Source organism: Motacilla alba, chromosome 10 (genome assembly GCF_015832195.1).
Source record: "Motacilla alba alba isolate MOTALB_02 chromosome 10, Motacilla_alba_V1.0_pri, whole genome shotgun sequence".
NCBI lineage: Eukaryota > Metazoa > Chordata > Aves > Passeriformes > Motacillidae > Motacilla > Motacilla alba.
This window is the reverse complement of record NC_052025.1, coordinates 17367310-17654249: the sequence shown is the minus strand read 5'-3', so window position 1 is coordinate 17654249 and position 286940 is coordinate 17367310. Positions and strand designations below refer to the sequence as shown.

General features: G+C 43.6%; 4 protein-coding genes across 15 annotated transcripts; 3 read left to right on the top strand and 1 right to left on the bottom strand.

The window, feature by feature from the left end:
- Nucleotides 1–21086: 21086 nt before the first annotated feature.
- Nucleotides 21087–51166, bottom strand: ASB7 (ankyrin repeat and SOCS box containing 7). Of its 3 annotated transcripts, XR_005258128.1 has the most exons (7): nucleotides 50985–51165; nucleotides 50191–50285; nucleotides 44668–44766; nucleotides 41266–41526; nucleotides 33666–34271; nucleotides 31218–31384; nucleotides 24487–26907 (listed from the first exon to the last, which is right to left on the bottom strand). XR_005258128.1 is itself a non-coding variant. In XM_038147046.1 (6 exons), the coding sequence occupies exons 4-6, from the start codon at nucleotides 41474–41476 to the stop codon at nucleotides 24314–24316; spliced, it is 957 nt and encodes a 318-aa protein (XP_038002974.1). In that variant the 5' UTR covers nucleotides 41477–41526; nucleotides 44668–44766; nucleotides 50191–50285; nucleotides 50985–51164; the 3' UTR covers nucleotides 21087–24313. The 3 variants fall into 3 exon arrangements, 1 of the variants encoding a protein (XP_038002974.1); XM_038147046.1 differs by lacking the exons at nucleotides 24487–26907; nucleotides 31218–31384 and adding an exon at nucleotides 21087–24453 and having other exon boundaries at nucleotides 50985–51164; XR_005258127.1 differs by lacking the exon at nucleotides 24487–26907 and adding an exon at nucleotides 24334–24453 and having other exon boundaries at nucleotides 31218–34271; nucleotides 50985–51166.
- Nucleotides 51167–51318: 152 nt separating this feature from the next.
- Nucleotides 51319–62998, top strand: LINS1 (lines homolog 1). 8 transcript variants are annotated; one of them, XR_005258153.1, is made up of 8 exons: nucleotides 51319–51439; nucleotides 55188–55719; nucleotides 55806–55895; nucleotides 56747–56888; nucleotides 57115–57705; nucleotides 60010–60190; nucleotides 61172–62282; nucleotides 62844–62998. XR_005258153.1 is itself a non-coding variant. In XM_038147199.1 (7 exons), exons 2-7 carry the CDS (start codon nucleotides 55318–55320, stop codon nucleotides 62076–62078), a joined length of 2313 nt encoding a protein of 770 aa, XP_038003127.1. In that variant the 5' UTR covers nucleotides 51319–51439; nucleotides 55188–55317; the 3' UTR covers nucleotides 62079–62513. The 8 variants fall into 8 exon arrangements, 6 of the variants coding, with proteins under 6 accessions (XP_038003127.1, XP_038003131.1, XP_038003129.1 ...); XR_005258154.1 differs by lacking the exons at nucleotides 61172–62282; nucleotides 62844–62998 and adding an exon at nucleotides 59273–59352 and having other exon boundaries at nucleotides 60010–60147; XM_038147199.1 differs by lacking the exon at nucleotides 62844–62998 and having other exon boundaries at nucleotides 61172–62513.
- A 33-nt stretch (nucleotides 62999–63031) lies between these two features.
- On the top strand, nucleotides 63032–105895 carry CERS3 (ceramide synthase 3). 2 transcript variants are annotated; one of them, XM_038147206.1, is made up of 11 exons: nucleotides 63032–64845; nucleotides 77141–77323; nucleotides 78855–78972; nucleotides 80903–81021; nucleotides 84494–84551; nucleotides 85408–85458; nucleotides 86329–86421; nucleotides 86580–86708; nucleotides 88250–88356; nucleotides 89654–89810; nucleotides 102392–105895. In XM_038147206.1, the coding sequence occupies exons 1-11, from the start codon at nucleotides 64841–64843 to the stop codon at nucleotides 102521–102523; spliced, it is 1152 nt and encodes a 383-aa protein (XP_038003134.1). In that variant the 5' UTR covers nucleotides 63032–64840; the 3' UTR covers nucleotides 102524–105895. The 2 variants fall into 2 exon arrangements, with proteins under 2 accessions (XP_038003134.1, XP_038003133.1); XM_038147205.1 differs by lacking the exon at nucleotides 63032–64845 and adding an exon at nucleotides 69225–70809.
- Nucleotides 105896–115386: 9491 nt separating this feature from the next.
- Nucleotides 115387–274519, top strand: ADAMTS17 (ADAM metallopeptidase with thrombospondin type 1 motif 17). Of its 2 annotated transcripts, XM_038146789.1 has the most exons (24): nucleotides 115387–115774; nucleotides 116374–116702; nucleotides 125458–125623; nucleotides 136351–136523; nucleotides 145041–145124; nucleotides 145473–145630; nucleotides 151724–151767; nucleotides 174248–174353; nucleotides 193075–193215; nucleotides 194515–194665; nucleotides 205982–206083; nucleotides 207135–207280; nucleotides 209555–209721; nucleotides 210565–210692; nucleotides 219494–219614; nucleotides 221804–221878; nucleotides 227052–227132; nucleotides 231837–231994; nucleotides 235830–235989; nucleotides 237847–237982; nucleotides 249497–249701; nucleotides 253743–253895; nucleotides 266632–266809; nucleotides 268975–274519. In XM_038146789.1, exons 1-24 carry the CDS (start codon nucleotides 115705–115707, stop codon nucleotides 269124–269126), a joined length of 3384 nt encoding a protein of 1127 aa, XP_038002717.1. In that variant the 5' UTR covers nucleotides 115387–115704; the 3' UTR covers nucleotides 269127–274519. The 2 variants fall into 2 exon arrangements, with proteins under 2 accessions (XP_038002717.1, XP_038002718.1); XM_038146790.1 differs by lacking the exon at nucleotides 221804–221878 and having other exon boundaries at nucleotides 115393–115774; nucleotides 268975–274518.
- The last annotated feature ends 12421 nt before the right edge of the window (nucleotides 274520–286940 follow it).

The following is a 286940-nucleotide window of genomic DNA, read 5'->3' as shown; positions in this document are numbered from 1 at the left end:
TCCAAGGCAATCATTCCACACCTCTAGGCAGAACAATTTAGAATTCAACTAAAAAACCCCAAAACTTTAGTTGTACATGAGAAAAGGAAAAGATGCTTGTGTTTGCTTTGTTTTGGAGCAGAAAGCAGAGCACTTGTAGGCAGTGAGTGTTCCTGGATCCATTATTACATCTGTTCCACCAGATTTCCCTGCAACTGTTCCTCCTCTTTCCCAGGAACAATAAAACCCATGAGCTGCAGGCCAAGTGGCGAGTGTCCCATGATCTGCTCCAGCTACTGAGTTTGAAGCTACTGAGAGGTTTTGACAGCTACTATGAAATAATGCAACCTAATTAATTCCATGTGCTGGCTTTCAAGGTATCAAAAGAACCGCCTTTCAAGTAACACCAGGAGAATAAAAAACTCTTAATTTTTAATCCTAATTAATTCTTTCCTGATGCTGGAACAGCAAGATGAGGTGTTTGTACAGCTGCTTCTGTGCCTTTGAATGTACCCTCACACCATAGTGAGGCTTTGATTGTGCCACAGAGACCTTAAAGTCAGGCTAGAGTTATCTCCCAGTAGTTGCCCAAGAGGATCCTTCCAAGGAGCTGGATCTGAGCTTCCTTCCAAAATGTGGCACCTCCAGACCCCAGCACTGGTGGTTCTGCTACTGAACAGCCATTTAAATAAATGAGAGCAGGCCAGAAAAGAGAGTTTTTCTATGGCACAGCCCAGAGGTTGTCAGGTGCTGAAGGTCACTTCCATCAGCACTACAGCTGGAGCCCCTTGTTCATTTTAAGCTTGTCCAAATGCTGCCTCCTGCCTCCTCCTGGCCTCACATCCTCCTTCCCTCCAGCCAGCACCAGCCCTAGCACAGTCAGTCCTGGAAAACCAAGCCTAGCACCAGCCCCTCCATGACTTCACAGATTTTGGTGCTGTCATGAGAGCACGAGTGGCAACCCACAGCTGGGATGAAGAGGGGATGTGAAACCTTTCTTTTGGCATCATCTCTATTTCCTCAACTTGGACTGCTCACTAAACACCACCTGAGGGACTGAAGTCAGCATCTGTTTTTTGCAAACTCAACCTTCTGCAAAGTTATGCAAACAAGAAAAGACTTTGAGCGGGGATGTAACAAACAAGTTCATTTTTCCAAGCCTCAAAATAAACAAAATTTTGCTTCTTTTTCTTCGTGTTCCAAACCAAGATTCAAAGAGATCCTCTTTCATCCATCATCCAGTTAATACATCCTTGTTGCTAATGTGAGGAGATATGTCCTATGGGAAAGCACATGCAGCTTTTTAAGACTATTGTGCTTTTTAAATTTTATTTTTAAACTAAATCAGAGATTCCTGAGCGTTTCTTTGGTCACCTGGGCAGCTTTGCTGCCCTGGCTTATGGCTGTGTGGCTTCCATCAACATTCCCAGCGGCTTTAGACCAGAAAGAAGACACAAAGCTATTCCTCTTCTCCACTGAACATTGCCCAAAAGCTACCTGCTTAGCTAAACCAATTCTGACAATTACATTGGATAAAAATCCTTTTCAGTTTCTGCACCAACATAAGTTTGTTCAAGTTTGTCTTAATACCAAAAGACTTTCTAGAATACCAATCACAGAAATATCTCCACACTTGAGTCCACAACCACATCTATTATTAACATAACCATCATTTAGACTGCAATCAGAAATGGTGACAAAAATGTGTCATAGTAGTTGTTCATCTGCAAATCATATGTATTTCTCCAAAATAAACTAAGCATACCCTGCTCTCTCTCCCTTCCAGCCCCCTGTCACAACCCCCACAACCAACCTCAAGCAGAACAAGCCATAATGCAGAACAAAAACAAAATAAAATTGAAACCTGAGAAGGCCACATTCTCAGGATGAAGCCATGTGTGAGATATTTTTGCTTAATTATTTCAAGCAATGTATGGCCCCTTGGCTGTCACCAAGGCTGGCCTGTCAGGGTAATATCATGAGGAGCTATTGTGCAGAGAATCACTAGATACTTCAGGTCTTTGAGACCCTGCTAATCAGCTCAAGTTTCATATTCTTTTACTAACTTTTACACTAAAATAGAGCCCTTACTGGTTTGTATAATTTTCTCCTCTTTTAGCTGCTGGAGAGAAGGTTGGGAGCAGAGATGTGACCCTTTGCCAGATTGCATGTACAGACATCACTGCTGCCACTGGCCCAAAAACAGGTTTTCAGTCTCACCAGACCCTCAGAAAACGCAGTGTAAAGTCAGATTGCAGATAAACAGTGACTGTTGATCGTGGCTAAAGAAATAACTCAGCAGGAGGGCATTCCAGTGCCCGGGCTCCAGCCGGTCATGCCTCAGCGCCTCGTGGATCTGGCTGAGAAGACAGGTGCTTTCAGCCCTAAATTATACAGGATATTGAAAAAGCACCCACTGATGATACTAGAAAGGGAGCTGTTTACTTTCCAAATAGTTCCCCTTTGAGCTGAGCTGAGGTTTAATATCTGGAGAGAATAATGACATGATTTTTCCTCCGTTACACAGTGGAGTACATAACACACATTGTTAAGGAACCTGCTGGGTGATGTAACTCTGCTTCCATGAGAGCTCCAGCACTGGAGAAGGCAAAGGAAAGTCTAACTCAAACACAGCAGAACACCTTGCTGGCTAGAAAGTTTCCAAATAACTTTGTAAGTGCATTACCAATAACAAAAAAAATCCTAACTCCAAGACAGAGCTCATTACTGAGGTTAAATATTTCTAAATTAAATAAATGAGAAAGGTAAGGATAGGGCTGGTGTCCGGAGTGCTGGAATACAGGGACAAGTCACTTTATAGAAAATAAAGAGAAGCTGCAGAGGGTCACCGAAATCCCACAAGAGAGAACTGAGCACAGAAATCTGGCAGCACTTTTAGATGGAGAAACAGAAGAGCAGAATGGAGCTTCAGATGGCACCAAGAGCCATCCTAAGGAAGGAGAAAAGAAACCCAGAGCAGCACTCACTGCAAGGGCTGATTTCAGACAGTCCATTTTGGGGAGGAAAGTGCTGGCAAAGGGAAGCAGAGAATCTGCAGTGTTTACAAACACCATGTGAAGAGGTAGAGCTTGTAATGGGAGCAGAACGTCCCCTGCTGAAAGGGAGGGGGTGGGAAATGAAGACATTTGGAAACTGAAATAATGCTTTTAAAATCTCTTAACAAGGCATAGATCATGACTTGTGAAAGGTGAACATAAAGGGAATATGAACATCAGACTCATTCCTCCTGTGAAGGGCCATGGCAGTGATGCAGCAGCTGCCCAGGGAGCTGCACGCACTGGAAAACAAAGCCAAACACAGCTGCCCTGGGTAAAAATTGCATCCTGTGTTGTATTTTCAAACCAAACACTTAAAGAGGCTGCTGGGTTTGGAAGTACTTAGTTTCCTTTGCAATTTGCAACACAGTAGCAATACCAGCATTCCCAACTGATACAAACAAGAAATCAGGATCACAGAATGGTTTGGGTCGGAAGGGACCTTAAAAGCCATTTCATTCCACCCCCTGCCAGGGGCAGGGACACTTTCCACTACCCCAGGCTGATCCAAGCCTTGTCCAACCTGACCTCGGACACTTCCAGAGGTGGGGCAGCCACAACTTCTCTGGACAACCTAAAATTAAAGCTTATAAATGGATCTTGTAGTTAACCGAAGAACAGAAGAATGTCTCCGGTAACAAGTCGAAAGCTTTGCAGCAAGGGTAACCAAACCCGAGTTTCAGCAGCTGATTCTGCTCTGCCTGTGTCAGAGCATCCTTCCTGCAGGCACAGGCAAGACCCCACAAGCTCATGTGCAAAGGGAATACCCTTCATTATTTTCCAGCTACTGAAAAATTCAATGTGTAATACCCAGTCTGTTTCCTTTCCAATATAAAGTCTAAAATTCTTCTGTGTTGAAGTGTCCAGCTACTGGCCTTACTCTTACTAGCAGGAGTTGGAATGGGGTTATGATGATTACTTTTTTTTTGGAGACTTCTTCATCCTTCAAGTTGTGACTTTCGAACTACTTAAATCCCACAAATATTCCCATTAAAATGTTTATCCAAGACAAAGATTAATAAGTTGTTTCTTCACTTTGTTTTTAGGGCTTCTCTTACACAGACTCTTGTCTACCACTGTTCTATCAGCTCAAGTGGTCATCCAGAGGGGACTGGACATCCAGGCACTTGCATTCCAAGCTTCACTCCTTGTTTCATGTACACGTCCTTGTCTTGTTTACATCTCAAAAGATGAATTTCTACCCCAAGGTACATTTAGTTTGTTTATGGGAAGCTGCTTCTGTCTGCATTTCCTCACAGAAGTTTAGAAGAGGTCCTGCTGTAGCTGCTGAACTGCGAGGGGTTTGAGATGAAATGACCAAACCCATTAAACTTTAACTGACTGGAACCAAAACACCCCACTGGAACAGCAGCAATAGTCCTTGAAGGAGCAGATGGAACCCCTGGAGTGCAGAAAATATCTTAACCTTGCAACTCCAGTGGCTGACTGTATCTAATGGAGTGAAAAACTAAAAAAACACAGAGCCAGGTATATTTGTCACCAAATAGTCCTGTTTCTGCCCCTTTCCCTGGCTGAAAACACCTCCTTTATCCCTGAGTCCCTCCTTCATCTGCTTGTTCAGAGGCTGAAGTCTCTGCTCCACTCTGATTGCTCTTAATTTGTCAGCCCATTCCTTTAGAATTGATGTGCTCTCACCAAATTGTGAGAAAAGCTCAAGCCTTGGCATTCCCCATCCTCAGCCAGTGAGGATGAGACACTGTGGATGGTCCATATTCATGACTGGCTCACAAAAGTGAATACAAAAGAAATCATTTTACCAACAGTGCAAAATCCTTCAGGGCACTCAAAACTGGAACTGTGGAGTGTTGCAAGAACAGGCTGCAAGGGCAGTGGTGGAGTCCCCATCCCTGGAGGGCTCTAAAAGATGTGTGGATGTGGCACTTGGGGAAATGGGTTATTGGTGGCCTTGGCAATGGTGGGTCAATGGGTGAACTCGATGGCCTCAAAGGCATTTTCCAACCTAAATTCTTGTGTGATTCTATGAAAATGACACTGTGAATTTCATCAGCCCTTGCACCATGATGGTAACACAAGGTAACTCACACAAGATCCACAGCTCACCCATGCTCTGAGCATGGCATCCAGCTCTGGCATTGCCCTTCCCTACGTCTCAGGAGTTCGTAATAAAGCCAGAAGAGTGATAAAAACAGGCTGTATGCATAGAAAAGTGTACATGAATGACAACTGGAGGTAAAGCATGAAGACAAATTGAATGCAAAAGCTAAAAAGACAATTCACTCCTTTCTCATTACATCAACAAATTAGGGTAAAACTAATTAAATAATCAGTCAGAAAAGGAAAGTGTGTTTCTTGCACAATAGTAATGTCATAGTGAAACGGATTGTCTGGGATGTTTCAGTTCCCAGATTATGAGGGGTTTGCAAAGAGCAGAGGAAGCAATGGCAGATGCTGCAGTGAGGGCTGTGGAACGGAGATGCAACAAACCAGCAGCAGCCACCAGGAGGGATGAGATATGCTGATGCATGTCCTCATCTTAAATTCCTCTAAGCAGCTACTGTCAAAGTGAGATGTCTATTGTGATTGAAAAACATAAGCTAAGGAAGAGAACAGCATGTCCATGTTCCCTGTGCTTGATCCCAACCCACTGCAGATGGTGCCTGGGACTCCCACAGCCACGCCCTCCTCCTTTCCAAAGGGAAAACACACAAACTACTGTCATTTTTTCCAGGTTCTGGGGAGATTCAGTCTCTGTGTTGTTCTGCTCTGCACAAAAGGCTTTGCTGCCTCTTCTAGACCTGCTTTTGTTTATTAACCTACTTAAAAGATCGAGGAGCACTGGCATGACAGGGCATTTTCATCAGTATTTTGCTACTTGCATGCATTTGCACTGTCTGAAATCTGCACAGACTAACCCACGCAAAACATCTTCCTTTGTTCTCTTCAATAATGTGTAGGAATTCAAAACAATTATATTGTAAAAACTATTAGCCCCATAATCAGGTGGTCTGGTTCTTGGCTTTCTACTTAATAGCATTTTGGAAAGCAACACAGACATTTCCAAAGGTGTTCTCCTGGAATTTAAGAGCTGTGTACAGAACTCCACATATTTATACATTCAGTGTATGATTCCAGGTCTTGTTTCCTACCTGATACTTTCCCTAGGGCAATAGAAGCATTATTTACCTTGACTTTCCTCATGGCTTTGGCCACAGCTCCTTACTCCTTCTCAGAGTGCTGCTCTGCTCCACCTCCATTCCTGCCTCCACCTTGTGTAACAAGAACATCACGTCATTTAATATTTCTGGATTCAAGGAAAAGAAAACCACATTTCCTAAGATCCCACATGACAACACAGCTAATTCAGTGATAATGAAGATGACGCACAGGAGGTTGGAGGGGGCCAGGAGGTTCCATCTGCCAGGCAACTGCTCAGACTGACAAAGAGCTGCTGGTTCGAGATGAAGCTTTGAACACTTTAGAAGGATACACTTTATTCACACCTGCAGAACCCAGAAAATTCCATAAAAAAACAGAAGCAGAGCGTGTTGCACGTAGCTGCCATCCCCAGCCAAGCTGGGATCTCGTTACCAGATACTCCACTGGAATTCTCCTGTGGGCATCTCCCCATCCTTTGGGACTGATTTCCTTTGACATTTAGAGGACACTCAATATGGATCACAGGGCTTCACTTTCACAAAGGTATTAACTTCCCAAAAACCAGAATATGGCTTGTACTCAGTCCCAACCATCTCTCTGCCCTCCCTGACCCCCATCCACCCACACTCCATGCCTCCTCCTAGGAGACAGCCTGTAAACACCAAGTCAAAACAGTCAATAAATATCAAGATAATTAGACACTCACGACTGAGATAATTAGATGCTGTTGACCAACTGATCTTACAAGAATGAGAAAGGACAAGCTCCCATTTGCCAGACATGCTGAGCACAGAGTGCTGTGAGCGTGACACACACCACAGGGTGGGTGGGAGCATTATTTGTCTTTTAAAGAGCCTCTCAAGAACAAATACCTGTGAGCAGCCCAGACAGGCAGGTCCTGTCTTAACATACCAGCACCTGGATTTCAGCAGCTGGATGAGGCATGTACAGCCCTGGCTTATATTTATGGTCCTGAAGATTTTGATGGAAAGTTGTTGGATATGTTACAAAGGTTTGTTTATGCTGACATTGTGTGCTCTTTTTGTCTCTGTAATTAATTGGTTTTTCTTGGTTTCTTCAGCAGAGGAACTCAAACCAGCTTGCCCTTCTGGGAGGACCTTCTTCAGTAAGAGTGATCCAAGTGTGTCTGCTCATCAGCACCCTTATCTCCGTGCTGGAGCAGTTCCTGCATCCTCTCACCCTGAGGTACCAAACCTTGTGCAGCATCTTCCTTATATTTATCACCAAAGAAATACATGTACAAATTCACTGTCCAGTATTTGCTTCGTTTTAAGTTTGGAATCAAACAACTGGCAAGTAAAATCCCTCTTGGTCTTGAGCTGTCTGCAATATCCAGTGAGTCTCTTTCCACCTTCTAGCACTGAGGCTCTAAGGTCTCTGTCCTTGCGTTATAACTGGACATAAACATCAAATCCACAGAAGGTAACTGAAATTAGTAACCAGAAATAGTCTTCCCCACTGTGCAAAATGCAAGAATCACCTTTTCCAAAATCTCAGCAGCACAGTCTTCTTCCAAACATGGAAGCTCTCTGCTGTTCCCTAATCTTCGCCTCCCTCACGGAATTATTGGGTGTTCCAGTACTTCCAATTCATGAGTATTCCTATAGAGTGGAAAAAATCTTATTTAGAGCTCTCCATTCTCAACTGGAAAAGGTTAAACGACTTAAATTTTTCTTACATCTTAGCCATCTCTCTCAACTTCCCTCTCTCTCCTTGCCTGTGATTTTCACTGGCCTACAGAAGAGTTACCAGAAATCCTCATCTTGACTCATATGTTGCTGTTACTCATCCTTAATCACATTACACCTAGACTACTGAAATATCTGCTTAAAATATTCCAGGAATTCTCCAGCTCACTTAAGCATTCGGGGTCTGGAATAATTTGGCCAGAAATGTCTCATTTTCCAGGAAATGGATGATGTCATCCCATTATCTGTCAGCTGCACTGCACTGCCCATCATCCTGGCCTTCACGGCTCTCTGCTGATTTACTCTCCTCATCCGCCCACTTCGCTCCAACAGACGCAAGAAGTTATGACAGTTTGGATCAAATTCTGCCATCTTCAAGTATTTTGCTGAAGCCAAAATGTACCCCTGTAGATTATCTTTGTTTTCCCTGGAGCAGAGAAAGAGTGACCTGCTTTGGGACTCTCTGGAAAGGTTGTGGTCTCCCCAATCACTTTGATTGATCGATGCATCCAAGAAGTTTGTGTCAAGAAGGGCTTTGCTAAGACACAAAACACTTCTGAAAATCCAGAGAAAGGCAAGAACATGGGAACAGATCAGTGACCGCAGGAAATTGGGTCCTAACTCCTTATCTCACAAGGTTATGTTTTTTTGGGAATAACTAAGTGACTAGAGTTTACTCAGAGAATTCAGGACAACTGAACCACAATATTACTCACAAGGAAGCCAGATGTTCTGGGCTTTCCTTACCTACTAATAGCAGCAGCATCTGGATTCTTGCAAATACATAAAATGACAGGGAATAGTGGGGAAGCTTGGAATTTTTTTTTTTTTAATTTGTAGTGTTTTTTCTCTACAGTAGTGTGTGTCAAAAGAAAGAGATATCCTTTGATAGGACAAGAAACTATGACATGCTCAGGGAACAGAAGAGATCCTGAGCTGCGGTTTTAGCAGAGATTAAATTAAAATACAGCAAAATATCACCAGAGAAGTAAGAACAAAAGGAAGCATCACCAGGCAACCACACTAGGTCAGTGGGGCTGTTGCACCAACCCTACTGCTGTCCTTGCAGAGAGCCTACACAGAACAGAAGAAAAATCTTAGGAAAGCCCTTGGGAAGGACCAGAATGGGATAATTCATTTAAAAAACATACAGTGCAAGCACACAATGATCAAGTGCAGTGAGTTCCATCAGTCATTGCTGCAGTCCCTGACAGCCAAGCACAGAGGGAACCAGCTCCAACACACATGGCAATGGGATTACAAGAGTGCTTCCTTTAAAATCCCGTTGAAGACAACTGCACAACAACTATCAACAAACAGAGCATCACCATATTTCCAGCTACCTAAGGCTTGCATAAGGACAAGCTATCCAGCAGCTGTTCTTCAGGACAGCTTGCCTAAATAATTATTTCTGGGTGTATTGCAGACCTCAGGTTTTTTGCTTCACCCTTTTGGACCAAATTCCTTATTTATCCTCCTACTGTCCACAGCTTCTCTGGAAAGCTCTCCTGCCACTTGAAGCCAGCTGGTGTGACTGTGAGCAAAACACAATGACTCCTATTCTGGATCAGCTTTTACAGTCCCACCCTGGAGGTCTTTCTCCTTTATCTCCAACTCTTCCTTACTTCTTTTCAACATCTGGGTAGCTCTCCTGAGGCTCCAGAAATAAGCACACACTATACATCCTGTTCCTCCACCCCTCAAGACACACTGTAATGAATACAGAAAACACATGCTCCAGGATAATTTGTTATCTCATGCAGAGCCATTAGCATCAGCTTCCTTCCCTGGATGGAGTCAAGTCAAGCTCAGAGACAAGTTTTCCAGGTTGCACATGCCACATGTCTCCTTGTTCCTTCCTTCCCTCCCCTCCCATTAGGGACTATGCTTCCTGCTTATCAAGCCCAAGGAAAAAGAGCCAAACTTAGGAGGTCTCCTGAGATACTGATCTGCCTGTCCTATAATGCAAAGCAGCTTATTAGAGTCATTGGAATGACTCAAAAGCCTTATAAAACCAACACAGACTTCACTCATTCCCAGCAGCACAACAGCACCTTGCAATTCCTGGTAATAAAAAGATAACTGCACTGGTGGGATGGAGTTTGGAAGTGCTCCAGCTTGTCTCTGCTGAGGAACAGAGGGATTTCTCAGGACTCTCATAGCTTACACCAGACACTGCAGGCACAAGGGATGGGGGAGAAGGATGGAAATCACCTACTCTGAAAACCTCGGGGATAACTTTATGAACAGACTCATACGCTGTACACAACGAAACTGAGCTCTGACACACTGGTCAACAGGCTTCCTGTCCTCTTTTTTTGCCAGAAGCTACAAAAACTGCTAATCTCTCCCAGTTCCAGCTCAAGGGGCTGCTGGCTGTCTTGTGCAGGCAGAACAGGCTCAATGCTTTCAGCTCTTGAGGTCACCAGATCAAGCCAGTGGCCAATACAGACGACAACAAAAATTTCCAAAGCTGGACCATTATTTTTGTGAGTTGGTTTTATTCCCAGCACAGGAAAATCCTTCCTAATACAGGGAAGCTCCTGGTAAAATCAGAGTGGCTGGTAATAATTTGCTTCTTTCCTCTCTCAGACCCAAGTCCAAAGCCCACCAGTGGTGGTGGGAAGCCCCACTGACTTCTCCAGGCTTTGGCACGAAGCCTCAGCACAAAGAGCTGATGGGGATGAAGTTTTGGAAGCATGGAGGTGGCTAACAGATCCCAGAACATGACAAAGCACTTGGAGTATTTGCATACAAATGCTCTTTGCTTGTTTATTGCTTCATCTGCTGCTTGTAAGTCTTTTTAACACACCCTCTAATTCTGTTATTACAAAAAAGAGTGCATGCAAATAACTGCCTGAAGTGAACTCAAGCAGAGAACAATCCATTAACCACTGTGCTTATATTCAAAAAAGTGTTAGAAAGCCTCAATAAGGAATGGTGGTTTGAGGGGAAAACCCTCAGCATTCAGGCAACTGCTGCAAACACACAGCCCTGAGTTACACGAGCTGGAAGGCAGAACTCAAAATGCAAATGTTCATATTAAAACAAACTGCTAATTAAGAACAGGCTTCATTATAGAGATTATGCATCTTTAAATACTCCACCAGACATGCACATTTCCAGCACAAACCAGGAAGATACAGAGAAATACTCACAGGCTGAGCCTGTTCCCTTCTTCCTGACCCTAAAATGGCTATTACACATCTCGAATGTTTAGTCTGGAAAGCTCAGGGTCAGCTTTCTTGGGGAGCCATGAGAAAGGGGCGGCCGTGGCAGGGCCAAGTGACACTGTGCCCTGTCCCCTGCCTGGGCGAGGACCCCGGCAGCGGCTGCCAGCAGCGATCCAGCGCCGATTCCCAGGCCTCCAACGGGCTCTGTGCACTACTTAGCAAAAACAACTCGCTCAAAAAATACCAGAAGTGACCCTGTCCAAGGATTATCTGCAAAATCTCCCCTGGTCCTTGTATTTTTAATGAAATTTAAGTATTTTTAATAGTAGAAATGTCAGGGTTTGGGCCAGATAAACAAGTTAGAGAGACCGAGTGCTGAGTTTCATGGATGCAGACTGGCATAAAATTAGGAAAAAAGTGCAGAAGTCACTTGTCAGATTTTAACCCTGGAGAAATAAACTCAAATGTTGATGTAAGGAAAAAGTATTTCTCAAGGCATGGCCTCATACAATTTCCATTATTTGCCTTCTTATTGCCACCTGTTATTTTGAGAACTGTTTAAACAAAAGAAACACAGAACCAGACCTATCGTACATTTGATTTTTTCTCTAAATATGGCTCTAAAAATGGCTTTTAAAAACATACAGTTAATTCAGTGTAGAGAAACTTGATTTACTGAAAATTTACTGAAATAACTTGACAGCCTGAACTCGAAGAGATTTCTCCAAACTTTAGAGATTGCCCTGCTGTCGAACATTGGGTCCAACACCTCCATACTCACATCCAGAAGCAGGTGGCATCTTTTAAAGACACTTTAAGTTGCTCTTTAGAACTTGTGTTTCAAGACAATCAATCCAAAAGGAAAAAAATGAAGATTTGCCACATTTTTCTGAGTTGTATTAACCAGAAAAAACTGTTGGTATCAGCGACAGCTGAGCAGAACGAATTACAGAGAGCAAAGGTTGAAAAACTGAATTCAGAACAATTGCAAATCCGATGGCAACCCAAACATTAACTTTTGACAAGGGCAACCAGAGTTTCGTTTGGCGTGAAGAGCCCATTGATGCAATGTCAGTTTATTCATGCAGATGCACCTATTCTACATCCATAATGTAGCGATAAAATGCTGCTCTTGTTTTCAGCACCCTGCACATCAGGCTGAGAGCAGAGAACGACCATTTTGCTCCTGAAACACACACACAGGACTGAGAACAGGCATGTTTTCATCTCTGTATCTTCTGGAGACTTTTGTTTCAAAGAAGAGGAAAGAAGTCTTTCTTCTAAATGCACACGATAATCATTGAACACGCTGCTAAAACTGAAGGCTGAATACAAATTCTTACTTAGAAGAACACTAGAAATTTTGTAAAGGCACGGGGAAATAAGTCATTGCATTCAGCCAGTTCCTTCTTCTCCCACCTTTAAATAGAAAAATAGTAGATTTCTGCTGGCTTTTTTTTTTTGAGATTAGCTAACAGTAATTTTTCCTTGTATGGTAGAGATTTCTACTATTATGGCTATTGAAGACTTGGATCCCACAGCAAACCCTCAAGAATGAGTAATGGTCTCATTTTCCATCTGCAATACTGAGCAAGAGCCAAGGGCAACCCACTGACACCAGAGGACTTGGACCATGAGTTTCAGTTTTGCCTCCTGCTCTTGTCAAAGGCCACTGCTGAAAGCCTCCTAACAGGACTTCATAAAAGCGGCTTTTCAAGGTTCCATAGAAATTCAAATGAACTTATTTCCTTTGTCATGGATTTCTGAGTCATCTTTTCCAAGGGAGGGGAGAGGAAATATAATCAGAAAAGGGAATTATTCCTATTTTACAAGACGGAGCAGATCTACACTAGTCATCCTTTATCTTGTCATCTTCCTGACCACAGTATTGTGAAAAGCCCACAAGCAGAAATGGCAACAAACATCAATGAAATACTGGGCTCTTTATATCATTAAGTCCTGCTCTGAGGAGGAAGGGAACCCATGGCATCTTTCAACCCTGCCTTTGTTACTCACACCACGCCTTCTGGAAGGCACAGTACAAAAATGTTATGCAAAACCAAGCCATTCCTGGTAGCTTAGCAAGAAGCATTCATTACATGGCAGAAAACTTTCATTTCGGTGCGTCCTTGTTGACGGAGCTGACAAAATCTGAAAAAATCTGTCACACGGCCAGAGCTGTCCCGTAGTGGGGGCATCCAACAGTCCTGCTCCCCTTTCCCTCCAACTTCTTCACTGAGATACACCTTAATTCCCAAGAATAGAAAGTTGGAAGCATGGGGAGATGGGTAGAACTGGAGGAAGGTTGTACCTAGCCCTGGGTCCTACCAACATGCCAAAATGTGATCACAGCAAAGGGTGAAGCCACAACCTCCAAAATGTGCTGGAGCCCCTCTGCAACAGGTGGTAAAGCTGCTCTGCACTGAAACAGGGGTTACGGTCACAGCTTTTGAACTCTTCCCTTTAAGAAACATTTTATGGGAAACTGTGTTTATGGGAGCTGGCTATCATTACAGCAGATTCGGAAAAGCACAATGTTTTCTAGTGAAAGCTTAAGCAAATACCTAAACCCCCAAAGCTCCCCTTTTTCCAGTAACTGAAAGGAAGACCCACTTAAATTTCTAGTCTGCACATTTCCTTCACCTCCCATCAAAAAGAAAGAGCATTTAGATACAAGGGTGTCAAGTGGTATGAATCATCTTTAAAGCATTCAGTTTAATTAGACAAGGATAAGGAGGTTTAAACAAAGTCACTGAAATCTAATTCTCTGTATGAACTCCCAGCATACAGCAGACGAGTGAAATCAGTAAAAGTGAAAAAGCAAGGCTTTAGCTGAGCTTATTTGTTACAGCCACTACTCTTGAACAAAGTGGTTTTTATGGCCGTGAACCTCCGTGGGAGCAGAAGTCAAGGTCCCAGTGACAATCCATCATTTTGGGGAAGAACCCTACAGTAACCTCACATCTGTGCATGGCAGGAATAAGAGACAGCTGTGAGTAGCTACTCTGAGAATAAATCCCACTCAAAACCCATGACATATCCATGCTGGGGTATCTTCTGGTAAGGCAGATGAGTCAAGGGAACTTCACCAAGTGTCAGCTCATCTCCTGCCCTCGGAACAGATGCCACCACCCCGACAGGGACAGCCAGCTGTGGAGCCAGACTCCATTTACACACTACAATAAAAGCCAAAGTTTCTTAATAGTACACAAAAAAGGCAGTCAAGGTTTCAATTCCGAGTAGATTTTTTTTTTTTTTTTGATGCAGAATAGTTGACTTTGCTGATTCTGTAATAGATTTGGGAAAAGGAGATGGGAGAGGACGTGGATGAGGACAGGAAACTCTAAGAGACATGAGGCTTCAAGCTGTGCATTTTCCTCTGCATGGACAGAAACAGAAGGCACCTAATTGCTACCTCAATTCAGTATCAGTCCAGATTTGTTTCAACAAGAGTGTTTCCTCCAGCACCAGCTCTAAGTATGACTCTCATGCAAGGAAGAATTTAATGCAGTAAGAGCAACCACCAAGGTTTCTGCCAACAGGGGCACTTCTGCTTGGAGCATTTGTTGGTCTCTTGACCCTGAAGATAAGGGGAGAACAAGAACCCAAAGAAACACCCCAAATCAAAGTCCACACATTTTTTGTGTTCTTCTCTGGGCAACCAAGTGGCACTGCTGCTTTGTTACTTCACAACCAAAAGAATCCTCCAGAAAAGGGTCTGCAGTGCCTTATCAGAATCAAAACAGCCTCGGGGAAGACCTGGTGGGTCCGTACCAGTAAAGAGCAGGGCATGAGAGGTGACAGCAGCAAAACCAATGTGGGGAGTGAGGGAATCTCCAAGTCTGATTTTAAAGAGGAAGTCTGAATAGGAATCATTTACTACCCCCATGATTATACAAGAAAATGATATCATCAGCAAGATGAAAGACTGTACAGAGAGACAGCAACATTCATTACTTCCCAGCTGAAATCAGGACTCAACCTGGAAACAAAAGCTTCAGCTCCTCTGCGGTTGGGTAATTAAACACAGAAGGGGCTGGAGAGAAAAGGCTTTTCATTCACCATCATACAGACCTTAAAGGTGCATTCAAACTTCTTTCCTGAAGCTGAACTTTCATCCAGCTACCAGGATAAAGTATTTGGCTCAAGTAGGTGGAAGTCTGAACTGCCATCACCCACTGAAGAAACAGGACTTGCCCACATGGAGGTCAACACTCCTGTAATACTTTGGGCTGTTAAGAGTTAGGGTCATTTCAGTTTTGGAGGTTTAGAGCAACATTTTTGTCTGTCCAGCAGCCTTACCCACAGCCGAAAGGCCTGGGGAGGTGAATTGTGGCACTTTTGCCAGAGGAAAGAGCTATTCCAACACGCTGGTGAGGTACAGCTCTGACTGAGCCCCGGGCAAAGACTCTTTGTAGTGCAACACACGAAGTATTACACAGTCCAGATGTAGCTCTTAACAATGACAACCAAATTCTCACTGGAGGGATAGTTTTGCATGGCATAATTCACTACAAGTGAAAACTATGCGAGCCAAGAGAAAGATATAATCTAATTATTTCTGGTTTCTCAGGGCTGAAGGTGAGAGGGAAATTTAAAAGCAAACAAAGCTGCATTGCTCAATATGGAATGCTGCAATATAAAGAAGTGAAAATTAAGGCCCTGCACAAAACATGTCAATTTTCGATAGATATGGCACTAACATATATTAATATTTCTGACAAGCCAAGAATGTCAAATTTCTAAGCACAATATGAATCACATTAGAATTAAGAACAGCTGAGCCTGCACAACAGATTATACAAGTATTTATGAAGCACAGGAAATACTCAAAGCCAGCAAGTTCAGCTGTATACCAATATAACTAATAACTGTTATGCTCCATGTATCTGGTAAAAAGCCACTTTATTGACAAGATAACTACAAATTAAAAAAATACTGGATAGAATATTGAACACCTGGGCAAAATATAGGCGGCAATAAAAATGCCCTTTAAAAGAAGGAGTCTGCTCTCATTGAAAGTTTTTTTCTTACCAAGACTGAAGGAAGATCAATGAATCATGAAAGCAATTCAAGTTGAGCAAAGTTCTTCTTTGCTCAAAATGTCAGGTTTCAAAAATTCTGGCAAAATGGCTTGAGGAAAAAAATAATCAGTGTACCCAAGCTCAGGAAGAAGAAAACACAAACCACAAGATTCAATTTGCAGCAAGGACGATCTGAAGCTATTTATCAGATAAGATTGAAACTGCCCCTATCTGGACACCTTTCAAAGAACTCTTATTTGGAATCATTAAACTGTTTTCTACTATTGGCTGAAAACAACTGATGAGGTTCCTAAAACAGCCCCTTAATTTAATTTACTTGGACACGAACAAATTAAAAGCAGAGTTATAGGATATAGTACTAATAATGCAGATATGTCACTGTAACATTTTTTTGTGCCCTTAATCAGTTTGATTCATTAAAATAGTAACTGGTTGTGATGTGAAAGAACTTTGCTAAGTGTTAGAGTCTTAAAAAAACATAAGATAAATCAGTGATCTGGAATGAAACACTGCGATTGAAGTCAATGAAAACACAGGGCAAGATATTTTGGTTTTATGAAAAAAAAATTGAGTCTTTCGCCAAGAAAGCAAAGTCCCAAGCAATATCACAAAAACTGACATCACATAGGATTTTTTCACTTAAGACACCTTTCAAGCCACCTGCTAAGATGGTCTCTGGAGCAAGGGAAGTCTCATTCCTCATCCTCAGTGAGGTGTGGAACACAAGTTGTGAAGAGGGAGAGAAAGTCTTTGATACCAAAGACAAGAGCTGGAAGGAGGTGGGTGCCCACAGAATCACAGACTGGTTTGGACCTGAGATTCATCTCATTCCACCCCTACCATGGGCAGGGACACCTTCCACTACCCCAGGCTGCTCCAAGCCCCATCCAGACTGGCTTGGAACACCTCCACGATGTGGCACCCAAACACAAACACACCAGAGCTCAAGGGAAGGTGCTCAGGGAACCAGAAGAGGCCTGGGTTAATTTTCTCAGGTAGATCACAGATAAATAGGGACAAAAAAGCCCCATGAGCTTCAGCCATTTGTTCACAAGAGCAGGAGACAGCAGGACTGGACTCCATCCAGCTGGGAACCTGCTTTGAATGACCTTTCGGGGTCAGCCTCGGAGATTGTGTAACAGTTTTGGTATTTTCTCTCTCTGTGGCACAATTTTAACAAACCTGTAATCACAGCACTAAAAGGTGGGAATGTGAGTACAAATCCCCATCCTTAATTGCTTTGCCTGGTTCAGAGTGGGAACTTTTAATTCAAGTCTTCCACTCCTCAGGAGGGTGCCTGAACCATCAGAAAACAGTGATTTTTTTTCTGGCTAACTAACCATTAAATAACTCACACAAAGTTGAAAAGGAACAGACTCAAATACTCACACAGATTATTTTATATTAAGGATGTTCCAACTTCTAAGCCCAACAACCCACATACCAAACATTTCTGTAAGATCAAAAGGCACATTTTCTGCTCTCTCCCTCACACAATCCCACACACATCTAAACTTCGTCCTCTTACCAAACATCCTGGGCACTTTATTTTCAGACTGACTACTCTCTAAATATTATTTGGTTCTGCTTCCTAGCAGCTATATTAAAACCCATTATGAGATAAGCAATATCCAAGAGAGCCAGGGGATGGATCTCAAGTTGGGCTCTCGAGACAGACACAGCTTGGAAGTCATTTTCAGTAACCCACATCCTGCAGTTGGGTACTCTTGAGGTTTGAAAATCAAGCATTAGATGAAGCTGAATCTAAATTTCTACTACTCCATGCAAATGCTATAGTCAGGTAGGAACAGATGAGAACCTAAAAATGCCACTCGTATTGGCTTGTAGGCGGACAAGAGATGGACAAGGGCAGATCTGACAGTTCCAGACCTGGAACATCCAGAGATGCTATTAAAACTCACCCCCTTGTATTTTAAACACACTGTGAATGCAGATTGCAAGCAGTCACACACTCAACAAAGAATGTAAGAACCTGCTGTTATGCTAATGTATATAAAATTTAATCTCTAATGACTTAAAAATTAATTCTTTAAAATAAAATGAGTTTTCATTTCATTGCAGATCTACTTCAGTCTGCTGTTTGTCAAGATATGGAATGGAACATCAAACTCAAATTTCTCACCAGCTCAGGACTAGAAATCAGAGTTTAAGTAACTCTAGCAAAACAGGCAATGTTTTCAGGAGAAAAATAAAATTGTCTGCTGGTTGCTTATAAAGTTGGCTTCAACTCCAGAATCCCTTGTGAAAGTGTTTCACAAAAACCTTCCAAAAATACTCTCCTCATTAGGCCATAAAGCAAGGAGCAGGGCTGCAAGCTGACCATCCAAAGCAATTATTTGCTCTTTCACACCAGATTAAATGTTGAGTAACCACCACCTTCAGCGGAGTTACAATGGTCCAAGTCAGAAATGAGGACAGAATTTAGTAGAACACTTCCATTAACTTCCAGTTACTCATGACAGAACAGAAGATGATCTCTTTGGAGTCTATTAAGACTGCAAATAAACTCTATTTTTGCAAGTCAGAATAGAAGTAGTGGCAAATTTTGTGGTCTTTAAGAATAAATGATTTTGCTGTAGATCAGTTACTTACAGACCTACATTTTCTCCTAAAAGTATTTACTCTTGTATAACCTATTGCCCATAAGCTTCTTTTCATTCACCTTTCTCACTCCTTTTAGGACTATTTAATGTATGCTGAGGGGTCTGTAAAAACATTGCAGCAGATCAAGCCAAAAGTGAGGGAAATACTGACCCTGTAGCACCCATCACTCTCAAACCCACTTGTTTTAATTGTACACCAACTCCACCACATGAGAAACCTGCTAGTGTGAAGAAGGCTCAGAAATGCTTCCAGACCCTTTACGAGCACCTCTGGAGATGGTCAAATATCCTTCTTGCAAACATGACAACATTCAGGACTTACCTGGGACCTCACAAACAGCGGCCAGCAGCACTAGAGAGCCCAGATGTGAGGAAACAGCTGGAGCTCTGACTTCTTCACTAGACAGCTGGAGACATCCCAATAAAAGTCAGCACAGCTTTCGAGCCCAGTTTTTTGCTGTTCCAGCTGCACGTTGTGGTTCCCTGGGGAATGCACTGGCTGAAGAACTCCTGGTAGCATGGTTTCATAAAGCAGTGCACATACCTGCTTTGTTTCTGATTGCCCTGGGATTAAATCACATGCTGAGCTTTACTTTGGCTAATAAGGAGTAGAATCCTACAGCAGAGACTCAGTGTGCCAATGATAAAGGAAAAAAACAAACTTTAGTCTATTCCAATTTCCAGAACAGGCTAAAACCTTTGAGGTAGTGGTAGCCCCAACCAAAGCAGAGGGGAAAGACTTGAGCAAAGAGAATTTAAATGCTTCACTCCAGCCTGTCCGAGAAAAGACAAAGCAGAGTCTGTTCTGTGCTCTGATAATTTTTCTTTCAAAGGTTCTAATTTTTTGTTATTCACTATGGTAAAAAACCCCCATGTTTTGCCATATAAAATAAGTACACTTCTCTATCACCCACTTCTACCAATATATATAAAGATTGTATATTCTAAACACATCATTTGTCAACAGCTTGTAAATCAGGTTTTTCCAAGTAGTAACATTAGCCATTAATTGTTTTAAACTTCACAAGTGAACACTCAAACAGGAAATATGATACATAAACAGGAACAAAGTCTTTAGCACAGCATTCAGTATAGCCCAGCCAAAGCCTGGCCAGTCTGCTAGAAACCATCAGCAGCAGCTCTAAACACAACTGCTGGTTGAACAGTGAATGTTCTCCCAGTGATGTTTGTGAAGTTTGCTACTGAGCAATGGAAACAGCATTTTTTCCCCCTACTACCCTTTAGCAGTAATGTCTTGAAATCTAGTCTCCTTCCTCTCCAAGTTTTTAGAGTCCAAAACCTTACTGCAACTTTTGGTTGTACATTTTTCTCATGACTGAACCTAAACGTTCCAGTTTCAATTTGTGTGTCAGGAATATTCATATGCACCCCCCTTTTTTATTAGCAGTAAACAGAGCCTAAAATGCAGCCTCTGTTTGGTCACTTTTGTCTCTTGGTCAGTGCATGAGCCTGAGGAGGAAAGGTGAACCTGCAAAAAATGCCTGAAGTTGCAGCGCTGGAATCTGAGCACGGAAAACCCAACCACTCACAGTTTAGGACCAGTTTGTTTCCCCTTCCAAAGCCCAGCTCTAGAGTGAGTTTTGTTTCACTGGGAGGGTGGGCAGGCCCTGGCACAGGTGCCCAGAGCAGCTGTGGCTGCCCCTGGATCCCTGGAAGTGTCCAAAGCCAGGCTGGACAGGGCTTGGTGCACCCTGGGACAGTGCAAGGTGTCCCTGCCCATGGCAGGGGTGGGACTGGATGAGCTTTAAGGTCCCTTCCATCCCAAAATATTTTATGAGGGTTTTGTCCATATTTACTGGTAAAAAAAATCACATTACAACTCATGAGACATCTGAACTCCCATTTGTGGGGGCATTTTGAGTCCCAAATCACACTACAGAATCATGTACCCCAGAGAAGGGAACAGGAGTAGAAGAGACAGACAAACATGGAGAGAAAATGTGTAAAGTGGTATTATGTTATTAAAACATTACATTAGAAATAAACAGAACATAAACCAAAAATAGGTTTTAACCAGGTTTAACTTTTTTCTTTTTCTTTTTTTTTTTCTTTTTTTTTTTTTAAATTCAAATTGACCCAAAGCAAAAACTTACATTGCAAAGGAAGAACAAAATACATGATGGTATTGGTAACACAGCATTGCATGGAAGCTGCACTTGTGGACAGGTTTTTTCCTCCAAACCAGCCCATCCTGGTAAAGATGCCATATCTTTTCTTTTGCCTCTGGGTATTTATCTGAAGAGTTTGTCCAGATGTGTTCTCCTATGATTGCCAACCAGAGCCAGAAAACCGAATTTTCCACGCTATCCCAAGGAAGCCAGAATTATTCCAAGCATGAGTGATAGTGAATTAAAAAAAAAAAAAAAAAGAAAAAAAAAAGAAAACAAACCCAAAACAAAACAAACCCACTCGAGCTTTTCAAACTAACAAGTATTGTCTATAATGTAAATAGTTTAGAAATATGGTAATTAAATAATCTAAAAAACACTCTTACTCTGCTGTACATTTATAAACATAAATATTTACAAAAACTTTCTGCTTTGTTTTAAAGGATGAGGTTTGCAGTTTGTTAATGATCAGAGTCTTTTACTCATATTGATTCTTTGGTGTGTTTGCCAATTTTTTAAGGTTTATTAAAAGTGTTCAACCGTGAATTTTAAGGTAACGGAACGAGGCTACATCACAAGTCTCTATTATGCACTTCTCCTTCCACATTCTAGTCCAAATGAAAAACAAAGGTCAGTTTGTTCTTCAAAGTATTTGTGCACAATATTGAAAACAATTAAAAAAAAAAAAAGACCAAATTCCCCCTTATTGAAATTTGGGTAGGATTATCAACGAATAACCCCACTTTATCTGCACTTGAGCACATGGATAACCAGAGATAGTGCACAGGACTATCAGTAGGTTCAGACCCACATGTGCTGTGGTGCTTTGCAAGAATTAAGGTGACAAACCAGCTACAAGAGATGGCTTAGCATTGCAAAAAAGGGTGAGGGCTTCCCTCCACCCTGGGGAGAGGAGAGGATGAAAATTAATTTAAAAGAAAGGCTTTTTACTGGCCTGAAACATATGTGTGTTCCCTTTTAGATGTCAGTTACTCAAAAGAAATAACCAAAAAACAAACCTCAAACAATAAATAATGGAATTACACATTTCTTCATTAAATAGCATTCTTGTTACCAACAAAGTCTTTCATAATTTTCTTCAGTCACAGCAACAGACAGAACAAATAATTTGCCTTAATATAGATTGCAACTAAAATATACTCTAGATTACCTTAGAAAATATTACTGTAAAAATTCAGTGGGGAAGGACATTGGTTTAGACCAACTTACAAGTGTAGTGAACAATACTAAGTCTGTTCTGTTTGTTGTTTTTTTTTTTTTAAGAAAACAGTTGTAAGCTCCTGATTTCATGTCAGAAAACGGAAGATTTGTGTTAAAACCTGCCAGTCTGCCCTGCCTCAGCACTGGAGAGCTCAAAGATTGGAATGGCTGATCTTCCCTCCACAGGGGCCGAGAGACTCGAGCCACACACTCGAGCTCACAGCCCACAGCTCGTCCCTACTCCACAGATACAACCAGGAGGAAGCACTACAAGCTCTATGACCCAGTGCAGGTGTTAGGCTGGACCTGCTCACTCACACTGCCGAGATGTGAACTCCTGGTCACTGCTCCAGCAGCTGGACTTGAACCGGTACAAGCTGGAGATAAAAAGGTTCAGCAGCCCATTGCCAACCCTGTGAGCCATGAATCTCCAAAATCCCTTATTGTCTGCAAACCTGATGCAATGCCAGGCACAATAGGGACAGCTAATCCTCCCTGCTTGCCATGGTTCCGGTGCATCCACGAGCAGTGAGAAGGTTCATTCTCAGGGAGCTGCAGTCCAGGGTTATCAAATATTAAAAGGAACTAGCAGAGTTAAATAATATGAGTTTACCTGCCTTACCTTGCTTTTCCTATTTTTAACACTAAGTATTTTGAAAGTGACAGTGTGAAACTTAAAAGCCATCATCATTCCTTTCATCTCTCACTTCGGTTGGTGCAACTGCTACAAAAGCACTCCTACTATCAGAGGGGCTCTTCTGGAGCCAGGCAGATGCCAAAATAAAAGTAGAGAACACTGGCAAGAACCTTATGCTGAGTCTGTAATGCCTTGAAAATAAAGAGGGAAACAACTGCACATTTTGGCCCAATCTTTTGATCAATAAATTAATTTTTTCCTACGGTCAGAAACAAAACTCTGCAACAGATCTTTTAATACCTGGTTTGAAAGACATATTCAGTAGCCAGATTTCAGCACTCCTCTCAGTTTCTGCTTTCAGATTAATTGCAGAATTTGAACTTTCAATGTCAGTGGGGCTTGTCTTCTTAGTTAATAACTTATGTGCACTTCCTGCTCTCTAACCTGAAACAAACTGAATTTCAGAGCAGTCAAGACAACCCCGACCCCCCACACTGCTTTTAAAACCAAAGGGTTTGGCCAATTTACCTTTTTTTTTTTTTTGGACACAATTTGGCTGAGAACCCGTAGATAAAATCTCAACTGAAAGTGAAATAAAGCAGGTTATACATTCATGAAATTCAGGGAGTAATAATGAACAGCAACTGCTGCATCATTTCTGCAATGTCATATCAACACTCCAGTGAGGCAGCAGCTCCTGCTCTCACAAATAATGCACTGAGCCTAAATGAGGAATAGTGGGGGAATCACACATCAAGGGAAAATACATCAGAGAGATTATTGCACAGGAGGCACTGTATGAGCAACAGAATACATTGGCTTCAAAAAAATCTAAATTTGCTTCCTCTTAAGTTAATGTAAAAAATACAGAGGCTATGCCTCTCTGTAGTGTATTGTCACTGGTAAAAACAGACTTACAAACAGCCCATTCAACAGGGAATATTGGGAAAGAGGGCCTGAATTCTCTGGGCATCCCAACTACAGTAATTAGGAAAAGGAAGATGCCAAAAAAAAAAAAAAAAGCCAATGTATAGACCCATAGACCCTCAAATTGAACAGGGTAACTGCATTTTTTTCCTCAATTTCCAAATTATATTCATACAGTACCCGAGGACATGTCAATTATTCCCTCTTCCTTCCGTCCTGCAAAAACAAACACCTGGCAGAGACAGAGGTCCTAACAAACAGGGTTCTAGAGGTCTATCTGTATCCTTTTGCAAGACTGGTGCCTTGATTTCCAGACTTTTATGTTCTTGCATCATTGCTCAGCATGCCAACTCAAACCAAGCACTTCCCTCGAGGGGCTGCCTTCCATCTCCACGGCAAGTCTGCACACATAATGTGAAAACAAACAGAAAACCAACAGCAATTTTTAAAATGCAATCTTGTATAGAAAGCTTGGACCTTGTAAACTTGGACCAAGAAACCAAAAATTAAGACCTTCTAGCGTGTGGTATAAAAAAACCCAAGGAAGTGTATACCTGCCTTCTGACTTCACAGAAAAATCAGAATTTGCATAGGATATACTTTGTGCAAGGCAACAAGCCTCTTCAGTATCTGGAATAGAACTAAACTTGCTCACAGTTCCTCTCTTCATGGATATCAGATATCATCAAATTTGTGTTTTAAGTAGTCTTTCATGACCTTGGCAATGGGTAGTTCATCAAGCAGTTTGAGGTTTTGAAGGCCTATACACTGACGGATTTTAATTCGGCATAGATCTTGCAAGTTTCTGGGCTGTCCTGAAAAGACAAAAGGAACACATAAAAATAAAATGATCACATTTTAAATGTATTTTAAGACACCATTTACTTTGTAAAATGATAGGGGTTTGCTGTTTCCTAAGAGGGAGAGGGAGGGGAAAATTACAAGAGAATCACAGGTTAATACCTTTTTAATGAACTCAATGAAATCAAGGGATGAATCCTAAAAATATTTTGACATGCACATAATTTTACTGATGCCAGTGTAAAGTGATTTCACCCATGTGAGGATTCCCACCAGGTGGCAACATATGCTTATGCATTACAGAACAGCAGAACTCCTCCATTTACCTTTTGTGGATTTTTTTTTCTATCCTTGGGGGAAAAACCCCTCAGTCTTGCTTTTCTTTCAAACAATGAGACAGAAACTTCTAAGTTCAGCTGCAACAGGACTAGGAAGTTTCCTTAGAGAGTGAGGATTTATAAAAGTTATTCCAGGATAGCTGTGGCAGAGGTAAAGACTGGTGTTTTCTCTGCCTTCTAATGAAAAGATAAAGCCTTCAGGCTTCGGATGCAGCCAAACTGCAGCTAACAGAAAGGGATGAAAATGTGAATTAACCACTGTCCACAGAGGAAAAGCTTTACTGATATCACACTATCCTAGGCTGTCCTTTCTCTCAAATTTGCCCTAAACCAGGACAAACACAAACTTCAGCATTCCTGTCAAGGATTTTCCAAAATAATCAATTCTCTTTCAAGCTCATTCTTACCAGGAAACTACTCAAAATCAAACACCTTGAGAAACAATTGGGGTTTGGTCCCTGTATCCAAAATAACCTCAGAAAATTTAATCAAGTCTTGTATCTGAATGCACCCAGCAATGGATCCCAAGAAAGAAAGAAAGAAAAAGAGCAGAACAACAGACATTGAGAAATCCTGCCCCAATAAACCCTTCTAGCTTTCAGCACTGGTGCCTTTGGGCCTTCCTAGCCCAGAGATTGCACACAGATCTATGTCTTTAATAGCTGTGAATAGCTTGCCCTTCGTAAATCCGTCTAGTGTTTTTTGAACCCATTCATACTTTCAGTATCCAAAACATCCTGTGGCAACAAATTTCACAATATAATTAGGCGTTGGCTGGAAAACTGCAAAGTAATTTTATTTATTTTAGATCTGCTTCCTGATGGCTTTGTTGCATGCCTGCCATTCTTTGAGTTACAAGGAAAATAATGAATAATTGTTCCCACGCCAGTCATGGTTTTACATACCTTTATATAAACCTCCATCCTCCACTCATGCTTGGTACCTCTTCCCAAAGCTGAAAACTCCAGCTAACAACCCCCACCATGGGAAGCACTCCAAACCTCTGAACAAACTGCCTGCCTTTGTGCTTTTTCCTCATTCTGCTACAGCTTTTCTGGAGTTATTCCAGTAACACATCAAAGCTGTTCTAATCAATATTTTGATCATCAACTTAACTGTGTAAGCCTCTTTTACTTTTTTTTTTTTTTTCCTCCAAGCCAAGACTTGGTTATGGGACCTGATGACTGTCAAATTCAAAATACTCAGCACCCTGAACAATGCAGGTGCTTCTGTTGGTATCTATAGAAATGGGCTGACAGACAGGTAGGGATTTTTAGACACTGGGATTTATCTTAAGCACTAAAATTATCCAGGGCAAGCCAGCAGAAGTAATGCATGAAAAGAGTCTCAGTCTGCTTTTAAAGAAATTAAGTTTCAAATTAAAAAAACATGAAAATTTGAGTTTCCTTTATGTAAGTTGGAAATACTTTTATTATACTTATCACCACCTAAATATCAATTTATTTTTAGTTAAATACTTCATCCATTACTTAGAACACAGACCAATGGTTACTTTATCCACCGGTGGTTTCTTCTTGGCAATTTTTTTTGCCACCTGAAGGAAAGAATTTAGGCAACTTGCACAACAGCAGATTGTTCAGCTTCAGGGAAAGGAAAGTTATTTTGGTAAGAAACCAAGCAATCTTAATGGTGATAAAAAAATAATTCTGATGTTTCAAAACAGGGTTCAGAAAGCAAAAGTTCACTGCGAACAGCAGCATTAGAAATGCTAAAGGACTAGAGGACTTTGTGTATTTTCTGTAGTGGAGTACACAATAAATCAGCTATGAGACACTGATTTCTGGTTTCAGAAATAAATGCCTTTTAATTAACATCCTACGTGGTTTTTGAGAACATAAAAGAACAGACAACTTAAAATACCCAGAAGAAATTGGTCATCAGTTAATTCAAAAAGACCTGATTATCAAATGTATGACATTTTCCCCTGATAAGCCTAAAAAACATTTCCTGGGAATGTGTTAACAATGGACATTTCCAGTGTTAAGCACCAGTTGCTACATCTAGTGGCTGCTGGTGTCTTAGGTCACGCCTTGCAAATTCCAGGGTTATTAATGCATTTGTGATTTATTAGAAACGGTGTCTGGAACACTTACTCATTCTTGGTTGCATCTGAATGAAAAGAAAAAAAAAATTCAAGGATTACGGACCGATGTCAGTGAACCTTAGTTTGGCAAATGAAAAATGTTATTAGTAACTTGGCAAAGTAAGACAAGTTAAATGATGAATAAAGTTCTCTTTAAAAACAATTAGGAAGTTGCAACTTTGGTTATATCCTGCAGCACAAGTTTGGGAAGGTATTTAGGCAAATTAGCTGGAAAGGAAGAGAATTAAAAGAGAAAGAAGCAAAAAAACCCACAAACATGTAAGGTACGATTGGCCTAATTACCACTATCATGCAAAACAGCCACATAAAACTACTGATCACCTTAAAAACATCCAGCACATCCCTGAAGGGCCACCTTGCTGCTGTTATTCTGGATTTCCTCATGTGTTCACCAAATCATTACATGCTGCAGTCAATTAATTTTGCAAGCTTTAAAGCAGTAATCAAATAAATTAGAAGTATTAATGACAGGAAAAAGAAGCACAGCTCATCTTTTGCCTCCCAGAGCTAGTGCTCTGTACTGGAAGGGAAAGCAGAAATCCCCACCAATGCAATTCTTGTGTACAGTGCCCCAAACCTGACAGAAAAGCTTCCTCCAAACAGAAGAAATGTAATGCATGAGCTTAAGGAATCAAGAGGAAATGTTTTTTGATTTTTTTCTAATCTAGATGCAGCAGACTTCAATATGCATAAAATTTAAACATTTTCCTAAATCAGTTCTTCAGCTGCTAACAAAGTTTCTGAGCTTTCTCCCACTGAAATAATTATTTTACTTGAATAATGAAATGAGCCTTTTAAATTATTATTAAAAGATCAGCCTTTGCTGGTAAAGCAAAGGAAAAATCCCATGTTTTAACAGCAAGAAATGATTACAAATAATCTAAATTTCCACTCAAAACTCCCATTCTTTTTCTTTTTGCAGTTTCAAGATTTTTCTGGTATGATATCTGAGAGTTTGCTATTCTATCCCAGAGCCAGACAAAACTTCCATTTAGAATTTGCTACCTGCCCAAAGAACTGTGCCACTGTAAAAACTGCTCTGCATTTATACCTGTGCCTTCCTTCTGCAGACAATGCTCTCCAAGAAATAAAACACTAACTCACCCAGTAAGTCTATATTTAAGGACTATTAAGGCATATTTGTGATGCCTCTGATAATATTCTTTTTTTGGGACTTTAATCCAGTACTGTAAAGCTGGAAAAGAGGAATCCCTACACACTTCCTCCACTGCAGATAGAGAGCAAAAAAAAAAAAAAAATCCATGTAAAAATACAATGCAACAATCATGAATTGACCTTTCTGTTACCCAAGAGAAAACTTGGGAATAACTGAAATTAATACATTGTAGGCTGCAAGAAGATCCCCTCTGATGTATTGTTCTAACTACTAAAAGAAAAGTACTTTTAAAGCAAACAATCAGTGCCATTGGTTTCAAGTGGATAGGCTGATTCTCGAGAAATTAAAAAATGAAAAATAACATCAGTGACATATTTCAGAAGCCGCCCACAATTTTCTCTACAATATTAATGCATCTCTCTAAAAAACCTTAGAGTGGTATTTCTCAAACTGAGTCCCTGCCCCTCCTGGGAATTCTGAAAGGCTGAAAACAGTAGCGAGAAACCATTTGGTAATTTCTTTTTAGCTACAAAGGGAACTTAAAAATAAAAATCTTCTGAAACATTTTACAAAATACATTGAAAACAAGCTGATGTATGCTGGCAACAGCTCAGCTCCTCTAGAATATCAGGAAAAGTATTTCTTTCTGCAGCAAGCCCTTAAACCCATTCCTTATTTCACAACGGTGAGGGAATGCAGCTACTGCCAGCAATTAAACTGAGTTCTGAATTTGTTGGCTTTTTTGAGGGGGGAAATGAAAAAGATAATTGAAGTTATCAACTGGAAACTCACACCCAGCAGCCACGAAACACACTGGGGAGGATGTACAAAAATGGGATCAGAGGGAAAGGCTGGGATCACCTAGGGAGTGAGTGAGGCTGAGCCGAAGGGGAACTCGGCTGCTCAGTGCAGTAGGTCTAAAGGTTAGGAAATGCACTGCTTGTACTCTGTAAAAAACAACAGCAGAAGAATTGGAGATTATTGGAATAATTTCCAGCATTCAAAAGATCAGAAAAAGCTAATGTCAAAAATCTATAGGTCCAAAATATTAATATCAGACATGCAGGGATGAGTGTAGAATTACAGAGTGTGCATTGAGAGCGTGAACAAATTCCTCCAGCTCGACAGGACATGGAGAGCTTTTCAACTGGATATCATACAAGCTATTTTAAAAGGTCTAATTTAATTTTGTGTTCAGTATGCCTCTGCTAGAATGTCTGAGCCTGACATATGTTTTCATTGCTCTCTGAAAAATAATTCCCCACAATGAGTTTTAGATGTCTATTAAATTTCAGTCTATCTGGCACAGAAATGATATACAATTTTGGACTGGAAATTCCTATATGAAAAAGCAGAATATCAGTAAGGCTCAATGTTATACTTAACAGGTGTATTTGGCAATGGAATTAAGATTTAAATATGCTTGCAAAGGTATTTAAAAAAACAATAAAATTGTGCCATCTCTGTAAATTCAGTCTCGCTGAAATTGCTATGGAAATGCAGCTAAGAATTTCAACACCACAATGTTTATCTATTTTTAGGAGACAGTAAGTAAAGTGCTCTGAACATCAAGACAGGCCTAATATGCATTGTTATGCTATTTTAAAATTATTTTTGCAGAGTAGAGCATAGGTGTACAAATGGGACTAGAGCATGGCTGTACTTTAAGTGCCACATCTAAAAATAGTCCTTAATTTTTCTTTACGAAGGCCTGTTAAAAAATTCCTCCAAAGTAAATAACTTATATGCCTACACGATATGATTCAACTACTTAATATAGTCAACTGTAGAGCAGAAAATTATAAAATAATCCCCTTATCCCAGTTCCCTGTGTAACTGGATGACAAAGCAGACCTCAATCATCACTGCAAGATTTCCAGCAGCACCCAAGGAAACAAGTAAAGCCTGAGATTCCAGTAAAGATCTGATATGTTATTACAAACATGAAAATACCATTTCCTTTGCAATTATCCATGAAATAAAATATGTAGAAATCTACTTAATTCACTGTGACACTTCTGTATTTATAAAAGTTAAAACTATGCAGGGAAAAACTTTAAAAAATCTTCTCCCAGTTAAAAAATAAAATTCTAGCGAAAAGTTATCTTGATTTAGCCAAGGGATAGAGACAAAGGATGTACAGGATTAAGGATTTCCTTCACACAACTTCTGTCGCAGTTATTCTGTATATTTACAGTGCTATATAAAATTAAACACAAAGTTACACTCTCTAGTCAAAGCAAAAGAACTGCCCTTTGAAAAATCAGAAAAGGAATGCAGCTGAAACATTCGCAGTTAAATTCACTGGGTGACCTTTAGGTGCTGTTCCAGAACTGAACTGAGTTCTTTGGTACCTGTTCCCACACCAGCCACATCACACTGCTCTGGCCAGACCGTTTCCTGAGCTCTGCCTCGACACAGACCAGCAGCTCCTCACAGCCTCTCCTGCTCCTGAGCTGAACACAAATTCAATTAAAGGAGGGCTATGGGGAGGGGGAGGTTTCCAGGCTTTTTTAAAGATCCTAATTGAAATTTCTAATATCTTGAAGTTTACTTAAGCCCTTACATATTTTTCTAACACTTGCATTTTTTCTACCTCCCACATTAGTTTAATAAGTTTCAATGTTCTCAAATCCCATTTAACTTCAAAATAAATAATTTCATCCAGGGCTGTGTTTGCACACTAATTTTATAAATATAGACACTCCAATTAATAGTCTCTATGTATCTCTTTCTATATATCATACACACGCTTCTGTATTTTAATTTGCATTAGTGCGTTCTAAGCTTAACACATTAACACTCCTGAAGAGGCAGGATCAGACCATGTGAAAATGGAAACATTTACACTGCTCTAAACCAACTCTTTATCAAATGATCTTAGGTTCTATGGTGGCTGCCAATAAATGTTTTTTGAAATTGAGAAGTGTAATACAGATAAGGAGAAGGAAGGTGATTAATAAAATCATTGAGCAGTTTTCATCCTCAATATTTTTTTTCATCCTCAATATTTTTTTTGTATTATAAAAAAGAGAGAGGGGGAAAAAGAAAAACACACAAGTCTGAACACCAAGTCAACAGCAGACTCATGGTCAAAAACTCTGTTGTTCCTAACTTCCAGGTTTGTGCTTAAATACTGAAACACAACTATAGAATAACTTCCTCTTGGAATTATTCTAGGAGCAAAGGAATCTCTACCTGTAACCAGGAAGAATATCAGACCTTCAGGGTCAAACCCCAAAATCCAATATCTTCTTGCAGACTCTCAGGGCCAATACTGAGTATTTCTGAGAGCTTGGTTTCTTGCCTGTTATTCCCAACCGGGGACCTGGGCTAAAGGCTGCCATTATTACCGATTACAATACCTACCAAAACAAAAAGAAATTCACAAATGATGTTTTCTGAGAAACTGAAACTGTACAAATACGTTTTCTAAGTATAAAAAAAAAACAGCTACTCACAGCTTACATGTAGACTACAAATAGTATCCCGTTTATATGCAGCATGCAACTGCTTCCACTTGAAGACATAGATCAGTCTGATAACTTTGATATTTAATATCTATTAATCTTTAGCCTTAAAAACGTTAATCTACTGTAAAAATATAAACTATTTCCTGTTTTACTATCAAATATACTCTTCAAAACTTCAGATGCAGATGTAAAACTTACAGCTATGGATTTCTATGTAAATTACTTAGTATAAGATTCAAAAAAACTGAAATTCCCCTTAAGCCCCACAAACAAGGCACTGTTGCCAACCTCAGAGGAGTTTCAGGAAGAATTCCAATAGAAGAATTGTCCAAAAAGTTTGTAAATTTTTTTTCCTAGAAAATACATATTGCAGTAGACTCATAAACAAGATTCTTCCCCAAAGTACTACAGCATGAGATCTCAGCAATTCCCTGTACAGTCAGACTTAACTGGGAACTCCACTACCAAAATGCCAGCTTGCTCTTTATCCATCTCAACTCTTATACAGCATCTTATTAAAGTAATTATTCATGAAAAGCAGGGAAGACAGTGTTTGGATATTTACAAAAAGGGTAGCAGAGTTTGTTTACAGTGGTTTGTAAACATTTATTGATAATTATTTTGCTCAGAAGCAGAGAGCTGTTTTTGTCAGCACTGCTTTCCCAGTTCTCCCTCCAACAGCACAGAACTGGGATAGTTCCAACACTGTTACACTGGCCACAAATTAAAGCTACTTCTTTTTGTAGCAGAATTTACTTCTCACTTAACATTAAACCCTTAAGGTATGGAATCTGCAAACTGAAAGTTCCAGTACCTGTTTCCTTTGGTCTTTAGACACTGAGGAAACAGGGGAGCAGCCTAAGCTTTCGTGCTCACTGATACATCCTAAGACTGAAACACTGCAAGTCTGGATATTATATCATCTCCTAAAATCCCTAAAATCCCTGACACTGCAACTATATAGTGAGAGGCTTCCAAAAAGGAAACCAGAAAGAAGTGTGTTTGAATGAGAAGGAGCAGGCAAATTAAACCAAAATTGCTTAATTGCTTGTATATCTTATTACCAACTTCCACCTTTCCAGAAATTCTCTTTCAATTTCAGATATGAACAAAAACACCACCACAAATCATTATAGAAAAAGAAAGGAAATTCCAAATGCTTATTTGTGTCAGCTACTGACAACAGATCTCAGCTGATTCACTTCCAGCCCACACTAACTTTCAGTTTCTTTACAGAGTATATAGGTTATCTAATTCTCATAAAAAAATTACCACATTCAAAAAAATAAAAGGAGCTATAGGGGACAAAAAAGGATATATGAAACACCAGATCCTCTGCAGTGCAGAGATCATTCTAGCTGGATGATAATTTACCAGGCCATCTTAACATATTTGAATTGGCAAACTCTGCCAAATGCTTATCAGCAATTCCTAAATGCTTTAGGAAATACTATGATTATGAAACATTAGTACAGCATTCCACGTTGAGAGAGGAAAACTTCCAGTAGATCTAGTACACCAAAAACTGGGAATCAAAAGCGATCTGGAAATTCAGAGCCCCATACTTTTTCTAAATATCTGAAGTCACAATGAGTTAAAATCTCTCGTATTTCAAAGACATCAACAAAATCAAATCAAAGCTACACAGCACATGAAATCCCTTCAAGTTGCAGGAATGAACTGTGGTATTTTTTTGTCTCGTTTAAGGGATGGAAGGAGGGAATGTGGGAGAACACAAAGCAGCCAAAGCTCTCTTCTGCCCTAGTTGCAGTGCAGATGAAAAAGCCATCAACTGCCGAGGATTTGCACGGCAATAAAAAAGCAAAACAAAAGACGCTAAAAAACCCCTAAACAAACAACAAAACCAAACTCAAAAATCTTATGTGCTAAGGCCAGAAATAAAAGGAGATTTTACAGTTGACTCTTTTAAAATGAATGCTTCCCATAGATATTTGAACGAAACTACTTTAAATGAAGCACACTTAACATTAGCTCCTTTGCCGAGTAAGAGATTCCCAGTATCACAATCCCTTCACCTTCCCAGGAATTTTCTAGTGCATTTAAATAGCATCAAGGGGCAGAGAGGAAGCTTTTTTTTTTCCTGGGGCTCAATATTCAAAGAAGGCTTTTAGAGGACATTGTGTCCTGCGATTAACTTCTCTTACATACATACTTGTCACTTCTTGTAAGAAATCCAGACAGGGTCGGCTACTTCCAGAAATACTTATTGAAACAGCCAGTGGGGTCTGTCCTTCATAGTTCCTTGTGTTAGTGTCTGCTCCGTAATTATACAACATTTGTGCACAAAGCACATCATCTCTAAGAGCAGACAAGTGCAAGGGTGTCTGTCCATCTTCCAAGCGCCCCAAGTTTGTATCGGCCCCTCTCTGGAGGAACATTCGGCAGTACGAGTGATTGCTTTTGATCACAGCGTATCGTAACAGGAACCCATTCTGAATGTCGATGTTGGCATTGTGGTCCAGGAGGATTTTCACACAGCTTGACCTCTCCCGGATAATGGCCAGCTGGAGTGGTGTAGTACCTTTATCACTGAGCGGATCAACCTCAGCCTTGAACTCCAGGAGGAGCCTGACAAAGGAGTCTCTGCCGTAGTGAGCGGCGACGTGCAGGGGAGTCCAGCCGTCGTTGCTCTTGGCATTAATAATGTCACTTCTGTAGTCGGATTCCAGCATCAGGCGTGCAATCCTCGCCCGGCCATGCATGGCTGCGTAATGCAGAGCCGTGAAGCCTCCAATTAAGTCCTTAACTGTGGGATCAGCTGAAGTTAAAATAAAATTTAAAAATAATTAGAAGGCGTTATGGTAATCCGGTGCTGGAAAAAAAAAAAAAATTAAAAAAATAAATTCAAACAGTAATTGCTAGTCTTTCCAGGCATAGCATGACAGGATTTTTGTACTTCAAACTAATTCTTGCTTTCATGAACATGCTATTTTTAAGACAAAGTTAAAATTGTATTTAAGAACCAGTTACAAAAAAAAAGAATTCTTTCTCATACATATGTTTCCATTTGACAAATACTTTTCCACATCTTCCTAGCACTCTTAGGAATTAATTACTAATTACTCAAATCTTTCTGTCCATCCAGTTTTCCCCCAGCTCTCCAATATTACATTTCTTTCTCAATGTTCAACTTTTTATTTTCCCTTGTGTTGCTTCTTGGTCTTAAAAAGAAGCATGTGTAGAAACATCTGCTGTCCCAAATTGCGGATGTTTTGTGGTCTGGCAGCATTGTATTGTTTTTAGGGTGTAATGCTGTATTAGGTAAAATGTTTCTCTGTGGTCTGCAGGATTTCCAAAGCATGGAGGATATATGTTATTTTAGATTATCTTGATAAAGTCTCTTTTCATAGATGATGAATCTGTTTGGAACCTGTTCTGAATTTATAGTTTCACAAGAATTCAAGAATGTAAAAACCCACTTCTGAAAGGAGTCAGATAAACTGTTAGTGCAGAGTACAGGTAATTACAGATTTATTTCCCCTTCACACAGCACAAACACTCAGACTGATTTATTAATTTAAAAATTAAAATAATCCAATCAATTTACCTAATTTCCTCAGGACACCCAAACTTGTTATACAAGTGACTAATTAATCACCCAAGGCAAGGTGCCATTTCTCAGCTAGAGAACAAGCCAGGCTGTGAGGTTTTTCCTTCCACCATCCATGGGTGCTGCTGTTGGACACTAAAAGGTACAAACTAGAGTGTGGAATTCTGAACACTTTCCCAACCTCAGTTAGATACCATCTGTACCAGAAGACCTGCTCTAAGTTCAAAATACAATATTAATTGCAGGCTACCCTAGACTGAACACACCTGAACACACAAAGGTGCAAACACAAAACAGGAATAAGCTTCCCAACCCACTGTGATCATATCCAGATAACACCAAGACAGATATTATACCAAAATGAAAAGACTGGAAGGAAGGACTACAGAATACAGCTGCAAAGATAATCCAGCAACTTTAAGCATATTTCTAAATGGAAAGAGAAGATGGAGAGGAAGTAAAGAAACTAGCAAAAAAAACCCCAAAAAACAACAACATAAAAATGAATGCAGCCTGGCTACACAGAGAAATAAGATGTGAGAACTGCCTCTAGTGCACAGAACAGGAATAAACATAGAAATAAGGGATATGTCCAGGAAAGTTTAGTTCCTTGCTAGTGACAGCTTTCCTAATCTCCCATGAAAAGCAGAAGTTTTAGTGCTCTGAAAAGTCACACTAACCTGAGCTAAAGGAATGAATGAAGCACCCACAGCTCAGCAGGAAAATGCAGCCAGTGACTGAACGGGTGTTCTTAACCTGCACTGCGATCATGTCCAAAATGCAGCAAAGAATCAGCACAACCCACACAAAGATAATATTTCAAAGTGATGCTGCTTCCAGGGTCTCTTTCTTCTCAATAGCTCAGACTATTCTACATTCACTTCTGAGTGGTGATAAATAAAGTGGGTAACAGTCATGAGAACAAGCAAAGGGATGGTACAATCCGAGGGGCAGAACTGGGGACAAGAGGGACGGAAAGGAGACAGCAGCAGGCAGAGCCATCTTCCACCAAAAACTATTTTTAAAAGAAATAATGTTTCAGTTGTACCTTCTCTCTTCCACACTGCATAAGGCATGCAAGGCATCATTTCTACCCCCAAGTGAGGTGCAGGTCATTGCCAAAGCCTGTTTGATCAGTGCCATTTCCAAATTCAAGCAGACATGGCCCAACTTTTGTATGTGCACCTATATCCACTTCTATACTGGTTGTTGTAATCCAAACCAAACAATTTCCTTGAACCACAAGGATGCCTTTTACCTATAGTTTTAAGAACCTTTCCACACCTTCCTTACTCCCAAAATGTCATTGCTTTTGACCACTAAAGTCAACCAAAAAATTACTAAGTCATGTAAGAGAAGTTTCTTAAGAAGGATAGGAAAAAAAGCCTCACAGTTGGGCTACCAAGCAACACAAACAACCAACCTTTTCCATAACAAACCCCTTAGAAAAACCTCGTGAAAATATACTGTTATTCCCATTAAGAATATGGATTTCTAGTGAACCAACAGTCTGCCTCCGGAAACAATTTTAACAGGATCGAAAGGTCTGTTGCTATTCCATCAATGTCCTGCTGCCACCTCCTGGAAAACTTCCGAATTTCACACGAGCTTTTAGCAGAGGCTGGACCTGCATGAAGTTGCAAACCAGCTCCATCCACTCAGTCCCTGTCTTAGTAAAAGTAACACCCCAAAGCTGATGCTGCCTAAAGAACCTGTGCTGCTATGGGGCTTTAGCCTGATTTTTCTAACATTTTCAGTATTGGTATCATGTTATAAAGCAACTCTCTTCCCCTGGAACATGAGCAAGGTAAAAATGACTTGGGAATGACTCTCAGATAACCTTTTAGAATCTGCAGAGGGTAAAAACTACCTGGCAGATTTAGCTAGAAAGGGATCAAGCCAGCACTTGCCAGCAGTTCTCTGACTCATCTCCATCCTGACTGTCGAACAGTTCTTGATTTCCAAGCTTCCCATTCATATGGGGAGAGCAAAACGTAGAAACATGAACAACTGCATTTGGTCACTTCCAATGTTCTTAAATATAAGGCAAAATATAATGGCAGAAACCTTGAACAGCTTATCAAGGGGTACCAATTACTGCAATCAAGCTCACTCCAGACAGAAAATCTGCAGCATTGAATGATACTGAGATTATTTTATTTCGTGTGAAAGTTGGGTACCTAAACTAGTTATTAAATAGTTATTTAAAGTCCACTGTTAATAAAACTCTAATAGTGCAATCTAGAGGATATACAGATTCATAAATAGAAGACCCTTATTCCAGAGTTTCAATTTACAGCTCAGTGGGACAGTTTTCCTTTTTCCTTGACACCTTCCTTAGGTCACTCTATCACAATAATTTGGGAAGCCAAGAAAGCAATGCTTAAGGAATGGTTCTGGCTTCATGGAGTACTTCTATTATTTCAAGCTTAATTCCCTCAGCTAGGGCTTAATTCTGACCACAAGGTTGAGAAGCATGGCTACATGCAGCTTCTGTTTTGAATTTCCTAAGATAACATTGCTACAGAAGATGTCCAGGAAAGCATTACTGTTCAGAGACAGGAACACTTTAGGAGCTTAGGGGGGGGTGAGCATTTGGCATTCTCTAGATCCTGCCAGATTCTGCCTGACCTTACTAAAATTTAGATACCTTGAAGCCAAGGCTAAAAATAAATAAATACGGCTGCTTGACTACTTTCTCTTACTATTTCATTTCTAGGAGCTTTAGTGAATTATTTCTTCATTTCAATATGAATAACGAGAAAGTGCTCAGTTAATACTGAGAAGGCATCACCAAGGGACAGCTAACTGGACACTTTCAAGATTTTAGCTTGTTGTAACATTAATAGCAGTGGCTGGAAATTAATAAAACATATTTCTTGTCCAGTGTTGGATTGTCTGTCTGTATATGTCATATTAAAAATTTACAAAGTACACTAAAGGGAAAAAAGGCTTGTTTTACTAGATTACTAAAGATTACTAAAAACTACACTCCCTGTTTTTGTGTTGCTTTGTGACTCCAGATCATTTTTATGCGTGGGAAGAAACAGCTGCATAAAATATTCCCTTTAATAAAATGAGACAAATACACTAAGAAAGTCAAATTCACTGTTTCTTATAAAAACTAAGTTTCTCCATGGGTTTGATGAACTTTCTGCATTTCACCAGTTGCTAAATAATATTTGTTATCTGACTTATCCCCTCTGTATCTAGTTGGTATTTCTGCTGGCTTCATCCTTTAGTCTGGACTGTTTTTCTGCATTTTCCCCATCTATCTGTGTCTCCTTCCTCAGCAGATAATAAAAAGCTTCCTGCTGTTCCACCACCTCCACCCAAATCAGCCAATCTGCATGCACAACACTGTCCTCTGGCTCTTTTCTTTGCTGGTGAGCAATGATGGAAGAGAAAAAGCAAAAGCAGGAGGCGGACAGGTCATGACTCCCATAAGAATCTACTTTTTATTTCCAGGTCAGTGACCAGATTCCCTCTCAGCCTTTATTAGCCCAACTCACCCTCCATCCCACTAGCAGGCTATGCTGGGAGCCTTCCAGCATCTCAGATCTGAGGCACAGCACTCTACCCTCAGCAACAGCCCTCTGTGGTTTGCCCACTCCTATTTCCCCCATGAAAATATTCCCAGCTCTGCTCAGCTCCATCACCCCTCCAGACAGCCACAACCATCACCAGCCTTCCCATCTCAATTCCTACCTCCAGTCTCACTGTCAATTTATTACCAATATATAGTTCAATACTCTCTATTTCACCATAAGATTCACAACAGAAAAGGACTTTTTCCTTCACCCAGGTATGTTCTCTTGTTCCACAGGGATTAAGCACCAGCAGCAAAAACAATCCACTCCAGAGGGACAAAGGTAGAGCAAAGGTAGACACAAACCTCTCCCTAATGAGGGTGGCATGATTAACTCAGCTTGTAAGAGTCAACTCACTTGCTGCTTAATAACTCCTTTGTGACATTATTATGTGATAAATTATCATTATTTTCATGCCTCTGTTTTGAGGGAAAACGAGGCAAGGCACCAGGCAGTGCCAATTTTGGGGAGTGAGGCTCAGCTGTAGGAAAGCTGCTGTAGATGACTAAACCTCACACTATTTGTTACTCAACTTTCTCATCCTGGTGATTCAACTACAAGCTGCCTCAGGACAAAGGTGTTTCATTACAGGCAGTTTTCATGAGGCATCACATTCAGCTGCTACTTTGTATGAATAACAACAAAAATAAAAACAAACCACTGCATCAGCAGCTATGTAATATGAAAACCTATAAAATGAAAATACATAGGAATACAGAAGGGATTGGGTTTTTTTTTTTATCATTGTTAAACTTACAGATAAAAAGTTAAAAGCAATATATGTCATTTAAAACCATAAACTTTTGAATTATTAAACTGAAGCCCTGAGATTATCCACATATATTACTTTTAAAAAGTAGAATTTAAAGTTATATATTAATGCAATTTATTAGTTTTATTCCCCCCTTCCAAGAAGGCCATGAAGGTTTGCCCTTTCTGTGTGGTTACAATCTGCATTAGGTGCATCCACAGAGTCCAGTTGCTCAGGCTGTATCTCACCACTGCTCTTAAGGAACAAATCACTGATTGTGCCACTACCACAGCCTGGCAATGCCACTCCACTCTCAGGATGATCCATACAGCTGCCACACCCAGTGACAGACACAAGGGGTCCATATGGCTCAGATACACAAAGCATCAGAAAGATCATTTCGGTTTCCTTGGGATTGGAAACATCATCATTCATTTGGTAACAAGAGCGCTAGAACAGAGGATGCTGCTCTTCAAGAGCACTGATCAGAACGTGGAGAACATCTACTGATTTCCTCTCCAGTACCACTTTAAAAGATTAGGATGATCCCTTTCTAAAGCTTCAGGTGACCTTGGAAGATGATAAAGCAATGAGAAATTCTGACTGTACCACCCGAGGCATAATAATCATCACCCACATGAGTACCACTTAAATCAACAAAACTCAGTCAGTTCTTGAAATAAAGTTTCATCATGCCTGGATGCAGGAGAGCTGTAAACTCATCTGGATTAGCTGACACCGAAGTCCTTGCACAAAGAGGACTGTTTTCATAAAGTTTAGCAGATTCTGTTAAAGTCTCTATTAAATTTAGTCTTTAATGCAACTGGTTAACTTGCTTTAGAATTCTGATACAAGTTTCCCTAGGATTTCAATTCAGGGATCTGCCTTCCTCTAATAATACCCCCTAACAGAGAAGAAAACCCTGTAGTGAGTGCTGTGAGTGCATTTCATTTTATAATGAGTCCTTATAATGCCCTATTTTCATAATGCTTATTCATTCCTTGAACAATTCCTAGGCAATGCTGGGGGGAAATAGTTATTAAAATATAAAGCTAAGCTATGATGTCATTCACAGAGTATGCATCAAAAATAAACAGATATTAAAAACAAAAGACTAAAAAATAATTACAAAAGATAACCAGAAGTATTTTGATATCTAACCAGTACTGGAAAGCCCTGCAGTGCAAACTGGGACAGAAAGGTGTTAGATATGTCCTGGGTTGGCTATATGATGCTTTTATCCCCAACTGTCTGTTCTGTTTATGCTGAATAATCAGTTTTGCACCTTTAAGATTTGTTCCAGAAAGCGAAGAGGGGAGAGAACAACCGTGCAGTTTGTTTTCAGACACTGCACTCACTCCTCCACATTACTACTCCTAAACTGTTGTCTGCAGATGGACAGACAGCAAAAAAGAACACTCCTTTATTTCAGTTAGTTTAAACTAGCTAAAGCAAACAAGTTCCCTAAACTCTAGATTTTTTTCCTTCCTTTAAACCTATTTAAACTGACTCTAAACACCCAAAAAACCACCAAAACCTCACAGCTTTAGCCCACCAAGCCAGGCCTGAGCCACATTTCCAAAGCCAAAAAAACTAATAAAAGACTAAGTAAGCCAAACTACAACCCAAAAAAGACTTTTCTGAGTTTATCATCTCTTTTAAAACAACAAGTTTTATTATTTAATAAACAATTTTTTCCAATTTTCTCCAAAAAAAGTTTTTTTCCCAAACCAATTAAGAAAATAACCAATTAAATCTACTTTTCTAAAAAAAAACCCCTTTAAAAGTTCTCTCCCAAATTTACACTAAACCAAAACAAACACAGATGAGTAGAAAAGACTTTTCTCTGTGGGGAACTCACCTCCATGTTCCAGAAAAACACGGACACATCTCTCCTTGCCTCTTGCTGCAGAGAAGTGAAGCAAGGTCCAGCCATTGGCATCCCGACCGTTTGGAGAATATCCCTGCTCCAGCATCTTGCGCACGGTGTGAACATCGCCGGCGGCCACGGCAGCCTGGATCTGCAACTCTTCCTGCAGCTCAGGGTTCCTCCTGCAGTGGTGGTGTAACATCCTAGCTGAGTGTGGCCTTTACAGGAGCCTCATGAGCTCACACGAGTCACCTTCAGTCAACGGGAAGCAGGAATAAGTTAGGATTGGGATCAGAAACGGGGTAGGTAGGAAAGAAAGGATTAATGGAATGCGATGCTAAGACTTCTCTCTGTATGCTGAGAAAAGTGGTGTTACACAGAGGATAAACCCCAAATGATCTCACTCTTATTAGCAAAATCATAGTGCATGGTGACATCACTGAACCGCTAAAGAAAAGGACACTTGCACATTATAAATAGTAAATGTTTTCTTCAGAAATGACAGCATCAAACAGCAGTTCACTATTAAAGCAACTGAGCAATGAGCAAAATGAAAAATCTCCAGAAGCCACCATTCATTTCAAAATCACACAGTGGTTAATATCACTACCTCCAGAGACTCTGGTTAAACGAATTATCCAAACTATGGAATGGATGCTCCAAACAGTTGCAGGGAACACCACGGCACTGCTACAGTAACTGAACTATGATACTCTTTATTTTTCTAGAAATGCTCCCCTTGTAAGCTACAGTGAAAATCTCTTACCAATAGAATCCTGAGACCTACTGCATGTGACTATTAGCAGCACTAATGTTCAAACTGAAAACTTTAATTATCTTTTTTCCTTTTTCACCCATTTTTTTTTCCCAATTAGAGACTACTCTTTGTATTCTGGCTTGAGCACTTAATTAGTACACAAAGGCTGCAAAGAACTTCTACATTCCAAAAATCAAATACAAGGATAATATTTTATGAGACCTGAAAATACATTTAAGTGCAGTTACTACAGTCCTGTCAAACACCATGAGAACATATATCAGAGTAATTCCATTTATAATTACCTTGATACAGAACATGAGAGCTGGGCCAAAAGGGTATCTAAAATAGCCACTGTAAAAGAGCCTAGAAATAAGCACACACTGGGAAAGAGAAAAATACTGTGTACTCCATGCTCTGTTTGAAAAGTACCACCTGCAGTTCTACTTGGGGGCAAGAAAATGAACAGGGATTTAGGGATTGTTCCCCAGTACACAAAGTTAAGTGATTGCATTTTCACATACATCGTGTATTACGTCCCATAGTCCTAAAATAGAAAGGAATATCAGAAGAAAGAATAAAAGCAGGGTTTGAGAAAGGTAATGCTGAGCAACAGGAGCTTCAGAAAATATTCAAACGTGGATGGATATCAAAACAGACCTAGAAGATTAAAAACAACAATGTATTTAAACTCCTGCAAAGTTAAACAACATTAAAGTCCAAAGAAAAGTTATAACGATGAAAATTAATTCCAAGCAAAACTTAAAATTTACAAGAATGTTTTGGTTTATTAGGATGTCAACACACATCATCACCTAAACCTTCTTTTAGGTATCAAAAAGACTTCCAGATCCTCGTGATCCACAGGTCATTCAAAAGAAATTGCAATCACCTCCCCATATCCCACTGGACACTTGTTTTCCTGTGATCCAGGTATGCCCACAGACAAGGAAAAGGGAAAGCATCAATCACTGCCAACTTTGCAGACAAAGGCACACGGTATATTTGCTCTTCTATAACCTCCTCGTGCCCATGGTATAGAAGTTATTTATCTGCTTTTTGGAGAGATATAAACTCATAATTAACAGGTGCTCCAGTGACCCTACTTACCCTGCAAATATGGAAATTACACACAGCAAACGCCTGTCTTTGACATTTATAAATGCTTCAGCTTACCATGTATGGCAACAATCACTACTTCAGCACAGGGTTATTAAAGAAGACTTTTTAGCTCCATATGTTATACATGGCTTAGAAACTGGCTTTGTTTTGTTTTACAGTGTGAACTTCATTATCTGAGACTGGGAGGAAAGGGGATTTACAAAGCAGCAACTGCCAACTCAATAGGTCAGCTTTTGCAGCATATTCCAAAAATCAAACTTGGTTAATCTGATGACAATGGAAGTATTTCTATTGACTCTAATAAGCTTTTGCTAAGCTCTTTTCTAAACTCCAATTAGCACTTCAGAACATGCTCACCTATAAGACAGCGAGCTTGACTTCACTCTGCATCACACCACTAACAGCACTGGTAATGAAATTCCAGCTGCAAGAGTAAGATCTTCTTTGGATTTGCAGGTGAAAACTGACAGTAGAATCTAACTGATGATCATGAGTCATGCAAAACCCATAAAAAAATGTAATTCAGACCATGTCCCTTTTAGTCCTAGTTTCTGAATACCTACCAAAACAAGATATGAATTTTTTTTTTTTTAAACTGAGAATACCTGATCAAAACTTAATGTAAACAAACTTTATGATGCCATTTTTACAGTCCTTTCTTGTAAAGGACCAATACTTGCAAGCCCTCAAGTGATCCTGAAAATTAAGGTCAGGCTAGTTGCTCAAAATGCTACAGAAAGAGATGGGATGACTAAAGAGATGAAATGGGATTTCTCATTTGAAGGGCCAGCAGTATTCCTTCCCCCTGCAACTCTCTGTGAAGACAGTTGGTTGAGGAAAAGCAGAGCTCTCTCTCTCACACTTCTCAGCTGGTGGGTATATTTGTAATGCAGCATTATAAAAAATTGGCATTGGCTCCATATGTTGCATGTGACTAGCAGAGCTTATTCAAATTAGCTGGTACTAAAGTACATAAGTACTAAAACATACAAAGCAGAAGACAAAGTCAGGCAGCTCCTTTTATCACTTGCACAGTTTCTGTAAATATCCATCTCTTCCATCTCACCCCTATGGCAAGCAATGAAATTCAAATGACAAGAATACTTAACCATAACATTAAAGGTTTCAGGATAGTTTTAGGTACACACCAGCTTTGAAAACATTTTTACTTCTGCTCCATAGATCATTTAAAACTCCTGTTTGCAAAGCCCCATTTAAGACATCAATCTTTGTGGAAGAGAAGGAGGACTACTGGAAGTAGCCCTTTGGCATTTAATATTTAATGTTTTGCAACTGTAATCAATCTCATTCAGAACTCAGCATGCATTTGGGTTGTTACATATTGGCTTTCTGCATGCAAGTAAAAAAAACAAAAGGAAGCACAGGGGGAAAAAATACACCTATATATTCTTGGTTATAATGATTTTATAGTGCCATGAAAATGGAGGACAGCAACAGTTACTTAATTGATTTTGCAAGTGCAACAGGATAAACTCAATGTGGTCCTGAATTACCTTATAAGAGGTTGTTACTCTTTGATGGATGTCCCACTCTTCATTGTCTTCACTGTTCATAATCTTCTGTGCCCATGTGTGTCAAACAACCTGCTACCCCTTAAAAAAAATGGTATTTCTTGTTAGTTGTAAAGAATAAAAGCCAGAGGTTTACTTACTTTTACTTTGTTTGTGTGTGAGAATGCTATATTTTCATGCAGCTATGTCAGAAAAGACCCAAAGTGTGTTTCCTACCATTATCAAAGAGTCCTCCAGAGGCTGGGGAGGGCAGAGTTTGCTTCTGCCATATGAGGAAAAGGCTACAGAGAATATTTTATGGAAGACAAGAAAAATGAGGGATGTGCTTCCTCACTGGAGTGTACCTTGAAGAAATGGTCTACACCCTTCTCTAATAATTACGTGTATCTGCCCCTCCTGTATGGAACAAGATTGGATACAAAGGTTACAGTAGGTATTTCTGCCTCACTGCTCAACACCTCCCTGTGGGAGTCAGATGCCAGGAAAAACATTCAGGATCCATTTAGTTCTTCCCAAACTACTTTTGTGGGGTTTTTATTTGTTTGTGGGGGTTTTTATTGTTGTTTTTGTATGGGGTTTGGTTGTTTGTTTTTTTTTAAATCTCCATCCCATCTCTGTTTCCCTAAGTAGAGAATAAAACCTGAGCCCACAGACCATTGAGTTGTGTCCTTCAGCTGCATTGGCAGAGCCACCAGCCTGTCTCCTCTCCCTCATGTGACAGCTCAAGCTGACACACGCTGTGTTTCACAAACAGGTAAAGCCACCTCCACAATGCAAGAAAACCACCGGCTCAAAAATCTTCACCCTTTTCTCATATAGAAAAACCAGCCTTTTAGAATCAAGGTTTACCAAGAGCCAGTTACAACCCCAGTGCAGATTCCTCCTTCAGAGTAGCCCCTCCTTCTCCCCCTGTCACCTGCAGTCAATGGGATCAGTCCCAGCCCATTCCTCCTCTACTCATCACTGTTAATTCACTAATTCTTTGTACACCTTTATCTGACCTTTCATTTCCTTTGGCTGCAAACTTTTAGTGAAAGGCTCCCTTATCTCATCTGAGCGCTGCAATCATGTAATAAACAATAAAACCATTAAATACTTAATTGTACAGCTGATCACACAAACCCAACTGTGACTCGTTTCTTCTGCAAATGAGTTGCACCAGAGCAGTTCCACGAACAGTGCGGCTCTTGGATTAAGTTGAAATTTCTGCCACTTAATGCAACATAAAATCATCCTTTCGCAATGATAGCTCAAAGAGGAGGATGAAAAAAAGCCCTTTTTATCCCTCTTATGCACATTTTCCAAGAGCTTTGCTTCCCAAGATAAAACATACAAGGTCTTCAGATATGCTTACAGCCCTGCACAAAACTGCACTGCCATGACCTAATTTGATCACATTTCTAGCCTTGTTTTTTTGCATAGATGATCAGTCGTTCACCTTTTTTTTTTAAATTTTTGCATGATTTTCACTTTAAAACCCACACATTTTTTATTAGCTGATGCAAATTAGAATTGCACTGACTTCACAGACTACAGACAAGGTAACAGATTGCTCCACTAAAAAAGTAACAAGCTTTTTCCCCCCAAAGGAAAATTAGCTGCATATGGCAAGAGTAAGATCTGCAACTTTAATAAAAATAAGTCATATTTAGTAAGAGTAAAGCTCCCTCACTCAATGACTTAACAAAGTTTGATTAAAACACTAATAATTATAGTAGAGGCAGCACTAAATAAAAATAATAAGACAAACATCCTCATTATCTATTGATAATGTCTCATGTCGTCAAAGAGATCTTAGACTTTTCCACATCAATGTGTCACTTCTTTAAAGTCACTGCAAACATCATGTGGAAAATTAATTCCAACATATGTATACACTTACTTTAAAGAAAGTTAAAGGTTGGTACAAAAAGCAAGACCTCAAAATTCAGTATTTTGCTCATTCACACGGCCTGACAGAAAGACCTGATTCCTAAACTCTGAGATACACACCCAAGAGCAGAATAAGGCCCATAAGTTACTGATGTCAGCCTAACTCGGTACAACAAGGGAAGTGTACCATTCCACATGACATTTAGTATCTGGCATGGACCTCATCAGTGCAGATCTGAGTTGCCTGTGGTTGAAGTATTCAGAGACATTTAAATCAAATAAACAACAGAAAAAAGAAAAGCCCTGTGAATAAAGATAATCACATCAGCCTTCATTAGTCTCACTACTCACTTCTCCTACCCATTTCAAAGCTTGAACAAGCTAAATGTGGTCTCACTCACATAGCATTTTAAAAATGGTCACTGTGTTTTTGACAAACTAAACACAACCATCATTTCAGCTGTCACTCACGCTCCTATTCCAGGAGCTCTTCAGACGAGAGAGTAGGGCAAACAATTGCGTTGTCATTTGCATTCTCACATCACAATCGTGAAGTTTGCAAGTAACACGCAAAATATCAAAATTTCACAGAGCCTTATAATCCCAAATACATTTTCTGCTGAAAGTTCCATGCTACAGCCCAGACACCAAGCGAGGTACCCCTGTGGCTGAGATGAAAATCACCAAGCAACACATGTGAGTTGCTGGGCCTGAAAGCAATGAGTTAAGAGTGCATGAATCCAAAACACCACAGAGGAACTGCTGCTTCAAAGGAAAGAAGCCTTCAGTCCTCAGAAGCTGTCATTAAAAGTTATACATTTGTCATGAGAGCTCCTGTAAGGCCAGCTCATAACTTGGACACACGAAATTTAAAATAACCAAAAAAGTTAATCTACAATGCCCCACCAACTTCAGGTGTTTCTAGAACTAGAGGTGGTGTTGTTACACACCAAGAAGCAGCTGTTGTGTTGTTACACTCTGCAGGTGGGTGAAACTGAAGCACAGAGGTGTCATTTTACTACAATTATCCATCTCACTGAGAGGCTGGGAGGTCTGACTTTGGGCCTGATGGAGAATCGGAGACATCACCCAGCTCAAGCAACTTCAGGTCTGCAAACCTGAGGGAAACTTCACCTTCAGCAAGCACAGCAACCACTCACCATCCTCAGCACCCCCACCCATACACTGGCAACCTTAAGCACAAGCAGAGCCCCAAGAATAAAATCCTGCAATTCCTTCTGAAGGCGGGACCTCCATGCTGATGCTAAAGCAAGGCCTTCCAGCTCTTTTTTCAGTAGAGAATGCTGCATCAGGTCCACACAGCAGAACCTCCTCCCTCAAGATGTGCACTGACAAACTGCAGGGAGCTTGTGCTCTGCAGCACGCTTGGAGATCCTCGTGTACCAAGCAAAAAATAAAATACCAATTCTCCAACTTCCAGCAGTGCTATCATTAAGTTTTAAACAGCAAAAGCCAGATGGAAGTTTAGCCTTATGAGTAATTAATTTGTAGCAAGTGTTAATTGCTAAGACTTATGTATTTTCATGTGATTTACTATCATTAGAGCACCCAAACACCAACACTGCAAGGAATGACAGGAGCAGGAACCAATGGTGAGTTCAAACCACATTAAAGGAGCCACTTCAGCCCTAATTCTCACAGCACAGCTGATAAACCAACTGAGTGCTGCTTACAGGGTTTGTGTCATTCAACAATCCCTAGAAGTACATTTGATACATATTTCTATTTAATACAGCCTGAAAGAATCCAAGTGGACAAAACTTGTTGGATGTCCTTAGTGGACAAAGCAAGATTTTCACTGTGATAGTATCATTCTGTAAGCATTCCTGGAACAAAACAAAACCATCCCTCAGACAGCACATTTCCTTTAAGGGTTGAGAATTCACAATGAGGAAAAACAAACCTAAAATGAGCATATAGCCAGAAGACTAAAGCTTTCTCTAAAGGGCTGCTATACTGGCAACATGCTGCATTTCTACCAGGGATCAAGAGCAGGACTCCAGTATATCAGTGATCTCTGTGCCTTGTTTCAACCGTGTGCAAATTTCTGCCAGAAGTTAATTCCCTGATTCCTATGAACTCAATTCCAGTCTCTGCATCTGAATCAAACTTTGCTGCACTGGCATTTCACACTAGGAAGGAACTTCACAAATCAAACGAAAACTTAGGTCTCCTGTTGTGAATAAATCCCAAAGATCCCATGAATTGTTGGCACCAAGAGGTGTTCTGTCAGAGCAGCTACAGCCCTGATGTGAGAGGCACTGGGTGGGTTGGGAAAAGGGAGTTATAATAAACTAAATTCAGATGAAACAGCTGTGCAGTCACTGCAATGGTAAGTTTGTACTGATGCACATCTGCCTCACCTATCAGCAGGAATATCCCTCCTGGAATCACACTGGGCACGTCCACATGTTCTGCCATTACTCCTCAGTTATCAAAATAACATGGAAAATTTCTTCCCTGCACTTCCAAAGTGCGCCTCAGGATTTGTTGCACTAGTGTTACAGAGGGATTTTCTATTTAATCTTCAACACAGAGCAAGCACTTTTTGTCTTAATCTAAAGACATCTGTATTGGAAAAATGATCCAGCCTTGACCAAGGCTGTTGGCAACAAATACTGCTGTTCCTCCTGCAGGCTAATGCTCAAAAACAACTGATTGCCAACAATGAACAACGTTTTGGTACAGTCAGTGACATCTCTGAAAACACAACACAGACCAGAGGGACCTCCAGGGAGGGCATCTTAGCCAAAAAACCAAGCTCACCTACATTTGAAACAGACTAAAACGGCTTCAAGACAGACCCTGCGTTAGAAGAAGGCGCAGAGACTCCATCCTTTGGAGCACACTGACAGCAGGATGCAGAAAAAGTCTGACTGACATCATTCACCCCCCACTCTCTCTCCTAGGATCCATTTCTTCATCTCACCACGTAAAACACGCAGTTCTCCCTACGAACAGCTCTCCTCCTGAAACAGAACCTCCCTCCTACCAGCAGCACTGGTTTTCAGGACTCTTTTCATTTTTTCCCCTTAAGCACCCAACAGCATCATCCTCTTCTACGATCTCAGCCCAAAAAGTAAGTACCTGAAAGCAGACACCACCCAATTAAATTAATTTCAATTTTTGCAGCTCCGTTACAACACACACACAATAAAGTGACCCACACAGGAGAGAGGTATGACTAAACCAATGCAATGCAATTACCATGACCGAGCCCAATAAAGATTTTAGAATCAAAACAGAAACAGAAGCAGTGCTGAACCCATACATTTATGGAAAGACTTAAAGAAAAGACCCTTTTAATGACCTAGAGCAAAGTATTTTTAAGTGACACCCCTGAGATGAAGACACAAAACCCCCATTAAGCAGCAATTCATAATCAAAGCAACATTTGCAGAATAATTTTGGAAAATTATGAAGCGTTACAAGAGGAACTGTACTTCAAATGGGATTCAGAGCTTTCGAACTTTAAAAGGTCAACAGCAAGTAGGTTTTAAAAGAACAAAGAAATCTAATGCTACCTATTCAAATCCATAAAAACACAAGAGGCCCAAATCCCAGCCAAACCATGTGTCTAGGATGACTCTGAGAGTCTAAATGAATCATCACCTTTCTGGGGGCTTTTTGAGTGCTGTTTTCTCTCTTCTGTGTTATTTTGTTCTTTGGAGTCACTATTTTTAATTCTCCTTTAAGGCAGCTTAAACCTAAAAAAAATAAAAATAAAAGTAGAACTGAGCCACACAATGACATAAAAGAGAGAAATGAAGAACAGAATTGGTTAATACAAAAGCAAGAGCTGGGCAAAATAGGAAGAGCCTTCGCAAATTTGGAAGGAAAGGGGTTATTCATCAAAATCGGGATCTCTCCTGGAAAAGGAGGACACTCTCCCAGGATCCTAAGGAGCTGAAGGGATAATAACGGCAGGACCGCTGCCCTGTCAAGGCAGCTCCTCCAGGGAATGGAAGTAAAGATAAGTGCAAAAGAATGGGACAGGAAGTAACCCAGAAAGCTGAGCTGCTGGGAAACCAAACCTCTCCCTCGCAGGAGTTCACGCTCCAGGAGCCGTCAGCCGCGCGCACACACACACAGACACACACACAAAAAGCCGGCCAAGCCCCGGCGCACAGCCCCAAGGCCCGGCGGCCGCCGAGGCAACCGGGGCGCCGCCGGGGGCTGGGGACGGGGACCCCCCTCCGCGGGCAGCCCCGGGGGCGGCCCGGAGCCCGCCGGGGGAGCGGGCAGGGGCGGCGGAGGGCTGCGCAGCCCTTCCCAGAGGGAGCGGCGGGGCGCCCCTCACAGCCCCGCGCCCGCCGGAGGGGCTGCCCGGTGTGGGCGAGGGGAGGCCATGGGGTCGCGCCCCCCCCTCCCCGCGCCGCGAGGGACCCCGGGGCAGCCGGGGTTACCTGCGTGACCCGCGTGCCGGAGCGGGGCGGGCCGGGGGCCCCGGGCGCGGCCGCCCCCCGCGCTGGCGGCGGCGGCGGGCGGGGGGTCGGGGGGGCCGAGCCGAGCGGGGACACTTCGCTCCGGGCCGCCCCCCTCGGCTCGCGGCGGGGTCGGCGGGCGGGGACTGACCCGCGCCGCGGCCAATCCGCGCCCGCCGCGCCGGCCCCGCCCCCGCCCGCGCGCCGCCGCCGCGCCGCCATTGGTCCTCGGGCTGACGGCGGGCCCGCCCCCGCCCGCGCGCCGCCGCCGCGCCCCATTGGCCGCCGGGCTGACGGCGGCCCCGCCCCGCGGCTCCGCCCCGCTGCCGTAAAGCCGCGGAGGAGCGGGGGGGGGTGGCTTTGCGACAGGGGGCGGCGGCGGCGATTCCGGCGCTGTGACGGAGCGGAGTTCGGGCCTCGCGGGCCGCCGGGGGCGGGTGAGTGGCGAGAGTTGCCTGGCAGTGCCCGCCGGGCAGCGGGGCGGGGACGGGCCCGGGCGCTCCGCGGCTCAGGGTGACTAAGCGGGGCCGCGGGCGTGCGGGCGGGAGGGGGGGGGCGAGAGGCGTGGCCTGGAGTGAAAGAGGCGGGGCTCTTGTGATATGGGCGGGGCTTGATTGTACGGGGGCGGGGCTTTGGGGAGCGAGGGGGGAGCCCGTGAGGGGCTGAGGGGGGATCGGGCGGCTGAAGGAAGGGTCCCCGGGTGGCTGCGGGGCCTGGGGGTCTCTGTGGATGCCGGGGCGGGAGGCCTCGGCCGCCCTCAGCCCCGCAGGCCGCGGCTGTGGGGGCTCGGGTGGATCGGCAGCTCCGTGCTTGCTCTGTCACCCCGCGTGTCGCGGGTTCCGATGAGTACCCAGAGCTGGCGGGGGTTTGCGGCCGGGTCTGGGTCCGTTCCTGCTGGTGGTGACCGAAGGTGCTCGGCGGAATTGCAGCCGAAGCGTCCGGCGTGCTGCGGTGTCACAGTTAACAGGGTTTGCGCTGCCCGGGTTGTTTGCAAGCTCTGGAAGGAAAGGACACTGATTTAGAGGCGTTTACAGTATTTCAGCACTGAGCAGAAGCTTATTCTTTGAGAGATGGGCCTATGAAGTCAGTGCAGGTGCATGGAGTCCGAAGTGTATTTTATTCCTTAAATGCTATGATCATCTCATTATAAGGAGATGATCCAGAGCCTTCAGAGTCATACCTGAAAGTCATGGACTGAGGTTTCATTTAGCTTTATTAGACTTAATTTTTAAATGAAAATAGGATGGAGTTTTGGATAGTTTTTCTAGAAGAAAAGGCCTTAAAGCTCATCTCATTCCATCCCCTGCCGTGGTCAGGGACACCTTCCATTATCCCAGGCTGCTCCAAGCCCTGTCCATCCTGGCCTTGGGCACTCCCAGGCGTCCTGGGGCGGCCGCAGCCTTTCTGGGCACCTGTGCCAGGGCCTCACCCCCTTGCGGGGAACGATTTCTTCCTAATTTGACTGAACTAACATTGCTGATAGCACAGGTTTTTTTTGTTTTTTTTTTTTTTTTTTTTTTTTACTAACGCAAATGGCTTATAGTGACATGCAGTACATTTCTTCCCTCATTTCTGTTTGCAGCTCCACTTGACTTTGGTTTTGATTTTAAAGCATTATTAATGACAAAAGTAACATACAAAACTCCTTTTTTTTTTCTTTGTTTCTTACTTTCTGTGTAGTTTTCCTTTCTGTCTTTTGCATGATTAGTCTCTATATAAGGTTTTTAGAACTGTTCCCTGTTGTTTATGCAGGAGTCTGGCTCTGTGAGGCGTTGCCCTAATTGGTTTTTAGATGCTGTTGTGAGTAACTCAGATAAATAATACAAACAAGGGTTGGAGTTTGTCACTGCTTTTCTTTACTCTTCAGCTTTGAGCTTTTCACTCTCGTGCTGTGTCTGAAACAAATTTAGTCCTTGTCTGATATTTTCTCCCTCTTTGAAGTAAATGCCTTCAAAATAAGCCCCCTCACTTTTCATTTCCTTCAATGACTTATGTTTGTGAACTGTTGTCATGTGTGAGTGAGACATATCTTAGAGATGCTTTTGTGAAATTTGCAAATTAATGGTGGGACACAAATGTGTTCTGGGGGGATCCAGGAAGGCACAGCCAACATCATGTGGTGGGGGTGAAATCTCACAGTGGGTGTCCTAGAAAAGTTCTGAATCCCTTCTGCCTTGACCACCTTGCTGGATCATGTGAATTTGTGCATGAGATCTCTTCATCTACCACACAAGGTGATAATTCAAGCTGATCTCACAAACAGGAGTAAACGTGTTGAGATGATTTTCCTTTGTTAGGTATTCATTTAGGAAGAAATAAAGCTCAAGGATGGGAACAATAGCTATATAAAATATTCAGAGTGATTTCTGAAGACATTTTATGAGGTTTCAGGTCATAAATTTCCACCTCAAGTAGAATTCTGAAAAGATTCTGCAAATGAAGAGGGAATTTATTGCCTGAAATACCAGATTTATTCTTAACATCCAGCAAAATGTGGAGTATGGGAAAGGATGGGGGAAGGGTTCTTGCTTCCATCAGGTGAGGAGCATGCTGTAACATTTTGGAGTTTCCAGGTCAGCCCTTGCTGAATGTGTCTTTAAAAATACCACACCAGAGGGAATTGTAGATTACTCCTTCATGCTCTCAAATTTTAGTTTCTTTTCCGAAGGAACTGCTTCCTGATGGTGGGAGAAGTGATGAGTCAGGATAGCCCATCTTGGGCTACCTCTAATCCTTTGTGCCTTTGGGAAGACATTTTGTCAATACATGCTTCAGTTGCAGTGATAAAATCAGGTTGTAAAAATGAAGGTGTAATTTTCATTCTTTGATATTGTTTTTAAAACTTGTCAGGATTATAAGCTAGAATAGAAATGCCTCATATGCTGATTTGTACAGTTTCATTCTTTTCTAATATTCTGCTCAAAAGAAGTAGTAATTTAAAATATTTGGTGTCATGACAAATGCAGGTAAAACTGATACACAGATGGGAAGATCCTTAGAATTTCTTACTTTTTGGAAGAGTGAACTGTTTTCTTCCTTTGGTAAGAAAGGGGAAATGCAGTATTTAAATAAAAGCCAACTACAGGTGGATGGCTGCAGGGTTCTGCCTGGAATTCTACCTGGTTGATTATGCCAAACTTAGAAATGGGGATCCAAAAAGTATGCAATGTATGAAAAAAAAAAAAAGAAAATTCCTATAATCAACTTCAGTTCCACTCCTAACTTCACTGTAGATACAGGTGATGAATTTGTTGGTTTTAGTTAAAAGAGGTCTGACTAGAGAGCATGTTAAAACCGCTCTAAAAAGATAAATATTACAGATGAGCATCACTCTAAATATTGGTGAAAAAGAAACCCTGGTGTTCTTAAGGATTTTTTTTTTCTGAGAAGATGGGGTATCTGTCTGGCCATTTACATACTGGCCAGAATATTGTGAGGGCTTAGGTGCTCACACTTCATGCAGAGATTTGAATTCTTAGTAGCTCTTCATTTTAAGCTGGAGCAAATAGTCCAGTGCTGTGATTGAAAGATGTCTTCCATTGACATGGGGATAAAGACTTATTTTTTTACCTTTCCTGAATGTTTAAATGTTTGTATTGGCTCTTCATAAATTTTACACTCAAGATTTTAAATTATTGTTTAATTTTCAGCTTCTTAGTCACTGTGCCCTTAAGGTCAGCCCACCTTGAGCCTGTGTGCAGCAGAAGTCAAGACTTGTCCTTCCTTTGGCTTCCTTTTTTTTTTTTTTTTTTGAGAGCTGTTTCCAGTTCCAGCCTCAGTGGAGCAATGAGCATTGCCAGTTCAGAGGAAAATTTGCAGCTGAAATGTTATGCCTGTTTTTGGAGGCCTCTGTCACAAAAGAGTTTAGGTTCTACTAGTTTTAGCAATGTAGAGGAGGATTTAATCCAAGTTCTCATATCTTTAGAAGTAGCCCCTACTAATAGTCATCTTTGGGTTTGTTGATTCCAGCTAATGAACTTTGGTGTTGGTAATATAATACTGGAACTGTGAACTTCTTCCCAGCATGGTAATTCTTCATTTTAATGTCTCACTGAGACAGTTTTGTGCAGCTGAATTTGCATTTTCAAAACAAGTTTAATAATTGTAGCATTAACTCTAAAAAAAATTTGTTCCTTTATGTTTTCCAGTTGCTTGCAAAGTAACAGCAGAATTTTTTATTTATAGGAAACTTAGAAGAGAAATGCCCAGTGGTGCTTCTGTTTCTCTTACTGGATGAAAGTAACCTGGAAGCTGATTTGCAGTGAGCAATCAGTGAAGCCACACAGCATCTTCTGGAATATTGCATGATCTCATCATGAAGATCTCTCTCCTGCAGCAGATGTATAAGGACGTCCTGGCAGGCATTCCCCTAGCAAGGGAAAGCCATCATTATTCCTCTTTAATTAATCTGTGTGTTGAGCAGCCACCAGAAGGAGATGAATCCTGTCATCAGCAGCATCTGCCATCTACTGCTGGTGGCACGGGGAGCCATCAGGACACTGATATGGCAGATGTTGTCCCTGCAGCAGATGATTTATCCAATAGCTTTGCAAACATGAGCTCCTCGTTCTGTCCACGAGAGGTGATGCTGCTCCAGCTCACCTTGATCAAAATGATGGTGGCCAAAGCAGAGTCCCAGGAAATTGAACTCCACACGAGACAGAAGTACTGTGAAATCTTTGCTCTTCTGAAGGAGGCGAAAATTGACTCAAAATTGGTAACTTCTGAAAGATATTTTTAGGAAAGGAGGAGCAATAAATAGGGATGTGCCTTAGATATTTTTCCTTTTCTACCTGTCTCCAGATTCACCTGCTCGGATCTGATGATCGGCTGTTATCTCACATGGCCTCACAAAGTTTGGCATCTCTTGTGCATTTCCAGCTGAAGGAAGAGGTGAGTGTGGCATCATTTCCCAGCTCAAAGAATGGCTTAGTGAACCTGTGCCTGCAGGTTGTTCCATTTGACTCTACAGCCAAGTTTTTCCAGTGTTTGTATTTTCTGAGGAACTTTGTCAGCTGTGTTAGGAGGAGCCTGGAGTATGGAAGGCAAAGAGATCAGATGTGTAACAGAAGCGTGGAGTGTCTTTAGATATAAAAATCTGGAATTTTATGAAACTCATTTAAGGTAAAATGGGTGTAGATGACAATCTATCTAAGGTTGCAATACAGATAATTAAAAAGCCATGATCTAGACTATCAGTATTTTTACAGTTCCTTGGTATGGGTTGGGTGATGTAGTAGATAAAAATAAATAACCTCTTGGAAGTTAATAAAATGCTTTGGGTGTATGCTCTTGTTTGAATAACCCCATTACTTGAGGGTTTTTTTAATTTGCTATATATTTAGTGAATATGAATTGCAGCCTCCATAGTAGCATCCTGAACACAGATTTATTTCGTAATTATGTTTGTAATATTTATCACGAAGTTGTCTGGGAATTAGGAATTCAGATCTGGTCTGTCTACGGGATTATCTGATTTTTGGGTAGGTCACATGACATTAGGAGGTTTGGTTTTCCATTTTTGGAACGTACAGATAATTTCTATTGCATGCATATGTTGCTTCATGTTTGTAATTAAAGACCTAATTAATGGCCCAGGACAGACCTTGTTTCTGCCTGTGTTTTGTCTGTGCCTACATTTCAACCTTTTTAATACACAATTTGAAATCATTGTATTATGATTTCATGTAATTTGCATAACAACTGAGAGCATACGTGATTGGGTTTTGAATCATTTTTCTTAGGACGCCTTAAATGTCCCGTGGCTGAGCTTCAGCCTGGCCGCGCTGCTGGGATTCCCCGGGAATGCGCGGGTGGCCGATTGCCTGTGGACTCTGGCAGCGATTCTCAAGGAGACGCTGAAGGACGCGCTCGTGGCCCGAGCAGGTACCGGCGGGGCCGCCAGGAGGAGCAGCTCACCCGGAATTCCTCGGGAGTAGTTGGGCTCCGGGACACCCCTTCCCTTCCTTATACAGGGAGTGCCGGAGTGCTGTTCAAATGTAGTGGTTTGAACATATTTATATTCTGAAAGTAGTCACAACATTGATTAATTTCTTATTTACTGATTTAGCTGTTACACTGCAGGTCAATAATGTGCCTCTTGTTGCTGTAGGTGCTCTGAAGAAGTTGTTGGCTCCTCTTGATGCAGTGCTTGAAGGATTTTATAGTGCCATCCTGCTCCATCATTTTGACAGTCGGCGCTACACTTCACCTTATTCTGAAGCTACAAACAATCTGAGCAGTTTTATAGATCTGCTTGAAGCACTTTTGGTTTCCAGAATTGAACTGGAATTACCGCTCAGGTGCCAGAGAGTTTTATTTTTGAAAGTTTCTTATGTCCTCAATGTTATTAGCTCATCAATTCCTTATGTAATCAAGAAGAAATTCATTTTGCTCCTTAAAAAATGTGTCCTTTACAAATCCAGAGAAGATGCTAAAGGTGGATCAGTGTTCTTACAAACCCCATCTTTGTGTGAGGATATGCTTGCACTGAGTAATGTTGTTCTGCAGGTTGTGAATTTGACTTGGCTTAATCAGATCCCACTCAGTGGAAAGTCCAGCTACTTTGGAAGCAGTGAAACTGCTCCTGGACATAATTCTCAAGGTGCTTCTGACCAAACTGTTCTCAGGGCCTTAAGTCTGGTTGTGCTTAAAGCACTGGAATTCAAGATTCACAACTCTGCAACAGAAGCAGAAATCAAAGGTAACAGTCCATTTAAATTTTGTTCATTAAGCAGCAAGAGTTTTAGAGCTTTCAGATTTTGTAGTCACAGCTCATTAAGACTGTAAATAGATTTCAGCTGAATTAGTTGTGGTGGGAGGGAAGAAGGAGAGGACCCACCCAAGAAACTGCTGTTGCTGTGTCCTGCCTAGTTAGTTGTCTCCTTGCATTTTATCAAATCCTTAGCCCTGCAATGTGTTGGGCTTGAAGCAGCTGCATTTGGGATTGAAATTTTTACCTGTTAAGAACATTAAGCCAGCTTGAGAACACCAGGCTCTTCTTCAGCTGGACAAGAAAAAAAGAGTCCATAGCACAAGCATCTACTCTATTCAGGGTGGGGAACTGAAAGGAACTGCAGGTAACACTCTTCTCTGAGGTGGAGGTAGAACTTTAGGCACCATTATGCATTTGTTTTATTGAAGGTACAAGGCATTACTGTCAGCCAAGTAGTGCAAAATGAGGCAAAACCAGCTGTGGTATAGAAAGGTAAATAAAAATAAGGAAGCTCCAAAGTAAGGTACAGGGAAATTGTGGGACACAGAATCACAGAATGGCTTGGGTTAGAAGGGGCCTTAAAGATCATCCAGTTCCACCCCCCTGCCATGCAGGGACACTTTCCATTAGACCAGCTTGCTCCAAGCCCTGTCCAACCTGGCCTGGACACTTCAGGGCCTCACCAGCCTCTCAGAGAAGAATTTCTTCCTAGTATCCAATCTAACCCTGCCCTCTGGCAGTGGGAAGCCATTCCCACTTGTCCTCTCCTTCCAGGCCCTTGTCCAAAGTCCCTCTCCAGCTCTTTTGGAGCACCTTTAGGTCCTGGAAGGGGCTCTAAGGTTTCCCTGGAGCCTTCTGTTCTCCAGGTGAGCACCTCCAGCTCTGCCAGCCTGACCCCAGAGCATCTCCATGGCCTCCTCTGGACTGGCTCCAGCAGCTCCACATCCTCCTTATGTAAATGGTTGTGTTCTCCACCCTGGCTGACCCTTCCAGTTACCAGGTCTGAGCATTCCTCCCACAGCTGCTCCCCTGGGCTGGTTTGTTGCAGTGAGGAGCTGGGCTGGGCAGGAGAAGGGCAGAGCTGCTGCAGTGCCAGGGCTGGGCTGGGGTAGGAATAATATATTTATTGATTATGTGGCCAAAAATAATTTCTTTCTCAACAAGGGTGAAATTTTACAGCAATTTAAATACATTGAGGCATTTTAGTAGAAGTTCTAGATATAAATATTATTTTACTTTTTATATTTCTATACTAGGTAGCAAGCCTAAAATCAATTTTTAGTTCATCCATGCAAAAGAGCTATGACTTCCATAAGACAGCTTGTGAAACTTTTTCCAGATTTTTGGAAGATGTTATATTTGTGATATCAGTTGCATTCCTAAAGATTTTTAAGTATTTGTAAAGAATATTTTACTTGTGATCCACCTTCTGAAAAATGTATGGAGACTGAGATGGTGTAAGAACAAGTGAAAAGAAAAAGTGTAGGCTATATCCATTTTAGATGTCTCTATGAAAATTCTTTCTCAAAGAAACACATTCTCCTTTCTTTTCCAGATTCATGACACAAAAATGAGGTATTTTAATTAGATTCAAACACCCCAACTGTCAAGAGGAATTTCAATCTGAAAGGAATGGTACTTCCTTATTTTAGTGACATTTCAGGAAGTGTTTAAAACAAGCACCTAAATGCTTTAATATGCTAATTTCCCTTCCGGGAAGCTGCTTGATCTTCTTGTTATTAACATGGATTAGAGTGGCTTAACTTCAATTAATTTCAATTTTGAGAGTCATTTCCAGGTTTATAAGGAAGAGTTTCAGTCTGAAGAGTAATTATTAATAACAAGGATAATTTGATGTTCCTGTTATTTGCTGGGAGGGTGAAAACAAATCTTAAAGTAAAATGTTAAGGAAAATCACGTAGTGATGCAGTAAATAAAACTGATTTCAATGTTGCAGGAATATTTTCTGTTTTCCAAACACTGAGTTTGCTGTGTTACATCAAAAACTGCTCTGTAGCATCTCATTAGTACTGAAGGTATAAGGTTTTTGACTTAAGGGAAAGAGTCTCTGTCTAATGAACACGAAGTGTTTTTTATGGGTAAGCCACTGCACTAAAACGGCAAGAACTAATCTATAAAATTTGATGCTGTGATAAATCAGTTGAGCTAAGGAAAGAACTGCATTCATGAACTGTGATGCACTGTTAATTTAAAAAAAAAATGAGTGTGTGTTGTTTGGCAATAAAAATATATAGCAAAGTTCATGGTTTTGTTTTTTTTTTTTTTTTCCAGGAGACTTTGAGAGCTCCATGTCCCAGCTGTTGGTGTTCTGGAGGAGTCATGTAAAGCCTTCCCCACAGTCTCACCCAGCTGGGCATCACTGTGAATGGCTCTCCTTGGTTTTCATGGAGCAAGATGATGACATGTGGGAAGCTGCTAAAGCTTTATTGCTCATCTATTTAAAACTTGATAGGTCAGTGTACTTTTTATTTCTGATGGAACTGTGAAGAATTGTTCTTCAGTGAGGTTACTGTGACGATCCCATTGGTTGCTTTTGTTGGAAGGAAAATTATTTTTTAATTATTTAAACCCCCCCAAAACTCAGGATGATGTAATAATGTGTGGTGTAAGAGCTGATAATTTAAGTATTTTTTGGATGGAGATGGGAGTTGTGAAAGTTTCCTACTAAATAATTTATCATATCCTGTAATTCAGGATAATTGACTTCATGTCTAAAATAGTGCTTACAGATAAAAAGCAAGATTGCTTCCTTACAACACTGAAGGTTTGACAAGAATGGGATATTAGAATTAAACTTCAATAATTCAGGTAGTCTTCAGGCAGAGTTTATAAGGATTGGCCCTATGGGAATTCCAGCTACTTAATAAAAATGGTTCTTGCTGACATCTGAACAGTATTCTTCATGGATTTGTCCTGGATGTACAATGCTTCATTGTTGTGTAAATTACCATACCAGATATTATGCTGATTTATACAAGGCTCTCAAGCTTTAAGTGGGAAGATAATGCAAGTAATACCTTAGACACACACAATTCTTAGACACTTAACTACAAGTAGACTCCTCTTCCAGTGTGTGTAACATTCTGAATAGCCTGAATTCAGGTTAACAAAAATATTAAAATAAGATTGTTTCATATTTATATTAAAGTACTGTTATGTCTTGTAAGTAACTTGTTTTATTGCAGAGGGTTTCCTAAGAAGTGCCCTTGAAGGCCTGCTTTAAGTGGTTTGGCTTCCTGAGCTCTCTTTATCTCTTGGCCCCAGCTGCCTTCATTCTTTCTCACTCTGATAGAAAAACTTCTCTTTTTGTTCTTACTTTTTCCACAAAATTAAAAAAAAAAAAAAAAAGAGAGCAAGAATCCATCTTCTGGATATTACTGCTTTAAAAAAAAATGTAAATTTCCACTAAATTATTTCCTGGCTTACTTTTCAGGTTACGGTGTGGTGCTGCTGGTAACCTAAGCCAAAAAGAGGAGGAATCCTGGCAGTTCCTTGTGCATGCAGGTGGATATAACCCACACTGTATCTTTTTATTTTTTCTGGAAAAGATTGCATTTGATTCCACAGTACTTCTAGATTTTTTGATTTCGTCAGAAACTTGCTTTCTGGAGTACTTGGTCAGGTACTTAAAGCTTCTTGGGAAGGAGTGGCATCACTTTGTAGATGTCTGTAACCATTTCGATACCAGGCACAGCACTTTCCACCCTGTTTGTTCTGTCAAGCCACCCCACCGAGGAAAGCAAAGCTGCGTGACAGGGGAGAGTTTGCAAAATGCTGTTTTGCAAACAGAACCACAGACTCCGATGGCTTTGGCTGCTTCTCACGATTGCCCGGTGTTTACAGCACAGCGGGGCGGTAATGAGGCTGCAGAGTGGAGCCGGTCTGACTCACTGACCGGCACTGATAGCGCGTCCCTGCTTGGCTCTCTTCAAAGCCTGGTTAATTATGACAGCTCAGAGGACTCGGAGGTGGAATCAGATGGAGGTGGAAAAGAGTGCTTGGTAAACACAAAACAATTGCCTGCAAACAATGAGGGTGAGGTGAGGAGGAGGGAAACTGGTTGCAGCTGTAGAGATGATGACCGGAATCCAGGCACCTCTGAAATGTCGCATCCGAAACCAGAGGGATCTCCTACCTCATCCTGTTGGACTCGTATGGCATCTCCAGATAACGTTGCTCCCCTAAGAGTAATGCTTCACAAATCAACAAAGTGTTTGGAAGAGCTGCAAGAGGCTATTTCTAGGTTGCAGAGAAGAAATCTTTTCCCATATAATCCATCTGCATTGTTGAAACTGCTGAGCCACGTTGAGAAGATGAGTAAATCCATGAATCCACCATAATCCCAAGTGTTCTTGTGAGGTTTTTTTTAAACAAGTTCACCAGGGAATATTTCCATGAGATTAATGACTTCTTGCCTCATACCTCTTGCACTGTCAGTGCATTTAACCTCCAGCAGGGTGAACATGGATTTGGTTGGCACCCTAAAATCTGGAATTGCATCCAGTGAAATGATCCATGACCTGAGGGTCCTAAGCTCATTCATGGTGTGTATGTCCATGTACAGTACATAAGGATTAGTTGTTGGATATTCAGCTTTTTGTAATAAATAACTCATATGAAAGCATTTCAAAAATACATGATATTTAAAGTATACTTAATGTCATTCTATTTTTGAGTTCATTGCCAGATTGGTAGTGGTTTGTGGACTCAGGGCAAAGTTAATGCAACACTTGACTGCTTAGAAGTTGGGCTAAATAAAATAATACAGCTGGGGACAGTTGACTGTTTATCCTGTGTGTTCTGCATTGGTGCATTGCTCAAAGCAGACCTTCAGATGTCTATATTCCTTTAATTAAAAGAAAAAGTAGATGTGAAATTAAAGGATATATCGTCTGTGGAAAATTTTAGTTGAGCGTTATATCTTTAACTAAGCTGAGTGATGCAGAAGTGACATTCCAACAGAATTTTTTGCATCCATCATGCATTTCCTATAAATATAGGATGTATATTTAATAACTCAGAAAGAGAATTAGAAAGTAAGTGACTCCAGTGCAGTGAGAAGGATATTGAAGATGTTAAATTATTATACTTATATCTTTTATTAGATGTAATTTGAATAACCAGAAGAGTGAGTGTCTGAGAGTTTGCCTGGGGGAGCAAGTTCAGAGCAGGATCCAAGGCAGTTGCACTTAGCAGGAAAGCACCTGATGCTGCTGCATTTAACCTGCAGCTTGTAATGGTCTGCCAAGGGTTAGGCACTGGGAAAGTACTGACAGCAGGAGCACTGGGAAACCTCAGACCTCTTCAGAGCTGTGGGAAGCAGCTTTCCTGTTAGGATCTTCTCTTGCAGGTAAGTGCTCTGCTCTGAGAACAAGTAAGTGCTCTTTTCCCTTTGAATAGAAATTTAGTGTTAAATTAAAATAGATATTGAGCTGAGATGAGCAGTCTCTGGAACAGCTTGCTGACCTTCAAATCTCTGTGGCCATCTTCTAGATTAGTCTTTAGCACTGACTGGTGAATCAGTGCAACTGAGAGAGGAATAAAACTGGGTGTAGCTTATTGGATGACAGCTTCAGGATGACAGCAGTATTTTAGGTAGGAAGGAGTAATCCTCTTCACTGGCATGAAGGAGATCTGAATATTTTGGGTGTTTGCTGTACCATGGTTTCTTCCTGAGATCAAGACAGCTGTTGTGCAGAGGGGTGGGTGGGAATGTCAAGGAATGGAAACTTTTCCATTCATGCCTGCAGTTGCTGTAGTTAAGAGCTAACCCTGGAGTTGTCGAGGGCAGCAACATGCCTGGCTTCTCTTTGTTTGAGCCCAGCTATGCTGTAGCTGCTGAGTTGCTCATTTCTGTCAGGAGTAAAATCCCTCTATGCGTGTTCAGAGCTGCAGCTCCAGACAACTTGGGAACTTTTCATTTCAAACACAGGAAGTGCCATGAGCAAGGTGGTTGAGCAAGAGTTTCTCAAGTTCACAATTTTCAAAGTAGGTAGGTGCTTATATTTCAGTGAAATCCTTTCCACTATCCTCACTCCTTTTCTAATCTAGACTTTGCTGACTAGTTTATTTTAATTGAGTAATTCCATTGTTTACACTGAACATAAGCTTCAGTGTAAAAGATTGTTCAGCATTTCTTGATCTACACTTTGCCAGTTGGAAGCATCTAAATTGCAGCAGTATCTCTGACACTGATAATGATACGCTGAGTGGGAAAGGTAGAGTGGTGTGATAATTGTGGATAAGTCCTTGGCTTATTTGTCAGTGATTACTACAACTATATAAGCTTTCATAAAGAGTTTAGACATCTCAGAACAGTGTGTAGAATGTAGCAAGAAATGTAGGTGTCTATAACCTGATTTTTTTAAATACACCAAATCCAGTTGCAGTCCAATTGTATTTAATTCTTACGGGCTTCAGGCTGATTGTGTGCCCACCTGGTTATTAGAAGTATTAGAAGTCCCTCTGTTTCCCTTCTCAGAAAGCCATTGTTTTAATTCTTAGAATGTTTTAGTTTTAAGAGTGGGTAAACATAGTTTGTATCTGGCAGCTAGATACCTTAATATGTTGATATTTTACTATTTATGACCTGAGATGGAATTGATTTGATGAATCAAGGTTTTTTTATTGCACACAAATTGAGGGTGAACCATGAAGGTGGATTGGACGTCTTTGGCTGTATTGAGAAAAGCAACCATTAAAAAAAAGCACCTTGTGAAAGAATTTGTGTTTTAATTAATTGGTGAGTGTAGAAAGTGGTTTGCTTAGGTTTTGGTTGGGTTTTTTCAATGATATAAGGTTTTTAGGCACTGAAAGTTATTTCATGTCCTAGAACAAATTAATTCAGCTGCAGAACCTGTTACCAGTGTTAAGTTGGAACTTGGGAATTGGGTCAGTGATTACCAGGAGCTCAGTGTGCCTTTCCTTTGGGTATTGATAGCTGTCAACTTTTCTTGTATTATTTCAAAGCAAGACACAGAACAAATCAGGTGACATGTGGACACAGTTTTCTGTCTGAGGACTCCTCCTGAAACAGTTTGCCATTAATGCAGTTGTTTGGTGGAGTTTACCTTTCAACATCAAGAGAATAAGCTGAGCTTTAATGAGGTAAGCAGTTAGCACTAGAAGTTGCTTACAGGTTGTGCTTTTTAAAAATAATATTTTTTAACTTTTTAACGGAATGTTTGTAGAGCTTGACTGCAGCTACAACTGAATCCAGGTGGTTCCACGATTGTAGTTTTTCAAACTGGATTTTCTCCAATATTTTTATGGCTGCTTTCCATTCTGCTTTTAAGACTCGTAGTACAGGTTTTAATCCTGTAATACAAGAATAAAAACCAACCTTGGGAACCTCTATACTTGCAGTACCCTTGTGAAGCTGGGAATAGGGAGCCTTGGTTGTTCCCTGGTTTATCACTGTAGGATAAGCTTTGTTTGTACTTCTTCCAGAGTCAGTCTGGGATGGTTTCTGAAGTCAGTATCAGAGATTTATCACAGTGTCAGTAGGAGTGAATATATTGTGGTCATAACAACGTTACTTCAGTGTGTTTTCCCTTAGAGTTACCCTAATGAGTTTGTAAATTCTTGCTGTATTTTGTTCAACCCTTCTGGGCTGCCTGGTTCACTCTGAAACCTTGTTAGAAGCCAGTTGTGTGTCAGAATGGATGGCAGGCAATCTTTTACTGTCCCTACCTCCACAGCAGGCATGGACTTGAACTTCACTGAGAAACATCTCAGGGATTTAAGCTTTTCTAAGTCATTATCTTCTTAACTGTGTTGTGTAAATGAGTTTATTGCTGATAACTGACAGAGATGCCCTTTAATGCACCAGCTGGCTTGGTGCTGGCTTACATCATGAATGGAAGGAATAAAATATGTTTTATGGTGAAAATCTTGCATGGAATTACAATATCCTTAGTTGTTTCTGATTCCTACTATCCCTGTACTGTAAAACATGAGTTTTGCCAGTCAGCAGTGTCCTTTTAGGGGGGAGATTTGAAAAAAAAATGCAAATTGTTGGAAAAAATAGCACACGCAACCTCAACAGTGAGCACTGCTGAATGTTGGCTTCCTTAAAGTTTGTAGGGAAGGTTTGCAGGCCCATATTCTGAAATTGTCAGGAATTGTAGCTGCTAATTGGAGTTGTCCAAGTATCCCCCATCTCATCCTAGTTTTTGAAAGTTAAAAATGAATATTTTCTGTGGAACTTCAAAGACGTTCCAAATGCCTTTAGCATTTGGAGGAAGTAATAGCCACATATTAATACATGAATAATTATTTGAAGTCTATTTTGCAAAGGAATGTGTATTGATTAAGTAAAAAAGACAAATTACAAAATCCTATGTCCATATTTCTTTCCTTGCTGGAAAGGAAAAAGCTTTATGTTCAAGTGACACCTTCCAGGGTTTGTCAGATCTTGGAGTAGCTTTGTCACTACAGATCTTTCATGGTTCTTTCATGCAGAGATTTAACTGAAACAGAAATTAATACTTTCTGGATGTTTACCTATAGTACTTGGCTTCCTTGATAATATTTCTATTCTTCAAGAAATTTGTGCCTTTCTGCTGACACCATTACAGCTACTGTGAAAGTTGGGCAAAGACCCATTAAGCAGCAAATGCCAAACTCAACAAAATTTTTTAGAAAATTATTTATCTCTTCAGGTGAGAATCCAGTATTTGGTCGCCTTCAGCAGAGCACTGGTCCCTCTAAAGGAGGGTTTCTTCACCTCAGCTAAAATCACTGACCAGTGTGATGCCACTATTTTCTGTACAATTATTTACAACTGTTTTCTGTAATTGTCACTTAGAGCATCAAAGGAATTGTCTTTGTTTCACCAAGCAAATGCTCATATTTTATGTTTTCTGTGGGTGGATAAAGATTGATGGTCCAAGAATCTCCCAGCAATGTAATGAAACGATGTTTGCAGCATTGTCTTACATGCAAGTGTTACAAATTGGTGAGGTTTATTTTCATACTGTTGTTAAACCAGTGCTTCCAGCTTCAAGGATTCCTTTTTTTTTTTTCTGAATCCTATGTTATTCTTTTGTTGGAAATAGATTAAGAAACTCTGAGTTGATTGGATTAATTGTTAAATCTCTTACTGCTGCAGCCAGAAGATTGAGTGAATTCTTCTCCTAGATTTTCAGATAGTGGCAGCACAGGAGTGTTGTTTGGGTGAATTGGTAGTGCTGTAGGTGGAGAGGAAAACGTGACTTTTGCCTTTGTAAATGTACTGGAACGAACTTGGTGGCAGTCCCTTATATAGATAAGCAGTTATATTTGACTTTTCTGGTGTTTCTGGTTAACAGAAAAGGGACTTGGACAAGTAGGGACAAGTTTATGCTAAATCAAGGGAAAGGAAAAAAGCCTTCTCACCAAGATAATTTAAAGACAAAACAATTAGGATTTTGTATAAAGAATGTCACAACCAAGCTGTGAGCAGGTGAACTCTTCAGCAAATCACATTTCTGTGCCCCTGCATAGGAGAGGATTCTTAATTCCTGTCCAGGAGGCTTATTGATACAGGGTGTGTTCAGTATTTAAATGGAATACAGCCAGGGGGTTGTAAGAGAGCATAATTGTGGTGTTCCTGCCCTCAGTGGTTGAGTGTGTGAGAGAAATTGGTTGGAAGGCAGTCCCCAGGTAAGGTCTTTTCCTGGGGCCTTTTTTCCTAAGGCATATCCAAAGCCTGTGGCAGAGTGGATCAGCAGTAGTGTGTTCCTTCCCTTCACTGACTTGATCCTTCCACTATTGCACCTTACATCCTCTCTCCACCCACTTCATCCAAGTCATCTTCCTCCTTATTGCCAAAGCCCAGATTCTCAAAGTAATGAATTTTTTTTTCTGTCTAAAATTCATGGGAATCAAGTTCTGAAACAATAATTTCAAAGGATTTAATTGCTTTGAAATTTCAACCTGTGTGTTCAAATTTTCCTCATTTGCTCCTGCAATGGCATTTGGGGATGATAAATATCTATTGCCTTAATGCTTGCTGCATTCAAAATCAGGTATCTAGTCTTTATTTATGACAGATGGCATTACTAATTAATTAGTAACGAGCCTCTCCTTAGTGAACCTTTCCCTGTAAAGAGCTGGATTATGAATCAGGTCATACTAGGAAGAAACATCTTGAGGAAAAAGCTTTCTGAGAGATTTTTGAGATTTTTTTCATTTCTTTTAGGTAAGGGAAAGCTGGCATATTAGAAGGTGTGAATTCCTGTGAAAAGAAGGATCTTGCCTTTTAAACTACAGATAGCAAGGTTTTGAATTATGATATTGTGACACATGACTTGGAATGATTAATTTTCAGGCTCTTGTTGATTCTTGAGGCACAGAAAGTACAGGAATGACAAGGTTTTTTTACTTTAGTCTTGAAGAAATTCCTGATGGCAAGGAGATGGGTTTCACTGGTGGTGAAGAAAGAATTCAGAGTGCAAATGATTATTAGATCAAATTGATTCTTACTTTTCCTCCGTGTATACACGTGACTGAGATTTGATTAACACTCTACCATTGAGATAATCAGTTAGCAAAAATGATTAGGCACTAACAGACAGTATGTCTAAAACATTTATTTTTGGCTCCCCACATTAACTCCAGGATTTAATTTTTTTTATATTAAGGGAAACAAAAGAAACCCTTAGGGGTTTTTGGGATTGTTTTGATGTTTCTTCTCCCCCTGCAGGTACCGCCACACATACTTCTGATTCTGGAAGCTTAAGATTTAATACAGTCTCAGAGATTTGCCAGGAGGGTTTGCTCTAGTGAGAAAGTTTACTAATACTATAAACTCTCTTATGTAACTGCTTGGAACCTCAGCTGAAAGCTTACACCCACTGTGTGGATAAACTGTAATTTATTATATTAATTCAGCTGGCTGGAAAAGAAAGAGGGACATTTGTGACATTTTCTGAAAGAAGTGAAATTTTCTTACTTTGTTGTAATACTTTTTTTTTACTGAGAACTTACAGATAATTCCCAGTGATATGTGAAATAATTGAGTCAAATACATGTCTCCATTATCTAGCTATATTTAGGTATATTTAGTTATATTAAATTGCCCAATGAATGAGTAGATATTGTGCTGCAAGTAAGGAATAGTAGCACTTAAACTTTTAAATTTTTATTTTCTCAGCGAGATGTGCAGACCAAGGTGTGGTTTTTTTTTTTTTCGAGGTTTTTTTTTTTAGCATTCAAATTTAAGACTCCTGAAGGATAAGCACTGGAGGCGCAGAGATAATTGTAAGGTCAGTGGGCACTTTAATCAAGGGGGTATGATTAGCTTGTTACTTACCACAGAATATCTTTAATCTTGTAATAGTATCCTATATAGGTTGTGCCAGCCTAACAAATGCTGCTCAAAAAGGGTGTAAAAACATGTGTTCCTTTTTTTTTAGCAGTCCCATGTTTGCTCCAGTCAACCAAACTTTTTTTTTTCTTTTTTTTTTTTTCTTTTTTTGCAATTTATTGTAACAGTGAAGAAACTGTGGTTTTAAGCATAAGAAAGATGTTGGTGCCAATTACCTCTTCCATTCCTGGCCCAGCATTGGCCAAGTGATGTGTGAATCAGCTTGCTCTAGGCTTTCCTAATTGGCAGAGAGTTCCTAAATCTTCTGCTTGGTTCACAGCAGTGGTTCATTCTGGTGTGGGAAAGTTTGGAGATCATTTAAAGCAGCAGCCAAGCCATAATCTTTTCTGAAATACCCTTTCATGTTTAGTGTTACTCTGGTGCATCAGGTTATTGAATACTGCTCCCAGTTTTATGGAAGCACCAAAGACTTGCAATAGCTGCAAGACAGAATACCTGAAATTAAAGAAATTCTGTACAAAGAAACCCACGTTGAAGAAATGCTGTACGAAGAAACCCACGTTTTTCTCACAAGGAGAAATAAATGAAGAGGTTCCAAATATTGCCTGGGTCCCATCTTCTTTCATGGCAGGCTTATGGATTCAGATAGAAGTTTCAATATGCTCCAAAGGAGTTGTGGGAAGGAAGGCCTGCAGGAAGGAACCTCTCCACTGTTATTCCCATAGATGCCCTCTGTGGTTTGAGAACTCTTGGAGCCCCAAAGTACTGATGGCTGGGGCCCTTACCGGTTACTATTCTGTGTTTCTGCCATTCTTGTGCTCTCCCACAGCCTTCTGCTCCTGGCTTCCTTCTGACAGAATGCTGGCTGAGATGGAGCTTGGGCTCAACTCTGACAAGTCTGGTCCCATTTCCTGGGCTGCTGTTTGCTGACTGCAAGCAGGAAGAAAAGGCTAATAAAGGTTCTTTGCTCCTGGCTCCTCTGTGAGGTTCTCTTCTCCACATTGTGTCCACCAGAATGCAAAGTGATGCCAACACTTCTGAAGGCTTTTGTTATTTGAAACTGGGGAGAGCTGCTGAGGAATGACTTTCAGCTTGATTGCTTAGTCATGGAATTAGAGAAGAAATTAAACAATCAGATAGGTTAAGTAAAACTGCCATGTTTCTATGGTATCTCTAACCAAACACATGCTCAGTGTGTGCTTTCTTCTGCTTTAGGAATTTCAGAAATTCCATTTTGATCTTCTGAGGAACTGGAGCGCTTGTTGTAAAACATTCAGTTGATTGAGGCTGGAAGTACTGCTGAGAGTGCTCAATAGGAGTAGAAACCTGTCTCTAACTTTATTCAAAACCCCACACTTCATCTAAAACCTGTCAGAGCGAAGTGATGTTTTTGGTGCTCCCTCTTCTGCACCCTCAGCAGGCTCAGCATCCTCCCGTGTGTGTGTGGAGCAATTTACGGCGAGACAAATTCTCATCGTGCAACAGGAGCCACGTGACTTCAAACATTTCTTCATCTGCTGTGTTGAAAGGAGCAGGGAAGGCAGTGGCACTGCTGCTGCTGCCGAGTTTCACGGGGTGATGTGGATGACATCAGGATTGCCTTCAGTCAGAAATCTTGAAGTGCAGCTTTGCTGGGTGGGTCTCAGAAGAATTTGAAAGGGTTCTGGAGATAGGGCGTGTTTACCTCGGTCAGAGTAGTGAGTGTCATGCCTCTTCCCTGCTAATGTGCTTATGGTCTCTTTGACTGCAACATCAGAAAGGTAAGAGTTCCTTTTTCTGCCCTGTTTTCCTGCCCTGGTACGTTTTGCTGGGGTTTTTCCCCCCTCTCCTCACATCAGCCTGTGTTCTGAATTGCCAGCATGTGCTGGTCTCTAACGTTGTTTTAAAAGGCAAGAGTAGAGTAACTCCCATGAGTAGTCTTCAGATAAAGAGTGGAATGACATTAATGAGATTTTATGTTTTGCCACTAAGTATTCCAACCTGTGAGAACTGCTTCCTGTTGAAGGAAAAAAAAGAAAAAAGACAATGCAGGTTACAGTAGTAGCTTTGCCTTTCTACTTTTTGTGCCATTATCCTGTTAGGTGCTTGTAACAGCACTTCTTTCTGAACTGGGAGGAAATTTTCTTAACAGGAGTAAATGTTAACTAATGATATCGACATGATTATATAAGAGGAAAAAAACCTTGAATTTGAGTAGCTTGAAAAAGCCGCTTCTAAATTTTAATGTAAAATCCTAAGGAAAAAAAAAAAGTCCTTTAAGAAATTCCATTCAAGAGAAGTTTGGTGTTTTTTTTGTAAGACTTCTCTTTTGAAGCTCTGAAGAATCTTGTGCTATAAATAACACATCTAAACAAGCTGCCTGAGAGGGTTATTTCATAGTAGTACCACAACATTCAGATGGAAGAACCCTAATCATATTGTTGCAATGTATCTCTATTTTTCACTACCTTCCTAGCTCAGCCCTTCAGGTGGCTGCCACGGCTGATGAAGAGGCTGTGCTGTAGCTGAACATTTCCCTTGCATTTGTTAGGACATGAATAGGATGGCAAAGTGGCTGAAATAATGAAAGACCAGTTGGGTTCTGGCTCCTCCTCCAGGTGTCTTGGTGGGTGGGGAATGTCTGGGCAGGATGAACTGCTCAGGAGGGATAAGCAGGGGGAGCTGGAACCCCAGGAACGGGGATGCACAGCAGCCTTGGCTCAGCTGCTGCCTCAGGGTGCTGTGGAGATCAATAGATGGCCAAGTGTGAGCCCCTGGTGCACACCATGGCTGAAGGTTCTCTGGCAGACAGAGTTCTCCAGAGTGCAAATGCACCAATCCTGTCCCTTCCCTGCCTTCCAAGGGCTAATTTAAAACCTTGAGTCATTCACTGAGGGTGGAAAAGCCAAGAGCCTCTCCACCCTCAGGTCTCCTCTCTGGTTCTCCTCTCTACTCTGCTGCCTCCACATGCTCTGTGCTCCCACTGCATGTCCTGACCTCTGTGTCCCCTGTACTGCTCAATTCTTCTCTGCCCTTAACTCTCACCTTAAATAAGTGACACAAGTCTGGTAAAATCTCCATTAGGTAGCTTAGGATTTTAAGTTAGATTTCAAGGTTGTATTTCAAACAAAGCTTTGGTAAGCTGCAAAAAGATAATAATTTTTGCATCTTTCCACAACAGTAAAAATTTGAAGAAAAGTCTCATAATTTAAAAGATTTTTCTTTACATTCTGATAAGTGTTACTAAGTTCTCAAAGCAACAGGTGTTGTTCCTTTAGGTTTGTTCAAACTTTTTCTGAATTAATCATCTATTAAGAACCTCTAGCTTGGATTGGGTTGTTTTCCAGCAACTACTTTTTATCTCAAAATTGTTGCAGTTGAGATTTCATAGCTCTTTATTCCACTCTGTTCATATTATGGATTTTAAAGTTTTCACTGTAACTGTACAGTGAGAGAACTGTATTTCACTTTCCTCAGCAGCCTGCCATCACCTAAAACCATTTTAGCTGCTCAAAAATGATTTACCTTTAAGTAGAGAGAGAACATGGTGACTTTCACCCAGAAAATGAATTCTTTCAAAGAAGTCTGGTTCACTTTTTTGTGGTTTTGTTTTCCTCTCAGAGAACAGGGAAAAATAAAAACTCACTTGCCACCTTAATTGAGATTTATTCAAAGTGCTATTTTTGCCAGCTCAATATAGTACCAAGTTACAAGGTAATGTGAAAGAACAGTAAAAAGTAAAATGCTGCAATTGCCCTGTAATGAGGCACTTAAAGTGTTTACAGTTGAGATTTGTACAAACCAGGGAGTAAATGTGAAGTTAAAGGTCTCACAGCAATCTTAATTCAGCTGTTTGAATTCAGTATTTTGGGGTTTCATTGTAAGAAACTTGGAGTCCAGCAGCTCCTTTATTCTGTGCTGCCTTTACTGCTGTGTGGGCTGGGAGAGGTGTCAGCCACCCCTTCCTCAGGCTGTGCAGAATTTAACTGGAATCCAGTTTTCCCACTGGCACAAACAAGGTAAGACAGGATGCAAAGAGGTGGCAGCATCAATCCAACATCCTGCCTTCAGTCCCTTCCTCCACAAACCACAGGTCAGTGTGCAGGACCCATCTCTGTTCAGCTGTCTCGTGGTGGTAGATTCAGTTTGGATTCTTCACACATTGTCAAAAAGAAAAAATACCCAGTCTGTTTGTAGTAGAACACAAATCTGCAGCTGAAACTTGCATGTTAGCTCCTGGAAATATTGCTGAGTCTTCAGCAAAACCAAAGCCTGTGATATGGTGGGTCTGATCTATATTTGCTCTTTCAAACCACTTTCATTTCATGTTGAGGATGAACAGCCTGGAACAGCTTTGCTATCTGTTTTGATATCTGAGGCTTGATTTTTCCCAACAGTCACTGCACCAGCTTTGCCAGTGCTGCCAAATTATGAGGGGAATAGGAGAATTATGTTCTTCTTGCTCTTTGCTGATTTCAGTCTTTCCCTGTTACACCTCTGGAGCCTCACTGAGGAGACTGAGGGGATGCTTAGGAGAATTAAGGTTACATTCACTTGCATGTTTGTGTTGTTTATCCACTGGGTTTTGTAATTTATTCAGTAAATAAGGATAGGAAATCCTCCTAATACATCCTGCAAACCTGGATATCTCCTTCTCTTAGTCCCGGCTTTGGAAATGCAGTTTTCAAGCAAGAGCTTTTGTACAGACAATACAATCAAAGCTTTGGCTCAGTTTCTTTTTATTAATTCCTCAGACTGCGGCAGCCAGAAATTCCACTTCAAAGCAGCTCCTGAATTTGTTTTGCAAGATCCAGCTACACAGCTTTTGTCAACCTCAAATTTGCCCCTTTTTTTTCTCTCTTTGCTTAATATCATTAAAAATATGAGGACTTTTTAATTGAATATATCCAGGATACAAGAAGCAGCACTTTGAAAGAAACTTCTCATTGGTACTTGCCAACTGTGTGGGCTTTCCTTTAATTATAAAGGATGCAGTTCCTGAAGTAATCATTCCTGATTTTCCTGTTTTGCACTAGCCCATTAAAACTAGATTAAGCTACAGAGGTGATCCTTCCATAACAGGGAGGTGATTTGATTTCTTTACTGGGAGTATTTAATCCCTGGCATGCAGAGGAACTCGAGTTTTTAAAAATATCTTTATTTTTGACTGACTTTTAGCCCCTTCCCGAGCAAGGATTCCAGTTTTTTTCAAGGGAAGTGCTCCTGGCAGTGCTGGTCTATGGACAGGGATCTGGGGAGAGGCAGAGGTTTTTCACCCTAGGCTGGGCAGAATGAGTCACTCACTGCTGGATTTCTCACTCCTGCTTGCTTGGTGCTGCCACAGGCTGTGAGGAGAAGCTCTGAGCTCAGCACTCAACAGGAGGTTTAGGCTGGGGAGAATTTTAAGTTTTTGGTTAGAGCTGGTCCCAAATCAGGCCAAGCTTGACCTTTGCATCTGCCGCCCATTCTTTGAAAGCAGCGTTTGCAGGGGAGAAAACTCGTGACAGTTTGTGCAAGTAAAAAACAGTCTGCTTCTGAAATCCAGCATCTCCAGCCCGATCCCAGCACTGGGACTGGTGGCCACAGCTGTCCCCTAGCTCCTGCCCAGGTCAGTGGTTGTAAGGAATTCCTCCCCTCCCAGGTGCACCAGGAACCTGGGGATGAGAGCTGAAGGGAGGCAGGAAAGCAGCCCAGGTATTTCACTGCTGCTGTTATGAAGATGGAAGCCTTTGAGGTTTCCCAGGGAATGGCCTGATTTGCTGCAGTGAAAACATGCAGTTTAAAAATAATGGAACTTAAGAACAGGCTGCAGACAGATTTGGAATCTCATCATTGGTTTTATCAGAATCACTTGGGCATTGTTCCTCAGGGATGGTCTAACCCCTATGGCCAGTCCCGGTACAAATACAGGGATTACAGAAGAAGAGTTTCAGAGAACCCACCTTTTGATGAATCTGTTTAGTGATTGTGAGGAAAGATTTCCCCTGAAATATGTGAACTCTGGATCGGACCTCAAATCCCAGAATTCCCTTATATTTTAAGATTAGGCATGTGCTTATGAGCTTAGTTTAATACTGCTACATTAACTGGTTTAAGAGGTAATCATATGGTGAGGCATCCATGTGTGGAAGAAAACAATCAATTAGTGAAATCCCAGGAATCCAATAAGAAAATATGCACCACTGGGCTTTTCTAAGGTTTAAATGTTTTGGGTGCGTGTTCAGCCCCAGCCCATCTCACCAGAAGGCTGCTGTGAGTGCTCCTTCCACTGTGCTATAAGACTGGCCTGTTTTTATTACAGTTTGGGATAGCTTGCAGTGCACAGTCTAGCTAAAAAATATAGATATATTGGGAAGCAGAACTGTGTAACAAGGCTCTCCTTTGGTCTTCTATTGTCTGCAAGCCTTTCTGTCTGACCCAAAATGTCATGTTTCAAAGCCCTGCTTCATTAGGGTGGCGCCTGCAAGCTGCTGTTTAGGGTCTGTTAGCAGCCCCAGTATAAATCCCCACTTCCAGGAGTTTATAATTCAGCAGTAAAACATTGCTCTAGGCTGGAACTTGGCATATAAAGTCTCTCAGGAGCAATTGTGATTTCTCCCTCCTTTATTTTTGCATTTGCTTATACACACACACAATTCATTCAGGAGGTTTTTACTGTCCCCTTCCTGCATTTAAAAAGATTAAATGGCTGGGTTATTAATAGTTTAGTTCTGACTACTGTGCTTGGCCAGTCAGTGGATCTGCAGTGCTGTTAACCAGCTCTGCTTGATGGGTGCAGGTCACTGTTCCACAAACCTGCTGCAAGCTTAGTGGAAACTGCCCAGTGTGGACCAGCAATGGTTGTTTGGCTGTTAATTAACGTGGGCTCCGGTGTTAATTAAAGCTGTGTCCAGGTCTGGGATGCTCTAGGCGTGGTGTCCTGAGCCTGCTGCAGGCACAACTAAAATGCTGTGTTCCCTGGAAGAACGTGGAAAGGGCTGAAGTACTGCCTGACCTTGGCATGGTTTGATCTCAACTCTGATCCTGTACAGAGATGTTGCTGGGAGATCTTCTGGTGAGATAAAGATTTGGTTGAAATCATCCTCCCAGCTCAACTGTTTCCTCATCAAGGCTATGTTTCAATGACATCAGTTATTTCCTCATGTTTTTCCTGGTTTACAGAAAATTTTAGCATGGTAAAAAGTAACTCAAGTTTACTATTCCTAGAAATCGTGGGAAAATTCTGTGTTTCAGCCTTATGGGAAATGTTATAGTGACTTCTGTTTTTCTTCAATGATAGGATATTTTTGTAGGATATATAACATGTTTGTACTGTAAAGTCCTTACAAATAAATAAGAGAGAACAGAAATTTCTAAATAGATAATGTAGACTGCAAAAGTTAAAAAAGGAGGCTTTTACAAGAATGAAATACTTTAGTGAAAGTTAATTTTTTTCCTTCCAGAACTTATTTTAGACATTTGTTCCTGATCTGGGTTTTGGTCATACTTAAATCATATTATTTCCAAAAATTCCCAGAAGAAGCTCGCTATGCACTGTTTTGTTTTTGGTTTTTTTTTTTTTCCTCACTTGTTCCTGTGCACAGGTGTTTGCAAATTCAGGGTATATTTCCATTAGCATATTAGACAGCAGTAATTCATCAGTGCAGTGTCCTCATTACTATGGAATTGAGGCACTCCTGGACCTTCTCATCTCTTTTCCACTCGTCCTCCCACTTATATTTAATTTATAAAGGCAGCCTTGGGAAGATCAGTTCTCATTAGTATGAATATGATAGATAATACATGAGTGTTGCAGGGGATTTGACCAGGTGCTAAGCAGGGCAGTGTGAGTGCCTGGAAGGAGGCAGCAGGTACCTGCCTGTGCACATTTCAAAGGCCCTGTATTGCTTTATATCAGATCAAAATTTGGCTTTATTATTTTATCTTCTGCTGGGTTATAATCCCACCTCCTTGCTCTAACCCAAGAGGGTTTTAATTTCCTGGATGATTTTTTTTTTCCCCTGAGAACACTGACTCTACTGGCTTTACACAAAAAGGCTCAATATGGGTTTTTTCATGCATTTTCTCTTTAATATGTGAGAAATAAATGAAATTCTCTCTTTATTTCCTCAGCATGGCATACATACTGAAGACACTCAACAGCTGGTTCTGGTGGGAGAATATCTGGATGCCCATCAACTGCACGTGGGCAGATTTTGTGGACCGTGAGGGACTCGTGTTTCCCAAACCACATCAGTTGTATGCCACAATCCCATATGCTTTTGTACTGCTGATCATCAGGTTCTTCAGTGAAAGGTAAGAAACACAAATGCAGTTCATGTTAATCCTCATTAATGCTGAAAATGAGATCTCTGCAGGTCAATGTTATGGTTTATAAAGGAGGATTAGTTGGTGGTTTCCTAGGAAGGTCTAGAACAGATAACACAGCAGGTGAAAAATGGGAAAATATTTTCATTATTTATTAGAGATAATAAATAATATTATTTATTTTCATTAATTATTATTTCATTATTCACTATTTTATTAGGTACGTGTGGCTGGGGTCCAATCCAGAAGGGAAATATTTCTATCTAGCTTTTCTGGAACAGCATCTGGATACTTCTGATGATCTCCTTTCACTAAAGATACAGTCCATTCTAAACCTTTGGGTTTCCTTTTTCTCTTTCAGTGGAAGGATAGAGAGATTTGTCCTCTCAACCACACCTCTCATTTGGTCCTGCACCAGAACATTTGTGTGAGGCTGATAGACCCCAGGTGTCTCTCTTTGGCCAAGCTAAGCAGACTGGAGGGATCTCAAAGTTTCATGTGAACATTTTATGCAGATCTAGTAAAGCTGGTTGCTTTGTTTTCCCCCCTCACTTTGGCACTGAAAAATGAATTGCTTCTGCAGCTGGAATCTTAGGGGACAGGCAGAGGTTGGCTCCACAGAAGAAAGCTACAATTATATTAAGATTTGCAATGTTTTGACTTATTTATTTGTACCTTTTTTGCTATACTTTCTTTTCTTTTTCCTCTAAAGTATGTGATTAGTAGGTTTTTATAATTATTTCAGGACAGAATGAGGAAATTTGGGATGTCGTAAGTTGGACAGACTTAAACCAGAAGCAGATAAGATCATTCATGCTGGAAATCAAAAGTAATTTGGATCATATGTTCATAACCATTCCCAGTGTGTCTCCCTGCAGTGCTGAGGGTAATTAGCCCACACATCTGGCTGCAGTGAGTCTGGGGAAAGCTGACCACTGCTCTGAGGAATGAGGAATCCATGGCTGATGCAGCAGGAGGGAGGGGCTGTTCCTGAACACCCTGCCCAAGCAGGAAGGCGAAACCTTTGGAGCACTCTGCAGCAATTTGGGGTGGAAAAGGGAAGGGAAAGAGAATGCATTAGTCTCAGGGAATGGCTGTGTGCTCCAGGATGGATCCAGCATTGATCTGTGGTGGTGGCCCAGTGAAGAAGGTGCCAAGTGACTTTGCCACTGGGAGGAAGTTGCCCAGCAGCAGTCCCTGAGCTCACATGGAGAGAGCATCTGGTCTCCCTTCACTCAACCCCAGTGCTCCTCTAATGGCCACAAAAGTCAAGATGGTTCCTTGAGTTTAGCAGCATTTCATGACCACAAACTGCATTCCTTGGGTCTTCTTTATTGTATAACAGCTGATAAATTGTCATTCCCTCTTGGGATTAACTAGGGGAGATCCCTTTTTCTCAGTGCACTGGCACATTCTATGGCAGATTAAATTGCATCTGATTTGTTATCCTGGCATGAGAACAGCCAAGGTCTCGTAACTGTGTTGTATTTCTAAAGCTTTTCATGCTGTGTCTTTTCAGATATGTTGCTATACCTTTAGCAAAAGCCCTGGGTATAAAGAACGTAAGACGTGTGAAGCCACAGCCTAATCCTGTGTTAGAGAGTTATTTCCGGGAGTGCTCAAGACAACCATCCCAAGTAAGGATTCTTATTCTTCCAAACTCTTTTTGCTTTTGGAAAATCCCACTCTTACTGTTTCAATCAGCTCTCGGCAATGACATCGTGGGATGAGTTCCAGCTGATTGACAGATTACTTAATTTATTTGGGTTTTTGTTGCTGTTCTGCTGACAAGGGTATATGGCCTCCGAAACAGAAAATACGTTTAAGATGTTTAATTTTCTGGCATGCTGTTCTAGGTTAGATTGTTAATAATATTTCCCGTGAAGATTAGCGTTCCATCTTTGACTCCTCCTGCCTGGAGAAAGCTTCAGCTTATGTCTGTTGTTGGAAAGCAGGATTGTATTTACTGCAGGAATGCTGGCATGGAAACCTTTTGATCCGTTATGTTACTGCATACTTAATCCTGGCTTATGTGAGAAAGAAAAGCAATCCTTCGATTACCATGCTGTTTGTTTTTAAAATTGAACCAGGAAAAAAGACTAGCCAATGCTTGTCACCTCCTAAAATGAGGCCATTGATTTTTTTTTTTATGGGAGGCAGGTACTTTGCTGTGAGTGCTGGCTCAGGAAGTTCCCTTACCTGACTACAGTTGCCAAACAACTGCAGTTTTCTTACACTAGTTTTGAAAAGAAAGATGTGCTTTCTAGTAATGAGGGATTTTGATAATTATTGATAGTGGAACTTGGCATTCTATCCCTAACTCTGCTATTCTTTTATTGTGTCTTTTGCTTGATAACATCAGGAATAAATGCATGGGTGTTCACACAAGAGCTCTTCTCTCTGGGCAAATATCCCAATCTCAATTCCATTCCTTCCTTCTGCTTGAGTACAGCTGGACATTTGATTTCTGAAAGGAAGCACAGCATTTTTAGACTCCTCAGAGCATGGGAATGATTCAAGCAGCCTCTTTTTGTGTCCAGCTTGGGGACCAGCGTGCCTGGGAAAGCCTGGCTGGCAGCTGAGGGCACGTGGGCTCTGCTGTATGGAAACAGAGTCGCTATTCCTGCGTGGCAAGTGGAGAGCTGGACACAGTGGCTGTTTGCACTCCAGCCCTCCCTGGCAGCTCAGGTGCCTTTTCTCACATTCCAGAGGTTTCCCTGAGGGTAGGAGACTCCCTGGACTGGCCTCACCTTGGTGGAGGCAGCTGCTGCCACCCACTATTTGCATACTTCCCTTGGGAGGAAAGAACTTCCCCAGGGATGAGCCAAACACTCTCCTTGCTCCTGAGGCAGCCCTGGGAGGTCAAACCACACTTCTGCACTTGAGGATGGAGGAGAGGGAGGAAGGCTGCTGCATGTGGGGCACTGAGCTCCCCAAAATGCAGGAGTGCCACTGCCTTGTGCTTGGCATGTGCTGGCCTGGTCACCTTAGGAGCACGCGGGATGCAGAGACCCCAGATGTGGAACCCCCATGGCCATGTGGAGTTCTAGACCCTGCTCCACCCCCAGTTTAGTTCTGGTGTTGGAGAGGGGCACTCTGCACCTTGCTCAGGAGGATAGATTGACTATGGATTTGAGAACAGAGCTCAGGTCACTTTAATTCCAGGCCACTTTTCATCTGTGAGACTCATATATAAACAAATTTTAATATTTATGATTAGGTAAGATATTAGGTGCCATGTCCACATGTGTTCAGTCATGGCACTTTCCCCTCCAGCCTAAGCTCTCATCTGACAGTAAAAGCTGCATCTCTGAAACTCTCTGGAGTGACCAGAAGGACAACAGAAGAGTTTGTCAATCTGTTCATTTTGTGCCTGCATTATTTACATAAATAAAAATCCAGGGTTTCTGTGAGCATTACTCAAAAATACCCTCCCACGCATATTTAATATTGGTAATATTTTTAAATTAAGACCTTGTAACAGTGGGAAGCTGCTCTGTGAACTATAAAATAAATGAAAGTGACATTGGAGTGTATCTACTGCTAACACTGTTGCATTTCTTGCAGTCAGAGATCAAAGGCCTTGCCAAGAAGTGCAACTGCACTGTTCATTTGGTGGAGAAATGGTTCAGGCGACGGCGAAACCTGGAGATCCCAACCGTGCTCCGGAAATTCCAGGAAGCTTTGTAAGGAAAGACAATGCTTTTGGTTATCACTGCTTTACCCTTCTGGAAGAAAATGATTGAGGTCCCCCCTTTCCAGAAGGCTGGGTCTGCCTGATGAGGATTTTGGTTTCTGAATGCACAAACAAGTTGAAATGATTTAGTAGCATTTCTCCAGATGATGGTCAGAAGTTTATGTTAACACTTTCTCCTGGGGAAAAAAAAAACAAACAACCTTAAAATATTTTTCAGTTTTCTTCTTTGTCGAATAATGGATTTGTAGGCTCCTGGTTCAAAGCATAAGATAAAAACAGGCAGAGAATAGGAAAATACTTTCTTGTCTGCCAGTAATCATAGGGGAACAACAATGCTTACCCTGGTGTGTGTTTGTTCCCATGCTGTAATTTTGGGATGCTGTCATGTGTACCAAAGTCAGTTCCAGAGCAGGAATTGTGGCATCCAGACTGAAGGACAGGTGCCACAGCTTGATCATGGGATACTGTGTGAAACAGGAACTCAAACTGCCTGCTGAGAGTGGGCCAGTGAGCAGCTTTGAGTGGCAGTAATGAATATGTAAGAAGTTTCAAAACCTCCTGCATATGATTTTTCACTTATGTGTGAGAACTTCCTCATACCTAAACACTTTAAGTGTGATCTAAAATCTCACACAAATTGCAAATCCCCAAATGGGCACAGCTCATCCCTTTTGGGGACTGACATTAACTGTACCAGTGTAAAGCACTTTCAAATGCTCTGTGTGGCTTTTCATTAGCATAATGATATTTGCAAAACTTCACCTGATTATAATATTGAACCTCTGTAACTGCAGATCAGCTTAAGGAGTGAGGGTTAAAAGTACAGCCCAGAGCTCAAAGTTGAGTACTTTATCAAGATTATTTCCAGTGTCAATCAATGTGATGATGATTTAGTGGTGTCCTCTGTCAGACATAAATCCAGATGATAGACAGAGGTGTGTCTCTTTGAAGTCTGAGCTGAGTAAACTCTCCTGACATGGTTTATGTCTGCTGTTGTTTTGAGGATCAGTTAATTTGGTTTCACAAGGGACAATAAGATTTCCTGCTATTGCTAAAAGACCTGCCTGCCATGTGTGCCCATCTCTAGAACACACAGCTAAAGATTGAAATTCCAACTTGCTTGGCAGCTTGAGTGAGAACGAAGCAAACAGGTTTCTCTTGTGCAATTTTGTGAACCTTGCTCTGCTCTTTGTCAGTGAATTTAATTGAATATAATTCTCTAAGCAAAAAAAAAAAAAAAAGGAACAGAGTTATTCCACTCTAGCAGTTAGTCTTATGAGCATTATGAAATTTTTTGAAAGCCTGCAATCTCCAGGATCTTTTTTCTGAATCACAAGGAAAATCTGATGAGCCAGATCTAAACCATACTTATGCTATTAGTGCTCCCAGTTAAGCAACCCTGGGGTTTGGAAAGCCCTTTGCATGAAACTTCACTGCCTTGTAAAATTTACCAGCCTTTAACTTCCCCTACCAAGTTCTTTTTTGTCACATTCACTTCAAGAGAAAAGATTCCTGAAGTTAAACCAGAAAATCCTCTTGCATAGTTCTTGTTCAGTGCTCTCTCTGGTGGCCAGGATCAGAGTTTAAAAGGCACTTGAGTAAAATTTGGTGAATTTGGATGAGTTTTACTTCAGGTTTTATTCACCAAATTCATCAAGAGGCTGGGCTCAGTGCAAGATGAGGCAGTGCTCTGGCAGCCTTGCACCCAGAATGAGTTCATCTGAAGTGCTGGTTATTGCCAAATGCATTCAATAGATATTTGTAGGGCTGGGGATTAATGGCACAGTCTTGTAGGTGCTCTGTGCTTCGAATCTGATTAAGAAAACCCCACTTGCACTTTACAACCAACACAGAATCAATTCTGCCATATCCACTGGCCACTCACACCTCCTCGTTTGGAATCGGAGGCATGAGGGCAGAAGCAGCTGCTGTGTAAAGTCTGTCCCATGCCAGTGTTGTGTTTTCCAGCATCTCTTGGTTAACTCCGAGCCAGGTATTCCTTGTGGGCTCCACTCTGCAATTTCCACCATGTACCTCTGCTTTTCCTGTCCATGCAGTGCTTGTTGTGTAGTGTCATTTTCAAATCATCTGAGGGAAGATAGTTTAAAGTTGAGAAGAAAAACAGTTGTTTATCACATGTGTATCAAGTGGCAATTTTATAATTTTTTCCTGACTTCTTCCTCAGGTATGAGAGACTGTGTTTCACCTCCAGCATCCCACGTCCTCATTTTTGTTTGTTGTTTTTCTCATAAAACACTGTCTCAGCCTTTGAAACTCTCTTTCCTTCTCATGGAATATCAGTCTCCAGGGGATGTGGGGCTCAGAAATAGGGGCTGCTTTTACCACACAGGTTCTCCTCCTCTTCTCTCATTTGGCACTTCCTTAAAGCTTGCCAGACTCCCCAATCTCATTTTCTGCACCTCTCAATCCATTGGTGCAGTGTTCTCGTGGTGCTTTCTCCTTTTTGGTGGGTTGGGGTTGTCTGGGAGCTGCTTGCTGCTCTCCTCTGGGATACCTCTCGTTCTAGAAGTTCTCAGCAGCTCTGGGGCCATATGCCTGTCCCTGTGTCACAACCTTCCCTGGCATGCGAAATCCTGCACTGTTCCCTACTGGACTTGCAGAGCTGCTTAGGGGAAAGGTCAGGCTTGTTCCTGCCCAGGGGAAGAGTGGAAAGGAAGGAGTTTTCCATCACCGGTAGAGGTGGGAGCGGGAATGGTTGGGCTGAGGCTGCAGCCACACCCAGTCCTAGGGACAATACCTCCCACGCGGGCTCCAGAGTCATCAGCAGCCCATTGCTGCCTCCAAATCACAGCACCCTGCTCTGGCACCTGAAAGCAGCAGCACAGTTCACTGAGATGCTCAAGAGCTTTTTCTCCTTGCTGACTTAGCAGGCTGATGGTGCAAAGCTGGAAAGTTTATCTGCCTTGCTGGATATCCATTTAATCTACAAAAAGCTTAGATCAGGCTGAATTTTGGCACATCTAGTCAAAGATGAGGTTATAGTTAATTGAGACCTTGTAGCAAGATGTCAACTATCTAAGATTCTAATAATTCATAAGGCTCCCCTGTTGTCAGCAGTTGGTGTTGAAATGAAGTGAATGAACCCAGGAAAAGGTTTGTGTTCTCAAACATTAATTTTCAGAGGATTTATTACGCTTGCTGTGGTCATTCTCTTGATCAGTTCAAGCCTAGCTGGAAAATTACTGATATCATAACAATTAAAATATCTGTATTGTGATAATGTAAAAGAGTTTCCTTATTTAGCAGTGAATCAAACCTTAAATATTTAAGTATTAATAATTCAAATACAGTTAATATCTGGCTATCCTTAACACTGAGTGTGAGACACATTTATGTGAAGATTATCTGTGATATACAATGATTTGCAGTAATTCTGGCTCAGGACAATATCTTTACAAAATATAATGGTTTGTTCCTATTTTTTCATTTCAATTTTGCAGCTGGCGATTTTCATTCTATTTGACATCCTCCATTGTTGGATTTATATTTCTGTATGATGTAAGTTAACTTTTTGAAAGATTGATACTCTAGTTTAACAAAATAATTTCTAGATTTTCTTGAGTCGCATTGAAAAACTGTGGTTTCAGTGCCTCTGTGGGATCAGATCTTTGCTGTATGTAATCTGATGATGGGCTGCAATATGCACTGAGATTTAATTTTTAAGTTCAACTTTAGACCTTCTGTGATAAAGGAATTTATGAGTAATCAGTATTTTTAAGGCAAGCTTGAAGAAGTCACGCAGATGGTTTTACAATGTGCCTTGTTAACACCTACAAATGCATCACATGGCCATGTTTTCCTCAGAGGACACCATAAACCTTTTTTGGCAGGACTTTTGGTGGTCACAGCTATTTATTGAGGTGTTGCTGCTGAGTCAGAAGTTGGGAATAACAGAGATTGGTGCTTGTACCTCCATGAGCCCTGCCTGGGGTGTCATTAGTGCTTCCCCGGGGCAGCGGAACAGATCCCAGCGTGTCTCTGCTCATCTGGCCCTTCTCCCCAAACACTGCTTATCATCCTCATCCACTGCTGTGTGTGACTGGTAAACACAGCAAATCGAATCGCTGTGGCAACATATCTTGAGTAATTGCAGCAATAAAACACACACCCACTGCTTTGGATGATGAAATTGTGAACTGGAACGTTTCAGGTGTCCTGAAAAGAAGCCAAAAAGCTGGGAACAATATAATAAATCTGAGATGTAAGTTCCCTTTAGAAATTGGTGGAGAGCAATTATCAAGATTACAGCTTCTTAGCCTGCTCCACTTAGAGAGATTTGAAGTAGTGAAGATTTTGAGTTAAGGTGATAATTGTTGCTGAGCTGAACAGTGTCTGACTGAGGTGTCTTCCCCAGAAACCCTGGTTTTACGACATATGGCAGACGTGGGTTGGTTATCCGTTTCAGGTGAGCTTTTTGGCATCGGGCCAGTGGCCTCCAGGCGTTCCAGGTATTTCCCCATTGGAAGGGGTAATCTACAGCAGCCTTTTCCCTCCGCATGGGCACCACCTAAAGAGGTGTGGCACCACAGCCTCCTGCCTTTTTTCGGGAAGTGCTGCCGACTGTTGCAGGACTTCCCTGGGATCTGCCTGTGCTGCCACTTCCCCCTCCAGCACCCCCCAGGGATTCCGATTACTCACTGGAGATGTTATCAGTGTTCCCAGATTCGGTGCAGAACCCCTGCACTGCTCCAGGCCCCACGGTGCTTCAAGGCACTCTTACTGAAATAACTCTGCCCCATCCCACTGCCTTCTTATTCCTGTACCAGGCAAGGACCAGGAATACAAATAATCCTGCCTCCCAGCTGAGTTATCCCAGCTCCTGGTACACACCTGGGAAATGTATTGACCCAAGGGAGCAGCCCAGCTCTGCTCTCCCCCAGGCAGATCCATAGGATTTTAGCGTAAATAATTGGCATTTCAATTTATTATGTTAATTTTCCACCAAAACCGAGGGGGTTTATTTGCAGTTGTTAGTAATTAAATGCAGAAGGATTCTGCATGTAGTTCTGTGACAAACGTGGAGAAAAAAGCATGTTGAAATCCAGAGGTGGGGGAGGAACTGTGGGAATTGAGAGTTTGGGCTGAGCAAAGGTTAACATACTTGGCTCTCAGAACATCCTTCTTAATGAAGCCCAGGATGGGAATTTAATTTAGCTTAATTTTTTAAGCAAGACTCACCAGAGGAGCAGAAGTCAGGAAAGGAAAAAAAAAGTAATCTCACTTGACATTGACACTTTGCTATTCTCAGAGTTAACCGTGTTTTTCCCCATCACAGACCTTGCTGCCATCCCAGTACTGGTACTACATGGCCGAGATCGGCTTTTACTGGTCTCTCATATTTACCCTGGGGATCGACATCAGGCGGAAGGCAAGTGTTTATGTCTTGGCTCGGTGAGCGGGGCAAAGGCGTTTGCGGGGAGCAGCCGCGCCTGGAGCCGGGCTTGGCGCAGCCACGGGAGGGCAGCATCAGCCCGCACACCGCCGGGAGCCCCCGCCTTCACCTCGATTTGCTTCCGTCCCTCCCAGGATTTTATGGCTCACGTCGTTCATCACCTGGCAGCCATCGGGTTGATGAGCGGCTCTTGGTGTGGCAATTACGTGCGGCTTGGAACTCTGGTGATGTTCGTGCACGACACTGCGGATTTCTGGCTCGAGGTAACCCTGCTATCCAGCGGTTGGATTTTTTTTTTGAACTTTTTGTCCTGAGTTTTTTGGTTTTGGTGTCAGTGACACTTTCATCTTTTTGCCACGAGTTTCTTATGGTTCCCTTCCTATCCCCACAGGGACACAGCTTAGCAGATTTGTAACTTGTAAGATAAAAAAGAGTTCTAGATAATTTAAGCTGATATTTTGTTACAGAATGAATACATTAGAGATTGGAGCAGAAGAGAATTTCCTCAGAACAGGGACTGGAAATAAAGCTGCCTCCCTGGGTTATTCTTGTTTCACTGATAAAATTAACCAGGTTGTCCACAGCATCACAGAATCACTGAGGTTGGAAAAGACCTCTGACATCAAGTCCAACCTCTATCAGGTATTTTCTGGCAGAAGAAAAATTTCTTCTTTTGGACTAAAGGGAAAGTCCCTTCCCTGCACTAAATGTCAGTGGAAGTGTTTAAGAAGTGTCCTACTCTGCACAGAGCACTGTCATCAGAGTGGCTTCTGAGCTTCTTGGAAGACAAACACAGTGTTTCTTCACTAGAATTACCCCGAGTTTACAACACCAGGATTGAGGGCACAGTTTCATCACCTCCTTTGGTGGCAGTGCCAGTGTAAGCAGCCCTTGTAGGCTGTTGTCTGTCACTGTCCATTTCTGTTCCTGATACTCTATCTTACTGTATCAGAACAACTAATTGTGGGATTGTGCATTTGGGATTGGTCCAGATTAAACAGGTTTTCTTGCTGGTTTACTTTTAATCCTGAATTGCTTCTACGTCCAATCAGCTCTGTGGCCTTACAATGAGTTGAGCTGACAAGTGGTAGGACAGCACTTGGATGGAAACTGGAGTTGAGTACCAGAACAATTTAATCCAGCCCTGCTACTCAAAAGGAGGAAAAGAAAAGAAGTTAATCAAGCTGCTGTTTAAAACAGGCTTGGCACCTGCAGCTTTGCTCACACTTGAAAACTTTGTCCAGGGTGGTTCCGAGTGGAGCAGGGGGAGCTGGACAGTTCATTTAGGGGAGAAGCAGCACTTACAGCCTTTATTAGTGGGATAGAGACCAGCAATGAGATCTCCTGCTCTCCGAAAGGAGAAGACAGGAGCTGAATTAGGCCCTGAGGAGGGTCAGTAACAGGCGTGTCCCAGAACACCTGCATTTCAGGGGTCTCCTAAATGTGCAGGTGTAGCAGCAGCTTCTCTTGGAATTCAGTCTGTTTGGAATCTGGTGGAAAAATGAGGAATTGTCTCTGTTGTAAAGAGCACTTTGTGTTTCCATGACACTTTATATTCTGGTCTGAGAGCTGTTCTTGAGGCCTTTGATGCAGAGTCCTTTCCTTCAAGATAAAAAGAGAAATATAAACAAAGAATCTGGTCTGATGCTGCTTTATTAGGTATCAGTAAAATGATTGCTTTACATGTCAAACTGGGAGGAAATACTCTCCCTGCTTAGGTGGAAGATGAGTCTTTATTTATGAAAACGCAGAATTTATTTCAGAGAATATTTATAATATGTTCGGGGGTTTTTATCCACTGCAGGCAGCCAAAATGTTTAATTATGCTCGCTGGGAGAAAACTTGCAACATACTGTTCATCATCTTCTCTATTGCATTCTTCATCACCAGGATGATCCTGTTCCCCTTCTGGTAAGCAAGATTTAATCCAGTCCCAGGCTTTTACTTCACTCCCACTCCCCCTGAAAGTTTAGTGTTGCTTGTGATGGAACAAGGAAAGGAATGGACTGGACTTGAATATTCTGCTAGTGAGAAAATTGACCAAAACTGCCATTTTCTTTTAAAATTATTATGTAAAAATAATTTTAAATGAGCCTCTTTAACCTAAATAAAAGCTTTTATGTGTTATGTAACTTGTATTGTAAATAGTAGTTAAATGCTACGAGCCTCTGCATTTCCAAGGGGAGTGAGTTCCTTAACTAAGAGAAATCCTTTTCCCTTTCATTCCACCCTTTCTGCTGTAGCTGCAAAGTTGGAGTACATGACTGTAGTTAATTTTTTTAGAGCCTTTTTTCTGCTACCCAGTCCTTGGGTAGTGCCTCACCTCATTCACATGAGGAGCACTCAGAGAAGTTTAGGTGAGCCAATTAATTTATGAAGTCAGCACAAATAAATCTTAACTTGCTAAATACTTGCATGCCTTTGGAGTGCTATGATTTAATCTGCTTTGGAGTATCCACATGGGTGCTTAACATGTTTATCTTTTTAAAAGTGTTTAATGTGTTTCACATTCACAGCTCTAATTTGCCCCTCCCTGCACATGGACAAACCCTTGGAGACTCAAGCTGGTTAAATTAATAGTTCTGAGCATTGATCAACATAAGGCTTTAATTTCCTGTAGTATTTTCTTTCAGAAATGCTGATGTCTTTTCCTTTATTGTTGTTTTTTTTAATTAACTGTACAAGTGATCTGCAATCATTTTGCTTCACTGAGTTTCTTGTTCTTCAGTTCTTGAGCTTGGAAGTGAAACACGATGAGATTAAAGGGATTCAAAAAGCCCCAAATAATATAGTAGTAGTGAAGTCTGAAGATGGACAAAACATATGTTAATTAACAAAAGACCCTGTTGCAAAGCCTGTAGGATTTTCTCTGGAGTGTGGATTTCAGATTAGAGAGAATTTGCACTAAAAAAGGCATAGGCAAGCTCTGAATTGCACAGTATTCAGACCACACAGAGATGGAGATCTGAAAAACAGGGACTTTTTCTAACCTCACTTAGAGTACTTCCATGCCAGACTCAAATTTCTCATCTTCTGAAGTCTGTATTTCAACAGAGGTGCTTAATCTAGTTAAGACGGGGCTTGTTAATTAATCTACCATCTTTGCAGAGCTTTTTAATATTAATCAGGTTGGAATATGAGATTAGAAATAAGTGGAAATGACATAAGGAAGAGATCTTGCACCATAACAAGGATGTTTATTTTCTAGGATTCTTCGTGCCACACTATATCAGCCTACCTACTACTCCACCACCCCTGTCATAGCATATTTCTTATTCAATGGGATGCTATTAACCCTCCAAGGCTTGCATTTATATTGGGGTTACTTAATTTTCAAGATTTTGAAAAGGTTCGTTTTCCTAAAGGTAAGAAATTTGTTTCTTCAGAAAAATGTTTCAAATATCAAACAGATGCCAATGCCTCCAATAGATTTACTTGAAATTTTATTGCTGTCCTGAGCTTTCAAGTCAGTGTTTCTGATAGGGATCTGCAAAGCATGGAGATGTTCAAATGTGCTTTGCCCCTCTCATTGTCACATCCAATGTCTTGGTTGGAATACAAAGACTTCAGCTAGAACAGGGGGTTTTTTGCCTGTATTTGATGTTTTGTACCAATGGTAAATGAGAAATGAGCTGTCCCAGAACCTGAAGCCCTAAGATGGTCCAGAACTCCTCAGGAATTCCTGTGATCTGAGTGAAAGCAATCTTTTGTCGCTGGGCTTTGTGGCAACTTATCAAAAAAGAAGATGAGTGAGTGATGAGAGCTTTGACTACAATTTTTCGGCACTATTTAAATTTCTTCAGTTTTGCCTAAATCTGAGGTCACCTAAACTTGAGCACTGGTTTTGGATCACAAAAACCAAATGAAGCATATCTACTATTATGACTCAATGTAATACTGTCATATTCAGCTGGAGCAGAGGAACAGTGCAAGTCTGGTGCTGCCTAATCTGCTTTTACCTTGTAGAGAACTCACATGGAAAAAAACTCTGAAGAAAACTGCCATTTATGTCTTGTTTGATTGCCTGAAGTAGTGACACTTTCACAAGGTCTCGTGCCATGAAATGTGCAGAGGGGGTGCAGGGTAGATAAAATATTTATCAAAAAGCATTTAAGGGAAGGACTCTGGAAAATGTCTCTAAGATTTGGCACAAGTATTGACAGGTATATTTTTCTAGTTAAGATGAAATTTAAGTTGTGCTGTTGAAAAATGGTATTTTTTCTGAGGCTCAAGAAACAAAAACTTAATTAAACTGACTGTCCTTTTATCTGAAGCAGTTTATGCTGTGAAGCATCTTAAGGAAATAGAAATATTCCTTTCTCCCTGTATTTAATTGTTGTTTGAGTGCTAACAGGAATCATCCTGTAACTATTGGATTTTTGGATGCCATAAAATTTTATGCAAACAGACAGCTGGGTATCATAGGGAGACCCCACATCTGCCCTAGAAGTTACAAACTCAGCCTTTGTAAGACAGCAAACAGCAGCACAGAAGGGACAAATCTGTGGAGGAAATTGTTTGTGTTGCTCTGCCCCTAAAACAAGCTTCTATGTTCCCTTAGACACTGAGAATCTTGTATTTCTTATGTGTCATTTACCTCTGTTGGACTAATTACTACATTATTTCTGGCCCAGGTGTAAAGTGCTTTACTACTTGTTTTCTTTTGTGATTTTGGCCTTGTCTCTGTGCTGTTCTTGTTCCCTGTGCCCAACCCCTCTTGAGAATGGAGAGACATCCCTCTGCCTCCCAGCTGAGGAAGAGGAAGGCTGGGCAGAGCTCTCCATCCGCACAGGCTGAGGTTCTGAGAGCACAGTGCCAGAAGGTGCTCAGATGCAGGGCTGAGCAGGACATTGCCAGGCCAGCTATATAAGGCCACTCTGCCCTGCCTGCTGATGTGCCTTTGTAAGGGGCAGAAATGTTTTATTTTGAGATAAGAGCTTTGTTGTGTTCGTCACTGCTAAAAAATGGGAAAGCACCAAGCCTGCATCCCTACCACGGATTTTTGATTCCTTATACAGCTCTCTGAGAAGATGGTTTCCAAATAACATTTTTACAGTGGTAGCAGCAGCAGCCTGGGCCCTTTTCAGTCTGGATGACTTCAGCTGGCTTGCATGTGCAGCCTGTTTTCCATAGCAGTGGCAAACTTGGCTGTGAAAGCAGCCAGTGCCTCCAGAGCTGGAAAGGCAACGTTGAAAAGAATGGTGTTGGCAAGGAGGGTTTTAAACCAACATCTTTGTTACAGACAAGCTGCACACAAATAGCTGCTGCTATTTTAGGGAAATACCAGTAGACCATCATTCTGGTGTTAGAAGGGGTTTGTTTCTCTGCCCAAGACTAGCTGTTTTCTGAATGAAAACTTAGCAATTTTTGATATTTTTCTTGTAGCAACAGTTAGCTACTTCAGATGGAAAAATGAAGTCATGGTGTAACTGGGAATAGAGACTTCTGTTGTTTAACTGAAGGAAGCTCTGAGTATAGAAGGGTGTAAGGAGGTTTTTCAGTGCCCTCTTGTGCCTCAGTCCTGGAGTTTTGGGGTCACTGCACCCTTGAGAGTTGGTGGCTTCTTCCATGCTTTCCTCTTGCCCCTGAGAAGATGGCTTTTGATTGAGAGTGGCTGGTCAGAAGCTCTTCATCTCAGCTGTCACCTCCCTCTTGCACCAAGAGAGGGGACAGTTGCCCTCAGCCCTCTGGGATAACTGCTCAGCCAACTGACGTGCTTCAGCAAAAAAGAGCTTGGACTGAAAATCTTGTGGTTTTCCTCCTCCCTGCAGCGAGAGATGGCTGAAAATGAGGGAAAAGGAAAGAAGGGAGACAATCTTCTGCCATCCCTCTGTGCCCTGTTTTCCCAGACTCTCTGGCCCAGGGGCTGGTGGCACAGAGCAGCACTGGTGGCCTCCAGGCTCAGGGGATTTGTGCCACCTTTCCCTTGGCACTCTGGGAATTCCCTAAAAACAGGGAGTTCTCCATCCACAAGCTCAAGCTGTACTCAGCTACTTCACATTAGGAAGGTTTTTATTTTCCATAGGGATAAACTTGAGGGTTCAGAATTTTTTTCAAAACCATTATTCTTCCCTCTGTTTAGGGAAAATAGAAATGTTCCCTAAATGTCCTTTCCCATGTGACATTTGTGACCTTGTGTATGAGTAAGGCCTGAAAGCAAAGCCCTTCGAGGTCAGACCTGTAGCCATGTACCAGTTCTGCTTTGGGAGGAAGGAGGACGTTCTTCAGTGTAATTTCTTTTCAAGTTAGGTCAGGCAATTGCAATGTTAGCTGCTGGCTGCCATCTTGATGTCCAAGGCCTTTTGTTGCTAGGAAACTCCGTGTGTTTCTGTAATATTGTTCAATTACATGGTTAAATTACCCACTTGTATCAAGTTTCAAGCACCACTGAAACATGTCTAGTCATCATGTCTGCACATATGAGAATATTTTAGGAAAATTGAAAAAGCATATAGAGAAGTATGTACATATGCACTGATTTAAAACATCTCGCCAGGAAAATCCCGTGGAGATTAAACATTTTATTTCCAAGGTCAGAAAAAGGGAGTGAATGACAGCAGCTTATAGCCACATTATTATGGCAAATTAAGATGTAAAATATATGTTAAACCCATTACACACCGAGTTAAGGTTTTGAGACTATGGTGCTTTAAATCTTGAAAAATGTGTAAGTTGTAGGAAATGGGCATGATGTCCACATGTCTCAGATACTTCAGGGCTGATGCAAAGTCCATCAGTGGAGGGTAATGGCAGGTTTCTAACAGACTGTAATGTGTCCAGGAATAGGTTTTCCTGCTCTTGTAATTGTTTTGCCACCATCAGACCACCTTCAAGGAAGGCAGTGAGCTGCTCGCTAATGGCTGCTGTTATTTAGGAGTCGTCAGCAGCAGTTTTCTTGGATTCACTGTAGTTCTTTCCTCTTCCTGAAGCAGAAAAGACCCTACTCTGCTGTAGATCAGCATTTTGGGCTTGTCACTCTTTAAAAACCTGCCTGTGTTCAATATTCCTTTGACATTTTGGACTTGGTAAGCTTTTTAAAGACTGCTTGGGCGTATCCTTGTCCATGGTTTGTTCAGTCCTTATTTGGCCCAAATTCCCAAGGCAACAGTGAGAGTTAGTGTTCAAAGAATGACTAAAAACAGAGTAGGGAAAATTGAAAATGATAAGAAAATACTATTTTGGGTTGAAATGAGAGCTGTGAAGTGCTTGTTATGATACTTCTGCTGTTCCCAGCCATCATTTTTCTACTGCAGCATTTTTCCTCTTACTTTTTTTATGCTTGATCTGCTGGCATCAAAGAAATGGAAATTTAATGAGAATTAGCACATTGAGTGAGAAGTCATTTCCTTTAGAAAATTGCCATACCACAGGAGTTAAACAGAGGACAGGGTTTATTTCCTAACCTAGTGGCACATTAAGATTTTGCTTTCTTGTGTGTTTTGTCAGGCCTGTGCTGCCCAGTGGCTGTTGGGGTGCTGGTAAAACAGACCTAGAGGTGCACATGCCTTAATTCCAAGGGGCTGTTTTAAAAGCAGCAATGCATTCTGGAGGACAATGATGATTTCATGAGTTACATTTTCATGACTGGAACTGGGAAGTTGTGGAAAAGCTTTTCCTGGATGTTTTGTTGTTCCCTTCTAGACTGGGAAGGGCCAGTTCTGCTTTGGAGTTTGAGCTCCCTCAGTGGAGGGTTGGCACAAGCATAAGACAGATTGAACTGGGTTAGTAGGGGTTGCTTTTTCTCCATTTTAAAGGAAAACAGGTTGTGGAGAAGTTGAATTTGTTGGTTCTCAACAGATGAATATTTATAGCAGATTTTCTCATGAGGATGGCTTACTAGGGGAGCAAAATAGGCCAAATGAAAGCTTTCCCTCTTAGACATGAAAACCAGTCAATCTGGGAGCCTTCCCAGTTGGTTAAAATGATTGCCCTGGGGACATGAGCTGTTTAATAGCCTGGAGATGGGAGTTAGCCAGCCAGGTCAGCAGCGTGGAGGCTCGTACCCTAGTAAAGGGGAATTACTTCCTGTTATGACTTTCTTTCATCTGCATATTTCCCACTCTGCTCCAGCAATCCAGTTAAACCCAAAGCCTGGCTGCATATCTCACTTGATGCTGCCAGATTAATCCAAGGGAGGAGGGTGGGAGGCAGGCAGAGGGAGCATAGAGGAGTTTGAGGTTTGCTGGCTGGTATTTACAGTGGTAGGCCAAGAGCAGAGGAGCTGAGGAGCCCTGGAGTCAAGGCTGCCCCCAGACATGGATATTGCCAGAGTGCAGCCCAACAGAGCCTATGAAGGAGGAAAAGCCACCAGTTCTTCTCCACTGTGCCAATCCAAGATCACTCTTGGATCTCTGGGGCCTCAACTAGTCTTCCTGGCACTGGGAGTTAAAAGGCAGATTTCAACAGAAATCTTTACATTTACTCCAGATTCTGAACGGGGGCAGCAGCTGAGCAGTGACTTCCAGGGAGGTGTGTTCTATATGCTTTGTGGATTGGATGTTACACCACACACTGAAATACACTTCTCAGGTTTCAATACAGCAGCAATGTTCTTAGCTAGATTTTTTAAAATTATTTTTTATAAACTCTGCTTAGAATGCCCATAATTCCACAACATTTTTCACTTGAATATTAGATAAAAATCAGGTAAAGCTTCTAAAACCTGGGTTAAAGGCTGTTGTGACCATTGTGAAAGAACTAACTAATGAGAAACTGCAGAAGATAAATTGTGAGCTTTTGATTGTCATGGATGGGTGGTGCAGGTATGCTGGGGTGGGAGCACTGGGGCAAAGTACCCTTCCACAGCCCCGCTGTGCACACACAGGACTGTGCAGGAGCAGCCTCAGTTCCCAGGCCAGAGTCCAACAAATTGGGGGTGTGGATGCTCCCTTTGCCTGTCTCTGATGTGCTGCAATAAAAACCTGCTCTTTCTAAAGCTGCTGAGTTTCACTTCAGTAGGAGCTGCAGATGACCAGTGCCTCTAAGAATAGCAACCCAAGCCTCCCTGCAATCCCGAGGCTTCCTGGCCTGGCCATTCCCGGGGGTTGGTGCAGGGCCAGGCTCTCAGCTGGTAGGAGTGAGCACGGCTCAATGGGGCTGTGTCGGTTTTCACCAGCAATGGATCTGGCCAAACAAGCACCCCCACCCCTCTCTGCGTGTTCCCTGGCACAAGGCAACTCCACTTGTAGTAAATCCCCCATCCAAATGGTTCTTTTGATGTGCAAGTTCCTAATTCAGAGGAAAGACAAATGTTGGTAAAGTTTTTGCTCTAAAATTAATTGCTTTACCTTGCTGTTCACAGAAGGGCATTTGCTGACAGATTTTCTGGCTTCTCATTTTAACTGCTTGTATCTTTTAATTTTCTAGCAGGATCTTTATGAAATGTTCCATTTCTTGCTAGTTTTATATATACACCTATATAAAAATTATATATGTGTAATAGTGTGCATATGTATTTATTTTTTCGATTGCCAAAAATCAATTCACAGAGCAAACCCTAAGCCTTTACAGAACTTTTGATGCCTTCATTTACTATTTTTAATATATTCTGCAGAGATTTGAATTGTGACTGTGTTATGAGGTGAATAATTCTTATATTTTCAGAGGGAGTTACTGAACTGCAATCTGGTGAATCGATTTTAAAAAAGATTGAAATAAAGCTAGTTAATGATGGGATAGTATCAATTGAGAAAGTTGTTCTGTCTTGTATTTAAAGAAAATGTTTCCCTAGGAGGACCTAGGAGTGCTCCATAATCATAATTACATGGCAAGAAGGGAGGAAATCCCTTAAAGGAGCAGTTTGTCTTCTGTAACACAACTGCAGTGAGTTTTGATCAGGCACAGGACACTGCAGGTTCCCCTCAGCAGGAAGCACATGGGAGTCTGAGCAGGCAGGCATGGGTGTGCAGCAGCTCCAGGCTGGGATTTGTCTTGTGTAACTTAGGTTGTGCCTACCACAATTTCCAGGGTCCCTCTGTAACCAGGGGAGGAAGGGTGGTGTCCCCATCTCTATATATTTGGCTCAGGGAGCAAACTGCATAAACTTTGTTCACTGGGTGCCACTGAAAGTATTCCACAGCCAGCCTTGATGTCAGGGTGCTCCCAAGGACTGGGTGGATTTTAGGTATTGCAATATGAATATAGGAAAAAACAATTACATGCTAGGTGTGTGACTGGAAATGAGGTTGATGTTTAAGTATGGATATGAAGTTTAGATGCATCACAACAGCAATGAGATGGTCTCTGAGGATGTAGAGAAATGTCCCTGCTGGACAGAAGTCCTGTCACATACCTGTGTGTTGTGGTCTCAGTCCAGGGTCCTGCAAGGCTTCTGCAGGGATACTCTTTAGCAGCTGTGTTGTTTCAAAACATTAATTGAGTGCAGTATCATACCTCACTGAGAACAGCACGAGTGTCTGATCAGCTGTTTTGTAGCCAAAACAGCATTTCTAAGGAGTAAAAGTGCATGTTCTGATAAAAGTTCATACCACTGAACTCCTTGGCTTAAAGCAAGTTCTGTCCCAGGGTAAAAAGAAGTTCACTATAGAGAACAGCATCAAATGCCTATTATATTGTTCTTTGTTTCTTTGCCAGCTGTGGATTTAAAATTGGAATAATTCAAAAAGCAGTGGGACATTATGACTCACTCAGTACCTCCTGGGCTTTTGACATTATCGTAAAGCCCCGCAGGCTGCGGAGCGAGGTTCAGTCAGTGCATTTCAATAACTCAGCCAGCAGACTCTGACCAGCCACAGAGCCTGATTAGCTGCAAACAATGGCTTGGTTCTTCAGAGCACTCAGGGCACTCAGCCCCAGTTCCAGGTGTGCTGTGCTGAGTGACACCACCAGTGAGGTTTCCGTGGGGTTAAATTTATCCCGTCAGTCAAAATCGGGGACGTGTTCAAGTAGCAACATCTAGTTTTATAAAGCAATTCTTTTCAATAATTGTGAAATTAGTGGAATTTTTGATTTTTATTTTACAAGTCTTCTTTGAGTTCTCTCTGAAAACTGTCAGTGGAAAGCTTGGGGAATGGGTATTACATAGAAGAGATAGATTAAAGAGGACTGTTTGCCACAAGATGTCCAATACAATTAACTTAGAAAGTCTGCATCTTCGTTTTAAAACTGCAGAAAGCAGAGTCCAACTGTGCATCTTCCATGGAAGATAAACATTATTTATGTTGCCTAGTGTGTATGAGCTGAAAAGGGAAATATATTTTTCAATAAAATCTTCCAGGCTGGAAATACATAAGAGTTTGCTTGAGTCCAAATGTATATTGCTTAGTCTCAATAGGAAAGTAAAGACTTATTAAGTCATATGTCAGCTGAGTTGAATTATTGATGTTGAATTCAACATGTTGAACTCAGAGATTCATCAACTTTATAGTATTATTTGTTAGAAAAGTACCCCCTTCTATCTATTTGGACTGACTTTTTATAATCTCTCTTGTTTATTATCTCTTCTATTTGAGGCAGTGATTGCTGACCTGACTAATAGCTTTCATCTTTGTACTTCAAGCTGTTTCCATATGTGCAGGTGCTGTGGAATTTACTGTCCTTACATTGAAGAATCAAGATCTAGTCAATGTGTTTGAGGATGTTTAAATGAAAATATTTTTAAGGTAGAATTAAGGTAAAAGGTTCTGATTTTAATAGAAGATACATTTAAGAGTCAGAAAATTTCAACTAAATGTTAAGAATAAGTACTTGAGAGTCAAAAAAATCTAAATTTCACCAGTTCAGAGAACAAAATTCTGGAATCAGCTCTGAATTGTTTTGACTCCTCAGTACTTGGTAGGAGAAATCCAGTTAACTGTGTGGGTGTAAACTATGCTTAGCCCAAAAAATTAATCGCTGCCAGTCTTGTCCAGTCAGGGCCAAATTGAAATCTTCTTATGCTGCTGAGAAGCCTGGGGTCAGTGTTGATCCCACCAGGTGAGTTAGGCCTGGACCATCTCCCACCACTCACATGGACACAGTCGGAATCATGGAATGATCTGGGTCAGAAAGGACCTTAAAGCCCATCCCATCCCACCTCTGCCATGGGCAGGGACACCTTCCACTATCCCAGGCTGCTCCAACCTTGTCCAGTCTGGCTTTGGACACTTCCAGAGATCCATCCACAGCTGCTCTGGGCACCCTGTGCCAGGCCTCCCCTGGCTCACAGGGAACTGACATTTGCTGAAGGGCTCTTCCCCTTCTGAGAAAGCAGAGGCACATTGCTAAGGTTTCCTCTCTGTTTGTAGGATCAATCCACGTTGCTACAATTTATTTTTGCCTTTTAATACTGCCTGGCACTGTCCTTCCCTCTGCTCTTGCACTTTCCACTTGAACTGCTCTGCTGTGGCAGATACGGAGCCCTGGCTGCAGGGTGACCTCAGCGTGCCCTGGACAAAGGTGCCACGTTCCCAGTGAAGGGGAGCAGGAGGGAAGGGTGGTGTCTGCCCAGCGCCACTCCAGCAATGAGATTCCTGTGGTGTCACCAGCCCAGGGGACAGGAAAGCAACACTTCCATCAGTTGTCAGCGCAGCCCTGTCCTGCTGCTCTCAGCTGTAGTGCAGGGCCAAGGGCTTCTCAGGAGGGAAGAGATCTCTGAGTGCTTTATTGAGAGACAAGCTTGTACAATTAGGAGTGAATTTGCTGCTAGTTTAGATGGAGATCTGAGCAGTATTTTTCTGCTTACAACAGAAGATTGTTCATCTCTTAACTTCAAGAACTCTTTTTCCCCATGAAGTTGCTCAGAGGGTCCTTTACTGTTCATCTAGCGCTGATGGCTTCAATGATAGATGTTCTAACAGCAGTGAAATGCAAGAAGCCAAAACTACCTTAACAAATAAGGTTCATTTAACTAAAAGAAGCAGACTGAGCAGCAGGTGGAAGGGTTAAACAAAAGGAAAAAAAGATTATAAAAGTTTGTAGCTTTGGCTTCACTACAAATGGCTCTCTTGCAGACTTTATAGCATTAGTGTTGCTTCTCATAAACCTTGAAACCATTCATCCATTTAGAAAGATTAAATTGGTTAGTCATCCAGAACAGAAAACGTACACATCCATTTTGCCTGTTACCCAAAACCAGCTGAGGTATAAGAAATGCAGTTGATGCCATTAAACTAAAGCACTGAGTATTAATGATGGCCTCAGCTGTGGCATTTACAGTTTGCCAGCTCTTGTGTTCCTGATAGTATATTCATCTGCTGCTGCTCAGGGACAGTCAGAGCCGAGCCATTGAGTTGGAAAACATGAGTATAATATATGATGTGAGGGGCTCAGAGAAAACATCTTGGTATTGAAGAGGGGAAAATCCTAGAAATGTTACAACTTTTGTTATTATTAGAAGGTCAAAGTTAAGAGGCACAAACTTCACTTAGGATATCCTAATATATTTATAATGGTCTGTTAAACAGTTTGCAAAGACAGGTTTGTTTGGATTTCCAGTAAAAGATGAAGCTATTGCTATTTCAAGTTCTGTCACTTAAACAAGCCAGACAAAAATGGCCAGACTCTCCTAAAGCAGGAATTTGTAGAGGCACTTGGTCAGGAAGCAAGTTTATTATTACAAGATGTAATAAAAATTAGATTTAATTTAGCAGCATTTTTTCTTGATTAATATCACTATTTCAGAAGTAACACTCCCAGAATTAAGAAAATTTGCAGTGATTACTTCAGAATATGAAGAAATTTATTTCTGCTGCTTTGAAATCTGTAAGATGTTCTCTCAAAGGCAGGGATTCAGAGTGGGCTGGAAAAAAACATGACATGTTTTTTAATTACTACATACAGTGCCTTTAATCAGAGCATCCAGCTTGACAGCATTAAAACTGGGAAGCCAACTCTATCTGAGTTTCCAGTTCCATGCTGGAAATGCCAGCTCATTCCTATAGGAAACAGGAATCAATATCACAAACTGGCCATCATTCAAAGCAGAGTTTGCCAGCTGTTCTTAAGCACATGCCTGAACACCAGCAACTTGTGTGCTGCACAAGGAGGGTCTCCAAATGAAATACCACAAACTTCCCTGACATGATTCCCAGGGAGTCCCAAAGTGCTGCTCCCTGTCACTGCCCACAGTGCAGCCTCGGGGAGATGAGAGCCCTTCCAGGGAGTGCAGTGGATTTGGCATCAGACACTGCTTAGGATTAGTTTGCTTTTCTTTCTGAAACATTTCTGGTGGCAGAAAAGCAACAATCTTCCCCCCACCCCCTCAGCATGTCTTTTACTGCAGATACAAATGGCAAAAATACCAGGAGGGAGTGAGGTGATCTGAAAGAGCCAGAACCTCATAAATTGTGTGGGAAAGGCTGTCTTGCCTTTTCTCTAACTGATGGCATGCCAAGTTTATTTTACAGTATTTACAGTAAGATTTGTTTGTTTTGATACCCTTTGTAAGTTGTTAGGGAAAAAGCAAAAGAAAATCTCCAGGAAGTTTATAGTTTGTGATGAGCCAGAGCTCAGGCTTTAATTTGCTTTCTAGCTCTATACTTTTTACTAGGAGTGTAATATATGGAGGGATATGAGATTGCAATTGGATGAGTTATTACTGGGCTGTTATTTATTTTCTCTGTATGAATTTGGTGCTTAAGAAAGAGCTCAGAGCAGCACGCTAAGGAAGTGGAATTGTTAGTTCATTCCAAGAGCAGATCCAGGAGGGGCAGGAACACCCCTGGTTTCTCCTCTCTGTGTCACTGCTGTGACCTTGGCACATTACAGGGAGAACGAGCAGCCTCTGCCTGTGTAGCTGAGGTGCAGATGGATGACATGAGAGCAGATTTATCCATGATGGAGTGGTCCCCGTGTGGCTGTGCAGGCAGGGGATTGTCTGTGCTGAATTCCTGCCAGCTCCAGCACAGGCTCAGGAGGCAGAGCTCTGTCATGAGGAGAAGCTCCAGCATCCTGCAGTACAAAAAGACACAAAAAGTGGTGCCTTTTCTCAGGAATCAGGAAGAGGGAAGTGCTATCTGGATGGCAACATCTCTCACTAGAGCATCCAGCCCTGAGTCCGTGGAGCAGGTCACCCACTGGTGTGGAAAGTCTTCCAGGCAGGTGCTGCTCTTGTGAGCTTGTTGCACTGAAGGGAAAATAGGGGTGTCTGGGTTTAATGCTGAAGCCTCGATTGTTTGAAACAAACTTCTGAACACATTGTAGGGCCTTGGGTCATGGCAGGAGCTGAGAAATAGGAAACTAATGGTGTGTTTTATGCGCCATGACAAACAGCACAGCGTGGTCTCACCTCTCCCTGAAACATGGGGTAGATGTGATGACTTTTCTCTCTGTGGTGGAAACATTCACTGTTTCCATTTTTGACTGTCTGGGATGAAGCATGATTGCCAAATGCTGGAGCTGTCCCCATGGAGCTGGGGAGGGATTTTCCTGAGGGCAGACTGCCTCACTGACCTCTTCCATCCCTGCTCCTGGGCAGTTCCCTTAGCAGGGTGATAAACCCAAGATGCACAACAGCTGTACAGACACAGCCTCCCCTGTGCCAGTGTTGATGTGCTGTGTATACCACTGAGCAGGAAAGAGTATTTTAGGGTCAGCAAGTGTCTTTGAGCAAAGCTGGTGCCAGGAGCTGCTGCCACAACTCATCACTGTTTAGTTTACACCTGTCAGAAGCAGGCAGCCTCTCAGCTCCTGTGTTTTGGTGAGTGTATTCATCATATTTAGGTTTTAAACAATATTCTTTTCATCTTTGCTGCACTTCACAGCTGTTAATTAATCCCACAGCACCCAGGGATTAATAGTCACGCTTTACAGGGAAAAGCAGAAATGAACAAGAAGAGGTCAAGTGGCTGGGCTGAGGTCATGGAAGCGGTTTTGTCTAAAGAGCATTTGGTTCTGCAAAATTAAAGTGCTGTTAATTGATCTCTCCTTGGATGTCAGCCTCCATTTGGAGGCAGGGTGTGTTTCTGGGGGGCAGTAAAATATGTTCACAGGGCTTTCTTCTCCCTAGGACTTGAAAGATGATCGGAGTGATGAAGAGGAGGAAGATTCTCTTACAGACACTGAAGAGGAGTCCACAAAGAGTGGCACCAAGAACAGCAGTGGGTCAAGCAAACACCTCCTAAGCAGCAGTCACCACTAGCCCTGTCCTGCCTCACCTCCTGCAGTGATTCCTGCTCTGGTTTCAGCCCAACCTACAGGACAGGATTTAAGTCAAAAGGCTTGTGAGAGACTGTGATTGATTTATTGTTGGCTACTGGACCTGGAAAACAGCCCAGTTTAGAGGGGAGGGAGAAATTGCATAACATGACAAAATGTGTTAATGACCCACTTTCAGAATCGTTGTGGAGTGTGTGGAAAGATGTTTGGACACGCTGACTGACAGTGCTCCACAAGGGCAAAGCTCAAGACAGTCAAGTAATTTAGTGTCCCGTTGATTCTAATGTTGTTTTTCAATCTGATATAAGATATATTTCATCAAACAATTTAAAGCACAGATGTTTTGTGGTAGGTAGGTAGTGTGAACTCCATTAGGAACCAGAATTACTCAATGTGGGAAAAATTTGATAGTGCTGTACAGTGACTGGCATTTTATCTTTACTTTTCCGTTTAAACCCTCATCAAAATGGGAATTTTTCTGACTTATATTTCATTTCCTGGAGGCCAGAGGAAGTGAACATGGAGGAATTCAAATTACTTGTTTCTGAAGGGTTGGCTTCAGTGTAGAAATATAGTCTTTCTCTGAAGTGATAGATAGCTGAAATATTGTGTCAAGGAAGTCACTGTTAAAACACCAAAAGTCAGCCCCAATTCTCCATTGAGCTCCAGGCTTCTCAAATGCCTTTCAGTCATTTTGGCCCAGTGTTAGAACAGAAGGTGCAGAGGGGATGAAGAGGGGAAATGGAAATTGGGAAAAACTCTGCTCCTCACTCATCTTCAGACCAGAAAGTTAAAACCAACTCTCATCCATTCCCTTCTCGTGACCTTGTCTCACAGCTTTGGATGCTGCCTTCTCTGGAGCAAGACCACCAAGTTGTGATTTGTGGTTCTGGAGTGTTCATTGCAGGTACCTGGGCGCTGGGGAGCACAGGACTGGCACAGGATATCACACTGACACTGCTGTGGGTTCTTGATACCAGGATCTGTATTTCCATCTCTGCTCTTTTATAAAATGGGGAATCACATCAGCTAGAGCCAAACTTGGATGTATGTGACTTCAGCCACAGGCTGTTGTTTATGCTGTAACCAGTGGGTAACAGCTCCTCTTACCCAAAGTGCCTCTATCCTAAATTTGCACTTCTGTGCTAACACAAGTGGGGCTGCAGCAGCATTTTCAGTCCCAGGGCTCTCCATGGAGAGCCCAGGCCTTGTAAACAGGGTGGTGCCAGTCCCATTTCCCTCTGCATTAGCTCACAGGGTCATAAAGGATTTGTGTCATAAGTCTGGGAGGCGAGAGGCTCTGCATTGCTTCTACAGTAGCTGAGATCATCTGGGGAGCTAAATCCAGTAGTTTGATGGAGGCCAGGGGACCACTCCTAGAGCAGCCTCAGTCAGAGTGTTCGGGTCAGAACGGCTCCGTTCCCCTCCAGCAGGAATTGGTGACCTACGGGAAGCGTTACAGGACTGACTTGTTTTCCCAAGGTTTCCTTGGCAAGTGGGATGTAATTCAGTGACTGAAGCATTGAAAGAATGGGAAATGCTTGGGATCTCAGATATGGAGAAAGAAGTCAGTTTCATGCAGTTACAAGACGCTGTCGGAGGGCTTTGGTACAGAGGCTTTTTTTACAGTGTCCACATTTTCACTTGTATTTTGACCATTTTGGACCCAAATGTGCATGTTTTACCACAAAGGGAATTACACTGAGGAAGGAGGGTGGCCAACAGCTTCTGAGAAGGAAGGGAGATGTGTGGTGGTGGAAAAGGACCCCTGTCCTGGTGCTTGTAGTTCAGTGGTGCCACTTGGGCTGAGTGGGCAGAACCCTGTGAGCAGCCTTTGGCCACCAGTGCCCTTCCTGCATGGATGAGAACACCTCGAATACTGCAGGGAGGCAGTATGGGGAGTGTAAGCACTGATGGCAACATGTAAAGCAACTGGAGAGTTTGGCAGGGGCACAGTTGTTGTCGGGGCCCGTTTATTGCCTGCATGAAAAACACTTTCCTAACAAAACGTGGAAATCCGGCGTCTTGGAGGATTTACACTTCCTTGGGAGAGACAACGGTGCTTTCTTTGAGATGTAACGGGGTTTTGGGAGGTGGCCAGGGTATTATCATTTGATTTTGGTGCCAAAAGCTTTCCTCCTATGACTAGGAAAGGAATTTAGGAGAGGAAACACAAAGGATGATGTTGTCACAGGAATGAGCCTCTGAACAACTACTGATTTTTAAACTGGAATTTATAGTCTCCTTGAGGCCAAAACTTTGCCTTTGCTACTCAGGACAAGTCTCCCACTGAAGCCAATTAACTCTATTGGAGTCTTGCCTAGGAGAAATTTTGGACTGCAGTTATCCAACCTAATTGCAAGAAATGTTCTAAGTTGATGTGAAACTGAGATCTTAGGGGAAGAACAAAAGGTATATAAATACACTCAGATATAAAACTTTGAGGCAAAATTTGGGTGAGTACAGAAGAATATGAAAGAAAGTAGCATCCTGAAGGTGAAGTCTGGGCAGAGTAAGCAACTAAGTAACATTATAGGGGGAGGGGGTGGAAGGCAGGCAGGCCATGGAGGGCCCTTTTCTGGGGTTATTGTCATGGGTAACCAAGGGGATTAGACCTAAAAATTCTGAATGTAAACTACTAGGTCCTAGTAATAAATACCCACAGCACAGAAGGAGGTGAGAATGAGCTGTCAGTGTCCTCTGTTAACATCAGATTGGTCATTCCTGCAGTTATGTGCATTTAATTTCCCCCTTTTTACTGATGGAAACTCAGAAACAAGAAGCTGAGGTCATGGGGGCACAATTTCTGCTAAAGAAGTTTGTCATGGTGCTTCAAGATTTTCAGTCTATTCAATGCAATGCAATGAAGATTCAGCATTTTTATAATCTTGTTGTACAAAGAATCTCAAAGTCCAGGTGCAGAACAATTAGAGGTGTGTGTGGGAGCACAGATAGACTCTAACATTTTCTTTTTACCATTTCACAAAGTGTGTCCTGGTTCAATGAGTTGACACTGTGCACGTGGCTTTGCTGTGTCACTTTGACTGTGCCACATATTTCTGATAGAGCTCTAGACTGCAAATCAAATCTTAGTCCATAACATGCAGGGGAAACTCTTCTGTTCCATTTAATTTCTCTGGGTTTAGTTCAGGTATTCCTGTCTGTGTGTACTCTGCTTCCTCCATACTTGTGTCATAATTAGATTTACCAGCCTGCTCTGGATTGGGTTTACAGATCTTCCTTACTCCACAGAACTCATTTTGGCTATTCATGTTATTTGGTATAATTACCTTTTTTTGGTCTTAACGCCACTGACTTTGGTAAGTTGAAATACACACTACAAATAAATATTTTTTAAAAATAAGTGTCTAGGTAATGATTGCCTTGTTTTCTCTGCCTTGCAGTGTCCTCCTCTCTGCTTTCCATTCCCTCCAAGCTTTTCAATGGGACCATCATTAGTTTAGGAAATAATTCCTTACTCTTCCAAGTTTTTCTGTTACCTGGAAAAAGCTGGATGACCCACAATCTTCACAAGACCTAACAGCAATGTCTGTAAATGAACTTGTGTTTTTCTGAACAATGAACAAGTGGAGAGGAAGCAAAATTAATGGGGGCATCACCCATCCTTTGTATTATTCAAGGTTCATGCTTTGATTGAAGTATTTGTGAGTACCCCTGAGTACACCAGGAGTGTTACACCTGCTTGTATCTCTACCCAGCTGGGTTTTGAGGCGCACATTAGGGTTGCCTGGGAAGTTCTGTGTGTTAGGACTGAGGTGCTACTGCCCAGCAGGTTGTTGTGGGATTATCAGTGGCTCATCACAAGCACCTGTGAGACAGCTCAGCCATGGATCTTCAGCTGGCAAAAGCAGGAAAGCTCCACAGAAAACAAGTGAGTTGTGCTCATTTGTCTCAACTGAAAAACTGCTCCATATTTCTTCTTTCCATTTCTGCCTCCCTGGTGGGGAAGATTGCAAAGGTTCTGACTTACCATCTCCTCCCATGGGCAATCAAACAGAAGGGAAGGTGTGTCAGCCCAAATCGTGAACTCTAGCAGAACACTTTGGTTTTATTAGCTGATTTTTTTTTTTTAAGCTTATGAGTAAGAATAAAGTAGATGGAAAACAAACCAAGCAGGGCTGTGTGAGTTTTGGCTACAAACAGCTTGCAAACTGTGAAGAATAAAAAAAAAAGTTGCTGAATTTGGAAGAAAAACACCATCTCTACAGGCACTTCCCCCAGCTGTGGGTTTGAAGAGCAGCAATCACCAGGAATGGCAGTCCATGCTGAGCCCACGGATGCAGCCCAGGTGTGAGAGCTCCAGAGCAGGTCCAGGGCTGCCCCGGAGCTGGGAGCCTTTGGTGTGGAGCAGCACATGAGCCATGACTGTACCTGGGAGCTGATTTCACTCAAAATCACTGGAACTGATTGTTCCTGGTTCCCTGGCAGTTTGATGGGCTCCCTCCAAGGAAAAGGAGGTGATCAAAGCAGTGTGATCTCCACCCAGGCTGACTACAGAGAGCTTCAAGTGAGGCTCTGAGAGCTTATTGGACTGGAGAACCCTCTCTGGGGCTACCTGAAGTTTCTACTGTAATAGAAGACAAGACTGAAAGCACAAGCCTGAGCTTAACACACGGATCTGCAAACACAAAGTCATAACAACCCACACAGGATAATGTTGTTGATGTTCCAATAGTCTCAAGATTTATGAAAATAGCTTCTATTTACTCAGCTGGAGTGAGCCCTATTCTTCTGAGTTTTGTTACCCCATAAAGCATTCAGAGGAGACCCCATAATCATTTCAAAGTCAGAATCATTAAGTGAAATAACAAGTATAAACCCTCTCCACAGTGACTTTGAAGTGCAAGAAGCATGGCCTTGTAGCCATGGAGCTCTGTTTTGAGCTGGGTGGGAAGCAACAGGTCCCAGGCAGTTGTTTCAGGTGGTGAAAAGTCCATATTTTTCCTACCACAAAAGAAGCTGGTCTAAAAGAAGTTAAGTTGAGCAGGGAAATAAGTGATTAAATTTCCACTGAAATTCACAGGAGTTTTTCCCATGATACTGGTGAGAATTAAACCCAGATCTCATGTGACCAGCAACAACAAGGACAGCATGGCACTGCATTGTCTAGCCATCAGGCACAGCCCCAGGGTTTCCTCTTCCTATAGCCCAGGGCAAAATCATCCCTGGAAAATTAGTATTTCTGTTTGCAGGACACTCACCTGAGCACAGCTCTGCCTCTTCCCAAGCTGGGTATGTATCCTTTCAAAGAGATTCCTGATAAAGCAGTCCTCCCCTTTTCAAGGCAGAATCCTCACTTCCAGCGAGCACTCTGCTTCCTGTCCCCTGCCTGCTCAGGATCTGAGCAATGCCTGGGCTGCTGATGCTAATGCCCACAATCCAAGGCCAAATTTACCCGGAAGAGGTGAAATAGGAGCTGTGTTTGTCACAAGTGCCTCAGCATGTGGGTGCAGCTGGAGAGGGCTGCTGAGGCAGGGGAGAGAAGGGAGCAGTGGGAAAAGTGGGAGCAAAAATGGCTGGGACAACACAGCAACAGCTTAAACACAGAGCTGACATCACCAATAATCACAAAGCAGAGCAGTAACAATCTTAGGAGGAACAAGTCCCAAGAGAAGGAGGAGGAAAAAGACAGTAGTTGTGTATCCCGGGGATCAGCATTCTGAGCAACAGGAGCCAGCGTTGCCTGGACTCAGAGATGAACTTTGCAGCCAGGACAACTCCTTTTCCCCGAGCACCGCGGCTTTGCACTGAGCCCAGCCAAAGAGTTCCCAGGGCAGGAGCGAGGCAGAAGGATCTGGGAAAAGCTCCTTCACAAAGTTCCCAGTATGTGAGTGAGGGGACTGGGCTGGGGTTGGGGCTGGGGCTGGGCCAGGGCAGCCACGAGTAGAGCCCAGCAGACCTGCAGCTGTGGCAATGACCCCACACTGCACCTCCAGGTGCTGGGGGAGCCTGACCTTCCCTTGGACCTCAGAGCTGGTTTTGTGCTTTTCCTGGCTGAATGGAACCCCAGGAGTCCTAGAAGAGCTCCTGGAAGATTTGTGTGTTTGCTTTCTACAACAAAGCAGGAGAAAGCTGCTAAAAGACCTTCCTACTGCACCTATAGGTAAGTGTCTCAGTTGTCATGGGCTGTAGACAGAACAGAAGTCCTAGGATTTCATAAGAATCTGTGGGAAGCAGGGGCTAAATCTTATCAGGCCGTGCAAATCCTACCTAGTTCCTTTGCTGATTTAAAGGAGGAATTATTCAGCAACCAAAGACTGTCTCATACATTTCCCCATTGCAAGGGCAGCAAGGTCAGGTAGGGATTGTGTGTTTTCAGCTTTTTTTACCCATTTGGGTCCTGCAAGGATGAGCAGAGAACAGGACTCTGTCACAACGTCCCCTCTGGCCTAAGGGTAGGACTGTTCTATAACCCTGACAGTTCTGCAGGGCACGCACAGCATTCAGTGAGCTGGGGAATGGCTTCCCTCTGGTTCTGGCTGCAGCTGCCTTTGGAGAGCCCAGCGCTGCTGCACCTGCTGCGATGAGAACGCCCCGGGCCCCTCCCGTGCCACCCCCTGTTGGTGACCTGGTCATTGCTGCGAGGCCCCACGAGGTGGCAATAGCAGGACACGGCTCCCGGCGGGACACGGCTCCGGGGAGCGTTGCTGTCCATCTTTTCGCCCCTGAAAACAGATTCCGTTGAATATCGCGGTGCAAAGTTCATGCAGCTGGTATTTCCACTTGATGGGTCTCTGACTGTGAAACAGGTGTGGGGTGAGAAACCACTAAATTTTACTGAGATTGCGTGTTTGGTGCCAGCCCCGTGTGCTGGTGTCCCAAGGGCTAGCATCTGCCTGGGTGTCACCACTGTCCCTTTCCCTGTAGGTGCAGCAGTGTCCTGCTTTCTCTCCTGGTACCAGAGCTGTACCTGGTGTATCTGGGGTAGGGCTGGAGCAGAAAGGGTGTTAAATCTGCTCTGACACTGCTTTACTGCCTGTCATTTATCATATTGTCTCTTTAACCGACATATTTTTCAAGCCATAGGGTTTGTGGCTGGTGGTAAGTGAAGTCCTGTTCTCATTGAGATCCTTAATGTCTGTAATGCAAATAAGGAGGATAAATCTCTCAGAATAATGAAGGTAACACTGCCATTCTGATGGTGCTATTCCACTTCAGGAGACAGGCACCACAAGCATGAGGTGCACACTCCTACACTCCCCACAGGTGTCAGCAGGAAAAAAGGACCCATTGGTCCAAACAAGCTGCTTTAATCCCATTTGGCACAACCCTCGTGGTCAGGCTGTGCTCAGCTATGAGAGCTGGGATCTGGTTTGCTTTGGTAGCAGGATGAGAACTTTCCATGAGCTCTCTCCATAGCTGTGGATGGACAGAAGGTGTTTGGATGCTGTGGGTGACAACTTCTGTGGTTCCCAGCTGACCCCAGCTCTTCCCAGGGATTCACTCAGAGCCAGGAGACAGCTGGATTTGACTTGCCCGTCCTGCAGATTGGAGCTTTGGGGTTGCCTGCAGGGCTCTCTCCATGCAGGGTTTCCATGGGCTGGTGCCCGGCTGTCAGCACAGTTCCCTCCATCCCAGCTCACAGAAGGGGGTGGTGGGGATGCTCCCTGCCAGCAGGTTCACTGACACACACATCCCCTCCTTTCCTGTGTGTGTCCAGCCCAGAATTCCTGACAGCTGGCAGTTTTAACCGTCCTAGAGTGACACTGATGTTTTGCTGTTATGAACAAACACTTGCAGCAGAGCCAAAGTCAGCTCTGTTGGGAGAGAGGATCCAGCAGCAGAGGAACATCTCAACTCTGTTCCTGGTTCACTGTATGACCTTGCAAAAAAATTAGAATATTGGCCCCAAGTGGACTGGATGAGGTATTGGTGGCTGTTGCTGATTAGGAGCAGGATGTGTTTCAGACTCCAGGCTTGTTGCTCCCTCCAGACCTCGCACTGACCCTCATGTTAGTGACTCTGAGCACTGTACTGACGTGGGCAGTGGGGTTTCCTCTCTGGAGGAAAAGGCAGCCTTTGCCATCCTTTTGTGCATCCCCTTGGCATCACCTCTTCCAAGCCATGCAACACCTTCTTGGCTTTCCAATCTCCCCCTCTGGCTCCCTGTGTCCTGCTGCAAGGAACACGCAGAGAAGGAGAAGCCTTATATGCAGTATTCAGTTTGGGGGAATGATCCTCATCCAAGGCAGGTGTTGGACAGAAAGGGAGATGATTGAGAGGAGATGGGGAACACCAGATGTGGGATATTGCCAGTGCCAGGGAGGTGGCACCTGCCTGAAGGGCTTTGCCATTGTCAGCTCCAAGCATTCAGAGCTTCTGCCTCCACACACACAAAGAATCAACAGCATCATTTTTTAGAAAGGATTATCTTAAACAATCCCATGGTTGGGAACTTCTTTGTTTGCTCCTGGGCAAAAACCCTCTATGCTTCTTCTAGCTCACTTTCCCAGCCTGTCAGGAGGTCAAACATGGAGTTAAATGAGAAATCAATCTCGTGATTGCAGGAGCCAAGGTCCAGAGAGGAAAAACCCAAACAAACCATAAATCATAACAAAAGAAAATGCCAGCTATTCCCAGGTTCCTGATAACATCATCAGAGGTGGCAACACTGGACTTCATAAAAAGCCTGGCTGAACTTTAGGGTCAACCAATGGCAGCTCTTTGCTTTGTCCGTTTGTCCCCGCATGCCTGGGGAGTGACGCGTGGCTGACCGTTCTGGCCGGCCGATGGCTATCTGTGCACGGCTCCGGATCCCAACCTGACCCGCACCAGTCCTGTCTGTCTGCAAATCCCAGCATGGCCTGCCTCGAGGTGGTGGAGCCCTTACATTTCTGATTTCTCTGCACAAAGTGCTGCCTGCCCCGATGGAGCGGATTTTCCCAGCGCCCTGCAGTTGTGTTGCTCGGCTGGGAGTGTGTTCTTGTATATGCCTGACTTTGCTCACCCACTGTGGCCTGTGTGCAGTTTTTTATTAGTCCTGACACTGTTGCAAACTGATCCCTCCAAATCTGCATCAGTTACCCTGGAAGGTTTTGTACACACAGCAGTGGGACCAGGGTGGGAATGGAGCCAGATGTGAAGCAACCTGGAATTTCAGGAGTCCATAGCTCAGCCCCCATCCCACAGGAATATCTTGCTTCTCATTTCTCAGTATTCTATGGAACAGGGTATTTTTCCCCATTGCAGCTGGGTCATGCTGGGAGCTCCCTGGAGATAGGCAGGAGTAAAGCGTTTGCAGGGAAAATCTTCAGGGAAAAAGTCATGTGATGCACTCACTCTGAGACAGACAGAGCTCAGCCAAAGCAAACACCCTGTGACAAAAGGGACCCTCTGTCAGCCTGTGGATAAAGTCCCCTGCCTGGAGAAAGACAAGGACAGCTCTCCTGCCATAGTCTTAGCTGAATTGGAGCAGGCTACATGCTCCCCTGAGGACACAGGTGCTGGTGGCTCAGCTCTGTTCCTGGACACCTCCAGGGTCACTGTCACTTTTCTTTCTGCTCTGCTATTCCAGGACCTCATGAAACGACTGTCCATTTCGAGCCAGACTTGAGAGAGGTGTCCCAGAGGGAGATTTTCTCTTGCAGGCTTGAGAGAATTCAGGCTGCTGTAAGGAGAAACCACCTGAGTGCCTCTGCTGAGGGCTGCATGAGCAGTACTAGATGCTGGTGACTCCACTTAGAATCGTTTAGGCTGAAAAAGACCTTAAAGATGGTTGAGACCACCTGTAAGAAGTGAGTCCAACATGAAGCAGCACAGCCTGAAGCACCCTCCAGGAGAGAAGAGCTTTAATTGAACCTCTGGCTCAGTGTGTAAAGCCAGTCTGTAAGAAAACCACTGTTGGCACCTCTGAAACTACTAGTGTTTATTTGGCTGATGATTTGAAGTTACAAAAGAGCTTTTGTTGGTCCCTACTTGTCACTAAACTGTCTCTGGCCTCTTTGGGGGGTCATTTGCACAGGTAACAGCAGCACCTGCCAGGTCTGTGCCCAGGCAGCCTGGCCAAGCTCTGCAGCCTCCGGAGGGGAGGAAATTCCCGATTCTCAAAGGCTGCAGAGAGGGGAGGAGCTGTGGGGAGAGCAGGAAAAGCATCGGCAGGAGAGCAGCACCTGTGAGGTCGGGGAGAGGACCAGGACAGGAAGGGTTTGGAGAAGGGAGAAGGCTGAGCAGTGGCCAAGTTAACCCTTCCCATGCTGGCATTTTCCAGGCGGCGAGCCAAGTGACTGCTCGGGAAGATGGATATAACACATGTCTGCAGTCTCCAAAGGGTTATTAACTCTGCAATAATGGCCATGAAACTTGGCTTCCTCTATGTACATTTAAAATTGAAAAAAAAAAAACACCCCAACACCAGTTTCAGAGGGGAAGAGGGCTTGTTTCCTAGGAACTGCAGGGCCAAATCCACCTCTGTGATGGTGAGAGGAGAAACCCCCCCCCCTCCCCACGGGGTGGGAGCAGGGGAGCAGTGCAACCACCACAACAGCACCACAGCCCCCTCCTGGCACACACACCTCATCCTTATCAGAAACAATTTCAAGGCATTTCTGAAAAGTCTGTGGCGTTCAATTAATGTGTCTCACTAGAACTTTGAGATTTGGATTCAAGAAAACCACTAGTGCTGCTCCTGACACAGATTCCTCTTTTGTTGTTCGGGTATCACTGTGGGGCTTGTCCCTTGCTCCTGGCTCCAGCCCTTGGCAACACCGAGGCCTGCCTGGGATGTTGGCCCTGTCCTGGGGTTTGCAGCCTCTTGGGCTCCTGTCCAAATGCTCTGGAAGTCTGGGATGCTCCACTGGGATTATCCCTACTCCAGTGTAGTCTGTGCCAGCCAGCCCAGCCACTGAGCAAGTCATTCCATGCAGTAAGTTACAGACTTCTCTTTATTGGTGCCTCTCTTCCCCCACACTATTAAATTTATTCTTTCTCTGTATTGTTATTATTTTTCTGGCAGAGGACTTTGGAAGGTGGGAGAAAGGATCTACTAAAAAGTTGAACAAATCTAAGCCCCCTCGTCAAACCCTTTCAAGGCACCAGCTCCAGTCCCTTAGCAAATGAAGTCAGCTGGTGGTCTGGGTTTAAACGTGGCTGTTGAGGGCTCAGGCCAGGTTTGGCAGCTCACAAATCAAATTGCCTCGTGGTTCTCAGGAGCAGAGGATTGCCATGGGTGGAGGAGCTGTGGGGGAGCTCTGCCCCATTCTGTGCCAGCCGGGGCCCTGGCCTTGGAGGGAGGCACTGAAATCGTTGGTTCACAACAGGTCAGGAGGGAAATTCAGGCTCTGAGGTTTTGTTTTCTGTGTTATGTTACACTATTGACACAGAGCAAGGCAGATTTTGTCTCACTTGAATGGGTCTGGGCCAGTCCCTTTGCTTTGGTAAATTCTTATTAGGAGCAGAGTGGGAAACACAGAGCTATTAAAACTCATCTGATCTCATGTAAATAAAGAGTTTGAGCCATAGGTCTTGGCTTACTCTGATTTTGCCTGCTGGAAGCTGCTTGCAGGTCCCCAGTTTTGCTCTTGATGCTGACCACAGGTAACATCCTCCAGGTGCCACCCCACTGGAGGGAGGAGGGGTGTGACTGAGGTCACATCAGGAGGTGGGACATGCTCTTGTGTCCATAAGGTGCTGCAGAGGCCCTGTGCAGGGCAGGGCTTTCTTAGGTGCTACACGAGCCCGTGGTGTGCCATGGGGTATCCCTTGGTGCCTGGGAAAAGCACAGGTGAAGAGCTGGAGGCAGCTCCAAGGCTCTGACTCTCAAATAGCCTCTCTCCTTGTACAGGAGCAGCTCGCTAAGAAAATGTGGTTTTGCTGCCTGTTCAATGCCTGGAAGAAACAGAATGGTGTTAACGTGCTCATGTCTCTCACCAGTCCTGTTCCCAGTGCCAAACACCCTTTTCTCCGCACTCCCCCAGTGCCTGCCCACCCTGGGATGAGCTTCCAAACCTAATTCCACTTGTTTGCAACTCAGAGCCATTCCTGCTGTCAGTACGGCTCCGGACAATTCTCATGGAGTGCTGCAGGGAGATCTGCCAGAGTCATTCACACTCTTTTATGGGTCTTCCTTTGAATTCTTCTACAATTTCAGGAACAAAGTTGCAGATTTTTGCAGAAGTCTAAACTCTAGGACACAGCTCTGCTGGGCCACCACAATTTAAAGCTGCTAACAGGTTGGGTCTTGACTGCTTTCCATGACTCAACCATGCCAGGAGCACAGGATCCCATCCAAAGCCCACCAAACACAGTGGAATGCTTTCTGCTCTTGGAAGTCACCCTACTGCTTTCAGCAGCCCCTGTCCAAACTGAGTTTTCCTGATCCCTGCACAGCTGAGGGCCTGCAGGATATGGCCCAGCCAGGTGGGAAAGAACTCCAGCAGTTGCAGGACCTCAGTGAAAATGGGAATTGGTAGCAAAACCCAGTTTTTACATCTCTTAAGCTTTTTGCATTTGTTCCTTATTTTCATCCACACAATGAGTGGGTATGTGGGATCATTGCCCAAAATCTGTGCGTGTCCATATACTCTGGTCTGGGATGACCCTGCTTGAGCAGGGAGGTTGGACCATATGTCCCTCTCTGGTGCCCTCCAACCAAACCCATTCTATGATATTGCCAACCTAATTTTTTTTCCTGGTCTTCCAAGCCCTGGCACTGGTACTGCGGTTGGCGCTGGGAAAGGAATGGGTGCCTTTCTCAAGCGAGCCGCCGTAACCGTGTCTAAATTCAATTAGTGATGAGGAAAGGGAGACGAAGGAAACACGACTGGGCTGCCCAGCGGCGGGATGCCGCCCGTCAGACCCCTGCCCGGCCGGGATGTTCCCGGTGGCTCGGCGGGTCCCGAACCGACACCGGGTCCCGGAGCAGCCTCGCGGGTCCCTCACGGCCCGGGCCGGGGCAGGAGAGAGCGCCCCCTACCGGCCGCCCGCGCCCACGTGCGTTCCCCCCGCGCGGCGCCGCCGGCTCGCAGCCAATGGGGGAGCGGGGGGGCGCGTCCCGGCGACGGCCGCCGCCAATGGGCGCGCGGAGCCGCGGCGGGGGGCGTGGCCGGGCGCGCGCCGCGGCGATCCCCGGTGCCGAGGGCGGGCAGGGCGCACTCGGGCCCCGCTCCCGTCCCCGTGCTGCGCGCTCGGCCCCGCCGCCGCACTACCATGTTTGACGGCTGCCTCCTGCCCCTCGTCGTGCCCTGCCTGCTGCTCTGCGGACTGGACGCCGGCACAGGTAGCGCTCCCTGCCGCCCCGATTCCCCTTCCCCGGCGGCGCTGACAGGGTCCGGTCCCGGGCAGCGTGCGGGCGCGGAGCGCAGGGCACGCACCGCATCCCCTGCGTGGCCGCGGTCCCGGCCCGCGGGATGAATTGCTCCAGGCTTTTGTATTTTCTTTTCCTGTCCTCCTGCTGCTGCTGTAGCGTTCCATGTGGAAAGCTGCTGACTGTCCTTGGCTGCTGCTGCGGCTCGCTCTGCTTTTCCCCTTCTCCCTGCAGATTTTTATTGGGGTTGGTGAAATGCGATGCTTGTGTCTGAGCTATATATATTTTATTTTTTTTAATGATACAAGTAGCTTTAGTGTTTGCTCTATTCCTCTCTTCCCTGCACGCTTCTGTCTCTAATATATGTGTATATAGAGAGAAATAAATCGCCGTGCTCCGCTGGCTCCATTGTCTGCGCAGCCCGTTCACGCTTTTCCAGCGCGGGGCTGTCTGCGCTGAAACCCGAGCGCGGGGCTGTCCCGGGGAGCGGGGGGTGCCGCAGCCCCCGGCCGCCCCGTCGGGCCGCGGCTCCGGGGTGCGAGCGCCTGAGCCTCTCTCCTTCTCGCCTGCAGCTGGCGGAGCGGAGCTGGAAGTGGTGATCCCGGAGCGAGTGCCGCTGGAGAAGATCCACCTGCTGCCGCCCGGAGGGGATCGCGGCGGCCCCCGGCGCCGGCGGGCAACGGCGGAGGAGGAGGAGGCTGTGCTGCTCCGCCTGCCCGCCGCCGGCGCCGAGCTGTACCTGCACCTCCACCGCGACCTGCGCTTCCTGGCCCGGGGCTTCGCGGTGGAGCGGCGGCGCGGGGAAGCGCGGCGGCCCCCGCGGGAGCGGCTCTGCTTCTACTCGGGACACGCGCTGAACCGCAGCGACTCCTTTGCCTCCCTCAGCACCTGCGCCGGGCTGGTACTGCCATCCCACCCCGCTCCCCTGCTCAGGGCTGGTGCTGCCATCCCACCCCGACCCCCTCCTCAGGGCTGGTGCTGCCATCCCACCCCGACCCCCTCCTCAGGGCTGGTGCTGCCATCCCACCCCGACCCCCTCCTCAGGGCTGGTGCTGCTATCCCGGCCCGCTCCCCTGCTCAGGCTGGGTACTGTCAGCCCCATGAGGTGGGATGCCTGCACTTCACCTGCCCTCAGCGAGGTGACCCTCCTGTCCCCTCGCTTCGCTGTCCCCTCAGCTCCCGGCCCCTGCCGAGCACCGCCGCTGTCCCATGGTGGGTGTTCTGCCCACCCTGGCTCTCCCTGTGGAGCTGCCTCAGCCATCCCTGAGGGCCTCAGGCCCTGCAGTTCCATTGTGGGTGGGTGGCAGAACCCAAGGGTGCTGTAGAGGAGCATCCTGGTGGAGGGAACATCTTGTGTCGCTGTCCCCAGCCATGGAGCAGGTGGCTGTGTCCCGCTGGGGTGATTTGGTGCCATCCTGGCTTGATCCTATGCCAGCTATGCAGCTGGCTCTTCCCAGGCTCCTGCTGTCGGTGTTGGGGTGTCCACTGGGAGCTGTGGTCAGGGAGCAGCCAGTGCCCCAGCATGGTCACAGGAACGTCCCACTCGGGGGCTTTTCCCACCACAAGTGTCAGGATTTCTCTGCCCGAGGCTGTAGTTTCAGGTGGCTCTGCAGGGCCAGGCTCTCCTCTGAGCATCCTGGTAGGAGCAGGTGATCTTGTGTGGGACAGAAAGTTTCTCGGTGGTGGAGACTGAGATGCTTAAGACATGGAGTAGTTTGCAATTATTGTTGATAACTTTTAAATTACTTCAGGAAGTCGGCGGGGCATTAGGCAGTGATTCCCAGCAGATGGTCCTGGGAGGTGTGCCTGTCAGAACAGACCTGATGATGGAGATTTGTCCTTAAACCGTAGTGAGAAGCAGTTCATGCTCTGCCCTCAGGGCTCCAGCCTTCGTTCTAGAGCCATTTGAGGGCGCTGTGCCTCAGGATTAAAGAAACCCCAGCGAACAGAGATGCTGAGGTCTGAGTGGCCCTGGATGTTGAGCTGAGTTCCACCGAGGGCAGCTTAAAACTAATATCTCTAGTTCAAGCCTTAAATCACTAACAGCTCTACGACTTTGCCACCAGGCGTGTTTTGTTAATCTTGCTGGGCTTCCAAAGCTGGAAAGCACAAACAAACAGGGGAGGAACCTTTAAAAAAAGAGGAATGTAGTTGTAGGCACAGTATTAACTGCCTGAGATCAGGGAATGGAGGAGGGGGTGAAAAAGCTTGGCAAAATTCCCAGTAGGAAAGCTGAAAAAGAGACAAGACTGGTTAGTCTTAGCTCACTACTCAGCAAAAGCTGAGTAGGTGCTGAGCAGCAATACTGCAGTACCTGTTTGGATCATGGCAATTCTAAGCAATGGCTAAATTGACATAACTGGGCTGGATCAAGCTGGGATCAGTGTGAAAGCTGCTGGTTAGTGCCAAAGCCCCTTGTGTTAGTGACAGTGTTGGTAAAGCTCTGCTCGCCTTTGCTTGTGCACCTGGTCCTGGCAGTGCTGAGAGGGCAGATGTGTTGAGAGAGAGGTGTTTCTGTCTGTTGGGATTCTGCTTTCTTGTTAGAGGAATCCATTCATCCTCTTCATTCAGATAATCACCAGGGAAGGGAAAGGGCTAAAAGCAGGTGCATGGTACATTTGAGTGAGTTGAAGTTGAAACACCCTTGTGAGCTCAAAAGTAGAGAACAGAAAACTCCAGTGTCTTGAGGATTAGCCTAAATTTAAGATGGATGAAAGTAAACTTAAGATGAACCTCATTAATTATTGAAATTGTTTCATTGAAATAATCCATACCACCATGTAGATGAACCTTCTTATTTTAGCTGAGTGGGCCATTTTGGTTTCTTAAGTCTGTCTTTAAACATGAAACATGTCACATTTTAGGCTGTTTTCAGTGTTTACACAGCCTTTTGCAGTGTTTACACTAAACCAGCAATACCTGTAGTGAAAGCTGTGTAATGTAGTGGTAAGATGTTTTCTGGGATCAGAGGAATCAAAACTTTGCCCCAAATTGTCTAGGAAGTCTTTAATCTGCCATGAGTTGACCTGAGAGCAGGTGACTCTAGAGCCCAAATTTTTTTGCCTTCTAATCTGGCAATTAAAAATACTAAGACCATCACTTAAAAAAAAAACAAACAAAAAAAACCCACAAAACTTTTCCCATTGCTTCCTTGAGCCCTGTTTGCTGCAGGAAAGCTTTGCCCTCAGCAGCAGCTCCGCAGGTGGGACATGGGCCAGACCTGCTGGGCTAGAGGAAAGACCTGGGTAGTGGAAACCTTGCAGCCTGTTTGTCCTGGCATTTGTCTTGTGAGCAGTTCTGGTGCTGCAGTGGGGGGTTTCCTGAAAATTCCAGCAGGGGAATGCTCATTGGACTCTAACTGTGTGATCAGGACATCTCCCTCAGAAAAGCTGGTTGCTAAGAAGTAGAGTGGGCAGTAATGCTGTGTCCTGATCTCCAGCTGGCTCAGGCCTTGCTGTAATCATATTCTCAGCCATGCCATAAATCATACCAAAAGTGATATAAAATGATCAGGGCAAGTGGAGTTCTAGTAAAAACAAAATCCCTGACACAGTGGCACGAAAGCTGAGCTGCAGCCAGACTGAGCAATTGCTTCCTGGTGATGGTATCAGATTGCCAGTGTGGCATCTGAAGGTTGGGGTCTGGTTTTTAAGCTCTGCTGGCAGATGTTGCTGTTAACCAGTGTGTGGCTGCTGCAGTTCCTGCTTTAGCAAGGGTGGCCGTGCTCTCAGAGCTCTGTGAGGTCAGAGTGAGGTAAGATCTGCTGTTCCCAAGGTCTCACCGTTGAGCTACAGCTAAAGTGCCTGGTGTGAGGATGCTCCAGCCCTCCTGTTCCTCGTGACAAGCTGGGAATTCAGCCTAGGCAGAGGCACAGGGTTCCTGGAAAGTGCTGCTGCCTTCCCCTTGGCAGCACTGGCCTCTGGGAAGTGCAGCTGTGCCAGCACTTGGATTCTGGCCACAGCTCAGGGCTGTGCTGCCCTTCCCTGCTGCTGGGCACTCACAGGCAGCTCTGCAGCCCCTGGGGCCATCACTAGAAGACAGCAGCCAGTACAGGAACTTTGTTTTTTGGAAAGTTACAGCCTTGTAAGGCCACAGTTGAGTCACGGTCACATGCTGAAGTGCTGGACTGCAGCATCAGGCCCTTAGAGCAGGTGTAGGCTTTTCATATTTCTTGTACCTATATTTTGGAAACAGTTACAGTTTTGAGAGGGTTGTGAGTCCATGTCAAAATAAGCATTATACTTAGAAATGAAAGGAAACTGTTGGAAACTGTTCAGGAACCAAAAGGTGACAATCACTGGGATGCATTTAGAGGCAGAGGTTTGATTCTAAATAACTTCTCTTCCATTTTAAAATCCAGAGTCTTTGATCTTGGGTTCAGGATTGCTCTTTGTCTTGTCTCTAAATAAGGTGGCTTACCCTTCTCAGTTGAAGTAAGAGAAGAGTTTGTGCCTCCCTCCTGTTTAGGCTAGTTCATGTAACATTTTCACCCCAGTTTTGTCTCCTTTGAACTTCCTTGTGCAGACTGGATTGGTGGAAATGGATAATGCACATTGCAAGGGCTCATGGAGTGAGAACAGTGATTTTTCTCCTTGTAGGGTGGACTAGACTAATTGAAACTACACCTGAAGAGATGCACACTGGATGTTGGAAAAGCCTAAATATTTTGTAGTAATGTCTCATACAATCTACTCAGAGAAGAAGAGAGCTTCTTTTCTTCCAAGCTTTGTGTACGCTTGCCTTTGTTAAACTTTCTGCGTCTCCTGGTGGACAAATCTTCCAGCCTGTTAAAATGTTTCTGAATGGTGGCTCCTCATTCAGGTGTGTCCTGTTCACTTGGGACCATCCATAAACTTTGTGAGGGTGTGCATTTAGACAAGTTGATAAAAGCGTCCATCTGGACTTCTTCCTCTAAGGTCTCTGAAGTCCCCCTGATTTCCAGGTGGGTGTAAGTGCCTTGCAGGACCTGGATGTCCTGGTGTGGGTTTGGATACTGTCTGGAAGGGCAGAACTGAGCAGGTTGGACTGCAGCCTCTAGGAAATGAGCTGTAACTCCAAGGACTCCTGGTAGAACAGTAAATCTGCTCTGTCCTTGGGAGGAAGAGGAGCAAGGATGCAGAAGAGGCTGCAGTCTGTCAGGGTGAGGCCGGTCTGGGTGTCAGGGGCGAGTGAGTGATGAAGATGAGCACTTCCCTGGTGGCTCATTTTGTGCCACAGGTACCTTTGGTTGGTGAATAGCCAGTTTCACTGCAGAGGGAGGTGGTGCCTGGTGCAGAGCAGATGCTGCAGCCCAGGGAGCTCCATCCCTGGCCAGGGAAGTGTTTTCTGCCTGCACCAGGGCGGTGCTGCCCTTCAGGTGACTCAGGAGCTTCTGCTGCTGTGGGAAGCAGGGCAGAGCAGGCGTGCGGGGATTAAAGAGGATACAATTTCCCCTGAGGAAACCTTCAGCTCCACTGAACTCTCCTGTCTGGGAGAGAAGCTGTCTGGCATTCATTCATAGCTGGGCCATGAGCTGAAAAGTTAAATCTCTTAAAATTACTGTGCTGGGTTTCCTTGTGCTGGGATTTTCTTTCCTCTTCCACAGTGGACAAGAGGGAGAACATGTTGGGGATTCCTTGTTTAGCAGAGTTGGAGGCCAGGGCAGATATTCCTGGGTATGTTCTGCTATCAGAACTGAGAATAAACCTGAAATGACTCTGGAGCAAGACTTAATTTAAAGCTCTTTTCAATTTGCTTGAATTGCACTTTTAAATAATAACCAAGCAAAGCTGAAACATGGTTAATAAGGGTGGGACTAAAACCCACATGAAGTTTATTAAACTGTATTTGTGGGTTGTTTTGTTCTTCACTTTAAACATTAACTTCCTTTTAACTTTGAGGAAATGGTTAAACAACGATTTACAGCGTAACAGTTGAGAAATTGAGAAGGGGATGGAATTTGTCAGATGTTTAAATCTGTTCTCTTTTCAGCGTGTTCTATGTATGTAACTAATGAACACTTAGGAGCAAGAGAAAAATCTGTTAAAGATTCAGCATTTCACAGATCTCCTTCAAAGATGTTGTGAAAATAAAAAGGGCTGGAAAAACAGTGTAACTGTTGGAGAGTATTAACATGTGGGAGGGTCGAGAACCATGTGCAGAGAGCACTGAGAATTTGGATCCCTGTTCTGAGCAAGCCCTGGAGCTGCAGTAGCTCCAGCAGCACTAGCAGGGCACAGGGACAGAGCAGTGAAGCCAAGGAGGCAGGATGGGGTCATACACAGGCTGTGCTACCACTGTCATTCCAGTGTGAGGACCTTCCTCCTTTCCCTGCTGTCATTTAGCCCAAGAAAAGCTCCACTGGAAGATGATTTGTAGCAGAGGAGTAGTACAAGAGTAGATGACAGAGTGAGCAGGTTGCTTGAGTGATCCCTGTGTGTGTGAAACCCTGGATAAGAGCACATGGGAATGTTTTGGTGGCGAGCAGTGTTGAGCTGACTTCTAAAATAAGGATCTGAAACATCCTTAATGTGAAAGATCTTGCCACTGTTAGGCACGGTGGTGAGTGGGGCCGTAGTGGGAAGTGTGGATTATTGTTTGTTTTAACCAGTTTGTCAGTTTGCCTGCCTTTGGAGGCTGAAATCATTCCAGCCTTTCCCGTTAGCAGAGTGCAGGGCTCTGTCAGCTGCACGGTCTGGCCATACCAACTGTAAAATTAATGCACATGATGGTGAACTCCTGCACTCCTCTGAAGTTTTGGGTTCCTGTGTCTCAGGTCTTCCAGGATGATGGGGTTGGGCAGCTTTTCCCAAAATTCAGCTACCCCAGGATCTGGCACAGCAGTAGATCCTGGATTCCCACAGGGAGAGAAGGATGGGAGGGAGTATCCCAACTTTTGATACGCATCTCCTCAAGCAAATGGAAATTGGCAGATCCAAAGCATTTCACTGAATCGGAATGATTTCCTGAGATGTGGGAAAAGTAGCTCTGAGGGTTACCTGGTCTTCTGTACTTTTACTTCTTTATCTTCAAAATCCAGAGCCTTCTGCAGTCCCTCAGCTCAGACAAGAGAAGAAAAGCAGTGAGCCTTTGTTCAGGGCTGATGTTTGATCTCTCATGCTGGGATTAGCACAGGGCAGGATCTGGAGAATTTGAGGGTTGCAAATGAAGAATGCATTTCTTATGGAAAAAGCAAAATAATGACCAGACTATTTGAGTTACAGGGTCCAAAAGATCTCCTTTGGGCCAGCAGGTTTGGGGACTCTTCAGAACCCACCTGGCAAGTCTGGGGGAATTTTTAACATTTTTAACTCCCTGGAGATGCTTTACAGGCTTGATCCTGCAAACCCTTCCTGCTTGAAACTCTTATTGGCCTTTTCAGATTGAGTTTGAGATGCTTCCCAACGTATTCCAGGGTGAAGACTCATGGCTCTTGCTCTCCATAGGTTTCACAATTCCACAGCAAATGTGAAACATAAGTCTTTTCCAATGGTTTAAATTATTTTCACTCTTGATGCCAGAAAATTGGGATAATGTCGGGTGGTGATGAAACTGACTTCTTCTTACATACTTTTGGCACCAGCTGAAATGGTTGGCAGTCTGTCAGGAGCTCTGGTGTGGCTTTTAGTACCATGGCACCAGATTTACAACCCTTCTTCTAAATAATTAAAAACTATATTAAAAAAGGGGGCTAGGGCTACCTCCCAGCTGGAAGATTGGAACAAGGAGGGGAAGTAGTGGAGAACATCGTAAAGGAGGCTGGAAGAACAAGTCACCAGAGCTTTTGCTGTCTCTGGAGCAATTCTGACAAAGTCCAACTTGTGATTTAAGTGAAAAGACAGCCCTTTGGACGCTCCAGGGCACAGGGGGTCTTGTAAACTGGTGAGCATTCTGTAGGGCCTAGGAATAATGTTGGGTTTTCTCCGTGTGTAGGAAGTGCCAAGGCATTTTATCCTTAAGCAATTCCCCTGCCCCAAGAGCAAGTTGTCCTTTGGAAGGCCCCCAGAGAGGTGTCTCTTGTCTCCTCAGAGACAGGGGACTGATTGTCTCTGCTGTGCTTTGCAGCCATGCCCAGGGGAGACACCAACTTTTACAGTTTTCTTTTTGTCCAAGCTCTCTTTGGAAATCAGTGACCCTTCCTGAGACACCCCGAGTGCCGCTCAGTTCGTGTGGCTGTCAAAGGATGAGAGCTCTCATTTCTGCTAGCAGAAATTCCTCTTGCTGGAAATACTGGGCCAAAGGGATTTCCTGGGTGTACGTGAGGACCGGACTTGGCAGGGAGGTGTGGAAATGTGCAATATACAGTATGTATGTAATGTATATTATAAATCATATTAGTACAGTCAGCTGTTGAACATACAGCATTTGGATGTACGTGCAGAGCATTTCTTTGGAGAGTTGCCTGGCTGGCACGGAGCGTGGGGAGGGGGGACCAGGAAAGCCTGGCCTCTCTTTTTATGTACAGGATGGGTGTTGGAGCTCTCTGGAAGCACCTTTACCTCTCAGGTGCACAATCCTGGCAGACCAGATGAGCCCTTCTGTTGTTCACAGAAGTTGAATCAGACCTCAAGACTTCTCTCAAGGGGGAGGTATATGGCAGAGCTGTGTTTTGAGCCTTTTAATTGCAATATAAATAATCACTGGATTAGTGCAACAAAAAGTAAGAACTCCTCTTTGTAAATACCCACTTTGTGCAACATGTTACAACCTCAGTGTTGATCACTAAACCTGGAGGCTTTGTTAAGTTTTAAGGTGATAACTTTGCTTTCACTCTCTTCTTTTCATGCCAGAAAAGGAGTGGAAAAAGCATAAAAGAACCTTAAAAGCTCTAGGTCGTGAACAGAGGAGGGCTCTCCTAGGCCAGAAGCTGGCTTCCAAAGGTGTTCTTGCCAGCCCTGCTGTAAGGTCTGGACTTGGTGCAAGGAAGGCAAGGATTTAGTGCTCTGACCTGGACCCTATGGAGTTATTTAGGCAGGGTCTTTGCCCTCCTAGTGTCACTTATTCCAGGGATGGAAAATCCTGACACTGGGGCAGTACCACAGTCCATTCCTGACTTCATCTCTGAAACCCAACCCGTGGCCTGCAGGGAGAGCAGAGCTGACTGTGTGGCCCTTAATGTAGTCAAGAAGAGCTATTTGGTCCCAAAAATGCAGTGTGGCTCTGCAAGTCACACTTGCATCAGTTCACTCAGTGTTCCTTGTGAGGGTGCTGCCAACAGGGGCCTCCTGTGTGCAGGCAGTGTCACCTCTGTGCTCTGAGACAGTAAATGTCATTCAACAGCAGGGCAATCCTGGCAGTTGGAGAGGTGATTTTGAAGGGATTTCTGTTAACAGGATTTATTTGCCCTCATGTGAGCTGAACATCTTGTAAAACACACATATTTGTGGGGCTGTGCCTGGAGGGAGAGGAGGAAGGGAAAGTAAAAGTGTTGACAGGAATCCCCACCTTTCTTTGTGCATGTACAGTGAATTGTTTCTAAATAGTGCTCGGTAAAATAAAAATAAATAAGAGAAGCAGTTCTTGAGTCTGTGTTACACAGGCTGAACACAACCATAATCCCATCATTTCCTCACACTGCAAATAATTGCAGTCAGATGACTTGGGTTTCAGACCGGGCTGGATAGACAAGGCTTGGGTACCAAACTGATGGGGTTTTTTTTGTTCTGTTTTGTGGACAGGTTGGCTACATCCAGCTTGGATCAGAGCAGCTGCTGATCCAACCTGTGAATGCATCTGAGACCTCGTTCAGTGGGAAGGAGCATTTCATCAGGCGGAGACGATCCACCAAACCTGGCCATCCCTCCAGGCCACAGGGCCCTGAGGAGCACTGCAAGGTTGTAGCAGGTGAGCTTGGAGTGGCTCCAGAGAGCAGCCATGGGAATTCTGCTTGTATTTTGTAAATCTGGTGATTGGGCAGCTGGGGCTGGTGGAGGATGGCAAGTGTGAGTGAATCCTGTTGCTGCTTCAGGCAGGAGTCACATCACAGACATGAGGTTGTCAGGGCACGTGCTGTAACATTGGACTTGTGAGATGATAAATTCTGCTCTAATCTTGCAGTGTGACCACTGCTCAGGGAGGGATTCACTGGGTTTTCAGCCAAGGTTCAGGATTTTTAACTGAAGTCAGTGTTGATGAGGACTCTTCCATCTTGCCTTTCCACTGGACTTGTGCTGAGCAGGCAGGAATAGAGTGGTGATCCTCACATTTCAGAGTGTGGAAAACATCATTCCACCTGCTTTGATAGAATTTAATCAGAACTATCATCTGTGGAGTCCGAATCCAGGGATCCAGCTCGTAATAGGATAAAGGGATATCTGGAGATGGAAGAGATGCACAGTTTGTCTTTCAAAGCAATCTGCTTTCTTTTTCAGCTTCTCATGCCATCATTCTTACTTCTGTGTAGCAGAGTACACAATCCGTATCAGGGTCAACTGAGCACACTTTGTATTATTTTATGGCTTTAAATTGCTTTTGTAAGGGCTTGTGTGCATTTGGAACTACCAGATGTAGTTCAGCAAGGTGAATTTTTTTAAACTAGGAGCTTGATTTTGCTTTTTCTGCCTAGTGTTTGACTCATCAAACTTAAGCTCTATCTGATAAAGCAGCTGTTATATCATATATTACAATTTGCTATCATTTTTCAAGAGAAAATGGCCAACTCTGTTCATTGATCATATCCTGTCTTCTCCCACTCTCAAAGCCACACAGTCAAATTGCCAGCTGATAGAAACTATTTTTTGGCTTCTTTAGAGCAATTGAATTTATCCTTTCTGGAATTCTCTCTGGGTGTGTTGCAGAGGGGGTATTTTTTATGAACTTTGTGAAATCTCTTCATTAGGTTGCAGTGTCCTTGTATTTTCTGCTCCTTTCATTCCTCTCCTGCCTTCTCCTGGCTGGATTGCATAAATGGAGCAGTGGGTTCTGCTGCCAAATGGGCAAAATGGGGAGCAGGGCTGGGAGGTTTCCTGGGCACAGGAGTGAGAGTCTCTGGTGTGGGAAGAGCTGAGTGCTGAGGGACAAGGGCTGCTGTTGGACATGGAAGGAGGTGGCAGCAACAGGAGGCACAAAAAGCTTCCTTATGGGACCAGCAGTGAAGAGGCCTGAAGGAGCTCACTGGAACAGGCAACCGGGAGCCTGAAGTTGCCTGTAAGGCTTTGTATCTCAGCTTTTGTGTTTAACCAGACCTGTGCACCAGCAAAACAACCTGTGCCTGCTTCTACACTGGGTGCTGGTAAATCCTGCAGCCAGGGCCTTTATTTTCTCCTGTGTGGAGCTGAGCTCTTAATAGTTCAGCAGGTTTATCATTCTCAGGGGTTCAGACTAAGCCAACCTTCTCTCTGATTCTCTGAGAATGAAATCTTGGATCTGGTTACAGTTACAGATCCCTTATGTCTCTTTTCAGAGAAAACATCAGAATTCAGCACTGCTGTGATTTCCCAGCCAAGTTCTGTAGATGCTGCAGCCCTGTGGTCACAGAAAATGCATTTCAGAATTCTTACACTGTAAAATGAGACAGCCATTAGCTAAAATCTGAATTGAACCAGAATCAGCCCAGGAAATGAGCCTCACCCTTTGGTCACTGAACCTTTTGACCTTTTTTCTAGGGGCAGGATGCTCCCTGTCCTTGGCAGAACTGGAATTCCCTCCCTGAGAAGAGGAACTAAAGGAAGGAAACTGGGGAGACACTGGGTAATGATTACATGGGATCACAAAGGGAAAGAGGAGCTGAGTGAGCATGAAGCTACTAAAAGAAGACACTGATAAAAGAGCATTTCCAGTGGCACCTCCTGCTTCCTGAGGGCCTCTGGGGAGCCACTGCTACACTGGGAACAGAATTCCCATCCCTTGGGTGCTGACTCTTGCTGTGCTAAGAAGGGAGCCCAGCCTTGCTTGGCAGTAGCCCTGTCCTAAAATAATGCAATTGCTCATGGGCTTTCCCAGCTAAAGGCAGACCCCTGGATCTTTGTCATTGTTGAGGGACAGAAATGTAACTCACGGCTGTTAATAGGCTTAGCACATTAATGACCTAATTGCCTCCTGTCTGCTTTGGATTAACTTTTGTGCACAAGGAGTTTAGAAACGAAAAAATTAATCCTGTCTGGACACACAAAAGGTCCATTTCTAATAAAACTGTGTGGAAGTGGCCATCTAGGGGTGTGCTTCCAGAGTTTCTCCTGGGAAAAGGTCTCTTTACAGTGATACTCACCAACATGGACTGGTCAGATTTGTACTAGAGGTTGTTTTTCAGTGGCTTAAAGTTTAGCTCACTCAGACTAAAACTTGGCAGGAGAGGTTGGAGGTTGTAAATACATGGGGATATTTCTATGCCAGACATTTAGGTACAAACCCTGCATTGTAGAATGACATAGACAGAAAAAGACAGGTCTGTGTAAATACAGTATAAAATGAGTATTTTTCAAGGGCACAGAACTGCCATGCTTGGGCATTTTTCAGTCCTTTACTGCTGTTCTTTTATTTTCTGAATACACAAGAATCACTTCTGTATGTATTTTCTTCTTAAAATTCTATCATTCAGAGGTAGCTGGCATAATCTGTGGTTATTTGGGAATCAAAGAACAAAACATCAGCTGAATTTTTAATGCTAACTATTAATCATGTCATAAAAATTTAAACAGGGCTAAATTGCTCAATGGCAAATTTCCTGTGATATATGAACTTAATAACTTGTAAAACAAAGGTGCTTGGTGATTTAAAGTGTGAGCATTTGGAGGAGGAGCAGGAAAGCACTTTAGGAAAGCAAAATGAACTTAATTAGGAAGTGCTGCTGGGGGGACAGAGAGCACAGCTTTCCAAGGGCATTGCCCTGTGCTCCACCCAGAGATGTGGTGCTCTCCCTGCAGACCCCAGCCTTGGGAGGGGGAAAGTGGCTTGGGGCCAGGTAATGCCATCAGGCGGGTTTGATAAGGGGTGGTTAAAATCTCTAAAACAACTCCTTTAGTCTGAGTGGTGTTACATGTCCTGCAGCACTCAAAATTATTTTTAGGTCTGCAGGAGAACTTTGTGGGAGCCAAATTTCTCCTGGAATAATCTGTATAAGAGGATTAATCTGGCTGTAGTCAAGAATGGGAAAGTACTTAAGGTTTTGCATGACTGGATCCTTGAGATTTGAACCTGAAAGTGTCTACTAATGGGTTAAAACAAATCCCAGAGCTGATGTTTTAATTCCTTTGTTTGAATTCCAAAGTGCTCCAGCAGCAAAGGAGGGATCCCATCACCATGGGCCAGGTGCTATTGTTAGTCATATGATATGTGAATATGTTTTATTTTTATCACCTGTCATCCTGCAAGAGAGAGAGAGAGTTCAAGTCACAATGCACATTTCTGCTCAGGCATGAACATGAGCCCCTGTGAGGCAAACAGAAAACCTATTAAAAGGTTTCCAGGTGCACATGCAATGAGGGGGAAGGAAGGGAAGGTTGGGTTTCACTTGCTCTGAGCAGGGAGTCGTGAGGAACATGGGAAATAGCTTCACACCAGTGATGTGAGACACTTCTCATCTCTGGACACTGGGCAGCATCTGCACAAACCTCCTGTCACACCCTGCTCTCATTTTAAAGACCAGCTCTGACAACTTTCTTGTCAAAGGTCCTGGAGAAGTGGTTTTGCTATGGAGAGAGTGCAGTCAAAGGGAGTTTTGTTTGCAGGTTTTAATGCATACAAGTAAGAGTTTCCCTGCAGAAGAGCCAGGCAGGAGAGAAAGATCTCTTTTAAGGCATCATACATGACTTTTGCAGTGCCCAGCCCCTGAGATAGAGCTTCTTTCATTGCCCTGTCTCTGAGCTTGTGACATACAGTAAAGCTGTTTCCATGTGACAATATCCACCACAGCCTCAGCTGCAGTAAATGGATTATTTTTTGAACTGTCATGGAACAACAGTATTTACTGAGATTTGGACACATATTTTGCATGTTTTCTTCGCCATCAGAGTCTGTGAATGGGAAAAAAAATCAGTTTTTCTTGATTTTGAGAAAGTATCAATGTTCAAGACGGAATCAAAGCATGTTGTGAAAGCATAGGAATCTCCTCTAACCATGTCATAAAACTTTCTGTTTCTTCAGGAAAAGTAAGTTCTGTTACAACTTCTCCAAAGGTCTCCAGTGATGTATTAAAGTCTCCTTACATAGGAAGGATTTGATATAAAATACAGTCCAGGAGCAAGAGAGAGAGCAGCTTGTCTTTGGACAGAAGGTTGTTATTTCATGTTCATGATATAGACCTCATAAATTACTCTTAAATATGGGTTTGCTTTAAACCCTTTTGTCAGTTTAAATGAACCAGTTTTCCTTTAATGCAAATGTGCTGCACATACAGTGAAATAGCAGGAAGATCAATATTTTAATTCACAAAATAACAAGGTGTTGCTTCTCTGCATAGTTGCTTTGCAACCTGTTTTAACAATTTATCAAAGCTGGTAATAATTTAGGTAAGTGCTGGTGTACAGGTATCAAATGTAGGGAATGCTTTCCCTGGACAGGTATAAATCTTAAACACATGTTACTGCTACGTTGCATTTCCCCATCTTTAATCATTGTCTCCTAGCTGTGTTTTCTCTGCAGGTTTGACTTGGCCTGAAAGAGCAATTGTTATGGCCAAAAACATGTGCTCTAAAAATAGAGAGATGTAATGCAACCTGTATTAGTCCATATTAGGAAGCAGCTGTTGGAGAATTAAAGCAGGATTTCAACAATGGGCTCCACAGAAGATGTAATGTGATTAAGTGTTTGCAAGCACAGGAGGATTCCCTGTATCAGGAACTCGGCACTTTGCCCATGGGAGTTTGTCTCACTTCTGTGGATAAATCCCTTGGTTTTTCCAGGTCCCTTCTCTTCCTGACAGGGAGTCTGGGTTTTCCCTGCAAGCCTGTGATTGTTTCCTCATGGCTGATAAACAGCAGCCTCCTGCAGCAGTCTGACATTCAGAAGTGTCTTTTTACCTCACTCGTGGCAAGTGAGGCTTTACTGCAGGTCTGTTCTGGATGATTCCCTCAGTGTGGATCATGAGGCATGTGAGGGACTCCAGGTTCTTCTCCCTCTGCTGTCAAGGCAAAAAGGAGACACAAAAAGGAAATGTAAATATACATAGTGGATGGATTTCTTCCCCTTCCAGAGCAGCTGTGCTGCTCCTTTGCTTGGTTCCTGATGAAGCTGAGTGCTGGTTTCCATTGGAGCCCAGTGAAATCCAGCCTGGCAGGTGGTGATGAGTTCCATGGTCAGTGTCCACTGTCCTTGTCTTGGGATGTTCATGGATATTCCATGGTCATTCTGGTTAGAAAAGCAGAGAGATGGTTCCTGGACTAAGGTAGATTGCTCATCTTTTAGATGTCTTTGCTTCTTCCATGTTATCACTGTCCATAGCTCAAGCCATGCTCACTGTGCCTGCTCCTGTACCACTAAATAGTTTTCTTTATCTGCCATGAGTCCTTGTTTGTGCCACCAGGAAAGTGTCCTTTCCATGGGAGATGGGTGTGCATAATCCAGGAGGTGGGAATCTTTGAATCCTGGTGACAAACTGAACCACTGAGCAGAGATCACAGTGCTTATCCTGACCTGCCATTGAAACAGCCCTGATGAGTTGTGTTGATGACTGAGTTTGTTTTGCAGAAGAATAAGGTTTTAACTGATGTGTCTGAGCCACAGACTAACTTGGATAACAATCCTTGCAGTAAAATCTGTGGTGTTTTGAGATGCAGCTCAGAGTTCATGACTTCTGTCTCAAGTTCTCATTTGCTGCTTTGCCAGAGAAATAGTCATGAACTTGTGATTTGGTATGAAAGTGACTGTTTGGGAGAAAAAAAATAAACAAAAAACCCCAAAGCAAAACAAAGCCATTTTTGGAAGGTGAATTAGGGAATAACTGATCATTCTGCTCTGCAATAATTTTTCCTAGCAGTTGATGCCTGATTTTGTCTGCCATTCCAGTCAGAGAGAAATTGGAGATGCAGTTTTGTAGGACAGGGCATTAAAAATGAGAGGACAGCTCTCAGTCTGTAATCAGCTCTTTCAATAAGCAACCATTTGTAATTCCTGAACTTCAGGCAATCCACTGGCATCAGCTGGCTGTGGTAAATCTGACAATCCAAGGTTTTGGTGGAGATACAACAGGCCAGGGCACAGAGATAATTCTTGTGCTGCATCCTGGCAGAGGCAAAGGGGCTCCATGTCTCCCATTAATCACCATTTGAGAGGTGCTTCTGTCCTGTTGCTGGTACTGGGGACATTTTGTGGCATCCTGCCCCTCTGATAATTCAGCAGTGACAGAGGGTTTTGGGTTGAGTAGTAAGAAGACATCTCAAGGACTTCCTTTCTGTAATTTCTAGGCTGGTTTGTGTGCAGGATCTCCATTTTCTTTCTATTTTGCTTTGGAGAGGTGATGATTTTTACTTTTAGGTGAAGCTAATAAAACCTGCCTAATGTGAGTACCACTCAGAGGTTCTCTGGAAACTCCTGGGCCTTAGGGAGAATTAATTTTAGCTGTTTGCCCCACTTGGATGCCCTCTCTTCCTTTTTATGCTGCTGAAATTACAGGACATAGTGAAACAGAGCTTGCCCTCCATTGAGGGTATGGGTAGATGTTAAAGGGGTCGTGGGAGGAGGGAAGGGAGCAAAGGGCTCCTGAGGAAGAGCTGGAGAGGGTTTTTAAGGCAGCAATAGAAAAGAGCTTCTAAGGAGAAATCTGGCCTTGCAGAAAGGATTCTGCAGTTTAACTTTTATTTGTGGCTTTTGTTGAACGGCATCCAGAAACCTTCAGTGGGTTTAACATGAGTGAGGTAGCTAAAATTACAAAGGGAAAGATTAGGCAGGAAAAATAGTGGAAGGCTATAGGAGAAGATGTTGCTTTTAGATGAGTCTGGGAAATGCACTTGGAAGGGAGGTAGGAGGAACAGGAAAGGACTCTGCACTTACAGCAAGAATCTGCCAAAAGCCAGACAGTGCTAGACAGTGCTTTTGGTGTGTAATAGGAAAAGGTCATTTGGGGCGGTTGCTCTGGAATTGCACATCTGTTGAGTTGCCATAAAAAGCACTGAACGTCAGGAGTTTTCTACAGAGGCCTCAGAAGAGCCTTGTTGTGCTTCTGATCACAGTGGGGACTCTGCTTCTTGCCATTCTGAGGGAGACTTCAAAGACTGCAGGACGTGGTGTGATCATGTGGCTTTGGAGGTGGTGAGCCAGGCAAGGGTAAATGGAAGTCACCTAATGAACTTGTGCAGTGTCACAGCCATTTTTTGCTGAGGATCTGGGGGTGTTTCACCCTTCTCCCTTTACCTCACAGTCCTGAATTTTGTGGATTTTTTGGCCCAACAGACTATATAACACACTGTCAGAGTGACTGGCCAAGGAGTAATGTCCCCTGTGCCCAGTCACCTGCAGCATGTACATGCTGTGTTGTAGATTGACTGTTTCAGCTCATATTTCATACTAAATTCTCTGACCTCTTAAGCAGGGAACACCTGACTCCTAAAATCATGTGCTGTGTGCTCCCTGCAATGTAAACTTCTCTGACAGCTCCTGCCTGTGGTTTATGGCCTCTTATGCCTTCACACTAACACTTGACATCTGCACCACAAAATTTGTAACATCAGTTTGTTCAAATAAAGAATCCACCAAGCACTTAATCCTTGGTTTAATGGCTGATGTTTATTTTAGTTTGGGGTTTCATGTACTCATGGAGGGATTCTCTGCCCATGGTCCATAAATCTTGCAGGGCAGGAATGAGACTTCTCTGTGCTGGCTTGTTTCTGAAGTGAGGCTCTAGAGATGGGGTATTTTTATTTTTTTGATACCTCCATAAAACTGACTCACTTTCAGGTATGAGCTGCAAATGCACTTAATGAGGATTTTTCCTGCTAGTTTTGGATCTTTCTCTTCATCAAACATCTGTGATACAGGACATGTGCATTTCCTTTCTCTTTGTTGTGGTTCACCCATACAAATGCCTTGTTTTCTCCATGTGCTTGATTATTCTGGAAAATTATTTGCATTTGTGGTAGGCAGGAGGATGTCCACTGTGAAAGTGGACAGAAATGATAAAACAATTTACCCTATGGAGGAGCTACAAACTTGGAAAACCTCTCTTTTTTTAAGTAGCTGGTGTTGCTGTGCCTGTTCTGGAGGGCTCAGCAGTGACCTCCTGAGCTCTTTGCGGGCTCCCTCGAGTCCTGTTGCCTGTTTTAAGTGCAGGTAAATTTACACTTGGACAGTGGGAAGGTGAGGGTAAGAGCAGGAGCCTGGATTCTCCTGTCAGGTCACTCTGGCTGCGTTTCCAGGCAGCCTGGGGGGGTGCTGGTTTTCCACACACATCCTCCAATCCCAGCTCCTCTGTGGAAAGCAGCCAGTCCACAGGAGGAAAGGAGGCCAGAGGCTGTGTGTGAAGTAAGGCTGCCCAGCCCTCTGCCAGGAGTCCCTTTAGGCTGCTGCTCTCCAGAAGTCACAGCTTGCAGAGTTTTGTTCTGCTGCAAAGAGGCGCCAATTCCTTCACCTGCCTCTGGAGGAGGGACCACACTGGCAAATGACCATGGCATGACCTCTTCTCCCCAGAGTGCAAGCTCCAGTCCAGCAGAGTCAGTTCCTCCTCTGACACAAATGTCTTCTTTTCCATCAAAAAAGAGTTTTCTAAGAGAAAACCCAGAGAAGTCCAATTTTTTCTTTCCACTTAAACTTTTTTACACAGCTCATTCAATGCCAGGCCGAGACTTAGTTGAATCAAGGCTTAGCCCCTTCATAAGAACTTCTCTACTGATATGATATTTATACCACCTGAAAACATTTATTAGGGGATTGCCAAAATAAGAATTTGATGGGGAAATTCTGCTGTCTTCAGGAAGGTTCTGACTGATAGCAGTAAGACTGAAAATGTCAGTGTTTTTACTGAAGTAATTCACCTTTTCTTTTTTCTTTGATTTCTCCTTGGCATTTAAATTATAATGTTGACTACCTGTAGCTACAGACGTGCTGCTGTGCAGAGGGAGGGATGGGAAATGAATGGAAAGAAAGAAATGAAATAACACACAAACATGTGAGCTGCTCCACAGGAGTTTGAAGTCATCTCCATCCCATAGTTGGAAATCAAAGGTGCATTCAGCTCTCCTTCTTTCTTGTATAGTCAATCTTTTTTATTTTATTTTTATTATAGAGATCCTCTGCTCTGGGGCAGCTTTGCCATGATTGTGCACTTTTTCTGTTGCTGTCCTGCAGCCTATGTAAAAACAGGCCTTGAAACTTGGTTGTTTTCATCTTTGCTGCTGGCATGTAGCTTCCATAATTTATGATCACCCCCCAATTTATTTTTTTTTTCTTGTCCGTAGACTCCTGTCTGTCTCTTTCAACCCAGGGGGATATTACCAAACTCTCTTAAAAAAAATCAAATTTCATGGTTGTTTTCTCAGTTTAAAATATGTACCAAGTGTTGACAGTTGATGCCTTGGGCAGAAAAGCACGTGCAGAGTTGTACCGGATGACTGAAGAAACCCAGGAATGAGGAGGTGGGATGGACGTGGTGAAATGTGCATATTGACAAGGCAGAAAATGCATGAATGGGTGAAGGCAGGGAGTCCATTTCAGGTGGGCTTTGGGGGGCTTGCAGCTGATGGAGTTTGTCACCCTGAATGCAGGAGGGTCAGCCAGGGAAAGCTGATGATCTGGGAAAGAAGGGAAATTCAAGCTGAATTATGTCAGGGAGCTGGTAAACAGGCTGTGGAAAATCAGGATCAGTGAACACCAGCTCAGCTCTGGCTGCTGCTTTGCTCAGAGAGGGTCTCAGGGTAAATCTAGAGAAAATTAAAAAGTGATTCTCTGCTCTGGGGAATGAGCAGCACGTGTTGTGTGACATAAGAGGGATTTGTCTGACCATCCATTAGGCTCTGTCCCATGTCAGTTTTGCACTGAATGTTGTGTTTGTGCTGTTTCAGGACTCGTGTTCTGTTCCCTTTTCCACAGGAAAAAATCAATAGCAATAGCAGTGTCAGTATCCATAGTATATCGCAGGCTGAACAGTAGGCAGAGATCATTTCAGTGAATCTTAGAAATTTGTTTCTTATTGAAAGAATAAATTTGTTTTAATTACTTCATTTGCTTCTTTCTTTTTGCAATTGAAAGCATGAACACAATTTTGTGGCTGCAGTGAAGTGAGCAGGTTCGAATTCATATCTGAACTTAATTTCTCCTTTGGTCATGCCTCAGCTGCTTTGCACATCTCCCTGTGAAAAAGAGTTCACTTTTCACCTTAGAAGAAGACAAATTATAAATACATCAGTCCTTTAGTTGGGAGGAAGGGAAGTTTAACTTATCGGTAACATTTTTATTTGAATTAGTTAATTTTTTCTTTTTCCTGAACTTATGTTTTTTTCCCATCCTCCTCCCTGTTTTCACACCATCTGCTGCTCTCTGCACCCAGAGGCACAGACGTACCTGCGATGCAACATCTTCTTTACCCAGCCAAGAACACTTCCATTTAAAGATTGTTGCAACCTGAATAAACACCAGAGTGTTTGTTGAAAAGGCTGGGAGTGTTTTATTATGATCTGCCAGCCTTAAAAGGCGTTTTGACTTTTCAGAAAAGAAGAGACAGAAGAAAGTGAAGGCCACGAGCGACTGGCGGGAGCGGAGGAACGCGATCCGCCTCACCAGCGAGTACACGGTGGAGACGCTGGTGGTGGCCGATGCTGACATGGTGCAGTACCACGGAGCAGAGGCTGCCCAAAGGTTCATCCTCACCGTTATGAATATGGTAAGTAGGCACTTCACTCTCAAAAGAGGAAACAAAAGTAAGCAGGATGTATGCGGGGTAGGATAAAGCTGACTTGGTAGCAGAAATCAAGAACTGGTTTGACCTTCGGGTATGAGAAAAGATTTTGGTTTTCTTGTGTTATGTGCCTCTTCTCCAGTTGTGTTATTCCTGGTATTGCCACAATAAAACCCATTTTTAAAACTGAAAATGCAAGTTTTCACTTAGGAAATAGTGGTTCAGGAGTGGTGTTTTCTACCAGGCTTTTGGTGCTGCTGTGGTTTACCTTGGAGGAGGGTCTTGTCTGACATGTGTCTTGGGTTCCTAAAGATTCCTATGGCACACTTGTTTCACGAGAGGTAGGGTCATTGTATAGACAGTTAAAGCCAGCAGTCATATTGATTTCCAGCAGAAGACCTGGCTTTAAGTCCGCAATGATTTTTATCTCTGATTTTTACACTATGAAAATGACTGCTACCCTTGATGTAGAAAATCTGGCAAACTTATCACCAAACTGCTGGCTGATCCCATTCTTTCCACCCCAGGGCTTCATGAAGTGGTGCTGATCATACCTATAAGTAGTTGATGGAGTTGGGCTTGAAAATCATTCTAGAAATCTGAGGGATATATTTTGGGAGTGAGGAGGATCTTTGGAAATTGCAGGCTCATGGGAAGTGTGGGTATTAATTTGTGAGCTGTCCCTGTAGTGGGGCCTTTTGGCTCAGCTGATAAGGGAACACAAAGCCTCCCACAGGGAATGCTCACTCAGCTGTTGGCAGTGCCACTAAGGAGGTAATGGCTAAATTGGATGTAGACATGGAAAGCTCTGCTCAGAGACTGCAGGGGTCCTTACAGAGGCATTTGCACAAGAAAGTCTTGGAGGAAGCTCATATCCCTTTGCCCATGCTATTGTAATATCCAGGAACAGCTCATTCTCCTCACTGTGCTCTGCTGGTGTTTATGAGCAGCAAATTGGCTTGGGGAAAAATAACAGTCCTGAACAGTAATTGCCTGGTCATGCTTCCCAGTGAAGAGATGGATGCTCAGCATAAACCAGCTATGGAACAACAGCTTTTTAAGAGGTCTTGTGTTCCTTCATCAAGCACTGATGTGAGGGAGCCCTCCTGGAGGCTGATTGAGTAGGGAGTTTGATTGGTCTTTTCCATTAATGAGCTGCTTTTCTGTGTCCCTTCCCCTACCTTTTATTTTGCCTCTCAGTGTGCTCTGACAGTTGTCACTTGATGGGGCTCCACTGTAGCTCTGCAGTTTCTTTTGATGATCCTCATGCCAGCAGGTCAATGATTGCACTGTGGCCATTGGGGATGCCTGTGTTGTGCAGCTTTTTCAGCCTGTGAAGATTGTTAGGGATGAACAGACTGATGGACCAAGTCTTAAACAGAAGATGGCTGTAGATCTTTGAATCCTCTTGTCTGTCCGGGCTGAGGTGCTGCAGAACATCTCAGCAACATCAGCTTGCCAGGTGTGAATAAATCTGTGTGGGGAGGTGCTCATAGATGGGCTGGGTTCTCTAAACCCATTTATTAAACAAATATTGAAGGTCAGTTTCCTATGGATTAGGCTGATGGGTTTTTAAGCTGGGTTCTGATGCTGTAGGGTGAGCTCACCCCTTTATTGGACACCAGAGAGAGCATATGGAAGAGGACTCTTGGATGAGGAACACGTTCATGTGACATCTCAGGTACAAGGTCCAGCTGAAATGCTTCCCACTGTTAAGTCATTGCTCCTGGGGCTCACTGGTGTGAGCTTTTTCTGGTGTCTGATAGGATTTGAATTCATGTTTCAGCTCTTCAGCCTTCAGAGGGGCAGTGGGAGGGTCTCTCCCTTGGCCACCTACATTCCCACGCTCATAGGAACATTTTTCAGGCCTCTGAAGGAAACTGCTTGAGAGTGACTGGCAAGACCAAAAGACAGTGAGGAATAAGGATAGGCAAACACATAGATGGCATCGCTGCATAAATCCTTTATTCCATGGTGATAAAACCAGGTGGAATTCAGGGAAATCAAAGGGGATTTTGAAGTTACATTTGTGTAATGAAAGCTGACCTTCATCCCAGCAAAAGAAGCTGAAGGATAAATCAGAAAAATGTATTTCAGAGAGATAATCATGGGGTTTGGGGAGGCCTGGAGCCAAGCTCTTGGCTGCTTGGGATCTTTGTTTCTTGCCTCCCTGTCAGCCGTGGGTGACTGTTAGCTGGGGGCAGGATTTGCCCCATGATATTAGGCAGTGCTTATTCAGCTATACTGCAGGATGGCAGGCTGCCTCTAAAAGAAACCAGAATGTTAATTTTGGCTTGGATGCTTGCATTTAAGCAAATAGAACATTACTGGTCAGGGGTATATTAACTTAACTCCTCTCTGTAAGCCATTACGTTTACTGTCAAACCACAAAACAAGCATTAAGAGGTCCTATTAATGCATTTTATATTTATAGACATTTTAAATAAAGTGATCTGCCTTAAAGTATTTAATATCTATTTATGTTACGAGAATTTCTGAAGGGGAAAAAAAGTCAGCATTACAAAATACGGGTTTATTGCTCCCTTGGTAAATGAGAATCTTAGAGGAAAAATCCCCACCACCCTCTTCTAGAATAACAGCTAAAAAGCACAGCAAACCCATTTTGGAACCCAGAAATAACAGGTAGCGCTTCATGTAGCAAATGCTGTGTTTCTAATGTTATTCTGTAGTTCCGTGCCCCTGAACAGAGAATCGATTCACATTAAAAGTACTTGTTTTTTGCGAATGTCACTGTAGAGGTGCAGGCTCTTCCATTTACTAAGCTAATGCTTGAAATTCTAAGATAGGTTTTTCCAAGATCATGGAAGAATTTCCCTCTAAGATGCTCTGTAATGTATGGGTAGGAACCAGCAGGGCTCCAGGGATTTGAGTTGGCTTTTTTCAAGTCATCACTGCTAAAAAGAAATCTTTTCTTGTTTTCTGGCAAGGTATTTGGTTCAGCATGATTTTCCAAACAGGTGCTAAAGTTGTTGTCAAATGCCACCATGCACAGCTGCAGCCTTAGCAAGGCAGTGAGACTGTGGGCATGAGGAGTGGAAGATCATGGACAGGGAGAAATACCAGCAGAGCTGTGGAAATGCAAACCCACCTATTTAGATATAGGTGCTGATCTCTTTTTCTAGGTTAAACTCCCTTTTTACTGAGCTTTGTTGCAGTGTTTGCATTCCAGTTCTTGTCTCACCTTTGATTTGAGAGCATCTCCTGTTCATGTCCTCCTTCTGTAGTGACCAGTGTTCAGAACTTCCTCAGAATTCCAAACCCAAGTGCCTTTGTGGTAAATCAAGCTTTAAAGCATGCTTATTTGGCTCACCCATTCTGCTGGTCTGCATCTCATCTGGCAGCTCATTTCTCATTGCATTTCATCCATGTGGAGCTGCGAGGGTGGATGTTCTGTTCTTGCAGGAGTTCTGTGCTTTTGTTTGCTCTTGTGGTTGCTTTTCATCTGAAAGAAGCGACCAGTAAAGGAAAAAAAAGAGGTTCTAGGAGCTGCACTGGTCTCTGCTATGTCTGGTTTTCATGGTTTGAGTTTTCAACTTTCTGGAGAGAACTGGTTCTGTATGAACTGGTTCAAATGGTGATAAATGGGGATGAGACCCTTTGGAAGGTCCTGTCCATGGCTGTTGTGTTGCTGAGGATGAGGAGTGACTGTTTCCAGCCAGGGCCTGAGAGGGAGTTGTGGATGTTGGCTGCTTGCAGAGTGCAGAGCTGACTTTGCAAACGAAGTCCCACCCAGACTGACCCTCAGAGCATTTGGAGACAGAGACGTCTGAATTTCTGAATTTCCAAGACCACAACATAGTCATTTAAGAGCTGCTTTCTATGGGTTTGAAAACTTTAAAAAAATGAGTTGAGTTGGTTTGGGGCTTTTTTTTTTTTGTCCCCTAAGTGTATTTTTTTGGGTTTTGCAATAAATTAAAACTGTGGCTTGGTTTGGAGCTTGCCTTTTTCCCTGAGAGTGCAGCGTGGAGGGAGAGTTTCTGCAGTGTGTGTCAGTTCTCCTGCAGCTGTTGCTAAGCCATGAGATTACTGTGGAAGCTCTTTGCAGCAGCAAGCAGGAACTTGAAGTTAGTGATCTTTTGGATGTCATTAAGAGGGAAAATTCTTATGTTGTTCTTTAGGAACGATACTGTTTTACTCTCTGAAGCCTGATTTTACGCTCCACAGATTGTTTTTCATTTTGGATTTCCCCTGTGAGGGTTTTTTTAATGTTGAAAAAGCAGATAAAATCATTTTTATCATGCTTGCATTGATGGATTTATATGTCTGTGCTCTTGGGGGCTGGCACATAAAGGCTCCAGAGCTGCCACTGATAATCAGCTCCCTTACCTTGGTCTGGAATTTTCATGATGGGAACAGGGACGTAAGGGAACATGAGGGAAAAGGATCTGAGTGTTTCATCACTGTCTACAGATTTCTCTTTTTGCTCCAGCAGCCCCAGGAGAAGGAGTTATGTCAACTGTATCTTATAAAGAGCTATGAATATGTTCTTTTTCATAATGTTTAAAGGAGTAATTTGAAAGCTTGGCTTTAGGTGGGTGTTAGAAATCCTATAGCACTTTTCAAAACAAGAGAAAGACAACCTCAGTAACCTGACTAAGGCTTCTGCTGTCCAAACCTCATCCAGCAGCCAAGGCAATGGGAAGGCTCCTGCTTGAGTGCAGTGCTCAGGGAAAAAAAAGGGAAAAAAAGTCAATTTACCCTCCGGGTTGCTGTTCTAAACTCCAAAACATCTGAAACACACACGTCTCCCTCCCACCGTCCACCTGCAGAGGAAGCTCTTGAGAATTAAAAAAAAAAAATTAAAATGATGTAGTTTAGTTCCTCTCTGAGCCCAGTTCCTTATGTCTGTATTTGCTTTGTGCGTGCTGGGGCAGGCCTGCACAGCTTATGCCAAAACTGCATTTGTTCTGCCCCTTCCATGTCGGAGCTGTGAGGAGAAAGAAAGGCAGGAGGAATGCAAACAGGGGAGGATGGTCCAGCCTTCAAGCTTTCCTGTTTCTTTAGGGCATTGTGTACAGTAAAGCTCTGTCAGAGAAATGCAGGTGAAGGGGGAGATGCCAGAGACAGGCTTTTTTCTGCTTCTTGTTCTACTGCGCTTCCCCTTCCATTTTTGCTGTTTTGTGTGGTTCTTTACCATATCTCCTGTTTCCAGAGCTCACCCTACGTCTGATGGCTCCACACAGAGAAGTCAGTACAGAAGTGTAGTAGTTCCCCTGCAGCAGGGCACCCACAACACTTCAGTCACATTGACCACTTTTCCCATCCCATCCTTTCACCCCAGTGATCCAGAACCTCCATTTCTTTTCCATCCAAGCTGCTTTCTGCCACTTGTGGTGATGTCCTAAACAAGTAACCTTTGCGTTTGGTTCCGTGGCAGAGTTTCGTGCAGCTGACACATCTGTTCCCAGCTGCCTTATTTTATTAAAAGGTCCTAAACCACCCAAATATTTTTACTTTTCCCCTGTTGGAAGTAGTCACAGCGGCCTGAAGGGTGTGATGCAATTGCAGGCTTGAGGAAGGGTGGCCCATGGTGTTGGGAGTGGGCAGGGAGGTGTCTGTGAGTCAGTCTCTCTGTCTGTGCAGCAGGGAATCTTGAGAACATCTGCAGTGGGAAATCCCGTTCCTCATCCCCTGGTACCAGTTATCCCAGCCACCTCACTTGGCACGTGCTGCAGGGGGACACTTGGATGTGGTGTGGAACAGCTCGGACACGCCGAGTCTCCGGGGTTTGGTTTTCTTGTTGGCTGGGTGAGAAAGGCAGAAGGTTGTTGCTGCCATGATGGAATTCCATTCTTAGCAGGAAAGACCTGTGTATTTGAATTATTTTGTTTTAAATTCAGCTGGATTCCTAATTATGCTTCCTTTGGGCACAGCCTACCTGGCACAGCCTGGTTTAAATCCAGCTGGGAGCAACCTGAGCTGTATCAGGCTCATGTTCTTTTAATCAAGTAGTTTTAAAGTCTGTTTGCCTTCTCCATGGGATTCCTTCTAGCCTTAAAGCCCGTGATCTGAGAGAAGTTTCCCTCTGAAAGGGCAGCATTGGGTGGGGCTGAGACCCAGAGCTGCCCCGTGCCGGACACGGATGGTCCCAGCCCTCACCACAGGGCACAGCAGAGCCTGTCCGGGGAGCTGGGGGTGCCTCTGTGAAAACATCTTCAAAAGAGGGGAAAAAGGCTGAATAGTGGAAAAAAGTGGGGAAAAAAATCCATGTGAGTACCAAGGTCAGAGCAGGAGGATAAGGAGTGCCAGGTGCTGGAGTGCTGGAGCAGAAGTGCCCTCCAGGCTGTGGGGACACCATGGTGGGGCAGGTGGCTGTTCCCAATATTGTGACCTGAGGAGAGGAGCCTGTTCTGGAGCAGGTTCTCCTGATGGGAACTGCATCCCATGGAGAGGATCCATCCTGCAACAGGGCAAAAGTGTGAGGAGGGAGCAGCAGAGATAGCTGTTCCAGGCCGAGGACAGTCCCCATTCCCCATCCACCTGCCTGGCTCTGGGTGAGGGGGAAGGAGTCAGGAAAGCAGGACTAAAGATGAGGTGAGGGGAAGGTGTTGTTTTAATTTATCTTTTTTTTTTTCTGTATACAAATTATTTTAATTGGCAAATTAAATTTCCTCCAAGTCAAGTGTGTGTTGCCTGTAACTGTTAAGTGATCTCCCTCTCAGAGGGAAAGGTTAATGTTCCTTCTAAGCAACACAAACCACCATCAGCCTGGGGCTCCTTTGGCCTTCATTTAAGAAAATAAGCAAACAATGCTTGAATAAACAAGCAAAGTGGAGCCTCTTGCACTTCCAGTGACTTTTTATTGGTTTAGTGTCCAATTGCTGCTGCTTGAGCTCTTCTGATATCAGTGGTGGATGGGAATAAAAGTGCAGTCAGAATTATCCTTAGGACAGAGAGCAGAAGAGAAAAGGAGGAAGGGCTGGCAGCTTTCAAGATGACATCCTGAACTGTCCAGCAGCTGGTGGGCAAGTTTTGCCAGGGCAAACAGCCTTTGGAAGTCAGTGGTGTTTGGATTTGCCGGTGCTGGCTCTGGAGGCAGCTTGACTGCTCTGAAGGGAAGCCAAGCACTAGCACCTAGCGAGCTCAGTGATAAGGACCTGTTTGCTGGATTTATTCTCATTTCATGAGTGGGAACTTCATGGGATGGCCAGAGCTAGTGGAGAGCTGGGAAACCAAAGATATCCATCCATCCATCCATGCATGGGAAGTGTTTGTCAGCCTCTGTAGTGGTGCAGCAGGGGTTCACCCTCCCAGCCGAATGTCCAGGTCTCCACTTACACAGGGGTCATCTGTCAGAGCCCTTCTCTGCAGATGTCAAGTTTATCCCCCCCAGCTCTGTAGAGAGAGGCCTGCACTGCTCTCCCAACACATCCCCAGGCTAAGCAAATAGTTCCAGCCCTTGTGTGCACTTGTACACCAGCCCCAGGGAGGAGAAATGGCTCCTTGTGCTCAGCTGAAGGTCACTGGGTCAGACACTGAGTAGCTCTGTCTTGCAATCTGTGCCTAAATTGTAGGAAACATTTATGTGTGTGCCTAAATCCGACCCCAAACACTGGAGAGCTTCTTCCACTGAGCACATTCCTGAGCATTTGCACAAATAGGAAAAATACCAAGCGTTGAAAACATGATCTGCAAGATGTGCTCGTGTCTCAGGTTTGCTGCAGGAAGTTTCTGAGCCTGGGTGATGCTTGTAGCCAAAGGAGCTGTGAGGAAGGAATATTGCTTACCTGGGGCCAAACCTGCCTCCCATTTGTCTGAAGTCTCTCTTCAGTGATCTTGATTTTGGGTTTTTTTTGATGAAGTAGGGGATACAATATTCACCCAAGGCCTTGTATGAAGCATTTTACACCTTTTGAAATAAACCCTTCCCTCACCTTTTTTGATACTGTCTAGTTAAAACATTTGTACACTGAGAAACGGGTGAAATAAAATTCTGGGATCAATTAAGATCTTATATTCTAACCTATAAAAATGAGGTGAAGTATCTGAGCTGGAATGCAAAATCTGGAGAAAGTAGTAAGGTAGTTTCCGGTGCTATTTTTGTATTTCCTGAGGCTTGTGTCATTATGTGCTGCCTTATTACTATTCTCTTATATAAGATATGAAAATAACAGAGGGAAATTGCTTTTCCATTCTATTTCCTGAAGTCTAAAACACACCATTATTTCATCTTGCATTCAGATATCGCTGATATTTAAATGCTGAAGATCCATGGTAGTTGAATGCTTCATAACGTATGTCCGTGTTCCTGAGACTTTATCTTTAGAGCTCCTTTGGAATATTTTTCTCCTTTTCACAGTAACTCTTTAAGAAATTATTAATTTTATTGAGTGTAGTAGCATATTCCATTAGGGGGGAGTTTTTTTGTCAATTTTTAAAAGGAGAAATGTCTAACTTTAGTCACAATTAGTTTATTCTACTATTACTAGGTCTTGATATTTCTACTAATAAGCTCTGGATGTTTTCTTTGCTTTTTGACAGGTGTACAACATGTTTCAGCATCAAAGCCTGGGAATTAAAGTCAACATTCGAGTGACCAAGCTAGTCCTGCTTCACAGTCGCCCTGTGAGTTCCAGCCCCTTTCTCCCCTGCTCCTGGACCTGCTCTGTGGTGTCCCACAGGGTGGGAGGGGGATGTGGGGCATGTCTGGCCTCAGGATCACAAACTGTGAGGAGTGCCTGTTCCACTTCACCAGGCAGCGTTAAAGGTGGGAAGTACAGGAGCTGTGGGAGTGAAAGGAAAGGAACCAGAATCCTTTTATTTATCCTTCCTGGTAAAGCTGCCTGCTTGTAACTGCAAACCAGTCTGGAGTTACTGTTACAGAGAGGTCTGATGCTTTATCTAAAGACTGGGGCTGATGTTTCTCCATTTTTATATATATTTTTTTTTATTATTATTTTTTTTCCCCCAAAGGCAAAGTTATCCATCGGGCATCATGGAGAGAGATCTCTGGAGAGCTTCTGTCAGTGGCAAAATGAGGAATATGGTGGGGCAAAATACCTTGGTAACAACCAGGTTCCTGGTGCCAGAGATGACACCCCTCCTGTGGATGCTGCTGTTTTTGTGACCAGGTATGGGAAAGTCTGGTTGATCAATTTCCTTCAACCAGTAATGCCCGTGGTCAGTGATGGGGTTATCTGGTCAGGCAGAAATCTAAGAAAAAGTTGATACATTTGCTGCTCAGACGGCTCAGGTGAAAGTGCTCTGTCTTGTTTTTGTGCATTCTTAACAAGGTTGTACAAAAGCATCTCTCCTCTTGAGCCAAGGTGTCACAGTCAGGGTCAGGACGTGGCTGTAGCACAGGGGTGCTTTTTGCTCACCCCAGCTGGTAGGAGTGGAAAAAATAGGGGAGGTTTTGGAGCCCTCCTTCCTAGGAGAAGGAAGGTGTGGAGCTGAGAACACAGCTGAGCTCAGGTGCTCTGTGTGCAGTTAGGGGTGAATCAGCTGAGCAGACAGTGTGTCAGCAGTGGGGAGGGAGTTATCTCCTAAAGAAAGAGGGAGAGAAATACCATAAACTAAATTAATTTTCTCTCTCTTTGCCCAAGGAAATAACCACTTTAACAACTCTCCTCTGTAACAACTGAGATAGAGGAGGGGTGTCATTCCTGATTGGTTTGTGTATTTGAAAACTCATGCATTTATTTCAGATGTGAAATGAGCTTTGCAGAAATATTTAATCAAAATTTTTTGCCCCTGGAATTCTGGACTTACTGATGTGTCAAACACATCAGATAAAGCAAGAAAAAGGGTGTTGTAGGGACAACAGTCTTTTTTCCTCTAATTGTCTGAGCTCAACCTCACAGTGCAATGCAAGTCCCGTGTTCCCTACAGTTACCACACATTCTGAACAGCATATTCATGGTGTTTTAAGTTTTTTGCATCCTTTGAGATGTAAAAGAAGCATTCATTTTTACAGAAGTGATCTCTGGATAATTAAAGTGAGCACAAAATTATGGTGTAATGTGGATGCTCATTGTGCTAGAAAAACACTACTTCCTACCCCCTTGTCCCCCAGTTTGAGACAGGAAATGTCTGTATGGCAGTTCAATATTACTCACCTCTTTCACTTATTTTCTCTGCCAACAATTTAAGTAGAAATACATGTTTTTGCATAAACTTCCATCCTGATTGCAATAATCTCTAGTGTTAGATTTGTATTAACAGCCCCACTGCAAGCTGTCCATGGGATCCTGGTGAGTGTTCAGTGAAAGAGCTGGTGAGCAGGGCATGAGGCCAGCAAAGTTCCTGAGAAATCTCCTCCACAGACGTGCGTGCAGCTCCCCCAAACCCTGCTCCCTCCTCTGTATTCACTGCAGTCCACCAGGCCCTTGTGCAGCTATTTAACAGTTTAGACAGGGGGAATAGTTCCTTTGAAGTCAACGGGCTGCACATCCTGGTTGTAGTTAAGCATGTGCTCCACTGGATCAGGGCCTAAATAAATAACTAACATTTTTGTTAAACTCATCTGGGTATCCAGTTGTCCTGCATGACAAGTGAGGCAGAGGGAATCTCTTCTGATGGGCTCTGAGCACAGGGTGGGGGGAACGAGCACAGCATTTCATCTCTGCTGCTCTCAAAACTGAATGCATAATGTCAGGCTAAATGAGCAGGACTCAGGCTTCTGAGGAAGAACTGTAGAAGAATTTGTAGGAGGAATTGTTCAATGGATTTGCAGTGTTTTGCAGTGGGAATAGCTGGGAAAGTACAGGTTGGTTGGGTTAGAAACCAGATTCAGCTTTGGTGAGAGGGTTCAGGCCAGGGAGCACATGGCTGTGCACAGGAGCAGCATTTTGGCTGCTGGAGAGTCCAGCAGTGTGCACTTGGAGTCTTTCCTTCCTTCTTGCTGTGTCCTGTCATCCTTAACCCATCCTGCTTCTGCTGCATGGAGGATGCTGCATTGTTTGGAGGACTTCTGGGCCAGCAGCCCCATTCCTGTGTCAGGGAAATGAATTTTTCTCCTCTTGGCTTTGGAGATGTGTGTGTCCCTGGACCCTCCCCAGACTTTACAGATGGACCAGTGGTAGAGGACGTGGGAGCAACAGCATGTCCAGCATGAGCAATTGCGCCAGAAAAAGCAGAAGCTGAATTTTCAGCAGCTGCAGCTGCTTTAAGGACTAGAAACAGATTCTTTGGGGTCAAGCTCTGAAGAAATCCCTCTGGTTCCAATCTGGCTGGGTTCATTTGAAACACCAAGGCACGCTTGTCTTTTGAAACTTCACCTCTAAGTGATGTTTCCCATACCCTCATTTGTATGCAAAAGCAAATTAGGTAGGTGGCAAATATTCCTCTTGGGAGATTTTAATGGTATCCACTTGAGTTCCAGGTAAGGGACACACTGTGCCTGTGAAATGAGATGCATTGTACAGCTCAGTCAGTAAGTGAGACAGTGGGAATAACCTGCCACAGCCCTGGAGGTCTGAATATAGCGTTGTGGTCTCTATAACCATCAGACTTTTCTCATTCAGATTCTGGTTTTGAACTTGCAGAAATTCAAGTCTCTGGCATCTTTAGATAGTGTACTTCATATTTTAACAGGCAGCTGACAAGAATAACTTCTGTCTGCAGAATCTGTATCTTAGTGATTTTAGAAGCATGTCTCATTTGAAACACATTCCCTTTCTTGATCCCTCTGTCTTTTGCATTCCTTGGGAAATCTTCAGGCACACTGATGTTATCCCAGCTCGTGGCTGGAGGTGTTTGGGTCACCTATTAGACTGTAGGCAATGTGATAGCAAAGAATGTCCCAGCACTGACAGGAACAGGATTCAGAGCTGTCTTTAAGCAAAGACTTTTTTTTTCCCTGACACAGTGGTGTAGTTGTTCCATTTGCAGCCTGGTCCTCCCTTCCACACTTCTCCAACTCTTTGCCTTCCCATTAAATGGGCAGATGGAGGAATTCACTGTGCATGGAGGAAACTGGGCACATAGTGCTGCTGAATGTACCTATGGATGTGGAAAGTTTATTTTGGCAGGTTCTGGGCTGTACCAGTTTCCTGTGTCCTTTAGCTTTATGACCCTGCAGGGTTAGACTGGTCGAAAGATGTCCTTTGAAGGATGCTGGGAATGGCCACTTAACAGAATGCTTCTTATTCCTGTTGCACAGTTCAACTTCTGTCCTTCTTTCTCACAGGAAGGACTTGAATTGCAGAATTCAGCTTAGCACAGTTAGGTATTTTTTTCCAGTTGGTGGGAGCCAGATGGAAGAGTGACTGTAGGAGGAGTTCTGAGCTCTTCTAGCTATTTTTATTGAACAAAACAACTAACTTGTTGTCGTTTTTTTGAGAATTGTTGTACTCTGCTAATGGAAACCTCTGCTGGGTACCACACGTGATAATGACTAAGAATTTCACAGGTCACAGGATGAGAACTCATGTCCTGCTTGATTCAGTCAATGGCTAAAAGTGAAGAGTAAAACTGGTTCACAGCTAGAGCTGTGATTTCAATGTATTATCCAAGACCTCGTGTGATAAGGTCAGATGTTGGACTTGAACTGCAGCTCCTGCAGTAAGAGTTTTATTTCAACACAGCTCTGTAAAAAATTCCGCTAACAGAACTGTGTCTCTGTGGTAAGAGACCTTTGCACATGCAATAAATATTAAAATACCTTTCCTGCATTGTTGAGTATCATTATAGTATCAGTTGTGTCAAGCTCTCACTTCAAAATTACCCGTGCAGTTGAGCTCAAAAATGTGCCAGAGAGACACCTGTGATTGAAACCTTTTTAAAAGCAGATCGGTGTCAGGTGCCAGGATGGAGCCATTTAAATCTCAGGTGTGCCTGAGCCACAGGAGAGACAGATCATTCCTAACACCTTGCCGTGCAGTGTTTTCCCTCTGGCTGCCAGGGAAGGACTGTAGGAGTTTCAGCAATGGGCTCTGTGATGAGGTGTGCCCTTGCCTTTGGAAGAAGACTGAGACCCAGCAAGCTGGTTTGTGACTAAAAGTCTGGATGTGCTTTTCTGTTTGGCCACTGAGTTTTGGGATAAAGTATTTGCAATGCTCCAGATGGTTTAAATCCTGGCATTTTTGTACATATGTTTGAACAGAAGATGGAGTCTCTTGGTCTTGTGTTTATGACATTCTTAAGGATGGGCTGAGCAGGTTTTATACTTGAATTGCCAGCGATGTCCAGTTCTGCTGCTGATGTGCTTCAAGCCCTTCCCTGACCAAACACATCACAGCACTCTCTCCACACACAATGGTTGTCCTACCTCTGTAGGAGAGTCTGCAAGTTGTGCTGGATCATTTACTGACCTCTTATTTACTAGCATGGTGGTAATTCCTCTGTGGAGCTGCCAGAAAGTGCCAGACACCTTTTGGTGTGGGACAGCGCATGGAGCAGAAATTCTGTGCATTATTTGCAGGGCTGGACAGGCTCTGGAGAGAAAGAGAGGCTTTTCTAGCTGTGGCCTCCTGCCATCCACTAATAGTTCAGCTATCTGTTGTCACAAGAAAAGCATCTGTTTGATTTAGCAGTTTATATAACATAATAAGTCCTTAAATAAACCTCTGTCAAGCTGGCTCTGGGAAGCCGAGCAGGCGCGCGGTGCCAGCTCCGTCAGGAGACTGTCATTAGTCTTCCTCGGGAAGGCTGCAATGCCAAGGTGTTGAGACAGGCTGCAGTGAAAAATGAAAGCTGGGGCTGGTGTGTGGTCGTAGCTTCCGATTTTTGGTTGGGTCCTGTCTGATTTTTTTAACACTTTGATGGTTGTTATGGTTTTTCTGCACTGAAGCGTGGTTGGTTTTCAATGTGTGCTGAACAAGAGCCGGGAATGGCTGTTTGTGCTCTCCTTCCAAGCCCTTGACAGCTTGATTTGTGGCTTTCAAAGGAGTTTGGTGTGGAGGGTCTGGATTCATCAGCCACAGTCCTGGGCCTTAAATCCCTTTTCCTATAAACCCTAGTTTCATAACTTTCTTCAAGGAAAGAGCACTTTTAATATTTATCTATTTTTATATTTCTCTTAGGTATTTTCTTTTTCTAAGTATTTATCTTTCTTTAAGTATTTTTAATCTTCCTCCTGCCAAACTCTTACCCTCCAAACCCCAAGGGGGCTCAGGCATTTCAAATGGCACACTCCAAATGTACCAATGGGATTCTTTTGCCTCCTCCCAGGGTGAGGAAGGCCAAGGTGATAGAGACTGCAGTTCCTCAGCTTCCCTTGGGTTGAGAAACTTCTGAAATGTTTTAGCACATGTGATGTTTCTCTGCAGCTCTCCATTGCAGATTGCACTGCAAAGCAGCTATGGGGAAGACAGCTCCTACAAGTTTAGGTCTAAGAGCTTCTTGAAATGCATTCAAGCTATTAATTTAATTATAAAATACTTTTCCCACACACACTTGTTTTTCTGTCACGAGGAATCTCATGTACAAAATCTTCTCACATTAAGTGTCAGTGCCTTGATGGTGGAGCTTTTATTCTGTTTCTGTTTAATACAGCTTTTATTCTGTTTCTGTTTAATACAGCTCCATGGATCCCTGGCTGATTTGTGGGTGCCACTGGCATCTGTAGTATCTTCTCCTGCCTTGATGAGATGTGGGGAGCAAATGGAGTCTCTTGAACCTGTCTGTGTTGGATTCAAACCATAACATGGCAAATCTGGCTGAAGTTTAGCTGAAAAGTTTAGCTGAAACCAATTTACCCATCACCAGGAAAATCCTGAAATTCTCTTTCTTCTTCCATGTCAACATCTGTCTTTCTCTGTTTAGTCCTGCTTTTTTCATGTTCTTTTCTATTCTAGTGAAGAATTGAGAATTTCTGGGTACATATTATTAGTTCTGTGCCCCACACATCTCCTACTCCCACTGTCTTTTAGGGTGCATCACAGGGTGTCAGCTCCTTATTGTTACAATTCTCTTGTGGAAAGAGCTTCAGTTTTAATCCAGTTGTGGCAGAAGTGTGACATCACAGATGGAGGCAGGGCTGTTTTAGGTGCTGACTCTTAAGTCTGGAGATTGGACTGTGCTATATGGGGCTGATTCACATAATTGCCTGTAATCTCAGTAGCAATCAGGGCTGCTATCTGTGTTGTCATCGTGTAGACTGCACAGCAGCCTTACAAAATCCCCAGACCTCAACACCCATGATATGTGAGTCATGCACCACTGCTTCTTCCTGGTCTGGAGGCACAGGATACATTTCACTTCTGTTGTGTTTTTCTTTCTAGGACAGACTTCTGCGTGCACAAAGACGAGCCTTGTGACACTGTGGGTAAGTGCAAGAGGCAGGGGAGGGTATTTTCATAGGCACCTCTGTGCTAAGAGGGTGTTCTGGGCAATCTTTCACTCCTTGGTTTGCTGTCATGTTGGTTTTGCTGTTCTGTGTACCTCTGTGATGCAGATATGGATTAGCTGAGCAGGGTATGAGCTATATATATGCCATTAAATTTTAACCCCTTCTAAGGCCTGGAGGTCTCTGGGTTGAGGAGTTATTGTTGAGTATTTCTGCTTCTTTGGAGTGGATGCAGAAAAAACTGCCTCTTGGTGTGTCTGTATAATGTTCCTTTCAGTTCTCTCACCTCAAACAAGAATTTGCTAACTAGGGAGTGTATTTCCCATTGTAAGAACCCGTGTGACATTCCCAGATCAAGCTGGCACTCAGACACTGGAGAAGAATACCTCATTGTGGGAAAGCCAAGTTAAATCTTCTTTTCAGCCTCCTGCTCCTCCTACTTCCTAACTGCCTTTACTTGTATCCAAAGCTTGCATACACAGGGTCCTTACATCCCACACATTAAATACTTTGTTTATTTATTTCACTCAGGTAGCAGTAACCTCCACAGTGTTCTCCTGTTTTGTTTTTTTTAATCCCCACAGTGGCAGCAGTGTTTGGAGGCACAGCTCAACATCCTCTCTGTGATGATGGCATGATTTTTTTTAAACTTGCCTCAAAGTCAGGTGGCCCCTCATCCTCTGTTCTGTGTAAACTTGGGATGGATCCTAATTTTCAGCTGTTCTTGCACTCCAGTGTTCAGGGAGACACTTGCAGGGGTTATGGACAGTGGGTGATGCAGAGCAGGGAGGAAGTGCCTTCAGCAGGAACCCTGTGGAAGGCTCATCTTGGAATGCAGCTCCTTCCCTCCCTGGAGTGGGGATCAGGTGAAAGGAGGAAATACAGAGCTGGAGGATACATACTCGTGAGCAAGGACTGGCCTCTGTGTCCAAGTTTTTTCCATTCAGAATCCCTCACAATGTGTTTATTCTGTGTCCAATGGAAAACACACTTCCACTGAGGAAGGTTTTTACCCCGTGTGCCTGCACCTGGAGGTGGCTGCAGTAAGATACAATAAAGAAGTTAAAAAAAAAAAAAAAAAAGAGAGAGAAGCTGATGGAAGACACATGCTGACTAAAGTCAGAGCTCTTTCCGTATTTAAAGAGAGTATTGTTGAAGATCTTTATTCAGGGAATTATATTACCAGAGACAGCATGACTAAGGAAATATTTTTATGACTTCTTTTCTGTTCTTACAATACCCAAGTTATTTCTTGTGCTACATCTTGCTGCAGACTGTGGCTGCAGTGGAGAAAGTAGTAGATCACAGCAATGAAGATTAAGCTCACTTGTTACTCTTTCCAGCACAGTTGTCCAAGATATTTAGAGAGTGAATATTCCTGGGACAAAACCAGTCTGGCCTCTTTGCTCTTTTCAGTCCTGCTTTTCCTACCTTCTCCTCTGACAGTTTGATTATGTGGCAGCAAAGCACTTATATCTTCACTTATGCATTTTCTGTGCCCCTTTTGGCCTTGTTAGGCCGTTTACATTTTTTCATGGCAGAGGAAGAAAATATTAATTAATGTTCTTTCGTGACATGCAGCTGGTTTGAGAAAGTGATTAGTGTTGGTAGTACTAAATTTTAACCATGCAAGAGGTTCTCTGGTTGTCCTCCTTTGTCAGGATTGGGAAAAGCAGGTGTCAGTTGTAGATAAACAGGTTTTTAGTAGCCAGGCTTCCATGCCATGTGCACACACCTGGGTGATACGAGCAGCAGTGTGGCATGGCCTTGGCTTGGGCTTAGTCTGAGTGCAACAATTGAAACAGGTGGATGCACCATGATCCTCCATGCTGGCTTAGGAAGGTTTATCTTGGTGTTTCAACCATCTCTGCTGTTGCCAGATTCCTGTTTCTCACTCCAGCTCCCAGATATTCCTCTCCAAATCAGCAGGACTGCCTGTGGGAGCAAGAAGTGAGTCCAGCAAGTGACATCATGTTTGGTCTTAGTGATTATGTGGAGGTTGTTGCACTCCCCAGAGTTCTCTACAACAGCAACTTGCTTTCATTTCTTGCTTTACACTGAACAGAAGAAGAACACAGTCTCAGCAGGTGCATGTGTGTTTTTACACCTGCTTATGGCCGAGGTTGGCCCTTGCAATGCCACTGCTGCCATCCTATAAATGCAATGAGCTCTCCTAAACCAGAAGACTGAGGCTGCTGCTCTATATAAGGCAGAGAATCTGGACTCTTAGACTCCTGATTTCTATTCCCAGCTCTGGCACTGACTCCTTTTGTGACATTTGGCAAGTCACTTGCATTCTAAATGCTTCTGTCTACCTCTGTGAAATGAGGACTTTGAGTGCAAAGCTACAGGGGATTGCGTGGCTCAGGGAGGTCTCCTGTAAAGAGTGTGGGGTTCTTGGGGGTGTGATCAGTACAAGTCCAGAATCTAATGTTGCTTAGTCATTATCAAGAGACTAAGGAGTCTGTTGGGTTATGTGTCCTGAAGTAAGAGGACTCAGAGTGCTGTACATAATGTTATTTTCAGTGACAATGCCTAGATTTTCTTTACATTGTGAGAAATAAGGAAACAGAACTTACCCTGGCGGAAGCCTTGAGGCCCAGCTGTTGTTGGGAGGTGGGATTATGACATTTAAATGCCTCATAAGAGGTGTTCATTTGTGCTCTGAAAGATCCATATTGAAAAACCTGTCTGGAATCTTTGCCTGCCATGCAGACACAGCGAGAAGACAGCAGCAGGAGGTTTGTGTTTGTGTTCTGGCAGGGGCCCCTCACTGAAACCAGTTGCTCTGGGGACTTGGTTCAATTTTTCTTGGCCCAGCTGCCAGGGTAGTGTGGAGAGTTACATAATGGCAGAAACAAGCTCAAAAATGGGGAAATTGTGTAGGGGTGATACCCCAATGTCTGCACCATGGAACAGAACCACATTTGCATAAGAAACACTTTGTTAATGCTCTTTGTCCTACTTGGTTGGGTAAGGTAGGCCTGGGAATGGATGGATTCCAGGAGGTGGACAGAAGGAAAACAATATTCCTGTGTGGAACAGTTGTGGTCCAGCAGCCTCTGCTGTGGGATCTGCTCCTCAGTTTGAGCAGGAGGGTTGTCTTTGTGTGACACAGCTTTGTCACACACCAGTCAAAATTCCTGAGCCTGCTTCGGGCTCATCCCTCACCCAGAGCTGCCGTTTCCTGCAGAAAAATCTGTGTTCCAGCAGAGCTGCCTCCCAGCCAGCCAAACTGCGAGTTTAATGTCTTGCTATTAATATCAGGCTGCAGCTTGGAGCCTTGCACGCTGTCAGAATCCAACCTTTCTGTGACATAAGCAGATTGAGAATGCCCCTTTCGTTCAATATTTCCACTGCCAGTGCCAAATAAGCAGCTTTACGGTTAGTTAGGAATGATCCTGCATATTTCAAGGCAAAGCTTGGCCTTCATTCCTCAGTGTACATGTTACCCCAGATCCAAGCTGAAGCTTCCCTGTATTCAGCTAATAATAAAATTGGGGGCAGTGTGGAATTGGGAAATGGAAAATGAGAATGTGTCTTAAATATCCTTAAATTGCCCTGGTTAAAAATGACTTTACCTCTGCTGCAGTCACATGTGCTCCTCTGTGGCCTGATGTTGGGGAAAAGAAAGCAGAGTAAGTGTGTGTACTGCAGAGGGGCAGGCTGAGCTGAAGGAATAGCTGCCTGGAGAAAACCAAGCACAGAGTGGAGGTGATTGAGAAACATAGTTTTCCAGACTCTTTCCACAAGTGAATCAGTGTTTGGAGAAAAACATTCCCATCTCCTGGCTGTTTATTGCAGTAAAGTATTTCAAAATATGCCCAGGTTTGGCAAAAGAGGATCTGTGGTCTGTGTCTCCAGGTAGGCTTTTTTATTCCATGTAAAACTGCACATTTTTACCTTTTCCTTGGCCGTTTGTCACCTCTGGCTGGCCTGTCCACAGCAGGAGACAATTCTGGTCATCCTGCCTCTACTGTTCATTTAAATCTTCCTCCCTGGGTTGTACTGAATTCCAGTCCCTGCCAGTGTCACAACAGAGAATTCATCCCCAAGGAAAGGGAAAAGACTAGCTGGTTTGCTCTGAGTGGAAAAGGAATTCTCACATTAAAAACATTTTCCATAGTGGTTCATGTTGAATGTTTCTGTATATTCCAGGGCGGGTTTTTATTTGATGCCAGAATAAATAGAAATACCTGCTGCTTAAAACAATTCATTAGAGCAACAGTGCCTGGCTTTAGCAAAAGCCTTGCTGGGACTGTCCTTCAGACCAAACCCAAACCCAGCTTAGTGCATTAAAATGAGCACACTGGAGGTTAAAATGTCTCTTAAAAAAACGCTGTCAAGTTGATTTGGTGTTTGGGAAAGAAAGGGACCTCAGAGCACTGCAAATTTCTGTCACTTGTGGCTCTGCAGGGCAGTGGAGTCAGGCTGCTGGCTTTAGGAGACCATGGGGAGCTGTGGTCCAGTGCAGTGGGAGAGTTTTTCCCTTGCCTTTTGGTTGCTAGGGAATAAATGCTGGGCTGCACAACGCAGACAGTGCTGAGCTGTGCTATTGGGCATATTCATCACTACCCACCCTACCCACCACAGCCTTCCAGTTTCTCTTCACCAGCTAGCAATCCCTTCTCTTCCAAATTCCCACTAAAAATTCATGTGCCAAGCAAGTGTAATATGAGATTGCATAAATCTCAGTAGAGCCCTGGGATAAGCACAGCCACTCAGGTAATTGGGAATTCCTGCTGCTGTAACCCTTGCTCTGCCTCACTCAGTGTCCTGTCTGTGCTTTTCCTTTTCTTGTTTTGGGACGTGGCTTCAGCCAGGCAGCCTCACTGTGCACTAAAGACCAGAGGAAAATCCTGCTACACCAGCCTCAGAATCTTGGTGGTGGTGGCTTCACTGGGGTCAGGATCCTGGTCCTGTTCTTAGATGTTGCCTGAGACATGCAACCCTCCTGATACCATCTTACATTCTGCTTTTATTGTTAAGGAAAGTAGACAATTTGAATTTTATTTGCCTTTGGGTTTGTTTTGCAGCTCAGTAGTCATGTTTAGGTTTGTCTTTATTCATTCCATATACTGAGGGCACTGATGGATTCTTGATCTCCTTGGCTGAAAAAGGTACTGTCCTTAGCTGGGAGCTCATATTGTCCTGCTGCAAGGAGTTTTTGTAGAAAATATGATCACTCTTCTCTTTGGGAATTTATCAATCTGTGAGTGCTATCGGCTCACAGTTATCTCAACTTTTTGAATTTTCTCTCCGTTTCATGTCTTGGATGAAGGAAATAACTTGGGTAATTAAAACAAATGCAAGTGTTTAGTGGGGAGAGGATTAGTTACAGATTTTCTGTACATTTCTCATTTTTCCCTCTTCCGTGTATTTCCAGTTCCCAGCTCAGAGGTCTCGCAGACCCTCCGTTGCTCTCGTGATTAACTCCCTTCCCTTTCCTTTTTCCCTATTTCTCTTTGGGGTGAGTTCAGAGCTCGTAGGAGCTCTTGCTCTGTTCTGTTCCTTCGTGTTGCCTTTGTTCAGCTGGGCCTGGGCAGGCAGAGGCTGCTGTTCCCAGGGGCCCTGCAGGGTCTGGTTTCCATCACTCAGACCTCGGGATGTGCCCACCGAGGTCACGGAATTTCCCTACGTTTACTCCACTTCAGTCTTCATAAACCTCCAGCAGTTCCTCATTAGTTCTCCTCAATGCATCATTCTCCTTTTGCAGCCCCAAAATGTGTTTCAGGCCCTTTTATTCTCCCATTATTTATCTGTCTGTCATGCTCACCCGTCCCAGCAGATAAAACAGTGGCCTCGCAGTGTGGTGAGTGTTTGAAGCTTGTTCTCAGGGAGCTGGAACTAAACACTGTCAGCAGGGAGGAATAACACACTTCCTGCTCTGTACCTGGCCTTTCATGTCCTCCATCAAGCTGCTAGTGGTAATTAATGCTCATAGATATTTAAGCTGGTTTCTGAAATATGTTCATAGTCGTTGTCAGATGTAGGAGAACATGTCCAAAATCTTCCTATCAACTTCCCACCCTGCTTTAGTTTGTTAGCTTGTCTCTGCTCATCCTAAATCTTGCTTTTCTTGTTGACTGCTCCCTCCTGACCTTCAGACTTTGAGAGCTTTTGTCTTTGTTGTGCCTCACCCCAAAGCTGGTGCCAGATGTTAAAGATGATTTTAGCTTGAAAGCTTTGCCTTCTCCCATGGTTTCATTAATGGTTCATGGGGATGTGTTTTGATAAATGCAAGTGAGCAACTGTCTAAAATGCTGTGGAAAGGACCCATAGTGCTTTACCAGGCAACATATTATTGAGAAAATCTTCTCCAGGCCATCACATCTCAGCATTATACAGGGCGGTGCTGATTACTGTTTGAATTAAATGCATCTTGGTAGAATGATCATAGAATTCTAGAATGATTTGGGACCATTAAAGCCCAGCTTATTTCAACCCTCTGCCATGAGACATTTTCCACTAGACCAGGTTGTTCCACTCCCATCCAGCCTGGCTTTCTTCAAAAAAATTCAGTGGCTACCAGAACTATGGTCCTTTCCCCTCAGGAATCCAGGACTCCAGCCCAAATCCCAGCCTGGTGTCTCACTGGTGGGTAACTAAGCTTGTGTCTGCTGCCTTTATTGAGAGGACTAAGTCACGAGGGAAAATATTTGCCATGACTTTTTTGATATTTTTTCTGATATTCTGGCTTTATTCTTTGATTTCAACTCCATCTCCTAAATCACTTTATGTGCTAAATCATTGTGCAGCTTGACTGGTGCAGGTGCAAACACGTCCTGCATTCCACTCCAGGGCCATTTCTGTCTGTGTGAAATTATATAGACATGTACACAAAGCACCTGGGAATTTTGGTCTCATAGCTTAAAGGGCAGATACCTGCATGTGATATTCCTTTCCCCATCTCTTTACCCCTCACCCTCTTGCTATGTCTGGGGCTTTAACATGCAATCACTCTGGGGGAAAAGACTGGTTAGGACTGTTTGAACTAACAATTCCCAGTGAATTTACAGGATAGTGTCCTTCAGAAGCATTTCAGTACATTTTCATGCTGGCATGGAGAAAAAACAATCAGAAGTGTAATATTTTAATATTTTATTTTGTGTGACAGGCAGGTCTTAGGGTTTTGGTTCTCCTGAATATACTACACTAGAACTTCTGAATTACAGTTTTATTTCCTAGACATCTTTGTGCCTCAATTGTTTCTAAATTAGAGATGATTTGTGGGACACTGCTTGAGAACCAAGGCTTTGCTTATGGCTAAGCATAATTTAATGATGATTTAAAGAAATCTCTGCTGTTTATCTCGGAAAGGGGTCATTGTGTTTGCAAACAGAGAAGCAGGAGCCTAAATAATGTCCAGCTAAGCCCACTCTGCCAAACAACTGTCAGGAAAAGCTCTGGAACTGCTCCTGGCTACTGTGTGTGTGAGGCTGAGAAACCTTTGAGGCAGACACGAGCAGAACAAGCTCATTATATTTTGTCTGTGGACAGACCATTCGTGTCTTCTGGGGTTTGTAGTGTTTCTGCTCTTGTCTCTCGCCTCATCCGTGTAAATGGAGATTTGCCATGCTTGCTGCACCGCTTCACTCTGCAGCTCCATCACTTCCCCTTGCTGAGGGTTTGTTTCTCTGGGGGATTCTCACCAGAATGATCATAAAACAAATAAAATCATCAATTCTGCTTTCATAGCTCACCCTGCTTCTTACTTCCCCTTTTGTTATAAAAGGTTGTGGAAAGATAAATAGTGTTTCTTTTCCACGGTGTCAGACCTGCTGTCAGTGCTCTATAAATAACCCCTCTGGGCTGGGAATGCCAACCCCAGGCTCTCTGCAGCAGAAAGCAGAATTTTCTGCTATGACACGCTTCAGGCCAGGTGGACAGGGGAAAATGAGACTCATAAAAACCATTTCTCCCTGGTTCTCATCCAAGAACATAGAATGATTTTGCACATCCCCGTTTCCAGCCCGGCGCCGTACCCGTTAATTCCTGGTGCCTCCCTGACAGACCATGAAACAACACATTCAGGGGTTTTTGCACTGTATTTTATTGGTAGAAAAAGAATCTATCGAGAGGAGAAGGAAATGAATTTGTAAACAGGGCCTTTCCTCAGTAAAATCCAAAGCTCTGTACCAAAGAGATCAGAGCTGTGATCCCCATAGTGCAAGGCTACCAGAGGCAGCTCCACTTCCTTGGGCACCAGCCAGTTCTTCAGGTCAGTGAAATAGTGGTTAAGCCCTTCAACAGGCCAGAGGTTTGTGTTCCTTCTTTCCACTGCCTGGGTCCTTATTTTCCCCTGTGTTTACACATTCCTGGTCAGTTTGCTGCAGACTGCAGCACTTCCAGAAAGCTGACGCGTTTATAATCGAGAAACTCGGAGGTTTTTCTTCTCCTGTCAGGCATAGATGGCTTTTATCCAGTTGACTGCTTTACAGTGCCTTTATCCTTTGCTGGCTTGAAAACATTTCAGATAGTTCCTATTGTTTTATAGACCCTGTAGCTAGAAAACCAAGCTTGTGTAAAAACATCTGTACATAGCTGTGCAATAGGCTGCAGACATGCAGGGTAATAAGGCATGATTGCATTCATTGTAGCATTTGCTCCACTGGATAATCAAATAGAAGCATTCCAGTTGCACACAGGATATGTAAGGGTAAAGGAAGGAAATGAAGGACAGTTGCCTACTGTACTTTTACATTTCTTTTGTTTTGCAGCTGCCAAGGAGAAATGCAATTTTGAGTGAGTTTTAAATAACATTGAGATGAGATTTTACTGCTGATAACCAAGAAAACCACAGTGGGAAGTGTGCATAAAACTTTCCCTAAGAAGGGAGTTTGATCAGTGCTGATTTTTTTTTTTTTTCCATTTGAATTGGTTTTTCCCAGCTTTGGTTAATCATCTGGTAACATGACCTGGTATTATACCTAACCCATTTTGCAGGGTGTCTGGTCCTGGAAGGATTTTGCTACACCAAGAGCACTCAGTAGACTGAAAGTCACTTTAAATCCTTGGAATGTTGTTGGGTTTTATTTAACAATTCTCCCACTGCCTCAGCACAAGCTCCAAGCTTTTCAGCTGGGATTGTGCTCCACGTAATGCAAATAGGAATTGGGTATCTAACAGTACTTTGCAGCACGGAAAATCTTCCCTGTGTTTACCAGACACTGAAAATGTTCCCTGTGTTTACCAGTGTGCTGAAAATGCAGTAGGGAGTGTGCTCCAGCCAGCTGTGATCCACTACAAGCTCATTCCATGGCTAGAAATACAAATGGCAGGTGCTGTGGGGAAGGTGATGAAATTTTGAGCTGACCAAGAATGCACAGACACATTCTGGAAATAAATTACTGTCTCTAAATGCATGGCAGAATACTTTGAATTTTACACATACAGATTTGATCAGATATTCCTTGTAGAAAATATTGGGGTTTCTATATCAAGTCCTTGCCAGTTTAGATAGGAAGGTGACTACAGATAGTGAAATTTTAGTCAAATTACCACTGACAGGTGTATATACATATATGTGTGTGTGTATTTGTGTATAAACTGTCTCTTGAACAGAAGTGGATTTCCTTGGAATTTTATTTGGACACGAAGGTTCTGCTGTGTAGGTTTACTAATTTCAGGTTCAGAATCCTATAATCTGCAAGGGTTTTGCCTGGATTAGTTTGACAAGTCTTTTTATCTTTTAGATCAGCTGATAGAAATACATTGAACATATCAGAACAATAATACTAAAACCCATACACACCACCCATCAAGCATCTTTCTCCTCCTGTACTCTTTCAGCATGATTTGTAGAATGTGAAGGATTTCTGTGTTTGCTTAGCTTGGAATTAGCCTTGTATTCCTACTTTGGTTGGTGGTGATGAGCAGTCAGCAGGTTGAAGGCATTTGTTGGTTTTGTGTGGTTGTGTCATACATTTTTGTGGGGCTGTTTGCACTGAGGCTCTGCCTGGCCTTAGCTGGGCTGCTGGGTACACATGAGTGTTCAGCTGAGGATCTGCTTGTTGGTTTTAGCAATATCATCCATCAAGCTCCAGCATGTACAGCAATATTTGGGCTGTCGCAGACAAACAGTGTAAACACTGCAGTTATTTATAAGAAAACTGGCCAGTGAGTTAGGAAACTCTGTGTGGATGTTTTTATTTATTGAAAACGAGTCCATCAGTCTAATCAGACTTTGTTGTTCTTGAAATAACAGGAAAATAGGAGGCTGAAGTTAGATTTCTATTTAGAATGTATATTTTCTATTTCTGTTTAAGTAACCTGTATGCTCATGTTTCTTTTGTGTGCTCCAGTTTGTTTGCTTTTCTGGCTCTGTCAGTCAGAGAGCAATGTTGTCTCCAGCTTGGTCTTGTCTGGGTCCAAGAGTGGATGAAATTCCTGCTATAGCTCTCTTGACTTGTGTCCTGGCTCTTGGGGAAGTGCTGGTGCTCCTTCTAATCCCTTTGATGACTCTTCCAAGTGTCTGTTCACTTCAGAGGGGCAGCACCATTCACTGGAGCTGCTCTGCCCTGCCAGGTGGTTTTCCCTGTGATTCCTGCCTGACCTGTACCACATTCAGCAGCACCTGAATAGAGATGCTTTCCTGTGGGAATCCTGGGATGCTGCAACACAAAAGTGTTGCTTAAGAGCTGCTGAAGTTCTAAACTTTGTAATTTCCTTTCAGCAATGTCTGTTACCTCACCAGAATTCAATAATTATGTTTCAGTTTCATGTACTTCCTCCTGGTATCTGATTCTTTCTTCCATGATGATCCCTGATTTGCCCCAGACTTCTTTCTATGGGTTATCTGTCTCACTTGGATCTTCCCATTTCCCTTCTCCCTCTGGAGAGCCAAGAGAGGGGCAGAGGTTCCTGGCACAGCCCTCCTGTGTTGGCATTCCCTGAGATGTCTCTCTACATCTAGGAACTGGGAAGGGTGTGATGCTCCTGGCTCAGAGCAAAGGTCTGGATTCTGAGAGCATTTGGCCCTTTCCATGCTGAAGAACCCCAGCTCTTGCCTGCTGTGGCCAGGATTTTGTTCAAAGCACTGACGGGTTTGCAGAGGTGCAGGACCCATGCACCCGTGTCTGTGAGCCACAGCATGATCTGAACATGGAGGTAAATAAAGCTTCCTGCCTTTACACTTAAGAAGAAAGACAAAAGTCAACCTTCTGGGGATGGAAACCGAGTAAAAGAAGCCAGGAAATGATTTTATGCACATTTCCAAAGCTGGGGGTTATAATTTGTTGGTTCCAGTGAGACTTTGATCAAGCCTGTGGTGATTTTGATAGCTGGTCCTGTTAGAGAGGATGTAACACACATCCAGCTTGTTCTGTGGGGATGCCATGAAGCTGATTATGTTATCACTAATCAGGTGGCTTTGTTGGGAAATACTTCTCATTATATGGCAGCTGCCAGTAGGCCACTGCCACTGGGCTCCCAGGCAGGCTGGTTTAAAAATACCCCACCTGCCTAGCTGGGGAGTGCAGCTGCTCCTGCTGCAGAGTCCCCCAGGAGTCCTGAGTGGGGTTTGACAGCTGAGGAGACCCTGCACACTGTGCTGCACACTCAGGACAGAATTCTCAGTCAGGGACAAAGGGCTTTGGCTCAGAACTGGAAGTGTCACCCAGACAGGTATTGAGGAGCTCCTGCATTTCCTGGGGGTGTTTTATTTAGAAACACGTGGGACTAGAAGAGGCATTTCTCTCCCTGTTGGGAGAACTTCAGCACAAAGCCCTGGAGCAGTAACATGAGCACAAAATGTCCCCTGGCTCTGCAGGATCCTGTGACAATTTTCTTTAGTGCTGTCACTGTCAACCTCCTGGGCTGTCACTTCTGAATTCAGTCCATAAAGGCCCCAGGACTGGGACTGTGCCTTGACTTGTGCCTGTGAGGCACCAGGGACTCTCTGGCTGCTGTCAGTCATTGCAAGGAGCTCAGTGGTATTCATCCAAATTTGTGTTTTCTTTCACTGGAGCTCAAGTTTGAACATGAGAGATTTCTTTTTATGAAGTGTGAGAAAAGCTCAGGCTGGTCTTTTTCAGAGTGAGAATTTCTCTGTAGCTGGTGGCTTTAAAGGTGACATTTCATCTTTGAGGAATCTAGAGAAAGGGGTACTTAAAAAAACTAGATTCAGGACATATTAAAAATATCTCCAGCCATGTTACCTCTGAAATTAGCCATTACTTCTCTTCAGTCAGGCTGATGCTGTGATGTGTTTATGTCTGCATAAACCACCCTGTGGTCATTCCCTTGCAGGGGACTGGGTGCCAGGATGAACAGCTCTGTTTGGGACCCCAGAGGAGAGGCCCTTTGGGTTAGCAGTAACCCAAATATTTTAACCTGGTTTGGTGGGGGTGTCTATGCCCTGTGTGTGCTTTGTGCTCATGTCTGGCTCCCCCAGGGATGGTTGTTCCCTAATGTTTTTATTATCCATTGGCCAGTTGGAACCAAGCTTGAGGATATGGAGGTCAGAAATATGGGGCCTTCAGAAGTTTTCTGAAAATTAGGAAACTAAGCAGAGGAAGGAGCCATTTCCCTCCCCAGTGAGGGAAAGATTGCATCACCCGCATTTACATCAGGAGCCCCAAGTGGAAGTGGTAATCTCTAGGAAATCAAGCCATTAATTCTGCAGTAAGTTTAGGGATTCTTTATTTATTCTCACCTCCCTTTCCTTGGTGCTATTGTGCTCTGCCAGAACAAATGTGATGCCTGTTGGTGGTGTGGGAGGAGAGGAGAGGAGCAGAGCCATGGCACTGTCTGCTGCCATGGAAGGATCATTTTCACTCCCCAGCCCTGGCAGCAGAGGTATCAGCCAGGGTTGCTGAGGGGAGATGCTGGGGACCAGCTTTTCAACCCAAGTTCTGACTTAACAGAGTAACTCAACCCCATTACCCTTATCAGGCACAGCACTAGGGTTTGTCAGCCTTGTCAAGGCAGGCTGTGAGGGTAAATCAGCACTCAGCAAAGAATTAAAACAGAAGGGCTGAATCAAGACTTTCTAAATAAGTTTATCAGTGCTGGCTGGCAGCTCACCAATGTGAAGCCAGGAGCTTCAGCAGCCCTGGAAGTCAGGATGTGGGAGCTGCAGATGAGAAGTATCACAGGAGCTATTTGGGAAAGCAGCTGTTTGGGGTTTGATCACTGTGCATCATCCCGTTTGCTGCCTTCCCTGCAGCTCACCTGATGTTGCCAGAAGAACAGCTTTGACATACAGCACCTAGAAGTAAAATACACTTTAAATATGAGCGTGTTTCAAAAATACAGATTCATTCAGGTTTTGGGAGTAACGGTTGCTGAGTCATTCTGTAAGAACATGGAAACGATTTAATGGGGAGCTGTGGAAAAATGCCATTCATCAGCAGCACAGGTGTTCAGCCATCTCCAAAATGTTCAGCAGACTGGGCTGACACTCTCCAGACACTGAAATATTGTTCATTAATGATGTTTAACCACTGCAGGACTGATCCTTGCTCATGAGCCCGCCCCTGACCAACACCACAGCAGGGTGAGATAGGCATGGCTCAGGAAAGCTCTTGGAACTGTTAAAAGAATCTTTTAATTTAATTTGCAAAGCTTCATGAGTTTCTTAGTGTTTGTAACTACAGGAAGGGAAAAACTGGAACTGAATTTTGGACCCTGACTGTTTGCTCTTAAAGCAGATGCTGTTTGGTACAGAGACTCCAAATATTTTTTCTGAATTATTGCCAAGTCTGACCTTGTCTCTTCATTCTGGAAGGGAGATAGTGAGGAATTTAAAGGTTCCAGAATCCCTGCTGCTGAACTCCATTCCTTTTAATGAGACTGTTTAGCAGTCTCATTAAAAGCTCTGATTTGATATTTTTCTTCCTTCTCTCTGAATTCAGGCCCTCTGTTGAAGCAGGTGGCTCAGATGAGTTGCAGGGACAAACTGACAAGTCCAAAAGTGGAATTGACAGAACTTATCTGAAAAAGGGAAGATGAAAATAGCCCCAAGGCTGGTTTTGGAACCTTACACAGTTTGCAGAGCTGCAGCTATGGCAGGCAGTGCCAGGGTTGCTTTTCCATTCCCTGGGAGATGGAAACCTGCAGGTGGGAATCCATCCTGAGGACAGGTGTTGGCAGACTGACAAAGGCATGTAGCAGAATGGTGGGAATGGAAGAGTTATGTTTTTCTCTTTTTTAGGTGAGTTATTTATTTCCTGAAAGATGCAGCTTAGGGGACAGCTGATGCAATGCTTGAGTTCAGGCCTCTTCCACCAGACAGCACAGGTCAAAATGGAAGTACTGAAATACTGTTTGATGTTTGATAACATCTGGGAAAGGGAAGGGTGAGATTCATAAAGGCTGTTTAGAGCAGGAGCAGGTGGAGCTCTCTCCTCTTCTCAAGGTAGCCAGCAGGTGAGAGACATGGAGTCATTTTTATCCTGTGTCTCTGTGCTGCAAACCCTGAATCCAGTGCTCAGTCCTGCTGCTGCCTTTTTGGGCTGCCTGCCTTTTTCATATTGTCATGCTGATCTTCCCATGCAGGTGGGAAGGGAAGGTCCTGCTTAACTCTACAGCAGCTGGTAGGAAGGACTGGCAGGTTCCTCCACTGAACACCAAGAGTCCAGCACAAGATAATCAAATCCAAATGCCTTTGGGCCCCAGGTGGAGGTGACTTTGGAGGGCCAGGATCCAAATCCTGATTTGCAGCTTGGTTTCACAGTTGTTGGTGATGTTTTCTTTGAGTTCTCAGTCTCTGTTCCTGTAGCCTTTCAGAAGCATCAGATCTCTGCTGCCTTCTGCCAGATCTGATTCTTTTCTGGTGTGAGATATCCCTGAACAACATTGTCCCCTGTGCCTCTCTCATTTTCTCTCACTATCTCGTATGTCTCTGATTTCCATCTCTTGTTCCTATACCAGTTCCAACAGCTGTCCCTCCTTTATGCTCACTGGCAGGTTTTGCCCACACCTCCCTGCCTGAACAGTTCCATGCCCTCAGACTTGTTCAGTAATCCCTCAAGTGAACCCATGATGCCAGAGACTTCTGACCCAGGGCTGGAGATCCATTTTTCTCCAGCACTAAGTGCACACAGACATTCTCAGGGAGCTCATCTTCCTTTCTGATCTTATCTGCTGCCCTCCTTGACCCCTGCCTCCCTCAGAAGTGACTCCCTGCTGCCTAGGAGATCAAAGTCATGTTTCCTGAAGCCTTCTGGAAAACCCATGTTATCTCCATTTGCTACTTTTCTGTCCCTGTCTCATTCCCTTATCTCTTCCCATTTCTCTTCCTGCCTTATTCACTAAATTTGAATTCTGCCAGGCTTCTGTATTCTTCCACCACGGTGTGTTAACTCACTCAGTCCAATCCCCAACCGGAATCCCTCTCTCAAATCCACCTGGCCAGCTCTTCCCCTGCCTTTCCTCTCAACAGCTGTCCTAATATATCTTACTTGGAATAATCCAGCCCATGTAATCCCTGAGTGTGTCAGCATGGAGACTTTCAGCACCAGGCAGTGATGTCTGTTAGCAGATGGTGAATTAGCTGCCTGGATTTGGGAATCAGCAGTCAGGAATGGTAGTCTGATTTGGACTAAATGTCCCAAACTCCATATTTAACTAGAGAAACAGGATTGCAGGAAGGAGTTGTGCTTGAGATCTGCATTCAGCAGCAGCCCAGGCTCTGGGGAGTGTTGGGGAGAAGCTCTCTGGAATGTGGCTGTTAGCATATCAAAGTAGAGTAAACATGGAGATGATACCCTGCTTCCTCTGCCCCAGTTAATTAAGGCACTCCTCATGTCTCCTTGGATGGGAGGATTTATTAATGTGCTGTCATGCAGGGGAGTGATGGTTTGCTGAAAGGGAGGAGCCATTCATGGCATGGAGGATGTCACGCTGAACAAAGAGCAGATGTCAGAGAGACAGGGAATTTCTTTTATCTCCTGCTTTGCTGAGATCTTAGATCCCGGTGTTTTATCATAAAAGCTTAGAAAAGTAGGGCTGGAAAGAACTTCAGGTGGGCTTTTAGTGCATTCCCTTGCTGCAAGGCAAGATCAATGGTGCCTGTGTCACTGATGGATATCTGCTCCGTGGGGCTGAGCAGGGTGCTTGTTTCCAGCTTTCTCTAAATCCAGTGAACACCACACCTCTCCTCAGGTATGGTCAGTGAGGTGAATGTTTGTGTTTGTGATCACAAGTCCTGGTGAATGCCACTGGAAAGGAATGTGGTTTCAGAGGTGCCCGTGCCAAACCTCTGAGGGTTTCCAAGAGTTGTCTGCTCTTATAATGCAGCATGAATAATGTTTTTGTAGGCATTGGTTAAAGGGATCTTCTCGGCCAAAAAAAGTGTTAGAGCATCTCTCTCTCAGCTGTCTCATCTCATTGCATTTGGTGTCTGAAACAGCTGTTGCTGGTGTGGGTGAGGACAGATATTCCTGAAGCTAGGAGAGGTCTCAGTCTCTAGAGCTTTTCTACTGTCTGGGCAGCCCCCTCTGCCTAAATCAGTGAATTAGCAGAGTGTGAATCCAATGCAAATAACCCTGGAATCAAGCTCTTGCCGTCTTGGGGAATGGCTGTGTGTGGGCAGGTTGGTAAAGGAGCAGATAAATGATTCATCCATTAAACTTGTAAAACCTCAGGAGGGTTCCCAAGAAACACAGAAGCCCTGCAGAAAGACTGAGAGGTGAAGCTGAGGGTTGGCCGTGCTGGGGAGGGGATTCCACATGCTCCATTAATTGCTGTCCTGCAGGGTAATTAAACAGAGAAAAGGAAGATAGCAAAAGCACTCCTTTAAGCTCTGCTGATTAAATCTTGCTGCCTCTGCAGGTTTACAGACATGAAGAAGTCTGGCCTCACAAAGGTATTTTTATCAGGAAGGTACTGAGGAGGGCAGCTGGTTTAGGTGTCAGGTAATTTGTTTGGAAATAGGTGCAGTGCACTCCTGCCTGGGCTCCAGTGTGGGATGAAAGAATTGACTGAGAAGTTCTGTTGAACTGTGAATTATGAGCTATAAATAGCTAAAATTTGGGTGTTTCTGCCTGAATCACAGTCGTTCCACGAAGACTAAGGCACATGGTTGAATCTGGCTTGTTCAGCTAGAGCCCTGGTCTTGTGGAATGTTACCCAAGGCCACTCATTAGATCCTTGGGTGTCGTATCAATATTCAATGCCAAGTATCTCTCATTATTCCTAATAATCAGAAAACTATCTCCTGCCAGAGGTTTTGAGCATTTCACTCGTTTGTTCTATGAGGACCTTGTGTTCTGAGGAGTTTATCCTTGTGAGCTTCAGAAACATCAGCTGGCACTGTGACTGTCAGGGAGAGATTTGATCTGTTAGTCCTTCAGGGTGAGTGTAATGAAAATCAGGAGATTCAGAAAGTACCTACACTTTGTGTTTCAGCTGTTTATTTTTCTTGCTGGGCTTTTGGGATTCTGACAGCAGTTGTGTATACTGGAAATTACAGTGTTTTCAGAGGAAGAAGTTATTTTATTGGGCACTACAGGACAGCTGTCTGAGTTCTGGGAAAGTTGTGCTGCATCCCTGCAGGTTGTGGTGAACAGAGTTTTTACAGGGGTCATCGTGAAATTCAGGACAGGCTGTATTCTCCACAGGGAGAAGAGAATTCTGTTCTGATGGGCACATTTGCAACAAGTTGCCCAGGTACAGAAAGTCAGGATCTGGTGGTTAGGATTCTCAGGAGTCCTGGTTGCTTCCATCAGCTGGTCCATGGCATCAGAAGCTCTTCCTCTGTAAAGACTTGAGTTCAAAATACTGTGACTTGCTCTGGTGTGATTATGAGCTTGTTTTCCTACCTGACTGTAGCTGTGTCTCGTGCACTGGGTGGTTGCACTGTAATTTCTGTACTTGTGGTTCATGATGAGTGTGTTGTTTCCTGTGTGGTTTTTGTTAAATGCAGTAACAATGAAAATTATTGCTAAGGGAAACAGTTTCCATACATGAATATTAAACTCTAATGGAAACCATGTTGTTACTGCAAGATTAACAGAAATTGGCATCTTGGAGGACTATCCAGCATTAAGCCAAATTAATCTGTGCCACTAAGATTGCACGTCCAGCTTTGAATTAGGACATTCTCATAAATGAAGGAACAGCTCACCCTGTTCACTCTTCTGGATGATCCCTATAAACCAGACTTGGCCTGCAGGCTCAGTGGTGACAGCCTCAGCCTGTCTGTGTTGTATGTGCTGGAGAGGGCCCTTCCATGGATACAGTTCTTTTTCACCTGGATACTGCTGGCTCTTGAGACCTGTGTTTATTCAGCTGTAGAACAGTGTTAGTACCTATCTTGGAGGCAGTTTAGTGGGTTTCTTCTTTAATGTTTCTTAAATTTTGGAACCTTTTCTATGTAGGCTCTGTAGAAAGGGAGAAGTATTTTTCATTTTTAGTATCACAAGCACTGAAAGATTCCCTTGGTGACTGACTTGATGTGTAAATACAGGCTGGGCATCTCTGTCAAACATATCATTGCCATTGAGTGGAAAGGCAGAGCATGAATCACTTCAGGGTTTCCTGATTTTACTCGTGTAGGATGTTAAGAGAGGCTACAGGAATGTAATTGATGGCAATGTGTGAGCTGCACAAATTGAAAATCATGGGAGGATGAGAAAAACATCAGCTCAACACCAAACTACTAATGATGGGGAATGGGAGCTTCGCTGTGAGCATGTGGATGTGCAGGGAGTCTCTGTCTGTGCCAAGCAGACTTCAGGACTGGGAGTTTGGCTCCCTTCCCAACAGCAAATACATTGAGCAGCAGGAGAGCCAGCCAAGTTTTAATCAAGTAAAAGTTCTGTATCCAGAGGTGGTTGGCAAAAGAAGAGATTAAAGTATTAGGAGTGCAATGAAAACAAGACATTAGAGAGTTGAAAGCTGGAGTACCTGGACAAACCACTTGCTGAGTGAATACTCCAGAGCCATCAGGAGGGAGCCCCAGGTGTTTGGAGTAGGACAAAATGGGAACCCACACACCAGGACTTGCCTTCTCCCAGCTTTGGCCATCCATGTGGCAAGTGTGTAATGTCCTCATGCCTTGCTGGGCTGGGGGGAGAGATGGGATCATTCCCCTTGGAGATACTGCTGGTGGAGGGCTCATAGCTGGCAGGAAGGCCAACAGCTGCAAACTGTTTATGTATGACAAGTTTTTGGATAAATGTGAGTTTACACAGTTGCCTGTGTCCCAGGCTTTGCTCTGGAAGTGCAGATAGCTCTGTGAGTCCAAGCCCGAGCACAGAAGTTATGGGCTGTAATTATGTAATTTCTCAGGAGAGAAAGGAAAAAAACCCTCGTGCTTGGTAATAGTAAAAATAGTAATTGGCTTTCCTTTCCCTCTTCCACTGATGCTCCTGCTTGACCTCTTTTATATATTAAAAATAGATTTGTGATAATTGCTGACAGCATATCTGAAAGATAAGGACATTTTTCCCCCAAAGAAAGTCACTATCTGTATATGTGCAGAGGCACATGAGAAGTGTGGGGTTTTCTTAAAAAATAAAACACAACAATCCCAATTCAGCTTCCTTCCTTATTTTTCGTTTTCACACGCACCCACCTGTCTCACAGACAGGGCCAGAAGCAAAATTACCAAATAAAAGCATTTCCTCTTTTATTATTCCCAGCCTGGTAGAACCATGGCACGCCAGGATTTTCAGAAACATGTCAGAATTTGTGAAGTTTTTATTCCAGTTCTGCAGACTTGAAAGGCTCAGATAAAAATCTGGAAATTTAAGAGGCAAACAACAGTTTCCATTCATCCCAGTGAAGACATAAATCATGTTAATGCAGCTACCAAGGCATTGTGCTACTCTTGTTGGTTAAAGGTGTGTTTTTCTCTGCAAATCAGTTTTGTGGATCATTGTACTGGTGTACAAAAAAGTTGCATTTATGTTAATGGTTCAGCTAGATTTACTGAAGATCTGGAGTATGTTTGCAGATCAGTAATTTATTTGCTGTTGATATTCTGATGAGAAGAATTAATGCTAAAATGTATTGGTCCAAAGGAAAATTATAGTCTTAGGAAATAGTTTGATAGAAAAAATAGATTTCAAAAAGGTTTTTAAAGCAAGCTTTTTCAGGCTTAAAATGTGATACCAATTTGTTATAACTGGCTTGCTGTTCCAGAATGACTCTTATTAATAAGCACTCAGCAGTTCACGATCTGGGCTTCTTACTGAGTTCATTCCATGTACTCCAAAGGTTTCTGCTCTTCCAGGATTATGAGTTTCCCTGCCCAGTCCATTTCTGTAATAATAAACTAATTTTAAATGGCTACATTTTTTTAATTGATCATTGCAGATATCATAAAATGGCCACACAGGATTCACATAAAGCACTGAAAATAGCTAATAAAAATAGATGACTAAGAGTCTGTCACTGAGCCACAGTCTCTACTTCTTTGACCACTGGTGGATGTACAAGTCCTTAATCATTACTTTTCCACCTTTGAATACTGAGGGTTTTAGCACAGAGCAAAAGCCAAAATAATAATGTGGATATGCATTGCCAGGTTCAGTGGGGATTAGAGCCACTAAACAAAGACTTCAGGAGAATTACTATTTGGGATAATGTATTTGACATTTTAATTGGTATTTAACATATTTTAATATATTGGCAGAATTCTAGACTGTTCTGCTGCACCACACCTCCCAAAAATGGGAATGTTGCCCGCTTCCATCTCCATGATGGCAAACATAGACCCAGCCTCATTTTATGAAACCTCTCAGAAGGAATTTAACGTTAATAATTTCAAGCAAAACTGGCTTGCCTGATTGACCCCTGAGCCTGAAATGCAATTGTTGCTCCTCAGTTAAAACCTCATGTGTCAGACACAACTGGGCACAGCTGAATGGAAGATAAAGCTGGAGTAATCAGGTTTAGTAGTAGGACTAAAACACTTTTGGTAAAATCCTGCTCTGGTCATTTCTGCCTAAAACTGCTGAAAGGGAACCAAAATATCTCTCCCTATTCAGTAAAAGTGTCTTTCGGCTGACTCAAATACTCAGTTTTGGCTTCCCTTTAACCAAAAAGGGGCACATTCATTGGGCCACCAGGTGTGTGTGGACTGAGCTTGCAATCTCAAAAGTCTTTCCCAAAGAGGTCTGTTCCTTCCTGAGCAATTCCTTGACATCCTTTGGACTATTCTGCATGTAAGAAGCAAGTCAGTCCAAGAAAAGTGCTGAAATCCAGCATTTTAGGCCCTTGATTTAAAAGGTTAAATCTCTCTCTCTCTCTCTCTCTCTCTCTCTCTCTCTCTCTCTCTCTCTCCCCCCCTCTCTCCCTCTTTTTTTTCCTGCTTGTGGTATGAATCTGCCCTTTCACAGTCAGCATTTTTAAAGTAAGCAAGTGTTAGTGCCTGATTTCTGCCTTCACTCTTTGCTGCAAGTGCTGAAGTAAAAGGCTGTTGCCCATCCCTTCATTCCATCCAGAACACCCCTGGCAACTAATATCCACATCCTTATTGTTGTCAAATCTCATAAAAAAAGAGCTGGACTTCTTCCAGGTCTAAAGTTTTACATTTGCACCCTGATAAACACAGCTTTGTCAACTCTGAGAGGAAAAGAAAAAAGGAAAACAGGGAGATAGATCATGGCTCCATTGCATGGTCATGGTCTGCTCCTTAAAGGCAGCTCCAACCAGGCACCCCTCCATGGAAGCAGTACTGCAGTGAGGAAATAGACTCCTTGAGTGCTGTTCAATTCAGATAAAAGCAGATCTATCCACTGGGACACGCTGTGGTGCCAGCACAGCATTCCCAAGTGCAGTGGCACTTTCAGCAGGGGCCACTCTGGCTGCAGGAAGGGCAGATGAGGACTATTGTTTTTCCATAGCAGAGGTTCCACGCCATAACTTTTGAATTCCTTTTTGGCCTCAGCCTCAAACTGTTCGTGGTGCCCACACAAACAGGAGAATACTGTGCATGGATCAAATCCTAAATTCCACTCAGTAATAGGAGACTTGTGCCACCTACATTGGCTTTGTGACTCACCAGCAGCACTTTGCCAGCTCTCCTGGCTCTGACACTCTCGCTTTCTTTTGAGCATGAAAATAAGGGAAAATGTAAGATCCTTTCAGAGTCTCTGCTTTATTGTTTTATTCCTGCTCCCTGACTTCATTCTGAAAATCAGAACTCCATTTAAATGCTTGCTCAGGCTCCTTCACTGCATCTTCTAATGCTGTAGTAGAGGATATTAGTAGACAAGTTTAGATGAATTTTTGGGTCAGTGAAATTATTTTTGAGACAGTTAAGTATATTTTCCAACAAAAGCAGTGGAGGTGAGTGTGTTTTACTTATTTCCTGTCCGACAAAACACTGGACTGATTCTTCACTAGGGTGAGGAAGAAACTACTCAGATGATCTTGTATGGAAACTGCTCTAATATTTTTCATCCTGGCTGCATTTTTGATCACTTTGTTTGTTACTGCTGTATGCTTTGAAGGAATGAGCTTTTTTCTGGTTCTGATGGGAACATTCTCTGTGTTTGTGTTGCAGGAATTGCTTACCTAGGAGGAGTCTGCAGTGCCAAGAGAAAATGTGTTCTTGCTGAAGACAACGGTCTCAATCTGGCATTCACAATTGCACATGAACTTGGGCACAAGTAAGAACTTGTCCTTCTGTTTCCTTCTTTTCTTATGCCACTGCAGGATACTTTTATTTAAAGCCAGACAAGTGCAATTACTAGAGTGGTGTGTTTGTTATGATTTCATAAATGTAGCACATTGATTCATAACCTAATTTTCAGGAGGCTTATGTAAATATCCATTTTAGCACACAGAAATCTTTCTAGCTGTTCTTCCCCTGTTTTCAGCTCTGTTCTGATTCTGAGTAGCACAAAGAGGCCTCAATCTCTTAAATGATTGACAGTAATAGAGACAAATTCTGATTTTCTTTGCTGTGTAGAGTAGGTCCACAAAACCAACGTGAGCCTCAGAATCTTTGAACTTGCTAAGTTTTCTCTGAAGTTCAGGTGTCTGTGTCAAGGACTTTAATAGTTAAATAGTTTGGTAATGGTTTCATCTCTGCATGTGAAATAATCTGCTGTGACTGAAATGGTAAACATCAGTATTTTGGAAATGCCCTTAGGCAGAATTATTTGATCAACAGAAAGAATTCCTATAACATGATTTATCAGCTCAATCACACCTAAGTAAGACACTTTGAACACACTGGAAAAAGGAGGAAAGAACGTGACAAGTCCTAGTCAGACAGCAATTTGCAGAATGAGATTACTGGGTACTTTCTGCAGGTGACTTTGGAGACTCTTTCAAGCTGCCTATAAATATCCCATGGGCAGAAGAAAACAGAATTGGCTGGAAGAGTCAGCTGCATCCTTAGTGCAGATAATGAGTTAACCAGAGGTCAGCTCCACATTCCCTGCTCTCCAGGCCCACTGTCACTGCACTTACTCATAACACTGATGAGCTTTTTCCTCTTTCCATTGACATCACTCTGGTTGCAGTGTCACAGTTGGGCTGTGGAAGGTACAGAATTAGGCCAGGAACAAAGTTATGCAGGGGGCAGGACTGTGCCTGGGGGGTTTTCAAGCACTCTTTCCTTCAGTCTCTCTGGATGTAAGGTGGGAAATCCCAGCTTTGTTCCTGCAGTAAGAAGTTGTGCCTGAGGTTTTTCTGCACCCTTCCTGCAGCTCATGTGTCTGGTGTATCTTCCTTTCCTGCAGTAAGAAGTATTTCACAGCTAAGTCAGAGCCAATGGAGCGTGTTCAGGTTCTGGCCAATCTCATTCCATGACAAATAATTACTTTATGGCAATGTATTTCAAAGTTGCATGGAGGATATTTAGGTTACCTACCAAAAATGAATCTCCTGTTCACCCTCCAGTGACACCAAAGGCAGCTGAGCCAAACCGAGGGTGGTTTCAGCAGAAATGAAGGACATTTGGTTTTGGTTTTATTTAGATTGCATGCCAAGATGTTAAACTGAGCCTAAACTTAATAACAAATTAACCTGTGGGTAGTGCTAAGGGAAATTCAGCACTCATCTTTGGATGGGCCAAGAGCAAGAGGGAAAAATACTTGAGCTGCAGAAAATCCAGCTGTGTGAAAGAGTGAGACTGGTCTGCCCTGGTGTTTGCCAAGTTTCTCAGCAGAGCTGACAAGCCTCCTTCTAATAATGCCTTTCAAAAATCCCCATCATAAATAGGGGATGTAATGCTTTCAGATACAGCTCTCCATCTGTGCAGAAAATTGCCAACTCCATTTTCTTTTCTGAGGGCAGTTTTGGTGGTAAGACAGACCGCAATGTCTTTCCTCTGCTGGTTTTCTTTCTTTGCCTTCATCTTGGAAGACTATTTCAGGAGTACTGGAGGGGTGTGGGGGCAGTAAGGGCCAGTTTAGGGACCCAAGGCATGGGGGTAATGTGGCTCTGGGAGGGCACAGGAGCCAGGAGGGCTCCAGCTGAAGGTTGTAGAAGCTGTTGGGAGGATTCTGCTGCCGCAAGTGTTTGGGGACATGTTCCAGGTTATCTCACTCCACAAGGAGCTGCAATTCTCTGTCACACATTGGGGCAAACCCTTCTGCCCCCTCTGCCTTGCCACCAGCAGCCTAATCAACCCCCAGTGCTGTCAGATCAAAACAGAGGGGGGAAATGCCCTGTCACACTCCAACCTGAACAACAAAATCATCCCTCTGTGCTGTCACCCACCAGGGGCCTGGCTGCTCATTTCAACCTCTGACCAGTTGTCTGGTGCCTTCTGGAGGCCAACTACAATCTTTTCATTGACCTTACAAGTGTCACGCATTCTTCTTCTGGTGTTGACCTGCAGTAAGATGCTCTAAGCAATCCTGTTTCAGCACATCTTGTGCAAATAGAAGAATTCTTTGCAGACTTTTGAGTTTTCAAGTGAAATGTAAGGAAACTCATTGCAGACATGAACACAAAGAAGCTGACATGAGCTTTAAAAATGAAAACCAAGGAAAACTAGGTGTAAGTTTCTTAATTTAAAATAAAATCCAATCAAAACTTACATCCATATTGGCAAAAATATAAATTTTGGAGAGCCATAATTTTGAGCTTTATTGAAGTCTGATTTCCTTATGAGTGTAGAAAAGCTGAGATTTATTATTCTTTCCTTAAGACTAACAAATGTCTGTGGAGATCACAAGCCCAATTTGGCATTCACAGATAGTTTCTGATGTGGACTTTGGAAAAAGTGAATGGATTACTAATTGATGTGTCAGATTCCTAATCTGCCACTAATGTCATTTGGACTGACTGCAAAAAACTCTATTCCGGACAGCTGCACTGTGAAAACATGGAGACACCATTAAATAGGTCCATTAGGATGAAATAGGTCCTGTGAAAGTTGAAGGATGGAAGTTCATCTTCAGGTTTAACCTGTGGAGTTGTTGCTTGATGATGGGGTGAGGGATGTGACTTTTGTAGTTAAATCTCCAAGTCTGTACTGAGAGTTTTGGTCCATGGACACAAAGGGAACATCCATCTGTATTTAGATACAATTTTTTCTACAAAGGATTCAGGAGAAGAGTCTTGCTGTTACAAAAAGGTGGCAGGCAGGGAGCCCAGTGAATGTGTATTGAGGCTGCAAATCATAAACTTCTTCCTACACAAGAGAGGACCCTCAGCAAGCCTTGTTCCTTCAGTCAGCTGGGTCAGCACACTTGAGTGTAACCAGGGTTTGTTGGATTTTATCCAGGGTTTGCTGGGTGGGGTTCTGACTTACACAGGAAGGAAGACCCAAAGATCACAGTGGTCACTGAAGTCTTAAAATGTACCAGTCTGAGGTCTTCATATTATAAACATAATACGAACACTGAACATTTCTTACACTCATCTCTACTCAGAATTGCAGGGCAAGTCCATCAGTAATAGCCTAAAAGTAAAGTGCCCTACTTTTGTCACGAGGATCCTGACTGGTGCTTCCCTCCTCCACCTCCATGAACTGCACCAGCCTGAGGCTGATCTGAGATTCACACCCCAAAGACCACCCTGAACAACCGACTTGGAGCAAAATAGTGCCACTTCCCCCTCCTCCTACTTCTCTCTTTGCCTACAGCAGTGACTTTGTTACCATTTTTAAGTCCTTCTCCAAAGAAAAAGTCAAATAAGTTATTGGAAACAAAAGCTGGGATTCATCCGTGTATGCGTTATCCCCGCGCGGAGCGGGGTGGGCTGCAGCCAGGGGTTTTTCAGGACAACAATGCCAGCTTTGTTGCCATTGCTGTTTCTTTCAACAGCCTCAGCTTTCCTGTTGTGGGATGGGGGTAGGCTTGGGTGAGGAGGGAAGATTCCCATTCATGAGCCAGAGAATCCTGGCACTGCCTGGTTGGGGAAAGAATGGCCCGAGGTGGTGTGGCTGGGAGCCACGCTGGGGCAGATGCCCTTAGGAAAGGGGATTAAAATCAACTGACAATAAGCAAGGAGCTGCCTCTTGCCAACAGCCTGAAACCACATGGCCTCAAACTTGAAGCTGAAACAGATGAGGACAAAAACGAGTCCAAAGGTAAAAGCCCATAATGCGCAAACCAAACAGCTCAGGGCTTGGAATCAGACAAAGAGAAGGGTTTGGAACCAGCAGGTTTCTCTCCAGTGTGCTTATTTGCTTTAGATGTTAGGTATTGATAGCTGTAGCTTGGTTAAAATTACCTCAGGGTGCATAATTCTTTGCTGCCTTTGTGGTGTGTCTCAAGCGTCGTGGTGTTGCAGGTGAGGGAAAAGCACTCTGGCTGTTCCCTCTGTGGTATTTGTGCTGATGCTCTTGTGAATAACATTGGCCTCCCTGGTCAGTGTAGTTCTGCACCCAGCAGAGATTGATGCAGGTGTGCCAGAACGTGAAACGTTGCAGGCTGAGAAGGGGTGTCCCTGAGCAGATCCCAGAGGTGCAGAGTGATGCCCTGTAACAATTTACCCCAGCAAACCCAGTCACTGTGGTGCAGCTAGTCAGGATGCCTGAGAACCAAGCAGGAAGTTGTCCCCCTTCTCCCCTGCCCCACAATTTATAAAAAATTGGTCATAATGCATTTTAAAAATGAAAAGTTTCATGTGGAAGCTGAGGACCACCCCAGTAAATGTGACAGATCTGTGCAGACAGGTAATGCTGCAGAGTGCACACTGTGCTGATAGAAACCTCTTTCTTTTTCTGGATCAGCCTGTCCTGCCATTCCTGTCTGAGCAGTGCCAGCAGCATTGGAGCCAGACAGCCAAATCATGGTGCTGGGGCAAAGGCAGTGCTTCTGGAAGCCATGGAGAAATGGAGGGACCCCTGCTAAAAATTCTGTCCTTTTATCCTGGGTTATAACATGTAGGTGCAAGATGTGGGAGCTGAGAAGCTGTTTTGAAAGAAAAAATGCCAACAACCCTCTGTCTTTTTCAGAGCACCTCAGCACAGTCCAACCCTTGAACTCAGGGCTCTACCAGTGGAGGCAGCTGAGTGTAGTTTCTGTCCTGGCTGATTTTAAACATTAACCCTGTCTCTTAAAAGAATCTCTCACCTGGGCTTCTTTTTCTGTGTTTCTCTGAGTTAGTCTCACATTTATCAGGCAAGTTCTGCCTGACCTGAATTTCTGTAGAACATTTTTCTTTGTTGCTGTTGCAGAAGTACACTGATGTGTTCCTCAGGTTACTTCATACCTCCCAAAAGGCATGAAAAGCAACGTTACTTGATTTGTAGAATCAAGCATGGAGAAGCACCAAAGTCTCCGTTTCAGCGTTATCCAGAAAACTTCAGTTTCAACTCTGCTCCTTCTGTACTGCAAATGAGGTCAAACTTCTATTCACAGGGTAGGATTTCAGCATGTAGTTTAAGACTGTACTTAAACACATGCCCACAGGCATCTTATTCACTCCTGTGAATTATTATTTTACTATAAGAGAGCTCTTGCAAAGAGATGCCCATCCTGTGTGTCTGTAGGGTAACACTCCCTTATGGATGGCGCAGGGATGTAGCCTGTGGCTGTCAGGATCTGTCCAGTGGCTGGATAAACCTCTCCAGTGGCACTGCTGGCGGTTTGGGTGTAGATCCTGCCTTGTGTTGGGGAGCTGTGGTTCCCTTGGTGCCTCCATAAACCCTGTGTGGCCCTTCTGACCGTGCTGTGTGTCAGAACTCACATCTCTGCATTTGCAGTGGTGGAGAGTCCAGGTCAGTTGGATCCCGAGGAGCACTGGAGCCAGAGGCGATCCCACACAGGCATTTTTCTTGCAAGCTCAGGTATTACTGACTTTGCTACACCAGAACTTCCTGAGTAGCTGGGGAGTTGCATTCAGGCATGCCTGCCGCAGCTCTATTCTCCTGGTGCCAGAATCCCCTCTTGAAATCTCACAGGAGGACATAGCTGTTCCAGTATATTGCAGTCTCAGGAGTACTGGGAGGGACTGGCTGCTGTGTAGACATACCCTGAGGCTGGCCAGAAATGCTGGCAGCAGTCAGTACCCACCCTGAAGTTGCTAATTTTATTTTCTGCCATTTGTGTTGTAAATCTGTTGAGGAATGTCTCTCTCTCCGTGTTCCCAGGCTCCCTTTTCGTGCTCCCCTCCTCCCAGGTTTCATTCTTCTTCCACAGATAATTGCAAGCACATTTTCACAGTTAAGTTGCCCTTCTATGTAGAACTCCAAAGGACATAATGGAACAGTGCCTATTTCATCATATGTGCTTGTACATCAGAGTGCTGTGATCTAAGCAAAGCAGTTCTTTAATAACAGCTTCTGGTTCAGAGAAAGAATAGGTATATCCTAAAATTTCAGGAGATGCTTCTTCCACTTCTGGTAACACACTGAGGGGTCTGTTTTAGATAAAACAAACTATTATGATGTAGCTTAGTAGCTTGATAATAACTTTCTGAAAACCGTGTCCTAAGTTAGTCAAAAGGAAGCAGAGATCAAACACAGGTTTAAACATATTAAAAAAAACAATCAGTGGAGACTTCTGCCAGCACGGATGATTTGACCTGGGGAGGAGGTAGTGGTGGAGCAGCACTGAACAGAAAGTGTGTTGGCTCACTGTAGGGCAGTACAGGGCACCTGAGCAAGTTGATTCCCAGAAATAGCAGATCCCTGTGGTATTGACCTTGTCTGGGCAGGTTGTTTTTGCAATGGCACTGGGATCACACAGAGAAAAAAATTTTAAAAATGAAAATTAGGTACAAAAATCACATGGAGAATAAGAATATTGGGGAGGAGAAATGGAGGTGTTTGGTAGTACTGTGCTCTGGATATACCTCAGTTTGGGTGTGTTTTTTAGTTTTATGTAAAGTTGCAAGGTATTTCCAGGTGCATTTACTGAACCTGCTAATCCTGGCACAGTGGTGGGATACCTTCCCTCTGTCATGATTATCTGTTTCACCTTTGTACCATCCAAATTTGATAGTTTGTTTACAGTACTGGAATGTAATAACATTGGAACTGGGCGTGGGAATCTCCACGTCCCGCTGCTTTCTGCACTCTTGTGGCAAACATTAGTTCTGGGCAAGGGTTTCTTGCTGCCTTGTGGAGGATCTCTGTGTAATCCCTAGGGAAGCAACATTCCCTTGCAGTCCCCCTAATTTCTTTGTTTTTGAGCATCTTGTACAGCTTTACTCAACATAATAAAACTGCACTAAACATGCGAATGACAGCCATTTAGAAACACAATTTTTGTTTAATCAATAGCTTTGTAGCTTTGCCAGCTCTGCCTTTCTTTTTGAAGGCTTACTCTGCTGAGTAAGCCAGGGCTGTGTTAAGTAGCTGGGCCGTAATGATTTGGCAAACCTTGCATCTGCTTCCTGCCACGAGGGTTCTGGTTTCATACTCCACTGGCTTTGCTGGCAGCAGCCTGGTGCACCCAGTGACCCAAAACACGGGGACAGTACAAGTCCCCATTGTGCAGCTTCCCACTGCACACCAGCACAGGAAATATTAGGTTTGTAAGTGCCATTTACCAAATAATAATTTGTTTTTATACAAGGGCAGTGATCTAGATGAAATATTTACTTTTCCACTAGCAGTTGGGTTCCAATAGCCTGTAACCCGTGCTGTCTGCCCGGCCTGCTGAGTTCAACAGGTTCCAGGTGTAAATGACTTCCCGAGCTGGGGAAGGTGATAAATCCCAGCCTGTCACTTGGAAAAGCCTTTGGTAGTAAGTCAGCAGCAGCAGCAATGCCAGTGGAAATGTTGTTGCCTCTAAAAATGTGGTTCCCTTTAGCTGTTACGTCAATGGAAGGCTGTGCTGGGGTGGAACAGGGTTGGCTGCCTCTTGGCCAACAGTTGTGTTGGGAAATAAAATTCAGCAAAAATGAGTTTACTGGAGAAATGAAGTAAACAGGCCTGCTTTGTTCTCAGTGATCCCTTTCCATTTGCAAAATCCTCCCTACATCAGATGCCAGACCTGTTTCCATTGCTGGATCCAGCCCAGCAGGGAGTTTGTTCTCTACATCTTTATTTGAACCCCAGTTTCCATTAAAAAGAGGAGAATAGGAGAATAGCCCACAGTTTTCTGCTTTTGTTTTTGCTTAGGTAAAACAAATCAAAGCAAAAGGGATCTGATCATAATGATTTGCTCTCAGTTGCTTGAAAAGTTTCCTTCCTGCTGGGCTCTAATTAGCTCAGGGCCTTAAAATGGGTATTTTTCACTGTACCTTCTTTCTGTGCTCCAGAGCCCATTGGGACACTCATCTTATACGCCACATCTTATCCACGTTTGGGACAGTTTGACCTCTCAGAAGTTTCTCATGTCCACCCTCTGGTAGCTGTTTCTCACCTGCCAGTGACAGTCCAAATCCTGCCTGGCTCTTCCTGCTCCCTGCTGGGCTCCTTTCCTCCCACCCTGCTGTTTGCCAGCGTCACTCTGGAGACAGCTAATGAAGTGACAGCTTTCTAATCTAGCTTTTAAATATTCATTTTCATTGCACACAGTAAAACTAGGCTGCAGGATAAAGAAATGCTCCCTAGAAACAGTTTGTGCTGCGTGGTTCAGGTAGTCTCAGTACTTAGGGAAAGTGTCTTTCCTTCAAAGGAAAAGCACAGCTTCCTTTCTTCCTGAAAACACAACCAGCAGCACTTTTCAATGGGTGAATTCTTTCCTGTCTGGTTCCTCCTTTATCTCAAGTAAAGCTGCTTGCTGAGGGGTAGATTTAGTCCAAGAACACAGAACTCTTCCCTACTATCCATCATGAGTCACCATGGTCAGAAGTGGTCAAATTTTGATAAAAGTGCAGATTGCCTGCATTTAGTAGCTTTAAAGAAATGCTGCAATCTGGATTTTCCCACAGGAGCATTATAATAATGACTTTGCCATCAGCTTTCCTGCCTGTGTGCACAAGCATCACTTCATTTCAAGTATCACCTCCACTGTGTATTTATTTTATCTCTTTCTCCATTATTTCACTGTTATTGCCACATTTCCAGTACTAATTCAGATATGATCCTGAGGGCTTTCTCCAGTCAAAGAAAAAGCCAACTTGTTTGCTTAGGAAAATATATTCATATTTTCTTTTTTATACCTTTAGTACTACCTTCCATACCTGCAGCTCCTTCTGAGCTGTTTATGGTGCGTGTTGAAGTAACTTCACCCGGTTTGCCAAATGTGTGATTGCAGAAGCTCCTCTGAGCACAATGAACAGAACATGAGAAAAGCTCATACCCATCTCCAGGAAGCTGTCACCAGTTAAGTGACACACACCCTGCACCTCTTATCAGCTAGGGACCCTCTAAAACAGTATCTTCTCATGAAAATAACAGACTCTGTTCTTTGTCTCCAATTTGTCTCCACACTAACATGTTCAAGCCAAAGTTACTCAGAGCAAGAGTGTCTTTTCAAGTCACTTTTTACTTTCCTTATGTCGCTTCCTTAGACAATATGAAAGCAAACTTTACTTGATTAGCACTGAGGTTTGTTTGTAGGCAACCAAGCACACCCACTACCCAAAGAATTTCACTTCAGTATTGGTCTGAACATATCATTGCCAAATTGCTTTGATACCAAGCCATAATTTGCAACATTCCTGTTTGATATCGAGTCTCTCCCTGCTGATAAAATGAGTGAAACTGAGATAACTTGCTGAACTTCTACAATCATTTACAAAAAGCCAAGGCCAGGTGGTTCTGGTATTATAAATTATTTTAGCAGCTGAACCATTATGAAAAATCCCAGGAGTTAGGGAGCTGGTGTATGGGAGTGCCACTATTGGAAACAAAATTTTAGAATTGGCTTATTTGTTTCCTGTGCAGCTTTCTTCCTAAAAAAAAAAAAAAAAAAAAAAAAAAAAAAAGTTCTGGTGGGTTTTTCCTCATTTTTGGAAACAAAAGAGCCCAGAGATTTGTTACTGTCCTCTGCAGTCACCTGTTGTGTTGGTGGATCAGTGCAAGAGGGTCACATGAGGATGGATTTCTTCTTGCACTGAATCTGCAAGCCCACAGTGATTGACAATGTGGACCAAGAGAGAGGATGAAAAATATTTCTGTGAAAAGGACTTCTGTTGCTCTGAGAGCTATCAAACACATACCCACTGCCTTGTCTGGGGACTGCAAAACACTTGATGCTGGTTGAATTTATATAGTGCATTTACTTCACACCTTCTTGTGTTTTGATGCTGGCCATCTCCTCCTTCCCACTTCCAGGGATGGAGAATTCATGTCCCAGTGTGGGGCAGGGAGCCAGCATTCCTGACTCCTCCAATGCATTCCCCAGGCTGTCCCACTTCCCCAGCCCTCGCCTGGGGGTGGCTTCCTGATGGGACAGAGTGTGGGACATCTGGGTTACTCGTGTTGCACGTATTTGGCAAGTATTCCACACCATCTCTGTCCTCTCCTTGCTTTTCTTTGGAGGGTGTCTTGTGTTGCAGCTCTGCATTCAGGTTTGGCACTCGGTCATTTAATGCAGTTGACTGGAGGCTTTCAGTGGTTTCACAGGAGTTTTGGAAAAGCGATTGCTCACAGAGCTTCCCCTGGGGTTTCTGACACTCTGAGTGACAGGGCTGTCAGTGCTCACTGAGCTTTTGTCTCTCTTCCCTCGTGGGTGGGAAATCCCACCCAGCTATCCCGGGGTTTGGTCTTTTTTCCACCCTACAATTTATATTCCCTTTTCATCTTCTGAGGAAATGCATGTCACATTTTCGTGAGGACTCGTTCTCACCCACTTCAGGCAGTGCTGAAAGCAAACAGCTTGTTACCCTTCAGCTTGTTCCTTCTGCTGTGCCCCGGGGTGCTTTCCAAAAACAAGGAGCTACAGATGGAGCACAGCAGCCTCTGTGCAATGAGCAGTCCTTCTCTGCCCACCACTGGTTCATTCATAGTCACTGTGCTCCTTCTGCAATAGTTCTCTCTGTTCTGAAACCACAAAGTGAGAAAGAAAGAAAGAATTTTGTGTGTCCAAGAAGGGGATTTAGTCACTTGGAGGGCAAGGAAAAAGCTTAGTGCAAACATTTTCATGGAGGCATCCTCAGATCAATTTATTCTTACTTTAGGGTCACAGCTCAGCTGTGATTGTGACAAACAGCCAGTGTGAGACAAGTGATTCCCGTAGAGAGTCACTGATCCGTGTTGTACAGTGAGTGCTTTTGGATATATTTATATTCAGTTTCTCAACAGGGATCGACTGAAGCAACCCTTGACTCCTACTGTTGTGTCAGAAATCTGCTGTGTGTTGTTGGCAGGTATGAAAGAATGTGTGAGGGTGTAGAAATGCTCAGCATGTGGTTGGATGCCTGCATGGAGATGGGATAGTGCTTTAAGGAAGGAGGAAAGATTCATGTAAGATGCTAAATGGATCTTGGAAAGGCGGGAGTATTGACATCAGAAGGCAGAAGGGTGTTTTCCTGGGGTAATGCTGCCTCTTCAATGCTTAGTTTCTGCCGAATTTATTTATATATATATATTGATCAACTTTAGCATTTTGTAGAACTTTGTATTTGGTGGAGCACTCCTTTTTCTGCCCCTGTTGCCTCAGAACTTCCCAGCTCTTAGAAGAAACTGTGAAGCTTTTTTCAGGAAAAGGTTGATATGCAGGGGCCACATCCTAGAAATCAGAAGCACTGGAGGGAGGCCCTTGGAATGGTGGATGTGATTCCTTCGTCTCACCAAAGGTGCTGGAATGCATCAGGCAGTGCCTGTCCTGCTGTGAATCACCCACTCTGTGCAGCAGCAAGGGCTGCTCAGAGAGAATCCCATGAGTAACTGTCTGCTGCAGAAAGGAATCAATGATGTGAGCATGGGATGTTGCTGGGGAGAGGATCCTAAGATGATTCACCCTGTTCTTCATGGCCTTGGTCAGGCTTCAAGCAAACCATGTAAAGGTCTGGGGTTTATACCAGTGAGCTTTTGAGTGCAAGGCCACGGTGGGTGTGCCTGCTATGTCACTCATGTGCTGTCTGTCCCTGCCATGTCACTCTCATGTGTTTTCTGTCCCTGCCGTGGCACTGTCACGTGCTCTCTGTCCCTTGCAGCACAAGCTCATACTTTGCTGCCTTCCAGATTCCAAGGCAAAAGAGCTAATTCTTTTTAAATGAAAACCATATCATAAAGGGCTGGATCTGTCATGCAGCTGAATAAACCACAGCTTTCCACACTGTTATTCACCATAGGCGTTCGTGTGTTCTCACTCGCTGTTGTTGACTTCTTGGCTGCTTGATGAGTAGATAACCATATAAAATATCTGGTTACTTCATTATTGGAGAGTGACATAAACTTGGTTATGAAAACAAGAGTCCAGTAGTCATGGCTCCCTTTAAATGTTGACTTTCCTGATTAAAAAAGCCCAAAAGTACAGCACCCATCCTGAACACCCTTGTTCTAGATAAGACTGTGTACACAATGACCAACCTTCAAATGCTTTAAGTAGAATCATCTCGCTCTCTTCATCACTGCTCCCCAAAGTGTTCCTGACAGTTTCTGGAATAGTCAAAGCATATTTAAGAAACAGTATTTACATGTTTGAAAAGAAGAGGGTGAAAAAACCTGCTTTCCATTAAACCAACAGCCACTGAGGCCGCTGGTTTTGTAGGAAGGTTGCACAAGATGTTTCCTTGCCTCCTCCCTCAGTGAGAGCTCAGCTCACCTCAGCATTTTCACAGAATTTGTTAGTTTGTCCAAGCCTCCCTTGGCCCCTCTGACATCTCTGGCTATCTCTGCCTCTCTTAGAGGCATCACCTTCCTGGGTCACCCTCTCAAAGTTACTGTCCTCACTTTGCCCTGCAGCTCCTATTACAATTCCAGCTCACATGAGCATCCCCGCTTCACTCCTTCCTCTATTAAGTCTTTATTCTCAACTGGATGGAAACCTCATAACTTGCAAGATAATCAGTATTTTATATTGAAATGTTAAACATGTTGAACCAGTTCAGAAGTAGGCATCTTTCCAGTGATGCAGCTTCAATTTCAAATGTTAATAAAAATTCCTAACATTGAACTCAGTTTGGGAGTGGACAGCTCTCAAGCTGTCTCCCACTCCTAATTCAAACCCAGCCCAAGGCAGGATCTGCTAAGAGCTGTTGGTGTGCACCCTCTGCTTAGTGATCTGTTTGGATCTGAGTTTAATGGCCGTGTTTAGTGTTCCCAGCTGCCAGCCACACACCCTGTGTAACCTCCTTCCATGTCAGCATCTTCCTTTGTGGTTGACATTGGATGCACTGCAGAGATGGAATTCCCTTCTCAAACCTTCACTGAGACCTGATGGGAGGTGGGAAGAGAAGGAATTTTGTCCTTCATATGGGAAAACAGATGGCATTTTGCATGTCTAAATAGCTGTCCTCCTGTGGGGCACTGTCATCCTGCCCACACTGACATGCCAGAGCAGGTAAATTGCAGCTCCCCTTCTCCCTTACCTCTCCCATTCTGCGAGGATGTTGTTCAGTCTGCCCTCCTTTTGCATTTATTTTTCTCCAGTGGCTTTAGAAAGAAATCTTGTGCTTAGTCCTGGCTCTGCATTTAATGCTGGATTATTTGTGGGTGAGTCATGGCAAGCTGGGTCACAGGGAATGGCTTCTCTCATATTCTCTTCTGAGAAGGTCAGTGGTGACGTGCAGGACTGGTACTGCCTAGCTCATAGCAATGTTCCCTTGCAGAAACAAAGCCTTTAGGAGAACATCTGCAGGGTAAGGCATGTTACAGGTAGAGAAAACATGCTGCCCAGCAATCAAATATCAGCCAAAAATGTCAAAACCTTAGTGGTCCCACTGAACTTTTCACTTGGAGCATGAGATATCTCTGCCTTCTCCTGTCCCCCCTGTATTTGGGATACAGCTGTAATGGGCTCTTTGCTCAATTCTCTGAGGCCATGTTGCTCTGCAGGGCTGGCCCTGAGGATCTCTTCCTATTTAATGTGTTGCTCAGCTTACACAGTTGCAGCTCTTTGTGAGTTGGTTCTTTGGAAAGGCTCCTTTGGATTTCTGTCTGTGGGAGTGAGAGACAGCCCGCTGTCCTCATTTCCTTCTTGGCAGCTGGATATCCTCCCTGCCCTTTGGAGGAGTGGTGGCTGAGGTAAGTGCAGTTGTGTGGAGAGCAATCAATTGTTTGTCATGCATATTTAATAAGCAGCTGGGGTGACAGCCAGGACACCTTGGGTAGCCTTGATAGCCATGAGTTTCTTAAGTGATCCAGTGTTTGACTCACGCTGAGTTATTTGCAGGCAAATGGAATGGTTTGACTTTCAGAGGGAGGTGATGGAGGTGGTCTTACTTCATGGCATTTCCACATTTGTGTGTCTTTTTTTCAGGCTTCCCTTCTTCATATTTCTTTCTTTCAGTTGCTACCCTTTTTCTGAAGTGCTGCTGCTGCTGGTATTTTCTATCAAACTTGCCTCTTGTCCCAGCTTCATGTCTCTCCAAGCTGAGGGAGAGGGAATGATAGTCCTGGGGATTTTTCCAGTGGTCTCTTACCAGCCAGAGCTGCAGCTGTTGAAAAGATTTTTCAAGCATCTCCTAAATCAGTTTCTCCCAGCCCTTGGCATTATCCTCTAACTCAGATTTGGGTTTTCTGTTGAGGGTAGTAGTGGTTCTGGTGAAGATTTGTGTACATGACCTCAAGAACATTGAGGTGCAGCAGTGCATTGGATGCAGTAGGAGGCTTTCCACAGGCTTTGGTGCACTTTGGCTCAGGCTTGTGAAGAAAAACAGGAAACACTGGAAAACACAGCAAGGGTAAACAGAGCAGTTTAGTTACATTAACTGTCTAGAGGAGAAACTCCACGAATGACCCAAATAAACAAAGCAAGTGCATTCGTTCAGCATTGCTGTGGGAAAACAGAGGGCTGATAATTGAGTTTAGCTTAAAAGAATTACACAAGAAATTGGCCAGCTCAGGCCCAGAGTGTAATTCTGGCATCCTGACCCAGTTCTGATTGCTGCACAGGCTTCAGGGAGGCCAGAGCTCCCAGAGACTGCGTGCTATTTTTTATTCATAGTAGTGCTACTTTAAAGCCTTGCTCTCCAAAAAAACTGCATCTAAGAGATCCGTTGTTGCTGCCTCCCTGTGACTCCTGATCAGATTTGCCTTGCTGTGATTATGTTAACAGTCAGGGCTCACACTGGTCAGTCAGCTTGTTTCTGGCCTCACACATGATGAGCCACAGTGAATGTGCTGCAGGACTCCTCCAGTGAGCCCGTGGTGTCTTTGACTGGTAAGCAATGCATTATTTATATTAGGAAAGAAGCTGGAGTGTGAAACCAGAGTCCCTGGGTGCCTACTCTGAGTAAACATTGAATGAAAGGAGTTGAAGAGCTGACAGTCTGAGCTGTCCTTGCTTGCCTTTGTGGAATCTCATTGTCTTCAGGAGGAGAATGTGATGAACGGAAAGGCTGAAGTTTCCCATGGGGTTGAGATGGAGGAGTGACTGTGGTGGTAATAGCACAAAGGGAAACTGAGTCCTGCTCATCCATAGTGGCTCTGCTGGCTTTGTAAAGGGTAACAGGCAGCATCTGGTTGTGGCTTCTGATAAAATGGACATTTATGTCTCAGGGAGCACACAGGGCAGTGGGTTTGCAGGGCAGTGCACTGTCATTTTGGCATTGCTACTTCTAATCTAGGAGCTTTTCTTATCAACTCTGTTCAAGATCAGTTCATGTAAGAATAGAACTTCCCAAGGCAGAATATTTCAAGAAACTGATTACCTGCTTCTAATTCCACTTGAATTCTGAATAGCAGGTAAGATTAGATGGTCACAAATGAAATGTAAACTATTGATTCAGTTTGCACTGGTGTTTGGTACAAACACACACTGCTCTGTCCCTTTTTTTTTTCTGTTAAAAGGAGGAGGACTGTTCATTAGTGAAAAGAATCAGCATGGCATTGCATTTACTGAGTATTTAGGAGAACCTGGTCCCTTTGATGTAGCTGGAGACCCTTGAACTTCAGAAAAGAATGTGTTAGCATGCGAGGGTATGCCTTAGTCCTGCAGGTCATTTAATCATTTTCTCAAGTGAGTCATTGTAAGGTAAAGTAGATGCTGAGAAAAGTTCTGCATTGCCAATTAAAACAGGCTCCAAAGGTGTTGCTGGTTTCATTCTACCAGATACTCATCACTGAGAGGCCAGGAGGGGTTGCCTGTGTACCTTGAGGCCAGATCCCAAGCTAATATAAACTGGCAAAGCCCTTTTGCTTTATACCAATAAAGGTATTCCTTTCAGGCTCAATTCCTTTATGCTTGTGACTTTTAAAAGAATTTCTGTTAAGAAAACAGGAATGATTCAGAAATGGGTAGATTTCCACACATGTAAGAATTGAATGAATTTCAGAAGAAGCCTGTAAATAACTTGAGGTGTGAATTCTGATTTGTTCTTTATAGAGAACAAATTTTATCTGCCTCAAACCCCCTGCAAAATAAAGCTGAGTAAAGACTGGCAGCCTCAGCATTTGTCTTAGGCAAGACATCTTTGATGAGATCAGGTTTAAGATAAAGTTAAGGACAAGAATGTACTAATTAGTAAGTGCTACTCTTGTTTTTTGCCAACAAAACCTCACTTTCAGCATATTTGACAAAAAATAATTGAAGCTAATCAGAAAGCTAAAGCATTTCTTAATTAACAGCTCTAGACTAAACACTAGACTTTTCTGGAAGGGATAAAATCAGGGATCCTGAAGCATTTGCAAAGTCAGGAAGATGATTTGTTTTCAGGCTTTTGAGATGGGACACCTGATGTGCCATTCAGGAAGCTGCCAGAACAGGAGGGCTGCCAGATCCCATCCCACAGAAACAGAGTAGAAACCCAAAAAGGACCCAGCTTTGAGTGTCAGCACTGTGGCAGTCACAAGGCAGACAAGCTGCAAGAAACCTTGGAAACCTGCCTGGTCTCCCTTAGAAAAGTTAACAGGATTGCTGCGTGCCCACAAGCCTTCAAACTGGCATTTTGGGGCAACCTTGGTTCTGGAAGATTCCTGACAAGCTCACATCCCTTGCTTCATGGTGCTGAGCCCTTCCTTTCCTGACTTTTAGGAACACAATCTTTAGATGGGCTTATTTGCATTGGAGAAATACTGCTGGAACTTTCATCCTAGCATGTGAGGAGTTTTCTCTGTGTGTAGAAACAACATGGGTAAAATATTTGGAGTGAAACCCAGGCTCCATTGAAGTCAATGGCAAAACTCCCATTCACTTCAGTGGAGCAGGAATTTCACTCTTTACTGTTTTGAAGTTAGAGTTACTAATAGACTGTTAGATTATTCCTGCATGCATCAAACAAAATGTGCTTGATGTTAATGTTTCTGCAGTGTTCAGAAACCACAAAGGTTTAAAAAGAAGAATAACTATGAACTTCTGAGTCTAAAAATTACATTGAATGTAGTTTTGCTAGAAATAATGTCCCTGGAGATAAACCTAAAATAATAGACTCCACCATATAATCTTCACTGTAAGCTAAAAATAGCAGAGATGGTGGTTCAATCTAAGCCATAATTATCAAAGTGCTGAAGTGGGTTTTGGTTCATTGCTACTAGAAATGGATGTCGTGTTTGGGCTCTGAACAGTCGAGTCCCACGACTGGGGAGAAGCAAAGCCAAGAGCACAGTCAGAAAGCAAACAGGAGCCTCAGATTTGTAGGGAAATAGCATGGATTAAACAGTGCATATTTAAAGGGACTGCTCCTGGCTTGCTCCAGCCAACCATCTGGGGATCCAGTGAGTTCTGTATTTTCAGCCCCAAATTGGTGATGTTTTTTTAGGTGACACTGGCCATAAAAGGCACCTTTCTTCTGAAAGTCACTTTCCATTTCACTTTGGAATTGAAGGAGGAATGTTACTGTTTCAAAGAGTTATTACTCTGTATGATTCTGAAAAAGGGTTTTAATGTTTATTTTGCAGTAGGATGGAAAATATTTAAGTCACTTTCACTGCCAGGCAGGTTGTCCTGATGGGCTGAGTGTAGGACTGAGTGTAGCAGGTGACCTTGGTCACACCATTTTTCCCTGTTCACAAAGTTTTACCTGTAGCAGAGGAGTCTCACCTTCCTGTAGTGGCAGCAGGGATTTATTCTGAACCTGGACCTGCTGTAGCAGCCCAAGGGTGAAGACTCCCCTGGTGACAGAAGGGTCCTGAGGGGGAAGTTGGCTGGAGGTTGAAGTAACACATTTCTGTTTCTGAGTGCTTTTGGAAATCCTCACTGAATGTGTTTGAGTTCCTCTGTGTGTTTATACAACACAATCTGCTGTTTGTTTAGATGATTTGTTTTGCTGAGTAGGTCCCATTCTGTCCTTGCTGAGATGAGCATGGGGCAGTCTTGGTGCTTGTTTGGACAGTGCTTGCAGAAATGGGGCTTGGATTTGCCTCAGGCTCCAGTCTAAACACTGCTGTTACAGTGTGAGAGCCTAATTTAGGTTGGAAGGGCCACTGGAGATCATCTGATCCAGCCTGCCACTCAAAAAAGGATCAGCCTCAAAGCTAGATGATTGTACAATGATACTAATTTAGAAAAATGTTTTTCCTAACAGTATATTCTAAATTCACACTGATGCAAGAACAAAGTTGGCCCATCTCTAGATCATTCTCTCAGTGTAATTATAAGGATCCTATTCACTAGACTTGGCAAAGAAATCCAAAATTTTCAATAACTATTCCAGCAGATACCCTTCTCTGAGCTGCATCACTTCTCCAGGTTCACTTCTCATAAACCCTGGGAGGAAAGTCCATAAGAAGCACATTTAACAGTTTCAAACACACAAATACCAAACACTTTGTGAAATCAAGGCAATGGCTAAATTAAAGGAACCTGTAGTTCATTTATTTAACAGGTGCCCAGGGCAGTACATGGCTGATTGTGTGTTGTATGTCCAGCCTGTTGTGCAGCTGTTAAATGCTGAGAGTTTTCTCATTGCTGAGGGCAGTGGGAAATGAGAAATCCACATCATAACTTGATAGGTTTTTTCTGTTGTGTTGTTCTAATCCAACAGCATGGGGATGAGCCACGATGATGATCATCAGCCCTGTGCTGGGAGGTCTCACATCATGTCTGGAGAATGGGTGAAGGGCAGGAACCCAAGTGACCTTTCCTGGTCTTCGTGCAGCCGAGATGACCTTGAAAACTTCCTAAAGTAAGGATTGTGCTGAGTGTCAAAATCCTACCAGGCAAGAATACACTCTTTTGCTTTAAAGTGAAAGTATTAACAATGTTCCTTTTAAAGAAGTGTACGTGTGTCATTAGGGTATGCAAATTTGAACCTGTCTCCGTTGCAATAGCACCTTGAAACTGAGGATTGAAGAGAGGCAAAAGAATTATGTGCAGTTGTCAATGTGCTGTTAACATCTTTAAAAGAATCCCATATCACCTTTTTTTTTTACAGAGAATGCCCTTCAATTTTGCAATGACAGAAATCTGTGTGTAGGTGGCTTGCAGGAATCTCTGCTTAAAGATGCTGCAGCTTTATGCTGTGGATTTTACTGTCTTGTTATTAAATAGCTTTTATTTTATTGAAACTTGACTTTGCCTGGAGGTTATTCTGATGTGTTTTCTCACTCCTCAATGAGTGTTGGTCTGAAACAGTTCACTATAAACTCTTTCCCACTGCATCCATGTTTCAGCTCATCATATTCAGTTCTTCAGAAAGGATTTCTGTTCTGCTGCTTGTTAAATCTCATGATCTACAGGAAGCACTGGAATTATCTGAACTCTGCAGTTCTAATCTTAAACCTACAGTGCAGCTCTCTGAAAGACAGTGCCTGGCACAGTGCTTTGTGTTAGGAGTGGGTTCAGCATGGAAAATTTCCCACTCTGGGGGTTAGAGGTGAGAAAGAAAGGAAAATAATGAAAAAAAATGGGATATTTAGTGCCATTTTAAAGGCATGAATTAGAAAAAGAAGTTGCATCTGAACTTATCTGGTTGCATCTGGTCCCTGATATTCCAGTTTGTAAAATATTGCTGTGAAGGCAAAGAGAAAAATCTTCTTTTTATGCCTGTGATGGATAAGAAAAAATGTCAAGGGCTCAGAATTCAGCTGGGGAGATTGAGGTGAGACATGATGGAAGACTGTCTAGCTGTCATTTCAAGGTGAGTGAAGCTTTGGGCTGGATTGCCTGAGGGCTGAGTTGAGCCTCTATCAGATTTCTAGGAACAGTTTAGACAAATGTTTAACCCAGAATGTTGTGAATGTTGGTTTAGACAAGTGTTTAGCCCAGAATGCTGTGAATGCCATCTGTCCTGCCTTGAGGGGCCACGGGTGAGTTCCCAAGGCCATTTTATATCCACAGCTCTCAACAATTCGGAAGACTTCCAGGGAAAACCCCGCAGTTTCACACAAGACTCCCTTTTAAAGAGAGGACAGGGCTCCTCTGTAGCAGTGACCTAACACTGCAGTTCAGAGGGGCTTTCCCTGAGGACATTTTTCCTTCCCAGGTCCAAGGTGAGCACCTGTCTGCTGCTGACAGACCCCCGCAGCCAGTACTCCGTGCGGCTCCCTCACAAGCTGCCGGGGATGCACTACAGCGCCGACGAGCAGTGCCAGATCCTTTTTGGCACCAACGCCACCTTCTGTAAGGACATGGAGGTAAGAGCTCGTGGGTTGTAGCTGGAAACAAGGTGGGAAGTGGAAATAAAGCTGCCAAACCCCGGGGAAGAGAAAAGGAGTCTGTATTTCCCTCAGTTTCAGCACTGCTGGTGGAAAATCAAACGGCCTTGAGCTCCGTGTCAGCCGCTCCTGCTTAGGCCTCATCCTTCTTTCCCCTTGGTAATCTCCCAGAGCAGACTCAGAAAAACTGGTGTTTGCACGTTGTTCCCTTTTGAGATTGTTTTGCTGAAATGCTCTGTAGAGATTGTTTTCCTGGAAGTTCAGCTGAGGTGAAAGTCTCTCCTCACAAGAGTGTTTGGCTACTTCCACAGAGTCAGCTTAGATGGCTGGCTGGGCGTTCCCAGACTTCACCTTCAGACCACTGCAGTGTTCTCAGGAGCTGACTCTTAACTCTGTGCTGAGGAAATATTGATGTCTGCTTGTTTCATGAGGCCTTATAGAATTCTGTGCAGAATCCTGTGTGTTTTCTATGTAACATGATGTTTAATCAGGATTTGGGTGCAGTGAGGAGTATCATGGGGTTGGTTGGCAAAATGGAAATATTGACTGTTGCTGTCTCTGGAAGTAGGTTGTGTTTGAGATGAGGCTGTTGGACTCATCCTCTGGAATTTAGACAGCCAAATTTTCATAAGGTATTACACATAATCAGATCCTTTAATTCTGAGCAGATCTTGTCCCCTGCTTTAGACAGGGAGTGAGGTAGTGCCTGCTTCCAGTGTGGCCTTGGAGATATCAAAAAAAAGTCATGGATCACCTGCATCAGCTGGCAGCATCCCCTCCTGTACAGACAGCCAAGAATAGACAGGTTTCTTGCTTTTAATAACTGGCCATTTGTATTTTTTAGTTGTCCCTCATTTCCACTCTGAACAAGCTTAGGATCTTAAATCAGTGTTAAGAAAGAAAATAATAATCAGAGATAACTGGGGTTTCTAAGTGCCAAATTACTAAAACTGTGGAACACATGCAAGTCCTGGGAAAATGCTCTTAGTTTCACATTAGCTATTTTATTTTTTTTGGACTTGGAAACTAGCTAATATAAAATAATAGGAAAATAATCTGGACAGGTTGTATTTCCCAGCTCCATCAAGAAAATGCAGACCACCAGGACTACTGTACTGGAAGCAAAGTGTTAGAATATAGGTCTGTAAAAAAAACCTCAGATCTACCCAGCATGACTCAAGTTCTTCCACTTGTGTGGGTGTCACCCAGCTGGACTGCTCTTGGAAGAGATTTTTGCTATTTCCCTTGTTGTGATAAAAAACCATTTTGTTTCTGGATATTCCAGTGCCTGATGAGAATGTCAGCCCGCTGGTAGGTGGTCAGCATTTCTCACACAGGAGTTGCATGTCCAGTCTGGAATTGCTTCAGGGACTTGTTGTTTGCCAGAATAATGTGCCAAGAGGCACTATTCTCTGTGAGATGCAGACAGCAGGTGTTTGTGTCTCCCAAGATTTTTCACCATTCTAATTATTTGACGCTTCAGAACCCAATGAAAAACGTGCCCTTTTTCTCCATCTCTCCTTCCTCCCAAAAGAGAAGCATATTTTGTGAGGACATTAGTGCTTCCTAATGAAAAGCCTGGTAGAACTTCAGCAGACTAAAACTAATTTGCAGTCCCTTATTTTGAATTATTTTGAATTATTTCTGTTGCAGATGTGCATTAAGAATTAGCATTCACCCTGTGAAGCTCTGGATCAGTTATGTCACATGCCATTAGTTTAAGCATGTGTTTACATCCTGTTATGCTACTCTGAATTGGTGTTTGATAGCAAGGAAAGGAAATTCTTTCAAGGAAATGATCACTTTTGATTTTTAAGCCTCTGAAGTTTGTGTTCATTTCACCTTTGTGTTCCTCAGGCCTCATCTGCAGAATACTTGTATCATAAGTCTCAAAGCTGTCTACAAAAATATGAACCAAAAAAAAAATTGGCACTGGTCACTGGCATTAGCTGTAGAAATTATTGGCAAATACAGCTGTCTCCTCTTTTAGCCAATGGTAATGTGGTATTTTTAATTCAATAAAGTATTAAAAAAATCCAAATGTAAAAGCAATAAACATTTGACAGTAAATATTTGTTACGAACAGGAAATAAGCTTCAGGAAATGAGCCTGCTCAATCTTTTTATGATTACATGAGTCTGCTGCCTATTTTCTTATATAATAAGAGAGTTACATTACAGTATTTCTTTGGAGATAGTTGAGCTGCATAATTATATCAGGCAAACTAGAGGCCCTATATTCAAAAATGCCATGCAATTTGGTTTAAAGCAAACTTGAGAGGTAAGATAATTCCAAAATTTCAACATTTTTAAGAAAGACAGAAAATTTCTGTGCAGTAAGCTCTATCCTTTAACAACATCAAAGCCCAATTTTTTGAAGGAATGTGATCTTTGCTTTCACAGGGAGTCAGGTCCCTCAATGCTTGGCAGTGGCTGGGCCTCCCACACCAGTCCAACAAGATAGTTAATCCATGAATATTCACCCATATCTGAATTTTTGAGATTGCATCCCCAAAATTCTTCTTCCATTTTGTTTTTAAGGATAACTCAGATGCCTTAGAACAAAACTGTAGCTCTCTGTTTGCCAAACCAGCTATTCTGCAGCTATTCTGCTCCAAATTTACAGAACAGAAATTAAAACATTTGAGCAAGGCTCAGCTTTACATACACCAAACCTCTACATTCCTTTCTCCTTTCCTTCTACATTTTAATACACTAAAAAAATGAATTTATGACAGTCAGATGATCCATAGTAATCTATGACCTCCCAGACGTAGAATTCAGGATCTGTTACCTCAATGTTGGGTAGGATTTTCTAGTGCACGTCACCTCTTTAAGGAGCTGTGAATCAGGCTTTTAGCCTGGGCTCCTGTTAGGGCAGGGAGCAAGTGTGCAAGTCCAGGCTGGACAGGGCTTGGAGCAGCCTGGGATAGAGGAAGGTGTCCCTGCCCATGGCAGGGGGCTGGAACTGGATGAACTTTAAGGTCCCTTCCAACCCAAACCATTCTGTGGTTCTATGATTAATGAATCTCTCAAGACCCTTCAGTAGATCCCCATTCATATCCAAGTTACAGAGTTTTCTCCTGGAATATGCACGGGGATCAAAGTGTTTTCTGTTCATCTTTCCCATTGCAAATGTCAGGCATTGTGTGATCCATGCAAGAGCTAATCTAGCAGGCTGTATAAGTGTGCTCTGCCATGACAGGCATGCTGCCTGGCTCCAGCTGGGAAGCTGCACAGTGTTGGGAGAGCTTTGGCCCACCTTAGAGGTTACACAGTGGCCTTTATTTTGAGGCAGACAAGTTGCTTTTATAGAAATGAATGTGTCATTCTCAAGCTCTGAGCAGCATCATGATAATTGCAGGAAAAGCTGGTCAGAAATGCACCTCTGACACTGCACAGGGCATTATCAGTGCACCCCAAACACAGAGATCCCGAGGGGCTCTGGCTGCTGAATGCTGCTGTGAATCCACAGCTAGCATGGGAGCAGTTGTGCAAATTACAGGCAATTCAACCTGTCTGACCTCTGTCCTTCAGCTCCACACTGGGCTATGAATCAGCTATTGTGAATTCATCTGACCCCTCCGAGAGAGGAAGCAGAGAGCTCCAACCCCAGCCAGGCGATGATGCCTGAGAGCAGGAGTTAACCCTTTGCTGCCCCTGTGTTTATTCCAAGAGGAATAGCACGAGTGGTTTCTGCTCAGTCTCTCAGGAAGCAGAGATGGTGTTTCTCCCTCAGAAATTCATCAAAACACATTTGAAACCTCACATGGAAACATTCTGCGTGTTTAATCTTTATTTTTCAGGCTGGCACGCCTACCAACAGAGGCTTTTGCACTGAAATCATGTTTATGGGGGGAAAAAATGTGATTTCTATCTCGTGTATCCATTTGGCTTTTTGTTTTATAAGCCTTTTGGCTTATTTATTATTAACACATTTTTGCGGCTTTTTACGTAACCGTTATCATCCAGCATTGTTTTGAGTCAAAACTGGGCTGAGGCTGGAGTGGCACTTGGGAGGAGACTAGCATTGCTACCAAGAGATTTTTCTCTGACAAGGGGCACTGTCAACTCAGATGTAGCTGGGAATGTGAATTTTGACATAGCGCTGTTTTTAGAAATACTAAACCAGCTAGACCTGGCTCCACTGTTTTTCTTAGGTTCAGGTTGTTTTTTAACAAATGTAGGTATTTTCCAATATCTACAAGCTACAGAACAAGAGGGCAAAGTTGACTGCAAGCCAAAGGAGACAAAGTAGACTTCTTGGCTAATGTGGAAAAAGAGAGGAACCAAAAACAAAGTAAAGAAAAACCAGCAATTGTAATGATCAAGTGGATTTAATGTTCCCCTTCAGTTTACGTATTTGATGGTGTGGTGGTGAGCATAATTCAGCAATTGTAGGTCTCTCTGTGGTCTTGATCTTGCAAAGAGACTGCTGGAGTGGCCTTTTGGGCTCTGGGCATGGGAATCAATGGGCCTCTGTTTGCCTTTTCTCTGCAGGGCCATTTGTGCGATGCAGACCATGATAGTGAGCCCTATTATTTAGTGATGTGTAGAATATTTACAAGAACGTAGTAATTAGATTGAAAACTGGTTTATCCTGAAAATAATAGGTTGCATTGTCATTTTCTGTACAACCAGGGACTTTGTCTACATAGTAATACTAATAAATGTGAAAGAGGATGGGTTGGGTTTTTCTTGAGGCTTGCAGGATAGAAGCCTGGCAATTCTAAAATAAAATTAGCTGATTTTTCTTTTTTTTGAGAAGTAAAGGTAACAATTAACTTAATTGCCATTCTATAGTTTATAGTTTTCCTCATGTAGATTGTCAGAATTCAGACTATTTTCACATTGCCTGTTTCTATGAAGCTGAAGTGTCCTATTTCACTGCTTCTGTATGTTGCAAAAATACCTTTTTCTCTTTATTTTCAGTGGAAATACTTTTTGTTTAAGAGAGAGAGAGAGAACGAGAGAGAAGCAGAGTTCCTGCCTGGGCAGGACAGCCCAGTTTACAATTATTGGAATGCTTCAGAAATTTTTGTACGTGTTTCAGTTTGGAAGATGGTCAAAACACATTCTCGTGCAGTGGTTTAAAGAAAAATAAAAAGAGAGAAGGGAACCAAAATAAAATTATAAAAATACAATGTGGAAATTTCAGAATATAAATATAATAAACTCTTAACAATAGTAGAGAGAGCCTATTAAGAATTAAACACTTCAGCTTGGCAAGTTTTCATTTCTTATTAAGACAAGGGGAGGGAGAAAGAATTAGTGTAACCTTGTGATGTGGCATCTACAGCTAAAGTCTAAAATTTACAAAATTAGCCAGAATACGATTGAGTATCAGCCTGAAAATAGTGTATAACAAGCTTGAAGGGCATTCAGACTTCTCCCACTGGCCTGCTGGGAACTTCCCATCTGCAAAACACTTCAAGAGAAACTCCATAATTTTCACAACCACATCTGAACGGTGTGTGTACATATCTGTATTTATTTTTTGTCCCTTGCTTCTCTTTTCCCATGGCCAAGAAACACAATCCATGAATTCATTATTTTAATTTTCCTATTTTTCTTTTTTAGTGGACAATTCTGCCTGTTGTTCAAAACAAATCAATATTTTTTATATCTGACAGTCAGGTATTAAGGCCTGAGGAGTAGACTGGGAATTGTTGAGTGAACATTACTTTTAAGAACAGCTCTTTTAGACATTGGTAATAAGTCACAGTACAAAATTCCAATCATTTAATTCAAAGACTCTGTTCCAGTGCTTTATTCCATGGGCCTCTACTTCTAGGTTTGACCATATAAAGACACTTCTATGATTTTTCCAGCGACACATTTGTGTTGCGTTCTCTCATTTAAGATGCTAAAACGTGGGCTCAGCAAAGCTGAAGAGCTCACACAGTGAGAGTTGTGTGTTGGTAGGAAAGTGCATCAAACTTGTCCTCCTTGCATCCAGTCCTCCTTGGATTTTTCCATCTCTATGAATCCCTGGAGCCGGTGGCATGAGTGCCTTAAAGGCACTGGAATGATTTGTATTCAGCATGATGTTTTGCCATAAAATTAGCTTGTGGTCTTATGAATGCTCTCTTTCCAATCTCTTTCTTTTGACTATTAATTTAATTCCAGGTACATGAAAAAATTAAATGAAACTGCTGCTTTGCAAAGAAATATTTTAGACTGTGAAGGTTTTTAGTTTTCCTTGAAAGCACCAGAGACAGCTGAAACCAGAGACAGTGTTTTCCTTTTCCATTGTTTGCTTCCCAATGTACAGTTAAAAAAAAAAAAAACAGAAAGTGTTTCTATTCCTTTGTGCCTTCCTTGCAGTCTGGGAGTCTTCCACTGCTTGTCTGGCACTATTTTGGAATATCAGCTCTAGACACAGGTCAGCAGTTTGGCCACTGAGACATGGATCTGAGTTTCACAATTATCTTGTCTGGGTCAATGTGGCTCCTTTCCAGGAGTGCCTTCCAGTTTTACAGGATTTGAGTCTGGAACACTTTTCATCTCATTTTCAGCAGCAAGAAGCTCCATCAAACAATGCTGCTCACCTCCCTTGTGATTGCTGGGGGTTGTTTATGCACCCAAAATTAAAGACAGTGATGGTGTACAAACTGGGGGCATTGTTTTTGTCACCTTGTGTAAAGAGTTGCTGCTCAGAAGCATCCTGTGAGACGTTGAGAACATTTGAATTGTGCTTTGAACAGGAAAACAAGAGTAAATTGTGTATTTATTTTACCTAATAGATATTAATTATGATCCCGTTCATAAGCACATTTTCTCTCCTGGTCAGCAATATGCTGAGCCTTAACCTTGGCAAAGTAAGAGAGTTCTGATACTTCATTGAAAGTCAGCCTATTTAGAAGCAAGCCTGTGTGTTATGAGGTCTCTTGCTCCTCTCCCTTAAGGGTATTTACTTTTTCTAAGTTCGTATTCATAGTCCCCTCATTTTGACAGAAAAATTGGTTTCATGGTGGTTTAATTCTGCTGCTAGAAAGAAGAGGGTCCTCTTTCCAGTGGGCAGCAGAAACAAAATCATCTGCAGGAGAAATAAGTGTTTCTTTCCTTGGATGCAGACAAGGTAAAGGAGTGAATGTGCAGGGTATGAACAAGCTTCTGTAGAGCTGTTCCATGGTGGAAAGGACATTTTTATTCATTGGATTCTCTTTATACTTTGGAGGTTTGAAAGCTCCTCTTGCAGCTAATAATCTGAGGGTTTGAGTTGGGGGAGTGTTGTGAGCCCATTCTTGTGGGCCCACATGCGGTCATGGGGCAGGATCACGCAGATTTTGGCAGCAGTGGTGATGCAATAGCTACCCCAGGAAGGGCTCCAGACTTGCTGCCTGCGGGCCAGGAGCTGGCTGGAGTGACTCTGCCTTCTCCTCCTTTCCAGCTGCAGCACTGAGCTAAGGAACCTCAAACAGATCCCCTCACTGAGCCATGCCTGAGCTCTGCATGCTGGGAGTCTGTGTGGGGATGGAGTCCCAGGGAAGGGAACGCCATCCTGGGAAAGTGTGGAAAGCTGGGAAAGGTGGGAAGGGCCAGAGCCAGAGCCTGGCTTCAGCTGGAGCAGGCAGTGACACAGGAGCCTGTGGCTGTGACACTGAGCAGAGAGCTCTGAGCTGCTCTGGTTCAGCTCATCTCCCAGCAGACTTTCAGCAAGACATTTAATCCCTTTCTGTTCCTCATCTTTCCACCTAGAACAGAGTGATAAAACTTCCTTTATCCCCAAGCTCCCAGGAGTCTGTTTAGATGGTGAGATCTTTGAGGGAGAGAAAACACCTGGCACAGTGAGGCCCCTTTGTCAAATGGATGCCATTATAATCCCTGTAATCGGAAGCGCCGCTCACCTGCCCAGCACATCTCTCCCAGCTTGGGAGTTTCCAGATCCTGATCTCTCCCAGGACTGCTTCCTAACAGCTGTGCAGATGAGCTTTCCTATCTCCCAGGAGTTTCTGAGAGTCCAAAATTTGCACCTTTATAACCATTTAATTTTATTTCCGTTTCTGAATTTTATTTTTTTGCTGTATAAATTCCTTAAGAGTTTGGTTGAAAAAGGATTTCTTTCTTTTTTTTTAGAATAATTTTAAATTTTTATTGAAACACTACTTCTCAACAGCCATCTCGCTTTTTAAAATTTTATTTTTGTCCTGGAAATATTTCAAACTGGGAGCTGATCCAAAGATGACCTTTCCCCACAGACAGTTTCAACAAATCAATATTTTTCCAGTGCGAAATATCTGTCATTGGAAAATCCTTACTGGCACTTCTTGAATGCTGTAGGGAGAGCTTTGCAGGCAGGGACCTGCCATCTGAAAGCTGGTTGCTGAATGCAGAATTAGCTCTAATACAGTTCTTTTGATGGCTTCTTCTGTATCAGTATAAGCTCTGAGCTGCCACTCACATACAACAACTTCCTTTCAAGTCCTGCCATTTCTCACTTGGATATTTCCCCACAAAGCTGGCTGTTTAACCATTAAAAAGTCACTGACTGCTTTGCTGTTTAATGGGGAGTTTTGTTTGGGTTTCTATTGTAGCTGAGGAGGATACATGATCTCTTTTGAACAGAGCTATTAACATGATAAAACGTCTTGGGAACACACAGTCCCAAAGCTGATGGTTTCATCTTTGCTGGGGTATCTGAACGCTATTAAATGCAGGGACTGGGCTAACGAGGGCCTGGGCTTTGCAGTGGTGTGGCACCAGAACACAGAGCTCAGCACCATTACCAGATTTTTCTGTAACTGTTTCCTGAAATATGCTTTGCATTTAGGATTCTGAATCAAACACAGGGGTGCTATAAAAATCCAATGTTTTCCATACCTCGAAGATGGGAGATTTCAGAAAGGTTGCTGTTGCTGAGAGAGGTATTTATTTTATTTATCTCCCTGCAATTATGTGTGTGTATAGATGAATATATGGGCATAAACACACACATATATATGCACACACCACACCCACATGTATGTGAATATTTCCACCCTCTGTATCCCTACTCTGGGCTGTTTTGCAGGTGCAAACACACATATTTGAGGTGACCCATTGCTTCCCCATGCCATGGCTCATACTTGGGCGTGTGACCTGGCTTTATCACCTTCCATGTTCTTGTGGGCTATGGAGGGGATTCTGGTTTCCAGCCAAAATTGTAAAAAAAAAAAAAAAAAAGCTGTTTTCATTTTTATTACTTTGTTTCTACCAGCACCCACTCTGTCTTCCCAATTTTACATCCAAGAGCAGAAATTAGCCCTAATTAACATGCAGTTTATTATCCAGGGACCTGAAGCTGAACAACCACTGGTCTTGCATAGTGCACAGATATTTAGCAGTGGTGCTCATACATGTCTAGAACAACTTCTTTAGGGATGTAGTGAATTCCATCACATCTTCAGCCACGATGTTCCTCTGACAGAAAGCAGAAGCAGAGGGTTTCCTTCTGGGGGCAAAATTTCTGTCTGGGTCATTCAAGAGATCTGACTGGAGTGTTTCTCCTCACATTCTGCTCTGAAGCTTTGTGGTTATATGTAAGAGAGGGGCTGAAGACTGAAAAGTGGAAATACTTGCTGTCTGCATCTTTCATTTCCAAAGCTTCCCTTCATTTTACGCACCAATATTGTCTCCAACCACAGCTTGGAAGGAGGTTTTGCTGGTAGTGCCTTCACACTGTGGTTTATTGCCTAGATTTGTGTTCTTCCTGTAGTGCTTATGGATGGTTAATTGATTTACTTCTTGATTTTAGTCCTCTCCAGAAGGCAGAGAGTGGAGAATCTGGGAGTTATGAGGTAGAACAATTATTTTCTCAGTAAGCTCTGAAATATCTGCCTTGTCAGTGCTTCTGCCTCTCTATACCTATCAATAAAACTGTGTGTGATGTCTTCATGGCTAATTGGTGCTTAAGTGCTTTCAGAGCTGTGGGTAAACCACTAATTATTCACAGTCATTTAGTCAAAATTACTAAAGACAGATATTTTCCCATATACTCTACTTGTTCAGAGAAAATGTCTTGAAAATTCATTGATTTAGGTTTCCCTGGAGTATTTGCTGTTGTGTGTTTGTTTGACAATGACTTTCTGCATTGTGGTTAGTACAGATGCTGAATTATGCTGTCTGCTTCCAGTTTTTGTGAATGCTCTTTGGGTTTAAATTGTGAAAAATCCTCTTTCCAGAAAGAAATGTGGAAATGGAGCAGGATGCAGATACTGCTGTGATAACTGTTTTGTTTCAGTATGTTCTACATCATCGCTGGGACTGGGATTTATCTCATCTGCACCCTCTCTTGTACAGATCTATTTTATAGAGACATGATCTGTTTTATAGAGACATACCAACATGCCTGTACACAAAACGCACATGCACCCACAGTCTCTTACATTACATTGGGGAGGAACCATGAGGCTGAAGCGTCTTGACTCAACTATTTAATGAGGTGCAATAAATCTTGACAAGACCAGCTGGCACTAGAGTCAGGTTTCTCATCTTTTTACCATTACATTGAAATGTGAACAATAGTGGAAAGAAATGTAATTCTTCTTTGTTGTTCTTTTGGTACTCAGCTATATAGCACTGTATTGGAATCATCCCCTTCCATGGAATGCAAAGCATGGTGGATGCTGTGGAAAATGTTACCAACGCAAAGGTCCCTTTTCCTGATGCTTTTTCTTAGATTCTGATGACATTTTGATCTGGCAGGTGACAGTTGTGGTCAGCACTGGGATCCCTGCAGGACACACTGGCTGAGCAGAGCAGCAGCAGCCCTGGGGAACGATCCTCAGACTATTCCCGGTCTTTGACCCTGCCTGTCACCAGGCTTCTCCTTTGCTGTACATCACACCATGACATCCTTTCCTCTTTCTCATTCCACCTTCTCCCCAGGGGCATTGCTGGCTGATTATTGCTGCCACCAGCTGCAGTTACTTGAGTATCTTTTCTTAAAAATAAGAGTAATTAAGTATCTTGGACGTCTAAGCATTTGGCGTGGTTCCAAAGTACCCGACGTGGCCTCCCATATAGGATTCCTTTTTAATGGACTAGATTTATTCTTGTGAAAAGAAATCTGTTCAAATAGCACACTTTTTGTTTGGGATAGGTTTTATTCCTGTCAGTGGCATCCATCAATCTCTTTCATGTTTCCAGCCTCACCACTTAATGCCATTCAACGCTTAAAAAATAATTGCTCCCAAACCAACTGGATGCCTCTGGATTCACTTGAGAAAGACTGCCTCAGCTTTGAAGTGTATCCCATAATGATGGATGGCATCTCCAAAAATAATAACTGCACCTCCTTGCTTTGTGATTACAGCATTTGATGTGTGCTGGGCTCTGGTGCCTGGTGGAAGGAGACACATCCTGTAAGACGAAGCTGGACCCACCTCTGGATGGCACCGAATGTGGCGCAGACAAGGTAATCCGAATGCTCAGCAGCAGTCACTTCTTGCTTCCCAGCATTGGGAATAATGTTTCCAAGATGTTCAGTATTTATCATAAACCCATTGCTGGTCGTGTTCTGGGTTGTTATTTGAGGTAGAAAGTGTGCAGAGCATTTAGCCTGACATTTGGGGAGGTGCAGAAGATGGGGAAAGAAAAAAATTTATAGTTTCTACAAGTAGCTCAAATTCAGTGATGTTCTGTTCTTTTTGAGGTATAATTGGCTGTATTTATTTATATATGTATTTTTTGGAACTTGACTGGTTTGGTAACTCTCAGCCCCCTACTTACTGGTTTTAGACTCTATTTTTTTTTTTTTTTCTATGGTATAGTTGGGGAGGTAAGAAAGGGTAAAATTAAAAAGCTGGCTGCTGAAATCAAGGATTGGAACCTTTTCTTTGCCTGCAAATAAAGATAAACAATGACAAGAAAAACTGGGTCCTGGAAACCATGACAAGGAAACTGAAAAAAGAGGGTTTTAGGCCCGTGTTAGAACAGGAGGAGTCCTGGTGACTCTTTCATAAGGTTTCCTAGCAGTGCTCACTGTGTCGCATCCTGGACAGGCCAAGTTTGCTGCTTGGTCAGGAGCCAGCACAACCTATTAGAATCAGAGGGGTTTGGGGCTTTAGCCAAGTTAGGTCCAAAATACTTCAATCATTTTGTACATACTGGGAGCAGTGCTGATGAAGGCATTGCTTTGGGGTATAATTTCTTGGACTCAGTTTCTGTGAATCGTCGGGCTTTAAGTCTTAGTGCTTAGATAATTATCTGCTTTATAAAGTAAGGGGCTCAGTTCTGTGATTGTTTTTTTAATGACAGAACCCCCCTCAGGGGCCTGTTGAGAGTGACACTTAAATTTTTACATTTCACCTCCTCCCTTCCTCCTTCTCCTACTGCCATCTCACCAAAGCCTCAAATCCCTGGAAACTTAAGCCTGGACTTGTTGCAATCCCTCAGCCATCCTTTAAAGTGCACCTGTGCGAGGTCAGGGCTTCTTCCTAGGCTGTGCTAACGTGATTGCCTTGCAGTGGTGCCGAGCTGGGGAGTGTGTCAGTAAAACCCCCATCCCTGAGCACGTGGACGGCGACTGGAGCGTGTGGAGCCAGTGGAGCATGTGCAGCCGGACGTGCGGAACTGGGGTGCGCTTCAGGCAGCGGAAATGTGACAACCCCCCGTAAGTCCTCACACCTTCCTGGCTCCTCCTGCCACACTGGCAGCCTTTTCCCTCTCGGGCAGCCCTTGCTGCAAGAGTACAGGGGAGAAATGGGCAGCAGAGCTGGGCAGAAGCCCTGAGAAATTTCTCATTCACAAGCTGCAATGACCAGCTTGGAATCCTGGAGTGACTTGAGGTAGGTTCTGTGGAAGTGACTTGAAGGGTCACCTTTGGAAGTTTCCTCTTGCAGTGATTCAAAGGTGGATGCAGTTGAATTAGGTACATGTAGTTTGGGGCAGAAAAATGGATGCTGTGCTTCCCCTCCAGCACTACAGTGAATGAGGAGGGGCTGATCTGGATCTACAGACCAAAGTGAGCCAGTGTGCTTTAGAGATCAGTTTTGCAGGAGTGCTTGCTCTGGGCTTGGGGAGCAGTGCGGTGGCTGACAATGATCAGGGTGTCCCAGAGCTGTGTTGGCAAAGCTCCTTGAGCTGCTCTGTAGGTCAGGATGTGCTGCATAAGAACAGGAAGGTTTTCATGCATGCAGAGAGCTGTGGGTGCTGTTTAGCTCCTGCACAGTGACTACAAACAAGTCCGTGCTCTATGCGTGGGCTTGGATTTTTTCTGATTTAGGATGAAATGTAGGTGTAGTCCTTCATCCCTCAGGTCAGTTGAGGCCCATCTGGAAGACTCTTTATCATTTTGGGGTCTTGAAGAGGTTACAATGGTGCCATTTAACTGGCCACCCAATTGTGCTGCAGCCTTGGGAGCAGCCCTCCAAGTGCAGTATCTCTGACTTTATTCAGATTTTATGTTTTCTTCTGCACACAAAGTACCCAAAGCTTTTCTTTTTAAATTGGGGCTGAAATTCTGCATAGCAACACAGTCACTTCAAAGATATGCCTAGATGATGGATGAACTCACAATTGCTGCTGTTGACCTGTAATCATGTGAAAAGGATATTTTTGTTTATTCCACTCCTTATCTGAGCTGCAATTGCATGTCTATAATATCCACGTTTGATTTTTACCAGCTCATTTTCCTGAAAAGGGGACTGAGCTGGTTTCTTTGTTGTCAGCTACAGTGCTGACCAAACCTAAATCCATTCATCATTGTTCATTAAATTACAGGAAATGCTCCTTCCAACACTGCACACTGATTTTAAAATTCTCTTGCTCATATACATTCTTGGCTGGAGATACACACGTGATCTTCTTTTGCTTCAAATTCCTGGCCTCAGCCCACTTCTGCAGCTGGTTTATTCACTGTCCAGAAATACTGGCTAAGGGATTTATCTTTTATTTTGTATATATTTGGTCTTGGGATTTTTTTTTTTACAGGAATCTCTGCTTCTGCCAGCTGACTCTTGAGCCTGTGGGACTGTCAGTATTTTTAAACCAGTTGCTTCGCTGTTTGATTTGGTTTTTCCTCTCTGTAATTTCTTTGAACATTTACATGCATTGCCTCCCCATGGTTGTAAGGAATGTGTCATAAGCCAGTTTGCACGTGCAGCCTTTTGAGTTGTACTGCCTTGTGTTCCTGTGTAGGCTTTGGGCTGTTGTTGTACAGCTGGACTGAGGAGAAAACCATTGGCTTAAACAGAGCATCCCTTCTCCAGTCCCCCCTTGTCATGTAAAGGGTCACAGCAGCATAAATGGACTTAGATTTCTTCAGTTCCCTTAGTTGGTGGATTCTCTTGGCATAAATACAGTGAAAGGTGGCTGCCTACCAGAGTATCTCACACAGTCACTGTTTCAGGCATGTGCCAGGAGGGGCTTGGATTGCACTGTTTCGTTGGAAATCCCAGGCTTGAGCTCATAAGTGCAAGGCTGGGGACCTGCAATTCCAGATTCCATGCTTACCTGTGGTCTTTTGTTTGTATTTTGTTTTATTTTGCAAAAAAAAAAAAAAAATACCAGCTATTGCTGAGAGTTTGAGTTTTCCTCCTTCTCTGGGGATTCATAAATAAAAACAGATAAGTTTTGCAGGTGCTTAATACTGATGTTGCATTAGTGGCCTTTCCTGTATGTTTAAAAAACAAATGTGTGGAATGACATGGATTTCATGGATGGAGGTTATCTGCAGCACAGGTTTGTTTCTGGATGCCCTGCCTACAGTGCAGGTTATAGCTGCTTTCCTGGTATTTTAATTGCAAGGAGGATACATGCTGATGGGATGTTTGCTCTGTCTCCGTCCTCAGGAGTGTTTGAGGCAGGGGGCAAAGCAAGGGTGGGAGGGGGAAGATGGAACATTCCGGGTGTTTGATGCTGACTCTGGTTTTGTTCCTCACTGCAGCCCGGGGCCGGGTGGGAAGAACTGCCGGGGGGCCAGTGTGGAGCACACGGTGTGTGAGAACCTGCCCTGCCCCAAAGGGGTGCCCAGCTTCAGGGACCAGCAGTGCCAGGCCCACGACAGGTACACCAACAAGAAGAAAAGCCTCCTGACAGCTGTCATCGTGGATGGTGAGTTTTTTCATCTCCCTCTGTAATTCCTCGCTGTTCTTTCGCTGCAGTTTCTCATCTGCAGGGCTCCATTGTTGGTGAGAAGGCTGCATAGGCCCCCTTTAGCTGCAACTGAAAGGCTAATTACAATTAATTGTTCTTGGTGCTGTCCTGCTGTTCTTTAGCCTTCTTAATAAAACATACAGAGCTGTCAGTACTTTATTTATCTTTTTGAAATGCTGGGAGAGAAGTGCCTTAATTGATTCCCAGTCTGAAATTCCCAACTCCAGACTGGGGATCAGAGAGTTGGGAAATGAAACACGAATAAGTTCCAGTTAGTTTGGAGCTGAAAAAAAAAGGTGGATTCCCTGTGACATATTTAAATTTATGTCACTTTGGGGCATTTCGGCATGATTGTTTATCTCACCTACATTCCTTTAACACTTTATGTGCTGGGCTTTGCTGTTCATCTGCTATTCAACCAGATGTTGACAGAATATGAAATGGTCTGGAGAACTTGTTCTAAAATCACTGGCTGTAGCCTGAATTTTGGGAGGCACAATGACTTTATTCATTCTTATCAGACTGATGAATGTTCCCTGTAACAAATATCTTCCCTTTACAAACAGATACACAAAACTGTATTGACTAATTGGTTTTCTGTGCTGTTAAAGCCCAGTCTCATCAATGTAACCCTTTAAATAGTGATACTTTAAACTGGGGAAGCGGCAACCCTAAACTGAAAGCCTCATGTTGCTTCAAAGATGAGATATCCAAATGTATTCATGTAGAGAATGCATCACCATTGCCTCAGAAACTTGTTTGTGCTGTTCCCAAGGGCAGTTGTCATATTTCTTTTCCCAGATAAGCCATGCGAGCTCTTCTGCTCCCCACTGGGCAAGGATTCTCCTGTGCTGGTGACAGACAGAGTCCTGGATGGAACTCCCTGTGGGCCTTATGAGACAGACCTCTGTGTACATGGCAAGTGCCAGGTGGAGTAACCTTCTCTTGTTCTATTTCTAATGTTGGGTTCAGTCTGGGGCAGCACCGTGCTGGGGCCTGGAGGCTGTCCCTGAGGGGAGGGGACAGCCCTGTTTTATAAGGCTCACTACAAGTGTTCCACGGCCCTGTTATTGGTCTGAGAATTGTGCTGAATGCCCGAGGTATGATATTATTCCTGAACAGCTGGGAATGCTCAAAAATCACATTTTGTTGTGTGCATGGTTTGGGTGGGAAGGGACTTCTGTGAGAGGAGCAGATTGGAGGGGAAGTCTGGCCTGCTTAACTGCTCTTTTTTGGCTATTAGAGGATTCACTGATAAAAGCACTGAAGCTGCAAATCAGCTTACAAATTGTCACTAGCCTGTTACAAGCATTACCTTGCCAGAATCATGATGCTTTTCTAGTCCACCTGGTTCCTTCTTAGAAATACTGAGGAAACCTTTCAGTACCAATTGCTCCTTGGCTCCTGCAGCTACGTGAGCCTGAGTCTTCAGATTGAATTCCCTTTTCCTTAGAGTGATGGCCTATAACCATTGCAGTGATTATTTCTCTCTAACCAAATTACACACACACCCAAAATGAGTTGTGGGAGATCTCTGTATTAAAACTTCGTGGTTTGCTGAGAGAGTTTGGAACATATTGAATGCTGTGGAGGGCAGCTCTTAGAGCTGGTGGTTCATGTTCCTCAAAAATTTAATGGAATTGTGTAGACCCATATAAGATGGAGATTTAATGTTTGCACAAGGGAAGGAAGATGAGAAAATGTGTATTTAAAGATCATAAAACACAGAGGTTGTTTGGAGTGGGTGCTCCTGATGATGGGTTCAGGTCATTTGTCAGTTTGACAGGGCAGAACTTTCATGAGTATCCTCTCTCCTGACCATGGAGCGTGTGTTCAAAGTGTGCTGCACACACCACACTGGTGGGAAAGGCAGTTCACTTGGCTACAGCAGCCTTGCCAAGGCTGAATTCTTCCTGACAGTCCTTCCCTTTGAGTTTCTCCTCATCTAGATCTGTATCCTGTGGTAGGAGTTGCTCTTCCTGGTGTAAACCAGCCTGCTGTATCCCCCAGAACAGCTTTTTAGCATCACCTTTTATTTCCACTAACTTCACTGGTTTGCCCTGGGGGCACAGGGCACACCAAATTTGGCATTATTTCTGATTTCTGTGAGTGGTTAAGAATTGCCAATTTTTATTGCTTTGAGCCTTCCAGGCAGGGAGATAAATGAACACAATACCCACCTGGGTGTGAGACAGGCTTTGGGGGCATAAAGCTGCTTTACTAATAACAGTGCAAAGAGAAGAGTGAAAAATCTTTGGATTGAATTTTGCACTGCTGCAGGAGACACTTCCTACTGTTTCCTGACAAATGATGCTGAAGAGGCGTTTTTAATTCACTCTTTCTAATTTATTCCAATGAAGAATATGAATAGCAACAGTCTGGGGAGCCAGTACAAGTTTGATTCTTTATAATACAAAGTGCTTTGCACATAGAGCCAGCTTCATGGTGCATCCCACGTTACTTAATTTTTCCCAGTTTCTGGCTGTATCTGAAAAAAGCTAAAACAAAAACCCATTAATAACCTTTTATAGTCAGGCCAGCTGTGCACCTCCAGCTGTGTGCCATTGACCATTACTCTGGGCTGGCCAGTTTTATTGCTCCAAACCTTCAGAACTGCCACAAATGGTAAATCAGACATCATGGCAAGGCACCTTTTTTTCATCCAGGGAGGATCAGTAGCCAGCTCCCTCCAAATGAATTCCTTTATGAGCACAGAGCACTGGAGGTACATCACGAAAAGCAAATTGCACTCGGAGTCGGGGGCAACTGCCTTTAACTGTGCAGAGAGGTGATGACAGCTGCAGAACATTCAGTCCATTTGCATCTGGCTGAGAAAAAACGTGAAATGATCAGTTCAAGCCGAGCAGATTTGAAAGCCCTGTGAACTCATTTATTACTCCTCTGCCATATATGCAGTGCAGTGCTGAGAATTGCCATATGTGCCTGTGTACCCCATTTGCCACAGATACTAGTCTAACTAGCTGCCTATTAAACCAATTTAATTGCCATATTCATTTAATTACTCCTCTCCTTGTTTCTTTACCCAGCATAGACAAAGCCTGGCAATTAGCATTGCAGGGGGCCTGGAGAAGAGAATAAGTGCTGAAATCAGAGGGTAGTATTACTGTTATTTATTTTCTTATGTAATCCTTCTAGTTAGAGGCTCTCAAAGGCAGGAATGACACGTTGTCAGTGCAACAGACAAATTAGCAGTAACCATTGCCTGTGAACATCTAGCCCAGGAAATGTAATAGATCTTCTCCCTTCATTAGATGCTCCTAAATGCAGCTCATGAATCGTTCTTGGATGATGAATGAATGTAGATGAACATGGCAGAGAAAAAACTGTTGCAAGGAGAGGAGGGTTTTGAGAAGGAAAGCAGGAACAGATACTCTGAAGCCTCAAAATGGCCCAAATACGTTTAGGCACTAAGGGAATTTTCCTTCAGTTGTACTTTGTGAAGTTACTACAGTTTCTCTTTAAAGCTGAACTCCAATCTAAAAGGTGTCAATGAAGCCTTTGCTGTCAGCCTCACTATCCCTGAAACAAAATCATCAAAAGCAGCAGCATCTCTGTATTTATCCCTTACACCTGAAGGCAGCTGGAGTGAGTAAACTTGGTTATTACTTTGATCATGCATAGAAGCACCAAAGAGCAAAGTCAGCCCTGAATTTAGCATGGGGATTCCTAAATCACCTAGCCTTACTCCTTGTTTTTGAGATGAATCATAAGGTCTTAATCTATTTTTTCCTTGTTTATTTGAGTTGGTTTTGAGGCGGAGCATTTCAAATGCACCATTTCTTACCATCCTCTGAGCAAACTGGATCCCCTGTTCAGAGCATTTGTAGGTCTTTGACCTTTTCTCCTCAAAAGGCACATGGTCTTCTAGAAAGGAGAATTTATTTTCCCCAGAGATTTTTCAGAGACAGAAAATCTGTAGCAGGCTGGAGAACAAGAGCAGCCCGATGTGTTGGAGGAGGAGAGTGAGTGCTCATTTAGGCTTTGCAGCAATTTGCTTTCCCTCTCATGGGCACTGCAGCCTGGGGACGGTGGGGTAGGGCAGTGCAACCTGCAACTCACTCTGTGTTCATCTCCCATTTCCCTTCAAGTGACAAATGGCTTTCAGGGAGAGGATTCCCTGAGGGAGAGGATTCCCTGAGGGTTTTGTTCTTCCCTGGGCCTGTGGGGTGTGTGTTTGATGAGAGAACACTCATGAGAACAGGGCACTCTCTAATCCCTTACAGTGTTTTGCTCTGTGCTGCTGAGGTTAATTCAAAACTGCTGGAGAAGTGGAGCTAAAAAAAGTGTCAGATGTCACAGAGCGGAGGGGTGAGGAGAAGACAAGCTGCTCAGCTGACTGTTGTGATGCACATGACCTTGTGCTGGCTTTTCTCAAAGGAGGATTAGTCTGAGCCTCATGACAGCATGAGAACTTTCCAGTGGGGACTACAGATTGTGCTTCAGGATGTAATTTAAGGTCTCTGTGAAAAGAGAGACCTCCTGTATAGCAAGAACTGGGCTAGAGATCAAGGGCAGTCTTTGCTGTGATTTAACAATTTAAGAGGTGAAGATCTTTTGGCTCTATCTAAAATTTTCTCATGAATGTTTTGTCATATCACACCTCCTTTCAACTGGATGGTGAATCCACAGCGTGTTTAATGATAATCAGCCACATCAGGCTGTCCTGGCACAACAAAATTGTTATAGAACTACTTTCTTCTGAAAGTGATTATCACACTCTATGAAAGGGGAGCACAAATTGGAAAATGGACATATTTTCAAAAATAGCCTCTGCAAACTGGACAGGCAGAGTATCAGGAGAGTGCCACAGGTGGCAGAGGAGAAATTGAAGTTGTCTACTGGACCTGCTTCTGGCAAACAGTTTTTAGATACTTAGTACCCACTTTTTGCATTTGATTGATGCCTGGAATTCTGGCTTTGTCTCCTCACTTGAGTATTTTCCATGTATTATTCATATTCCTGCATTACAAACTGTGGTACAAGATGTTCCAGACTGGGTAGCTTGTCTCCATACAACAACTTGGCTTAGCACTGAACTTTGATAAATTATTTAGTGCATGTGCACAAAATCCAGAAGGATTGTCTGAACTACAGAAACCTGTTGTATAATTGCCTTTTTGGTTGTTTTTTTTTTCCACGTCTGGATCTGTAGCAATGTAATGTGAGGTTAAAAAGTGTATCAGGGATTTTGGTGAGTAAAGCATAGTGACAAAACCAAGTTTTTGTCAATATCCTACTAGTTTGTGGTGTACTTTGCAGTGGGGTATGGAAAAAAAAAAAAACCAATGTGCTATTTCCCCCAATTTTTCTTCCATGTTATCCCATGGAAAGCATATAATAGACCAAAAGCAAAGGAGTTCCTGGGATGGCAAAGAGCTTTGTATTATTTGCACGTTCTCTCATGAACACAGAGGTTTTGACACATAGCCTTCAATATCTGTATGTGAAAAATCATGAATTATTGTGTCTGACACCCCCATGAGCTGCTGAGGGATCTAAGCACAAAGTCAATGGCAGGTGACATTGCAGATCTAATGCAGATGAGATAATGCTGATTTAAAGTAGGATGTGTCTAACTCCTGATCCGGCAGAGCTGCTCTGATTCAGACAAAATCTGAAGGCTTGGGAAATGACAGGAGGATATTTGTTGAACTAACTCCTACAGGGACTCCAACCCCTAGCACAGAACTTGCTGTGTAACAGAAATTGGAGTAACTCAGAGACAAACTGCTGGATTAGGGACCCAGACTCACCTCATCCAGCCCTGACAGCCCCCACAACCCTCCACAGGGGCAGATGTGTTTAAAACAATGAAATAAGAATTCTCTTCCCCTCAGATCTGAATGTCACTTGCTCACATCTGTACATTCCTGTTTCATGTGGTCCATCCCTGGAGGTATCGATGGCATTGGATATTATGGACAGAAGGAATTGGCAGTGTAGATGGATCTGTCACAACCAGCCTGCTCTGTACATGATTAATTTTTAAAGTGGCACATGTTGCATCAATATTTGTATTTGATCCATTGAGATAGCCAGTTAGTTCAGCATATGGGAAGCATTACAGTTTTGTGAGCCTACAATGTCATTTCTTACACAGAGTGGGTGTATATAACAAAAATAATTGTGTTTATGTAGCAAAACATACCCTCACAAGCTGTATCAATTGAGCTCTTTCACAGCCATTGAAAATACAAATAAAAATATCATTAAAAAATACCCAAGCAATACAGAGAATAGTTCACACAGAAGAATCCATGTGATATGTACTCAAAAGAGAAGAGTTTTCCTATGCTGGAGCCAGCTATGACTGAAGCTGGAAATACCACCCAACAAGCAGTACTTTCAGATGTTTAATTATAAAAATGAGAAGAAGGGGGAGGGAAAGAAGGAAGGGTGGATGGAGATATCAGCTTAAAGAGAATTAATTTCAGGCCTTTGGCTCAGCAAACGTGCAGTTACCTGCCAATTTAAAGCTCAGTGTCTAGTTCCAAAATGTGGCATCAGAGCAGGAGACTGCCTGGGTGGAAGAGCTTCAAGAAACCTGTGGACACATTTCTGACTGTCCATGCTGAGGACTTGAAGCCCTAAAAGACTTACTTTCGTGTTTCTTGCCAGCATTCCCATGTTTTAAAGCTGCTTCCCTTCTCATCAGTCCATTCAAGACTGATGGAACTGAAAGTATCCAGAAATTGCTGGATGAGCTGGCCCATAGGCTCAGTCTGCTCATCTGCAGGATAACTCTCAGGTCAGAAAGCACACGGGATGTTATTGTTATTTACAGGGTCTTTCTTTCTTTCTTCAGAATGTAAAGCTTCCCTTTTCTGCTTCTTAATTTAATGAATTCCCTTACCTTGATTGGTTGGACTGGACAGGAGCAACACAAAGCAAGTGGGAGGTGGCAAAGATCAAACAACTCCCTTGAACTATTTAGGTTTTAAGGGATTCTTTCTCCACTGTGAAAACTTGACTTTTGAGCAGTGAAACTTGGGATTTTTCCCTTTGCATATGGCTAATAAGGCCTTCACATTTTGGAAAGCTTCCTGCAGGCTGAGGACATATCTGTGGCTAAAGGATGGGCAGTATAATACACTGAGCATATTGTCAGTGGGAAGCTGCTGATGTACACACTGGATGGTTTTTCCAGCCAGTGCTGGAGTCTCAGGGGCTCTCACACCTTGGAGAAATCTCTCAATTAACAGCCCAAGGACTGCTGGCAGATGCTGTGTACCCACAAATGTGACGGCCACTGTGTTCTGCCCTTCCAGTTCTGTCTCTTCCCCTCCTTTGATCCACTGATACACTTGTTTTAAGAGTGGCCATGGTGGTGGTTTTAAGATTATTTTCCATGTGGGGAGATCTCAAAGGATCAGAGTGACCAAGGTGGTCACTGCAAAGTGTTTCTAAATGACTTCGCAGCTTTTGGAATCCACTGTCAAATCTTACCCAAAGCTGTTTCATTATGTGCTGTTATTAAATGTACTCTTATTAAATGCACTTTCAGTTTGGAAATGGTTGGAAGGCTTGGGGAGAGGGAAACAGGCTCTAAGGTTTATGTAGACAACACTAAAGTGCTTCCAAGGTATTTTTCCCCCATAAAGTAGCAAGAATGCACCAATTTTCATCTTGAAGCCAAGGAAAAAAAGTGTTTTATTCTCTTAGAGATATTCCTTTGTAAGAAGCCATTTCCTGGCCCAAACGTGTTGGGGGCTTTAAGTCTCAAGGCCTGGATTGAGGGAAAAGTTTGCCCTGTGAATGGGAGCAATGGTGCCATTGAAGAGGAGGGTGCAAGGGCCACTCCCAGTTCCTTCACTCACAGGGAATAGGGTGAAGATGAAAGGTAAAAACCAGCAAAGGTATTGGGAGTTACTGTGGATTCAGTGGGTTCTCTCCATGCCTCTCAAGGGCCTCTCAAGTGGAAGGGTGTCAGTGAGCAAGTAAAGGTGTGAGGAAATGGCTTGTCTTGAGCCCCAGTCTCAGATGAGGGGGGACTCAGCCTTCCCAGGCTTTGCTGGCTCACACTGGTTTCCATTATCTGGGAAACTCCAGCTTAAATACAAAGCATGTGATTGCCAACTCCCCATTCTTTCCCTGCCTCCGTTGGAGTCCTACAGACTCCTCATGTAGCTCTGGGAATAAGTGTGGTTCAACTCTCATTATGTTCCCTTTATTCATCTGTGTGCTCACATAGTGCTAATAACAATGCAGCACAATAAAAGATAGCACCAGAGCCTTAAATTAAACACAGCCTTTCCAGTATCTCAGCAGGGTGGCAGGCAGGCGTTCATTTCCAGCTGCCTTTCAGCAACCCCATTAATAAATCATCCTGATTTTCCTGGAAGGAGAACTGCTGGGACATCCTTCTGTTCTGGGGGCAGAAGCACGTTCAGTATCCCAAAATTATTTGTTGGACATGGGCGTGAAGTTTAGGCTTGAGAATTGCAACTGCCAGAAACTCCATGATCTTCTTCCTACTTCTTTTAACTCCCATTTATGCATTTATACAGTTTTTTTCCTGCTGTTCCTGTGCACCAATGTTGGTGCTGTGCCAGTTAATGAGCAGCAATTCCCTGGTATGTGTTTAGGATGATCACCTTGTCTCCGCATGTTTGTCCCTAATGATCTACCCAGACAAGCTCTGCATCAGCACACGGTGCAACACTGGCAATCTTTGATCCCTGAAATACATCTGGAATCAGGCAGTGGCCAGGGTCTTCTGCAACACGGGGAGTGTTGGAATTCTGATCCAAATTGCATTGCTTATACACAGACAGGCTCAGATAAACAGCCCGAGTTCTCTTAATATTTCCCTGCTTACCCTATTTTTCAAAATGTTTGTTGTTTTGATTGTTCCCTAAGATATCTCTCCAACTTTCCTCTGGCTTCATCATAGGAAGGCAAAGAAGGGAGAGACCCAATAGCCTTATTCAAATAAGTCTTACTAGTGACAGTCCTGCTACTCATTTGCCAAGAAACTGTTTATCTATGCAGAATAAATCTTAAACTCATTTTTAATAGCACAATCTCTGCTAATAACTTGCATAATGACAAGGCTTATTTCAGTAGAAATTTATGTTTTAAGAGTGAATTGCTGATCAATTTGAGGGTCTTAATGGACAGAATACAAGATTCATTTACATAGATTAATGACAGTGTTGTCAGCCTCTAGATCTACAAGAGTGGAATGTCCATCATAACCTGTGAATGCTTTGTGAATAAGGAGGATTATGGTGATAATCCTGATAGCTACAGGAAGAATATTGTGACTCTTGCCTTGTGTGGAAGCAGAACTGTAGGTTTTTATTGGGAAAAAAAAAGATATCTATATATAAAATTATGAAAATACCATTTATAACAAAGCTTTAGGTGAAACTTTTAGATTTTATCATTTATTTTTCAATTGAATTTTGATTCTTAATATAGTGCAAGCATGTGGAAAAATTTGTAATTGCATAGGCAGTCTTGTGGGAGAAGTTGGCCAGATATGGAACTGACCTGCTTCCACTGAACTACTCTTTCATTTCAGGTATCTTGAGCCATCTGATTAATGAGGTCTTTTTTCAGGTATTTCAAAAGTTTAATTAAGAGTTGAATGTTTTCTCCCCATTCAGGTTTTCAGTCAGATGTCAATCTTAGTCATGACCTCGTTGTTTAGAGATGCTCTAACCTTGCAGGCAAAGTAATGGGGGTCTCTGATTGTTGTCCTTAGAAAATTGGCTGTGATGGGATCATTGGCTCAGCTGCCAAAGAGGATCGCTGTGGGATCTGCAGTGGCGATGGGAAAACCTGCAAGGTGGTGAAAGGAGACTTCAACCACACCAAGGGCATGGGTGAGTAACACTGGGGTTCTCCTACCTGCTGGGGGAGAGTTGGGGCATCAGTAACAGCTCTTCTTCTTGGATGGCACTGGGGTCACCCAGCAAAAACAGCTCTAGGAAGCACCTAAGGAACACAAAACAAACCCCATCTCACTTCAAGTGTGATATCCCATCTGCTTCTTACTCGGTCACCCAGATACCAGCCACTGCCTCTGCCTGAAATTCAGGCTGAAGTTGCGTTTCTCATTCTGAGTGCTACTGGTGCTGATGATTTTAAATAGGAGACAAAATCACAGAATCTTTCCCAGTGGGAGGGAAGTTGGATTTCAGCACCATCTTTGAGGTCTCAGAATGATGCATGTTGTAGATGATTCATGTTTTAATCAGAATATCTCAGCTAAAGGAAAGAGCAGTGCACTCCCCTCTGGATATTTTTACTGATTCCCTGCCACCAAAAATATCCAGTATAGGATATAGGAGTTTGGAATTAAGACTTTTCCCTTTCTTGTTAAACATTAATGTATGTACGGCTTGGTGTTTGAATTAGTCTTTGTTCCAGGGTTTCTGTACTACACTTCTGAGAACCCTGTTATCACACATCCTGATTAGCCAAAGGGAGGGAAAGCCATGTCCAGAACTTGGAAGCTGCTCCAGGAGGAAACAATTGTCCAGAAAAAAATTACTTCCCGTTCAGTGAATACAGAACTGGCATTTCTGTATGGAGAAATACATTCAACGTGCTGCTCCAGGGCTGAGTTCCACAAAGCACGTGAAAATCCCCTCTAAGCACACACTTCAGTTCAGTTTAGTGGCTAAAGCAGCACCAGTGCTTAGCAGCTCCCTTTAGTCCAGGTCTCAGCTTTGAAGTCTGAGGCTCTGATTTTCTTCACTGACCTCTTCCACTGCACCCTCCTCCTCCTCACCTGTGGGGCCAGCTGAGGTCTGTCACCTCCTGTGAGATGCAGATAGGATTTCCCACCTGCACCACATCTCTCTGGAGTTCATCTGTGTGCTTGGCCAACCTGTTGAATGGTCTCCTGCATTAGTGCCTTTGACTCTTTTGTCCCAATTATTTTCCACCCACTTACATCAAGCCTTTTGCATTTGATGCAAGTGGTGGGAAAAGTTCGTCATTTCCATTGAAAAAACCCCAGCTATTCTCCATTTCTGTAGCAGCTTATACAGCTTTCATGGATTTCTTACATGCTGCTGAAGAGTAGCTATCTTTTTTCCAATGAGTCTACAAAACATCTTGTGCAGATAAATATGAAATTTCTGGGTCACTGCCTGGAGATTGCACCCAGTTCCAGCTACACAGACTACTTGAGGTGCTGACTTTACAAGGCTGTAGGAGCAGAGCAGCTTCAGCCTTAACTTGCTGCCAGGACTCTGCAGGAGGTTTTCACCCCCAGTGCCCTGGAACCTGATCAGAAAGAATTCCTGATGACTTGTGGGCAGTGTTCAAGCATTCAGATTCTCTGCTGATCATCTCAGACACACAAACCTGTCAAAGTGTTGCTTTGTCAGTGCAGTGTTTCCACTTTAGCCATCTCACATAATCTAGAATATAATTGTTTTTACCGGTATAACCTCATAACCATTTATTAGATGTTTTATTTTTAATTTAATTTGGAAAGTTAATTACATTTAATGTGTGCTTCCATCCATTTCTGCTCACACGCTGCTGTTTTGCAGAATCAGGTCCTCAGGTGAACCCACTGAATTTCAAGCAGTAAGCAAAGCTCCAGGTCTGGGTAAAACAAGTGAATGTGGTGTTACTCAAGGGAAAAAAGGCTTTTTATTTTAAATTGACAAAAATATGCAAAAATTTGATGGAAGCTGAGGCAAAGAAAGATCCACAATATTCTGGTGATAACAAGTTCAAGGCTTGGGTGTGTAAATGATTGCACAGTTCAGTGGCAAATCCCCACGACCTGGCTGCATTCCAAGTCAAGGCCAAGACCCCGAGTCCAGTGTGCTGATTTATTATTTCAAAAGAGAATAGACTTCAAACATCAAGACATTGATTATTTTGGAGTGTTATCTGTTTGGGGAATTGCAGCTGCAGCCTTGAGCCTTGGCTCTGCCCGTGGGACTCCTCTAGTTGCAGGATTGGTCCCTCTGTGTCCTGTGATTGCAAATGATGTTGTGGAGCCCTGTGATCTGAACTAAACCCTTGCCAACTCCTTTCTGTTTCTTAGTAACCAATAGTCATTGTAAGAAGGTTTCCACATGTGTGATGGCAAAGGCAAAGGCTGTTCCCAAGTGTTTCTCGTGTAAGATACTTGAATGCTGTTTGCAGTGTCAGTGGGTGTCGGTGAAATCCTTTGGTGTTGGTTCTTTATCTTCGTTTTGTCGGATTAGATGGGGAAACTTGGTATCAAAAGCCATGGATAAACTTCAAGTCCTTTTACTGTTTCACTTGCCTTGTCAGAGATACAAAGTATAGAGCCTTTCCTTTTAGGGAACCTATCTGTGTGAAAGGAAGCCAAATTTTCATGCACCAAGCAAAAAGAACCAGGTCTATTTCTTTTCTTCCCCAACTTTAATATCACAGAGGTTCTGCCACCCTGGTAGAACATTCAAAGTGCCTTGTAGGAGGTCCAGCAGTTCAGCTCTTACCACCTGTGATCCAGGGTGATCCAACTGGAAATGGACCCCATTTTTCTGCTGGAGAGGAGGTCAAAAGCCTTAATTTTAGATGCTAAACATCACATACACTTGTGTGCAGCTGGCTGTCTACAGCAGGCCAGCTGAATGCACTGTTTAGACTGAGGTTTCCTTTTGACTGGCAGCATGCCTTGTACCTATTTCTGCAAAATAATTTTTCAAAACCAAACACAGGGTTGTTCTGAAGTCCTCCTCTATCACTCTGCCACTGTACAGGGGACCTAGAAATGAAGGACAGCTCTTGGACTCCTGTCTGTTGGGGCGCTGATTTATCACTGACAACTTCTCCAAGGTTGTGCCTGTAATGCCCAGAGACCTGGGTTTGTCTCTCCTGATTTTTCTCAGCCACGTCAAGTTTTTCATTTATGATTGTGATTCAAAAGAATTTATGGTTATACTTCAAAAGAATGACCACAGATGTTTGGATTTTTTTTTTAATGGGAGAATCTAATAAAGTGAGATATGCCAGTTAACTGTCATTTTGGGAAAGGAAAAGTACACCTTGGCTAGGAATTTTTCTTTTTTAAGATGGTAGAAAAGTAGAGGTTTTATTGCATATGCTGTTTGTCCAGCACTTACTAAAGAATTTTGAACAGTAGTGCTGTTGTGCTGGCTGGGAGCATCTTTAGCCAACACAAAAATATCTTTTTTTATCAATAGAGTGCACATGTAAATTACAAGAAAATAGAGCTCTACCTAATCTTTAACTCAGAGATCTCTTATGGGTGTTTCATCAGAACGTGCAAGTTAGAAATCCCAGTAACCAATTTCGCAGCAATGGTAGGAGGCTTTGAAATTTATCCATGGCTCTTCAGAGAAATGATTTTCTTACAACTGAGCTATCCCATGGCTGGAAGTGGACAGGTGCCAATGCAGGATTTATTCTCAAGCTAAAAGCAAAGGAGAACCATCACAGCTATTCAGAAAACAGACACATAATTTGCACTCCACTGCAAGAAGTAGCAGTCAGCAAAAGCTGCAAGGTGGGAAGGAGATGGAGTCTGAGATGCTCAGCTGGTGCCTGTCCCTGAAATACCATGGAAGCTGTGCTGGCCTTGGCTGGAAGGTAGGCAGGACAGCCTGATCTCCTTGGCTTCTACCCTGAGACATTCGTTCAAAGCACTTTTGGGTGGTTTGACAAAGGGCTGGACACTGTTGACCTTCTCACACCTGATTTTGGTGTGTACAGGGATAAGATAGCAAGGTGCAGTGCCCAGGGATTGGTACTTTCAGCCATGGGATCATTTGTCCTTCACCTCTGAGTCCGTCTTTCACTGCAGTGTGAACCAGAAGAGTTTTGCAGCCGATCAGTGACATTCTGAAGTTCACACTAAACTTCCTGTTCTTTCTGGGAGTAATAACAATGGCTAACAATGGATTTTTCTGTGTGGGCTGCTTTCCTCTTGCAAATCTCTCCAGCATTTAAATGAAGATACAGTAGCCACTGCTCACATATTAATCTCCTTGATGACAAAGCCACCTCTTTGTTCTGGTGTCTCTCCTAATATGAGTTATACCATAAAATTTGTATCTAGGATTTGCTTCAATCACAGTCTTACATTCCTGAGACACTGATGTAATGCAGATTAACCAGAAAGATTGGTGTGTGCCAAAGTAACTGTTCCCAAGGTGGAGTATACTGCATACAGTGCTATAAATTATCAAATAATGAAGTTCTCCTGTTGTATTTTCAAAGGTTCATCTTAACAGGCTGATTTATGGGTGAAATTACTAAAAATACTGCCTGATAGTTGCCAAATCTCATCAGTCTTTAACCAGTTCCTCATTTAAAGATGAACTTTAAGCCCAACCTTGCAAACCCCAGCCTTGCAGACAATTATCCTCAAACCTAATAGAGCTTTGGGAGTCCTTGACTAGGGGCCAGCTCTGAGACTTTTTTTGGTCATTCTAGCTGACACTTGATAATCTTTCTGGCAATCTGCAGTTACAGTTTGCTTAATAAAATGTGCCTGGAAAACACTGGAGGTGTTTCCTGGTGCAGTTATCTCAAAGATCAGGAATCTGTGACCACAAGCCTCCCACCAGCTCTGAGGACCAGACTGAAGTGGTGGAGGTGATCCAAGTTTGTACCTGTGGCAAATTTGCATGGGTGATATTCAGTCTGTTTGCAGCAGAATTCGACCACTACCTCACCCAATATTGCTGGAGATAATGAATGAGTGTCCAGGTGCTCCTGGTGGGACATGCCCAAGGGTTCTTCTTCACCTCTGAGAGGACAGGTCAGATCCAAACCCCTGCAAAGCATTTGGCAGTTCTCTAACAGGAGAGAAGCTCAGCAGTCAGGTTTGTGGCACAGTGAGATAACACAGTGTGTTTCTTTTTATTCAGGAGCTGTGAGTGCAGCCCCCCAAAGCCATCAATCAGGATTAGAAATTACACAAAGAGAAAAAATCTGGTGTGAGACCAAACCAAACTGTCTCCAGAACTAATACTCTATTAATAGCTCACACTTGACTATTTACAATTGTAAAATGTAACATAAAAATCACCTTTCCACGTGGTGTTTCTCTCGTGGCACAGTGATGAAATGAGTGTATTTAATGGCTTGAGCTGAGCCTCCAGCACAGCTCCAGAGTTTGCTCACCTCTGAAGCAATGTGACACACTCCTGGCTGCTGCTGGGTCAGGGGACAGATGCAGAGTTCACTGAACTTAGTGACTGCCTTCCACTAAATTCAGAGTAACTTTGTCTCCAACCCCTGCATGATTTAGCTCTGGGCATTTGTATCTGGTTTATAAACCAATAAGTAAATAGTCCCCTAGTAGGTACATTAAATTACCTGAAACTTGGGCATGTTCCAAACTGGCTTCCTAGCAAGGGTGTTCAAGGTGTATCAGGAGCTGTTTCCTTGTGACAGACTGTCACTGGTCACACTTCTGCTGCGTGTTCATGTCTAGAGTAGCTGTTGGTTGGGTTTATATGCAGCTGCATGGGGTGCAGTGAGGATGTTTGATATCTGACTGTATCGACTGTGATTTGGTATCTCAGCTGATGAAAAACCAGCTCCTGGCAATGTCCAGGATAAAGCCCAACATCTGTTTGCTCTGATTTCATAACAGATTTCCGTATTGCCCTTGTAAAATTGACCCTGGAAGTAATGATTTTTCCTGGTGAAACCCAGGCTGGAACAGCAGCTGGGAGAGCCTCTGCTCTGGCTTCTGTGCACAGACAAGTTCTGAGCTCTGCTGCCCCTCTCTCTGGTTTTCCTACTAGGGGATGAGTGACCATTTCTGACATATCCTGAGTAAGGGAGAAGTAAGTGAGGAGGAACAAGTGCAGAGAGAACTGAGCTGAAGGGTCAGATGAAAGTGTCATTCAGATACAACAAATCAGGGAAAAAGGGAGCCTGTCTGGCCCAAGTCAGCTGCCCACCTTCTGCACCTGATGAAACCCAAAAGCTCAAGCTTTACTCATGAAATGAATATTTAGGAAATGAATCCACCATCTGAGACCCCAAATTTGTCTCACTCCATGTCGCAATGGAAGGAGAATCATTTAGTCCTGAAGTGCAAGAGACTGTCACCACACTCCTTGGAGTCCTCCCTGTATCAGCACAGCTAAAGCAGGGCTGCACTTTTATCCCTAAAATAGCTCCCTGAACACTGCTAAGTGCTAAAGGAATCACTGCTCCCTGTGCCAGCACTTCTCCAGCCCATTGCTCTAGACAGCCCGCAATTCCCATAAAGGCATCACTGACACAGAACAGCTTCACAGAGCCCTTTAAAGCAAGAAAAGTGGATGAGGGAACATACAGGATAAGCTGCTTAACATCTACAAGAAAGAGGACAGCAATAACCCCAAAAACGTGCCAAGTGATACACTGCAAAGTAAACTGGGTGGCCAATTAGAAGGAATCAAGTCATGGTTGTGATGAGATTAGTGTCATCTACAGAGGCTTGATTCAAAGTCCATTGAAGCCAGTGGATAAACTCTGTCTGGCTCTTTGAAATGGGCCCTGGCGTTCCTCTGCTTTATTATTTAAAGGCACCGCTTCCACCCCATGGAGCAAGTCTGTAACTCCACATGTCTCCATAGTGGGGGAAAAGATGCTACATTTCCTTGTAGCTCCTGCTTATTCCTACTGTATTCTGTGAGACAAAATTGGTCTTTGAATAACTGTTTAGAGGTGGCCAGTGGTCAGTCCTGGAGAAACTTCCAGCTCTGTTATTGCATTAAATCTGAGCTGTTGAATTCTCAGCAGCCCAGTGCAAGGAGATCACTATCTCCTCCAGAATTTTTGTACAGAGCTGAAACGTAAATGACAACAAGCTTTTCCCCAGATTTGTCCTACTAATTCCCTCTGTTCAGTTTTAGCATCATCAAAAAGTTTTGTGGAAGTAAGTCCTTTCTGACACCACAGCCTTGACAGGGAAGACAAAGCAGGAGCATCTTTTGGAAACATCATTTCACATGTGTGTCCTGTGCAGTGTTGCTCCTGACAGTCACACTTCGCAGTGTCCTCGTGCATCCCTGCCAGTACTGCAGGAAAACCAGGGTGATTTGAAGGGTGCAGATCTAATTAGAGCTAATTAACAAGCCTGAAGTCACAACTGAGCAGCACACGTGCAATTCTGCTGAAATGATAGTCATGACCATGCCTGTGACAGCAGTGAGAACTGGCTGCCAGCACAGGGATCACATTTGGAGTGTTTCTCACTCAATCCTGAGCCTGGAGTTGAGTTTTTCTCAGGGAGATACGGATGGCTGATCCTGGCTGGCCCTGCCCTGCTTTCATTCACCCCTTTTTTGTTGCTGTAGGTTACATCGAAGCCGCTGTGATCCCTGCGGGTGCCCGGCGGATCAGAGTGGTTGAGGACAAACCTGCTCACAGCTTTCTGGGTAAAAAGACAAAACAGAAAATGTTTTGATTAAAATTCAACTCTGTTTTCTTTTTGAAATGACCCTTCTCTAAGCGACCTGTAAGGTTTGTTGCCACCCGGGAGGGGCTGGTGATTTGAGTCTTGCTGCAATGTCTGCATTTGTGGCTTGGTTTCATGATGTTTGTGATGTGATAGTATGTGACACTTACAGACCCTGTGCAACCTGGAAGGACCAGAGAGTACTTTTATATACAGACAGAAGAGTTCCTAAGCAGAACTTGGCAGTGGCTTGCACAGAGCTGCCAGGAGCACACAACACTTCAGGAGGGAGTGGGGAAGAGAACAGTGTGTTTAGAGAAGGGAATGGCAGAGGTACTGATAGGAAGGCGCCCAGCTCAGTCTGAAGCAGAGGCAGGACAGGGCAGCTGATATCCCTCAGTAACCTGCTGCCATTTCCTACAGCAGCACATTTTCATTGGATGCTGTACCCAGGACCTGATCCTGCATTCTGAGATGGGCTTGGCTGCAGCCTCTAGTACACTTGCCTCTATTTTATCAGGCAAAAAAAATTGTTTAATCCTCTTGTCATTTCTACTTCTGCATTCCTTTAGAGGGGAACAGGCATCTTCTCCTCTTTTTCCTATTGGCAAAAAAAGGTTCAGATATGGCTCATGGGTAAGATTTGCATGTGAGGTTGTTGTAGAGCAGAGTCTATCAATGAATTTGTTGTTCAGTTACTCATTGCATAAATTAAAGGTCAGAATGGCATTTGTAAAGTGCAGTCAGTCAGTTACACTGAGGATCTGTTAGTCTGGTCTTCTGCCTCTTCTCTCCGATGTTTGAGGCATTTCCTTCTCTGTCCTTACTGTGCAATAGATAAAGGGTTTTATCCCCATCTACTTCTAGGGAGTCCAGGTCACAGAAATGCTAATGCCCCATTAGCCCTGAATTTACACAGGAAGCCTGTGGCAGAGCAGAGGCTTCAAAGAAAATTGCTCAAGATCCAAAAAAACCCCCAACATGGTCCCAGAGCTGCATGGCCATGGAATTGCTTCCAGAGAGGAAGGAACTCTGAGAGGATTGCAGAGCATGTCACTCTCTCATTTGTGGAAGAGGAAACTGAGGTGTTGCAGCTTGCTCATGGCTATGCAGCGAGTCAGAACAATGCTCAGACTTTGGTCTCTGATTTCCACATCTTTTGCTTATAATTCTTCATCTCCAGCCAAAAGGAGATGTTAATATCCAGCACTGGAATATCGGATGCTGCTGAAAACGTTTGCATAGTGGTTGTGTCAGGATTTCAGCTCTAGTGCTATTGATTTTCTGTCTTGAGATGTTGCTGCAGTTGGCAATATCACTGAGAAAGATGCTTTTGTTCTCTTTCACTCCAGATTCAGGGGAAAAAAGGAGGGCAGATTATGTCATTCAGTTGCCCTTTGATCAAAACCATTGGCATTTGTGCCACTTCTTGGTAGAAAGGAATATCACCACTGCTCCTATTTCCATAATGCTTTAGCCAGAGGATCCTGCCTACATGTGAGATGTTTGACATAGCACAGCCTAGTGGAACAATGGGAGCCAGTGTTTCTTTGGGTTTTGCAAGTGCTCTGCCTTCTGGAAACCAGCCTTTTTGTTTGTCTTGGTGGGGTTTGCACAGGGTGTTTGGGCTTTGGCAGATAGCAGAGCACTGAGAGCCTTACATGGACTTAGAGACTGCCCTTCCTTGGGACAACATAACTTTGACTAAAGCAGATGGTTCCCCACTGGGTGGTGAAGATTAGGATTGTGTATTTTTGAGAACAGGAGCTGGTCCTGTTTGCATCACATAAAGATAGATAAAAAACTGGCTCTTTTAAAGCTTTTAGTGCTTTCAGCTTTTTGGTTCATGGTCAGGAGCCAGGAGAACCTCTCTAAGCTTTCCAGGGTTTTCTCTTTCAAGGAACACTCAACACAAAGAAAAGATACCCAATGTCTTGCTGAACTGAGATGAAGAATAGCAGCAGGGGGGTTCTGTAGGGCAATAAAGATGACCAAGAAAAAAATCCCAGTCACTCTTTAATTCAGCTCTGAGTGTGGAAGGATTTTCTATTTCAATAGCACTGACAAAGCTGAGTCCAATCAGGTCCTATTTCTACTCAGAATCAGGTACAACATTTTGGAAAGAAGCCCAGCATAATTTGGAATCATTATTCCATGTGCTGGGAGCAGTGCCTGAAGAATTTCCCTCCACCTACGGGCAACCCACGCTGGCTGCCTTGGCTGGCTGTAACTCTTAAAAACCACCTTGAACAGGAAATGCCTGGGCAGTTTGTGTCCACAGGCTGGGAAGCAAGCTGGAGAGACCCAAGGTGGAAATAAAGATCTGACTAGATGCCAGCTTTAGAAGTTGATTGGTCAGTTCCTGCCTTCCAGCCAACAAGAAAAACAGAAGCTACAGGTTGTTGCTGGGGTTCCTATTCCTCCTGCTCTTCTACTGTGCAAGTTTGAGTTTAGTTCTGTCACCTCTGGGGCTGGGCACACAGCCAGTGGTTGTGTGTGACAAAAGCCATTGGAGTTCTCTGTGTTTGAGACATGGAAGGTTTTGTAGCTGCAGCAGTGATCTTGCTGATGGGGTAATGGAGGCAAACAGCAGTGAAACACTTTTTCCCAAGTGTTCTGCTCAGTCCCCAGTGCAATTCCTGCAATCCTCAAGGAGCACCTTTGGGAAGAGGTCTGTTTCCAAACTCTCCATCTCCTCAGCCACTAAGGGAGCAGTGCCTGCAACAATCAAAATCAAACCCTGCCCAGAAAAGAGGTTCACAAAGATGAAACAGTGGTTTTCATCAGCAAACTATCTCCCTTTGATGGTGAGCTGGAACCATGACTTTAGTCACTCAACCTCTTAGACAGTTTGGAGCACATGCTGGGCTATCTTTCCTGGTCAGCCATGCTGCTTGGAGATAGTTTTACTATCTCAGCCACAGCTTTGATTTGCCATGTCCACAGCTCCTCAGGGCCAGCGTGGTGGCTGCTTTGATCTGCCTGGAAGCCACTAGGTCTTGGCAGAGGAAAGCAATCCTGCTTCAGAATTGTGTCTGCAGCTTGCAGAAGGTACTTTGTAAACTGAGGAACAAAGCAGAAAGAGAAGTGAGCCACAGGGAGAGACACATTGCTGCAGCATGTAAATGCCAGGACACCATCTTACCCCTGGGCTGTGTGCCAGAGGAAACTTTCCTCAGAAAAAATATTCTCCCACTTCAGTTCCCCTTCACCCTGATTTTGGAGCCTCTCATGGGACTCTGAGAGCTGTCAGGAAGGTTGTGTGCAGTAGGAGAGATATCCACCTTTTTTCCAGGATTTCCAGTGTACAGGTCCTCAAAAAGGCACATGCAGATACAGAGAACATTGTGACCTCCACTTGCTCCAGATTCCCCAGAGTTCAGACATCACAAATTTTTTACATATATATATATGATATATATCCTAAACACACCCAGGAGGGAGGCTTGATCCAAAGGGATGACAATAGGAGATTTCCTATTGACTTCCAAAGGCTTTAAACAGCTTCTCTTACCTTCTTGCAACACACTCAGTTAAGTGAGAGCAAAGTTCTTTACTGGAAGAGAATAAAATAGGCATGAGATGCTAGAGGTTAAAAAAACATCTTGTTAAAGGCTTAGCCAAAAGACACAGTTAACCTTGAACTAAGGAAGCCCAGTAACACGTGGGTTATTCTGTCTGTCTGCTGTCAGGGCAGATTTGATCACAGTGAATGGATCTCCACAAAGGGGCCTGGCACTTTCTGCTGCAGCAGGGTCTGCCAATTTTCTCTTCCCTCAGTGCATCACACCAACATCTGGATAACTCTGCTTCTGTTCTAACACAGAAAACACATCAATCCCTTGATCAGATTCCACTGATGAGTCAACAGTAATGTGATGCCCTTATGGCTGGAGTTGTCTTTGAGTGTTTGAAGGACATCAGTGATCCTGATGCAATAGTTAGGCTGGAAGAAAGGACGTACAACTCCAAGTATCTTCTCTTCTCAATATTCATCTTCCTTCTGAAGTTAAGCTTTCCATGTTGACCTTAGTGAGGCACAGAGGTACAGGATGGGTGTGACCCTACAGCACCTTAGGCATTTGTGTCCAGCACTTGGACTCTGAAAAGAGGGTGCCAAGTTCACATTTTGCCCACTGACCAGCTCCTGCTTTGTGACTTGACTTCTCTTTACAGCTGTGACAGTTGAATGTCAATTTTTTTCATTAATTTTCAATGTTTGGTTATGGAGCACACACAAACACAGCATCAGTTGTATTTTGCATTTGCAAATCTTCGTGTGTGTATCAACAAAGATTGGAGTGATCTTTTTCTCAAGGAGAGTTTAGGAAAATGTGGTCTCAAAATCTGGAAATGGAAAGAAAATTCTGCTTGGAAACTAAATTGCAAAGTTGTCTTGTTGCATTTAAAAGGAGAGTAGCAGAGTGTAGAGATAAATGATCTATGAATTTTTTGTTAATTCTTCAAAATACCTTCATCAGCTGAAGTACAGAATATATATCCAAGTTGGAAACATCACAATGGGCCATCTAAAAGTGGTGGGGGGTTTTATTCTCTTAAGCTCACATCCATTACAAGGTTTCTGCATCTTGTGCTTGTGGTACCTTGAGACAAAGGCTCAGTAGTCTGTATTGTAATTACAAATTTGCTTGCATTTCATTCCATGGTGTTTGATTCATTCCAGCTTTAAAAGATTCCAGTAAGAGATCCATTAACAGCGACTGGAAAATTGAGCTTCCTGGTGAGTTTCAGATCGCAGGCACCACTGTCCGGTACGTGCGAAGGGGGCTGTGGGAGAAAATCTCTGCCAAAGGACCAACTAAAATACCACTGCACTTGATGGTAACTTTATATCCTTTGTTTGTGTTTCTTAAGTGATGCAACAGAAAGGGTTTATATCCTAGCTGAAAGTTAAATTTTGATTGTTTGCTTCCTCACCACAGTGTTCTTTTGCAGCATTGCCGGGGCTGGAGAAGCCCAGCTCATCACTCAAGAAGTGACGCTCCATCCTGGGAGAACAGGCTGTGTTCATTTAGCTCATGTCTAGTGCAGGAAATCGCTGTAATGTGTCACAGACAGGTCCATTCTAGAGGATGTCGGTTCCCAAGGACCTGAATTATTTCTTGGACATACCTGATCACACACATAAAAGCATATTTGCTGAAATGTCTTTTCATCTTATGCCAGAATGTATTCTGTGTTTAAGTACTCGGTTCTCTTACGGAAGAGGTGCAGATCTAGCATGCGCAGATGATATATGTGAATTTAAATCTAAGTAATGACTTAATTACATGCAGAAATGTTCTTTGTTTTCTCTGTATTGTTTTTTTGATTGTATGTAGTTTAAGGTGCTTTTTGACATTTTTTCTTAATGTTCAGCATAGCCCTTCTGTTAACCCTTGGTATTTTTTATGAACAGCCATGTGGCTGAACATGAATGAGAAGTCCACAGGGGTGACAAGAGCAGGACTGTGGTCCTAGAGCTGTCACTGGTGGGTGATGGGGTGACCCAGGGGCCAGTCCCTTAATGCTGGTGTAACCTTAACATTTGTATTTGTGAGACAGCTGTGATAATTCCTGTCTCATATATCTGTTCCTGTTTAAAAGTCTGCAGAAGGTTTTACAGGTTCTGTAGCAAGGGTTGCATAGAAAGTATATTGGTTTTTCATTGTTTCCTGTAACTTTTTTATTCTATTCCATTTTTTTCTGTGCTGTTTCTTCTCCTTGTGACTTTTTGCCATGTTTGTTCTCTGAAGGCTATCTGTAAGCACTGCTAAAAATCAGCATTCTCTCCCTTCCCTCACCTGATTTTTTTGGCTTGCTGGTGTTCATTGTGCAACACTTCCTGACCCAGTTTGAAAAGCTCCAAAGATGCCTGAACTTTTCACACACACAAAAAGCTGACAGTAATACTCCACTTTGTCAGTACCTTCTTGGTGTCAAAATCTGCTGCACAGGAACATGAGGGGTTTTCTCTTTGCTTTCCTCAGACAGATGAGTGAGTTTATGGGCTCACAGACCAGTGTAAAGCTGGATTCAAAGAGGTTACAGCTGGAATAGTCAGAGGTGCAGGGTTGAGCACACCAGCGCCTTCCTGGCTCACCCGTTTAGTCCAGGGTGTGCCCACTCAAAGGAGGTGTATGGCAGAAGGTGTATTACACCTTCTTCACCATCAGAAACATCAGCTTCTTCTTGACTTTGGCCTTAACACAAGCCTTCCCTCCTGAAACCAGGACTCTGACAAAGTACCTTGTACTGCCAAGGTCTTCCCAAGCTCATGTGAGAAACAGGAGTTGCACAGGTACCGTTTGGGAAGATGCTGTGCAGGGTTCCTTTGACAGCTCCTGGAACCTTCCGGGGCATTACTGGCTTGAGGTCCACTGCAGTAAAATCTGGATATTGGCATTTTGTGAACCTCAGCATCAGCAGAGCTTTGGTTTTAAAGAAATGCTCAGTTCTCCTTCGTTAAGGAGTAGGTAGCTAACATAGGAGTGACTTTGAGCTTCTCCATGAGTGTCCTGTCCCAATACAGACAGGCCCTTTCAGCAGACATAAGCAGAGGAAATGTTCCTTCTTCACCTTTCTTCACAGAAATTATTAAAAATGAATAATGTAAAAATTACCAGACCATTAAAAAACATGTGGTTTTAAATCACTGCCAGTGGTAAACAAAGGACACATGAAGTCTTTGCTTCAAATCAGATACATTTTTTTTCCTTGATACAGGGTGGTGGGTTTCATTCTTTCAACACAAGAAAGGCAGGATGGTTACCAGTTCCCTCTAAATAGGAAACTGTTGTTCAAACAGTGGTGGAATACACTGGACTGACAAAGAGCCAGAAGCTTCAGTCAATCCATTGTGACCTGCATTTGAAACCAATTATACACACATACACACACCCCCCAATTATATATGGCTACGAAATTGCATGAAATTGGTTTCATATGGGCCTTTAGATTCACTAGTCTCGCACCCATATTGAGATAATAAGGATTTCTTTTTAGGAGCTGGTTTTTAATACTTGAGGCATTTCTCCAAGTGCATTGCTGTGCGTGTATTTCTTGGAGAAACTGATGTTTGTGTAAGTAGGCTTGTGCTAGTCCTCCTTGTGCAACAGAGGACAACCAAACACTCCCAGAGCAGAAGGGGGCTTTAGACAAGGCTGACTGATCAGTTCTTTAGAACAGGAGTTTGTATCTCCTGCATTCAAGAAAGCCAGAGCAGGGCTCAAGCTCACTGCCTGCCTGGTGTTTGAATTGTGTTTAAAAAAATCAATATTGGTCTTTGAAATTGTAGTGATGGCTGGCTGGTTTCAACCCTGGTATTCAGTCCTGGAAGTGAGGCTCCCTCTGTAGCTGAAGCAAAATCATGTCTTTGTTCCCCACATCCTCTGGAAGAGGCTCATCTGCCCGGGGTTCTGCCCTGTGCAGAGCAGCTCATGGGTGCTGAGTTTGTGGAGCCCCCTCAGTGTTCACAGCCCAGGCTGCCAGGACCCCTTCTTTCAGCACATTTGTGTGGTTAAACGAGCTCATGACAGTCAGATTATTGGTTAAGTAGGAATGATTGTGCAAATCTGAAGGGGAAACAATTATTGTTGGGGGATAATAGCACTTGTAAATTTGTCTTTTTTCAAACGGGCAGCTGCTTGCTCCACTTATGAGAGCCTTTATTTGATAAGGCATTGCTCCTGTTTTAGTAGGTGTCAAAAGACAGCACAATTCACCTGTCCAATGCTGCTCAAATCATGGGATAATAAGCATAAGTAAGTTTAAAGCCACAGCGTGAACACTACAGTAGTACTTCTATGGCATTTGTTGATACTGTGGTTACTCAGCTTCCATGGACCCTGTTCTCCATGGGATATCTTCCAATCAGTTCTGACTCAAGCCAGGGAAAGTGAGATCCAAATGAAGTCCAACATGTAAATCAAAACAGGACCAGTACTCTCATCTGCCTATGGTGAAAACATAAACATTTTTCTCTGTTCCTTTCTTAACAGTCAGGAAATTTTGGAGTAATAACACCAGAGACATCACAAGTGGTTCCATAGGAAGTAGCCTGCTGTTGGAAGCAGGTTTCACCTTCCTCTAGCAATATGCAGGGATGAAAATATATGTTGCCAGAAGTATGACTTTCTTTTGTCATCCACAGTTTTCTGAGACACAAAACCCTGCTGCTACAGCTTGTCAGCAGGAATAGTCATGCTTGCCCTGAGTGCCTCATTCACCAGGAGACAAGGGACTTTTTGTGCAGCAGTTGTTTTGCTCTGAGAAGCATCACCTTGTTCTTTCACATGTTTAGCTCTATATGCTTTTTAAAATAGTTGGTATATGAAAAGTGCTGATTTAATGCTTCCTGTTGGCTTTCTCTTTGAATAGCCAGTGTCCTGCTGATCACATGCAAGACTGAAAGTTATGCTTTGAATTCCAGGTTTAGACATCCCTGTGCTGCTTTAAATATTCACAAATTATAAGCAGTTCTTGCTCCTGCAGTTGCCCTATTTTACCAGTACCATTGTAATTTAAGTTTTCTAGATAAAGGTTTGGTTGCCTTTCACAAGGTATTTATATTTTAGGGATTTTTTTCCTGAGCCAGCATTTCCAGCAGTGCTATCTCAGCCTGTTGGCTCTCCCAGCACAGTGTGTTGCAACAGCTTCTCTTTTCCTGCCGAACCAGGTGCTGTTATTCCACGACCAGAATTATGGAATTCATTATGAATACACCATCCCTGTAAACTATACTGCTGAAAACAGGAGCGAGCCAGAAAAGCAGCAGGATTCCTTGTACATCTGGACACACAGCGGATGGGAAGGATGCAGCGTGCAGTGTGGAGGAGGTAGGGACACCAGGAAGCTTGGTGAGAATCCCTGAGTGGTGTTTGCAGCCTCCAGCCACAGGAGAGGTGGAAATTGGCCGTGAAAATGGACTTTGCCATAATGAATTCAATGAAAGCTGTTCTCACTGGCTCTCCCTGCTCTGATCCCCGTCCCCATGGTTAATTTCCAGCCAGCCTTTTGGCAGGGACACTGCTCTGTCACCGCAGGCTGGAGCTGCACCTGGATTCTGTGTGCAGCCCCACGCCTCCAGCCCCCACCACATTCCTGGAGCAGCATCTCACAGGTGTCCAGGCACGCTCAGGGAAAGGCCCTTCCCTCCCCGGGGATGGAGCGGGGCAGTGCTGCTGGGACAGCTCCTGGAGATCTGCATCAGATGCTCCCATCCAGGAGCGCGTGGCAAAGCTCCCTTCCCAGAGCATCCCTGGATGTGCCCAGACAGATCTGCTGGGGCCCTGGGGGAGTTGGTGCTGTGAAACCAGAGACTGCTTTGTTGCTTTGTCAGGCACTGTCCATTGCATTTGCAGTGCTGGAAGAAGTAGTTGTTCCCTGAGGAAAACAGATAGTTTCCAAGCGTTCTGGGCAGTCTGTCTTCACCAGCAGACTCAGTTATTTATGATGTGACATGACAGGAGGGAAGAGCTCATCTTCACATTTACAGGCTCACTGCCCTCAGTGCACTGAAATTACTGATTTTTTTCTGTAAATAGGACTAACTTTGGAATAGACACTTTTACTAGTGCATTAAAATAATAATTTTCAAGCCATTAAACCCTCACAGGAGTGAAAAGGAAATTTATTTGTGGCTCTTCTGATTTTTGTTGTAAGCCTGTTACAAATTTGAATCAAATCAGTGTATTCCAGCATGGCTCCCACCAGTACTAGCTTGATAATTGATCTTTTCTTTTAGTTGTCCAATGCTTTTGCTACTTATCCAAGCTGGGAAGGGCCTTTCTCCTTTCCATACAGATGTTTGCATATTTTTTATTAACAGAACATGAGTTATTTTTATTTTCAGCTGCAGATGGTGAATAAACTCAATCTGACGCAGACTCAGGGTTAGAAAACAAACCTGAGAAAGCAAAATTAGCAGTGAGACAAAGTCACACAGAGCAGGAGTAGCACTTTCCTTGTCACATCTGGTCACTGTCATGCTCCCTGCGGCCCAGCTTTCCTGATGCCACTCAGTGGAAAGCTGAACCCTGAGGGCCACACTGGATGAAAGGAACTCCTGGTGCACAGTTCATGTGAGAAGTGCTGGTTCCTCCTGAGATGCCTCCTGCCACAAGGATTTTAAAGCAGTATATCTGGAGGAGCAGGAGATGAGAAATAATTTATTTTGGTGGCTTTAGTTTCTCTTTGTGAAATATGAACAAGCTCAGTTAATGACTCTTGAACCTCTGTCAGTCCTTTTCATCCTGACTTCCTGCCTGGGGAGCAGCAGGAGGCAGCTGTCCTGTCATTATCAGTCACATTATCGGGGGTGGGAGGTCGTGTGATTTCAGCACATCTGCCCGAGGTGATGACAGGGCACAGCTACTTGTGGAGGAGGAACCAGAAATGAAAACAAATTGTTTTAAAGCTCCTTTCCACATTAAACACTAGAAGGAGAAAGCCCAAGTTGCTGCTCATGTGAAACAGTCAATTGCATGATTACTGGGGAAAGATTTGTAGCTTTTTTGAAAAAAAAAAACACCCCAAAACATGCCAGTACAAAGGTCTGGCAGAGTGGAGAGTAAGATTTCTTGCAGAGGTGGTAGAGTACATCTGGTAGAGGGAGCAGGGAGCTCCAAGCTTTTGAGTTTTGGTTGATGAGTGGAGGTGGTTTTGTTCTGAGTTCTTTTTGATTTGGCTTCCAGGTGAGAGGAAAACCATCGTGTCCTGCACTCGGATCATTAACAAGACCATGACACTGGTGAATGACAGTGACTGCCAGCGAGTGACCCGCCCCGAGCCCCAGGTCAGGAAATGTAACACACACCCCTGCCAGTCACGGTAAGGAGTTAAAAACACTAAAACCAATATCCTTTTCCTTCAGAAACTGCCCTTTTCCAAAGCCTCCATCTGGTGAACACAGTGAAAATGTCTCAAAGTATTGGGACACGTTGTTAGCCACAGTAAGCAGCTGTAATATTCATTTCCTTTTGTTGAACAGGTCAGATTTTCATTACCTCAGACAAAGCCCATTTAATTTGTGGTCAGTAAGGCCAGATTCCATGCAGGCTGCCTTCATACATTGTTTGGGGATGGTTTTCTTTTCCCCTTGGTTGCCTCCTGGGAGACAGAACTTACCGTATAAAGTTAGACAAGAGTAGACAACTGCATATCTAACCTTTCTTTTTTTTGAATCAGCACAGAATGAGGTCTGATTAACTGTCAAACAGTACTACAAAAACCTGAGGTCAATAAATTAAATTATGATGAAACACATTTTAGATGTTTTCCTCAGTAAGGGTGCTTTTCTCCTCACTAGTTATTAGAGATCTCTAACAATAATAAAAATATCTTTTTTTTTTTTTAATTTGGCAAGCACTTTTAGCTGAAATTATTTTGATCTGTGTTATATTAAAAAAGACATTTCTGGTCAAAATGACAAAAGACAGGAAAGTAAATTAATTTGTTTCGTTTGTTGGCTGACAAAAAATGTTCACTCTTGTTCTGCAGTGATGTTTAGCATTGTAGAGTAGTATAAAACTCCAATTTTGATAGTAGTTAGAATAACACCAGGATCAGGGGTTTGATCCATATATAGGCCATTCACTTCAGAGGTAGACTCAATGATCCTTTTGGGTTCCTTCCAACTCACAATATTCCGTGATAAAATCAATTTCAGATAAAGCTGAACAATATCTAAAAATGCATCTTCAAACCAACCTGCTGGCTGCTGCATCTTGAATAATCAGACAAGCCAGGGAAATGCACCTGCAAAGCTAATCGTGCTGGCAGAAACAATGGAGGGAACAGCAAACAGCACACATCCTTCTAATTAGACCTGCACTCTGATTAAAGTGCCCTGGAGCAGGGAAATGCAGTGTCAGGTCATCCATCAATAAGGCTGGTTCAGGTTTCAGTTTCTGTCTGCACTGCCTGTTATTGCTGCTACAATATTGGCTGTGCAGCTTGCAGTACTGAAAAGTATAATAAGATATTCTGGTGTGTAAGGAGAGCCAAAAGCCCAATGGCTTCAAGGAAACAACTGTTTCCTTGAAGAAGGAAGTCCAGTGAAGAAGTCCAGTGAGGCTGGAATTTCTGTCATGTCACTCTCTCAGAAAGAAACAAAAAGCATCTGCTTGTGTTGCTGCTCTGGCATGAAGTATTTCTCCCAGCCTTTTTGGAAAGCTGTCAGGAGTAGACTGGAGTGAGCCCAGGCAGGTATAGGTGGGGTTCCAGGTGGTAGAGATGAAGAAAAGCAACTTTAAAAGTTCTGGAAGTTGTGGGCAGCTTCTGCCTGTACCAGCTGAGAGCAAGGATGGGAAGTTCTGGCCATGTCACGGCCCTGAGACCCACAGTGTGCTCTGAGGGATCCCCGTGACCCTGAGCCCCTGGGGAGGTCTCTTTGCTGCCCTCCCACCATGGCACTGCTGCCTGTCCAGGGCAGCACAAAAAACCCCCTGAGAAAGGATTACTCTGCTCCTGTACCCAGCCTGTGTTCCTCAGGGGAATTGGGTCCAGCCCTTAGTGTTATTCCAAGGTCTCTCTTCTTCTGTGTGGAGCCAGCAGTTTATGGGCACAGCTTAGCACAGTTCTGCCCAGCTGCAGTCAGCTCTGGCACAGGGACACTCTCGTTGGCCCGTTCTTTTCAGAGCAATGACAGCAGACACTGAATGTACTTAGAACCTGGAAAGGCCACAGAATCCTTGCTGATGATCTGATAGACCACACTCCCTCACTCCCTCCGTGTAGAGTACACTTTCACACTTAACATGCATTTAACTGGAAACATTTTCAGAAGCACATTCTCTGTGCCTCTGTAGAATTTAAATTTCCACTTGCGTTTGCCCACCCAGACATTAGAAAAGCATGCTTAGCATATTCTCTGACCAAGAACATCTTAAAGAAACCATTCTCTTTCACCATGTCAATGCTTTTTTTATGAGCCCTGAATTTGTTTTAGGGTTTCGAGTAAAATTATTGTAGCATCTTGTTACAATAAGGTCCTTTCCCATTTCCACTCAGACCTAAGCCCTTCACCTGAGTTCAGGAGAAGGAACAATGCTTTCCTTTCTCTAGTAAACCAGCTCTGTTTTGTGCATTCTGAATTGCATTTGCACTTTCACTCAAAATTTAGGAGACTCACCTTTCAGGGTATTTATCTCTAGAAAGGAGTCTTTTGGCCAGCACAGGACTGGGTCAGAGGACACTCAGTCTCTGTTTCACTTTTGGATGGGATGAGTGACTTTAATTCCCTACCCCACACTGTCCCTTTGTTTCCTCTTGCAGTCCATGTATAAGCTAGATTGCAAACTCTTTGGGATGGGGTGAGATCGCATTATTTAAGTGGAGGAAGAGGCTGTTGCTGTTGAGATTGTAATAAAAATAAAAAAAAAATAGTTACCCACATTTATAAAGTGATCAGGAGGAATAAAGGGTATGTTATTAATAACAGTGTCTTTCCTCCAGCACGATCCCAAAGTGCTTTGTAAATTATATATCCCTTTGAACTTCAGCCACCTCTCAGGAGAGCCAAATAATGTAGGGCAGGGGACAGTACTTTCATGAGGCCAAGGAGAAGATTGGAATTCTCCAACTGCAACCCAGCATCTGAGGAAAACAAAGCAGGATTTAAAACTTGATTGGATACACTGGCATGTTTTAAAATTAAACGTCAGAGAAGAGAATTTTCTTAAGGATTTTGTTGAAACTGGCAAAAAGAAAAGAATCTTTCATTCTTTATTATTGTTACTCTTTCACCTTTTAAAAAAATGCTTCTTTTTCTTCCTATTTTATTTTTTATGTTCCTTGACCCTCTTTTTCCATTAAATTCTTTACAGCTTCCTTTCCTGTCCCAACTGCACCCTATTAGCACCTCTTTATTCTAATCCTTTGCCTAGCTCTTTAGGTATTTTTTACAAAACCCTGCTGTAACCAGATGGAATCTGGATTCCTGCATGCGACGCGTATGGGTCGCTTCCAGCACGCCCAGCACCGACCCAAATACAGCGGCAGGGCCAGCCCTGGGGCTGGCACCAGGCTCACAAATCACAGATCCCATCAGCTGTTTTCACTGAAAACACAGCTCGGCCAGTGGCCACACACTTCTGCATGCATGGCTGGGGCTGTGGCTATGAAACTGCTCCCCTCCAACGCAGGAAAAGCACCAAAACCACATGAAATTCCCCAACTGTTGGACTTGTAATGGACTGTGTGCAAACGCTGGTAATTTTTCTCCTCTTTGCCGTAAGAGATTCTAGGAGAGGTTAAGTCCTTTCAGGGGCCTACTGAATATTTGGTGTTCTTACGTGGATGCTGAACAGCAGCATAAATGCCAGAAATCCCTGGCTGCATCTACAGAAAACCACAGGAGACCCTGAGCACTTATTTTCACTGTTCAGGACTTGAAAATATCTCCCGAGCCCAAGGGTTAGTTTTCTGCTACTACCAGCAGCATATCTTAGACTGCTTTCTATAAGCTGAGCTTTTTTTCCACAGGCTCCTTCCCTCACTGGAAGGCTCTCCTTTGACCTTGCTGTTCATGTGGGTCAGAACCTTTTATTTCCAGCCTAAGTTACTTACTGTCATTTTTTTTCAGCTTTTTTTTTTTTTGTGCATCAGCTCCATTCCTCTTCTTACAGAGTATTTTCCCTCCCTTCCTTTCAGCCTTGGGCTATTTGCCACAGGACACAACAAACCATTGTATCTCCTCCTTCAATCATTTTTCTGGGCTAAATCCATTACTTTAACTTCTTATTGCTTTTTTCATGGCTGCATCATATTTGTGGCTTACAATCATTCGAGATGTTTTCCTCCTCATTTATTTCATTGTGTGAACCCTACTTTAACAGAGAAATGCTTGTTATTGGTCCCTGAGCCCTCAGCCTTGCACTGTGTGCTGTTTATTTCCATCCTAGTTTTGTTATTGCATACTGAAGGTTATTCAGTTCTTCCTGTTTGACATCCTGATCCTCTGAGGCATTGACACTGCTTCTAGGCTTTGTATTGTCAGCATTTTCTTCAATTTTCCAGCAGTTTTCTTCTTTTTTGTGCCAAGCTCATTACAGAGCATACTAAATTAGATCAAATGCAAGACAGACCTTTCAGGAAGCCCACTAGTAACTGACCTAAATTTCTTTCATACCTGATCCTCCTTTGCAGCACTAAAGGTAGATGGGAGGCCAGCCCTCGCCTCTCTGTGAATTACACAATTACATCTCTGTTTCCCAGCATGTCACCAGTAAGCATTTCCCATGCAGCAAAAGGAGTTCTTCACCAAACAGATTAAATCTACCACATTTCCTTTGTCTGGAAAACCAGTTATTTTAGTCAGAGAAATGCAGCCAATAAGTTTTGCCTGGAGGAAGCCTATCTTGCATCCTTTTACCCTGTGTCCTTGATTATTGTTGCCCTCCAAATCAGCTCTAAAAGCTGGCACGCTGCTGAGGTCAGCTCTGTGGTTACATGGATCACTTCCTTCTCTCTTTTTTCTCTTTCCCTTTTTTTTTCCATCTGTGGGCTGGAATCCAGCACCAGGCTCCCCAAGGGTTCACACACCACATCAGTGTGTGCCCACTGGGGGAAAATGAAGCCAATTCTAAGAGTCAGTCAAGGCCCCAGTTGGCTGAGCAGCTCAAAAACATATCCAAAGGCTGGGGAATGCCAAAATAATGGTGCCTCAGTGTGTAGTGGTTGATAGTGCCCATTGCTTCGATTCCTGGTCTGATTTAGGCTTAGGGTGTGTATCTGAGAGTCCACCCTGCCCTCTAGACTTCACCCTGTGACAGTGCTCTGTTTAACAGCCCAGGAATACAGAAAGCAGAGTAATACAGAAATCAGTCTGTCTCCCTGGGCTGTTTGCACCCTATTTCTGTGTGTTCTCATCACAGGTAGATGGGGAGCAAAACAATTTCAGATTTCTCTTGTGAAGTGGTTGTCTTGCAAATACTAGAATTTGGGGGGAACAATATGATGGAGAACGTCAGCAAATTACTCCCAGGGCTGTATAGAAATTGCACTGAACTGGAGGGATGTGGGTGTTTATTAACTGAGGGGGCTGAGCTGGACATTTAATGGCTCGAAATGGGTCAGTCCTTTCATTAATGCAGTTTATCATCCATAAGGTTCAATGCCAGCAGGTTCAAACCCTTGTCTGTGCCTTGTGCTGAGAAACATCTTTGATGTGCATTGGATTTGGTTACATGAAAAAAAGAAAAAAGAAAAGAAAGAGCAGCCGTGGGGAGGGTTTCACTTTAGCCTGGAAATCTGGCATCAATAGTAATGTTAGCACCCTCTGATCCAAGGAGGCACCACGTAAGAGCTCATTTTGAAGTACTTCCCAAAGCTGGAGTTGGGATCTCCAGAATCAGCTTGAGCTTAATGAATTTGCCAGGACTGTGCTGGAGGGGCTGGAGCAGGGAATGCTGCGCTCTGGTGGCAGCTCCTCGGGGCACTGCCTGCAGCAGGGCTCCCCTGGGCCTTGCAGAAGCAAAAGCCAAAATTCTGCAGTCCAGAAAACCTGAGACACTCCCGGGCACCTTTGTGAGAGGTGGCTGATATCTTGCTGTGGGCACATCTGGGGCCCAGGTCAGCTGATGGTGATCCCCATGCACCAAAAGGAGACAAAAACTCCAGTGCTGCAGGTTGTAGGCAGGTCATCAAGTACCAATCTGTGGCTAATTAGCCACTGAAAGACAATTTGTTTGTATCTTCCAGCAAATCCAGCTACTCAACTCAGTGGAGCAATTCTGGCAGAGAAGGCTGGGGAACAGACAGTGTAGAATGAAAAGTGCTCTTTGGCTACTGCTAAATGCATTTACATCAAACAATCCAAGATAATTTGCTGGAGCAGGAGTTAATTTGGCATTATTTTCCACATGGAGTCATGAGACAGGTCCCTTAGCTTTGGTGTAAACACCCAGGCTGGCTTCCATCACTTCTTTCCCAGAGTTTGACTCACCAACATTGTGGTTGACCATTGCCTTGTTTTAAAATGTTACATGATCTGTGCTGCTTTGTTTTGAAGCTCTTCAGGCCAAGTGCCGTTCTAACCCACAGAAAAGGATTAGCAGGATAATCTAGCAAAATATTTAATTGTGAAATCTACTCCTCCTGCTGCCTGCTGTAATGATCTTCACAGTTTGCATTGTGTGCTGAGAGCTGAGAAGAAGGCACTGCCTTCCTGGAAAAGCAGGAAATGGAGCTGGAAACCAGTTGCCCCATTAAAGCTACACTTACCATGGAGATGGGTAGGGAAAACTCACTGCAGAGGGGCTCTGAGAGTGCTGAAATTCTGTCCCTTGGTGCCAGCCAGCAGGACACCTCCTCACACTGACCCCACACTGAGTCCTACAAAACTGAGAGATCTACTCATCTGGGGGAGGAGGAGAGGGAATAATGGCTTCCATCTGAAAAAAGAACTTCCCAAGGTGTATGTAAATTATAAAACATTGTTCCATGGCTGATCTTATTGGTGGGAAATTGAAAAAGAAAAAAAAAAAAGCTGTCAAAATGATAATCACTAAAGAAAAAAAGAAACCTGTGTGAGTGAAAGTTGGCAAGTCTGTTAGCAGAATGACTACTGTACTGGAAAATTACTGAGCACTGTTTATAAAGGCAATCAGACAGGAATGTTAGTCTTGGAGTCCTACTTTCAACATCAGCAGCTGTATTATTCTACTAGATTCCTTGTACTTTTCTCCAAAAAAAAAAAAAAACCAACCAAAAGCCTTCTAGTGACTGGGTGTGGCACAACCTGTTCCCAAAAGACAAGATTCACCTGATTGTTTTGAGCCCAGTGCAGCAGAGAGGTGATGGAGAGCTTCAGGAGTATGTGGGGAGAGGACAGTTCAATAGCAGAGTGTCTGTGTGTTTCATGGAAAACACAATTCCATTTGTAAAGAGACTTTTCTTCTACACAGTCGAGCATGAGCTTGGTTTGACAGCTGTAAGCAAAGTATATCTGTCAGTTCCACATGACTGATTCTCAGAAATCCTTTCCAATTCTTCCTGCTAAAATTATCCAATGTGAAATCCTGGCCCTGCTGAAAGTTGGTCTGACTTTTGCCTAAATCAGTAGAGCCACAGTTTCCTCCAGGTGCCTCAGAAAACTGAGCGACTTCAATGTGATTTTGCATCACAAACTGGTGCTAAAGACAACCAGTGCTACCTGGGCATGGACTTATCCTCACCTGTGCATTAAACCAAAAGGTTTTCAGTAAAATCTATTAGAAACAGAACCCTCACATTACATGGCTTTAGGGATGATTCTGTCACGTGGCTTTTTCAGACATACTTTGTAGGAAGTTTCCTCTGATGCTTTACTCGGCAGTAACACAGGCTCTAAACTGCTTGTAGGTAAGAGCCAGCTTTAAAAAAACAGGTTTAATAACAAAAAAAAGTGTTATTGCAAATATGTCTTTGTTCATATCAAGCTATTACTGTGAAAGCAGGCAAATAAATGCCACTGTAGCATTGGGAAGGCAACAAAAGTACCCTGTAGGTAGAGAGGGGTTGTGTGAGCATGGCATGGATGTGTAGTTAGTGGAACACTGTTCTTCTGTAGGGCTTAGGGCAGAAACAACCAGGGGAAATTTAATGGGTTGCCCCAGAAGATGTAATGGCTTTATGTTATAAGAGGCTGCAAATCTCTGAAAAGTGACCTCATGTCTTTTGATTGCACTCCCTCACCCCCATCCTTCAGCCTTCATCCATTTTATCTTCCTAACTTTTTTCTCCCAAATCTTCAGCTCCAAGCCCTCATTTGCAGACATTCATCTGCCCTGGGTTTATGTACATTGTGCTGCAGGCAATTTTTTTCCCTGGGAAATGTGGGAGTCTTAGGCAAGCAGGTAGAGTAGATAATTCAAGGTTAAAAACTAATCCAGACCATAGAAAGATCAAATGATGAACTGAATCTCCAAAAGATATTTCAAGTTTGCTCCAGGGGCCTGCCAGATGAGTGTTGCCAAAGCAGATTAGAAGAACTCCCAATTCCTCAGAAGAGATACTGAGAGGTCAGAGGTTGAGGAAGACTCAGAAGACAAAGATTTAGAGCAGCCCTCTCAGATTGCATGTCCTGCCCATCCCAGCTTTTTGAAGCTTTTGAAAATCACACCCTTCTGGGCATATTTTAGCTAGAAAGACAGACACTGACTGGGGTAAAATCTCTGCTTAAAAGCTCATCACTTTCTTCCTGAATCTAACCACCAGCAGGGATCACTTAGCTCTTGAATCTTCTGTAGAGGTAAGATTACAAAAAGTAATAATACCGGGGATGAAGGCATCCCTGTGGTTGTGAGAAAGATGAGTGTGTTTGTCACGTAAATCAGTGCTTGTTGGCAAAGTGAGAGGCTCTCCTGGGACCCCAGCTGGAGCACTCCCCTGGTCCCACAGAAGATAGGTTATAACCTGGGAGGGAAAGACCAAGCTGAAAAGAACTCTGGTGGCAAGCAATCCCTAAGATCAGTTTACAGGCTTAAAGTGTAACTGGAGGCCAAATGCTGTATATGATATACACAGGGCTTAGTGTACAGCAGTTAATTGGCTTAGTTAATAGTACAGAGCCAGCCTGGGGTTTGGAGTTAGAACACTGGAGTTATTTTTGACATTGTCGTAAGAAAAATACCTCCTTTTTTTAAAGAAAATCACCCTCTAAGTAGGTCTTGTTGTTAAACAAACTCAGAGTGTTCAGAAGGTGTAATGACAGTAGAGACAAAAATCTACCGTGCTGCAATTTAATAGTTACCATAATGTGATACTATTTGCACATCACATTTTTCTCCCCTCTTTGTATATTGCTTGCAGATAGTAATTCTGCTTATATCTTGCTGCAAATTCCTTCCAAAAATTTGAAACTGGCAGGAATTTTCATCTTTAATCGCTTTATCCATAAATCCTTTGTCTTTCCACATTGGTTGTGAACATTGTTGAAATATAGTTGCAGTGTTTCTGTGTGTTACAGGCACTAAAACAATATTTTCAGCTGCCTGTGAAGGAGAATTTGGGGAAACGGTGGGAGTTCAGGGCACTGCCAGGGCTGTATGTAGGACTCACCTTTACTTGCTTGCCAGATTGTTTTTACCAGCCATTGATTCAAGCATAGATTTCACTGAGGATGAAGTTCAGTGGTCAAAGTGATCATCGTCCCCTTGGTGCTTTTGAAAATAACCTACTTTACCTATTAGTATTATTCAGACATTTAATATCACTTGTGTCCTGGTTGTGAAAGTAAAACCACCACTTGAAAATAGCCTTTAATTTCTAAATATTTTGACTGTCACAGGCAGGGCAGAGTGGGCTGTGAGGTTTCAGAGATCCTGTACAGCATTGCCCCACCTGACTTGTAACCACAGGGTTGGGATCAGGAGTGGATGTAGAGAATGATGACTGAAGCTTGAGATTGTTTTCACCACAGACACATCTTTGTATTGGTACCCTGGGTTTCAGCTCGTTCCCTATGCAATCATTCTTCTCATGATGATGGTAATACTTGTTTTTTCTGTGCCAGTTTTCTAGTTACACTCTGTTGTGTCTGTGCTGGTACTGAGAGACCAGCAAACAGGGTAGAAACCAGGTGATTTCTCCCCTGCACAAGAGCAACAAACAAAAAATAATAGAAAGGAATTTTCCTTCCTAAAAGGAAAGCCATAACCTTTCTTCTTAAGGCATCTTGGAAATAGTTGGCATGCTGTGTGCTGCCCATCCTAAGTGCAAGCTCACAGACAGTCTCTGCCAAGAATGTATTTTTATCTTTCTCCTTTGCTTTCAGCCCCTTTCCCTTTTTCTTCTGCCAGTAGCTGTAGATCACAGTGCGAGCACAGTGCTGAAGTGAATATTAGCTGAGTGGAGCCTGGGCAGAGCCCTTTCCCAGCCTTGTGACTCACACTCAGCTCATAAAGCACACTCATTTCTGCCCCTCCAGGCCTTTGTCAGGAGGTTCCTTCCCCCAGGTGGATAATTCCCTCACGTTTGCTCCAACAGGGCAGAGCCCAGCTGATACCAAGGAGGCCTGGCTATTCATTTTCATGAACATTGATTTCTGCACTTCAGGGCTATTTTTGTCAGTCTTTCAGCCCTAGTATTCAATTTCCCAGCTGACATTTTCCCATTCCATAGGAGAAATACCAGCCCCTGGGACAAGGAGATGCACCAAATCTGCAGTCTGGAGAAACAGGTTTGGTGTCTCACCAGCTGTTTTAACCAACAGAAATTCACAGATGTGTCAGTCATCTGCTTTAATGCACAGGAACATTTGAGCAGGGCCCTGTTCCACAAAAGACAGGTGGCCAGTCTGCCCAGTCCTGCTCAAACCAAATGGCTTCTGCCTGCACTGTCAGCACAGTCATCAGTGCTGTCACGCCAGTCATGGCATTCACAAATTAATTCAGGACAATTGCAGCAGGTGAAGATGTTTCTACAAATGGTGCTGAACTGATTTTCCCCCCTTCAGGAATGGGAAGATGGGAAATAGTTTTTAAATTAATTACAGAGAAGTAACGTGCAACACCTTCAAAAGAAATGTGGTAAATAAGTTGCTCTACCTGGATTACAGAGTCTCCAGCAGAATGAAATAGTATTTCTCAGTGGGCCTATTTTTGAGAAGTCTTGTTTGGGCCCCTTAATAGACAGCCCAGGACTGGGTGACAAGTAAAAGATTCATGGTGTAAGGATACAGATCTGGATGACAGTCCTGAATAACAGGCTAGAAGGTCAATTGCCTGGTGAGAAAGGCATGAGAGCCTTCTGGTGCTCAGTGGCTGCACACTTATTGCTCCAGTCCCTCACTCCATCCAGGAATGCCTGTAATTACAGAGAACATGCTCTCACTGACAGATTGCAGGAAGCTGAAGATCGATGCTGCTTTTCTTTTAGAAAAAAATGTCATTCCCTCCATCCCTCATCCTTCAGATCCTTCTTAGACACCTTATTCACTGCCTTGTAGCCCCACTGTGGTGCTTCCAGCACTTGCTGGAGTCAGTGGAGCAGGAAGACAGAGTGGGGAGGATTCCTCCTTCCCCTTGCAAGGAATGGTCGTGCAGGATGGTCTGCAGACAAGTCTGTCTTTATCTGAGAGAAAAAAACAGCCCCACTGCAGAGAGGGGGGTTAAAGGGAGTGATGCAGAGTTTGGGGTTTTGCCTGATATGAAGTCAAGAGGGAATATTCCCTTGCACACTGACACTGCTGCTTTACACACTTCAGCTCCCAGAGGGGATCAGTGAGCTCAGGGTGACGACAGCACAGCACCATCAAAGCATCCACAAACCCAGGAAGAGCTGCCCATTTCTCCCTGGCTTTAAGTGAAGCATAATGTTTTATTCCAACAGTTTGCTAACATTTATCCTCTGGCTCCTTCCCAGGTGGGTGACTGGCCACTGGAGCCCCTGCTCTGCCACGTGTGAGAAGGGTGTGCAGCACCGGGAGGTCACTTGTGTTTATCAGCTGCAGAACGGCACCTACGTCAACACCAGGGACCTCTACTGCCTGGGCAGCAAACCAGCCACGGTGCAGAGCTGTGAGGGAAGGGACTGCCTGTCCATCTGGGAAGCATCAGAGTGGTCAAAGGTAGGACCTTCACTCCAGAAAGGAGCCAGACTGCTCAGAGCTCTGGATACACTGGCCTTAATCCATGGTTCTCATGGTCAGCATCCTCACAGCACTGGAGTGCTGGGCAGGACTCTCATCTGTTGAGATGAGCAGTGAGGAGCTGACATTTGGTTTCCAGACTAGATGAGTTAGTGAGGCAGGGTTTAGATAGGCTCTAGGGGCTGTATCTTTCCATCTGAAAACTGACCAAGAAGGAAAAATGTTTCATTGACCTGAGGCCAGAAGTGCAGTAACCCAGGGCTTCTGGCTCTATTTAAATGTGGTGTGAAGAAATACCAGGCTTATCAGGCATCTGCATGCTACAGAGAATGGGCAGTCTTTGGGCCCTATCCAGCCTGCTTTTGTGTAATTCCAGGAACAACCAAAAGCTGGTTATATTTTCTATAAAAGGTGCATCTCAGAGTAGTTGCAGAGTTAAGAAATTTTTCCCAAGTGTTATGAATGCATTTCTGATGTAAATAATGGCAGATCTAGACAGTTACCCTGTGTTTTGTTTAGCAGCAGAGTGATCTGGGAGTGTGCCTGAAGTTCATGACCAGGACTCAGTTAGTACAGGGCAACTTTGTCTGCACCCTGTGAGTAGCAGTCCTTACAGGATGCCCATGTTCATTTTGATATTGTATTTGCTGGGCTCACCTGAGTGATGAGCTCCTTTCACTCTGGGTTCAGGATTGCAGCTCTACCAGCCTCATTCCAGCCTGGCTGTCCAGCAACAGCCCTTCCTGTGGGAAGGATTCCTCATTATTCACCTCTGTTTGGAACAGGGAGCTACTGTTTAAACAATTGTCAAAGAGCTTTTGCTGGATATTATTGTTAGAAATGGGCTTAAAAGTCACAGAAGCTCAGGACAGAAGGGATCCTGAGGAACAGTGTCTCCTCACAAACACAATGGGATTTCATTGTGCACCTCCTGGACAGGAAATCTTAGTTTGGCAAGAGAGGTGATGGTTTAGTGAGAGCAGTGTTCCCTTTCAGTGGGGTGCTGGATCCTTCACTGGTGCATGAGATTTCTGTTCTTTCTGAGTTCTTTTGTTACAAAAGATGTGCACAGACACACCAAGGTTTTAGTAAGTTGTCTGATAGGCCTTTTGTGTGTTCCCCTTTCAGAGGATGCCCTCTTTATTTCTTATTGCTAAACCAGCTGAACTGTTTATAGCTGAGATTAGGGTGCAATTCCTACCTGGTTTACATGTGGATTTTTTCCTTTAGTCTTTTGTTAACAATCCCAAGTACTTCTGTCTCCCTTTTATGGAATAGAGTAAGTCAAGTTACAGATCAGTGGAAATCTTCCATATCCATGACCATCTAAGTCCTTTACAAATACACAGCATTTTTAGATAATTTTTTCAATAGCTGGTTTACTTTTCCTTTGATAAGTTTATTTACTTTTGTTGGGTCTGTAACTGTGCACTTGTGATTTTAAATTTGTTATTCTGGCCCATTTCTGCTGTTACAAAGCTCAGTTGACTCCAGGACACATTTGATGCTCTGCCAGTGTGAACTCTTCTGATACCTAGGACTTTCTTCAGTGGTAATCACTTTATTCCTTAGCATTTTAATCTGATGTTGAGGAATAAATATCACTGTGATTGTATCATTTTATAAATCTATTTTCTGATCTATTTTTTTTTAACTTCTTTCTCATACAACACAGTTGACTGCACTGGTGTCTGGTCCCTGGTCAAAAATGTGTGTTTTCACAGCAAATTCCAATGCAATCTTCATCGTGGAAAAAATTAAGTTCTCCTTGTATTGCCAAACACTTGAGATTGTTTTGGACAAAGTACTGCTCGACCCATTTTTAATGATAAAAATAGAGGCTGTCAGGAGAAGGTGAATGTTTCTACTGTTAGAGAAATAGAGTGGAAAAAAATATGGATTTCCTTCAGATAAAGGAGTTGTGTCTTAACTGCAAAGTTGTGTTGCTCCTTTGCAAAGCCTCATGAGATCTGACAAAGTAATTTGTTAATAAAGTAAGGCTTAATGATCTCAAGTGGACACACAGAAACTGTGTCTATTAATTTGTGGACTCTCTGTAAAATCTATGTAATAAGAAATTCTTCATGAAAACAGATGACTTGAGGAAAGGAAAAAAACCTCTTAAAGAGGGTGATTTATATGTGACCACCAAAGATCTGTTGGAAACCTTCTTGCTCATGCTGTTTTGTCTAGGAAAGTATATGCAGTATTAATCTGTGAATGACTTAAAAGCTGTGGGAAGAACAAACAGTTGGTGTTTTTCCCAGACTTGCTTGTAAAACCCACCTAGAGATTTCTCCTACTGTGAAAAATACTCCCACTTCAGCTTGATTTACTTCGAGTAAATTGGACCGTTCCAAAGATTTTTATATATTGAGCTTTGTAGTTTGAGATGAACGAGTGCAACCCTGAGGAGTCCACCCTGGGGCCTGAGGAAAATGATACATAATTTAGGAAAGTCTACCCAACTTGGGGCACATTCATGGCTTTAAGGTACCATTTAGGGAGCTCCAGCCTGGGATCTCTGGCAAGCCTTGTGCTCTGAGCAGTCCAGCAAAGCATTTTGTGGAATTCTGCAAAGCTGGGAAGAATTCACCCCCCTGTCTTAGCAGACCTATAGATTGTGCTCCTTACAAAGATGTTACATCCGTGAGGGGTCACGCCGTGAGCAGCACACAGTAAATTAAGTGGAAGGTTTCCCAGATTCTCAAGAAGTCACTTTGTAGTGCTGTGAAGTATTTAAAGGCATGTCTGTTTGCTTGCCAGCTCATAAACGCTTGTCATTCATGTCCTTAACAAGGCCAGCAGGTCAGAACTGCCTGGATTGTGTTTTTAAGACAGTTAGACAGGCATGCTGAGATTTGTCCATTTGATGTAATTTATATCAAGCTGACGCTTGTTTCCAGCATAGACCCCCTGGATGGAGAAGCTTCTTGGAACACGTTCAAAAGACCTCACAGAATATCTCATATCTGCACTATTTATTCAGTGTCAAATCAACTGTCTTTTCCCCGCTGGCCCCCCGAAGGGGAGAACTTGACATGCCAGAGGAGGTTAGTTTTTATCTCAGCTGGTACATAGATCATTTCTCCACCCACCTGTCCCCAGTGGCTCTGCAAGACAACTTCTCCCTCTTAACCACTGCAGTGGCATGGGAGTGAGGGGCAGGCAGACTGGCTGCGCTCAGGGGTGGTGACAAGGACTCAGGTGGCTGTGATAGCAGGTGCTCTGTTACCAAACTGCTTATTGAAAACAGAGATTTGGGGTTAGTTCGTGCCAGTGTCCTTTTCCTACCTCGTACAGCCAAGAAAATCAAGACAAATTCTTCAGTAAACAAGAATTTCCAGCCATTGGCAAAGATAACAAGTGAGTGACTAGATATCCCTACTCTTTAGAAGCTAACCCCATAGAGCCCAGGCGCAAAAACATTGTGGATAATTTGTGCACACTCGGTAAATGTTTGTTAGAGTTTTTCAGAATTAAGATAGTGATGGCAAATCAAAATGTGAACGTGATGTGTGTGCTTCACTTGAGAAGGTGTGAGAATTGTGACTTTGCCATGATATTCACAAACTGTACTACAGAAACGTGTTTATAACAGTGGTCTCATGCTGCTGTGATGTAAAATTACATTTAACACCACCATTTATCACCCTTGATGTGTCCCGTGGTACATCAAGGGACGTGGCAGTTCTATGTAGTGAATCTCAGTGTGTCCTTCATTATGAACAAGGAGCTCTTCAACACAAGATTTAGTGGCACCAATTCTAGCAAAAAGCCAGCTGACATTTTTCAAAGAAGGTTGATTTTCAGAATTGCCGTTTTTCATAAGAAAACATTTCGCAAGCAGTCCAAATTACTCATGTATGAGTGGCTTAGATTATTGTACTAAAACCTAATGGGTTATCATTTTCCTCAGTGTTCATAACCCCAGCTTTTCCTCTGAGCTGTGTTACCAACATAAAAGCCATCATTTCTAAGCACCATGTAACAAAAAACCAAACCCCTGATTTTTTGCAGTGCTCAGCAGACTGTGGCAGGGGAATTCAGAAAAGAACAGTGACGTGCACAAACTCCCAAGGGAAATGTGATGCAGCCACCAGGCCAAGAGACGAGGAGGAGTGCGAGGATCACACAGGCTGCTACGAGTGGAAAACGGGAGACTGGTCCAAGGTAACAGCAAACACCTCGTGGTCTTTTCTTTCTGAGAGCAAATATATTCAGGGTGCTGAGCTCCTTTCTGCTGTCTGCATTAAATTGCAGTTTAAATATTTAGGAAGCAAAGGTTTAACTGGTTTTCAGGGTTGTCTGGGATCTACACACATTGCCCAGTCCTAGACTCATTCCAACCACCTGAAACAAAAAAAAGGCTGGAGTTTAAAGGCAGAGCTAAAAAAAACCTCAGTCCCTTCCTCAGGTCTGGAGCTTACCTTCACTTAGGCCTGTCTGAACTTTGTTTCTTCAGTGACATCAGTGGAATTAATTCCTGAATGCAGTGGATTAAACCAGAGCAGAGTGTGCTCTGTATTTGCATTCTGATCTTAAAGTAATATGAGGTTTTGCTTGGGAAGGAGGCCTGGCAGTGTGAGAAACTCAGCCCTTGCCAGTGTTGTTCAGAAAGCATCCTTTACATTACTGACTTTGCATTTGCATAAAGGACTACAAATTCCCAGCAATATTATATTCTAGTTTGGTTTTATCTTATCTTTCTAACTGTGCTGTTCTTTAAACAGAAAACCTACTTTCTGTTCTGGAATGTACGGCATGTGCAGAAACCACTGGGATACAGTAGTTGCACTTTGCTTTCCAAAAACCCAAACTCCAGCGAGCAAAATCCAGTGAAGCAGAGGCCCAGGATGGGCAAATTGGCTTATCTGTGATTGCTTTTTTTTTTTAGGAATTACAGTTATGTATATACTCTGTCACAGATACATGAATTTAGTGGTGTCAGTGCTGGAGAATGCAGGAAGAACCTGCCGCATACCGAGCGTCTGTATTTATGCTGAGCCAGGAATTTATGTCACAAGATGTTTACAGTATTGAACATTATTTTATTCATAACCTGGCACTCAGAGTCCATGCAAGCTGGCCAAAACAAACAGTCCCCATGTGTTAACAGGTGAAATAACATTATTTATTTATTTATTTATTTGTGGAGCACTAAAACATTTTGGCATGCAAATGGACCCGGGTTCTCTTGATAGGGAGGAATATGAAATAATTGTGTATTCACCGATTACGTGGATTGAAAGTTCAGTGTTGTGTGAACAGTTCCAATCTGATAAAGATGTTGGCTCACTGCTGGGAAGGCTGCAATCTTACATGGGTCACAGTAAACAATGTTGTTTGATGGGTTTTATGTCTGCATGTGAGCAGGACAGAATCAGTGCAAAATCACTTGTTGTTTGTGATTCTTAACTCAGGATCAGGATCATCCCTGTGCAGGAGGGCACAAAAGCTTGTCTGCTGCGTATGTGGCCTGCTTCTGTCTGCAGGGAGCTTGTGCCAGTGCTCTGCTTCCCAGGAATTTCACCCTGTGTGAGTCCAGCAGGATGTTCTTGGACTTAGATTTGGTTTGTAATGAGCGTTTAAAATTCTAGACATATTGGTTAATTCTGACCGGACACTTAGGTCACACAATTAGATTCTTATTCTCTGAGTAGAGGGGTAGAGATTGCTAGAAAAGGGTTGGTACAGTTCTTAGAAGAAAATGTATTGTTCCAGAAACCCAGATAGCTGAAATGTTTAAAGTGGAATTCAATTCTTCACAAATCCTGAGTGAAGGATTTTCATCATGAGGATCCAGAAGCTTTAATACAGGAATTGGACTTAGGAGGGAAGCCTTTACAGCTATCAGCAACTCTGGTTTAAATCAGTTCCTCCTTTAAGGAGAAGCACAGGGTCTGTAGCCATTAGCTTATAGTGAACTCCTTAAAATTCATCCTTCCAGGGCAAAATTCCACTGTAAAACATTTGTTCCCAGCCCTGTAAAAGTCACTGTGAGAGAGCTTTGCTGACTAAGATGGAAACTTTTTCTGTTAATACAAATTGATCTCAGAACAAGCAACAACTTTGTGCAATTAATGTGTTGTGCATTTGTTGCTTATTGTGGAGAACCATCAGGGAAGCACGATTTAACTAACAGTGGAAATTATCAGAGATTAAAATAATGGGCCTTGATGCTTTATGTGCAAACAGCTTGCCTGGTGACTTGGCCACTGATCCTTAATTTCCCAAACCAAGATCCTCTTTGAAGATTCTGGGAAGTCATGTAAGAGAGAGGGAAAACCTCATTTAAAAAGTCAAGTCCAGATACAATTTGTAAATAGAGCAGGCTGCTTGGGTGATATGACAGAGTGTTATTTTTGTGTTAGTAGTGGCATTATTTGTAGAATACACTGACTCTGTGCATGAGGAGATGGATCAGCTCCCCAAGGAGCTCCCAGCAGCAGTAAAACCTCCACACTTACCCAGACAAATTGTGATTTTAAGTCTTCAGCTCTCATGTAGAAGAGGTGAGGCTGGAGATGAGGCCTTGCTGATCTGAGACCTGCACCCACCAGCCAAACCTCATCCACTGGCCTTAGCAACAGCTCTGTAGCCATTATCCATGCCTGAAAGAAGAGAGATTTTATCCCATTTTCTGTCAGGTTTATTTGCAGCTGGTCCTTGCTGTGTCCTGTAGCTTTTGGGAAGCATTTGGAGCTAATTGTCATGTTTGGATAGTCTTGATATATTTGCAGCATGTTTCAAGTGTTGCACAAGAAACTGATATATCTAGTTCACTTTGCAAGCACATAAAGCCAGGTTTGTAAAGTTAATTTAAATGGCTCTGAGTTTGCCTTTGGCAGCCCAGTGCTTGAGATTAACAGAGATTAACTGGAATTCTAAAGATTCTAAAGACAGAGAGTTGTTCTGTTACTAGACCTCTGTTACCACTGCTGCTAGACTTGCACCTTCTCTACACTGCTGCCACTTCTCTTTTAAAGCCATTATCTTAAAGGGATATAAGCATTATTTTTAGCATTTAACTCAGCATGAGTGATACAAGTTTCATAACTAAACTGTTCCTGGCCCCAGAGTCTTCAAACCTAATAGAAACATGATTTGCACAATGCAAGACCCACTGAAGGTGTTACCCTAAAATAATTATTTTATTTTTTGCCTGGATTCTTCAGAATTGCAATTCATTATATCATCCTTTTTTGTACATGATGCAATATACAAAAGGGAGTCCAAGCCATCTCCCATTCAGTCGTTTCTTCCAAGAGGAAATTCCACATCCAGTTTGCATTCAGTTAAAGAAACAAACATCTCATACACTCGTTCTGCTTTGAAATAGTTCCTCCTTGTTTGAAATCCGAGCTGTTAAATGTTCTAGCACTGGAAGCATTTTTACATTTTTGTTGTAGTTATGCTGGTCAGAGGAACAAACACAGGTTGCTCAGTTTCCCAACACTTGCCTCAGACTCCCAGACTGCTGAAAATGTGCCTCTTGATGCTTTAGCAAGACAGTAGTCCATTCTTTCATGGTGAATTATATTTTTGCTGACAAACTTTACATCGAGGATTACATTCCTGCAAGAACAGAGCGTGTCTTTATGTGTGTGGCTCTCTGGGGAGCTGAGCAGGACACACAGCCCAGCTCCACACCAGTCCCTGCCCCAGGCTGTGCTGGAAGGAGCTGCTGCAGGACTTTGACCTGGTGTTGGAGTCACTGGAAATATGTCCCAGATGATGTGAGGAGCTGGAGGTGTTGGTGAGTTGTGGTGGTGACACAGATCTTGTGCTTGAAGGTGAGCAGCACCAGGGGCTGCTTTTTAGCCACCCAAGGCTGCCCCCCATCCTCAGCTCTCTGCCCTTCTGCTCCAGCAGTGATGTGGCAGGAAAAGATGGCCCAGGGGAGACCTTACTGCTCTCCACAACCACCTCAAAGCAGGTTGTGTTGAGGTGAGGGTCAGGCTCTTCTCCCAGACAAGCAGACATAGCACAAGGGAAGTTCAAGTTGGATATTAGGAAAATGTTCATCACTGAAAGAGTGGTTAAGCATTGGAACAGGCTCTCCAGGGAAGTGGTGGAGTCACCATCCCTGGAAGTGCTCAAAACCCAAGCAGATGTGACACTCAGTGCAAGGGTTTAGTGGGCAGGGTGGTGTTTGGTCAAAGGTTGGACTTGACCTTGGAGGTCTTTCCCAACCTTAGTAATTCTTTAATTTTGTACAGGCCAAGGCTACATTTTTTGAGTTCTTTTCCTCCAGTTGTCCTTTGGACTCTTCTAAGGTATAATTGAGGAGGCAAGGTTATATTGCAGGAGCAATTCTCCACAATTTTTTTATGGATTTTTCTTTATTTCCACTTTTACTTAATTGTTTCTCTATTTCATATGCCTCAAATTCTGTCCTGACTACAGTTCTGTGTTTGGAGCCAATAGCACAGAATGGTTCAGGGCTCCCAGTTTCATTTTTTTGACTATTCTCCATTTCACTGGTGTTGTATCAAGAAAGGTGGAATTACAAGCCAGACACACAAGCTCCATCATTAGCCCTGACTTTCACAAGGGGCATTTTCAGCTCTGTGGGTGGAAGTTTAAATATAAAACTTCTGTCCCTCAGGCAACAATTCAGCTCATTAACCTATTATATTACCTAGCCCAATGAAAAGATTTTTAGAAGAAGAAAGACACATAGAGGCCTTGTAGCATGTTGGCTTTGCCATATTTTTTTCTTTGCAGTTACAGTAGGTGCTCTGTAAATACTGAGGCCTGTATTAATCTCAGATAACCCAGTGTAAATCCAGGGTAACTGTCTTTCATTCTTCCCTACAACCCACTGGCCACAGGCCAAGGATCTCACTCAGCGCACTGGGTCAGATATCAGTCTCTCTTACCTGAGGGTAAACCCAGATTAATTCAGGCACTTGAGTTAATGCAGGCTTATGCCAATGCCCAGCAGAGCAGGATCTGACCTGGTGGGCTGTGCAGAATCATCGGGTCTTGGGTAGGAACCATCACAGATTTGTGCTCTTAGGAGAAAGCAAATCTATGACACATCAAGCTGAGCTTCAGCTAGCAGAGAAAGTAGAGGAAAAAAAATCTGTTTCTACCACTTCACATCTTGTATAACCACCTGGCACAGCTTTCACTGGATTCAGAGAGATTGTACACTCCAGGAACTGGAAAGCACCAGTAAGGGTCAGCTTGGCAAAGTGTAATGTTAAACAGCATTCTTGTTGCCAAATAGTGTCAATAGTGATAATGCACATCTGAAAAATCACCCATAGCCACCTGCCCTCCCTGGGCATCAAGAGTTGCCAATTCCTTTACAGAACATGCTGAGCTTGTGAAATGCTGGAGATGGGTTCTCATCCCAGGAGGACATTAACAGTAGGGAGAGAAAAAAAGAATCTAATTTCCTGCAAGAAAAATACTGGCTTTGTGCCAGACATTGAGGTGCTTCACACTGAAGATCAGCAGTCATTCATCCCAGTGGGTGGTAACAAGGATTTGTAATTGCAAATTAATTGTTTTGGCAGGATTACAGGAGGTCTTATTCTCTGAGAGATAAGCCCCCAGCCTTGCAGTACACCAAAAAACATGTTGGGTTTTGGGGCTTTTTTTCCAAAAATACAATCTCCCAGTGCCAGGAAGGCATATTTTCCAAGCTCCAAATGATTGGGAACATCAACAAAATCCTCTATGTGCCTCACTTTTAATGATTAATTCATATTACATAATAAGAAGAGTAAATCAATGACAGCTGTGGTTTGAGAGGTGTATTCAAAGTTGTTGTAAGTATAGGAGCAAAACTGTCCTTTGTTCTAACATTCATTACAAATTCATGTCTTGACCTGACATCTGTTTATGATAAGCTATGGACAACTTGGTTATTCTTCATAAAGGTTAGAACTAAGTTAATCTTCTTCTACCTTGGAGAAAATAACTTTTCCTGTTGGATTGAGAGAAAACTCTGCAGGAGGGGTGGTAGCTTAAAACTGCAGTGGCACGTCAGAGCTGACAGACCCTTCCCTGCCACTGAACAGCTTTGTGATTTACGGCCTTCAGCAGCACTGGAAGGTTGTCCACAGGCCTTGCTGCTGCACATCGGTTGTTCTCCAGAAGGTGATGGAGCTGAGTGGGACAGAAGAGGATCCAACAAACTTTAGTAGTCAAATTCCCTGCTTCTGTGGTCCTAGACATGGCCAGGAGCCAGAGCATCTGTCCTAGACCTAAGTCCTGCCCCATGGACTGCTCTGAGTTGTGGTTCCCTGTGGTTTGTGGCTCTGGCACACGATCACTGGTGTGCAAACCAGAGCCTTTCTTGCCAGCAGCTAAATCTCAAAGCACCCCTCCCTACAGGAGATGAGATCAAATAGCCCAAAATTGGTTTTACCAGCAGGGAACACTCTTGGATTTGAACAGGGCTTCAGTAAGATGAATCCCACCCTTCTGCTCTGTGATTATCTGTCCCCACATCTGTGGAATGTCTTTAGCTGTGGGCAGAGGTGGAAATGTTGCATCATGGCACTAAAACAAGGTTGAGCCTGTGCCTAGGCTTGGGCTAAGGGCCAGCCCCAGTGGATGCAGCTCTAGTTGGGAACTGGGCATGGAAAGGGAAGATGCTGACTGCAGAGCTGGCCATGTCCTTCCCCTGGGCACTGCAGGCTCCAGGAACCAAGTCCTGTTTGTGCCTTTCAAGCTGCTCCTTGTTTGCACAACAAATCACACAGCTCATCTCCACTGGAGCTTCTGGGAACATCCCTGGTACAAATTATTGTGAAGGTTCTGTAGTAAAGGAGAATGTGCTGTAAAAAGATCAGATTGATCTGAACACTGAAAAAGATCAGTGTTTTGTTTGAAGTGGAGCACGCCCTGCCCCAGTGTTTTTGTCTCATATTCCAAGACAGCCTCCAGTGGTCCTATTAACTGGAAGAGTAACTTTTCTTTTTTGATATTTTATTTAAAAGCCTGGTCCATTAAGTGCATTTTTTTGGATGGAGAGTTAAAGCCTTCTACCAAGACCAGTGGATTGGAAATGAAATTACACTGTGAATTTTTTAATTCTTGTTTTTTAAAGTGAAAAAGGAGAAAGAGTGAAAGACAAGCCTGTTCAAGTATTGGCATTCATTTTCTCTGACTTACTCTGAGATGTTACAGTGTCCAGGATCATGTTGTTGAAAATATGGGGAGTAGTGACTTGCCATTTAAATTCTGTAGTACCAGTCTGAAGAGGATTTTCCCCTTGAATACCTACAGCACACAGTATGTTCTGCTAGCAGGGACTGCTGTAATTTCCCAGTTGTCTCAATAACCTTTTGAGATTTATGACTGCCAAGGCATTAAGGTGACAATCCCCCAGAACACCTTTAAGGAGCAATGAGTACCAAGTGTGACTGACTGTGCAAAGAGATGAAACGGTGTTAGCCAGCATCACACATGTCAGAGCTGGGTAGCTCCATGTCCAGAAAATGCTCAGGCAGGACTGAATGAGAGATGAGCAGCCTCTTGCTGAAGTTAAAAAATCCCAAAGGAGTCCTTAGTTTAATTACTTTCTTTAATAAATTGCATTGGGGGAGCATTGATCATTAACTGATGAATAACTAATAGTAACTAATAATGCATTCAGTGGGGCTTCAGTTCCCAGGATGTCCTCTCAGGATAACATCTGGGGTGGGAATAGAGCTCGTGTGAGCCCTGAGAGCCTGGCTCAGCACAATCAGCTCACAGTGCTGTAGGAGCAGAAGGAATTCTCCGGCATCCAGCCTGACCCAAGTTCTGTGATCCCATAGCTGCTCATTACTACTGGGGCTATTTAAAATTACCTTGATTATGCCTTTTGCATTAGGTGTTTTTCACCATCAGGTCCTTGCAATTGTCCTGGTGGAATAACTCTGGAGCATTTCCACTTTCTGCCCCAGGTCCAACCGTGGCACAAGTGCAGTAGGTGACCTGCTAGAATATGGGCCCCAGTGGGCAGCACTGTATCACCTCACAGCTCTGCTTGAGCCTGTTCTTGAAATCCAGTTTGAAATCTTGTGAGAAGTAAATTCTGCCCGATTGGAATATTGGATTGATTAAATGGAATTTTCTCATCAGCATCCACCTGGGCTCCACTGCACCAGTGTTTTAGGGGCACTGTCACACCCAGAATATTCATGTGTTCAGCCTTTAATCTCTGAACTCTCTGTACACAATGGAGCTTTTCAGAATAGCAAAGCCAAGCTTAATTATGCAGGGAGACATGCTGGATGTGCTGGTCAGGTCTTGTTCCTTGGGGTCGTGCAGTTTGAAAGTACAGCTGTAGGCAGTTTACAAAAATTGCTTCTCTTTTCCTGCTAAGATGCTGTCACATCAGCCACGAGCATTTGCTGCCATAATTTATTGTTTCTTCCCATACTGAGTCAGAAGGGTATGCATTTTTTTCTTCTTGGCTAAATTAAACAAATCAGTCATTTCACAAAAGTTTCCAAATGAAAGATTGTTGTAAGCAAGACCAGATATGTTCGTTTACAGATCTGGGGTTCAAAAAGAAGAAAAAAAAAAAAAAAGAAAGAAAAGAACAAGGAAGCTTGAAAAACAGCTTACAGTTTGCTTTGGGCTAATTAGATCTTATCAGTGAAAAGACAGATATTTCTTTCTTTTGCATGATGCCATGGTGAAAGTTGACCTGGTGTTTATGAAAGAGTATTGCACGCTGCTTTTCAGCTACAACTGTGGGGTTTAAATGAGTGATCCTCATAAAAAGCCTGATGTGAAGGTGTGTGGAGCACTGGCTTTCAGAGCACACATGTGTGTGCTATTAAGGTCCCGGGAAGGGAGCAATTACAGGACCTTTGTCATTCATCTCAGATGCTGTGTTAGAATGTTTTTAATAGGAACTTCTCTTGCTTTCTTTCTGACTTTCATAGAGGCAAGAAATAAGACCCCCGAGGGGAAAAACACTCTGCCCTAACGCCTTGAATGCTTGAACTCTGAAGTCAGTAAAGCATGACTCTATCTCTCAATATTGGAGCTTTAGCCATGGTGTTATCCTTGGCTTCAGCAACTTCCAGCAAAGTGGGGGCAAACCAGTATCTTTAAACATCAGATGACTGCAGACTGATGAATAAAGAGAAAACCCCATCTTGCCTGCAGCTTACTTATGACAGTCATCTAGAACTGGATCTCCCTCTGACACATCAGCCCTCTCTGTCCTGCAGTGTGCTCAGGACTGGCTGGAGGGATGCTGTGATCTCCTGCTTCTGCTGGGAAAAGTGTCTTACAAAAAATATTTTTACATCTATCCCTTGGAGGTTAGAAAAGTGACGTTTCTGAAGGTGTGCTGGGGTCTGAAATGTATCCCAGCCTCCCAGGAGCCCTCAGTAATGATCCATTATCCCATTCAGTCCTGAACATGTGTCTGTGCTGGTGAATCTGTACTTTTTCTGCCCCCATTAAGCCTCAACAGAGGGATTCTTTGGACTTTCTGCTGTGCTGCCCAACAGCAGCCCTGCCCTGGCTTAAGTCATTCTCATTCCCCTCTCTTTCTCTGGCTATCTTTTGTAGACCAGGAGTTGATGAAGGCCCTGACAGATCTCAGCACTTTCTGTAAATTCATTCTATTTTAATACCTAATATTCTCCTGAGGCATTTGCTTTCAAAGCAATTAGACATCTGTCAGCACCTTTGCTAGATTTCAAGCTTTCATATCAGTATCCTAAGGTGGAAATAGCATTCCATTTGAAAAATCATAGCTTGCTCCTAAGGTTAGAGTTTTTCAGTGAGTAAATCTTCTTTAAGCTGTTGAATGCAGCTGCTGCCTTGACAATTTGTGAGTTTATTTCCTTCTGGATATCCCCACTGGCTTGCATGTTACTGCCAAAGAATGTGAATGCAGGCATTTTTGTCTTGCTTTTGCCTTCCTAAGCAGTGTTTGAACTGGGAGTTACAGGGCCTCTCATTAGCTTCACTTTTTGTAGCTGTTCATTAACCACCTCTATTTTACAGTGCTGGGAAAGCCTTTGATCTTTGCAAGGGGGTGGATTTCCAGTTTACAGTTTTTGTAATACAAAATACTGGTTTCCAGTGCTTGTATTGTCAGTATAAGGCATTGTGGTTAAATTCTGTGCATTTTGCACGTGCATTTTGGTGATAGTGACACCACTGGCAGTGCCTGATGGAAGGGAAAATCCACGTCTTCCTTTGGCACCAGCATCTCTGCCCAACACTTTGTCCCAGCCCCAGCTTCCCAGAGAAGGCAGATTGCTGGGGGGGTCTTCTCTGCTGAATCCAGCCCTGAAAACTGTTCTGTGGATATGGTTCCTTGTTCCACAAACATTTGGGAACAGAGAGTCCGTAGCAGTGCATTTAGCTGTCCAGAGAAGGAGAGAAAGTATTTATGGGAATTTGCTGTGCAGTTGGAGTTTGATTTTTATGCCTCTTTTAATGATGTCCTCTTCCAATAGTGCAGCATGAGTAACAATTCCCCCTTTGTATGTATTTTGTATCTATTCCTATTTCCTATTGAAATTCCTAGGAAAGAAACTATCCAAGTACCGAGTTGAAAATTTTGTCTTAAAATAAGCCAGATGTCCAACCTTCCTTTAGCTGCCAAGTCCTAAAGAGTTCAAGAAAGATGTTAAAATCTGTCTTGCTGGCTGTGAAAAACTAATTGCATAGCATAGGTGATGATCCCAGTCTCCCAGGAGAAGGAATAAAACTGCTTCAGGCAAAAGCTCTCCTGTTACTTGTCTGAGGATTGGAGTTGGCAGTGTCTGTGGAAAAAAAAAGTTTCACTGCTTGCCCTCCTTGCTGGTTAACAAATGCAGAGACAGGAACACAGATAAAGGTAGGTGAGTGTTTATGTGTTGGTATCTGAAAATCTCATTCATCTTATGAGAAAATTGCTGGGTTTGTCCTTTTTTCCCTTCTTTCTCCCCATGCCCCCCCTGTTAAGGGCACAGGGAGTGCTTAAAAGCCAGAGACAGAGGTTTCAGCCTCACTGTTACAATCACGTGAAGGAAGCCCATGGCCTGAGTTATTTAACGCCTGTGTGATAACAGCAATGCTGTTTGCAAAATGGATTTACAATTCCCCTCCTAAAGCACAGAGTTTGGGGAGGATTAAGATTAGTAGTGCACTGTGAAGACTAAAAGTGCCACTGAATCCTGAGGATTTAAGGTTGCATTTGACTGGTGAAGTGGAAGGGCCTAATAGTTGCATTTATCAGGATGAAAATAGTTCACTTTAAATCCAGTGGCTGTGCCTGACTGGCTTCCAGGCTGGTGGAAATCACCGAGGGCACTCAGTGCTGGGAAAGAGCTGAGGGACACACAAAACTAATGTAATGCCCAGATCTCACTGCATAAATTCAGATTGTGAAGGGGATTTACATCAGGGACTTTAATTCCTGATTTTTGGAATAGCTCGCCATAGGGCAGGAGAAGGGTTCATTCAGCATAATCCTAAATACTATAACCATTGCTGAGGTATTATTTGATAGTGGTCAATTTTTTATGTAAATTCAACACCTGAAAAATCTAAGTGTAAAAATATCTGTCATAAACTGGTGTGTCGAACCTAAATCGAAATAAGAAGATGGTAAAGGAAAAAACCCAAACAGCAAGGGTTTCTTGTGATACTTCCAGACCAAAATGACCACAGTTTTGTTCTACTCATCCCCCTTGGATGTTGAGGTGGAGTCCTGTGTGCATCCACATGTTCTGCCCTTGGGTCTGGGTCTCCCAAGCATCCACACTGCACACACAGGATTTGTACCTGAACTTCAGTCCAACCTCAGTGATGCCCAGCTTCTGAACCTCTCCAGTGTTTGGCATCTCTCTTTTGAGAATTCCCTCTCTGAGGTGATGGTGGTTTTCAGGGAGAAAGCTCCAATGCCCTGACTTTGGTGAGAAACAGCAGAGGACAGAAAACAAGACCTGTTTTTTCATCATTCTGTTGATACCTCCTGGGCTTTCCCTCACCTCCTCCTCTCCCCCGTCGTTTGCTTGTGTGTGGCTTTAGCAGAAACAGGAATCTTACCCAAGTCTTGCAAGCCATTGTTTCTTTATGTTAAATACAAGGTTCTTTTATTGACTCCAGCTGCTGCACCTCCCTGTGCTCACTGTGTTTGCTTTATTAAAATTGAGCAGCGTGCAAGTAGGACATTGTAAATCACAAGTGACTGGGCCAGAGGAAGAGGGAGGGAGAGGGAGGGACTCTGACTGTATGACAACAAAGGGAGCGTATGAACAGGCTGGGCCTCCTGGCTAATAGCAGCCAAAACTCATGAGTACAATTTGCAATTGCTCCCAGGAGGACAGGCAAGGGCCAGACAGTTAGCAGGAATAGATGGGAGTGAAAATGGAATACCTGATGTGCTCTCTCCAGACCAGAGCTTCTCAGAGCTCTGGGCATACAGGAGCTGCCAGCCTCTGCTGGAATCCTGGGCTTTATCTGATGCCAGTGCCTGGCTGTGGTCATCCTGTTTGGGGAGGAAGCCTTGTTAGACCTTCCAAGTTCTGGTGAGGGCTTTTAAACCAAGAACCACCGGGTCTCTCACAGAGAGGGAGGAGGAAGCTGCTGGTCCATAATTAAGCATTACACATTTTTCTGCTTTACCTCTTCATGACTTATGGGGGGAATTGAATTTTTGCCTGCTTGAACCCCATGGGCATCCACAGGGGACAGTCAGAGTAGGTGACCTCAGGGCAGAAAGACAACAGGTTCCTTCCCTGTGCCAGGAGAGTTCCTCTGCTCACAGCACTCCCTGAAGGTGCAAAACCACATGGACATCACAGCAGCCGCACGGAGTGTCCCTGGCTGCCGCGGTGACCCAGCTGGGAGCCCTCAGCAGCACAGTGGCTGCGCCCTGTGCTCTGGCAGTGACCTGTGCTGTGGCACGGCAGCTCAGTGCTCAGTGTGCTCTCTCCTGCAGTGCTCCTCGACCTGCGGCAAGGGGCTGCAGTCGCGCGTGGTGCAGTGCATGCACAAAGTGACCGGGCGCCACGGCAGCGAGTGCCCGGCTCTGGCCAAGCCCGCGGCCTACAGGCAGTGCCACCAGGAGGTCTGCAACGACAGGATCAACGTCAACACCATCACCTCGCCCAGGCTCGGTGAGTCAGGGGCCTGGGGGGAAGGTGCCGGCTGCCCGGGGGGCTGCAGTGATTGTCAGAGCCAGAAATCAGGAGAGGCTCAGCCAGACTCAGCCTAAAGGTCTGGTGTGGGGAGGTCCTGTCTGAGCCCTGCCTCAGGCTGTGCCCAGGTGGAGTGCTTGGCATGGCAGAGGATGGAGCTGAGAGCAGCAGGAGCGCACAAATGGTGAGTGATTGATTGGATTGATTGACTGATTGATGGATCAGTCGCAGGTGAGGGAGCTGGCAGGTGCGTCTTCCTCCATCACAAACCCTTCCACACACTGCCCGTGCTGCAGTGATTGTGAAGTAGGATCATTTATTCATGGTGCCCCAAGAAAATACATAGCCCTGACAGGTGGTTTGATGGATTGATTTGCCCAGAGGGGCAAGAGAGCATCCAGCCTCTTCCTGACCCTGTGATTTTCTGTCACTGTCCTCCTCCTCATTGGAGGACATTCCCTGCATTCCTTGTCCCTGGCTGGGATGGGAATATGGTGGTAACCATCTGTCTCCTGAAACACCTAACACTGTACTTAAGACATGCCACTAGTTAAGAATGCCTCTGTTAATACAGATTTGTGGGGATCTCATGATTTTCCACAATTTATCTCCCTGGTTTATAAGGGGACAAAAATATAAATGTACTAAATATATATTTTTCTGAACTTCAGCCCTTGTGTTCCACCACAGCTCCAAGAACTGAGTTGGTTTCTTTACAGTTCACACATCAACACAAGTAAAATGAAGCTAAAATGAGGCATCAGCTACACTGACCCAGCCTCATGGGTGCCTCCTGTCCCCTTTTGGTAGAAGAGGCTGGGTTGTAAACAAGAAGAGGTTACCAGAAAGAGCAGCCTCCTGTGTCACATCTGAGCTGATCTTAAAGCTGATCTTACAGGCTAAGAAACCTCTAACACACATGAAAGCACAGAGCTGCTAAATAATAAAGAACCATTTTCTAATAATGCTGTCCAGTATTAAATAACACTTAAACTAGGGCTGGACTTGAAGCTTCTGAACTGAAATTTGTTCCCCAAAAGTTTACCAGATGTTTTAAGAGAAAATGGGGACTTTCATTCTTGCAAATGCACTCGTGGTGAGGGGTTTCTATCCTCTTTTGGTATGAGAGTACTTCCCAGATATTTTAGTACGAAGAGCATAGTGGAAGGAAAACATTTCATTTGAGAAGTAAGCCCTTGGATACACTGATGAGACAAGAATTCCATCCTAATTCACATTTTAGGACAAAGCAATAAAATACTCATGTATTTAGAAGACTGAGGAGGCTCAAGTCCCTGCTGAAAATAATCTGCAAGCAATTTGGGATGCTTTTGTTTCTAAACCAGGCTTGGAATCACCAGGGCCAGAAACAATGATATTTGATATTAGTGGAAAGACATATCATTGAGTGTTTGCTCTTTTTGCTTATAAACAATTCTAATTGGATTATCTTTAACAGAATTTTCTGTTTTCTGCAATGGCAGGAAAAAAAAAAATCAGAAAAAATTCCAGTAGTCTACAGACCCCATGCTGCCTTGTTCCTACTTCAGAATGGTTTTTGTCTTGGATAACATTTCCAAAAACATCTAAGTGTGGAGTTCACCTCACCTGGCTTTTATGTCTGTGTCCAGTGTCTCTCATTGATGACACATTCAGAGGGATTTGTCATGTCACTTCTTTCCTGTCTTCCTTCACAACCTATGAGGGACCTCGGACCTCTGAAATATTAGTCCTGGCCTTGTTTGTGGTTTCTTTTATGTGAGCTCTCCCATCTCAGATTCATAAGGTCTGTCTCAGGTGTTCTTGCCAGGCGTGTGATTTATTCATCTCCATCCCATAGTCTGCGGTGTGGAGTTCATGGCCTTTAATCTGGGCTCAATCTTTGGATGTTTTGTTCATCCGGGCCTGTTTGCCTCTGAGACAAAACAGGGGCAACAGGAGGAGGTTTGCACTCCCCATTCATGTCCAGGGAAGGAAGGAAGCACTTCCAAGAGCCTGATATTTTGGCAGAGAGAACCTCACCTGCTCTCCAGTGCCAGCAGCGAGCGTGGCCCTCCCTCCCCTCGGGTGCAGGATTTTGGTCACACCTGCAGCGCTGTTCCCTGGCTAATCTGGCAGTTTCTCCTTTCTTGTCTCCTCCCAAGCTGCCCTCACCTACAAGTGCACGGGGGACCAGTGGACAGTGTACTGCAGGGTGATCCGTGAGAAGAACCTGTGCCAGGACATGCGGTGGTACCAGCGCTGCTGCCAGACCTGCAGAGACTTTTATGCAAACAAGATGCAGCAGAAGAGTTAATGAACCTGTGCCACTCCTTAGAGTCTTCCAGCTGTTCGTATGGAAATCACAGACTAGTAGGTCTGAGTACTGGAACTTCATGAGTTGCTACAGCGTGGTGGATCCCAAAGCACACCTAATGAGACTTGAAACTAATCCTACAGACTGGATACCAAAGTCATCTGCTCATCCACCTTAAAAAAAAACACACAGAAAGGGTCATCTCAAGGAGCCAATAATTTCTGAATATTTTGACATCCTTACATTTTTCATTAATACTTTTTTAATATATTAAATCACCAGCCACTGGATGGCTTGCTACCATTAAAGAAAAGGACAAGAGTTGCAAACATTGGATAAGGTTATGGGTACCTCCATGGAGGAAGGCCTCTGGCAAAATAATTCAGCAAAGGTAGAGACACTACTTAATCTTTTAATCTTGGCTTTTATCTGTTGTTTTCAATTCCCAGCAGTTATCCCACTGCAGAGTGGGCTTGGAGGGACATGCATCAATGAAAGACTTAGTTTAAAGAGAGGATTTTCTGTAAAAGCTTGTGAAAACTGATAGCAGAGGACGGACATCTCTGAATTTCCTACAGAATATTCAGTATAATTATATCCAACATTCCAAGTCATATTTTCAGAGCCACTAATAGGGAGTGCTTTTCCTTCTAATTTTAAAAAACAATCCTCTCTATCTTTTCCCCAGAATAATAGAGTTTCTTTTATGAAACCTAATTTTTCTCTGAGCTTAATGAAATGGAAGCTTATTAACAGCCGTAGATAGTTACTTTTAAACAAGAACCATTTACATGAGATGGGAGAAGCCAGAAATAATTTCATCCAGTAGAGCTCACTGAGGGATTGCTTGGCCTAAGCTCTCTCCAATTTTTAGAAGTCAATCAGATAATGAGACTGTTGGTTCTTACAAGAGGACTGTGAAACTGGATAGGCTTGGAACAGAAACTGAATTTGGAACAATCTTTATGGAAAGGATATAGTGGGGAGCAGAACAGGTGTTTTCTATCTCTGGGCTCTTTTACACAGCTGAGGTTATGTAGCTTTTGGAGTAACCAGAAGTAGCCAGGGATGCAAGACATTCAAAGTGTAACCTGGAGCTTGTGGGAAGCCAAGGGCTCAGACTTTCATTGCTGTCTTTGAATGTTCCCTGTGTCACTTCTGTGGTGCTGTCAGGTTTGGTGCTATAGGTTTGGTGCTGTCAGAGCACTTACAGGTGCTGCCCACACAATACTCTCTGCCTTGTCTCTGCACTTTAAACCAGACTCCTCTCTGTGATGTGAGACTTGAAACAGGAGCTCTGCCCAGGGCAGGGCTTGTCCCCTCCCTTGTCACACACATCAGTGTCTCCCTATCACATCTTGCTCCAACAAGCATCATTCCCTTGCCAGGGCCCAAGGCCATGGTTGAGTTTCAGCCCCCTCCTGGTGACAGGAACAGAGCCCTTTGGATAATTGCAGCTTTGTGCTCTGGAACTGCGTGGGACTGTTTGACTCCTTGGAGCTGAGCACAGAACCAAGCCCAGCTGCTCCCCCAGCCCCTGGGCCAGACCAGCTTGCAGCTCTCACCTGGCCCCAGGTTGTCTTTGTTGCTGTTGTCTCTTTTTGTCAATGCAAGGAAGGATAAAGACTCTTAGTACTAACATGTCTTTAAAGCAATTTTTGCTTAGTACTGTTCTTTCCATATCCAGGACCTCACTGGAATAATCTATTAACATTTTATTAAGGGCTACATTTTTCAAACACAGGGAGATAATGTTCATCAACAGACTAACCCTGTGTGAGCTTCACATTTACATCTGTGCTTGTCAGTGTGCAAATGAGTGTGTGTGCACCAGGGCTGGCCTGATGCACACGGGCACATTTGCACACCTTTTTTCCTCAAGTGCCTGTCTCAAACAGATCTGCTTTCCAATGCCTCAGATGATTTTCTCTATCAGGGAAATGATTCCAGCTTGGTTTTTGTTATAATGGATTTTTTTTTTTTTTTACAATTTATAATCAGGATTAGACCTCCTTTTTCTGTTATTCCCACCCTGTTGCCCAGCCCAGAGGTTGTATAAGTACTTAGGAAGTCATCATGGGAAAATTGCTGGCAGGGGTGACAGGGAAGATTCAGACCATACCAGGTAATACTCAATTAGGCAAATTAACAGGTAGAAGAACTGCCAATGAGAAAGTTCCAAGAGATCAGACAGAGCCCAGAGGACCTGGTTTATGTTCTTAATCCACAGTGGTGTTTCCCCCTTAGCCTGCAGTGACACTGGGACTGTCCTTACTGCCTCGCTGCCCCCACAGCCACCCCTGAGGCCCCTGGCACCCCTCACTCCGTTTGGAATTCGCTGGTTTTCTTCTCATGGGCAACATTTTCTCTGTTACCTTGGCAGAATTGTGTGAATTATCATTGCTGGAAATCAAAGGTGCTTCTCCACAGCAGGAGCATTTTCCTTCTGGTGCTGATCTGTGACCCTCTCTAGGCAAAAGGTAGGACATAGGAGAGGAAGGATTTTAGGTTTTGTGGTTTTCAGTAATAATTCTCTACTGGCCACTGGCCAGAACAGGGTGCTAGGCTGGTTAGACCTCTGGCCTGACCCAGCCTGCTGGGTTCTGGACCCAAAGGACACTTGGGTCCTAAGGAAACAGGAATTTACAAGGATTTTTTCAACTGTGTGACCACTGAGAAAAAAACACTTCACTTGCTCTCACAGATTAGCATGCATCAACCTTTTATTTTTTATAATCAAACTCCTCAGCATTATTAAGAACTGATGGCACAACACAGCTCCATTTTATTCAATTCTCTTAACTTCACATGGTGACAACCATCCCATCACATAACAGCCAGAAAAAATAATAACAAAAAAGATCTAATTCTGTTCAATATTCCTGCACTTCTGGTTTTTATCACTTTATAGGAGCGTTACAATGAAGTCACAGCTATGCTCTGCCCTCAGTTCCCACATTCTGGTGGAAAGAAAAGCTGTTTGTTTCAGTGTATCTACGACAATACTTTTCTTAGTTGTTCATAAGAGATTGATGCTCTTTTGATTACAGTGGTGGTATTTCCATATTGTAAACAATACTCTGTACTGTTACTAAAGTACTGTACATTTCTAGTTGCACAATTGTGTTATTGAGTGTAGATTCTCACTATCTCATGTATGGTGCTATTTTTTGTTGGTGGAAAAGAATCTTAGCAGTTGATTATTGCTTGATATTTTATTATAATACAGGGATATATTCTCCATGGCAATAATATCATTTAAGTTTTCTCATTACAGAGTGAAATGTATATATTTTTCCATTAGCTAATTTGCATATGTACTGTATCCATGGTAATTTTCTTCTTGGTGCTGGTTATAAATAGAAAAAGATAAAAAACAGTCAAACTGAATGGAACCACTTGTAAATGAAAGCCAAAAAAAAAGAAAAAAGGATCATTCCATTTTGAACAAATTGAATAAGTTGAAGAATAAATTTATTTTTTCCATAACAACTTTAATAAGTTACTGAACTTGAAACAAAAATACAAAGCAAACCCAAAGCATGGAAATTAAGAGAAAGGAGTGAAGCTGTAAGTGGTACATCATGCATCTGTGTAATACTGGACTGAGACTGGGATTTGGATAAATCCAAGCCAACTGTTTAATTGCTGTGGTCGGTGTAAAAGGTCATTTGGCAGTAAAATTCTGGCACCTCAGAGTTCTCAGTGTGCTAAAAACCAAGAAATGATGGGTCTTGTCCTGGTCAGGTTGCAAAATAAAGCACAGGGATGTTAACACCTGAATGATGCCTTGTCAGGTCTGTGGTCAGTGACACAACAGTAGAAAATTCCTGTCTGGGAAGAGCATGCCAGGCTGTGTTTGGGATATCTCTGTGTGTGCCCGGGCAGGCTTTGGGGAAGGGGGAGCTTCTGCCTGGGGAGAGGGACGTTCTGAGAGTGCTTTTGGGGAAGGTTGTTCTTGCTGTGCCCGAGCTGGGAGGGAGCAGCAGCTCCACAGGCACCCCCTGACAATGAACAGTGCTGAGCATGTGGAAATTTATACTGGAGCAAAACGATCCCATCCATTGGGAAGGTATCTGCATAACCTAGCTGCACTCTCCCCTGGTGTGAAATAAACAGAATTTCTTCAGTGCCACGTGTTTTGGATGTCTTTGTTGTAGGCACTAGCCAGACTCTTTGTGCTGTTAGCTGCCCCCCAGCACGGTGAAGGTTGTTTTTGCAGTCAGATACACCTGTAGGATCCTCTCCCAGCCTGCCTTACAAAGATGCCATCATCTGTATCCTACTCCAGCTCAATTCTGGTTGGAGGTGGGAGCAGCATCTTTCTAAAGCAGCTTTAAAAACCCGGGAACATGGTGGAGTGGTGGACTTGGCAGTGCTGCGTTGGACTTGATGATCTTAAAGGTCTTTTCCCACCCAAACAATTCTATGATTTGATAACAAACCAAAGCAGAGTTGGTGTGAGAGCCCTCCTCCCACAATGATTTCCAGAAACTGAGTTTATGCTTTAATAACAGAGCTCATTTCTTGATCTCACATGGGATTCATGGCACAACACTGATGGGCTTCTGAGGCAGCCCGGGGAGATCCAGCCCAGCTGCCACCCTGCACAGGACCATTCACAGCAGCACTGCAGAACCTCCATCCAAGTGGTGCTGTGCATTAACACATCATCTTGTTTGTGCCTTGCCTGCAGTCAACATCTGATTGCAATTGTTGACCTGTTTGAACAATAAAACATAGCTCTGAGCCTGGGGAAGCCAAAGGGCTTTGCATTAAGCTGGGCTATGGCAGTGGGTGGGAGGGGTGTAAGGAATGCTGTCATACATTTGGCTTGAAATGTTCCTGGGATGTGCCAATATCTCTCCTATAAATCCAGCAGGATTATATACTTACTTTGCCTATTTTGCATGTAGCCATTTGCTGTTTCTCTATTTCCTAATCCACATTTCTGCCCAAGCCATTGCCCTTCCCTGTGAGCTCAGTTGTTTTTTTTTATTTAAGACACCTCAGCCAAGGTCACTAAAGGCAGGTAGCTCAGATGGCTCTGGTGCTGTGGCACAGAAGGATCAGGAGGAAAGTAAAATCCCTCCTCCCTTCCTTGGAGGTCACTTCTGCCTCCACCAACTCCACCTGCTCCCTTCACTCTCCTGGTGTCCACAGCAGCCTCAGCTGTCTCTTGCAACAAGCTGACAGCACCCTGCTTGCTCTGGAAGGAATTTGCCTTCCAAAATGTGGAACACTTTATCCCCACATCAGCCCCATGCTCACTGAGTACCCCTGCTGAGGACTCTGCTCTCTGGTAGAGTGAAAACCAAATCTTCCTTTGTGCTTTCCCCCACACCACATGGAGCATTTCCATGGGGAAAGGGATGTTTTCTTCTTGCTGGAGAGTGTCAGTGCAAACACCAGTGTGCTGTGGAGTTCCAGGCAGAGAAGATCCGTGCCAGATGTGCTCCCATCCGTGCACTCACACTTCTGATGGTGTCAGGAAGAATGGGATGGGATGCTGCTCTCCATGTGGCCCGGAATGGAGGAAATCACTCATTTTTCACCAGGAGAGCACTGGCAGCTCACCAGTCTGCAGGGCTGCCTCCACTACCTCCCAAACCACCAGCTGCTGAAGGATCCCTGACAGCTTTCTGGAAGGTCACTGCACACTACAGCATCACTGGAGCCTTTCTGGAGACAGGGAGTGAAAGTACTTGGGCTGCTGAGGGATTGGTGAGGAAGGGGAATCCTCTAACAAAGTCTTTCATGTTGCACCAAGATCAGTGCAGCCTGTCCGGCAAAACCAGACAAGCCATTCTTGGGTTGGACTTCATTCATTTTCTTAGAAAAGATCTTATTTGAACATTTTTCAGTTTCCATTTCTTTCCCCAGCTCTGCGCTTTTCCCCTTGATTTTGTCTCTGATGACAAAAGGACCCAACCAGACTGCAGCTTTGTTTGGCACCAAACTTCCCTCCTGAGATGATCACACAAGAAGTCTTTTATCACTCTGGGAGCTCTGAGCCAGAGCTGCTTGTGGTGGAAGTGGCTGGGACTGTAACCCCAGGCTGTGGTGGGATGAGAGTCAAGCTCAGGCTGTCAGCAAGGGGACCTGCAGCAGTTGCCCTGCCAAGACACATCAGAACTCCTGAGCCTGCTTCCTCCAGTGCTGCTCTCATTCAGGAAAAGGTATGAAATCCACATCTAGACTGAATTTAAAGATTAGATGTTGTTTAAAATAGAAATCCTCTCCAGAATCATGGTCTGACTCCTTAGAAAATCACTATAAATTGAACCTCCCCTGCTCCCCACTGCTCAATAACAACATTTGGTTTTCTCACAGAGCTGGTGCCTCCTGTGCTGTGCTGGCTTCAGCACTTCAGCTCTGTTCCCTGCCCAGGTTTGTGTTGAGGAAGAAGGGCCCTGCTGGAATTCTGGAATCCTGCTCTCCTCAAGCATCATCACCCTGGAGCTGGCTCGTGGCTTCTTCCCCCCATCACATCACTGGCCAGCAATGCCTTGAGGAGGGGACAGTGACAATGAGCCCAAGAAATGCTGTCAGCCACATTTTCCAGAGGGTAAGGAAGATTCCATCTCTTTCTTTCTTCTTTTATTATTATTTTCCTAACCATGTTTTGCTGAAGAAACAATTTTAAAGGGGAAAAAGGAGAAAACCACATTATTATGTAAGCAAGATGGAAAAGAGCTTTCTGTGGGTATTCATGTGCCATGCTCCCTGCAACAACAACTCTGCCTGTGGTGTGGCTGCCTGAGTGTTCAGCAGGGGTGGTTTTGCAGCAGCTGTGTGCACAGTACCTTCCATCACAAGCCCTGTTCCCTGGCTGTCCCCATGGCTCAGTTTATTTGTGTGCAAGGCTGCTGAGAGGTTATCGAGGCTCCCCATCAGCTGTACAAACTCACAGCGGCACCAGCTCTGTGTGTGTCCCTTTCTGAGAGCTACACTTTGGGGGGAATCAGCTCTTGGGCAGCTCCTAGCAAAGATCTGCTCATTCTGCTGTGGCTCTCCAGAGGAGTTGCTGCCTGTGCTTATGCCACAAGCTTTGGGGGATCTGTAGCCATATGTGTAAGAAACAAAAAGCTTATTTACTTGTTTTCAGCCTCCCCATAGGATGGTTCTAAAAGCAGAAGTATAATTCACTATGGAAAAAAAAAGATAAAATTGACAAAAACACCCTCACATTTGTCAAAATTTTTGTACATGTTTTTCAGGGTATCACTAAATCTTGCCAGGCACCTCCCTTTCCTCCCCTGCTTTCCCCAAATGCTTCCATTTTTGGCTAAAAAGTCCCAAGTTTGGGATTTTTGGACCAACAATGTCAGCCAAAACCCAGGCTCTCTTCTCTAATTTTTCCACTTAATTTTTCAACTATCTTCTGGCAAAGCAGAAGCACTGTTTTGATGGAAAGTTTTTCAACCATCTCTGCTCATTAATTTCTGCCAGCAGTCACAGAACTGTGCAACTTGCAGGAGAGGAGAGTGTCTGAAGGGCCCAGTGTGAGGCAGGAATGAGTAACACTCCTCTCCCAGCTCTGTGCCCCAGCCAGCTCCCTGCTCCTAATGAGAGACATCTTTCTAGAGAGGTTTCCAGCCTAAATCTCTCTTGGCAAGTCAGCTCAGTAATTCAGGTATTTTGCCAGGTTAGAGGAAGATGTGGGTGGGCATAGAAGGATCTCCTCTGAGCAAAGGACCCTGGGACTCTGAGGAGCCACATTGTCCATCTCTTACCTGCTTGGACTAATTCTGGACTCCTACAGGCAAGCACCAGTTGGCAGGGAAGGGAGGTGGGGCTGGTCCAGCTCCCTTTCAAGGCTGGTTTCAGTGTGCTGTAATGGTGATGTTCACATACACCAGCAGCTGAGCCAGGCACAGCCATGAGCTGTCTGCATGGAACCCTGAGATCTGCAGGGACAAGATCCTGAAGTGGCTGAAATGACACCAGTACATCCCTTCTGTGTCTGCTACCCATCTGTCCATGAGGAAGGGATTTTTTACACTGAGCTCAAGGGAAGCCCAGCTCCTCTCACTTTTGGGTTCCTGTGATGACAGGAACCTGGGAGGCAAAGAAGGAAAAGTTCTTACAGAGTAGCCAAATTTTTCAGTGTTTGGCCTCAACATCCAAAGGAGCATCTGCCCATTGGCTGCATGGATGGTCTCCTCAGGGAAAAGCCATCCATCCACAGTCTGTGACATTTGCAAAGTGCTCTGAGATCTTTCAGTGAAAGACCCTTTAGATATGCAAAAGTTTATAGCCCTTCTCTGACCATGGCTGATTTTAGAGGGTTAACTTAGGAACAGGAAATACAGTGATTAAAGGAAAGCCATTAATATTAAATTCTGCCCTATGCCAGATTTTCTTGTGTTATCTTTGCTCTTTCATGAAATATTTTCCAGTTTTCCTCGCAGGGCATTCCTTACAGGGGCAGCAGCTAAGGAGCTGTAACTTGGCACATCTCCACCTGCTTTTCTGTAGCAGTGCACATTTGTGCTCTGGGATTTGAAGAATTTCCTTTGCCTCTAGAATTAATATGCAAACAGTCAGCTGTACAGACATCAATCTGTCCAGTAGATGTGCCTTGTGACCTAAGGAATAATACAGGTGGTCAGCACCATGCTGGTGACTCCTGAATTTCTGGAGCAAGCAGAATCATTTTCCTACGTCAAGAAGACGGGAGGTCCTGTGTACAGCCTCGAGTCATCTGCTGTGCTTGACAGATCACAAAACACCCACCAAGATTTCCCTAACAAAGTCCTTCATTTCTGCCAAGGAAAGCAAAGATTTTCAGGAAATGAGAGATGTGACCTTGCCACCTCACAAACAGCTCGGGGGTCTCAAGATGCTCATCTCAGCAGAGGGATGCTCATGCCAGAGCAAACGTAGAGCCCTGTGTGGTCAGTGCACAGCTCTTCCAGCATCCCTTCCTCCATCAGCTCTGTTGTGGTAAAAACAGAAGTGGCCAAACTTAGTCTTCTCCTGCCTGTTTGCTGTGCTGCTGTAAGTGTCCAGGTGTGCTGTGTGAGCAGGTGTGGAATGAGGGATGTTAAGACTGGGAGAGATGAGTGTTGATAGTTGCATAACCCAGCTCAAACTTGGGATTTCAGCACAGCCAAAAGCTGTGCTTGAGATACTGGGCACCCCGTGGGCGCCTAAATCCTTAGGGGAATTTTTGAGAGAGAAATAAATGGCTCCAGAGAGCCCCATAACTCTAAGCAAGTTGTTCACTACGACAGTCACCATTTCTGTTAAAAATAAGTCTTTCGTTTCCCATTGATACTTCTCAGGCTGCAAGCAGAGCCATTCTCCTGCTGCTGGAGGCTCTAGCTGCAGACACGGCCTTGGAAGGGAGGCTTGCTCTCATGGCTACAGCAGAGGAATGGGAAGCACGAGATCTGGCATGAAGTGCTGCTCCCATTGAAGCCAGTGGGATGTTTGCCATTGGCTTCAGGGGAAGCCAAGATTTCAGTCTGCAGCCAGATTTGCTGGTGTGCTGTTCTATCCTGAGAGCAGGAGCAGAGAGGGTTCTTGGTTTCCTGATAAAGCTCTTGCTGCCTCGGCTCCTCTGCTGCCTTCTCACCTCACACTGGCCCCTTCTTGCTTTCAAATCTTAGGCCTCTTTCAAAGCCTTGATGAGGAGGCTGGTGCATGGTTTGTGCCTGTGGTATTGCCCCATGACTGGAGCTCTTGGACATCCTCTCCACTGGGAATTGTGGACATTGTGGACATTTATATGCTGGAGAGAGGCATAAGGCAATAAAGCAACAGGACAGGCTGGGGTAAGAGACTTAGATGAAGTAACACATATGGGATTTGCTGCAGGTAAATAACTGTGTCTTCTCCAGGCAGCAGCTTGGATTAGCTCTAGAATTAACTCTGAGTGGTTCAGGAGAGCCTGGAGACATTGTAAAGGTGATCCAAGGTGGGTTTCCCTGCTTTACACCTTCACACCAGCATGGACTGTTGGGAACCTTGATAGTTTAATCATCTTTTTTCCTCATTTCCCTTTCAGGGTTAGGTGGGAGCCAAATTGTGTTAGTGATGAGCTGTGGTGCAGGTTCTTATGAGCCTGTTAGTGAACCTTTCCCAAATTACACTGATCCCCCTGCCAGCCCAAAGGCTGCTGTGCTGCTGTAGTGACATAGGTGTTAATCAGAGCATTATCTAGAGCTCCACAATGCTTGCACACCCAGCACCCATGGGTTGGTGCCCTCCTCTCAAAAGCAGCTGAAGGAAGTGATCACAGAGTCAATCCAGATTCTACCAAGCAGCCCCAGTTTGGCCTGTATAGGTCCAAGCTGTTTTTATTTGAGTGGACACATGGTGGAGCCTCTGTATGCCAAGGAAAAGAAACATTGCAAATAATTCTTGCTCTTCATTTTTATTTCTCCCCGATCAGGACGGCTCTCTCTGTTCATTGTGTGGGATTGGTCTCTGCTGCCCCTTTCAGGGAACATCTGTAAGCACATCACATCTGTAAAAAAAGGCAGGGAGGTTTATCTGCTGGACCAAAAAGTTGTCCTGAATTTCCTCACCTCTCCACATGCCTCATGTTTGACAGCTTCTGCTCCTGGCCAGCCACAGCTTGTGTTCTCTGGCCACCTGGGACCTGATCTCCTTCCTCACTTCCACAGAGAGCAGCTGCTGGCAGAGACTTTCTGGTAAGTTGAAACCATGGTGATGTATTTTATCTCTACAAACAAGGAGCTGCAAATGCAGGTGTTTAAAGCTGAGATAATGATCATACAGAGATTCATAGCTTTAAGCTTTACTGTGATTTTCTCCAGAAAGTTGAATCAAAGCTATCCAGAAGTTGAGCTCTGGTGCAGGAGCGCACCCCGGTGTTACCTCTTTAGGCACAAAGATTTTTACAGGCAAAAATACTCTTTGTTCTGATAATAAATGGGGAAGAACTGGAAGGAAAGCAAAGAAAAGCCCAAACAATGCCATATTCTCTGCTGACTGCTTGGCTTAGCTCTGCAGCACAATTTCCCATCTCTCTTCCACATCATTCTGAAATTCTTCCCCAAAAGGGTCTTATCAGTAGATAAGTGGCTGCCTCTGAGCCAGCTCTTTTCTTCTGGTTCAGTGGCTGGCACGATGTTTGCAGAGCTCTAAACCATCAACTTGTTGCTCTCCAATTTTCTTTGCTGATATGATCCCCACCAGCTCTCACATTTCCTAGGGCAAGCACAATCAAGCACAATCAAAGAAAACAAATCAGAATAAACAGAATTAGTGCTCATTCTTTCTTAACAACATGCCTGTGGGGGTTTTTGTCTCCCTTAGCAAATTCAATCCAGCTCCTTTCTCTCAAGTTAATTCACTGTAGCTGCTTCCACAGGCCCTGGGTTACAGGTAACAGTGAGAGGAGAGCTTTGAGCAAGAGCTCAGCTTTTGTGTGTTTTGCATTTTAAGGAATGGAGTGAGGTGGGGGTTACTTGATCCACTTCCCGCCGATTCTCTGTGGTATTCCCTCTGCTGCTGGTGATGTCCCACCTGGGAACACAAAAGATGACACTTTGCACCTTTCATCTGCTCGTGTGTCCCTTTAATTCTGCTAATGGTTCCTCTTCTCCTTTTTTGTCTCATATACAGGCTCTGATTTTAGCACTCCAAGCACAGGGTCCTGGGATGGCTTTCCCAGAATCCTGGCAGATTTAAAGGCCAGTATTCCTCCCATGAACCCACATCCCACATTGAAGGTGTCTTTGTGGCTGTGGCCCTGGAGCCAGCTTCTCATGGAGGACACCATGGTGAAACTCCCTTCTGGCACTCAGGCCTTGGACCTACAAAGTCTTCCCTGTGTGTGTGATTGGTGTCTTTGAACATTCCCTGGGACTCTTTCCTGAAGAGAAGGAGCAGCATTTGGCTCTTGGCTTTTAGGAGAGTTTCCTAACACCAACCTCAAAACAAATGGAAACACTTTCCTCCCCCTTCAGACCAGGACAAAGACTGAGGGTGAGGTTTTAAGGCTAATGAAGCTTTTGGTGTGTAATTTTTTTCCTTCCTGTCAGCTGAGGACATCCCTGGCACTATGATAAAAGCCCCCACTGCCCACTGGGGCTCCTCTCCTTGTGGTGAATGTGCTCCTGAGAGACACAAAGGTTTCCCCAGAAGCACATACCCATTCCATGGCTTCAATTAGAGAAGATTTTCTGTGTTTGTTGCTAACCATGTTCTTCCTTGCCTTTGGCTCAGCAGGAACCCGATTAGTGACTTCCCAGGGTCCTTGAAACCCAAGGGAATTAATTTGCCTTTAATTTTGTCCAAGCTGATACTTAGGGGAACAGCTGGGAACATTGTAAAGCAGCTTCTGGCAGTGAAGAATCCCAGCAAAGCATTTCCCAGAGCCCTGGTAGTGATGCTCAGCCTGCCCACCTGAAAGCAGCCCATGCAGGGAGCTGCAGCATTAACCAGTGAAAGACAAGGCCCTGCTCCTTTTCCTTACAACAGCTGGATTTGGCCAGCTGTGCTTTGGTAGTACCTGGTGACCACGCTGTGTTTGTGTCACTTTGCTGCTGTTCACAGCTTTTTTCAGTGTTTATTGACAGCCAGACACATTCTTAATTTATTGGTGGATGCTCATCCCAGCTTCCCAGGATCTGGGCTGTCCTGACATGCCAGCATGTTGTGCAGCCTTGGGTGAAGCAGTGCATTGGCCTGTAACTCAGGGAGTGCAGTAGGAACCACAATAGCATTGCTTGGCTGGGGATTTTTAAAGCACTTTGAGCTCCTTGAAGGGCCAGGTTAGGTGCAAACCTGTTCTGTTACTCTGTGGTTAAAGGCTGTCTGAGATGATTGTTTGAAGTGAAAACAGCAGCCAACAGAGCAGCTCCCACATCCCTAGAGCTGGTCACTTCATGGTTTGGGGCATTTTCAAGGATTACTTCATTTCCCAGGTACTGGAAAGGCTGAGCCACCTTGGGGCTGGGACCCCTCTGCAGATCTGTGTGCAGGACACAGGAATTCCATCAGGGCCATGCTTAGCCTTAGCTTTTGCTGTAACAATTACAAGTGATAAAATATCAGTTTTCTCCATTTGCCTCCCCACAAGTTGGTTTAAAGGGAATGAAGGCAGATCCTGCTGTAGCTTAGCGCAGTACAAGCCAACTCAAATGACTCCCCACTGTCTTTTCATCTCCATGAGACTTTTAATGCCCTAAGTCTTTGCATGTCCTGGCACCCAGCCCAATTGAAGCATGAGCTCCAACAGAAGTTTTACATTTAAAGCTGTTCTTTTGGCTTCAGAAATTTGCAGATTGAGGCTGAGAGAAGCAATTCAGCTGTTTACTTGCAGATCTCCACCAGCCCTGCTGTGCTCTTGCCCTCGCCTCGGTCAGAGTTGTGTTAACAGCATTTTCCAATTAAAGTAGCAGCCTCAGTTACAGAAAATGCTTTTCCTATCTGGGAATATATCTGATTTTACTCTTTTTAAATTACTCATGGAGCACAGGGGTGTTTTGTTTCCAGCCCTTATTATAATTAATCCATCATCATTTCTGGTGACAAGGTTGGCTTTTGTTGGATTTTTTTATTTCTTGCCATTTCCATCAGCTTGTGCCAATACCACTCAGACTCCGCATTACTGATGATGAGGGGACTGATGTGAGCAGTCAGGCAAATAATAAGTGGATGAGCAATTCCTGAATTTCTGCTCACTCAGAGCAGGAAAAATGACACCTATTCTGGAGATAGCCCTGCCAGAAAATCTTAGAGCCATACTGTGTAAATTGTAGCCACTTCCCTGTCTGAAATAGTCCTACCCTGAAAACTTGGCTTTCAAGACCTCCACAGCCAAGATCAAGGCTTCTTCCTGTCACCTGCAAATTCCAAGTCTCCAAGAGAATAAATGGTAGCAGTTGAAACCTTCATCTGTCTTCACAGTGATGAGCTAGGAGCTTCCTTTTTTTTCACTTCACCTCACATGAGGGGACATGCTGGACCCCATCCTGCCTGTGGTGCAACAAGCTCAGCAAGGCTTCTCCTGTGGGATGCAGTGGGATCTGACTGTGGGATTTTCACTCCAGCCAGTTTTCCGTAGAGGACAACCTTGTGACTGTCTTCTGGCTGAACATCTTTGAACATGAGCATGGCAGTGCTTGGGCTGGGCCTGCAGGGTCTGGTGCAGGACCAGATGCAGTGACAAAATCCCAGGATTCAGTGCTGACATCCTGCCCCAGGAGGCCACAAAGCCCCTCTGTCCAACAACATCCTTGTCCCAGAGTCTGAGCAGCTGCAGCTCATGCCCACCACAGTGACCCTCAAACCTGGGAGCATCTGGGTTCTTCAGGACCCTTGCAAGGATGCTCCAACCACAGACTCCCAGACAGGGAAGCAAAGCCTTCTGCTGCCCCCACGTGTTGCTTGCTCATTATTGTTGCCACACACCAGTAAAGACCTGGGAGCACTATTGAGAAGCTTGAAGAGGAGCCAGCACAGCCATGCAGCTCTGGAGGTCAAGGATCTTGCTTTGGAAGAATCTTCTGTTCCTTCTGTTCCTCCCTCGAGCTCAGGATGTTCCTTATACTCAAGAAACTGCAAAATCAGATTGGGCCTGTTTGGAAGTGAGATGATCTGGAGGCAGCAAAGCACAGAGGTGTCCTGGTCCCCACCCACCGTGTGTGAGCCCTGGGAGCCCGCCAGCGATGCCGAGCGATATCAGATACGGCACAGAGCATCCAGGAGTCTTGGCTCAGGCCACGGGGAGCACAGAGTGAGAGACAGCTCTTGGCAGGCTCAGCCCACATGATAAGGTCATTGGAAAGACAAGTGATGCTTTCATCAACCTGCCTCTCCCCAGAATCAGCACCAGCTCAAGCAAGGGCTCACTCTGTGCTCCTGTAATATCCTGTGCTCCGTGTAGTGCCAAGGACAAAAGCTTCCTTACAAATAGGTTGAAGCTGCTTTTCCCAACCAGTGTCCCAGCCCCCAACTCCAATCCTTCCTGGCCCTGTCAGGTTTTGAACAGCACCCCTTGGAAAGGTACTTTTCTCTCTGGATCAGTGGCACCTCTCAAGCTGAAGGGAGAGCAGGCTGTAGTTGCTGGCTCTCTGCTGCTTCTCAGCACTTACAATTTGGGATCTTGTGGTTTTGTCCTTTGTTGGGGTAGCACATGCTGACTATTCTGGAGAGCATCAATCCCAAAAGCTGCCTGAAGCCTGGGCTGACAGGTTGGTTGTAGCAGCCAAGCTCTCTCATGGAACCAGTTTGTGTCTGGGGGAGGTCCCAGAGCAGTGTTCCTGACCATCCCTAGCACAACTCCTTGGAGTGGCAGGGCTGGCTCTTTGCCATCCTTTCACCAAGAACCTTTTTGGCATGGCACCATGAACAGATGGGCCATGGAGCAATTCCTCAGCTCAGATTGTCCACAGGCTGCCCTGGACACTGCCTGGAGCTCTCTGAGAACATCTGAAGGGAACAGCACTCGCTGGCAGGGCTTACGTGCTCCGGCAATTGGGGATTGCAAACACATGCTTCAGCTATGCTAGAAATCTTTGACTTGTTCTGAATGCAACTCTGCCTGGGTTTCTTCCCAGGAACATTCCTGTTCTTCACAATTTACCAGTTGCAGGAAGGGAGAAGGGGGAGGGGGGATTTTAGGAGTAAGGGAGAGAAAAAGGAACAAATCTCACGGTGCTTTCCCTCGCCAAATTTCTCCAGAAGGACAGGGTGTGGAGCATGGACTCCAGAGTGTGGGATAATCCCAAGAAAATATGAATTACAAAATTAAAACCACTTTTAATTAGTCATTTGTTTTTATAGAAAGAATAAGTCTGTTTTTCTGAAGTAATTCAGTGCCTGCTATCACACACACACCAGGCAGCCCCTGCCAAACGGAGCTGCGTGATAGAAGGCAAGCCCAGAACGAGGGCTCTGAGTAGAGACACCTTATCTCCTCCAGGAGACAGCAGTGCCATTCAGATCTGCATTCTGCTTCCCCAGATAAAAGTCCCACTCCTGAGTCACTGCATACGTGAGAGAGCTGCAGATGTAGTCCCTGTAGGTGGGAGTAATTTGATGTCTGAGATGAATGATGAAGCTGGGCCTTTATTGTCACACCTGCTCTGTTCCAGACAGGAGAGGAAGTGTGAGAGGGTGGAGGCAGGAGCTGTTTCTGCCCTGGGAGAAGCCAGAGGTGCAGGGTACCCAGCTCCTCACACCCTGACTCCAGGTGACACAGCCCTCTTCTCATGGAGGGACGCAGTGGCTGTCACCTGCCGGGGGGGCTGGGCTCACACTGCAGGGTGGGGTAGCAGGGCTGTACCCAGGCTGGCCCTGAGCAGGGATGTCCCTGCAGGGAAGGTGTCACAGATGTCACCACCCGAGCCATCAGCTCCTTCCTGCAGCCTGAGACCTTTCCAGGGCAGTCAATTACAGGACTTGTGCTCCATGGCAGTCTGAGCTACACAAGCTCCAAGAGCCTTAAAAGAGACAAGGTGTAACCTGATGCTACCAAACATGCACTCTGAGTAACCTCCACAGCTCAATTAACTCTATTAAGTATTTACCTATAATTAATTTAATTTGGTTGAGGTTTTCTCCCCTGTGTTGGGTGCCTACTGTATCAACCTCTTAAAATTATGGCTGTGTGTATAATTCAGTCGACTGTACATGCAGTACCCACAGAAGCTGAGTCACTCCAGGCACCGGGGAGAGGTTTATTTTGTTGTATTTGGCTTGTGCTTCTGACTTAACACGGGGTAACTCCACTAAAATTGGTTGTGCTGCATTAGTCCAAAGGCAGAGCAGAGCCCAGCTCGTATTCATTATTTGCAAGAGAGACATCATAATTTCAATAATGGCATGTCCAGAGTGTGGGTGGGGTTTGCTCCAGCTGCCTTCCCAGTCTCCCACTAGGGAACAATGACATGAAGGTAAAAAGGAATATTCATATTTTTCTCTTTTTGTGTGTGTAATTCAGAAATACCAGCAGATTCCCATTGCCTCACAGTGCTGTGTAGGAGCCTTTCCCAGATACCTGCTAAACTAAACAGGAGTGATTGGTTGATACTAAGGAGATGCTCAGGAAGTTTTTCCTGAAGTTACTCTTTTCCCAAGGGCAGAGAGCAGCCTGTCACTGAGTGAGAGGTTTTATTGCTTAGAATGCACAGCTTAGAATGCAGCTGAAGGAGAAGCAAAGAACAACACAGGGAATGTGTGTCTGACACTTCTCACACTTCTGAAATGAGCCTGAAGAAAGAGGAACAAATCCCAAGTGATGAGGAAAACTGCAGTTCAGGGTCTGAGCAAGAACTCCCAGGAATGGCAGGCACACAGGAGAGGAGCCCTGTTCTAGATTATTTGGAGATTCACAGCCCAGACCTTCATAAAAGTTTTGATTCTTTATCAAAGGGATTAACTCGGGGAAGCAGCTGGCAGGGATGTGAATTCCAGCTGGTGCCCAGCACCATGGACACACTGCTCTTTGGATTGAGTGCAAAGAGCAGACTCAGCTCTGTCACCCTGTGCATTGGTCTCAGTCAGGGCAGGAGGATTCTTCCTGAAATTCAGGGCACCTTCAGAATGACCCTTGTGTTGGTTGAGTGCAGATAATGACTGAACCATTGAGCTCTCAGACAGACTCTGCTTGTTTGGGGCTGTGCAGCTCTCACAATCTGTCTGCTAACTACAAAAATATTCCAATTATTTGGAATGATGACATCACCCATGCAATTGACCCAGATCTAACATCAGCGCTCCCACAAAACAGTTATTTCTTGTTAAACACTATCGAGGACAGTAATCCAGCCCAGACTGAGCCCTGTCAGCAAAGCCTGGTTGATTCTCCCACATTTCCAGCATTTCCTC

Excerpts from the sequence above, each read along its gene's own strand:
- ASB7 (XM_038147046.1), bottom strand. The coding sequence starts at position 41,476 with ATGTTACACCACCACTGCAGGAGGAACCCTGAGCTGCAGGAAGAGTTG. Across the intron at positions 34,272-41,265 it reads TGTTTTTCTGGAACATGGAG|CTGATCCCACAGTTAAGGAC; the intron begins GTGAGTTCCCCA and ends TTTTAACTTCAG. Across the intron at positions 24,454-33,665 it reads TTTCTTACAAGAAGTGACAA|GACAGCCCAGAAACTTGCAA; the intron begins GTATGTATGTAA and ends TTGTCTTTTCAG.
- LINS1 (XM_038147199.1), top strand. The coding sequence starts at position 55,318 with ATGAAGATCTCTCTCCTGCAGCAGATGTATAAGGACGTCCTGGCAGGC. Across the intron at positions 55,720-55,805 it reads CGAAAATTGACTCAAAATTG|ATTCACCTGCTCGGATCTGA; the intron begins GTAACTTCTGAA and ends ACCTGTCTCCAG. Across the intron at positions 56,889-57,114 it reads CGCGCTCGTGGCCCGAGCAG|GTGCTCTGAAGAAGTTGTTG; the intron begins GTACCGGCGGGG and ends TTGTTGCTGTAG.
- CERS3 (XM_038147205.1), top strand. The coding sequence starts at position 70,781 with ATGGTCTCTTTGACTGCAACATCAGAAAG. Across the intron at positions 85,459-86,328 it reads GGGTTGGTTATCCGTTTCAG|ACCTTGCTGCCATCCCAGTA; the intron begins GTGAGCTTTTTG and ends TCCCCATCACAG. Across the intron at positions 86,709-88,249 it reads CTGCGGATTTCTGGCTCGAG|GCAGCCAAAATGTTTAATTA; the intron begins GTAACCCTGCTA and ends TATCCACTGCAG.
- ADAMTS17 (XM_038146789.1), top strand. The coding sequence starts at position 115,705 with ATGTTTGACGGCTGCCTCCTGCCCCTCGTCGTGCCCTGCCTGCTGCTC. Across the intron at positions 219,615-221,803 it reads CAACCACACCAAGGGCATGG|TAACCAATAGTCATTGTAAG; the intron begins GTGAGTAACACT and ends TCTGTTTCTTAG. Across the intron at positions 227,133-231,836 it reads ACCTGCTCACAGCTTTCTGG|CTTTAAAAGATTCCAGTAAG; the intron begins GTAAAAAGACAA and ends GATTCATTCCAG.